The sequence below is a fragment of the Bactrocera oleae genome, chromosome 4, assembly GCF_042242935.1.
Source record: "Bactrocera oleae isolate idBacOlea1 chromosome 4, idBacOlea1, whole genome shotgun sequence".
Taxonomy (NCBI): domain Eukaryota; kingdom Metazoa; phylum Arthropoda; class Insecta; order Diptera; family Tephritidae; genus Bactrocera; species Bactrocera oleae.
Window position 1 is genome coordinate 62,547,568 of NC_091538.1, and position 288,358 is coordinate 62,835,925.

At 32.2% G+C, this 288,358-nt stretch overlaps 13 protein-coding genes and 1 long non-coding RNA gene across 32 annotated transcripts in view; 7 read left to right on the plus strand and 7 right to left on the minus strand.

The window, feature by feature from the left end:
- Positions 1-235: 235 nt before the first annotated feature.
- Positions 236-120,041, minus strand: exp (expansion). Of its 7 annotated transcripts, none has more exons than XM_070108001.1 (11): positions 119,862-120,041; positions 115,847-116,106; positions 72,071-72,191; positions 44,914-45,071; positions 15,726-15,798; positions 13,369-13,536; positions 11,234-11,432; positions 9,649-9,992; positions 6,801-6,885; positions 6,308-6,712; positions 240-2,207 (listed from the first exon to the last, which is right to left on the minus strand). In XM_070108001.1, exons 3-11 carry the CDS (start codon positions 72,185-72,187, stop codon positions 2,098-2,100), a joined length of 1,659 nt encoding a protein of 552 aa, XP_069964102.1. In that variant the 5' UTR covers positions 72,188-72,191; positions 115,847-116,106; positions 119,862-120,041; the 3' UTR covers positions 240-2,097. The 7 variants fall into 7 exon arrangements, with proteins under 7 accessions (XP_069964103.1, XP_069964097.1, XP_069964102.1 ...); XM_070108000.1 differs by having other exon boundaries at positions 119,829-120,041; XM_070107999.1 differs by having other exon boundaries at positions 115,847-116,121; positions 119,829-120,041.
- Positions 120,042-181,638: 61,597 nt separating this feature from the next.
- Prp19 (pre-mRNA processing factor 19) lies at positions 181,639-186,270 on the plus strand. The gene is made up of 4 exons (XM_014248179.3): positions 181,639-181,800; positions 181,948-182,966; positions 183,037-183,377; positions 185,819-186,270. The coding sequence occupies exons 1-4, from the start codon at positions 181,782-181,784 to the stop codon at positions 185,961-185,963; spliced, it is 1,524 nt and encodes a 507-aa protein (XP_014103654.1). The 5' UTR covers positions 181,639-181,781; the 3' UTR covers positions 185,964-186,270.
- On the minus strand, positions 183,404-185,547 carry LOC118682201 (uncharacterized). The gene is made up of 10 exons (XM_036369846.2): positions 185,493-185,547; positions 185,340-185,416; positions 185,096-185,205; positions 184,882-185,014; positions 184,629-184,820; positions 184,358-184,561; positions 184,203-184,301; positions 184,017-184,147; positions 183,717-183,960; positions 183,404-183,652 (listed from the first exon to the last, which is right to left on the minus strand). The coding sequence occupies exons 1-10, from the start codon at positions 185,530-185,532 to the stop codon at positions 183,431-183,433; spliced, it is 1,452 nt and encodes a 483-aa protein (XP_036225739.2). The 5' UTR covers positions 185,533-185,547; the 3' UTR covers positions 183,404-183,430.
- On the minus strand, positions 186,253-186,998 carry Lamtor2 (Late endosomal/lysosomal adaptor, MAPK and MTOR activator 2). Its single transcript, XM_014248180.3, has 3 exons — positions 186,822-186,998; positions 186,549-186,735; positions 186,253-186,490 (listed from the first exon to the last, which is right to left on the minus strand). Exons 1-3 carry the CDS (start codon positions 186,887-186,889, stop codon positions 186,368-186,370), a joined length of 378 nt encoding a protein of 125 aa, XP_014103655.1. The 5' UTR covers positions 186,890-186,998; the 3' UTR covers positions 186,253-186,367.
- Positions 186,999-189,542: 2,544 nt separating this feature from the next.
- On the minus strand, positions 189,543-192,201 carry slim (scruin like at the midline). Its single transcript, XM_036369842.2, has 3 exons — positions 190,764-192,201; positions 190,013-190,573; positions 189,543-189,951 (listed from the first exon to the last, which is right to left on the minus strand). Exons 1-3 carry the CDS (start codon positions 191,538-191,540, stop codon positions 189,601-189,603), a joined length of 1,689 nt encoding a protein of 562 aa, XP_036225735.1. The 5' UTR covers positions 191,541-192,201; the 3' UTR covers positions 189,543-189,600.
- Positions 192,202-192,694: 493 nt separating this feature from the next.
- Ttd14 (TRPL translocation defect 14) lies at positions 192,695-222,119 on the plus strand. 4 transcript variants are annotated; one of them, XM_036369843.2, is made up of 12 exons: positions 192,695-193,542; positions 196,566-196,633; positions 198,514-198,551; positions 199,050-199,087; positions 203,885-204,016; positions 216,713-216,841; positions 216,962-217,098; positions 218,050-218,070; positions 218,243-218,456; positions 218,543-218,873; positions 218,945-219,126; positions 220,846-222,119. In XM_036369843.2, the coding sequence occupies exons 1-12, from the start codon at positions 193,338-193,340 to the stop codon at positions 220,935-220,937; spliced, it is 1,587 nt and encodes a 528-aa protein (XP_036225736.1). In that variant the 5' UTR covers positions 192,695-193,337; the 3' UTR covers positions 220,938-222,119. The 4 variants fall into 4 exon arrangements, with proteins under 4 accessions (XP_036225736.1, XP_014103652.1, XP_036225737.1 ...); XM_014248177.3 differs by lacking the exon at positions 218,050-218,070; XM_036369844.2 differs by lacking the exon at positions 203,885-204,016 and having other exon boundaries at positions 192,696-193,542.
- Positions 222,120-224,018: 1,899 nt separating this feature from the next.
- Sin3A (SIN3 transcription regulator family member A) lies at positions 224,019-245,450 on the minus strand. Of its 5 annotated transcripts, none has more exons than XM_036369813.2 (14): positions 245,319-245,450; positions 244,734-244,916; positions 237,038-237,909; positions 235,719-236,932; positions 234,064-235,652; positions 233,594-233,906; positions 233,356-233,499; positions 233,051-233,285; positions 231,640-232,499; positions 230,887-231,216; positions 230,601-230,807; positions 230,198-230,506; positions 225,417-225,863; positions 224,019-225,315 (listed from the first exon to the last, which is right to left on the minus strand). In XM_036369813.2, the coding sequence occupies exons 3-14, from the start codon at positions 237,525-237,527 to the stop codon at positions 224,692-224,694; spliced, it is 6,762 nt and encodes a 2,253-aa protein (XP_036225706.2). In that variant the 5' UTR covers positions 237,528-237,909; positions 244,734-244,916; positions 245,319-245,450; the 3' UTR covers positions 224,019-224,691. The 5 variants fall into 5 exon arrangements, with proteins under 5 accessions (XP_036225706.2, XP_036225702.2, XP_036225713.2 ...); XM_036369809.2 differs by having other exon boundaries at positions 245,254-245,445; XM_036369820.2 differs by lacking the exon at positions 245,319-245,450 and having other exon boundaries at positions 233,594-233,894; positions 244,734-245,064.
- Positions 242,134-243,779, plus strand: LOC138857191 (uncharacterized). The gene is made up of 3 exons (XR_011396216.1): positions 242,134-242,279; positions 242,363-243,271; positions 243,332-243,779. It is a non-coding gene; the product is annotated as an uncharacterized lncRNA (long non-coding RNA).
- Positions 245,451-246,240: 790 nt separating the features above from the next.
- Positions 246,241-248,785, plus strand: sel (canopy family protein seele). The gene is made up of 4 exons (XM_036369864.2): positions 246,241-246,552; positions 246,615-246,782; positions 246,877-247,028; positions 247,085-248,785. The coding sequence occupies exons 1-4, from the start codon at positions 246,462-246,464 to the stop codon at positions 247,247-247,249; spliced, it is 576 nt and encodes a 191-aa protein (XP_036225757.1). The 5' UTR covers positions 246,241-246,461; the 3' UTR covers positions 247,250-248,785.
- On the minus strand, positions 248,145-248,730 carry LOC106627813 (cytochrome c oxidase subunit 7C, mitochondrial). Its single transcript, XM_036369866.2, has 3 exons — positions 248,616-248,730; positions 248,389-248,513; positions 248,145-248,284 (listed from the first exon to the last, which is right to left on the minus strand). The coding sequence occupies exons 1-2, from the start codon at positions 248,697-248,699 to the stop codon at positions 248,397-248,399; spliced, it is 201 nt and encodes a 66-aa protein (XP_036225759.1). The 5' UTR covers positions 248,700-248,730; the 3' UTR covers positions 248,145-248,284; positions 248,389-248,396.
- A 285-nt stretch (positions 248,786-249,070) lies between the features above and the next one.
- Positions 249,071-251,334, plus strand: Mccc2 (methylcrotonyl-CoA carboxylase subunit 2). Its single transcript, XM_014248154.3, has 4 exons — positions 249,071-249,335; positions 249,393-249,646; positions 249,714-250,600; positions 250,667-251,334. The coding sequence occupies exons 1-4, from the start codon at positions 249,204-249,206 to the stop codon at positions 251,140-251,142; spliced, it is 1,749 nt and encodes a 582-aa protein (XP_014103629.3). The 5' UTR covers positions 249,071-249,203; the 3' UTR covers positions 251,143-251,334.
- Positions 251,335-251,973: 639 nt separating this feature from the next.
- Eb1 (microtubule-associated protein RP/EB family member 1) lies at positions 251,974-265,778 on the plus strand. 6 transcript variants are annotated; one of them, XM_014248155.3, is made up of 8 exons: positions 251,974-252,153; positions 257,060-257,380; positions 257,451-257,596; positions 259,014-259,311; positions 262,602-262,741; positions 262,817-262,899; positions 264,591-264,681; positions 265,570-265,778. In XM_014248155.3, exons 2-8 carry the CDS (start codon positions 257,260-257,262, stop codon positions 265,618-265,620), a joined length of 930 nt encoding a protein of 309 aa, XP_014103630.1. In that variant the 5' UTR covers positions 251,974-252,153; positions 257,060-257,259; the 3' UTR covers positions 265,621-265,778. The 6 variants fall into 6 exon arrangements, with proteins under 6 accessions (XP_014103630.1, XP_014103635.1, XP_014103636.1 ...); XM_014248160.3 differs by having other exon boundaries at positions 264,591-264,663; XM_014248161.3 differs by lacking the exon at positions 259,014-259,311 and adding an exon at positions 261,729-261,987 and having other exon boundaries at positions 251,975-252,153.
- Positions 265,779-269,526: 3,748 nt separating this feature from the next.
- LOC106627840 (CDGSH iron-sulfur domain-containing protein 3, mitochondrial) lies at positions 269,527-270,699 on the minus strand. The gene is made up of 4 exons (XM_014248124.3): positions 270,538-270,699; positions 270,119-270,278; positions 269,877-269,970; positions 269,527-269,805 (listed from the first exon to the last, which is right to left on the minus strand). Exons 1-4 carry the CDS (start codon positions 270,580-270,582, stop codon positions 269,682-269,684), a joined length of 423 nt encoding a protein of 140 aa, XP_014103599.1. The 5' UTR covers positions 270,583-270,699; the 3' UTR covers positions 269,527-269,681.
- Positions 270,700-271,197: 498 nt separating this feature from the next.
- The window catches only part of Asph (Aspartyl beta-hydroxylase), a 20,612-nt gene continuing 3,451 nt past the window's right edge, over positions 271,198-288,358 (plus strand). Inside the window, exons 1-10 of the mRNA XM_070109049.1 lie at positions 271,198-271,601; positions 281,253-281,312; positions 281,706-281,888; positions 281,951-282,711; positions 282,767-282,959; positions 283,622-283,699; positions 284,120-284,167; positions 284,302-284,406; positions 285,201-286,037; positions 286,686-286,792. Coding sequence (XP_069965150.1) covers positions 271,550-271,601; positions 281,253-281,312; positions 281,706-281,888; positions 281,951-282,711; positions 282,767-282,959; positions 283,622-283,699; positions 284,120-284,167; positions 284,302-284,406; positions 285,201-286,037; positions 286,686-286,792 — 2,424 coding nt within the window. The 5' untranslated portion in view covers positions 271,198-271,549. The remainder of the gene's footprint in view (positions 271,602-281,252; positions 281,313-281,705; positions 281,889-281,950; positions 282,712-282,766; positions 282,960-283,621; positions 283,700-284,119; positions 284,168-284,301; positions 284,407-285,200; positions 286,038-286,685; positions 286,793-288,358) is intronic.

Consider the following 288,358-nt stretch of genomic DNA (forward strand, 5'->3'; position numbering starts at 1 on the left):
TGTTCGAAAGTATAATGCTCAAAAATAAAATAAAATTAAGAGGTTAAAAAAGTCGTAACAGATATAAAATATAAAATAAAAGTTAAATAAAATACTTTATTTCAAATATTCTAAAAACATTTAATTTTTAATTTAAATATTCAAAAATTTCAGATATTTTAGAATTTCTTCAGAAACTCAGAAAATTATAATAAAATTAAGAAATTAAAAAACGATATTGCAGCTAAAATTTAATTATTTCTCTTATAAAAAATTATAATTTGTATAAAGTATTCAATTCTCGCAATTTTAGAATTTCTCTAAAAAATCTAAAACAAATAACTGAAACTATTTTAAAAGAAATTAAATAAAAAAATGTTATATTCGGCATAAAATTCTCTAAAAGTAACTGAAAGAAATCCATACAAAAAAAATTTGCTTTATTAACGGCACTTAATTTTTTGTACAGCGTTATGCAACATTCCACTTTTCTACATTGTTTAAAAACTTTCTCAAAGTAAAATTGAATATAAATAAACAAACTATAGCGCATTAAGATGGATCAAATATGCATAGTTCTCGAACGGATTAAGTAAGCAACTTAATTCTAGCAATTTGTTAAATTAGCGTAAGTCGACTTGAGTTAATAAGTCCCTCTGCACCACTTATCCGATATACGACACTGTGTTTTTATCATAAAGAACACCTTAGAGTTGGCAGTTGTAATTTATGTCGAAACAAAAATTAGAGATTTGTAAAGATTTTTGAAAGGAACCATAATGCTAAATTAATTTATGTTTTTTTGACGCATTGCTATAGATACTTTGTTATTGAAATAGTAAACTAAGCTCTAACCGATTCTGATATACCGAATTTATTTATTTACGAGGGTGATTTTATGCGGCAGCGAATTTCTATATTATATAAAATCACTTAATCGCACATGTGTTATATACATATGTAATGTTTCCCTGCTACCAAAATTTAGAAATAAAATAAATTCTTCAATCAATTATTTTACGTTCATCAAAAAAAAAAAATAAGAAATCATAAAAGTACTATTTAATGTAATTAAGTGCTTCAGTTTCACAGGGCGTATACGTAACATTTATGTTTAGAGGAAATTTTTTTGTCGGTATTGAGCGGTTTTGGCTGTATCTTTGCACTAAAATTCATCGACTTTCTATACATATCTATGGTATATCGGTTTCTGTGAACTTTTTACGCCAAAATTTTGACTCTAAATAGCGTATTTTTATTTTGATAGCTACATATGCACATATAAGTATATATTTCTGAGTGAATTTTTAAAACTGAAATTAAAGTAGAATTATAAGCAGAAAAGTAATGAACCGTTACTCTTAATTAACTGTACTTATATAACTGACTTAAGAAGATTTTGCTTTAAGTACATTTAAATAGATATTTTATAAGAAAATTAAATGCTTTTTACAAAATTAAGTAATTGAAGACATTTTTGAGTAAAAGGTTCGCAGTACAAAAGATTAGCTTGGTTAAATATTTGAAAATTTTCGAAAAAAATATTTCCATTTTCAGCTTGTTTTATATTTTTGCATATCTTGAAAATAATAATAATAAGATAATTATTTTTCTATAAAATAGAAGAAGAGCAAGCAAGCGCTTTAAGAACGTAAATATGTTTTAGAAATCTTGTTATTGCTATTTCTTTATATGCTTACCATATTTACGTCTGTATATGTATACGTGATCATAGTAAATACTAATTATTTTGCTGCTAAATTTTTACATTTTTAGCTCAATATTAACGTTATGCATGTTTTACAATAATCTACAATAACATTGTTTCGATATGTATGGGTTTTGTATATATACTCTTATACATTGCCACTCAGTTTCAAACATAAGCTTACAATTAGTTAATAAATGTTGCATACAAGTTATGCATATATTATTTCTTATATTCTCTGTGTTGCATAATAAACGTGAGCATAAACATATAAACACACATGGAATGCTATATATATGAAGTACTTATGTCAGTATGTAGAGCAAAGTCATATATATACATATGTATATGGCTATGTGTACGATATTTATTTTTTATTGTTGTGCTTCAGATTCCTCCCTATTTGCTTATCAATCCCATTCGCCAATGTACATAGTGCGCGGTGTGGGCACATAGCCACGTGTTGGCAACGGCAAGCGTCCATAGATGTGATTGTATGGTGATTCAACCAAGTCGGCATCTGCAAAGGAAAATTTTGTTAGTAAAACTCAACTGAATGTAGCTCTAAAAAATAATAAAAAATATATATTTGTATAAAAACAACAGCAGTAATTGGGAATGTGTAGGTGAAAGCATAAATGCTTTATTGTTTTACTTGTGTGGGGCTTTTTCTTTTATAAAGGAAGGGATAACTACAAGTGTCTAAGTCCCAGTCCCGGTCCAGGTTCGCCAAATTATTGTTTATGCATTTATAAAGTTATTCTTTAGTAAATATAAATAAAGTTTGTAAACATATTGTAATTTCTAAAAAAAATCACTTTAATCAAACTAAATATATCAATATATTTAAAAAAATTGTGCTCAGAGCATCATTTTTTTTTATAATTTTTCATTATATTTACAATATTTTATACATACACATATTTCTGAACTTTCTATTCTGTCCATTATTATTAAAGACGGTTTGATCTATCTTTATTGCCCTAATTGAGGCAATTAGCAAAATTTTCTGTTACGCAGAAGGTAGACAATTTGTGAATTGACTTTTAATTGAGTCAATTAGCACTTTTTCGTATATGCAAATCCTAAAATTTACTGTTAATTGCGTCACCTTTTAATTCTTCTCATAAGTTGAATTAGTATTTTCTTTCCATATGAAGAAGGACTATTTGTTTGACTTATTATTGAGGTTGGCAGTTTTATCTAAATATAGAAGGAGAATAGATTTTTAATTGAGTGAATGTTCTTCCAGACAATTTGTTTATTGACTCTTAATCTAGTTAATTAGTATTTTCATTATTGGAGTCAATTACAATAGTAAATTTTTTTCTATAAGTTGAAGGTGCAAAATTTGTTTATTGAATCTTGATTGAGTCAATTAATAGTTTCATCGTATAAACTGAAGGTTGACGGTTTGTTTATTGACTTTTAATAAAGTCAATAATTAAATTATGACTATAAGCTGAAGGTAGAAATTTTGTTCATTGAATCTTAATTGAAGGTGAAAGATTTTTATTAATTTACTCTTAATTGAGTCAATTTGTAATTTCTTATTATATGTATTTTCAAATAGTTATATTTTGGAGTCAAATTTTTATAAGCAAAACAATTTCTTTTTATCTCATAATGTTTTTCTGAACTGCTGCCAACTGTAAATGAATCTGCAACTATAAATATATAAAAAAGATTCAAACACTACCAAAACCAAAAAACAATACCAAAACCTAAATAAATAGTACGAGAACAGTAGACGGATGGAGTCAAACCTATTTTATAATTGGTATTTTCTTGCTTAAACTCAATTTTCGTTCATTTCGTTCAGTTTTCAGCGATACTGGGTGGTTCGGTTGTTGTTACTGTTGTGGTTGTTCGATTGAGGGCAGTCAGGTCTCGGTGCAATGGACTTGTCAAGACGTTCAACTAGCAGCAGTTTTTGCGGTCCCGCACAAGCACTTTATATAATATAAGTTAATATTATTTTTGTAGCATTTAATGCTGCTCAGTAGTCGAGTATTTGAATTCGTTTTAGACTCAAACTGCGCGGTTTGCGCGGCTTTAGATAGCCATAAATGGATTCCATATCGCTGGCGTCCACGCGACTATCCGATCGACTGAGACGGTTTTGCTGTCCGTGTTTTTGGGATTGTTGTTGTTGTAGCGTTTCAAAATTAGGCCTTTTAAACATTTGCTGTTCCCTGCCTGTATTGACATTAGTTGTTGTTACATTAGTGTTCTTAACGCCATTGTTGTTGTTGCATTTGCTATTGTTAAACATGAAATTCCTATTCTCCTTGCTGTTATTGTTGTTGTTATCTAGTTTATTAATTTGAGCCAGCGCCACATCGTTTGGTACTTTCGCCACTTGCTCATAGTTATTCAAGTATTGTTGTTGCTTTTGTTTTTGTTTGAGTTCAGCCTGGAGCTTCAGCTTCTGCTGTTGCTGCTGACGCTTTTGATTGTGCGCTTTCATTTCGAACGCTGCTGTGGTATCGGCAACAATGCTGCCGCCCAGCTGTTTAATGGCTGAGGACATTGTTGGCGTTGTTGCATTTGATTTTGCTGCTGTTGTTGGCATTTTTGTATTTTCTGACGCTAATTCATTGTCTACAACAAGTTGATCACTACTGCCATTGCTGTTTTTCCTACCGCGCCAGCATGGCGGCGGCAACATTGGCTTCTCTGGCGACGCCGCGTCATCTACTCTGTGCTTATGTGGCATTTGCATACCCAGTTTGTCGCGCTGAGAGTGTAGCAACTTCGGTTGTTGCAATTCGTCTATGTCTTTTCCATGACCTCTCCTGTTCTCATGCTCAATGCGTCCGCGTCTCATATTATGCGCGTTTAGTTGCGCATGAGCTTCCCTGCTGCGTAGGCGATCGTAGAGCATGGTGGTAGATGGCGCTTTCACGATGCGCTTGCGCCCACCGTACATATAAAGTGAACCCTCCTCATTCGGTTGCTCGAAGAAACTTTCGATTGAGAGAGATTTGTGCCGCAACAACGCGGGAGAATGCACAAAACCCGATCTGTTATCGGCGCTGACGCGTTCTCCATCAACCTGCATTTCATCGACGTCTGTTCGCTCAAAGGGTGATTGTGGCGGTGATGGTGAACCCAATTGCCGTTGTCTGTTTGTGTAGCGGTCAAACTGTGTAGTATCCCAGTCTGTCTCGTCGGCGGTGTACAAGCAGTCACCGTAGCGTCGCGTTTGCATAGCGTATTCGTTATATGTTTTCTTTTTGCCAGCAATATGGTCATGCGATTCTTTTCTGTCTTGCGCTTTCTGTTTGCGTTCATTATAATATGGCGCGGCGTCTTTGCGTCGGTAGTCGCAATTATTTACATAATGCGGCGAATCTACGTTCTCGTGTGTGTTAAAATTTTCTGCGTTGCGCGCGCCTCCAATGCCATAACAGCTTTCCACTACATCCGCTTCCCCGAAACCCTCGTCGTAGGTGCAGGTATCACTGGGCGCTAAATAACGATTGCGCCGAGGATTTAAAAATGACACATCGCTTTCGCTACACCATTTCACCAAATTTACACCGCTTTGTCCAAGCGCTTTGTTACGCGCTACAGCAAGAGCTTCGCGTTTTTCATCATTAGCGCCATCAAGGTCAGCGCTGTTGTTCAGACGCGACGCACGCATTTGTGCTGCAAGCAACGGTGGTAGTGGTGGTGGTGGCGGCGGCCGCGGTATTTCCGCCAAACTGCCGCTTAACCGCTGGTGCAAACGCAATTGCTGCTGACTGAGGCTGCGCGGTGGCCGCGCCGGCTGCTCTACGCCGAACAATGGCGCGAGTGTATAGCAGCTCACGCAATTGCAATTGCTGCCAACTGAATTACTTGCATCTCGTCGCGTACGACTCGTACGGAAACGGTGCGGCGAAAGCGTTTGCTGCAATTCGCGTGTAAGGCGCCGAAAGCGCGAGCGACTTGAGCGCGCGTTGGAAGTCAGTGCAGTTGGCTGCGCATCTGCATAGAGTTGGTCGGGGTCGGGGTAGTCTGTATCAGTGTGCAGTGGCGCATAACAGTCTCGCATATTCGGCGGTAATTGGCGACGCGCACAATTGCGGTTGTGATGACGATGGTTGTGGTGATGTTTGTTGTTGCGCTCTAGCGACTCTTCCTGCTCGTGATGGTGGTGGTGATGGCGCTGTCGCGTTTGTTCTAAATTCTGAAAGTGATGTTGGCGCTGTCTCTCCTGCTGTTGTTGCTGTACGCTAAAGTATATGTTATTGTTATGGTTTTTGTTTTTGTTATTGTTGCTGTTGCTGTTGTTAAGTACGTGTTCGTGTTCATGTCCGTCCACGCCATGTGCTGTGTCCGCTGGCAGGCGCATGGCCGCCGCGGCAGACAACATCTGTGGCAGTGCATTGTGCAGTTGTTGTTGTTGTAGTTGTTGTGCTTGTGCCTGTACTTGTGATTGTGATAGTGCTTGTGCTTGTAAGGTTATTTGTTGTGCCTGTGCTTGATTCATTTGATTCTTGTTTTTGTTTTTGTTCTTGTTCTTTTTATTGTTCTTGTTGTTGTTGTTCTGATGGTCCATGAGAAAATTCGCAGTCACGGCATTGAACTGCTGCTGCTGCTGACAACCAATACTACTACTATCATAAATACCTATGCCGCTTTCGAAGCTGCGCGCCTGCCACACTGGATGCTGCGGCACGTGATGCTGTTGATGGTGCGCAGCCGCTGCTGGGTGATGATGATGCACGGCGTGTGCCGCAGCGGCGGCCATCAACTGTTGCTGCTGAATGTGGTGTGGATGCATGTGCGGTGGCGGCTGTGGTGCTGCCACATGCATCGCATGCAAATTGGGCGCGGTCATCGACATGTGGATCATGGAGTTCTTCTTCTGGCTGAGTGTGTTCATGCTGCTGCCGTTGCTGTTGCCATTCGTGTTGCCAGTGTTGCCATTAACCAGAGTGCCGTTGGTGGCATGCTCCTTGTGTTCCTTGCTAGATTTTGAGGTCTTCACGAAGTTTGGTACTCGTGCGCGTAAACCGCAATAGTAAGGATCATCTGGAATGAAATTCGAGAGCGAGTTGCAATTGCAGACTTGAGTATTGTTCAGGGATATCATATTTACAGTCTTTTGCGTACAACATACCATATTTCTTGTTGTCTTTGCCTTTGTCAGATTTGCCACGTGACAATTTGATTCTAGTATCCACCTCGATGTCATCGTAATCAGGCTAAAAAAGTAAGAATTATAAAAATTAAAATATGGAATATGGAATTTAGATATTAATTACATCAACGGAAATATAATTATATGATAGTAGTAAATATTGGGGAGCTAAACAATCAATTTCGATTAAATCAGTGCGGTTTTAAGTTTACACCAACAAGCGTAGTGGATTTTTAGTTACTTAAATAAATATAAGCTCCTATAACTAATTATAGCGAAACTTGTGTAGCATAAACAATTTTTTTGCAGAATCGCCACATTAATATTTTTATACCCTGAATAGGGTATATTAAGTTTGCCACGATGGAGACCCTAAAAAATATATATCTGGAAGCCGAAGAAATGCTGAGTAAGAGTCGATAAAAAATGGAACTGTTCTGGAAAGTTATGGAATTATATATGGAATATATATGTACGACTGTTTTTTGGATAGAGAAATTTGCACTTCAAGTTTATTTTTATCTCAAACGTGCGCTAGGTGGCGCTGTAAGCCAATTTTTTTTGCTAGCTTTCATGATTTCTCAGCAAAAAAGTAGGATAATCGCCTCATGGCAGCTTATTTCACAATTAGAGTGTATCAACAGGTGAAGCACAAATGCGTTAACAATTTATTAGTTTCATAACATAATTACTTTATCAGCATAACATGCTATTAACAACAAAAATAGCAACAATGCTGCAGCATTTACATAAACTCTTCTATATATTTATATACCGATTTGCACATATATGCTCTAAATATTTGCATTACCTTGCGATATCAATATTGTATGTGTGTAAGTACTTGTCAGTGTGCGCCTGCGCAATAAATGCAACATTCTTCGCATATTAATTACACGCGATATCGAGCGATAAATGCAGTTATTTTGACACACTATCAACCAATAACACTTACATATGTATGTGTGTGTATGAATTGTAATTACATATGCACATAAATTTAATTATATGTGTGTGTGCGAGAGTATGTACTCAAAGAACGGGTTTTGTATTTCGAAATTATTCCACTGATTATTGTATGTAACTGGCGTTGTAATGAAAATGGTGGCAATTGTTTTTGTTGCTCTTATTGTGTTTTTAAGGTTTATAGCTTAGCGCTGCCCTTCTTCGGCTGAAACGCTTTAGTGATTTGTTGAAATGCAAAAAATGTGTATTTGTAGTAATAATATCTAAAATCAGATGCCTTCAAGCTCTACATTGGATCGCATTGTTGCATGTTAGAAGGTACAGTCAAAGTCTGAAAAGGTGTTATATATCAAAGAGAATTTTTTTTGTAGATATCTGATAATATTTTTATTGGGAATTTTTGCCAGTGCTGTAAATGTAAAATTAAAAAGCTTCAGACACTTCATTAACCTCATCAACTTTGTTCATACCGCAGGAGCTCTATCCTAGTCAGCAGAAATCTAATTCGCTTCATTAGTTGTATTCGATTCACCAGACCTTATAGAGTGTCGAATCGAACAAACAACTGGTATAAATACAAAATATAGTAGTTACACCACTGTCTTGAGCTATTTAATTGGATCACTTATTTGTTGCTTTCACTTTTGTGTTTTTGAACAAGAGCGCAGCTGTCGAACATATTGAACAGAGAAGTAGCGAGTCTATAGTTATAATTTTTAAAGGAAATTACTTGCAGATAATGTTACAGATTGCCTATAACATATATTTTTGAACTTATTTAGTCGACTTTGTATAAGAGAGCAAACAGCAATTAATTGAGAGTTAAAGTGAGCGATCTCTCTGGAGAAACGAAAATAGTCTGAATTAGAAATCTGTCTCCTAAATAATAGCTAACTAAAGCCCGTCGGCGGCTGTTGAAACTGCCATCTATCTATGTTTCCAGTTATACTGAAGAAATTAGGATATCGATTCAATCCTGTTGATGCTGCATATAACCATTATATGATAACTGTGTGCACGATAAAGCTCTACCTTCACAATTTCTCCGACAGTAGAATACACGTAGTTGGAACGGACTTGCCTTTTCTATTGGTCAAGGAGTATTATTTTCTCAACGTTTCTCAAAATTTTTTTAAAGAAATTATTTGGTACTACAATAATCAAATTTTCTATCCTCAAATATCTGGCTTCGTAATATTGATTAATCACGATTTTCTAGAAGAAAAAATTTGATACCACTCTTTAGTGGATTTTGTTAAAATTACAAAAATATTTATATATAATTAGTAAACAGGTTGGGTCCTTGAAATTTGTTATAAAAGCCTTCCCATTGGAAATTGTGCTGTTATAGAAAGGTATTCTTAGATATATTTATCAGATTCTGAAGCTTACTAAGTTCTTCTTATTAAAAGGTACCTACGTATGTAAAATAGTCTTGAAACTCGCTACCCAAAATTGAGAATGTGGTATGACTATAGGAAAATAAACCAGGGTCTATTTTATATACCTTATCCCTACTAGGATTGATTTTTATAGCCCATTTTTTAATTTCACTTTTAACTAGAAATAAAAATCAATAAAATTAATTTTCAGCTAAAAAGGTAGGCAATGACTATTAATTTTATAAAAAGGGTCTTTAAACTTCTGCCTTTTAGATTTGGTTGTTATCTTTTAGGCATTGGAAACTAAGTACTTGTATGAAAAAATGCAATTGTAATTATGAATCTATAATTTATTGGTTTTTGTATTAAAACAAACATTTTCTTGTTTTTGTTTTTGTTGAATTTTTAAAAAACAAAATGTTTAGCCCATTTCCAATTAAAAAATAATTATTATAACATTCATTTTCTGAGACACTCACCTTCGGTATGATATCGTGTGCGTAAATATTATCGCGTGGCGGCAATTTCGGCGGCTTTTCACTGCGTTTATGAGCCAATTGTTGTGTCTGCAATAGCAGCTGTTCACGTGTGGCGGCCACATGTCCGGCGACAGCGGTGCCACCGTTCATACCAGCGCCGTTCATAGTATGCATACCCATACCAGCGGCGGTCTGCTGTTGCTGTTGTGAATGATGGCTGCTGCCAGCACCAAAACCAGAGCTGCCCGAACTGCCGCCGCTGCCATTGCCGGCCACGCTGTACGGATCCTCGTCGGGTATGGGGATTCTAGGGCGATTCTTAATGTCCACAATGGGGCGTTGCACTGTCGGAGGAGAGAAAGAGAGAGAGAGTTAAAATTAGCATAAGCTGTCGTATGAAAAATAAAAATTAAGAAATGTGTAATGTTAGAATGCATAAATCAATTATTGCTGTCAATTGTTTGCATAGGCATAATTTAACTATTTTTTTTGTTTGTTTTTGCATGGAGAAAAATATGCAAATTTTGGCTTTGTGACTAGCAGTGTATTGTCTATGCTAAAATGCGTTGACATGCGTTCTATGCGTAGATATTGCAGCGATACACACACACAAACATCTATATATAGATGCATATATATATATATATATATATGTATATAGAAGTATATATATTTTTGATTTATGCGCCAAACGCTTTGAGACAATAGCACCGCGGTGCGTACGGCTGCTGTGCATGCGCACTTTTATTGCCGCCCTTTATCGCGGCACGAACCGAACACAGAGCAAAACGCTGACACTTTGACATTTAAAAAGCGAAATGAAAATGTTGCCGGTTGGCATTTGAAATTTACCGCAAAATTTACCTATGCATTCCTGCATATGCTCATATATATTCACAGATGTGTGTGTGTGTGTATGTGTGCGCAAAAGCGAAAGGCCACCAACAACAGTGGCTGCAGCTGCAACAACAACAAGCGCCACTAAGCTCATGTGAGCGCTGGTTGGTGTCAACCTTGAACTGCTTGTCGAGCGAATGGGGAGTGCGGCGCCAGCGAAGTTCAAAATAGAAGAATGAAAACTAAAAAAATCACATACAAAGTTGCATAAAGTTGTTTGTTTGTATGTATTTACATTCATATGTGTTTGTATGTATCTCTCAGTTATTACTGCATCTGTGCAGTTTCGTTGTGGCAGCGCAAAAATGAGATCTTCGTGCGGATGCCTGAGATCCATGCCTGCACTTTCAACCTCAGCTTAATGCAATTACAACAACCACGTAGAACAAGTATTAAAATAAAGTCGCTCTAATGCTAAAGCGCAAGCGCCCAACCTAATAAATTACTAATGCAGCAGCAACAAATGAATTCGCTTGGCTTAATCCACTGCGCCAATGGTTGGCCATCATAGCCAAGCTGGCAAAATGCATGTGTGTATGTTGATATATGCACGTTAAAGTGTGAATGTGTAGCCGATTATTAGTTATATTAGCATATATTAATAAAAGAATTCCCATTTATTTTTAGTATTATTATTTGTAATTTAATTTTTTTGTCTTTGCTCTCCTCCTCGTCTCTGAGCACTTACCTGGTGGCAATTTGCTCTTTAGCATATCCATTGCGACCACGTTGACAATGAGCACCCAAACGGGACAATCCAATATATCGTTTTCCGATTTGACAAAAGCCACAACGGACAGGCATTGTGTCTCGAGGCGTCGTCGATCGGGATAAGCACGACGAAGTTCACGATTTACATTCGATTGGAATTTTTTCATATCGAATAACTGCAAGAGTGGAAAATTGTAGAATGAATTATTACAAATTTGTATATAAATAAAACAAAAGGCAAATAAAATAATCAAAGAATAAAAATAAATAAATGAAAAATAAAAACTAATTATAATTAAACTTAATAGTTAATAAAATCCTAAACCAAAACTGCAAGTGCAACTCTCACAAGTACGTTTTTCCAAAATTTCCCTAAAAACAATTAAAATATATATAAAATAAATAAAAAACAATTAAATTTGTTTAATAAATTACTCGTTAAAAATGTTACCAGAATTGATACCCAATCAAATATTATGTTTTTATTGTAATAAACAAATAGCGTAAAAATTGTAATTTTCAATTGGTTTTCATTAAAATTATGCATTTTCATAATTTCTATGTAATTTTTATACTTTTTGTTAAAAATATTTCTTTAAAATTTCCTTATATTTTTAGTACAACTACCTTTTCCTTTTAAAAATTCTGAGTAAAAAACTTTCTTCTTATTTTTTGTTGCATAAATTATTTTATATAAATATTTTTTCGTATAGTCTTAAATTTGTGGTATAAATACAAAACGCATCTAATTAATGACAACTAGAGTTTTTTGTAACAATTTATTTGATAAAAGTTCTTCTTTTGTAAAAATATGTGTTTCATTAAAATTTTTATTCTTATAATTTTTTTTCAAAAGTTTGGTTCATTAAAATAAAATTTTTAAAGTGATGTTTATTAATAGGAACTAATTTGTGTATATATATTTTATAATTATTTCGTAGAAAAATTTTAGAAAAATTACCTTCTCACTTTGCTACAACTACTTATTTTATTAATAGAAAATAACTTATTTCTTATGATAGTTTTATTAAAAGTAGTTTTTATTTTTTCAATAAATCTTAATATTGTGATAAAAATTCTTCCAATAAAAACTAAATTTTTTTCCTAAAACAACTATTTGGTAAAAATTTGTCTTTAATAAAAAATTTTAATAAATATATTATTTTTTTTTATAAATGTGTTTCTTTCATAAAAAATGTTCATTAAAATTTTATTTTTTGATAAAAATTTTTCTTTTGTAAAATATGTTCAATAAATTTTATTTTTTTAATAAAACTGTTGTTTCTTTAAACATTTTTCGATATTTTAAAAAATCTTCTTTCGTAAAAAATGTTCATTAAATTTGGTTTTGTAAAAATGTAGGTTATCAAAAAATTTGTTAGAAATCGTTCAGACTCAATTTTGTAAACGTATATTCTTTAATTGTAAAAAATAAATTCTTACAAGAGGATATTCAAAGAAAATCGGTTTTAATTAAGTAAAGTGTTGCCACCTGTCAAAATAAATTCCAGAGAGCTTATATTTGAAACTGTTTTTAGGGAGGTTTTCAACATGAGATTTCAAATAAATTATATAAAACAAATGATTTCTTAAAATATGTGCACTATATTAAACATGACTAATAAAAAAGGAGCTATGTTTCACTTAGGCACTCTGGGAATACATTTAGGTACTTTATAATAAGAAACGTAACAAGTTGTTTAGTGTTCCATTATATTTTCTATTAAAAAAAATCACTAAAATTAAAAACAAAATTTTTTAAAACATTTTTTTTAATTTTACCTCCAAATTTGTGGCATAAAAATTTTGATTTGAATTTATTTGAAAATTTTTTGAATTTTTCTATGAAAATTTTTTTATATATATTTAAATCTTATATAAATTTGCACTTGGACTACTTTTGTCTAGTCGGCAAAGCGCCTTGTGACCAAAACAAATTTGCTAGGCATTTAATTTCTGTTCCCATCAGCTCGGTGGGATATCTGAAAGTCTGAGCTCCCCTTATTAAAAGAAAATAAATTTTTATTTACTTTAATATATATTATCAGCTTTACTTGAGTCAGTTGTTTTATTGCAGCAATAATTATCTTAGCATAACACGAAAATACTCACTTTGACTATTTTTTCACTTTCCAATGCTTGGTTTGGCAATTTGAGTATGTCGGCACCAATGGATGTCTCTTCGTTGGGAGCGCTCGCTGTGCTCTTGACGTAAACATTACTTTTGGCATAGCGGCGAACGAGAATATTGCCAGCGTCGTCCATTTTGATTTTGACGCCCTGTGAATTTCAAGAAGGAAAATTTGTAAAAAGAATGAAACCAAAATGTATTTATGTACATTAATTTTTTTTTCCAATTTTCGAAAATTGAGAATGAAAATTGAAATTTACTTATAAGAAAAGAATCGAAAATGTTTCTGATCAATCAAATTTAGATTAGTCAAACAACTTAAAACTATTTTGTTTCTATAAACCTAAGGACCAATGTATAGTTTTTGATCTCTCCAACTTAAATTAACGAGCAAATACTTATCGCAACACCCTCTCCAATTCTTGAGCCCTAAATTGTAAGAAGTCACAATTAATAAATCGTAAATGAGCGCGAACGCACGCAAAGCCTAAACAGAATTGGCGCAACCGCAGGCCATGTCCACAACAATAGTGCGTTAATTCTAATATCCTATTGCTGGCCATTCATTTTTTCAGCGCTCTCCCAAATACATACCAAGATTATGTAAACAAATAGCGTTTTGTAACGAAATTACCGAAAATCATTTAGCCCATGGCCAGTCTACAAAAATATCTCTGTTCTTTGCTATTTTTTATCGACAGACATTGTTCGCGTTTATTATCTGGTTAAGTATGGCCTGCGCATTATGTGGACACAAATGGTTGAATAAATATCAAAGTCAGCGCAGAGATTTGCCTTAATGGACATAACTTGTTCGCTAGTGTGCATATTTGCGACCAAATGTAATCGATTAATCTCACTCGAGATGTTTTTTGTTTTGATTTTGTAAATTTATTTATATTTATTTTCTATTTATTCTCTTACATGTACAAGCATAAGTACGACTTTCGTGAGTCACGCGCACTTTTTTCAAGCAAATTCAAAAAAAATATTTTTATTTTCTCAATTTATTTTCTAACTACCCATTGATTAATGTTCTTTTGTGGTAGCACAATTGTGCTCATTAATTTCTGCCAACTACTTTGACCTAAAGACATTTTTTATGCTACAATTGCTGATTGGATGTCATTTTTGTTTTTATTACGTTAGAGTGAAATCATAATGCGCGAATTAAGGGGCGTGTTGTGATATGAGTCTTTTGAGCACTTCGATACATTAACTACTATACATCCAGCAGATGGTTTCCTGAGTTTATTAGAGGCATATTAGTAAAATTGTTCGACTAAAATGTTATTATGTTGCCACCTGTTTGTAAACTTTGAATAAAAAACTAAAATATATGAATTGAACTAAATAGGTTTAAGAAATCTGGCAGTTGAAAGTAATTTTGCAGTGTTGCCAAATTTTTTACAATTTCAATTCAGTGAAATTGTTGAGATAAACGAATCACTAAAATTTAGTAATCAAAGAAAAGAGGTTTAAGTATTCTTGCTAATGGAAATATATATGTGAGAAAGGTTGCCACTTGTTTGTAAACTTTGAATAGAAAAATATATAAAATAAACAAACACTAAAATATAATTATTATACTTAAGAGGTTTAAGAAAGCTTGCAGTTGAAAATATTTTTGAGCAGTGTTGCCAGCTTTTACAAATTTTAATTCAATGAAATAGTTAAGAAAAGCGAGTTATTGCAAAATGGCTTACTGACTTACTGATCGGAAAATATACGCGAGAAAGGTTGTCATCTCTTTCATTTTAGTAAAACTTATATGAAGTTACTACAACAAAAGTATCAAACCAAAGAGTTTTAAGAATATTTTTAGCTAAGGAAATATTTGTTTAAACATTTTTATTACAAAAAGTTAATCCACTTTATAATTCCTTAAGCAAGATTGCCATTTTTTCAAATTTTTTTAAGAAATTAATTACAAAAATTTAATTTTAAAATATGGTCAACAATCAAATTCTTATTGTAGTAAAGGGTTCCCACCCGTTTGAGTTTTTTTAAACAAATTTATTACCTAAATTCGATGTCGGTTATTTTTATATTATTATAAGTAGTATATTTTTCATTAACATTTTAAATTCTTCGGTTTTTTTGTTTGCAATGTTTTTGGTTGCAAATGTGTAAATTGGTTAGATAAATTAACTAAAAATCTACTCTCCTTAAAATCATAGCTATATGATCAAAAATTTCTTTAATAAAATTTTGATCATACATTCAATATAATGAAATCGGAGTCATTGTTTCGAAAATGTAATTCGAGGTATGGAATTTTGAAGCAAAGGAAAAATAAAAAATAATAATTATTATAATCATTCAAAGTGTTACTCACCTGCCCGATGTGCCGTTTATATTCGTCGGTCTTCTGATCGCGCATTGGATTATCAAAACCACATAAGCCGATGCTGCAAATATAAGAAAAGAATATGTACAAATTAGTAATGATCAACAAATAATGATTACGTGCAAGTATATATGTATGTATAAAAACATTTTAATTTAATTTTATATGTACTGAGCCTTGCGCTGTACAAGTATATTTACAATACAAAAATTTTATTATCATATTTTTTTTCATCATTTTAATTTTCAAAAAATTATTTTCTTAAAAATAAAAGATATTTATAGTTTATTTATTATAATTTTTTAGCCACACAACTTGTGAAAACAAAAAAAAAGTGTTGGTTAAAGTTAGCTCACAAAAAAAATTAATAAAATAAAAGTTTAAAAATTATTACTCTTAAAGTAAAATATTTGTTGCAGCAATAGCTTTTAATTAAATTAATTTCTCAAAGCTTATTACCATGCAATTCACACGATTTACATTTTTTTTTAATATTATTTTATTCTAATTAATTCTTTTTGTTGATAATTGTAATTTTTAAAAACAATTTTCGTAAAATTTTATATAATTAAAATTTATTATAAATTTTTCAAGTCACACTACTTTCAAAAAATAATATTTCTTTTAAATAAAAAAAATTTCCAACACTCTTGCATATAAATATGCAAAAAATTACTCATACGCCCTGTCGCCCAATTTATATTTGACACCGAAACTTATGACTTATGCGCCCGCAACGTTGGCTGTCAAATATGTCTGCGCGCAATTATCAAGTATTTATAGCTTATAAGCATATGTACATTCACCATGACTCATGGTATACGCAGAAGGAAAACCTTTTTGAGACACCCCCAAAAACCTGCCAACATTTCTACATCTTGAATTGGCTGCCAAAAGGAGCAGTGTACTAAATTTTTGCCAACCTGCTAACGCTAGAGCAATACTGTAAAGTGTTATAGTTTTAATATACACCTCCACAAGTATAATAACAACAACAAACAAGATAATTAATATAAAACATATATGCAATAAATTAGAGAAACACGCCCACTGTGCCACAAGTGAAGGCGAACGTGCTGCGTTTTTGACTTTTTATTGTTGGTTTTTGGTATATTTTGGGCTGATTTGCACGTGCAAACCTTTGACCATGCAGGAAATGGTAAGATAATAAAACACACGCCACATATTGGTGCAATTATTCATATGTGCATTTGCTGTAAATTCCAAAAAAAAATTTGAAAATTTTAGTGTCACGTCAGTTAGCCGTTTTAACGCCGACGCCACATTAATCATTAGAGCCGCGTTTGCGCACCCCCAGCTATCGGCAGCGGTGACGGTGGCGGTGGCACTCAATCAACGCTTATATGCAAATTTCGTGCAGCTTATCAGCGTCAAAAAGCTTGATTTTTATTTTTTTTGTTACTTTTTAATTATTTTTCATTTGTACAGCAACCATTTTGTCGCGTTTAGTGTTGTCGAAACAAAACACAAAAAAAAAGAAAACCGAATAACTAAGCATAGCAATCCAATTTGTTGCTTTGAACAAACGCCGCAATGTGTTGCAACACATGCAACGGCAACGCGCGACATGCCATGTGGTAAATGCACAAGTGTTGTCGCTCTATCAAAATATATATACAAATAACATAATATATATGTATGTATGTGTGCATGCACATGTTGTTTTACTTCGTGGCAGCTGCATTGCGGTGCTCGCCTCGTTCGCCGCTGTCAATTTTGAAAGTCTCCTTAATGGACTATTTTATTATTTGATTGTAAACAGCAATTTTGTATGCCATTTTTTGTTTTAATATAATTTATGTTTATTAATATTGCATGTGTGGTACAAAGTGCCCCGCTTACAGACCGTAATGCAATATGAGTCATTGAGAATTTTTAGCACGAAAAAAAAAATGGAGTTCGTTTTTTTGAGATTTTTGTTGTTATTTTATATCATACAATAAATCTTTTTAAATCGTAATTATCTTTAATTACTGAAAAATTTTTGTAGATATATAAATAAATATTAAAAATAGTTTCACTTATGAAAAAAAAAATATTTAATCAAAACCAGGAAAATCGTTAGCTTCCACGAAGTTGAGAGAGTATAAAAGAACAAAAGCTTCTAAGAAAGCTTTCAAGACACATTAAGCAAAGTAACTGTTAGTATGACTTTGAAGTAGAGGAAAATTCGTATAGCCGCTCACTTCACTCAGCTACAATAGTTTATTATTAAATTAACATTTTTTTAAATTTGCTTGAAGGATTACTCGGAGATAAATGATCGGCTCATTATCACCAAAATTTTGGGTAAAATTCAACCTTTTAAACGCTATGCAATTTAATTATTTTCGACACTAGGTCATTGTATGTTCCAGAAGAGAATTTCTTTTATCATGCAAAACTTATTTCTTTCTTCAAGTATTTGACAGAGATTTTTTAAAATATTTATAAAATTAATTTATTTTAACTCCTAAAAAATCGCCTGTTTTAGGCTATCACCTAGTGTATTTAAATACTGAAGTTCCTAACGATGAAGACGCAAATTAGACTTTCTCAGTGAAATTAATAAAAATATACTCCACGATTTTTTAATAAAATCTCAACAAATATATATAAAAGATAACAGATATTTTTAAGCTAGCACCTCCTTGCGAATATACTTGCAGTTTTCATGATAATTAAAAAAAATCAAACCAAAAAGTTGTCCTATTCCTTTAAAATTCACTGACTTCAGCGTACAAATTTTAATTTGTTATATAATGTTGATCATTTATTTATTTTATTTCCGACATATTTTTGTAAATGTAGCTTTTTAGGAAGCTTTTTTGAGCTTTCGTACCAATATATCATATAGTATTAAAGTAAAGAGCACAATCCTTACTTCAATAATATTTTATTAAAATATTACTTTTAGACAAAAAAATGTAAAAATATGTTCTTCTAGTTTTTTTTTTAGATCATATTACTCGTAACTCTACTACTTTCAAACTAAAATGTTGGCAACAGATTTCGAAGAAATTATTGTAATTGAATATTTTTAGCGGTAATGATTTTGATTTATATAAACTATATATAATTAGATACATGTATATCGGACATTTTTATTGGAACCCCATTTTGCCTTAAGGCTGAATTCTACGCAACCATTTATGTAATTAAAATATTAGTAGCGCATACTTTAAGGCGCATATAAATTATTATCGAATATGTTTTTTCCTATAAATTCTTAAATTATGCTTTTTTCAAATTTTTTTGTAATCTGTGATGGATTGTTATTGTATATTTTTAAGTGTGCCACTTTTTTGTGCCTTTTAAAAATCAGCTTTTAAGTTACAAAACAGCACATACTTAAACATTTCTCAAAAATATAGCTATGATCTGAGTTTTGTAATTTTTTGATGTTTGACGATATTAAAAAAATACTTCAAACAAAAAATAAAACGGTATACAAAAACAAAAACACAAATTTCAATTGTAACTTCTTGATCTCGTCTGCTTCATCGCATGCATACAAAGGGATAAATATGAGTATACTTCTTTATACTCCTCGTATACACATATGCCACATTTTATTATACAACTTTATTCGAATGATTACCAACATATTTTAAGATTTCGTAATCTCTTCGTAAAATGAGACCTGCTACCCAACAGTGCAAATATTTTATGCGAAGATATGCTTGTTAATTAACGCCTTAATCGTTGTACCGGTACAAGTTAATTAAAATTCCAAATAAAGATTTTTAATCTTGAACGCCCATAAACGAAAATGACACAAAATTTTTAAAAAATATTAACAAAAAAAAACAAAATATTTCATGCTTTGCACGCAAGTATTCAGAACTTTTATAACGCCATTTTATTAGCGTATTAATTAAAAGACACACCGTTAAAGGTAACTGCAACAATTTGTAAGCAAATAAAATGTGTTCTTTAAGTTTTTGTTAACCATTAATTCTTAAGTATCTGCTCTTCACAGCATTGCTGGATTGAGTTTAATGCTCAAACTGACCATACTTGAGGCGAATGATTTCGTATAACTGATAATTCTGCGTTTAACGATTAAAGCATTTGGAAGATAATGAGATAATGACGTGAACGTAGTGGAGGAAGAAACTGCTGAAGATGTTTTAAAAGACTTCAAAAAAAAAAAATTAAAAATTTTAATTATGAGATTTTGTTTTTCAAGCAGTGATAATTTTGCCTTTTGATATACAATAGTATACCACCCACAAATCGAATATCTGGTTTGCTAAATGTTCAGCGAAGATCAAAACAGATATTAGCTGCTATTTAAACTGATCAATCCAAATCAAGTTCTTGTATCGAATACTTTTGGTTTTTATTTGGCAAGATATCTTAACAAATTATTATCCAAGACAACGCTACAATCTCTGAACATATTATTAAGATCGGATTACTGTAAAATTCAGCTGCTAGTCAAACTGGCCGATCAAAGTCAAGGTAAAGATCTTGTTATCCCCTTTTATATAATGCTATAAAAAATGCGCATGTCAAGGGTATTATAGCTACGGTGGGATGCCGATGTTAAATTTTTTGAACTACTTGAAAAATGTATTTTATTTCTATATGAAAGCGATAGGTACCAAATGAAAGACATTTAAAAAATATAATAAAAAGGAGTAGCCTTAGAAAATATCAATCCTAATTTTTATTGTAGCGGGATTGGCTTTAAAAAATTCATGATTTCAGTAACGGGTAGAACTAGTCGATTTCGCAACCCATTACTTCGTATTAGCTTAGTTAATCTTCCTACAAACAATTTTCACAAAGTATAAAAGATAACTCAAAGTTCGGCTCTAATCTTCCAGTACAGACTTACCATATACATATATAGAAGCAAAAGCTGTTAATTTTCTTGTAATCTATTTGAAGGTTTGTATCTTTGCTATGCTTCACTTACCGCTCCGAACAGAACCTTGAACGTAAACTGCAGAAACCAAAAGAATCAAAAAGCATTTTAACAAATCTAAAAGCATTTACCATTAAACAACAAAAAGAGGTACACTTAAAAACTACCTACAACAAAAATGTAAAATCGAAAATATAAGTACAACTACATAATAGTTGAATTAGCAACATCTTTGACACAGTTTCGAGCGCACCTCTTCTTCTCTTAACGTTTTCTGTTGCTGTTGCTGTTGTTGTGCTGTTGATGTTGCCACTTGCCACTCGACACTTGCCACCCGGATCAACAATGGTAATTGCCAGCCAAATAGCAGGGCAGCTACAACAACATCGCCACAGTCGCAGATGCAGCAACAACAATGACAGCACGACTAGAACAAGAGCCATGTAATCATAGCAACAACAACGATAAGAATAATAACAGTTCATTATAGCGATGACGCGCACTGTGGCCGCGCTAGAATTGTATTTAGCCAATAAATCAAGCGGCTTTCAGACGTCAGCCGCACACAAAAAGGAAAATAAATGCAAATACAGCCAACAATAACAATTGTTATAAACAGTTAAAAGCGCTGCTCAAGAATTGAAGAAGACAAAAACTGTAAAACTGAAAGACGAAGCAGAAATCGGCAGCAAGAGCATTAGAAAGATGCAAACAGCAATGCCAAAGTGGTTAACTATAATCGCAGCAACAACAACAATAAATACATACAAACATGCAGTAGCTGCTTTTATGAATCCGAAGTGGCATTGCTAGTGGCAATAAGAAGAACGCCGGTGGCAGCAAAGGCACATTCAAATTAAGAAAATAAACAGAAACAAGCAACAAAGTCGTAAACGTTTAATTAACAAAATTAGCATAACGCGCAGAAGGACAATTCCATTAAAGAAGTAAAAAAAATTTAAACAGAAAGCCAATTTGTATGAATTCTCTGCGATTGAAGTGATGGAATATAAAACATATATAAACAGTGTACTCTAAGGTAAAGTGAATTCTAAAGATCGATATAAGGTAATAAAACTTACTTTAATAATAGCTATAATACCCTACACAGTTGCATTTCATATAGGATTAAAGGGTATAAAAAGATCTTTATCTTGATTTTCCTCGAACTATTTGTATGACAGCTATATGATATAGTGATCCGAACTAAACAATTTATTCAAAAATTATAGCTTTACCTTGGGCAATAATCCCTATCAAAGTTCGTGAAAATACAATATCTCATCAAAAAAATATTTTCCATACAAGGACTTGAATTTGATCGTTTAATTTGTATGACAGTTATATATTATATATATGCTATATAGATTTGAATAATATGTTGGGTGATTATGGCGCTTCTAGGAGCATACTCTATGCCAAATTTCGTGAATGTATACTTTTAAACAAAAAATTTTCCATATAAGGACGTTATTTTTATCGATTAATTTGGATTGCCGCAATATCCTATAGTGGCCCATTTTGGCGGTTCCAAAAATTAGAAGCTTATAGATGAGAAAAGGCTTCAGAAATATATTTTTATACAAGCAGTTGTTGTTGTTTTTGCACAATCACATACCCATATACATCATATATAATAGAAGTCTAGATATCTTTTACCAAAAAAGATGAGTTTCTCTACTATAAATTCTAACCCCATTGACATCGAAACACCTTCAATTCTTTAGCCACTAAGACATTGAGAGAGAGACATAGAGAAAGAAAGAGAGAGTGTATGAGAGATCTTTGTGCAGCGTGCTTGTGAGAGAATTTCGTAAAATATTGATTAATTTAACTCAATGTCAGGTCGCAGCCTACGTGAATCATATTTTTTGAAAATTACAAAGAGCTTTCACGAGATCTAAACCCTTGATCTTCTTGTTAAAGAAAGAGCAAAGTAAAAAAAACCTTACACATCGTTTCGTATTTAATTCCCTGTTGTTCGGGATCTTCTCACCGTTCAACCATTGTAGCCAAGTGTATTTTGTACAATAATTTCATGTTTACTCGTAGTAATCAGAGCTAGAAAAATTAACTAACTCGATTATAAGGATATGTTTGAGGCACTTTTCTTGAAGCAAACTGCGGATTTAAAAAAAAATACACATTTTGGCTAAAATAACATGTTTGTAAGCCCTTTCGGCCTTCAAAGCAACTCTTCCTTTCAAAATTACAATAAATTGACAACAACAACAGCGAAAATTGAATTGACGCACTTGAGTTGAAGTAACAAAATTGTCGAGGTAATTGCACGAAACCTGCCAAATGCAATGCAAATCTAATGGCAAAGAAGAAGAAGAAGCCCAAGAAGAGGCAGAACAAGCAAACGAAGAGTACACTGAAGAACTAAGAAAAAAGTCAAAACAAAATGTAAATGAGAACATTAGCGAAGCGTAAACATGACCCAAAACTAAAACACCACAAGCAACTGGCGATGGTGTTGATGTTGGTGCTGGTGTTGCGGCGCTGTCGGCTAGCGGTGGATTGCTGGTGGTTAGTGACTTTAGGCCACAGGCATCAAGCGTTTTTGCTGTTGACTGATGCTTGACGTCTTGCACCAGCCGCTTACAAAAACAAAATGCAATAACAGCTTATAGTTACAACAACAGTCGAAGCACACACTAGCTTAATAGCTGGCTGTAAATTTATGTTTACATGTGTGTTAGTATTGTATATATGTTTATGTTAGTATGTATGTGAACTACAGTCAAGCCGAGTGACTGGCTTCGCTCTAGCAAGCGACCAGTCAGCAGCAAAGCGATATTACTAAGTGAACTATCTTTGCCGTTCGGACCGGACCGGACAGACCGGTGAATTGCAGTTGTGCTGTAAAGCATCATGGATTCGTTGCAAGGTCGTCCGGTGTCGAATGGGCGCGAGTGAGCACGCGTGCAAGTTACATGTGCACTTATGTATATAGTAGGTAGTACCAACAACCTACATGTGAGCTCCGCTATAATCATACAAAAAAATGAGTGTATGTGTGAGCTTTTGCTGGTGGGTACATTTACACAGCTTGGGTTGGCAAGCATGCGCAGTTAGTGGAACGGGCAATGGCTGGCGCTGTGAAGCACCGATAAAGCTGTTGCTTGACCAGCTTGCAACCCGAGCGCTGCCGTGGTAATAAAATGCCAATCGCTGGAGTGTGTAGCGGGAGATATCTATGCAACTACATATATATAGAAAGACATATAAACATATATATATAATTTACTTAATATGGTAGTATTCACATATTTACATCGCTTATAGTTTTACTGTGCCTGATTTTTTTTTTTAATAATACTAAAAAAATAAATAAAATAGCGAAAACTTGTTTTGGCGCGCCTAAATGAGTTATTTGCAGTATTTTTGCTTTAAATTGCAATTCTTGAAAATTTTAATTTTTTTTGCGTTTTTGTATTAAATGACAATATTATTTTTATAAAGAATATTTTTTTTCTCTAAATGAAAAATAATAACTTTTGCAACCTCTTCGCAAAAAGTCTATATTTTTTTCGATTTTCAAACAATGTTAAATATTTTTGGTTGTTTTTCATGTACTTATGAATTAGTTGCCACATATTTTTAAAATTTTTTTAATGATATGTAATTGTAAAAGGAAATGCCATGTTTGACCACAAGAAAAGATCAAGTAACTTTATCGCCAACTAATTGGATGATCATACATGTGTGTGTGTACATATGCTTAACAATAAAGCTAATACATATTATATAATTACCAAAGTTTTTTAACACACATACATATGTACGTTACGGATTATTAATTATGCCTTTAAATTTCCCGAAATATCTGACAGAACCTAAAAAGACCTTGGAGTCAGAAGAAATTTTAATTAATTAGGAGTGGTATTGCCCTAGTCAAATAAGATTTCTTACATATTGACCGATAGATGCGGTATAAAGTCCACCGGATGTTCGAAAATATATGGTATATATATATATGGGGCCTACAGGAACCATTGATCCGATTTTACCCATTTTTGGCATAAGCGCGTGCTGTTATCACAATAATATTCTTCCCGAATTTCTATACTAGACCTCAGAGATTGACCGATACGTGCAGACAAAAAATTAGTCATATACACTGGGGTCCACATATTTGGTGTCTGGGTCCTTGAATTGTTAAAGTTCGATTTCGACAATTTTTGGAGGTAAAATGAATCATCTTGAGGACTATCACTCTGAGGATGTCCTGGTTTGAATCATGCAGGTTTTGAGATTCTCAAATGTGAAAGTCTTGATAGTATCATTCTCACCGATTTAGCTAGATTTATTATATTTTTAAAGTATCTCAGTATGATATCAAATAATAATGAAAAACTGTATGCAAAAAAAGCCTTGAAGGGTGCGCTATTTATTTTTAAAATATCATGACTATCGAGTCTTATGTTCGTCTTTAGTGCAAAAGTCTTTGCATAAATATAACTGGTCTAGAATACGTTCATCAAAAATTTAATATATTAAATCCCGAATATAAATTTTCGGAATCAAATCATTATAGAAAAAGGAACAAAATTAAAAAAATAGTTATAGGTCTCTCTAGAGGGAGTTTTCTCCACGTCTTTTATGAACTGACTCAATACAAATTGGTTAATATTTTGGGTATAAAGCGTATCACTGCTAGATTCGTGTCAAAAAACTGAATTTTTCGCAAAAATTACAACGAGTAGAGGTCACAAAAGAGATGCTTGACAACGTATAGAGCAAAGATATTCTTGAGAACTCTACATTCATTAAACGCATCATTGCTGATGACGATTTTCAACTAAATTGTTGGACAGTTTCGACGTCATATTCATAAATCCATAGCTTGAAGCGCTGAGTCGGAACCGAAAAAAATTCGCTGAAGGCACTAACGACCATTCCAGCCGAGGCGAATAAGTATAAGAAAAATTTAATTAAACGTTTGACAGTTCGACAAAGTTTATATATTATTATATAACAAAAAGATATAATCATACTAAACTGCTTAAACTCTAATAAGCGCGCTTCTTAAATATTTTTTGCCGTTGGCAAATTAGAAATACGAGTATATTCAATTATTATATATTTCGAAACTCTATATTTTTACACATACATTTTGTTTTTAAATCATATAAGTACATTTAAAAAAATATTATTTATTGTCTTCAGTCGCCGTTCTCACTTCCTATTTTCCCATGAACGAGCACATCAGCATTATTGCATAGCTGATCGATTGCCTCATTTCAAGGCGACTACGCAGCTGGTTTCGAATATTTGCGGCTTTGATGTGCCGCGGCGGCGCGGTGGGAAGACAGTCAGTCAGCTGTTGTGGCAAGTTGTCGAATTTGATTTATTTCATTGCGAATGAACGAATGTAGAACATGCAATGCCTTAATGCCGTAATGCCGCGAGTGATGGCACACCGGAAGTGCGACGCGCTGAAGCAGCAAAGAGCTGAAGTGATGTGCGCGAATGAGCGAACGTGCAAGCGAGCGACGTGTGCGAAAGATAGTTTATATGAAAAGCTCTGGGCAAAATGGGAGTGTGGTGTTGATGATGATGATCATCATGTGATGACTTTGTAATGATACATTAATTGTTAAAAAAAAAAATAATAGACTGTAAAAATGAACTTGAAGTGTTAAAGGCGTGTAAAGGGATGGGTGAATATTGCGGTACTTAATTGCTTTATTTGGCATTCGATTTAACGGTGAGAGGAATGGAATAAAAGTAATTGCCCAGTTAAGTGGCTTGAAAGGTTTTACATACACATATTTTTATAAATCTTTACAATGCAAAATGTGCCTCTATGATCGAAGGCATTATCTAATTATTTACTTGGCATGTAATTATAGTCCATGAATACTCAAATGATATTTATCGCATGAGAAATAGGTTTAAAATTCTGCTGTTGTGTAATTGTTATTTCCGATGACCGCATAATCGATGTAAGGCCTTCAATCGCATATGCCATACAATTTTAAGTTTTCGTAAAAATATTTCGGGTTATGCCTTTTTGTAATTTGCATGCCATTGAGTTTCAGATTATTTTTTTTAAAGTTTTGCAAATGTAATGACTTTTTTTTAAGATCATCCCTATTTGGGATGGTTAAACATTAACAAGAATATAGGAATAAGAAGTCACGAAAAGCTCTAATATTCAGATTTCTGATTTTAAGGTTTTAATATATTAAATTTTTTTTAACAATATTATTATGCTAAACATTTTACTATATATTAATTTTAACAATTCTTTTTTAATTTGACAAGTTTCACGTAATTTTTTTAATTTCGGCACACAACAGTTTTGGAATCCCGAAAATTTCGGGACGGAAATTATTATGCAGCAATATTAGTTACATTTGCACCAATTTTACTTTAAGACTTGCCATTTTTTTTAGTAACTAAATTTTTTTTTATTCCCGCAAGTTTTATTTTGAAAATGAATTACATTAATATATACATACATATGTATGTATGGTTTATTTTATGCTATTTGTAGTAAATGTGTTGTATGATTCTGCGATTTAATTAAAAATTATAGTTTTTGTGTTTCTTGCAATTTTGCCGTAATCCTGAATTTGAAAACTATATTTTTGGGATACCAGTTATTTTCAAATACTTTCAATTTGCATTTACTAAAAATTATTTTATTATGAATTGCTTGAATTTGTTTTAATAATTAAAAAAATTTTATTACGGGATTTACTATAATTTTTTATTTTTTTTTTTGTAATTTCTGAAATATGTGCTTTATTTTTGATATTCCAAAAATCATCAGGACAACAATTATTCAAAATGTCGTGAATAACAGGGATTTTTCTAAATAAGATGTTTAATAGTAATGTATCTTAAAGATACAATTTTGGAATTATTAAAATTTTTTAATAAATACTAAATTTTTTCATATTCAGGATTTTGATATTACATTTTCGGGATCCCGAAACTCTTCAGTATTATTATTATTTTTAAATTATTTCAAAACTTGCTATATTTTTTGCAGTTCTAAATTTTTTCAACATTCGAGACTTTTAAATAACATTCTCGGGATCCTGAAAATTATATATTTTTTCTATTGAAATAGCAAATAGTCTACACAGAAATTCGGGCAATAATATCATTATGGTTACCACGTTGAATAAAAAATAGCTTACCGTTGCGTGCTGCTCGGCAATAAATTCTGTAAACCTAACCCTAAAAGTGGCTAACCTATCCTTAAAATTTGCATAAATGCATTATATAAGGTATATAGTACAAGATTATTTTGATATTATCTATATATTTGCATTTATAAAAATAAAACTTCACCTAACAAGCTTGCGGCACAAAAGGCGCCTGCTTTGAATGCCCGCTCACTCCGCTTCCCCCAATTGCATTTTATCGTATTATGCATTTTGTGACAATTTTAGTTACATTACAGTTATCTGCGGCAGCCGGATAAGGTATTGTCGCCGCCACAGTTAAAATGCACATATTTGAAACTACAATTTGACCGCGAGCGACAGCAGTTAGCGGCTGTCTTAACTGAACTGTGTTGCAGGCAAAGCTACGAAAACTAAACTAAAGTAAATGCATTGATATTTATGTTTTCTTATAGCTATAGTATAATAGTTTACATATATATATCTGTAGATGTGTGCCTGTGTAAATATATAATTAATTGCCATTTGAGGAGCGCGCTTTGATTTATGCCTTAGCAGTTAGCAGCCGCGCAACGCCTACGGCAGAGCTAGTGAGATCCGGACTAGCTGCTTGGAAGTGGTATGGTTGAGGGACTATTTTTGTGTGCCAATATTTACAGGAAACTTTGCAAATTGCGTAAATATTGATTTTTTGCAAAGTAAATAAGGTAGCACTGCTGCAGCTGTCACCCCCTCTATTTTTGGCGTGTGCAAGCGTATATTGATTTTTGCTCGTTGTGTTGTACTCGTATGTGTTTGCCTCATGTTGCTTTTAATTTTGTTTTTTTTTTTTAATTTTTTTTTGTTGTTGCGAAAAATATCAGTTTGCTGCACCAAACAATAATTTAGACAGGCGCCAGTGGCATTTAAAGCGGTTTGATTGATTGGCAGAATTTTAATATTGCAATAACAAAAAAAATGAAAATTTTACAAACAAAATACTTATAAGCAAATATATTTGAAAGTATACAGGGACATGTAGTAAACAACATTTACATGCGCACGAATCTGAATTTTTCACAATTTTGCAAACATAACAGAAGACTTAAGCAACGAACTCGGTGCCATAGCTATTAATTGTTTGGCAGACTCTGTGTGCCATGTGCAATTGCAAAACACACTAAGACAAATCGCCCGGCTGAAAAAGCAGCAGTTAACAAGCAGAACAACAACAACAAATAAAACCAAAAATAATATTATAGAAAATATTGAAATAAAAAAAAAAATACAAAAATAAACAATAATAGAAACTATAAAAATATAATATTTCCAGGCAATCTATCAATTATCAGCGTCGATTTGTTGCCGCTGCTTGCTGCTACAGCTAAAGAGTAGCGTGTGGCAGCGGTCAGCACAGGGCAATGGTGAATGAAAATTGGACAAGACATGACATGTGTGTGCTGTTTGTAGACGACAGTGTTAAATTTTATTTGTTGTTATTGCCATTAGCGTTATTTATTGTTGTTTTTGTTTATAGTTTTTGCAATTACATATTGTTTTGCGTTTTATCTCTAAGCTACTATCGTGTGTGTCTACGACTTTTGTTGTTATTGTTGTCTTGTTGTTGTTTATTTGACACTCTTGTTTGCTGTTGTTATTGCAGTTGACAACTGTCGTTGTTGTGTGGTCTGCGCATGAATTAAAAGCAACACCTTTGCCTCTTTTCGTTCCCGTTGCTGTTCGTTTCGTTTCATTTGATTTGTGTGCCCGAAGGCGTTTAATGTGCTCGCTTACACAAAATGGCAGCAGCGTGCACGAAACATGCAAATTTGCGGTTTTATAATAAAGTTTATTAAGCACGCGATGGCAGGATGTGTTACAGTAATGGCGAATACAAAGTGGGTGTGGGCAATCGCTGTTAATATTGTGCAATATTTCATTCGAATTTAAAAACGAGTGTTGTTGGAATATTTTACTGCAATACCAGTATGTTGTTTTAGAAAATAATAATGAAAAGATGTTTTTAATTGAAAACCTAGCAGTTCACAGTCTTTATATCAGTATATGAAAAAATATTTTATTCTTAAAAATTAATAATATTCTTAATGAAAAAAAATCACTATGCTTAAGATAAAATATTTATAAAATTATTAACAATTTTTATTTAGTCAACGGAAAATATATTTTTAAATTAAATTAAAATTTTTTTTGTAAAACTCCACTTTAACACAATGATGCAATGTTTTTAAGATATACAAACTTGCTTTTACCAAAATTCGTGCAATAAAAAAATTCAAAACACATGTAAGTGAATAAAAATAAGATACAATTTTTAATTACTACTTTTAAACTGATGGAATCGAAAATTTTCCAAAATTTGTTTAAATTTTCGGCAATAAAAGAAAAAACAAATTATGAACAACATTTTTTTTTAAATATTTTAGGATGAATTCTACCATTTAAAATTTGAAAAAACGTATAATAAAATTCTAAATTCATATATTCCAATTATATAATATTATTTTAGTAGAAAAATTTTTACTTTTTTTTATCAAATTTTTTATTGTATTTTTAATATTTATTTTTTATATAATAAATTATAATATATAACGTACGGTTTACCAAAAGATGGCAAACTCGATTATTATTCCATTTTTCCAATATTCAGAACATATGCTGGAAAGCTAGGATATGCACCAAACCCCTAAAATATGTCGAACTTTGAGACTTAAAACGTATTTTTGCGGGGAGTTCTTCTTCATAACTTTGATATGAAAAAAAACCTCAGCCGAAAGACATGGAATTTGGGGGAAATTTATGGTGAAATGCTCTAGCAGAGCGAACGTGGTGGTTTTGGCTTGGAAGACGTAGAACATCCTAGGCGGCCAGAGAAGTTTGCAAAAGGTATAGAAATGTTGCCAAACACAAGCAGAATCTTTGGGAGTCCCTCACGTAGCCATTTAAAAACGTTTAAGAGCAGACGGATAGATTCAAAAGCAAAAAAATTGGGTGGCATATAAATTGAAGCCAGGGGACGTTAAAACACGATTTTGCATCACATAACTGGTGATAAAAAATAGATTCTTACGACAACACTTTACGCAACAAATCATATGTGAAACCTAACCAACCACCAAAATCAGCGGCAAAGCCAAATATCAGTGACGTGTAGGCAATGTTCTGTAAGTATATTATAGTAGATCCACATAGGGATCAATTTAAAGACCACTCTAAAAATTTTACGTAAATATTCATTATTATTATGTTTCATCAATTCATATCCGCTAAATCACTTGTTACTTGTTTGGCGATTATCTGTATAAAAGTGACTAATCGCTTAGCAACCAATGATTTTTTTTGTAAATTTACTTCTTCAGACATGAAAATATTTTGAGCATTGCTTAATTTGCATGACAAAAGCTCTTCGACACGCTTTTTGTTAGTTTGTATTATTTTATGTCTACGCAAATTGTTCTTTCTTATGTAATTTGTTGTGTTTCTTATTTTTTATTCACTTATTTTTATTTAACTACAAGGGCTACTAATTAAATTACACGGCTTATGTGCGCACTAACTATGTGTGGTTAATCGGTGGATGAGCTGAGCTACGCAATCAGAATGACATCAGACTAAACGACTACGACGACATAACAAGATGACCACTGATTAGTGTTGCGAGGCAAATATTTAAGGGCTTGGCTGCTGGGAAATTTTTTTTAAATCATTGAGTCACGAGGTGTGAAAGCTAAGGTGAAGTCAATGTGAACATTACAAAACAACAATAAAATTGAAAAATAGCTATTCAAAATTTGTTACTATTTAAGACAAGTATTGTTAACATCGAGAAGCAAATCCCGAAAAATTTCGGGTTTCCGAAAGTGACATTTTGTAATTCCGAAATTTCGGCGTACACACAGTAATTTTTTTTTTGAAATAAACTTATTTGTAAAATTAAATTTTTTGCAGATGCCATGAAAATTTTCGGAATCCCGAAATTGACATTTTGTGATTCCGACATACACAAACAGTTACTTATTGCGATTAAACTTATTACTAAAATTAAATATCTTGCTGATGTCAAGAAAACTTTCGGGATCCCGCAATCTTTGTATACACAAATAATTGTTTCTTTCAATTAAATTCATTAGTAAAATTAATATCTCGCAAGTCCCACAACAATAAACTGCAAATAAATGGGAAGCCACAAAAGCTCGTAAGCTGAATTTGTCTTCACTTTCGAATCCATTCTATTATTACTATCCTCTTCAATGACTCTGCGCACGGAAGTCGTTGTCATAAGCGCAATTAATAATAATTTTGCACACCACATCATCAGACGCGTGTTGCATTTGACCTGCTTGTTGTGTCGGGTTAACATGTCTGCGCTTGGCTCCCATAAAACAAAAGAAAGAAATTGGAAGAAACCACAAGCAATAACAACAATGATATTTGCTTAAGTCACACAATTTCCAAATTTATCTAACGTACGCCAATCAATACTTTTTATTTACCCAAATCAAACATAATCTAAGTCGTGATGGCACTTACTCAGCGCTGCTGTTGTGGTCTTTCGCTCAGTCTTATATGCATGTCTTGAATTGGCAGGAAATTACGAAATTTTATTGCCCCTTCGAGTATATTTATTGCAGCATTTAAGACGAGCGAAGAGGAGCTGAGATTTAAAATAAAAAGTGCAAAAAAAAGCAAAATGTTTTTGACTGACGTTCACATATAACGAAAAGGCGCGAGATTTTATGACTTTTTATTGCTGGCGTAAATTTAAATAATTTTTTGATTTTCATAAGCGATTTTTTTTTATTTGAAAATATTTTTATTTTAGTGTTTTCAATAATACTTTTATAATCGCTATTATTATTTCGTATCAAGAGTTGGCTGCACCTCGGACCTTTTGTAGGAAAGTAGCGCTTGCTGTTTATAGAAATTAATTAAATGCAAGCAAGTTAAATTACTGTTATTAAATGCATCATTTTCGAATTAAAAACCAAATGGTTTTCAATATTTCCCATATTGTTATTTAAATCATACAACATGCACCGTTATCTATTGATAATTTTCAACATTAAAATATACATGGACCGCTTTCAAACGCATCAAACTTCATGTAAATGTAAAATGTTATGTTAAATTTGAAAAAAAAAAATTTCGCTGAGACATACGAATTGATAAAAAAAAGTGCCAGAATGTCCAGTAGCTAGTAACGGTGCTGAATTGGTGTAAAAGGCCTTGAAATTATTGGTGTCGATATAAATTTCCCTATGTTCACTATGAATGTTGGCTCAGGGAGTAGTAATACTAGTAAAAACAATTTTTGGAGAATTTTAACTGGAGATTTGGGTGAAAGACAGGTGAGCGCGCGTTTTGCTTCATTTCATTTTTGCTGAAATAAGACCATGAAGACCAAAAAAGTGAACGTGTCTTTGACGAAAATTTGTATTTCTCTCTTCAATCACCCTTCGTGTACACCTGCTCTAACATCATGTATATTATATATACTATATTTTCCATTGACAGAACTGAATACCAGCATGAAAGAACGATTTTATGATAATATCCAGCCATTCAAGCAGCCGCAACCGAGATGCTGAAGATTCCTATAAATTATTGCATAAAAAGTATAAGCATGCGCTGGTTGCTTGTTCCAAACATTATATTAAGTCTAATACAACCTTTTTTGTATAAATAATAACTTTCAACGTTAATATACTCGTAATGTGCATTTTATTCTATATCCAAACATTTCTATATTAAAAAAAAAAGTATATTATTTTTCATTTCTTCTCAATATCTCTGTGGAAAACTGCGTACAATATTTCATAATTTTCTTTAAATTAAAGCCATAAAATACCGTCTAGCGAGTTTGTCGCTTAAGCCTTTCGAATTACTTGGCTTTCATTATGTGTTTGGTCAAGCTTGTATTATTAGTATAAACATAGAACAAAGCATATCTTCGCACTAATTGCATATTTATATTTGCAAAATTGCCGCTTTTCACTGAACCTAGAAAACTTTTCAGCCAATTATGCATACGAATTGTATATAAATGGCTAGTTAGTCTACACCATAAGCTACTGCGCACTTTAATAGGGCAAAATGTGCCAGAATTGTCATTCGCTTATGCATATTTAAATAAGCTAATAAAATGGAACTTTTCTAAAATTCTAAGAAGTGCCACGTTTCCCACTTATCAGATTTTATGTGTTGCCCTTTTGCGTATTTGCATATGCAGCGTCTCTGCAGTGGGCGGTGAGCTATGAGCTGGTGCATTTGAACAAGGCAATTGTTATTTGCCTACGCTATTTGCTATTGGATTTGCCGATTAGCATTTGTGGGCATGAACACGCAATTACGAACATAAAAAAAAGGACCATTTTTAGGTTAGGTTGTCTGCCGCTTATGTCTCTTTAGTTTTTAAATTATTTGCGGCTATGATAAGTGAAGATGATTAGCAACTGAAAGTGAATTTTTTTTATGACAAAACCTTTGTTTATATTTTAGTAGTAGTTTGATACAATTCATTACATACTTCTTATTTTAAAATGTAATGTTATAATATAAATGATTAAGAATTATAAAAAAATGTTTGTTAACTTATTTCTAATTTTTCTTTATTTGGACAGTAGTCTTAAACAATACAAGTAGAGTAGTATATTCTTTATTTAAAAATTTATAAATTATCAATGTGACGAGCTGAGCCGATTTAGCTTGGCTTTTGTTTTTGAGATACCGCTATTTTTTCACATGTTCTTTTCACCCGAAGAAGCTGCTCAGTGTTGTCGGAACTACCGATATCAGACTGCTATAGTATATGGCTGTCATACAAACTGAACGATCCAAATCAAGTTTTTGTATGGAACACTTTTTTATTTGACAAGATATCTTCACAAAGTTTGGCATGAATTGTTATTCAAAACTGTGGTACAATGTCCGAAGAAATTGGTTAGATCGGACCACTATAACATATAGCTGCCACACAAGCCGATCGATTATGGAAATCCTTGTATGGAAAACTGTTGTATTTGATGAGCTATTTTCACGATATTTGGCTTGAATTATTGCCTAAAGCAGTGATGCAATCTAATTTTTTTACCAAACATGTTGAAATCCATGAACTTTCCTGTTGAAATACTTTAACAAATTCTATGGTCTTAGATATTCAAAAGTATTTCAAAATTTACTTAAATATGTTTTGAAATAAATATATATTAACATCCAGAGTGCTGCATCTTTTAATGATGCCGTCTGCATTCGCATTCGAAAATCAGACAATTCGACTCTTCTGCAGTTACTTTTATGCAATTTGCTGTTGTGCATTGTTGTGGCGCGAGCGCACCTTAAGGCCAAGCCTTGGCGCATAAATAATTTTCAATTAAGAACAACATGCCTGTGCACATTTGAGCAGCTCATTTGCTGTTTTCTGCTACCTTTTTTGTTTTTCTTTGCCACTACTGTCGGTAATCGCAAAAATGCAATCGGAACAGTCGGGCGCTTGGCGCAGTGCTGCATTTTTTGCACCGTTTTACATAGCGGCGCACGGTAGCGCACAGAAGAACCGCAGCGGCGACCACAAATGCCAAGTTGGTCATGTAATGCTGACACAAACGTCTTGCAACAACATATTGGTTGTATGTACGTGTGTGTGTGTGTTGGCATGGGCGCATGCCACATTGGAGCGCATCAACGAGTGTCGAAATGTCAATGCAGTCAAGCTGACAATGTGCCATTATGATTTCAAGCAAATGATGCTTGTACTAAACGCAGGCATGTGTATATGTATATGTGCGTGTGTGTGTGTGTGTGACATGTGTACAACTGATAAGTACATAAATATTTGTAGTTAAAGCTAACGAGCTTGCTTGGCTGCTTGGGAGCTGTCTGCGGCCTGCCTTGACTGACTGCCTTACCTACCTATTTTCTATAAGAAATCTCTTCTTTTTTTTTTGTATTCTTTGCGGTTCACTTAGCTGATTTTGGGTTTCAATTGTGTCACCAGGATGCAAAGTACACGGACAAGTGTGTGTTTGCGCTTGCTAGCTGCCACTTGCTTGCTGCCTGTGTTGAAACTTAGCCACCGAATGCACGAATTATTTTGCATATTCCGCAGCAGACGCGTGGTGGCCCATCTTCACTTCACTACCTCCCTGCGCTTCTTCTTTGCCTAGTTTTCCTCTTCATTTGTGCTGCTTTTGTGTTTGCACTAACAAGCGGTAGAACTAGAAATAATAATCGAAAGTCACGCGGACGTTGACGAGGTCAGGCTGCCAGAGCAGCACTTTTTGCTTAGTTGTTGTTGTTGTATTTGCTTTGAGTATGTTGCCAATGTCTTTGCATCGCATTTTGTGGAAAATGATGATTTGTGTACTTTTTCATTGTTTTTGTCATTTGCGATATGTTGTTGTTGTTGTTTTTATTTCATTAAATTCATTTTTCTATTGTTTTATGCAACGTTTGTTAGGCAGACCGCTCGCCAGTGCTGGCTGTCACTGCTACTTGTGGCACGTTTGCTCTGTGGCAGACGGAAGTCTTTGAAGTTTCTAAAGTCTTAAATTTTTGTGTCAGCAGAGGTTAGTTGTTTGTTTAATTTCAAATTCGTGTAACAGGTGATTTTTGCGGGTCTACCGGTTTTCAAAGATTTAGTGTGGGAAAATTAAACATATATGTATATTTATTATTAATATAAATTATATTTGTTGTTAATATAATATTTATTATATTATTAAATCATATAGCTTTTGCTTCAGAAAAGTGTTTTACAGAAAGGAATGATAAAGTCTTGGTCTTTAGCTACAAGGTAGTTATACACTATCGGTTAAATTAGGAATGCTGAATTTTTATTGATTAGTGAGGGTATAAAAAAAACTTTTAAAATTATCGTTTTTTCTCTTTTTGCTCTCTCAATTGAGTTCTTAGTTATGGGCCATAGTTGCCAACTATTAAATTTCAAGAAGCAAGCACTCAGAAAAAAAGTTGAAAAAAAAAATTACTTTCTTAGCAGTTTGCACCATCTTATCAAATTTGATCCCGACTGACAAAGAAATCACATTTGCTCATATTTCAGTACAAATCTTTATAAATAAACTCCTGAGCCAGTGCTTAATTCAATTTTGCATACATCTATTATAAACCTCGGTTGGTATAACCTTCAGAAAGTTCAGTGAATTTTAATTTTTTTAGGTTTCGGCTCATTTTTGGGACACCATTCGCTATATTGTTGGACAGTTTCGTCTTCATATTCATAAGCCCACGACTCGTCACCATTAATGATACGTTTGGTGAATGTAGGTTGTAGCATCTCTATTTCAATCTCTACTTGACGCCGTTTTCCCAAAAGGTTCAGGACTTTTGATACGAGTTTAGCCTTGACACGCTTCAAACCCAAAATGTTAACCGAAATGTGTTGGGTCGATTCATGAAAGATGTTAAGATCCTCTGCTATCTCTCTGATGCCAACATGCGTCCAATTTCTGTATTTGAGTATGGTAATGATAAGAGCCGAATGGCAAAAATTGCTGTATTTTAAAATGATTTAGACCAACTGAGACTTGATACATATAAACTTTAATCTAGAATGCTGAAGGTTATTGAGTGTGATGTCGCAGATTTAAATTTGTGGCACATTATTTTTTTTGACAAGCTCGCATATCCTTTTACTACTTTTTAATTGGGTTCATACGTAATGTAAATATTTTCATTTTGTCTAATATTTTAAAATTATAAGAGAGTCTTCATAGCTCTTTATAAAATACAGTAATATCTAAGAGTTCAAAAAATTAGCACTTAAAAGGGCACTAGGCACTTAACCACTTTTTGTGGCGTTTGAGTGTTAAAAAAGCACTAAACCTAGTGCTTGAAGCACTAAGGGGGTTTATATTATGGTTGGTAAGGGTTCCTGCCTCTCTCTCCCTCTCTTACCTATGAAGGCTTTTCCAGATTTTTTTGTTTTCGTAAAAAAGACATATAAGAATTATTCATCCATGAATGTTCACTCTATATTCTCGATTCCTTTGTGAACCGGAAAAGTAAGTCTATCACTAAGACAACAAGCTATAATACTCGTTAGATAAATGTTTTATTAATACTTGCATTAGCTACTAAGTGATTAATGCTTAACTCGAAAACTAACTAAAAATAGTTGCTATAAAACATGAATATATATTTAGTATACACAATTACTAATTGACTGAGTGGAAGGGCATACATTTCATGTATTTCTTAATAAAACTATAGTAATCATCGTATTTGTGTAATTCGCAAGAAGCAAAACTACATGCTTAGATTCCCAAAGTCGATAAATAATAATTTAGTCTCTGACCGCACCTATTAAGTGGTGGAGAAGTGCGTAATGGCTTCATTAAAAGCTTGTTAAAAATTTGCGTTAAATTCAACATAATAATTACTAATAGTATCTCTTCAAACTGATAAGGTTTTCAAAATAAAACCAACACTGCTAAAAATCTCAAATAATTACTATAAATGATTACAAAAACACAAAGCCCTATAACCAATTATATAATTAAATGTGAATTACACTATTTAACTCTAGTTTGAAGTAGTCACAGCAGCCACTTCAATAAGTTGGACCCATCAAATTGTGATCACCGCCGACTAGAGGTTCAAAAAAAATATATATCTCAAGTAATTATGGGCGCGTATGTACCGCTTTAAATGTCAGTAATTACAATATTCGTAACTGTGTGGCTGTTTGTTGTGGCATTTCAAGGAAAGCTAATCTCATCTCTCACTTTATTTAATGTAATTTGTTAATCTCATGAAGGTTTTTCGAGACTTGTTGTATGTTGTTATCGCACAGCAATTTGTAAACAATATAAATGTAATACTGTTAAGAAGGGAAATAAAAAGGAAACAAAAGTGGAGAATAATGTCAGAGATTTTGATTACAAGCTATTATTGAAGGTATTCTGAGTATAAACTATTGCGATAATTTTTGTACATATGTGTGTATATGATTATATTGGTGACCTTAGTAAACATTTTTCGCCGAGTTTAAACACATGAGATTTGTTCACCAGCTCTTTGGTCTCTTTAAAAATAACGAGGCATATGAACAGTATTGGAATGACGGCTGACGCCACTCAGTGAAAGAACCTGTTTCCTAACCAACTGGAGAGAAATTTCTAAAACTATTCCTTCACTTTCCCAATATACCTATAATTCAAATATGAATCAAATAAAAACGTATTAGTAATAAATTGACTATGGCGCCACCTGTTGGGATTTTGTTACAACTCTTTTGCACTGTGAGAGGCACTGGAGCTGCTGTACTTGAGGTTAATTACATTAGTGAAGTTGTAGAGTCTTACTATTCTTTTGATATAATCATTAAAACTTTATTTATAATAAGTGTAATTGTTAAAAAACTTTTCAACAATTCGAAAGCACTAAATTCAACAAATTTCCTAATAATTCTCAAAAATCAACTGTTTTCGGTTTTCAAACTTGAAGTAGTCAAATCCCTTAAAGCTTAATTGTTTTGTAATGTTGTAAATTTTATTTTTTTAATATTTTCCAAATTTTGGTTAAAATGTTAATACTTGTTTATTTTTAATAAAATATTACGCCTATTAATTGTTGTAAACAATTTTTAAAACATCAAAAAATTGCATGTCTTTAAATAATCATCAATATATATCTTCCACGCTACTGTCAACACCAATATTATAAAAAAAGGGTTAAATATTAAAAAAAAAAATAAAAAAATCTAGCAGTAGCCACAGAATACCAAACCAATTATAAAAACAAAAAACCTAAAAAAGCAGAGACCAACAATGACCACAGCCATCCTTGACCTAGTCAATAAAAGTAACTAAAAAGAAATAAATTGAATGAAAAAGACATGAAGATAAACAGAATTAAACATCAAATTTCAAATTAAAGACACAAAAAAAAAGAGGTCTCCCTTATTTGTCATAATTAATAGCTACTTGTATTTTTTCGGAATCATCATGATTTGATTTTACGGCTATGGTTAAGGCGTCAACTGCGCCGTCATCAAACATGCAATTTTAAAAGTTAGGTATTTGTTTTTGTACTCGTTCTCGCTGATATCTAATTGCACATATGTGAATATGTATATGTGTGTAGCTGCGTATGTGTTTGTGTTAGCTAAATAATATCAGCTTTTAAATAGCCATCATTAGCCATAAACTCTAACCGACAACTCATCACATACACACACATATTATAATATATACTCTTACATACATATATATAAATTATATACAACTACAGCGATTACAACATGCCTTATCACCGATCGCAAAGCGCCGGTCGAGCGGACTCCGGCAACACTACTGGGCGGCCCAATGAAGCTGCATTGCCACTAATTCATCACTTTTTATTCGATTGAAGTGACCGTCCATCAGATGGGCGCGTGTATAGAAATAAACCGCAGCTGAGCAACAACAAAAAAGCTGCAACAACAGGTAGTCATTGAGCACGAGCAGCTCAGTGACAAATTGTAGCCTCGGTTAAGGGTTTTATTTTACATTTGTAATTTTTGTTTGATTTTTATTATTTTTTTTTTTTGCTTTTTTTTTTGTTGTTGTTCAGCATGCATTGTAAGTGTTTTAAATATATTATTAATATTTCTGCTCACTTTGCATAGCCAACTGGTCATTGCAGTTGGTGCAAAGTCCATTAAGATATACGAAATTCTGCTATATTACCTACCTATTCGAGGCCCCTTGACAATAAAAGTAGAATAGTGTATAAGTGTTTTGTTATGTAAAAGAAGCATTAAGTTCCATTAAAATTTATTTGACAAACGCCTTAGAGGCCTTGTATATAAATTACTTTATTTTATGGAGATTAAACAAGTCATAGAAATTTTTAATAGAATTATAAAAATATTTTACTAACAGCGACACATATTTTTAAAATCGTCTTAAAATTTTGTTCTCATTTTGTAATATAATAATATTTTTCCAGTATTTATTACCAAAATAATTTTTTAACGCCCTAAAGGTATATGAAATAGACTATTAATGGGAGATGAGATCGGACTATGGATGAGATATTTGATATTATAGATGAGAGAATATCAATTTTAAGTATTTAGAACTCTAAGGGCTGGTAGTTATATTTAAACTTTATTAAAAACGTTACGGGACTAAATTGTGGACTTTTTGAGATTACCAAAAACCTAATTGAAGTTAGCCAAAAAATACATTCTTGTGATTATGCTTTTATAATATAAAACATGCTTAAATTAACAGTTCTTGGCTAAATATTAAAAAAAAAATGTATTTATCAAAGCTTTGGCGCATAAATTTAAAATACAATTTTGAATAAGAATATGACTTTTTCAACGTTGTAAATTTCTTTGCTTCGGATATAAAGAATTTGTTGCAAAATATTTAGAAATCCAATGCTAAATACATGAGAAAAGTGGAAAGATTTAGGCACGGTTTAAAGAGAATATAAGCTCTACATATAATCTATATAAGTTGAATATTTTTTTTAGAGTAAAACTGAAAGTTAAGGAGGCGTTTGCAAAAAAATTTAACTTGGCAAAAATCTAACAGCCTAGTTTATCCGAGTATGTGTACATTTAAGTATATTTGGTTTACCTTTTTCATTTAAATTGTTTTTTTTTATTAACTCTTCATTTCTGTTATTTTGCACTTTTTGTGTTGTTTGCTTTTCTTCGCGTGGAAATTTTTATTAATTATATGAATTAAATTCCATTTTCGAAAACATCTTCTTGATAATTAAATACTTCAATGAAGTAGATCTTGTACCTATTTGGAGGAGCATCAAAAATCCAGTAAAAATATAAAAAAAAAACATGAAATTATAGCGTAACTACATTTGATTACTCAAAACATGTAATGATGCAAATAATCAAGTAATCTAAGTAGAGTATTAAAATAAATTCATTGCTTAATGGCAAGTATGAAATGTAAATTAAATATTTCCGCTGTATAAACACGAAGAGAAGCAATTCATATGCCTACCGGAATCACACAAAGTATACAAAAATCTAAGGTATATAATATATGTACCTATATAAATAAGATTAGGGAAATATACACCCAAAAATATGTTTTTAACATATACAACGCTGACTTGACACCTTAAATGTTAATGTAAAAATTATGTTGTCTGAGCTTCAACATAACCAAATTTTTTTTTTTTTTTTAGAAAAATGCCACACCTTATCTGGTACAATCTCTACTAAATAAGTCGAATGAGTTTTGAAATTTTTAATTTAACGAATTTATCACACTCTTGATCATTTAAGAGTACATTTTTCTTTTGACAAATAGGTATGTGTTAGAAAGACTAAGCATGTATCATAAATATTTTTAGACTAAAAGTACGTATATAAATATTTCTGTTTTTATGGAATTGTGCCAAATATATGCACATGTGTATAATTGCCCACATGTTTATATATATGTGTATATTTTTAAAAATGAATACATATGTACACACACAAGCATAAGTGCCTGTGTATTTACGTGTTCAAGTTATTTGCATTGACGTCAACTTATGTCAAGTCTGCCATGACTCGTTTAGTTGGTATTATGAAATTGAAACCTAAAACCAGTTCAGTTACTAATGTTATTTCAGTTTCTGTTTTTTGTTTCAAATTAAAGTACATATTTGTTTAATGTTAGTAAAACATAAAAACGAAACAAATACAAATATGAAATAGAAATTAGTTGTTGTTGGCACAAAAGCAATGGAAATGAGTTATGTAAGCAGTATATAAATAAACATGTGTATATACATATATATGCAAGTGAATTAAAGACATTACAAAACCAACAACAACAACAAACAAACTAGCTTGTTACATATAAATTAGTTGTAGTTTTTTTAATATAAACATTATGTATGATAGTTACATATATACTATTATACTATCTATGGTATATGCATACAGTTATATATGAGGTATCAAGTTACAGTATTTTATACATATATAGTACAAAAATAAACACAAAACGTGTATTATACACTTTCGTTAGGCACACATATCACTTCACACATATTTATATAATACACATCATATTACCTTATAATGAGCTCGAATGCTCAGCACTCATAGATTGGCTTTCAAACTTCTTGTACTGAAGTAAGGAATTGTTTTCTACGAACTTGTACTTGTAAATTTGTACCAATATTACTGACCACTAGTAATACATTTTAACTTAATTTTATATACTTGTGTTGCACTATATTTTCTAAATTACCCAGCAAGAATTTTTCATATTTAGAAATCATAGCCAATTCACAAAAAGCTTTTAGCTGTGTGTTTTCGCTTATTTTTATGATTTGTGTGTTGTTTTTATACCCTGAACGGGGTATATTAAGTTTGCTAATCGGGCGTAATCGGACCGCTGCCACGCCCACAAAACGCCATTAATCAAAAACAAATAAATTGCCATAACTAAGCTCCGCAATATGATACAAGACTGTTATTTGGTACACAGGATCACAATAGGGAGGGGCATCTGCAGTTAATTTTTTTTTAAGTGGGCGTGGTCCCGCCCCTAATAGGTTTAATGTGCATATCTCTTAAACCGCTAATGCTATAATAACAAAATTCACTGGAAGCAAATGTTTTTAGAACCTCTACCTACAGTGTTAAAATAGTTGAAATCGGGTGGCAACTCCGCCCACTCTAAATTTTATCTCTGAGATGATATGAGATGACTTTATAGGAACCGCGTTCAAAAGTAGACAGTGGGCGTGGCACCGCCCACTTTTAGGTGAAACCCCTTATCTTGAGATCTGCTTAACCGATTTCAACCAAATTTGGTACATAACATTCTTCTTATATCTCTATGTTATAGTGCGAAAATGGGCGAAATCGGATTACAACCACGCCTATTTCCCATATAACACCATTTTAAATTCTATTTGATTTTTCAATCCACAAAGTTATCAGTCAATCCACAAAGAAATGTGAAACGAGTATACCATTTGATTTTGCGAGAGTATAAAATGTTCGGTTACATCCGAACTTAGCCCTTCCTTACTTGTTATACTCCATTATGGTATCAAAAATGCACCTGTTAAGGGTATATAGTTTTGGTGCAGCCGAAGTTAACGTTTTTTTGTTTTGTTTGGTTTTTTTTTTCTTTTCCGCGATCTTGTATTCTGTTTAAGTTAGTGAAATCCGGTCACATTAGCATAACATTCAAGTTTGCTTATGAGTTATTATTGTAATTATCTAAATATATATTGTGACGCTCATTTGTTAAAATTGAAAAATTTCTGGTAGATTAAAAGCTTTTGTGATATTTTTGGTAATAAAAGTTTCGCTTGAAAAAATTAAAAATTTCTAGTAAAATATTGATGTTGTTGAGCACTTTTGGTTATCCTTAAAAATCACTTTCGAAAGAACATGCAATACTTATCATTTCGCTAAGCGGGCAAAGCTTTAAGTGTTCAAAGTAACAATACATTTTTTTTTAAGATTTACATATTTATTAATGATTTTGATAAAGATAAAGTCAGGCTTAAAGATAGTGAAACCGGTAGAGATTGATTTCGACAGCGATAATGATAATGAGAAAGTTAGACGTAGTAAAAGAAGATAGGGATGGAGTTAGTAAGATAGTGAGGGTCTATCCGTATATGAAAATAGATAAAGTTAAAAATAAAAAAAAGTACAAATTAATAATTATAATGACAGGAAAAGGTACAGCTGAAGATAATGTTTCAAATATAGTTAAAGATAGTGATCGGGATCGGGATTGGAATTGAGAAAAATAAGAAATAATGTTAATGAGAACGATACAGTTGGAGATATCGGTAATGATGGAGATCGATAAAAATAAAAATGTAGTTAAAAATAGTGGGATAAAGATAAAGATAATAAGTAGTAGCAGTAGCACTAGTTATTATTATTCTGAGTATACTGTATTTATATGATATATTTCTCAATACCATAAAGCGCATTTTTGTTCCTTTTCTATTTCATTAAATAACAAAATATTTTATATATTAAATATTCATTCTTTTGAACATATTTGCACTTTGGAATATTTTATATCTTTCTAATAATGCGACGCCCATATAAATCAGATTTTCAGTACTGTTTTCAATTATATATACTTGTGTAAATTAAAAAACTTGAATAAATATAGCAACCAAATATTATTCTTCACTTATCACTTACCGCATGCCATCGAAACCATCATCGGAACCATTTATGGTGAGCACTGGCGCACGTGCATATGCTTTCGCTACGCGTCGATTGCGTTCGAAAACAATCACTTTGGCCCAAATCTCATCATCGATTTGTGTCCATTTGTCCAAAACTTCTTGTATGTGCTCCTAGAATAGAGTAGATGTGAGGTGAAATTAACAAGAGATTAAATTTGCAGCTATACAAGTATTAATATATTAAAGTTATAAGACGCTTAACAAAAGACTTAAGCAACGAACTCGCTGCTGATTAATGAAGCTTTTTACAAAACAAAGAAAACTATTTAATATTTTACCACCACAACCACTTGCTGTTTTATCTATTGCTTTCAATCTTATTACAAAATTCGCACTTTCATTTTCCAGTGCTCGCTTTTGTCAACAAAAAATGCAGACAAATTGAAAAAAATGTTAAATTGCAACAGCCGAGTGCAGCTGGTTTGCATAAATGCACGTATACACATGCATAGCAACATACACATACATGAGGTACACACACACATGAAGCACACGCATGCAATGAAATATACATGCATAAGCAAAGCCGCTCCTAATGCTGGCAGATTGTGCTTGCATTGCTTTACCATCACTATTGCTGTTTTTGTTGTTGCTATTGTTGCAGTGAACGACCTTGCATGCAATTTAACTTTTACTCTTAGCGCAACAACAACTACAGCAACATTTTTCTAATCTAAAATATATCACAGCACCGTAGCAACATGCTCAATCACAGCAGTAAAGTGCCGCAGCCGCCTGCTGTCGTCGACCATCGTGGCGTTGCAGTGCTTTTCGATACCGAATGCACTCGTTTGCCATTTTAGATATTATATTTTTCATATTTTTTACTTGAATGTTTTTGTGTATTTTCGCTGGTTTTCTCGCTGTTATTGCCAGCTAATAAATGTCTTGGCGCACATTTGCATGGCTGAGCTCGAAAGCGCCTACAGCTGTTCGCAATGTTATTGTTGTTATGGTTATTGCAGTTGTGGTTTCTGAGCACTTTGTACACGTTTCTGTGTCAGAAAATATTTTTCCCCTTTTTTGTTGGAAAATCAAACGGTTTTGGCTTCAATAAGGCATGTTATCAATATACAAGTATTTATAACAGTATATTTATATATTCCAATATTTTGTTTTTGTACTTTCGTTTACTTCATGCTCGGCTGCACTGATTTCATTGCATTTTTCTCTACTTGCCATTATTTGCTGAGCTTAAGGGTCCTTCGAGAAATTTTGAATTGGCTTATGGCACACCGATTGTGTGGCAATTTATCTACTTGCGTTTTAAAGGCGTTTTCACCTTTTGCGGCAAAAAATATTATGTTTCCAACCGAATTCGATTTTTTCTTTTGTTGTTACTGTGATTTTTCTTTATTTGTGCTGTGTAAATATTGTACTTAAGCAACGAACTCGAATGCACTTCTTAGCTAAACATACGCTAGGTGGCGCTGTGGTGCAATTATTGCAAATTTTTCGTGATTTTTCATCTGAAAATAATATTTTTACTTAAAAGAGTTTTCTTATATTTTTTTGGTTTTAAAAAAAAAATTTGGGATTTTAATAGAAGACACCATTTTTCAGCTTTAGTATCGGAGAAATATGGCTCATAGTGTAATACATCAACAGAAACGATCACAATAAGAGACAATAGTTCAGTGCTTTTTGATCAACCATAAACATGTAAAATGAGTCATGCGTCCGTCTTTTATAAACTCTTAAGTGTTAGGAAAGATTTGTATTCATTTGTGTTTCAAACTCCATTCAAATTTCGACCTTCTTGAAAAGCTTAGTGAACTAGTGCAATCAATTTCATTGCAAAAAATGCGGCAAAAAAGTACTGCTCCCACAGATGATTTACCAAAATAAAGAAGAAAAATTTTGAAACACAAAATTTAACCTTATTTCAGATATCTAATAAAAAAAAGTTCAGTAACTTGTGCTGGCGAGGACTGGTTTCACAGCTTCACACACACTTTAGTAACCTCTGCTTGGTTTTTGTTCTGCATTTTTGCAAGATGCTGAAGAGCGCATATCTAAGCAAGCGATTTCTTGGGTGCAGCAAGTGCTCTTTTTGACAAGCGCACCCAGAAAGCGAACTCTATCGGCGCATTTGGTGGCCTAACAGAAAAAAATGTGTGAAATTATAATATAAATCTTGAATCTATATATATGAAAATGTTACTTTAACCGAAGAATTGCAAAATGCTTATTATGTGTTCTACATTTCCAGAGATAAATGTATTAATATGAAATATTCTTTTTTGTTTCTTTTTTAATAAATTTTTCTTTAATAACCATTGTTAGTAGTGTTAATGTCAACAGTTTTACCGGTCAACCAAAAAAAAATTTGTTTTACGTTTCTTTTTTCTAGCTCAAATTCTGATTCTAGACATTGAAATACACTGGAATTTTTATTTTTAGTTCTTAACGTTTAAATTTGCCTGATATGAGTGGGCCTGATTTGCACATACTAACATAACAGAAATATGAAAAAAATGTATTGTAAAAGCAATTTTTAATAAAAAAATTTCCTTATTTTAGGTGTAGGTGAAACTGATATTTAACATGTAGAAGTCAGACCCAAAAATCGTGTCGCCCCGTGAAATTGTTATCATTTTAAGAAATTCATTAAAAAAGGAGAAAAAAATAGCTCTCTATCAAATTAAACAAAAAAAAGTTTATGGGTCGATCTTTAGTATATTTAAGCCTACTCAAATAACCCTTTCATTTTATGCCTTAATTTTATACTAAATTTATTAGTTAAATTGTTTTTTGGCTTAAAAACAAAAAAATATATATATATTTAAAAGCAACATTTTAATACTCATATTGTTATATTGCACTGTATTAATCACTTTATTTTGTTGAAAGACAGGTGGCAACCCTTCTCACAAATATTATTTATATATAATAGTCCTTTAATTTGCTATCCATATTCTAATAGTTTAATTACTTATCACTTTATTGAAGCACATTATAAACAGGTGGCAACTCTCGTCAAAAAATTTTAAACTCTAAACTTAGTGATAAATGTACAGTCCTCTCAATTTGATCGGTTATTTATACAATAAAAATTTTGATTAAAATTTTTCTAACAGGTGGTAACTATCCTCCAATATTTTTTTAATTTTAAGCGTTCTCAATCTATAACTGTTCAATCCTCTTCAGTTTCAAATGTAATTTATGCAACCCTAATTATAATTAAAAATTTTCAAAGCTTCTCACTTTTGTATTAGCATTTTATAAAAAGACAAAAATGTAAAAAAATAATTTTTAAGAAATTGTTTTTTTATCAAAGCTCAATTTTTTATATTGTTGTTTGATATTTTCTCAACATTACAAAATTCAGTTTCAGCTTTCAAAGGGTGTCAAAATTTAATTTTCTAGCGATAAATAAGTCGAGTTAGAATTTGTTTAATGAGGCACTATATTTCATCTAAGCACGATGAGAAAACAATATATATACATTGGAAATCTAAGCATGTCCCATTTATATATATATATTATATCCAATCAACGAATAAAGTCCTAATACATGAATTCACCTTATATGGTTTTGTCAAATTTGAACCCAACGTTAGAATTTTACATTAGTTGCTCACCATAAATTGACTCTGATGCTTTCAGTCTACCATGGTCTCTGCTTGAAAGCCATAAATAAATTCTTAGTGGCCTCGCAACCTTTAGTAGTTATATACAAACTAAGTATAATACACAGTGTACTATATATGGTATATTACTAACTACAATATGCATATACTAATATGTGTGTATAGAAATAGATAAAAATGCAAATAAATCTAGTGACTAAACTGGTTAACCTTTTCTTGTATCAAATTGTATAAATATTCATTATTTATATGCAAATGTATATGTACAAGTAGTTATGTCTGTTTGAGTATTTATGCACATGTTTGCATACATTAAACATTCTTGTCAGCTTGGTAATGTGATTTTCACATATTTATACCCTGAACATTAAGTTTGCCACGAAGTTTATAAAACCCCAAAAGATACATTGCAGTCCCTAGAAAATACACATATGTATGTATATATAAATAATCAGCGTTACGAGCTGAGTCTATTTAGCCATGTTCGTCTGTATGTTTGGATATCTGTAATTAAGCAAACTAGTACTTCCGTTTTTGAGATATTGATTTGAAATTTTACACAAGTGCTTTTCACCGCAAGAAGCTGCTCATTTGTTGGAATCGCTTATATTGGACAACTATAAGATATAGCTGCCATACAAACTGACCGCTCCAAATCAAAATTAAGATCTTTTCATACTATTTTATGCTATAAAACATGCACGTGTGTAGGGTATTAAAGCTTCGGTGCTACCGAAGTTGACCTTTTTTTCAATGTTTTTTAATTCTTACTATTTTTAGTTGTTTTATTTTTTATATAATTATTTTTTTAGTATTTTTAAATATTATTTTACTATTTGCTTACAAGACAAAAGACATAAAGATAACAAGACATGGCTTTAATTTCATTTTCATTTGAATAAGACCAAGAAGAAGTAATAACAACTCAACGCAAATGAACAAGTGTTGTTGCGCGTGTTGTTTGTTAGTGTTTGTGTGTGCGTGCATACGAGACACCAATACAAGAGCAACATCAATAGCATTAAAATAATAATCTTGCTATCTGCCGCTATTATTGTTGCTATTATTTTCGTTGTTGTTGTTATGTTTGTATAATTTTTTTTTGCTGCACGCTCAGCTATTTGCTAGCGAAACTTGAAATCGAAAACAAAACCACTTTTGATTTTTATGAACTGAAGATGAGCCATCCAGCCACAGCAGTGCGCTGCCGAGACGCGCTGCCAAGCTGAGCTTATTGCCGTTGCGCTACAGGCTGCAGCCGCCTTCCAAGCGCCTTCTATGGAAATATGCCGTTTTTCTTGTTATGACCGCTTTTGATTATTTCACAGTTGTTGCTGTTATTGTAGTTGTTTGTAATATTTACTTGTTTCTGCATGTGGCGACGCTCTAGACCACTGTTGTTCTTATTATTTTGTTGTTCGCTGTGTAGTAGAAGCAACGGCAGGTTTCTGCTCGTTTTCATTTTCATTTGGCATCTCTGCTGCTGCTGTTTTTGTTGTTGTCGTTGATCTTTTCGGCTTGTCGCTTTACAACAGTAAAACTTGTACTATAAAACTGCCAGCGTGTGTGTGTGCGTGTGTTCATGCTGGCGCTCCTACTGAACACTTTGGTGTTGTTGTTGTGGCAGCACTTTAGCTGTTGTTGCTGTCGCTTCTGCTGTTTCGGCTCTGCCTTCACCGGCTGTGCTTTAGGCTCGTTTAGTGCTCGCATTAAAAATTTTCGATTTCGTTTTTTCATTTTTTTCTGCTTGAACGCTTGAACCTGTTGACCTTCTTTTCCAGCGTAAAGTTTTTTTCCATATGTTTTTTCCTTTAGTATTTTTTCAGTTTGTAATTTTTAGCGTTTACTTGCCCTCTCGAACGCCTTAACCGCACTTCCGTTACCCTCAACAACGGTGTCTACTCGTTGACGTGTGTGTATGAGTCCGTTTCTTTTTTAGTAACTACGTGTTTATTAAGTATTTATAATTGCTGTTGTTGTTGTTGTTGTGGCGCTTTTTATGCGCTCTTTGTCTGGCGGCGCATTTGCTTTTAATGCAAAAATTAAGTTGGTGTCTGTCGAGCGGCTCCATCAATGACATTTGCCATAATGTTGCATTGATGTTGTTATTAACACCGTTTTGGTTTTTTCTTTCATTTTTTCGTTTTCAAATAAAGTTTTTCTTTGTCGATTCTAATTTTTTAGCTGAAGCTAATTTTATGCTATTTTGACTGTGGCTCATCACTCAAGGTGCTTTGTCAGCAATTGTTGCTTGCAGTTTCGAATGTTTTTTCTGTTATTGTTGTAGTAATTCGCATTTTAATTTCAATTCTTCTGAACTTTTATGTGTCTAAGACTTTTATATGCCAAATGGTTGTATTCAAGAATTTACATATGGAATTGGAATGAAGAATACCAAAGCAGTTATTACTATATACAATGAGTACAAAGAAATCGATTTAAACGAAAACAAGAAACAAATTGAAGAGTTACAATTATATAATATTAAAACCAAAAGCGTTCGTGAAAACCTCAGGATGAAGTATTGTCCCCTTTCACCCTCTTTCTCTTTCTATCTCAAACTCTAACTCGATCTTTTTCTTCTTTTAAAAATAGAAAGTACGAAAATACTAGTTTCTCAAAGATCTAATCGATGCGATACTATTTAGATAAGCTCATATAACCCAAATAACTTATCCATTCATACTCAAGATAATATAGGGATACAGGATATATGCCAAATTATCGATAAATTTAATGTTAAAAATCTCATTGTGTCTTATTCTTACCTTCCACTTAATTTTTATTAAAGTCTGATAAATTCTCTTTTTATACTCTCGCAACCTGTTGCTACAGAGTATAATAGTTTTGTTCACCTAACGGTTGTTTGTATCACCTAAAACTAATCGAGTTAGATATAGGGTTATATATATATAAATGATCAGGATGAAGAGACGAGTTGAAATCCGGGTGACTGTCTGTCCGTCCGTCCGTCTGTCCGTCTGTTAAAAACTACTAAAAGCGCGATAAATCAAGCACTAAACACGCCAGAGTCATTAAATTTTATCTCTGGGATGGTGTGAGATGACTTTATAGGAACCGCGTTCAAAATTAGACAGTGGGCGTGGCACAGCCCACTTTTAGGTGAAAACCCATATCTTGAGATCTGATCAACCAAATTCGGTGCATAACGTTCTTTTCATGTTTCTATGTCACAGTGCAAAAATGGGCGAAATCGGATAACAACCACGCCTACTTTCCATATAACACCATTTTCAATTCCATCTGATTCTTTCACTTTCCACTATGCATATCAAGAAACAATGATTATATCGAAGTAAAACTTTGCGTGAATAATACGTTTAAAGTATGCCACCTTATGACCAAACAATGTCTAAATCGAACCAAAACTGTTTAAGCCCCTAAGTACTAAATATGTGGACCCCAGTGCCTATAGTTGACCTTCTACCGAAAATATCAGCCAATCCACAAAGAAATCTCAAACGAGTATACTATTTGACTTTGCGAGAGTATAAAATGTTCGGTTACATCCGAACTTAGCCCTTCCTTACTTGTTCTAATTGTATATTAAGTTTTCCAATAAAGTTCTGAAAGCTTTCTTAGAAAATTGAAAAGCTTTCTAAGTGCCTATAAAACTTGATTTCCTATTTTATAGTGCTTAGTGTATAACGTATTTTCACTCTTTATTAATATCATGCTAAGTTTATTAATTCCTGCAAGCTTTATGAAAAGTTTTTGAAGCTTCATTGGAAAACCGAAAAGCTCTCTAGTTTGCCAAAAAACGTGATTTATTTTTTTAATACTTATATACACATGATATGTTAAATATCAAATTTATGGATGCGTCCCTGCAAGCTTTGTAAAAAATGTTTCAAAGCTTCATTAGAAAACTTAAGACCTATCATGTGTATGTTTAGTTAATTAATATGTTTAAAAAATTGCTTCTCATATTACTAAACTAATTCAGCAAATCTATTTTAGTTTAGTTTTAAAAAATCTTTTTAAAACTTCTGCTAAAAAAAGTTACTCTTTAATATACTCTTTTATAGTTCTTTAGTTATAACTTACACACATTTCTTATTAACAACGTGACAAAATTTTGGATGCATCATGCAAGTTTTAAAAAAGCTTTAAAGGCGTAAGGCTTAATTATCCTTTCTTAGTTATTACCAGTAAAAAAATTTAAAATTTATAGATGTATCATGCTAGCTTTATAAGAGCGTTAAAAGTTATTTGGCCAAGAAGCTTTTCTACGCATCTTTCCCTACTTATTATGCTTAAAGCTTGAAATGGGCATAAGTATATACATATATTAAGAAGAAATATCCTTCTTAATAATTTAGTGATTTAAGAGGTTTTTAAAAGCTTTGGTAAAATAGAATGCTTTGGTAATAATAAAATAATTGCTATCTCTATTTGCTATGCTTGAAATCCGATTTATGACTTATATGCTTATACTCATATAACTATTATTTACGTACTTGGCCCTACAACTTTTCGGAAAGCTTTAACAGCTTCGTTAGAAAGCTGAAAAGTTTGTAACCCAATAATAAAATTTCTTATATGTTATACAAATTTAATTTTCTTAGTATTCCTAATTGTAATTTTTAAATAATCTAAAGACACTTATGCTCTTGTAACTTTGTGTGCTTTGTCCAGCAAGCGAACGCAACTGCTGGTGGGTATGTAAATATATTTGGTTTTGTATGCATATTCACTCTCACACAGCTACTAACCCGACTCTGGCTTAACTGCATGCTAAATTTAGTATAAGTAGATGCATAACGGTAAAATCTGGGTAATTATATTTAACCAAATGTTTGTCTGTATTAGGTATGTGGCGTACAAATAAGTGCCAGTTACCAACACAACAAGTTTTACAAACAAGTTCCTTCTACGGACCAAGTTACGGGGAGCGAAGTGGTGGCAACTGGCTGTCTAGCTTGACGACGAAATAAAAGGAGCATTTAGTAAAGCAGAGACCGAAGCTTGGTGGCTAAAAATGCAGCAAGAATGTCACTCATTAGAAGCGTGAAACGGTGAAAACGTGTTTAAATTTATATTTTTTTTTGGGTATTTCTAAAACCGAAAAAACGAACTAAGAAATGAGCTTAGGGGTTTAGAGTGTAAAAAATGCACACAGATTACAAAAAAAGTAAAAGTATTAATTTGGGGTTATAAAAGGGGAGAGTTTTGTTGAGATTCTTATAAATGGCAGTTAAGCTTATTAAATTTTATTGGTTTTTGTCTCGATGTACACTTCTATATATACATATATATGTATATATATAAATATATATATATTACATCAGTATGCACTTAGTAACTGCATATATACATATACCAAATATTATATACATATAATATATGGTTCAACGACTTCTATGTTCATCCAATTTTTTTTTACGCTGATAACATCGAATGAATAAAAAAATTGTTTTTCGAAAACAACCTCTGTGTGTGGAGGTAATAGGCAATCATATGAGAAACCATAGAGAATATCTAAGTGTCAGTGCCTCCCAAAACTTAAATATTTTCTTCTAAAAAGAAGATTAAATAAATTTAACTACAAAAGGCGCAGAACGGGAACTAAAACGAGGTACAAGTATATTGAGCTTATAAAAAATGTATCAAACATTGTTATGACAAAAGCAGCCATCATGAAAAAGTCTCCCAGGTACATTTGCATTAAAATACTTAAAAAAAGTTATATTTTTAACGAAGTAATTAAATCGATATCACGAAAAGCTTTTGAGTGACAACCTTCTAAAATGGAGCCGTTCTGTTCAATCAGCAATATCAGTTTATATAATATTTAAATGTGTTTTTCTCGAAACTACATTTTTCAAATTTGTTGCAGTGATTACTCGGAAACAGTGATCGTTATCAAACTTTCTGCGTGTTTTTTATATAGTTCTCCATACAATGACCTACCAGTTTTTTGATCTGATCAAAAATCGCATTTTGGCAGGCCAGAAACTATCAAAATTTTGTGTAAAATTCAATTTTTTTTAACGCCAACATTTTGTGAATTATTATTATTTTTTCTACCATTGGTCATTGTACAAACAATATCTCCTTTTATATCTTTTTTTTTAAGTTTTGTTAAGGGCCGAAATCACTGCAGCAGTGAATAACCTTCTTCTTTAGCGCTGTCGAAGATCAGGTGTAGGCCGAAAAGTATTAAATTTTTTTCTTTAAAAATTGTACTGTGTGTTCTTAAAATATGTTTGAATAAACCCCTTTATCCCCCTTTAAAAGTCGAAAAGTCTAATTTTTCATGCAGATGTGTCCCTTAAAATTTTTACTGAACTCGAGTTTGTATCATGCATAATCTGATAGATTTGCTTTTTAAAATTAATCATATTTCATTAAAAAAGATTTTTGATGATTTAACTTTACAAGAAATGGAGTAATGTGGGTTCATGGCAGTCTAAAGATAAATTTTAGTGTGAATGCAATCCGAAAGTGAAAATCTTATGTATGAATGCATTGCCTCGGCAAGCATAAGTAAACTTTTGGGTATATTTCTCTCTTGAAATAACATTCTCAAGAAGTCCTTCAGCTCTTCAGAGGCGGATGGACCGCTGTTGAATTTCCGATTTGTGTAATAACCTCAAAAAGTACAGCACGATTAAGATAATAACTTCAGCCGAATAACAATTAAGAGTCGATCATTAGCAAGCATATACCTATGTAACAAATACGAATCAAATAACAGTAATTGTATTGGCTGGAAGAAAAATGCTCATATTGAGCGCAATAAAATGAAATATTTGTGAGATTTTCTCCCATAATCTCACGTTTGCTGTATAATATAGAATTATAGCAATTTTCAAGCATCATCATTAGAGTACAATGTGTAACACATACAACATTTTTTTCAAATAACTCAAATAAAAAAAAAACAATGTTGTTTTGTTGCATAGTGTATAAATATTCTATATGTGTATTAACAGTATACACAATAAAAACAATTTTTTAGACATAAAATATGATGATTAATTGAACATTCATCACTCGCATCCAAATAATTTATGATCAATTAGCCAAAAATATTTAATGTGCAATTAATATATTCGTGCTAACGGTGAAGCAATCGAAATTCTTTTTTTTTTTCTGTTCAGATTGAACCGGCATTCTTTAAAACCTGATGCGGCACCTGTTAGCCACTACAATGCATACAAACAATCTGATTGCAAAAGCTTGAAAGCTATTCAATAATATATATATTAGTGATGTTAGTGTGTATGTGTATTCAGTTAGGTATGTATGCTGGTGTGACTGTGTATTTGTGCAGCAGCACCGAAATCTTAAAATTAAGCAGCCGAATTTTAATGGAATGCTGTAACTGAGCTGCCGCAGGCATTAACGTCAAATTAAATGCGATTAATTACAAATATTTATTAAACTGTTAAATTTTTGATTTTTATATTTTTGATTTTTTTTTTTTTTTGTTTTTGCAATTTTAATAATGAAGCTGGAGACGATGCCACTTAAAGCAGCGCACAGGCCGCCAGTATATACTCATATGTGAATATATGTTGTGTGTGTGACTGCAGTACTGTACCATTATACATGCACGTTTGCATAAATTAACTGAATTTAGCTTTTATGATTGCCACACGAGTCTTCAATCACATTGCAACTGTCGACAATCAGCATCCGATGCCTGGCACTTTGTACCGTACCGTTAGTTGCATGCATATGTGTGGCACGCGCATTGTACGTGTGTATATGAAAGTAAATAGCACTGCACTCAACTGCCAGATTTTCTCACAATTAACACATCAATTTTTTATAGCCGTTTTTATTGCTGCAACAAAGCTTACAATTGCCGCTCGTGTCGGCTGCGCATGCGCGAATGTTGAAATGTGAAGTGCAACAACCGCTCAGCAATTCGCTGTGGCATGTGCAACTAACTCAAATGCGTTGTATTTTATGTGTGTTTGTGTGCACGCACTTTCAAGTGAGATGGGGCAGAGGTTGTTGTGACGATTATAATTTCAAATCTCAACGCAGTTAATTTACAGTTCAATGATACTCAATAATTCGCGGCAGTATGTTATAGATATTATACTGCATACTTATATACAATATCATACAAAGATATTTGTATAGGTATGCATGTGCCTTTTCAGACATTTATCAAATTTGTATAAATAATTTCAAAACAATTAAAAAGTTCATGTAATGCTAAAACCAAAAGTTTTATGTTGACCCACAGCTAGGTTTTTTTTTATCTATTGAAGCCTTCAAAAATAAAAGATTTTTCCTTCGAATCTAGAAATAAAAGTACAAGAGATGAAAAAGCAGTGTTGAATATTGTGAGAGGAGAGAGAGAGCGCAAATATTTACTTTTTACTCGCTTTCATTTTGATTAATTTATTTTTTTTTAGCAAAAAATATTTTCTAAAGGATTAGAGAGTTACAGATGTAAACCGATAATGGTAACTATACGAATTTTTTTGGATTCGGAAAGGAAACATAACAAAAGGGGCCACTAATGGTATCGTAAACCAACAATCATCAAAGTTTAAGTTTCTTAGTTTAACACGATAGTTGCTATAAAATTTACAAGACTGTCTTGGTCTTTTCAGTAGACTCAGAGAAAGACAGAAAGAGTGTGATACAGAAAGTAACTGAGTTATAGATAGAGACAGATATATAGATGGAGCAAATGACAAAGATATAGACAGAGAAAGAGAAAACGGTAGATAGATAAAGAGAGTTAGATAGGGGGGAGAAAGAAAGTGTGAGAAAGTGTCCGATATATAAGTAGATTGAGATCGATAAAGTTCAACGCACTTAAAAGGCCGCTTACCGACGTGGTTTAAAAAAATCGCTTTTGTTTTTGAGGTATAACTAAAAACATGGATAAAAGTATTTGATCGAAAAGAATGCTGGTTTACAAGAATCCGGTCATGCTAAATATTTAGGATGCGTTTTCCCAAAAGAATCCAGAATTTTTGGATTTTTTATTCGATTATTACAGCTGCACTTTTACTAAATCAATGTCATTTTATATACATTAAGAAGTTTTTTTTCGTTTCAAGGTTCTTAAGCGGAAATCAGAGCAGAGCTTTGAAAAAAAGTATTGCTATTTTTTCTATACGTAAATTTTAGAGATATTTTCTGATAGAAAAAAATGTTGTACAAATATCATCTGTAGTTTTTTTCGTGTCAAAAATAGCGCGAAGGTTGACAATCCCCTAATAGAGCTTTTTGAAAATAAAAATTTTAATTTCTTAAATTTTAAACTGCTTGAGTTCGTGTGACATAGTAGTGAAAATTTTCTAAAGGAGATTGTGATGGAAGAAATATGAAGAGAAAAATAAAAACTTGAGTAATTTTTCTAATTGACGAAATAAAATTGTTAGGTTTAGTGCCAAAGAGCAATGCTAAATTTATGATAAGTGTTTCTAAGTTGGCTTTCATTCATGTACTATGACCTCCATTACATATAGTTTAATATTATTATTCGTACTATTTTTAATATCATTATTATTATTTTTTTAATTATATTTTTTTGTGGTCACGAATTTACGTGATGAATTTGCTATGTAATCCTGCCTTTCCTTCTAAGTAATAACTTGGTTAAAGTAACACGGTAAAGTAACGGTGTTATACGAAATTAGCGCAAAAGGGAACAAAAAAAATTGCCAGATGTGCTAGGCACGCATTGGTGCTGCCACGAATTTTTTCGGATTTTCAAATTTCGACTTTCGTGCCACAGAAATCGGTACTTTTTGATTATGGCAAATGATTTGACATTTTCTGCGATTTTAAGGGAGTGGCGTTAGCACAAAGAAGTCGCATGTAGCACATTTTCAGTTTATATATTTGTTGTTTTAATTTTTGTTTTTGTACGAAAATGCAGTAAGAGTCAAATAAAGACGGTCTTGTTGAATACAAAATTAACTGCAGTTGAAATCTATTAGCTTATAGTAAAGGAATCGCAAACCGAAAATAAACTTTCCGTAGTTTTATGTTTAGATTTTTTTTTTTTGGTTTTTTTTTTGTACTTTTCCTAACACGATTTCCTATATTTTTAACAATCTTGTGGTGCCAGCAACGCGTTTTCATTTGTTTTCAGAATCGCTTACTCGCACGTTTGCACAAAACCACAACTAATATGGCAATTAGCGGCATAACGGCAATTATGTTACACACTAGTATATTATTTATATATAAAATATATATATACAATCTGTTGTGGCAAGTGTTGCAACTTTCGCTGACTGGTGCTTGCAACACTTTTGCTCTCACAACAGCGGCAGTTATTGCCGTGTGTGTATGTGTGAATGACTGACTGCAGGAGCTTTTAGTTTGACGGCTACAAATCGGAAAATAGCATTAACAACAACAACAGCTGTAACTATTAAAACCATTTACGCCACATTAGTTTCTAATTCCACACGCTAAATCAGCTGCTGCCGTCACTAAACTACGCGTCCACTTGTTTTTCATCGTTTTTCAACGCTGCCGCTATTGCTGCTGTTGCAGTTGTTGTTAGTCTTGCGGCTTCCGTGTTTTTCATAGCGTTTGCGTTTCTATATCTAAGTGGCTTGCAGACAGTGTAGCAAATTGCATTTAATCTTGTCAAACAGCACGCTGAATGGTTGATGTAGAATTACATAAATACATTTATACATATAAACCCAAAGTACACACAATCGTATCTTGGTTTAATAAGTTGTTTCTGAATTACTGACAATTTTAATTTTGCTCAGCAATTTTATCTTTAACTGGTTCCAATAATGAAGAACCTAATTTTTTTTTAAAGAAATTTGTTTTTGTGTTAATATAATAAGCTTTAAAATATTATTGTCAGCTAGTTTTTTTATATATATTATTTAATAAATATTTAGAGTTAACAAGCCTCAAAACCAATGAAAATAATTTTTTTGTGCTTATTTAAATAATGATTGAAAACCAAAACTTCTTTTTTTTGCAAAAAGCAGATACTAGTACTAATTATTTTCTTATCAGTAATTATTTTAGTTTTATTGCAAAAATTTGTATAAATATATTCGTTTTAAGCAATTATTTGATAAATTTTATTTATTTTACTAAACTTTATTTTAAGATTTTTTTTTTTTTGTGTTTTCTAAAATAATAAAATATTAACCATTACATCGTATATAAATTTTATTGCAATTGATAAAATGTTGCATTTATTAAATTTTATTAATAAAATATATAAAATCATAAGTAAATTATAAAAAATTGCGAAAAAAAATTTAAAAACTTATGAACAAACCATGTTTCAGAAAAATAAAATATATTATATATTATATATATATATTACTAAAACAAATTATCTTTAAAAATATATTTCTTATTAAATTTTAATTTTGAAATTTTATATTCCACTATGGAATATGTATATACATTTTAAGCTAAGAAATAAATCGTAACTAGTACATTTTGTAAATTTTTATACATCGATAAATTAACGGGAAATAATTTTAATTAGCCGATTAACGTAAAATTGTAACTCATACATTTGTAGTGTAAATTTAAAAATTTATTTGATAAAAATAAATCCATAAAATCTTTGCAATAAATCTTAACAAAATCAGTAATAGCAAAATAAATATACAAATCTTCAATATTTACCCTAAATATTTTCCATATTTAATTAAGAGGTTTTTATTGTATATTGTTATATTCTTTTTTATATATTTGAATTTTTTTATTTAAAATAATAAAATAGGAAATTTAAAAATAATCAAATCAAGCTAAAGTTATTTTCCAATATGTTCTTCAAATTTTTTTGACAAATAAATTTTATAATTTTGAGTTAAACTTAAATGTACTATCTACCATTAAGGTCCAAAACGAAATATCTACCGATTCCTATTTTCACAAGAAAATTTATTTAGCGATTAAGCTCACTTTTGGTGAAATGAGTACGTTAATAAACAAAATTGCCGCATTTGGAGTGATGAAAATCTACAAGTCATTGTAGAGACGCCTTTACATGTTCAAAAAGTCACGGTTTGGTTTGATCTATGAGCAGATGGAATCATTGGACCATATTTCTTCAAAAATGAAGCCGGCCATAATGTTACAACCAATGGGAAATGTATAAATCTATAACTATTGCTAACATACGGCTGCAAAAGCTGGTCGAAAATTGGGCCTCTAAACTAGAATTTATTAGCGAGAGCCATACCCGAAGTCATCTTTAAAACATAATAGCAAATCCTTATCTATATAATACAGCTAAATTCTTGGATATAAAATTAAATTATATGCATTTTATTTCTTCTAAAAAATATATTAATTAAATATAAATTAATTTTTCTAGCAATGGTTCTTTCTTTCAACTGGGTCTAATCTAACCACGTACAACATACAGAACTTCAAGATTTATGAAATACTATACAACTACTTGTTTTTAGTTCTATATATTTTCTGTGACCCAAAATATTTATATTTATTCCCATAAAATCAACAAATCGTATGCCATTAGCTCCAATCTTACTACTACTTTATAAAATCACATCCACAAAACGTGCTAAATGTATTTGTAGTTGCATGAAGTCACCTATAACTTCAGCTTCCCATCAGCACATATCAACAATTCGCTTTTCAGCGCGTCGGCTCTAATTTGATATACTAAACGTTGCAAAGATATTATGTCACCCGATTTGCATTTGTGACACACGAAGCACAAGCACGAGCGCCCGATTTGTTTTTCTCCAGCACTTTTATTTTTCCATCATTTTCATTTCTATTGTGTTCGTGGTAGTCTCGCTTACAAATTTTCCACTCTTTCTCAGCGCTGTCCTGCCCCACCGACACAGTATGTGCATACGAGTATATGCAGACGTAGGTTTATAAACCGGCCTGGCTTTGTTTGATTTTTGCTGCTTCTTTCTTTCTTTGTTGGTGACTTCGTTGAATTCCTTTATTATTGTCGCGATTTTCCACAGCCATTGCGGCACCAAATGTAGGTATAACTTTATGTTGCATATATAGTATATACCTACATATTATATTTATATACAACAGTTGAAGCTTTTTTAACCGTTATTTCTAGTATTTTATTTAAATACAAGTATATGGCTGTGTGTGTATATTATCCAGCTGTCTTCTTAGTTTTTTATCCGCTTTTTGCCGTTGCAATAGTTTCAGTTACTTTTGTTTTTTCATTTTGTTGTTGTTACTTTATCTTTTCCCTTTGTTTTGCTAACCCTTTTTGTTCCCATCGTAAACTGTTGCGCCTGAGAACTGTGCCTTAGTTTGTCTGGAAAATCTGCAGCCCTCCAGCTGTTGTCTGCCGCGAATATTTCACTTACAAATACCTCTATTGTTGTTCTTGTTGTTGTTTGGTTTAATGCTCGCTGTTTGATGGAAAGCGCTGCCATTTAGCGTCAGCCGAGCGACTGTTGATTGAGTAATTTCTCGGTGCTTCGGCCGTTGACGTTGTTTTCAAGCTTCAATTTGTTATTGTTGTTGATTTTTTTTCTTTTGTTTTGCTCTTGTTTTCTATCATTATTGTTCCTAACACTAAGCATTGGTTTCGGTTTCATTTTTCCCGTCGCGATTTTTAGGCTTCACTTTTGTGTATTTTCCTAAACTTTTTCCCACTTAAATCACCGAAATGTTTTTTTTTTGTTGGTTTTCTATTATTTCTTTAAAACTTTTGGTGTATTATGTTAGCGTAGAAACTAGAAAAATTTGTTTTGTATAAAATATCTTGAATTAGTTGTGTGTGAAAACATAAATTTATCAAGCTTTTATGGCAACGTACGCCACAAACACACACACATATATATATAGGCGAATGAACTCAAACGTTAGAAATTAGGTTAACAGCTCATATTGCAACATTCACATAAAAATAAGCACAACAACAGCTGTTGAAAGAACAGTTGAGGTAATATGGACTATAAATACATATATGTATGTATATACGTAAGCTCATGTAACATACGATAGTATGTGTGTGTGTGCGTTTAATATTTATGAGCGCACACCCACCCGCTGCTACCATTTTCGGCATAGCTGCCATATGCAAGCGCGCACACGCTGCCCGCTCTAATTCTGCGCTAGTCAAAGCTCACACCTTCAACAACAGAAGACTTAAGCGCGAAACTTTTTTCATATTTTTCGTTTTTCTTAATTTTTGTCTTCTTATTTTTTTCTTTTTCCCATAATTTTTTGTTTTTTTTTGCCATTCTCGCTCCCATTCGTGCATGTTTTTATTCTTTGCTTTGTTGTTGTAAATGTCACTTGCACTGCAACATTTAAAATTTATGACTTATGTCATAAAGTTTTGCAAATTTATGAGACAATTGTCGCTCGCTGCCGCCACCGTTGTTACTCACAGCTGTACTATTACACTGATATGTGCTGCTGTATTGTAACTATTAAGTTGATTGAATATTTCATAGTTTGTTGTTGCTATCGCCATCGAAATGAAAGTTGTTTTTGTCAGTGCAGTGAAGCAAATTTAAAGCAGAACTGTTGGCGATTATATATTGCAATTGGTTTCAACGAAACAGTGGTGGCTAATTTCAGTAAATTTTCTATGATTTTTTGTGTTATTTTCTATGAGAGCCGGAAACTCTAAAAAGTTTGCCTTCTTTTCCTTTTGGCGATTTTTGCAGCCTTAAATTCCTGTATAATAAATCCCTATTTGTTTAAACCAAAATTTATCAAAATATTATACAATTTAATTTATTAAATACTCATTTAGCTTCGAGATGAATCCCTTCCAATTTTTCCCACTTTTTTTGTCTGTGAGCTATGTTTTTGAAATAAAAAAACTAAAAAATATATCTAACCAAAAAATATGAAAGAATCGATATTATCGATATATCAATGCAAAACTGTGTTATCGATAAATATCGATAATAAACTATCGAAATTTCTCTCTCTATTCCCTTAACCTCTACGAGTTTTATCTAAGTCAATAAAATTTCAGAATTGTATAAAAAAATCCTGGGTACTGATATTGGTAAACAACTACCAATATTTTTCAAACTCTATAACTTCTTTCGTGGAGAAATTCTTCCTCTCACGACCACATACTTTTCAGTAACCCCTTACTTTCGAGACATACGTTTTCTATAATATTTAAAATTCATTTCATTTCTTCATTTTTCAAAACCAGTAAAGAAAAGTTTTTTGTATAGCATTAAAGAAAGCGGTTATACTACTTAAATGAGGTATCAGCATACTCTCTTGTGTAATTGAACTCGATAATTCTGTTATTATTTTCGCATTAAAGCAGTGAGCAAAGAGATGGCGAATCAAATGACAGAAATTTTATTTGCCACCACTGTATTGACTTGACTGCACATATCTATATATAAATAATATCTTAAACCAATAACCTCAATAGAGTATTAACTCAGATACTTATTCACTTTTTTCAGAAATGAAACATGACTGACAGGTTTAATTAGTTGGCGACAGCCTGTCAAATTTTGAAAATAAATTATATTGGAAATAACAAATCCGCAATGTGCACAGAGACGAAATTTTTAGATTGATGAATTTTATTAATTTAATGCGGCTGACTACTAAGCTACTAACTAAATACCAGCATGTCTTGTGATAATAGTGCAAAACCAAACGTACACTTAAGAGAGAAGTAGTCGTCAAAACACATTTTATTTTTAGTCAAATTTCCCTCACACTCTCAGAGCATATTTATACCATATTTCAGAACTACTCAGAAATCTCAACAGAAATTGGCTCACGGGTTCCTGTCCCTTCAAACATAAAATATCGAATTTATGCCATCCAGAAAGTGGGCCGTAAAGTTTTTAGGCAATAGATAGTCAAGATGTTTGATTTCTTTCTGTTTAGTTCTCTCTCAAATATGGATTTTGAGATTGTCATCCAAGCTATCTTAGAGAGTTTGAGATTTGATCATCTTTCCGCATACTTCTGCCTATAGGATTTCTATACCAAATTGTTCTATGAGAATTTTTTACTATTTAAAAGATACTGATTCTGTTAAAAATAATGGTGGGGATTCAAAATAGAGGTTTACAAAAATTGCCTGCAGTAATGTACTGTCCTTTATATTTGTATTAACATTTTGTTGTTTTTGTCAGAGCGGCTTAAAGCGGTTATATCCAATTTTGAATTTAAAAACATCGATTGTTTTTGCATATATATCTAATGTATATATATTTTATAATATTGTATTTTACGAAAATTAGAATTTGATCCGGCATATAGTTTTATATATTGTATTTACTTGAGTGTATTTATAAGAACTTTTTAACTTAGCGTAATCGGCTTTCAAAACTTTAAACGCGTTTTCCTCGAAAGTCTATTTCCATAGTCGGGGAGAAAGAATTCTCCGAACGACTAAATCGATCAACTTGAAATTTTCACAGGACCTTAACAGATTTATTTTACAGGTAATAATCGAAGGAATAAGATTTTATATTAATAATTTCGATATCTTAAGTAAATTTTTTCATCAAGAACGACTTTTTTTGGGCAGCTACCATTTTGTCGAAAATGAAAATTTTGACTAGTCCTTCAATCTGTGCTCTATTTATAATAATAATATTTTTTTTTGTGTATTTGAGAAAATTTCAAATAAAAAAATCGTCTTCACCGCCAAACACCTTTTTTCGAAGGTTCTTCTGGCGATCGGCTTCGCGATCAAGGGCATAAAAATTATTTACAAAATGAATCGTTAATTATTAACCTACACGAAATTGTACAAATGCACATTTTTTTTTTATTTATTAAATAAAATACATAAAACAAAATTTCCAAAAAATGCAGTTTTTTTGACTTACCAGTGAATATAGTGACCGAAACTACGGTAATTAACCAAATATAAAAATGTGTGATCACATCACATGGACCCCCAATTTATTAGTGCTTATTATTGGCTTTTTCACTTTTAAGTGCTCTTCATTAAGTTTTTCTACAACCTTTTTTTGTTTACCTCTCATCAATGAATGAAAGTGAAAATATAAGTGAATCTAATCAATGCACACAACACAACAATAAAAAATACACACTCACATGCAAACACAAATAAAACACATAAACAAACATAAATGCGAACAAAAGCCGCATAGCATCAGCACTTTTCACACAATTAATATAATCAGCAGCTGTTCACACACATACATACATATGTCAAACATTTATTTTTTTATTTCCACTTCAACGCAGCTTCATCACTTGCATTTTCGTTAGGAGCATCATGAGCATTTCATCATCGGCGAATCATTCATTCACTCAAATTGAAATCGAATTCAGATTCAAAAGCGCTTCGGCAGCGCCTGCTCAGCGCAATGTGGGTAATCTAGCTTTTAACTTCCGCTCTTGCCACCCCGTATGACACGTTGATTTTGATTTATGTAAAATTGCAGTCATCGCCGTTGTAGCGCACAGCTTTTGTGAGTATATGCGTTTTTAATTTTCCTTCATTTCATTTTCTAATAATAAATAAATGAGCATTTTTCGCCAGCATGCCAACATGCCACAAATGCAACAATAACAACACAATCGGTGTATAATGAAAATTGTAAAGTTGCTTTGATGATGCGCCGTTATTTAAGCTGCAGCGCGCTGAGTGGCAATTAATTGCAGTTGTTGCGCCTCTAAAATTGTGATTTACTTGTGTGTATGCGTGTGTGTGTATGTGTGGGTGGAAAGAGGCAAAGTTCAGTTAATAATAATTTGCATAATATATGCCTGCATATATGTATGTATGTATGTATGTGTGTATTTCCATATGACTGTGTTTGTTTGACATTTTGAACTTTTAACGCTATCATTTGCTTTGAGTCCAAAGACACCAAATCGACGCCTCAAATTGCATAACAACATTTGTTGTTGTTGTTGGGTCAAAATATCAACAAGTAACGGTTTATTTATATGGTGGCGAGATAAAAACTGCCTTTAAATGTTGTAATGGACGTATATAATTTCCATTGTTAGCATATGTCTTTTGCTTTATTGAGTTTATCTCTTGCTTACGAAGAGCATCGTTGCATCGAAATTACTTACGCTTACATAAGTGATGAAAAATAGGCACTATGTATTGATTGTAATTTTTACCAATTACGAACGTTAAAAAGTCCTATCGATTGTAAGCTAGTAACAAAAATATACTCGCTAAATTATGAAAATAAATGCACAGCAACAATGCGGATTCGATTATTATGATATATTGTGTGAGATTGAATGAAAAATAATAGCACATCTTAGGTGCAACAATCTACAACAATTGTTTTAAACGTTATATTTTGAGAAAAAAAAATATTATATATTCGCAAAGTACGGTGACGCCAAAAAAAATACCTTCACAGCTGCAATTATTCCGGCCATCTCCGCGAATGAAACTTATTAAAAACTTCTTTCTAGAAGATATTGTCCGTACAATGACCTACGGTCGTAAAAAACTAAAAACTGACAAAATGACGGCATTTTTTAAAAAAAGTTGAAATTTACCCTGCTGCCAAAATTCGATACAGAACATGCTGAAAAAATTTGATAGTGACCGGAACATTTGTCTCCGAGTAATCACCCACGTAAATTTGACAAATGTGGTTGCGAGAAAAACTTGTTTGGAGGTAAACTGTTTGAACTAAGCGGCTACAATTCAGAAGGATGTAACTCAAGAACTAGTTGAGATTTCAAATTAAAAAAAAATTACTTCTAAAAAAATTAATAGCAAAAATATGTGATGTAGAAGAAGAAGAAATTGTCAAACTCTTAACTGAGGCTAACTGAAATCGCCAAGATATATTTATAATGAGCTTTCGCCGGTTCATAGCAACAATGATGAATTATCACCTGCTTCAAGTGCGTTGAGGTGATAGGCAAATTTGAACTTAAATAAAAGCAGCGAACAGTGGTTGCCCTACTAAGTTTTACTTTGTGCTTATTAATATTTGTAAAATAGTTTCCAGTATCGCTATTCTAGATTTCTCTTCTTATCCTAACTTTACTGCTAGGAATATTGATGAAAATAGATAAGCTTTTCCGGGCTTCTTTACTGTTGAATAATCTGTCAGAGTTGAAACCAAGGGCATGTAGGACAATGGATAAAATTATATATATATAATATACATATATATATATATATATCCATTAAAACTGTGCGCGTAAATCGAATTGATCAAAAGACAGAAATTCGCTGAGGGCACTGAAGGCCATCGTAACCGAGGCTTATAACAAGTGCATGCAAAATCGAATTAAGCCTTGACATGCTTGTATTGGCTCAGGAGCCAATTTTGAAAGGAATAATAAAGCTTTGTGTTAAAATACATGAATACATTTTTTCCTCCGGGTCAAATTTAAACAAATTGTATGCCTATATTTTTTTGTTTATATCGAAAGCTATATTTTTTGGTTTTAACAATACACAGAGAATTTAATATATATTCAAAGTAAATAATAACAATTGAAAATTCTATGATTTGCATTAAACTGAAGCAAAAATGTAATTTACTTCAGGAGAACAACTTTGGCAAGCTGCTTTGAGAACCAGTTTTAAATTGAGAACACGAGTATACCAAAATGGACTTATGTGATATTAAAAACGTGAAATTTATCAGAATAGGAACCTTGTAAAAGCAGTCGGAAGTATTCTCCACCATAGCTCCTCTAACGATCTCTTCATAATCACGCAAAACTACAAACCTATATTTCCAATTTCGGCAAGGCTTGCAGATTAAACTATAATATCATCTTTAAATACAATACACTAAGCTACCAAAAGATGAGTTAACTTCACTCTCACCAAACCGCTGAGTCATACGTTGGTTAAAAATTACTAACCAACCCAAATGAAATTTCACTCCGCTGATTAGTAAGCGGTGCGCATTTTTATTTTTATGCGAATATATATTTATTTTGTTTCTATGTTATTAAATCTGCGCTTCGCATCGCTGATCCAAACCATTTAAGTGAGATTAATTGTATCGGCTTAACGTTTTACTACACGCAATTAAAGAGAATAGCAATGAACAGAGAATAAAGTTGGCAGCAGAAAATAATAAGAAAGCAAAGTTGTGAAAAGTAAAAAAAAAATAGAAAAAAAAAATAAAAAAATCAAAAAAAAAAAATTAAACAAACAAAATAAAACTTAAAAACTAAAAATAATCACAAAACAATGGAAAACATTAAAAGTCATCATCATATCGCATTGGCTGGTTAGCAATTGTAGCCACAGTTGGCATAAAGCGTGAATCGCAAAAAGAAAGTTGTCACAAAAGCCATAAATACAATGCTACAACAACAACTATAGTAAACTTGATTTTTTGTGATATAAATTTTATTGAAAAAAAGTAATAAAAAGAGAAAGAAACAATTTAAACTAATAGCTAGTTAGGCGGTGACGCTAAGAAACTAGCCAAACGTCAGTAACTCCGCATAGTAGCTGCAGCCTTTGTGGCAAATCTATAATTGAGAGGACGCAGAATGACTGAAATGAGTGCAGTGAATGCATGATTAGCTATTGAGTAAGTGGTTGAGTAAAAGCTGAGTGAAGAGTTTCTAATTGAGTGACTGAGCACTTTGGACAGCCGGAGAAAATAACACGTAAATCGGCGAAATGAGTGAATGTCCACCCAAAGCGCCGGCAACGTTTGATGACCAAAGTGAAATTACGTAAGAAATGCTTGTTAGCGCGGCGCATTGCGTTCACCGTCTTTCAGCAGCGTCACACGACGCGTAAAGAGTCACACGATAAATATACAGACGATTAACTTCCACAGCAGTAATTTAGCATTTCGCTCGAGGCAAGGCACGTACGCTAATGAAATACTTGCATACCACTACAGTAAACATAATAATATGTATGTGTGTGTGCTTGCACAAGAGCAGCAGCAGCAACAACAAGCTTTCGACTATGATGATGGTTGATGATGATTATGGTGATAATATATATTTAAGACAATATTTATTGGCAGGTGAAATGACGACATGCGTTGTGTACATAAATTCGCACACAAAGAGACACACACGCTTACATATATATATTGACACACACATAATATGCTCTTAGCGAGCACTTATACGCCAGTCATACCAACTCTGCGCTTTTCAAGATGCCAATGCTTCACTGTTTTTTTTTACTTTTGCCCATTTTTTCTATCGCTATTTCTTTGTGCGTTTTCCGCCTTACCTGCGCGTGTGTAAAATCTTCGCCAGCCAGTTGGCTTGCTTGCTCGCTGGCTCGTACGCTAATAAACGCCAAATTAAAGCGTGATTATGTTGGTTTGACAACGCGAAATGCACACGAAATAGTCATAACGATAAAAATAAGCGCATACACATACACAAACGCGCAAATTTTCGATTGAAATACTTGAAGCTGTTGAAAATAGTTTGCAAATACCTTTTAAATATACTATAAACAAATAAATTGCATTTTTTAAGCGATTGTTTAAAAATTTATGCGCATCACATTTTATTTGTTGCGGAAGTGAAGTTTTGTTCAGCTCTTAATAGGCTCTGAAATTTTTATTGTTGTTAAAATGAAGTTGATGATTTTTAGAAATTTAAAAAATGAAATACTTTTAATTGCAAATGCTTATTTTTAGATATTTTAAAATTAGTTAAAAATTATACATCTAAAAAAATAAATGTATTGTTATGAGTTTCCTTAATGAAAAAAAATTTAAAATATTGTTATACTCTGATCGAAGTTGGTACAGAGTAATCTTCTTTCAAACAAGCTGTTCAATAAAATTTTATATTGTTGCTTAAATTGAGTGATCACCTAGCTTTAGCAACTCTACTAGAGAGAAAACTGCGATTTTCTTTCACTCTCCAGTAATCGTACTACTAATTTATTTCACTAATATTTATTTTATTACCATGTCTTGCGCATTTGGTATAGTAGAAGCTAAAGAACGTCAATGAAAAGTATTCATTGGCTTTTTTTCGTTACGACAAATAAACGGAAATGATTTTTTTTTTTTTTTTTGTAGATCAACATACTCTCCGAATGGTCAGTATCTCGTAAATATAGTTGTGAGTCTATAAATAATATATTTTACAATCGCTAGTTGATCAAGTATGATCTAATTTCAACTACCAAATTCATCTGATTGCCTTTGCTGGCCATTTACATGTTTACTTATACTTTAAAATAAAACTGTTTAAAATATTTTTAAAAAATTTCAACGCTTTTAGATCAACAAATATGTTCTTTGAATAAAAATTATAAATAACACAATTCGTTGTGCTTTCACGTTCATATTATCTGTTTTATAAATAACTATTTTGTGTTAGTCTTGAGACTAAGTGCTGTTACTAATCATTATATGCGATACACTTTGGGTGCCCTATTTATTAGCTTTGAGCTTAAGCAAGCTTCAAACAATACTTCTCCTCACATATGCTCGCAACCTAATTCGCCACGCATACACATATTTTCCACACTTAAACTTACCCGATATCGCTTCAACTGTATAATTTTAGCATAAGCTAATCGTTGTAAGTATTTTTTGATTATATCCCCTATTAAATTTGATATGCATAGTTAACCCAAATTGTTAAATTAAAATATTTATGACACACGTTAAATACAATATGACAACATAAACTTACTTTCCGCCAAACAAATTGAGAAAGGAACAAGAAGAAGTAAATAAATATGAGTACGGACAAAAGAATGCTCGTACGAGTACAAACAGGTGTATTTTTGTTTTAACTACTACTACATGAAGAATGGGTGAGTAAAAGAATAAGTAGATAAAATCCAAAATATTATAAAATCAAGTTGGAAAAATATTATTGCAACATAAATGGTATATGTATATATCTGTGCATATAAATAGGCATTTGTCAATACTTCTGAAACATTTCTTGTTTTTGTATATTTTGTGCACATTATTTTTGGATGGAACGTGACGTTTTGTTAATGGGGTCAAGACTATGAACGCCCGCGTCAATAGGGCCACAGTAATTGGTAAACAGGCACCGAAATATTGCGTATGTTTGCCAACGTGCTAACAACCACACATATTTTAATGCGGTATATAGGCAAATCTACATGAGCCAAAAACTAAAAATGAAACTTCGCTGCTTCTTATTTAACTTAAGCATTTCTGCCTTTACTAATACATTAGTATGTATTTGATATATATAAAAACTAATCATATATGTAGTCCTTGAATATTCTTATAGGCACACATGGCGTATGAGCAATTGAAGTGTACATAATCTCTACTCCGAAATTACAAGAAATATGATATTAGAAAAAAATTTTCAAATTTAATTATGTTTAATTTAATTATATAAATTATACAGATTTTACACAAAACGTTTCCTATAGAAGCTGTTATCTGATACAATATGTTATAGTATCACAGCGAAGGAATTTCTTCAATGTTCTTGATTACTTGCACTATGTATTATTTCGCTATTTAAAAAGTAAATTTCTAACTGTCTCTATTTTGACAAAAAAATCACTTTAGTTAATAAAGATAGTTTTTAGAAGTTAAAAAACTTTTTCAATTCAAAAAATTAGAAAACTATAAATATATTTAAGCGTTCACTTACCTTATATAGTTTCTCTTTTTGATACCACACATCCTCCTCCTCTTCCTGTGGACTAAAAGTCTGATCCAAATTCAGATCATCTCTAGAACGTGAAAGAATCTTGCGGCGTGACACCATGATGCTGCAAATGAGAGAAAGCGAACAAAAAATTCAAATTAAAAAATATTTTTAAAAAAATGTGGAACACACAACAACAAATTAAAAAATATCGTTGTTAATAACAATAACCTCGATTTCCGAGAAAGCGTCAATGTGTATAATTTAAGTTAAATTACAGCTGTGCCAAATTGCTTAAATTGCAATGTACACTAATAAAAACAACAATTTATGAATGGCAATGATGCGCGAAATTGGCGCAACAAACGCAATGACTCGACAGTTTTCTTGCAGCGTCACATTTAGAATGAGAATAAGATTTTTTGGGTGGATAAATAAATTAAGTAACACACAAAGAACGACAAGAGCTTGAGAAACCAAGTGCAAAACGAACACAAAAAAATAATTGCAAATTAAGAATTATAAATATTGCATTTGACGTTCCTTGGAGTGTAGCCTCGTAGTTGTTTTTGCTTTTTGTCTGCAATTCAAACAGTCAACCGTAAAGTAAAGGATTTGCGCAGAAACTAAAATTAATGAAGCTCTGCTAACTTTTGTTTGTTCGCCATATTTCGTACGCTTGCACTTGTTGTTGTATTATTTGATTTTGTTCTTTGTGCTCCCGCACATTTGCTTGAGTTGTGTCCAAAAAATAATAACAATAAGCAATATTTATTCATTGAAGTGTGTGAGGTGTTGAGTGTTTGTCCCCTTGAGCTGTGAGGAACTGTTGGCGGTACACATACACACGCGCTTAGCGCTAAAGGTGAAAGACCTTTTTTAGCCGTTGCTTGGGACACCAGGAAGTGCACCGCAAGGCGACACTGTCCAGCTGGATGTTTTGTTGTTTTTGTGGCATTCATCAAAGCAAACGCCGCCAACATTTGGTGATTGACTGTCGACATGCCTTGACTATGGGCATTTCAATGACAACTCGGTTTTCTGTGAAAGAATATGAGTGTTTCTTGGCGCTTTGTTGGTTGGAATGCCGATTGTATATGTGCGTATAAAAAACATTATGAAAGCAACTATTGAGTTGTTGTTGTTATGTATTAATATTTGGTAGATATGTTTTAGCAAAGATAAACACTTTTTTATGATGTGCTTTCTTTGAAAATGCTAAAACTTCTTAATGTAAATTCTGCCGTTGGCACATAGCAATTTTTATTTGACGATATTTTCTAATCGACCTTCAGGGCATATTATTAACATTAAAAATTAATTCCATAAAATGTTCGTCGTCGAAATAAATCCCTTTGTTGTTATATCATGAATACTTAAGCGGTAGTAGGTATATCTTAAAATATTAGCATATTATGTCCTTAAAAATTTTATTAATGATATATTTACAAACTGCTCCAAATATTCCAGGAAGTCTGTTGAAACCAAAATTGTATTGCTCAATTTTCCAATTTGAAATTGAAAAGTTATACACAGCCATATTGTAATCACTGTCAGATAACTATTTTTAACGATCACATTATTTTAAGTTAACTTTATGTTAGTCATTTTCTTGAGTTTAAAATTCAGAACAGTAGCAGTTAGTTATTGCAGTAACTTTACAGACAAATGCTTGACTTAAAAAAAAAGAAGATATTTGGGTATATATGTAATAGACATCACTTCATACCTCACTGAGGGTTAATCGATTTGGATTTTTTCAAGAGTTTTACATTTTTTAAATCTTCCTATTTAATTGTATGTCTCAAAGATTGTTACTGAATAGCTAAACAAAACTATAAGTCTTAGAAAGAAAAAGAATCTCTGCAGTTTAAGATATGCTAGTCAATGATTTAAACACATGAAGGGTCTAGTCTGGTAATTGTTTGAGCGATGCGTTTCAAACTTACCAGTACCCTGAATTTATATTGTATTTCTTAAGCATACGTGCACTCAAACAATAAATACTTCTATGTAATAATATAATCTATGACGAATACGAACTTCTCTTAAGGATTCATAGATTTTTGAGACTATATCTGACGTTGTAACTACTCCTGTTCAACTGAAGTAGTTTTTTTACTTTTTATAAAATTTTTAAAACTATTGCGGATTTATGACTTTTTCTCAGTAAAATGGAGATCTAACGAGCTTTCTTATTTACAATTTTTATTTGAAAGTTGTCATTATTCATTGGGTACTCAATACATATTGTATATTTGTTAGCAGGCTGCTTACTAATAGTCAGCATTGTGGTATTTATAGTTTCAAGCAGACGGTTTTCGTAGTTAATAGAAAAGAGTGCCGTTTTCTCAAAAATGCTAAGAGCAAAATCTCCGGTTGCTTTGAAAATATATAAAAGAAATTTTAAGAAAAAGTAGCATAAGTAACTACTGAGCTTATTTATAAATGCTCAAGAGGTACATATATTTTGAAAACTAGTTTTAAAGTACAATTGAAAACAACGAAAAGGTTAAAGAAGTTCGAAATAATATATTTTTTGTCCAGGGTTCAAACTTGATTGACAATTTTGTTAGTGGCGAATCAAAAAAAAACTTGGTATAACATTAAAAAACTTGCATAAATAAAATAGAGATAGAATAAATATAAAAAATTCTCTCCCCTAATATCTTATAATTAATTGATCTTCATAACATTGTTGTAGATTTCTCAAGTAAATGGTTAGATAATAAAGTCGGGCTATATTCTGCTATTACAACCTTTGCCAACAGCACTTAGATTGTTATCATTTGTACGAATTTTCAAAACTAAGGGATTTTGTTTTTGCTTTTTTCATCAACTAAATTTTATTGTAGATAAACGAAATTCCGTCTTTACTTTTGCAAATAAATTATAGGGTTTCCAAAAAAAATATATATGTTATTTTGAAAATAATTCTTAAATTATGTTTCACAAAGTAATTGCGTAAAAGACTTATAATATTTGTATACTATACAAGTATAGGTATTCCAAGCAATGTAAATAAGAGAGGTTATATTCTGATTATATTTGTATTTTAGTGTGGTTTTTATATTATATATTATAACTTTTGTGAATATGGAATAAAGTAAATTTTTTTTCGAGTTGAAAACTTAAAGTTTTTCCTAAAAAACGGAGTTTTTTTAATCTCAAATAATATTTTCGGAAGAAAAACATAGCTGCAAATTCGCAAGAGTATGTGTCACTCTCAGCGCTGATTTTCATTATTCTCAAAATATTAAATATGCCAACGCTATTGACGTAAAATACTAGAATGACGCGTCCTCAATATACTGAATACAGAAATAAATGTGATACAAATTCTTTTTAAATAAAATCCCGTCTTCCAGGTCATGCACCGAATCACTTAACAATAAAAAGCGCAATTTCCAAAGATAAAAAATCACTTAAGAAATACCAAAATGAAACGTGAAACACCTGTGAATGCGGAGAAAGTTGGACGAATGTCAAAAGCACAACAACAATTCAAAGCGAAATATGTCGTTAAAAACACAAGCGTAATTGCTTACAATGTGCGCTGTATGTATGTGTATGAGTACTCATGTGTATAAATGGATACGTGTATCTGAACCACCCACCTGCGCGAGCCAAGTGCTGTGCGGATGTAGAACACGCATAAAGAATGTTTGTAGAACACATAAAACGGACGGACAGACAACTTAAAAGTGTAAAGAAGAAGCAATAAATACTTTGTACGCATATAATTTTTATATTACCGAGCACATGGCAGGTACTTTGTAATGAGCCACAACACGCCCATTCTGTGTTGCGTTGCTGATAAGGCGAAGACGCGTCGAAGGCAATGTAAAGAGCGGAACGGAGTCAAACGGCAAAAAGCAATAAATCACGAGATACACAAAAACTGCCGGCTGTTGATTGAGTGTTGTGACGAATTGTATACAAATTGCCGAAATATGTACGTGTGTAGAGCGCGTACTGTTAAACAATTAGTAGGCGAATCAAAAGCCTCAAGCGACGAACTCGCGCACGTAGAATTCTTAAATGCGTGACGGGTAGGAAATGTTTAAGAATTTTCAAAACATTTGAGACAAGCGTAAATAAAAAATAACAGGAAAAATCACACACACGGCAAGTGGAAAGTAAAACAATAAAAACAACAGAAAACTAATATTTTTATGTAAACGAGCAAAAAATCACTGGCTGGCCCTTGTTATTTTTAATGTCTCTTAAGCCACACACAGCCACGTATATGCGTAAGGGAAAGCACAAAACCAACAAAAAACGCACAGCATTGTCACATTTAATTTAAAATTTATGCACTTGTAATATTTTCTTCAAACGTAATATATGCAAATTAAGAATTCCAAACGGCAACGAGAATGACCACGACGACGTCGGCGACAAAATGCACTTTTTACGGTGAAAAGTTTAACTTTTCAATTTATTATTTTTTCCACAAATGTTTGTGTGTATGTGTAACTTTATTAAAATGAATTTCCGATGCGAGTCTGCAATTAACGCGTATCGTTTAGCGCATTGCTGCTTCACCAACTGACAGCGAATGAGTTGTGTGTGGCTTTTGTGCCATAAAGACGGTGAAAAATTGAGCGACGTTTTGGCGACTGGCCCATAATTGCGCGCCCAAAAAGCAGAAGGCGGCCAAGTTAAGCCAAGGCGTAGTGGCGGTGACAGCAGCAGCTGGAAAGCGGCTCGGCGCGCTGCCTGTGTGAGTGAGTGAATGAAGACCAACCTTTGATTAATTTGTTAAACGCAACGCCACGCAAAAATATGCGCCAAACACAAACACACACGCATTCACTATAAATACATACATACATACACATTTGCCTACTGCATTGCCCACCCGCGCGTTTTTCATTATAACGACGCCTGCGCGCTACAGCGAGCGGACGACAGGCGCAGCCGCAGCGCCGGCATAGGGAAAAAGTCTGACGGGCATAAGCGCTTCATAAGAATTATTTCCAATTATACGTGTGTGTCATATATGTGTGGTGAAGCGTCGATCAGGTGAGTAACGTTACTTGGCGTCGTTAGACCCGCAACACCTGTGCGCTTCGCATTCTTGAGCAGTGCTCAAATAAATTCAATATTTTTACATACATACATTTTGCATATATTTATATGTAGATAATTTACAAACCACTGCGCGCTACGTACTTCCTCACTTCTCCCTTTTACTATTACAAACTTTGATTTTTGTTATTGTTGTTGTCATGTTGTACAGTTTTTGTCGTCGCTGAGTTCGTCGTTTTTGTCAAGCAACAACAGCAAAGCAAATACATGCATTGCATAATAATCAGCCGTCATTGACTTTATATAAACACGCCTTCAAACTGAGTTTGTCACATATGAACTTGGTTGAGGCATTCAAAAATATATAAATTTGAATAAATTTCATATTTGAAATAAAGTATCTTAGAATTCATTTAAAACAAGAAGAAAACTTCAGCTGTGCGGCGCATCTCGTTCAGCTAAAAAGATCTTTATCATGATTTTGAGCGGTCTTTTTATATGGCAGCTATATGCTATAGTGGTCCGATAGGAAAAGTCCCAGATTGTTGTCTTGCCTTAAACAATAATTTATGGCATCTTGAAGATATATTGCCAAATAAAAAAGTTTTTCATACAAGGACTTGATTATGATCGATCAGTTTGTATGGCAGAATATGCTAAAATTGTCCGATCTTGAAAATTTATTCGGATATTATAGCGCTGTCATGTACAATATACTATGTCAAATTTCGTGAAAATATCTGGTGAAATAAAAAAGTTTTTCATACAAGAGCATGACTATGATCGGTCAGTTTATATGCCATAGAGATACGATCTGAAAAATGTTACAATGGGATTGTAGCATTATCGTAGACAATATTCTATGTCAGATTTCGTATTATTATATTTTCTTGTCAAACAAAAAAGGTTTCCATCCAAAAATTTTATTTTGATCGATCCGTTTGTATGCCAGTTCCGACAAATGTGCAGCTTCTTGGGGAGTCTCAAAATCTGAGGGACTAATTGGCGTATACACTGATGGACAGACAATCATGAGGGTATAAATATTCGAGTATACTTGTAGAGTAAGGTCAAGTAAAACAAAATTGAACAGAGAAGAGCAGTCAACAGCTACAATAGGATACTATTAAGCTCTAGCTCTCTAGAGTAGAGTGCCTATGTTAAGATAAAGTAGAGACGAATCGAGTAGATTTAGTAGAGTAGGACAGCGTAAGGTAGAGCAAAGTAGGATAGAGTATAAAAAGGTTGAGTATTTTTATCAGAATAGAATAAAATAGGTTAGAGTAGACCGTTTACATTGCTGAGCTTAATAGTGGCTATTCCACGCATCAAATATCAGACATACAACTTCAATTAAAAACTAATTTCACATACAATTTTTTTCAAACAATTAAAACCACTATTTTTTCCTTTATATATTCTCCTTGCTTTATATAATATAGGTATTATTTCCACTTGTAATAGTGTTGTACTCAGTTATATCCAGAATACTTATGAATCGGTGTGTCTGCCTCAAAATAAAGTCTTCTTCAATGCAAATTTGCTCACATGCCAAACACTTTAGACCCACTTGTGTTGTTTTTATTAATTTTTTAGCTATATTTTCAGCTTCCTGTAGTCCAAACGCAACCCAAAGACATTTTTCCATTTTTCTTATAGAATTGACTGGCAAATTTAAGCATTCACTCAAGTTGTTATTGAAAAAGTCAAGTGCGCCGACGCGCATTTTTTCTTTCCTGCTTACACGGGTGGGCATCTATATTATAAATTATACTCTTCTTTGCCACTCAAATTTGATTTTGATTTTATTTATGCGCCTGTGGTAGTCGACTACTGTTTGTTTGCATTATCAGTTGTTTGTGCTTTGTGGAAAGTTTTTTTTTTATGTTTGATAAACTGAAACAAAAATTTAATTCTGAAATCATTTGTAATAGTTTAAATTTTAAAAATTTCTTAAATGCTTAGAAAAATCTCAACTTAAAAAAGTCATCAGATAAGCATCTGAGTCATCTTTTTACCATTAAGAAGATCTCACCTGCTGTGAAGCTTATTATGACTAACTGTGAGTATATTCATACATATGTACATTCGTATACACAAGTATGTATTACGTATATTTCCCCATATGAGATAAGCCTAAGAACCGTTACTTACATTAACGGGAAACGTTTAATCAAAATATGCTTGAGAATATTTACATTTCAATTAAGCGCTGGGAAGCACTTTTTGCAACTCAAATATGCAATATTTGCAAAAACAAAACAAATAAGATATAAATATTAAATTCAAAAGTCAAAACAAAACTCCGAAAGAGTTCCTTGAATTAATTTAAACTGGCAGACAGCAGACCAATGCTGAAATTCTTGAAGAACCTACATACATACTCGTATCTACACGTGAAAAAGTACATATACCTATACATACAACCATATTCGTGGCAGCGTTGAGTGATTTGTCTTATTTATATAGCCCACTTTAAGACAAAAGAACACTCATTCAAAAAATGCAACGCACAACAACAACAACATAAGTATATGTATGACTTTAAGTGCCAAAAACAATAAATGGATGCAAAAAACTCTTAAAAAATGAAGTTATCAAAAGTGCTCATTTATGCATTTCTGCACCTAAAAGTATATATACGCAGAGATACACCTAAATAGTTGCATATTCTGGGCACTACAATCTACTGGCGACAGACAAAGAGCACTCGAGCTTGGCATGCATTAAAGCAGTTGCCATTTTAATTATGCATTTGCGGCGAAAAATTATTCTTTTACTTAAATTTTATTATTTTTCTTTATACTCACCCACCACAATGCAGTTTTTGTCATCTCAAAGAAGTGGCAATTTTTATGATTAAATGTGTGCTGTTGCTTCAGTATGTGTCTGCAGTCAACACTTAGCTGTGTCCAGCAGTTTGCATTAATCCATAAAAAATCGCTTGAGGTTTTGTTTAATTTTTGTCAAATACTCATAAAATAATTTTTGTTGTTTGTTGAAAAATTTCAGACTGTGGCATTTAAACCGATAATGCTATTATATACAACAAAACAACTCTGACCACTCATTCTATAGAGATTTCGCACAAATCATGAGCTCCGCATGCGCAGACCTCTTCTTTGTTGATAATTAATGAAATGCCATTTGTGCGGTACAAATTTGTCAAATTTTATTGCAATACACTTTAAGTAGAAGGAAGTTATTGGAACAATAACAAGCAGATGTTGTTAAGTCCTTTCTTCAGAAAAGTTGCCTCGTAAATTTTGCACTCAAAGACAAATGGCTGAGAATTTATGGTATTATTATGCCTCTAGTGGATTTTTGGAGTAAATATTTAAATTTTGAGGAAAGATTTAAGTGTTTGAAGATGGAAGCGATTCGTCTTTCATTATTTATGTGTGAGCTTACGAGAGTAAGCTGAGCAGCGGCATGTTATTAATTTTGGCATTAAATCATTCAGCAAGTATTTTTATTAACTGCAAGTAACTGCAAGGTTATTAAGGAATTGGTAGAGTCAAATATGCATTAATACATGGTCCAAGTGTGAAAATATATAATTTGACACGAAATACCCAGAAGTAAATATTGGAGAATATACAATGTATTTATATCCAGCGTGACGAGCGGACCGACTGTCTATCCAATTGTTCGTCTGTATATATGCAATAAAGGCCTACAGTTTTTGAGTTTTTGATCTGAAATTTTGCGCACGTCCTTTTGTCTCAAAGTAGCTGCTCCTGTGTCGGAAACACCGATATCGGACCACTATAAAATATGGCTGGCACACAAACTGACTAATGAAAATAAAATCCTTGTGTGCAAAACTTTTTTATTTGCTGAGATATACTTTCGAAAATTAACATGAATTATTGTTTAAGACAGTGATATAATCTGCGAACTAATTGTTTAGATCGAATCACTATAGCATATAGCTGCCATACAAATTGATCGATCATAATCAAGTTTTTGTATGGAAACTTTTAAATTTGTCCAAATATAGTCACGAAATTCGGCACACGTTATTTTCCAAGGCAACGCTGCGATCTCTAAAAATATTATTCAGATCAGACCACTATAGCATATAACTGCCATACAAACTGACCGATATAGATCAATATAAAAATCTGTTTAAACTTGTTTATGCTATAAGAAATGCGCCTGTGAAGGATATTATAGCTTCAGTGCGGCCGAAAATAACGATTTTTCTTTTTTTTACTAATTCATTTGCTCTCTTTACCTATGAAAGCCATACAAAAATGTGTATTTAGCAAAGCTCAACATCTTCAACAAATTTCCCCAAACACTTCATTCTCCCCACCTACACTATAAAGCTACAAGCAATAATAAAAACGACTAAAGTACTGCTGACATAATTAAATCAAAACATGCCTTAACATTGTCACTAATTCTAGTGTAAAGCAATGCCAACAAACAAAAGACTTAAGGCACGAACTTGACGACACAGTATCATGAGCGAGTATATGTAACACTTGCATTTAAATGCACAGCACATATTAAAATAAATTCCAAAAAACAAAAACAACAACTTAAATCAAGAATAAGCACCGTATATATACATATAGGTATATGATTATCTCTATAAATTTTTTAGTGCGAAGGCGAATCCGAACAGAAGGCTAAAACCGCTATCGCAGCCAATCAGCAGCATGGCAACTAGTCAAGCAGAGCAGAGCTGAACGCTCGTATAAGCAAACTAGAATGCAATGCAACGCCTACGCGAGCTAAACGCTCACAAATGCATTTACATTGCAAAACTGTTACCCACTTCAAGTTGATAGGCGACAAAAGCAAAAACAAAAACAAAGAAGCGCAATGAAACAGAATTTAATGCATACAATGTCAACAAATTTCAAGGCATTCGAGCATACAAATGAGCTAAAATGTTGCCAGCTACGGGTGAGTGAGTTACAAATGTATATTATTATATATGTATATATACTACTTTTCTTAAGATTCGCATGCATGTGCATGCCTTATTCATGATCTAGAACAGCAGTGCTCAACAGCACATTTACATATCTGCATGTAGCGGTTGCGATCAACCGTTGCAATGCCTGAAATCTGAATGTATAAAAAAAATACAATGATAATATGTAAGAAGTTGTTGTTAAATTGTGGAGGATACTGAAGGAAGTACTTAAGTGTCAAGTGATTATAGAGTACTCAGAACTTTTAGTTAGGTACCCCTTGGCATAAGGAAATAAATTGAATATTTGCAAGAAAATTATATGATGAAAATATTGAGCAACAGTAGTTTCACATACATACATACTTATAATTTGAATATATTAATTAATGATACTTCATGCTACTGACTTACTTTAATTAAAATTTGCAAAGGCGAAATCAAGAGTATACATTAAATCTACAGTGGACTAAGCTATTGCAGCGAAAATGTTGAAAAAAATGTACTATAAACCTCCCGAAATGTTAGGAATAAAAAAAATCGCTAAGATCATACTTTTATTTGTTTACTTATAATATTAAAATAAAATAAATGCCCATTATTTCAACTGAAAGACGGCATATATGTATATGCTGTTAGACATATTCCATAATTTTCTACATAAAGAGAAAATCTACAGAAATATCTGCTATTAGTCTAAAATATGCAAAAAATTTATCATGTAAATAGTAATTAATATTCTAAAGAATGACCAAAGTATGAAAAGAGGTGCTGAAATTTTATTATGCAGCTTTTCAACTTGATTATAACTACAGAAGGTTATATAAAGCTTAATACCACACCTACAAAAATGCAATTGAGATCTCTTCATAGGCACTTTAACTTAGTGAATTGTATATTTAATATCGAAAAATACTAGCTTTTCGGGTGTTAGTCGCAATTGACTATAACAAATGTTTAGGTCAACAGTTTTGTATGTGTGAGATCTCATAATTCTCAACAGTACAAAATGGAGGCGTAAGTAAATAGTCACGTCATCATCATCATCACTGTCTTTATCTCCCACTGAAACATAGTCTCACGGCATAATCATAAAATATTTTTGAATTTTGTAAGTAACCCGAAATTTGTAATTCTCTGTTAAAAACTAGGCAATATTTTATATCGCGAACTTTTTTTGTGCCATAGAAGCCATGCTGAATTGATTTTAAGCATTCAGGATGAAATTTTGCATCGTTTTATTAATCTATATCTGAAATATAAAAACGAAGATTATAGATGACTCAAAGCTCGTAACGAAAAAAATCCGCAAACCTTTCCATACACATAAGTCCATTAAAGAAATATCAGTAGCGTCCTAATTTTCGGACACCAATTCAGAATCAGTATCACTATATTTGAGTGGTTTTAACCACTTGTGAATACCAAACAATCATTTTTTCTTTTTTGCATGCGAGTAAATATCGAATTTACATATACTTGTGAATATTCTCGGAAAATTTTTATTTGATTTGGCAAATAGTTTCGGAGATATAAGCGTATTTCTAAGAATTTTTTAACTTGGTGTAATTGGCCCTCAAAACAATAAACGCACTTTTTTCGAAACGTTGCTTCCTGAATCGGTGAGGAAAATTTCCCAGAAATGGTTGCAGCGATCTTCTTGGTGTATTTACCATATAATAATTGAAGCGACTATTTTATGAAGCCGTCATTTTGTCAGATATCTAAATTTTGACTAGTTTATTATCTGTACTCATCTACAGTAATAATATTTTTTTTTTTTGGTTTTTGGATTAAATAAAACATTTTAAATCTTTTTCATAAAAATCGGGAGTACATTGAAAAATAAAGGAGAAGTTAATTTCGGCAGTACCCAAATAATTTTCTGTTAGAAAAAAATTGAGGTGAGTTCTGAAGCGAAAAGGTAACTTTAGTGTCCGTAGTACATATAAGGAGTTTCTATTTTCCTAATTAAATTACCACCTTTGCTGAGGCTTATGCAAATTTCACCAATACCAACACATTTCCAAATCTCTCTTTTTTACATAAAATCTTTTTACTAGTCTCGGAAAGGTTAATGGAAATTTTATTAGTTAGTCTCACATTTTTAATCCGAAATTCTGATTGCGGTTTTTACTTTACAAATTAAAACGATTATACATACACATACATATATCTAAGAACTCGAAAAACATCAACAATATCGAAATCAATATTCTCACCGTTTTCCACAGAATAATCAAACCCAATCAAAAGGCGTCTCATTATTCAAAACAAAAAACAGAAAGAACTTGAGGTTTTGCTTCTTGTGAGAAATTCACACTTCAATAAAAGAATATTTCATAACACTTAAATTAATATTATTTACGCCATTACCATCGCTTATTGTTTTGCTAACTGCAATGGACACCGAAAAGTGCGAACCACAACAATAGCAAGAACAATCCAAATATAAAGTGCAAAAGAAGGCGAAGAAGCGCTCACCATTCGTGTCAATAATTTGACACTTGCGGTCACTACACCTAACGGTAACGATATCGCTTACCTAAAACCAAAAGACAAGCAACAATAAATACGTAATGCAAATAGCAGATAACAAATAAACAAATATTAAATAATGAATGACAAAAGGCTCGTCACACGCACTTCACATTCGCTTACGAGTATCTGTCGGCATTCTCGCAAATACGCAGCGAACTGAGCTTACGCACACGAGTGTTTATTTACATTTACATATTTGCAGGTAGTTGTTGTTTTTGTGTGAAAAATTAAAGACTTTAGCATTATTTCTTTTGTTTAAATATAAATATTGTTTATTGTGAATATTTGCATTTGACGCTTTGCGAAGTTGCTTGTGAAATTCGCACTTCACGCACCTATATATACACACATGTACACAAAAATACTGTGTGTTTAGCAGTGGGAATTGGCAGTTGGTCGGACCTGTGCGAATGTACGCTCGAGTGTTGACAGTTTAAGGCCGCTGACGCTGACAGTGACGTGAAGCGGTGAAGTTGACACTGATGTGTGATGTGTGATATGCATTGCTAACGGTTTCTGGGATAGAGATCTGCTGTGTGTGGGCGTTGCAGATGCTTGTTTGTTAGTGTGGATATTCTCAACGCTGTTTAGTGGTGGCATGAAAGTAGATATGAGTGTTTGTGTTTACTCTTGCAACAACAACAGAATTTAGAAGTATGATTGAGAAATATGAGGACTTGAAAGGTTTATGTGAAATTTTACTTGTTTATATTAAATAACTTCAGAGAAATGCTATTTTTTAGGTTTTGCTGGAATAACAATATTGTAGAAATATATTTTGAATACATTACATTATGTAAAAAATTATATATTAAATAATTTCTAAAGATTAAAGTTAAAACTTAACACCCTGCTGTTGAAAAATTTAATATCAAAGGTTGCCAGGTGAAATATTAGTATTTTAAGAAATTTTTAATAAAATAATTTTTAAGATTGCCTCCTAAAAACTGTTGAGTTATCCAAATTACTCAATTTTCATGCTTTCAAAGCTTGTTTCTATTCAAAATAATTGAACAGTATTTTGTAGGGTTGCCATAAAAGATTTAAAGAAAAAAAAATATATGCTAAATAGACATTTTAATTCTTCGTAACAAAAAATTTAAATAATACAAACAATTTTAATTTTTTTTTTAAGAAATTTGCCATTGAAACAATAACTAGTTGCTGATTATGTTATATAACTATATTCGTGCGGTTAACAAAGAGATGACATAACTTGTTTATTATTTCTATATGCGGAACATGCGCTAGAAAGCTACTTTCCTTTTGCGTCATTTCCCTTATATGTATGTCATTCATTTGATGCTTATGCTTCAATAGCTTTTTTTCACACTCATACGAATATATCGGGCTGAAAAAAAGTGATTTTGCGCGGAGTTCTTCTTCATTACTTTAATATTGAGAAAACCTCGCCGATTGTCATTTTAATGAAAGTTTATGGTGAATACCTAGCAAAAATGGCTTACATATGTAGAGCGAGGTGCTGATGTTGGCTTGGAAGGCGAAGAACGTCCTGGGCAGCCAAAAAAGTTTAAAAATAAAGAACTGGAAAAGTATGCAATGAAAATTTTGTCCAAGCACAAAAAGAGCTCGCAAAATCTTCGGATGGCCCTAAAAGCAGCCATTTCAAAACGTTTAAAAACAGCCGGATACATTGAAAAGCATGAAAATTATGTGTTATTTGAATTGAAGCCAAGTGACGTTGAAAGACGATTCTAAACGTCAAAAATGCTGCTTGAACGTTACAAAAAAAGCCATCGTTGCATCGGATTGTGACTGGGAACTTTTGCCTCACCCGTCATTAAGCCCAGACTTTGCCCCTTGTGACTACCATTTGTTCCAGTGTCCATGCAGAATGTCCTCACTTGAATACGGTTCACATAAAAACAGTGTAACAAAAATTGGCAATAATCATTTTTGACCGCCAAGCTGCAGTTCTCTGGGAATGTAATCCTCATATTGCCAAAAAGATGGGAAAATGTAATAGATGTTAAATTTTTGAATAATACGATTGTGCATGTTTTTCTTAAGTAAACGTTCAATTTAAAAAAAATTTACGACTATTATTGTAGACTCAATAAGTATCCTTCCTGTTTTTTTTATAATAATAAATAAATTATGCTTCTTGGTAAGTTTTCTACCACGGAAACATAATCTTATTAAATGAATTGGCAAATATATTTATTAAATTGATATCTTTGATTCATCACTTTCCGCTTGCTGAGTCTGAGCTCTGCCCAATTGTCACATAACCGACATGTACAACAAAGTTGCGAATAGCAGTTTCTTTTTGCTAATTTTGGTAATTAAAAGGCTAAGTATCGAATTCAAATATTTATTTTCAAATAAATGAACAAACCAACTTTTAAAATACTGCTGGCTATAAGCTTAACCAAATAAATTACAAATTTATAATTCAAAATTACGATATTTGGTATAAAAATTTATTCATTAAATTAGTACATTAAAAAATTTAACTCCAATATCATACAATTTCACGTCGCTTTTAATTGTTTGAGAGATTTTCTTTAGTTTTTGATTTATATGCATTTAATTACATTCACACGAACACAAAATAATCCTTGTAAATTAATTAATCGGAGAAAAATAGCTAGCAGATTGAATAAATATTGGTTTTTCGTTTTTCCACCTTTACTTTCTCTCATTGTTTGGGTGCAGTAATTGTAAATTTTTTGATTGATTCCATAATGTAGCCTGGGAAACAATTTAAGTGAAAAATGGCAAAGTAGAAGTAATTTTCAGTGACGTAGATAGCTGTATAACAGCTTGTGACATTTGCTTTGTGCAGTGCTGTAAAATTGCAAACATTACATAACTGATTTATAGTTACATAAGGAATGTGTGCATACAGTTTAGTAATACAAAAATATAAACTAATTATAATATACGAAAATATACAAAATAAAAATATTTTCATGACTTTGAAAAGCTTTAAGTTAGATATCCTAAATGCAAGCAGCTTTAAGTATGACCAGAACTAACTCACCGAATATAATATTAAACAATTATTCAATGATTTTTAGCCAAAAAGCCACAAGGATCTCACCTGCAACAAAAAAAAAAAATTTAATTTAGTATATTATATACAGGAAAAAATATATATACGATACATACATCTAGTCTTAAATAAAATTAATTTAAAAAAATTTTATTTTTAAATGTCATTTTTACATTAATAAAAAAGTATATTTTTTTTTCATTTGATCGTATTATCGTATAAATTACATTAAGCTTTCTAGTTTTTTGGTCACAATTTTGACTAAATACTACGACATCTATTGACATTTTAAGCAAAAATTACAGAAAAAGTCCCAGAACTATTTCAAATTTCCTATAAATTATATACAAAAATTTACTATCAAAATTCCTAATTCCCTTTAAAATACTATGGCATTCCCATTAAAATTCATCAAAAACTTTCTATAAAAATTTTAAATGTCCTATAAAATATTGTGGAAACTATTACCGATTGCTTAGAAAATTGCTATAAAAATTCTAAAACTACTGCAGTTGCTATTGACATTCCCATAAAAATATTTCTAAAACTTCCTATAAAATTTTTAAAAGTTCCATAAAATACTACAGTATATATTGACGTTTCTTATAAAAATTTCTTTAAAAATTAATAAAGTAATTTATAATTTCCAATGAAATACATCTGTTGTTATCGACATTCTCATAAAAATATCTCTAAAACTGTAATAGTCTCATAAAATACTACGGTAAATATTGACATCTCCTATAAATATCCCTATAATAAGTCCAAAAATAACCCTTATTTTCTATAAAATACTACCGTTGCTATTGACATTCCTATAAAAACTTTTGATCTATTATAAACACCAGCTAAAAGAATTCCTATAAAATTTTAAAATTCCTATAGAACACTCTAAACGTGAGATTATTAAAAAAAACGATTATTTAAAAGTTATACATATATATATGTTTATATATTTTAAACATTTACACAATGTAGCATAACTGTTTTAGTTTAGGGGTTTTCGGGAAAAATATTTTCTATTGAGATTTGCTTATATAGCTTAAAAAGTTCTTAAAATTATTTATAGCAATTAAAGCTCTAAAAGTATTTTAGGAAAATATTTTTATATATTATAAATTTTTCTTCAGCTTCACAACTCCGAAATTTTTTTTAAAATTTCGATTTCAGCTTCAACTCATTTAACACCAAAAACACATTTTCCTTACAACCACACCACTGTGCTCATATCTCTAAGAGCCTTCACCCACAACTCGCTTACTAACACTCAGACACACGCACACACTCATACACAGTTGCAGACGCGCATCAGCCTGCCTCTTTATGCCAATTACAGCAGCTAATCGCAATGTTGACATTTTGTCAACAAACACTAAATAACAAACAACAACAATAACAACTATTGTAAAAACCCACAACACTCTCGACAAATAAACCAACAAACGATAACAGTGTAATCGTAATAACGCTGCGACGATTACAAGGCAACAAAGCACGATTTGCAAGCAGCCGGCAAATGTGGGCGCCACACTGCTGTTGCTATTGTTTTTGCTAAATATTGCCAAAATCAACTGCCTCGCGTGTATTTGTCAATCCAACGGCTGTCAGCTTGCGTGAATCGCGCATTTGTCGCGTAACAATATTATAGCGCTTCTCGCTTAAATTTCAAATTTTATCGATTTTTATCTGCCGCAAGCCCATACTTCTAAAACTCAAGCATTTTTCTACTTTTTATGTATGTTGCATTGCTCGGCTTTGACTGGAGTAGCGACAAGGTACTGGCGGCTCAACTGAAATAGAAAGTGATTGTTGTTTTGCAATATGTGTTGTTAGCCGCGTGCAATGAGAGTAAAGATGCGCTTATCGGACGCACCGATCGCAGTCATCTGTCGCTGTCAATCGGCATTCGATTGCCACAAAAATCGTGACGTATGACTTTTTTGTACCGTTGTATATTTTGCTGTTACTGGTTTTCTTTATTGAATGTTTGTTTTTGGCAAAAGGTGCGACAACTCTAAATGTCAGCAAATTTTAGTGAGGTAATACTAAAAAATGCTAGTAATATATGTCTGTAAAAATATGTAAAATATGGAATGTAAGTCTTAGACAACACACTTGCATAGAACTTATGTAAGACGTGTTTGAAAGTGAACGGTTATTCAAGAAATGGCATCTTTTAAACGCTCTGAATCTATTTTATTCTCTAAATCCCAAACACCTTCACCGTGTGTAATTAATATTTATATCAAATCAATACCTTTTAGCTTAGGTTATTCAAAATTATTATCAGTTTGGTAATGCTCTACGTGAAGAGTTTTAATTAGAAATTGGTTTCAGTTAAATTGCGAAAATTATCTTAGACGAGCCTCGTTAGTTTCGAATAAAATATACATACATAGGTTACATCAGGTCAGTATAAGTAAAGCTACGTTTCCGTGTTGACCTTCTATATTGCTTAGGTATGACTACCTTAAAATAAGTTAAAATAATTTTTGTGTTATTAGAAAATTTAATGTATAGAAAACTGAATTATTGTAATTAGAAAAAAAATTTGTTTTTGATTGTAAGGTTCGGTATCAATAGTTTTGGTACTATAAGAATAGATTAGAATAATATATGAATAGGTATATATCTTTAAAAAAAATTTGTTACAATGAGCTGAGACTAATCGAAAGAATTTTCTGGCTATGAACACTTTTGCTATATGTAGGAAAGACATGGTAAAGTATACTTAGTTTAGATGATGGAAAAACCACATCAAAGTCAGTCAAAAATCAAAGTGATGCTCATCATTTTCTTTGAATACCATGGTGAGGTTCGTTTCGTTTCACAAAGTTAAGCGGTCAATAAGGAATAGTACTTGGCTATTTTGAGGCGCCTATATGAAGAAATTCGTCGTAAATGTTCGGATTTGTCATGAATTGTTCATCATTTTTCACCATGATAACGCGGCGTTACATTCTAGCATGTTTGTGAGTACACTTTTTAGCCAAACACGAAACGAAAGTTACCGCTCAGTTACCGTAATCGCCAGATTGGGCTTTCTGTGAATTTTTGCTGAAGGCTATCTCAACCGTTGTGTTCTGACAGTCTGGGTCAATTTTCATCAGTTCATATTTAGTTGCAAGGGTTTTCTGTAAGTCTTTTTGAAGTTTAGGCAAAATATAGAAAGTCTGTGTCATGATAACAAAACCGATGAATTGATAGTTGTCAATGAGACTTTCTCGGAACCGCCATATAAATAATTCGCCATTACTTCTGATATTCTGCTAGAAATTAAAACATTTTATGAATGAATGCGAGTATTAGCCGTAAGCAATTAATAAATTATTTGTATGGTAGGCATGCGTACGAAAATGTATGCTTTATTTAATTGTGCAGTCGCCAGAGTGAAGAACACTACGTACTAATAGTCAGCGTCGTTTAAGACCGTAGAAAAACTTGAAGTGGGCCAACGTTCGATTGTCCATAGCAGCCATTCTTGGCTTGGATTTTATATCCATTACTTTTTATCACTTATATAAGCAACATATGTTTAGTTAGCTATTTATGCGCGTTGAATATATAATTGATTGCTCATTCTTGCAGGCGAGTCGCTTTCTACATATCAAAAATTACTGTCCGACTGTCAAAGTCTGTGCATGAAAGAGCTGCAAATGAAGTGAAAACTTTTTATTGGTTTTTTATACTTTTCTTTTACCGACGACATATTTGAGCAGTCAATTGCTGACAATATGCATTTTTTTTATGGATTGCTTTCAGTGCATAGTAAGTGTGTGTGTGTGTTTGCATTGAAGTTATTATCATAAGCATAATTTGTTTTTGCTACTTCAACAAGTTGTTTCAAAATTTGTGTATATGTATTGCAATAGCTTTGCCATTCATTAGATGCGCTGTTGTTGCAGCTGTGATTGTTATTGTTGTTGCTTTACTAAGCTGTAAACACTCGAGTGAAGCGGGTCAATCACCTGTGCGCAGGTGTCTTTAAGCTTTAGGCCGTCTTGCCGCTCATATATTATATATATATATTTTTTTTTTGTATTGTTGAGGATATGAGACATCACGTCAATCTTTACATACAGCATATATGTATGTGACAATGTATTTGTGTATATGTTTTTAGTAGTTGTCTATAGTAACTACCGCGCGGCGTGTAGTATGCGTCATTGCACGCTTAAATTGTTGCTTTTATTACAATTGTTTTATGGCTGCTACTTACTTACTTTCCTCTATGCCACTTTTTATGACTTGCACGTGCTTTTCTTCGCACGAGCGATAGGCATCTGCGACGCGCATCTCCTGTGCATTTGCCTATATATATATGTACATATGTATGTGTTTATGTCTTCTCATTTGTATTTTTAAGTGCTGAGAAGTGTTGTGGTTAACTAGTATGAAAAAAGGCTCTTTATGTTCCCGCTGCAATGTGCTTGGTATATGGTTATTGTCATATTATTTCAAGTCTTTGCATATTTACTCGTCTGTCATATCTTATCACTGCGGTCGAAGTTTTTAATGCCGTTAATCATAGAGTTTGTAAGAGCAGGTACATATTTGCATGAAGATAAGATAAATATAAGACATATAGCAATTTATTCGAGTATAGCTGTGTATTATTTTTTAAAATATTTAAGTATACTGTAGCATGTCGCAGTATAACATGCGAAATTAGCATTAATTTCCATAACTCGATTGAATGCCATTTTATCAAGTAAGTAATGTTAAGTATTTGGTTGCGAAAACTAAATATGGTAACTAATTTTGTTAGACTAAGAGCAACAAACAGTTAGATTAAGAGTAAAAACAAAAGAAGTCCCATATTAACCTAAACTATGGCAAATTTATATATTAAGATATTTTTTAGAAATAAAAAAATCAAAAGTCACATATTTGAAGCAAAGTTCAAGTATTTAAAATAATACAATTTTTTTTATTTACATATACAGTACATTTTTTTGTACACCCACTTCCCATGTAACACAATATTAAATTACATCAAATTCTTTCACTTTCCAGTAATCTAATAACAATGAAGATACTAGAATGAAACTTTGCCGAAATAGTGGTACCAAAATGTGACACCTCTCATCTAAAAGTTATCAAAATTGCACTAAAGTTTTTCAAGGCCCCTACATATTGAATGTGAAGACTTCAGTGCCATAGTTGAATATATACAGTCAATGTGTAAGATATTCGTATTAAAATTTTGAGGGAATCTTTTCCTGTTGTAAATAGGTATTGACACTAAAAATATATATCATCGGTTCTCTCTGCATATACTGGTTCACATTTGTGATATTTTAATAAAATTAGGTACATATATTTTATTAGTAACAATGTGGCTTAGCGACAAAAATTAGTTAAAATGGTTCAGATCTTGGCCTAACCCACATTCTACCTTTCTGGTTTAACCAAGAAGTCAGTAGTGCATCTTACGACCCACCGTAATTAATTATTTTAAAGTGTAAATAATAACTTGGTCAGATTCTAAGTAGTAAAATAGAAAGTCATCAATTGTTAACATGACTTATATTATACAGAATATTTTCTATAAGGAATTTCCTGTGCGAAAATCATAAGCCAGTAAAAATTAATTTATAAAAGTTATCTTTTAAAGGCAATATCTTCCCAAAGCTTTATTTAAGGGTCGCTACTCCTAAGAATAGTCTCTTAGTGCCCAATTTATCAACTTATTGGTTATGTTCTTTTTTAGGCAAACAATTTTCCAATTTTACCTAGATATGAGCATTGAAACTTAGTATAATATAAGAACTAAGATTTCTTACTTAAAATACCCTTTTATGGCATTATGTATAGGATATACATATTTCATTGCAACTTATCTTACTTATTCATCTTTATAAAAATTATTCTCACTTAAGCCAGAGATAATCTATAACCGCCATATTGCACATAGGCTACTGAAAGCCCTTCTATTTTATGAGCATATAGCACTTATGGAGTTAAGAAAAACACTTTTTAACAAAATAAAATTTAAATTTGTATTTCCAAAGAGTGCAATGCATATTTTCAAACAACAAAGCTTAGCTAGCGCATAAAAAAGATAAAGCCGCGCATGCGCCTACAATTATCATAGCAAATTATGTCGCATGTCGCACATGGCATGTGGGCGTTACACATTTCAAATATGTTGTTCAACATTTTAAATATTAGCCACAGACAACTGTCACTTATGCGCTTGCAGTTATTACCCGCCACAGATGATAAGCCAAACAATACGCTCACAAATCTCACAGAAATTTATCTTTATAGCCGTTGCTATTACTGCTACTACTGTTGCTGTTGCCAATATTGTTGACATATGTGTGTCAATTTTTATGACAGACAAATTAAACTCAATGCCTTTGAGGTGCAGCAGCCATAGAAATGCAGGCGCGCACCGAATTAATTCGGGCAAAAAGCAACGCCCACATATGAGCGCTAAAAATGCACATAACTGTTGTTCGAAAACTATTTTCATGTAATCACATGTCTAAGTAGATATGTACAGTCTACACAAAATATCTGAAAAACACTTATAGCAAATTCTCTATGACATAAACTTATCTCTCGAAGCTTTTGTTAGTACGTTTTGCTGGCTTTTGACTTGCGATGAATGCTACCTTTATGGATTTGGAAATTTACTGTTGCATTTCGACATGCAAATGCCTCTTTTTCGATTTGTATTATTCCTTATTTGAACGCTTGTCCCAGCGTTTTACACGCTTTGTCACCAGCGCACAATAAGCCTCGTCTTTTTGTCGTGATACACGCATGCGCGCCGTCAATTGCCATGTGGGTGGAAAAACTGCTTATATAAGTGAGTACTTAGGGAAATTAATATGCGCAGCAGGAATAGTTTGGATTGTCAACGAAATTGTAGGAAATTACAACGCAAATGCCATATGAAGTCAAATCATGCAACACATGCCACAAAGTACAAGCTGTCTAACGATTAGGCATTTTAAGCGTTTTGCTGCCTACTCAATCACTTAAGACAAGTTTGCGTTGAGAGGGGCGCCAATGAATAGAAGTATGCGTATAATACCACAAAAGCAGTTGAAATGTGTGGAACTTCATTTGTGATGATGTAATTGCACATAAATTTGGGTTTTTGTTTGTGGTTTGCCTCTATGTAAATCTCTAGTAATGGTATAACTTTTCATGCGGGTTACTATATAATAAGTGACATTCTTTAAAATATTCAGAATATATATTATATTTATTATTATGTGTAAGAGAGTAAAGCAATGTGCACACAAATGTGAAAGCAGTGTATTGGAACCATTCCAATTGGTAACACGTGACAGATTGCTTCAAGGCAAAGGTATGAAATCTACCCTTTTAAAAAAATAGTCGTTGAAAGCTTTTAATTTTTGCAAGGGTATCCCTTGTCAAAACGTTTTCAACCTACCAAAAAAGTCTAAATTAAGGATCATGGTTTGCTTTAGATTTTACTTTAAAAAAAAATTTTATGTCGGATCTCTGTACTACCATCTGACTGAATTGGCAGCTATTATCTGAGATATGTCTAATGAATTTAGTGTGGCCATATATGAAGGATAATCTTCTTTTGATAAGAAGTCATAGGGAAACTCAATGGAAATATATTCGTGCAATGCCTTATAACGAATCATTTCATCGAGAATTACTTTCCATCAGAAAAGGAGTCTGCAAATGTAAGCAGATAGTCCGGAATTTCACAGCTTCCACCTGACATTTCAATGTGAAGTTTTCGACAAATAATAAAGAGTAAAGTTCACAATGATCGTTTTTGTAAGTGGGCTTACTCATCTCTATTTTATTTACAGCCACACCTTAAATGCTCTATGATGGTCTTTATCAAATTAAGTACTTATTTCTCCAAAACAATGAAGAATATTTTCTACAAGCCAACACTTTTGTTATAAAGTTATACATATATACTTATAACAATAACAAATTAATTTATATTATTTAGTTATATTCTATGATTTATTTTTTAAATAATTAAAATTTTTATAAAAAACTCTAATTTTTTTAATTTTTCTTTTCTAAAAAATTTAAACAGCACGCGCATGCGTAGATATATCTTCCAACTAGAAAGCCAAAAGTATCAAAGAAAGTATTATAAGTGCTGCCATGCCTGCGTCTTCTCCACTTAATGACCGAAAACTTAACGCGTGCGCAGTTGTGTCGACAATTGCATGTTTTAAATAATTATTTGTGGCATGCCATATATCATTTTAGTCAAGCAGACACGAATTTCGCGTTTATTTTTTATTTTTTATTTTTTTTTTTCTTATTTACAAAGACATATTTCTACTACCTTTAAAGTAATATAATTTACATTTGATTTATACACATTTTCTCAGCGAAATAGTTTTCTGTTAACTACCACAAGTTTCGTTTACATTTTTTGCACCTTTTTACCATATTTTATCTAGAAAGTAGGCTTGGTGTGAATAACGCTGCAATTCGCATAAAAATCTACACATATTGTGGATTGTGGGCGTTAATTTGCCTACGCATGCGCACAAACAAGGAATTAATAGATATAAATATAGATATAGATATAGATATAGATATAGATATAGATATAGATATAGATATAGATATAGATATAGATATAGATATAGATATAGATATAGATATAGATATAGATATAGATATATATATAGATATAGATATAGATATAGATACAGATATAGATATAGATATAGATATAGATATAGATATAGATATAGATATAGATATAGATATAGATATAGATATAGATATAGATATAGATATAGATATAGATATAGATATAGATATAGATATAGATATAGATATAGATATAGATATAGATATAGATATAGATACAGATATAGATATAGATAAAAATATAGATATATAGATAAAAATATAAATATAGATATAGATATAGATATAGATATAGATATAGATATAGATATAGATATAGATATAGATATAGATATATATATAGATATAGATATAGATACAGATATAGATATAGATATAGATATAGATATAGATACAGATACAGATATAGATATAGATATAGATATAGATATAGATATAGATATAGATATAGATATAGATATAGATATAGATATAGATATAGATATAGATATAGATATAGATATAGATATAGATATAGATATATATATAGATATAGATATAGATATAGATATAGATATAGATATAGATATAGATATAGATATAGATATAGATATAGATATAGATATAGATATAGATATAGATATAGATTTTAAAACTTCTAACAAAACAATAAAAAACGTTAAATTCGGTTGCAGCTATCTCTGTCAAAGAGTCAGTTTGTATGGCAGCTATATATTATAGTGGTCCGATATCGGCCATTCTGACAAATGAGCAGCTTCTTGGTGATCGATATCTCAAAAACTGCCTATATCGCGTATATACAGACAGACAGACGGACGTGGCTAAATCAACTTAGCTCATCATGTTGATCATTTTTGTATATATTTTATAGGGCCTCGGACGTTTCTTTTTTGGTGTTACAAACTTCGTGGCAAACTTAATTTATGCTGTTCAGGATATAAAAATACAATTATCTTACATGGTACTCACATTTACTTCTGTTGGATGCTGTTCCAAGTGTGGTAGGAGGTATTGCTACTAGATATATGATATATGAGACCTGTCTGGATTACAAAAGCGCTAAAACAATAGCATCAACAACAAATTGTTATAAAAACAAACATGTTAACACATGATGCTGCAATTAAAAAACAGAAGCGAACAAATACTGTCAGTGGTCATCGACCACTGCCACTGCTGCACCGCGGAGCGCCAAAGTGCTTACACTGCCGCTTTCATATGCTCTCTGTTTTCTGTGGTATAGCTTTTACAGAGCCGGCGTTTCATTTTTAATTTTTTCACAATAATTTTTAGACGTTTGCTACGGTTATTGACTGGCGGTGTGATAATTTATTGCTGCAACCAATTATTGCGATACTTAGTACCACATTGCATAATTATATGGAGTACATATGTGCATAGAAAGCTGGGAAATTAATGGTTAGCCGTAAAGAATGTAAGAAAACTTGCAATGAAGGTGTTTGAAAAAGTTGTAAGAGTAAATAATGTAGTTTCCTTATTTAGCTTTTGAATCATATATCTCAGTCAGTTCAAATAAAATGCGCCAAAAAGTGGACATTCATTTGTCAAAAAGTCTTATTTCCCACTAGTAAAAGTCTATGTAAAAACGCTGATGCGATAATCTATTGCACTTATTTTCAAATAATTTCAAATATATCGCCATATATGTGCATAAATATGCTAGTCAATAGTCAATCAGACTAGACATGCTTGACGTCTAACGCTAGCGCTAGCTGGTCGCCATACAAACCATCGCCCAACTGGTCAGTCTGCTTGTTAATAATGCAATTCACAGTTTTACTAGCTCGGCAGCTGCGCTTTACTCGCAATATAATCGGCGCTATTTCTGGTTTTAATATAAATTGCAAATTTTTTTTTAATATTTCAATACGTTTTTTTAAATCTGCTTTACTTTTTTTATTATTATTTTATATATTAATGTCATTATTATTTTTAATCAGTTATTTTTAACTTTTTTACGGTATATTTAGTTCACAGTGTGTACCATATTTGTTGCAACATTTATATATTGCCACTATTCAGTTCATTAATGTATACTTTTTGCTTATATCTTAAAGACAAATATCGTTACGTGTAAAATGTGCAACATCGAAATCGAAAAGGCGCGCACAATTGCTTATACAGCCATTGGAGCTTTTCTGTTGTTTATGTGTGTGTTTATATTTATGCTTGTGTTGGTATGAGCGCTCATGTGTTCATATATGGCAACAACATGTGGCAGTTATGCGGAAACTAGGCGTGCGCGAATTCATACAAGTATATATACATATAAAACTTGTATATTATGTGGTCTAGCGATAGTCAAGTGCAATCTGTTAAGTGGTATTAAAAGCAGTTTTAATTAATCAAACGGAAAGTCGCATATGGCGTGTTTGATTTGGGACTGCATGCTTCTAAAATGTACGAAATGATATTTAAGTAAATTTAAAGTGTAGCTAAAGAACAGGCGACTCAGCTCGTCACGCCGATCTTGTTCAGGGTATATAATAATAATTAGATTTTTTGTTCGGCAAGACAAGAATAGGTCAAATAGAATTGCAATGGGAAAAGTGTGTTTTTTAGACTTCAGATTTAAATTTTTTTTTTGATGTTGCCACAAAGTTTTATTTATTTTCATTTAAAAACCAAGCATAATGATAATTCAAGAATCCGCCTAACTTTGGAATCAAATAAATAATCATTGAGTGGTGAAATGAAACGACTTCTTCAGTGTGTCTTTGCTTCGATGATATTAGGCAGAAAGTCTGATTATTTTGCATAATTTTGTCATAAGAAAACCAGATATATCCTGCAAGAGCTGGAATTTACATTTATGAATAAATATTTTAATATCTATCAGTTTACAACATATTAAAAGTTTCAAAAAAATTGACAAAGTTTAATTCAATCAGTATTTTAAAAAGTCATCACCAAAAATGATATCGATATACATACATTTATTTGAATTATTTCGGAAACTTAAAAAAAAAATTTTTTGTTCTAAATTTACAACGATGTCCCTGAAGTTGGGGGTCATAAAATATTTAACGGCTGAACCAAGTCGATGTTGAGATTTTTACATGACCTTCTCAGATATATTTGCAGGTAACAATCGAAGGAAAGCTCTGAAGTGTAAGCTTTTTCAATAAAAACCATAATGACGAAACCGCCATTTTGTCAAAACTAAAATCATGACTAGCCCTGTGATCATTACATGTAATCAACTACAGTGATAATATCTTTTTTTGGTTTTTAGATTTAAGATACTTTTAAACAGAAATATCTGGCTTACTATCAGACACCATTTTACGGAGGTCGTCCTGGAGATCGCCTAAGGAATATAGGAAATCCAAAATTTTTGAAAACTGTTCGACGCTTATTTAAGTATATTAAGTTCTGTAAACATCTGTATATTTTAATTAATATTTTTATTAATTACAATGCCTCGGAAAAAAAATCTCAACATAACGCTTTGTTTCTGATTTGCAAGTGAACATATATTTTGTTATTGACCTAACAAAAACAACAATATATCAGCAAAAGAACCTCTCTGCATAAATAAACTACCGTGAACATAAAAGCATAAAAGGTTTAACTTGTATGACTTTCTATTGAATTAAAAATATTTTTCCCCAAAACAAAATCGAAATTTAAAAACTATATTTCGAAAATTCCTTTGCTAAAATTTTTCATTTCGATTTCCGAAAAAAGTTTTAAATTCGACTTCAAAATATAAGCGTTATTTGGATCTTCATTGAGAAACTTTTGCAATATTTACCTTTTGTAAATATTTACAATATAAAATAAAATATGTAAAGAGATTCATGTTCATGTAACCAGTATCATACATAAGAATGTCTACTAATAAAAGTATGAGGTTAGTATATGAAACATATGCAGCAGTAATACTGATATTTTGTTGCAATATTACAAAGCAATTAGAGAAAAGATTAAAAAGTTCACAAATTTGGTGTGACACCATTAATATTGCATGATGACCACAAAATATACGGGAAATATTTATGTATATACAAGTATAAATACAAAAGACTTAAGCGCAAAACTCGGTCGATAGAAATCGAAAGACTCAAGAGCCAAAAGCCTTTTGCCGCGATTAACTGCAGCTCGACTGAAAAAAATGTCTAAGCATAGGGCTGAAATTTCCTGATTAAGTATAGCGGTATAGTAAGCAACACGCATATAAATAGCTGGCCAATAACAGTTGATAAATGCCTACGAAACACAACTCAGCTATTTTCGATGGCCTTTAACATGGAAATATTTTACTAATACGAAGTTATGAAAAAATAAAAAAAATATATGTATATTTGGTGATATACTAGTATTATGTAAAAAGATTTATGTTGTATTTATTGAAAGACATTTTGACAGCAAAATTAATAAGCTTCCCGTTTGTTATTAATTTTGTTTGCTACAATAAATTGAAATTATGCAACGCACAATGGACGGTAGGCAGGCAAAATTTATATTGCGTTAGTTGATTTTTTTTTTTTGTAATTCTTACTTTTTTTCTTGCTTGTGTAAATTTTTTTTTTAATTTTTTTAATTTTTTTGTTTATGTTATATTTTTACTTGGGCAAAATAAATACGAAATCTAACGACTATACAGTAAATCTTGCAATGCATTAACATATGTAATAACACTTATATATATGTACAACGGGAGATCTCTGTGTTATGCTTGAGTATTACATTTTTATACGTAAAACACTTTCACATATCTTTATGCAAATTTAAACATGAAACTATCGGCTAAACGCTGCTCAACAAAGGTTTAGTAAGATGGCAAACAACAAGAGAAAGGGTGTGTGTGTGTTTGTGTAAACACTGGAAGCTGTCATATGGAGGCATAAATTTGTGCAAGCCAACGGCAGCACAGCTGAATGTTAACTAGACGCAAACGGCAATGACCGTCGCGGAGCAATAAACCATTTTTACTTCTTTCTCCTGGTAAACAACAAAGTGTTTTCCCAAAATTTTCAAACACCATAATTTTGCAAGCCCGAGGGTGTGTGTATATGTGGCTTGTAAAGCAAACAGTTTTTCGTTTGCAATCGCAGATAAGAAGAAGACTAAAAATACCAAAAAAAAGCGTCTCACACTGTGGCCGGCGCTCATCCATGAAATTTCCTTCAAAGTCAAAATGGAGAAATGCTTAGATTTATTGCAGGCACAGATATATCTACATTCATATATAAATATATATATAGTCATATTTACAATTGTACATATATATTATTTCAAGACAAGGTGCGCAGTTTTTTCTGCATTTTTCCTCAAATCTTCCATTTTTTCACTTTTGCTAATTTCGAAAACGAAAGCACTTGGGAAATTATGGCATAGACAAGTGTAAAGTGTTAATTATTGTGTGTGGCAAAAATGCAGCAAAGCATAACTTTGTAAACGAAACGGAATTTTCGTAAATTATGCCCACGGAAATATTTAATACGATCAATCATGGGCTCATGCAAACAAACAAACAAAAAACGGAAAGTGTTTGCAGCTTAATTTTAAGTGTAAATTTTATTTTGTTGCAATTCTTAGTAGATAAATTAATTAATTTTTTATTATTCTTTTATATTAAAAAAATGTTTATTACATTTTTTAACTATTGCATGTATACTATATAACATAAAAAATATTTTTTTATATTTTATTTCGCACAACATCTGCGGTTCCTGCCATATTCGCTGCTTGTTGCACTTATTTCGGCTTGCCGTAACTAAAGTCAGCATAAAGGCGCCGCAACAGGTAACTGACACCGATTTTGCGCAATAGACTGTAACCTAACTTTTCTTCTCCAATTTCTTGCAGCGCTAATATATTAGTTGCAAAGGTTCAAAGCCATAACACACATTGTATTTAATTACATATATTCTACAGTTTTAGTGGAAAAAAAGATTAATTAAATACTAATAAACGTATGAAATGTCAATGGTCACAAAAATGTTTACCTAAATAAAAAATGTCATAAAAAATTAATAAAAAAAAGATAGAAAAAAGCGATACTGTTGTCTTCTGACACATTTCTAATTTACATTATTGAAACTCACAGTTGCAGCGGTAAATGGATTAAAATGTATAGACTAAAAAATATACGTAAAAAATAAAAAGTGATGCTAATCAAATTTGAAAATTTAAAAATATAAAAAAAGTTTTACATTTTTATATTTATAACACCTAATTTTCTTCCAAAACTTTTTAATTTTTCGAAGAGTGGCAACCTCTCTTAAAGTTCTTAGTAAGTGAATCATACAAATACTAATATGAATAAAAAAAGCTTTACAAAAATTTAAGAAATACTATGTTTCCGAAAAGTGGCAACCCTTTTTGCAAACTATTTTTTTATAAACGTTTAGATAATTTGATAAACGATATGCGTACACTCTCAAAAATCCAAAAAATTTTAGTCTTCGTTATATATACAACACATTTTTAATTATGTGGCAACACTGTCTTTTTTATAAGTGAAAAATCTGAAGGATATTAAATTATATATATTTGATCAAAATCTTACATATGCATCACCCTAAAAGATTCATTCAAGGAATGTTATAGTTAAAAAAAGACTTAAGCGACAAACTTGCTTTCTTATTTAGAAGTTAATGGTATTTAAAGGCCAATTGTTAACAGCAGCATACATGTCTATATTCAAAGTCTTTCAGGGCAGTATATAAACTTGTTTATCAGTTCGAGCAATTTAATGGCAAAAAGCTCATAAGCATTCCGCCTGCCACACATTCTATTTGCACAATTTGTGTTGTGTTCATTCATATCGAATAGCACAAAACAATAACACGCACTCACAAATATATGTACACATATACATTACAGAACTCAAATTGTCCCCTTTAGTTCCGAGAAATGCTCAAAGGTTTGGTGGTCCCCGTCCATCAAATGACAAGCGCTCTAAGACAACACTGTTGTGGCGCGACTACAAGTAAAATGTAGTGCCACTCTACATTGATTGTGATCAAAGAATATTTGATAAACAAGCAAAATGGAGTTTTGCGGGCAGAATATATTTCTTACGTGATTCTTTGCATATATACTATTTTTTCTTATCTAATTTTTTTTTTTTTTTTTGTAATTTTACATATTTTTGTTTTTAAGTTAGATTTTTAATACTTTTTGCGGGTTTCTTATATATTTTTTGAAATTTTTTGTTACTTTTAACATTTAATTTAAAATTTTTGGTTTATTTCTTTCTTGTTGTTTGTTTTTGTATGTTCGAAGAAAATCAGCTTAACTGTCATTAGGCTGTACAATGACTGGTATGATTAGTAATAATTTGCTACAATTTGTAGAAATGTCTATACTTACTATAAATTAGAAGACACTAAGAAGTGAAAGACCTTCAAAGCAGTGTTGATGAAGTTGAGGAGGTTGGAAAGCAAAAGTGTAATGACTTTTCAAATTAATAGTTTAACAATAATGTTTTTGTTGTGTTTAGAAATTATATGACTTGGAGTTCAATAGACTAATAGGCGATCAAGGCAAAGGGAAGTGATGTAATGTGTGTTTGAAGTTGGTATGGAGTTTCCAAAAGCTCTGACCTTATGGAAAAACAAGCAAAAGTAAAGAGAGTGGGAGAGTTGTATGGCGTAAGAAGCTTTTAGAAGAAACTAAAATTAGTTTAAAAATTATACATAGACAAGCAATGAAAAAAGTTTCTGAAAGTCTATTATAATTTTTAATCATAATTTGAAAACGAAATCTAATTTTCTAGAATCAACTTTTTATCTATGTATTTGAAAATATAAAAGAGACGTTAAGATAAAACTTAATACACTAAAGAAAGCAAATTTTTAGGCTAGTTTATCTTCTCCGCTCCTTTCTTTTATTTCTATCTCAGCTAATGCAAAATAAAACAGACCCACTTAGCATTGTCTACCCAAATAAAAAATATCTGATTCCAAACAAATATTTTCACCGTTGAATCTTATTTGCGCAGAAATTAATTGTTGTCGAATAAAGTCATTAATAAGAAAAGATTATGCAATAAAAGCTTGAAGCATATTATTTCGCACTCATCCAAGCTCCAAAGCAGATACCAAAATCAGTGTTGCATAATTATAGTTAGTGTTTTGTTTTTGATTTTTGTTGTTCAGCGACGAAACTTTCTAATTCCTTAAAAAAGACAATAAAAATTTCCATAGCAATTAAAAACACAACAAACAAAAACGATTTAGATAAATTCCAAAACAGCTGGGAAATATTTGCGCACAACAACAAATGCAAACACAATCAAAACAGTTGATGACCTTTGCCGTTGGTGCGTAAGTGTGCTTGTTGTTGCTGTTGTCGGCAATATATTTTAACAACTTTTGCATTTTACTTTAATAGCGTTTGCCGAAACAAAATGCGAATATTTGCAATTTTTTAAAGTTGTAATTATTATTTCTTTGGTTTTTGTTTTTTCTGTTAATTATCGTTTTTAATTTTTTGGTTTTTTTTAAGTTTGCTATTTTTTTGGTACTATAATGAGTAACGGCAGTATTCAGTTGTATCATGTACAATATTACTTACAGTTGTTTTGCGAATTTTGATTATTTTATTAGTCCCGAAAATTCGGTATCAGAAATTCGTAATCCCGAAATTTAATTTATGTACAATTTTTATTATGAGTTCCGAAAATTCGGTATCGAAAAATTGCAGCCCCGAAATTTTTAGAACAGCAAAAGTCTCTTTCAATAATTGTTTTGTTTTTTTTTTTTGACAAAGAAGAAAGAAATTTGTCACTTACTAATTCGACTGTCCCGAAAATTTAGTTTCTGAAAATTATAATCCCGAAAAAATCAGTATTTGCATCAGTTTAATATAACTTTTTATCAGAAAGAAATAGAATACAATGATTATCTGTAAAGAAATGTTTTGTTGGTTCCACAAGTTTGTGTTCTCAAAATTGTAATCCCGAAAACTTGTTACTAGCAAAATTTGAGTTTGAAGCCTTTTTTTGGCAAAAATATCTTATATTTATTAATTTAAAAAAATTAAGTGTAATTTGGTTAAATGAAGTATTAACTTTAGATATTTGCAGGAAAAATGAAGTTCGCAGTACCGAAAGATATTGTCAGCTGCTCTAGCTACAAAAGACACGAAAATAGACTTCTGTTGCGCCTGCCATTAATGATGCGAACAGTGCAGGAACTATAACAGCAACAACAACAATAATGACTTGCTCATTCACACACACAAAACAAACTTGAACCGAACTTGATTACAACTCAACCAACATTTTCATAGGCTATATATTACGCCAGTGCCCCAGCTACCTGCCCCACACCACACACACACACATAAATTTTTGCAAAAATTTACCATTTTTAGGTTTTTTTACGCTTTTAAATGCCCACTTTGCTTTTTATGCCGCGGACTGCATTCGGTTTATGTGCCATTTGCTATTAAAAAAACAACAAGAAAAAATTAAAGCCGACAAAACACAAAACAAAGCGAATTTTTTCGGACATTTCGCATTAATGACAACGGAAATTCCCAACATAAATTGCAAAGATGTTGCCTAACATGGCGGCAGTTAGAAATGCAAATGATTTCAAAACGCAAAAGGCGCGCTGAAAATAAAATAAATGGAGACAGCAAATATATTTATAAAAAAAAAAAAAAAATTAAATCAAATTAAAAGTCCAATTTAAAATTGACACCAAAATGTCACCCGCTTAACTGGCAAACGCGTATAAATATACAAAAATCATGACAAAAACAAAGCTCAAGCCATTTGTACGTGAATAAGTGTGTATTTTCTAACCACAACTTCTGTAAAAATTTGTGTAAAACGAGGCATCGAGCAAAAATAAAAATGCTTTGGCTGTCATGCAGCAATAAATTCCAAGTCTTGCATTTAATTGACCCAATTCCGGGCGCGCACACGCACTCCACACCTTCATTTCAGTATAAAATCATATGCATAGACAACTAACTATACATATGCGTACTTGTATGTGAAGCATATGTATGTGTTTGTGTGTTAAAATATTCTATTGGCTTTGTTGTAATACAAGCGTATAAGAATTCAATACTCACCAACGCTTAACTGATTTTCAATCGCAGCAATTCACGCTAAAAATACTGTGCAGACAAAGAAAATACAGCCGTAAAATGTATAAGTATATACATACATAAACAGACATGTGTGTATGTTTATACTTGTACAGCAGAACGCTAGCACATTAGCTAATCAATAATGCTAAGCACACACTCACTCAACACACCACGACCACTCGACGGGTTATGGCGCGGCCAGTCAGTCTATCGGTCAGTCAGTCAATTCAGCTGACGCGTTAAACACTCAACTAGATAGCTAGCTAGCATAGCTGGCTGGCTGGCTGGCTAGCCAACAAATCGCCAACAGATTATTAGCACAACCCAAGTCAAGTTAAATCAATTTGTTTCGAGTTAAAATGAACGCTTCCCTGCCAACGGCGACAAATACCAAAACGGCACGAAGCAGCGGTGAAATAGAATAATGAATACCGGTGGCAGCGCAAATTATATACATTTATTTTTATATATTGTATATTTTATATACTAAATATGTATGTACACATATCTATCTAGTATATATGTTAAAAGCAGACAACAAAGCAGCAATCTGCGTTGGTTAGCCAATAATTGCCAGTGACATAAAATTTCCGCAAGCAAATTGGCCAGAATTTCGGTGGCAACAACAAAAAATGAAAATAATTTATATTCGAAACACGCATACATCTAGATTGAAGCTATAGATTTACATCATCACATTTGTAGTCAAGCTGCGTGCGCTTGGCTGTTATTTGATGTGATAAAAATGTCGTACGAAAGAAAAAATTTTAATTATGGCATGTTATAACAACTTAACTAGATTATAGGTAGCTCTTTAAGGACATTTATTATAGTCACTTTAATACCTTAAATTTGGTTAAGGTAACTAATATATTTTTTCAAAAAGATTAAAGTCCGGTGGACTGTGTCGCATTTTTTAGTAGTATCTCTCCCAGAAAAATTAACTTAACACCACTGATTATAGCAGAATATATTTGTATTGAGCACATGTGAGATATACCATTAACCCTAAGCAAGAAACTGATTATTTTGCTAGCCGATATTAGTGATTCAAGAATTTTCTACTCAACAGTACGATGAAGACCTACACTGATTACAAGTAGTAGTGAAGAGTTAACAGATTATTATAAAAAGTAAAACTGTTGGCCGAGAGTCTAAATGCAAATTCTCAAAGTTATTAGAAGGAAGGCGAGGTGGAAATACTTATACACCTATCCAATCACTGTCACTTCATATTGCAGGTGACCAAGGCAATTCTTACTTAGAATCAAATATTTTATGACAGAAAGGAATTTTCTTCAACTTTCTTTCTCATATTTAAATAAATATATCTTGTGTTATCCCTAATTTGAAATTTCAACACTATGGTAGCACTTCTCATCACATCTCTAAAAGCATAACTTAATGTTAATAGATGAGTTATCAAGCCATATGTTAATCAATGTAGAGATATGTTTGGAGTATACTTAACGATGTACATATATGGAGTATATGACTTATGTAAGCAATATTAAAGCGGTTAGCTCTTTGTAAACCAGTAAAGACAATCGTCTATTTTAAAAAGAAAAAAACGGAATTAAAGATATAGCCAGAGAGAGAAATAAAATGAAAGGGAAGAAAATAGATAATAAAACTCAAAATATTAGGGCAATACGTTCTTCTTTCAGTGTTTTATAACTGAAATATCCTTAATTATACCCTGAACAAGGTTAATCAGTCACGAAGTTTATAACACCCAGAACCAAGTATACATATGTATATATTGGCCAGCGTGTCAAGCTGAGTCGAGCCATGTCAAGCTGACTGTATTTACGCGAACTGGTCGCTCAGTCTTTAAGATATATTTCTGAAATTTTGCACACATCCTTTTCTTCCCAAGGAGCTGCTCATTTGTCAGTACCACCTATATGGAGCGACAATAGGATATAGCTGTCATACAAACTGATCGTTGAAAATCTAGTTCTTGTATAGAAAAATATTTTATTGGACAAGATATCTTCACGAAATTTTGAATAGATTATTTTTCTCAGCAACAATCTTTGAACAAATTGTTCAGATCGCGCTACTACAAGTATAACTTATAGCTGCCATACAAACTGACCGATCAAAATCAAGATAAAGATATCCATAAAATATTTTTTTCTTATTAATTAACCTTAATTCGACTTGAATATTGTTTAGATCAAACAACGTGACAAGAAAGCAGCAGCAAAACGTTTTCTGTTGGATGCAAACCGTTGACCAAAAGATTTATCTTTAATACTTAATAATCTTACACAAAAAATATCGGGTGTGAAAACCGCATGAAATGAGATATATTTCTCCTTTCTCTTGGAAGTATTGATGTTTTAATTGATATTACAATGAACTGGGAAATTTTTTTAAAAGTTTCGCTAAGCTAAGCTACTAAATTTTATCCATGTTTTTACTGATAAATTAGAAAAAGGTTGAATCTACTTATAATCAGTACTTCCAACCAACGTAAAGCTTTTATTAGTACTTTTTGAGTATTCGTCATAACCCATCATATAGAGAAGAAGGAATATAATGTATTCAAGTTAAGATAACTTTAATGAAAAAACTTAAAAGAATAAAAAAGTTTTAAGGGTTGTGCTAAATTGGAATATTTATATAATAGTTATGAAACACTAAACCACTTTCCTAATGCCCATTAAAGAAGTCAGCAATTCGAATTTAGTGTTATACACATGACATGCTATTGATTCCATTGAAAAACTGTAATATCAAGTTAAAATAGCTCCAAGTCGCACTAAGAAAAATGTATAGCAAGCATGTTTCTCTTCCCCTACACACATTTACGTATCAGTAGGTGAGTGTTTTACTATCAGCTGAATCTCCGTAACGTCTCTCATTACTTGCGGTTTATGCACCTAGCCGGAGGCAAGTGCGAAAAACCGCTGTGAGCATAATAATAACTGCGTGTATTTGCATATAGTTTACTATTTTCCAGCTAATTTTACAACTTTGGCTGCTGTAAGTGCAAATTTATTGCAAACGGTGGCAACGCACTGTCCGCTTGTGTGTGCGTGTTTGTTTTTCACGCGTTGCAGCTGCCACAAGCGTTGGTGGAAACATGTATGTGTGTGTTTGTGTGCCTTAAGCGTTTTCGCACATTTCCTCTTCGCATATCTTTCTTCTGCAGATTTTTTACTTTGTTATCTTCAGATTTTGCATATGCCTTTGCTTCGGCAAATTATTGCATAACTTTTAACGCACTCGCTTGCTGCCCAGTCGGCACGCCGGCAGTTAAAGTGCGAGATGTTTTTTTATACTTTGCAATTTTGTGCAAAAAAAATTTTCCAGCGTTTTGTGTGTCTTCTTTCTACATTCAATTCGCATGTTTTTTATGTTGTTGTTAACTGTGTTAGTGAGCAATTCGCAAGTAATTAAGTAATGCGCACACACTTGTTGAGTGTATTTGGAGTGTGGAGAGTTTTGTTTGTGCAAAAATTTCAAGTAGAATTCGGTAAATAAATTATGAAATTGCATTTTCTAATAAATTAAGAAAATTATCACCAACTGCTGAGTTGTGCAAAAATGATTTATATACAAATATGTTTATTGATTTGACAAGCATTTGATAATATTTACTCACAACTAATAAAAAACCCACATCTGATGTGTTCGTCTGCGTCTATTTCTGTCTTCTAATGAGGTTTGTGGGCGCATTGCTACAACAACAACAACCGCATAGGGTTGGGCAGACAAACTTAATGATATTTTACATAACAGAAATGCAGTCAAGTCAGTTGGTTGACATTGAAAATTATTGAGGTTTTTGAGTCATCACACAGATGTGCGGTGATTGGCGTCGGAAATCTTCAAAATAATTTATTTTTTATTTTTTATTTTAAATAACAATTATTAAAGGCTGTTAAATCTTCTTCGCTTTTTAGTGAATCACTTTAGTCAGAGTAGAGGATTACTTGGAATCGTAACAAAGAGTATACATAGGATCATAAATATCGCATGCGACGCCTATTTTACGAAGTGGGATATACTTGTAGTCCTAGAATTTCTCTACATTTTATGTGAAGATTCGACATTTATAAAGTTAGATGTGCGCTCAAGCATAGAACAAGGAACTTCAGTGGTTAGACTTAACTACAATAAACATTATATAATACTGGTACCTTAACGTTTCCAAACATTTGAGTCTACGTAAGCGAAATGGTTCTAAATTTTTGTCTGGTCCATGACTATCAAATTTACAATACTCCTCAAAATAATTTGAATAAAATCCTCGCTACCCAAATTAATGCAAAACAAAGTTTACGATAACCATGTGGTTTTTTCCGAAGTTTCTAGTAATATTCGAGACTACCATTTTCTGCTCATTTTGACTTTGATAACAGTTTGCCATAACTTCCATATTGCAGCAAAAATCGTCCAAAATTGCAATTGAACTTGAATTTTAAGATAATTCCTTGGTTAAATTACTTAATACAGCCTAATCTAAGCCAAGTTTTTTAAATTAATTTTTCTGTGGTTTATAATGGATTGTGGCTCTTGCATTGAAAAACATAACCTAACTTTTTTCAAACATATCCAGTATAACTGTTTGCGATATAACCTCACTTTTTGGTTAATGTATAATAGGAACTTTTTCTTAAGGCTATAGTGGATCCAGAATTTATCCGCTTCTTCTCACAGATTTTGGGTATAGGGAAAATATTATCCAATATATTTACTTTCGGCTGAATATTTTTTCTAATTTTGGGGTTTAATGCCTTAAATGAGGAATTTCTTTTTAATCCATCTTCATCCATTAGCAGTGTTGTGCAATGTGGTAAATATTAACCACAATAATATTAATTTTGTATCATAAATTCTTTCCACTACAACTGAAATCGAAGTGTTGCATTAAATATAATTTTAAAGTCTTCAAAACCCTCTTAATTTTTACTCCCTTAGAAATATTTGGTCCACGTATTAAAAAAAAGTATACAACTTTGGCAATTATGAGCTTAAAACTCAAAAACATACATATGTATTACACAACAGCTTGTTTCCATTTTTTTTTTTTTGCCTCACACGCTTGCAAAAGCATTTCAAGTGACAATTGCCCGCCAATTATCACTGTCTGCACAAGCTAGTTTACAGAGCATAACTATATATGCTCACGTCTCATAAATTATTTTCGACTTTTGTTCTTTTCATATTCCACATTAAGTTCTTCACGCTTAACATGCCTCGTTTATGCTCAAATTTGCAAGTTAATTGCTGCCCACGCACAACAAAGTGTTGGCAGCAGCACAGGATGATGAGCAGCAGATGAGTGCTTGTGGCAGCTAAAGTGGCAATAAAATGTAATCAACTGCAAAAAGCGTGCAACGAGAACCTCACCATAATGGCATAAAAAACTGTAGTTTTGCTAAACCTTTACATACTTGTATATTAAAAACAGCGCGGCAGTAAGCTTTCGTGCGACGCTTCTGCTTTGAGGTGTAGCAGCCACGCAGAGTGACAACTCGGCATACCCAGTTATTAGCGGATTTCATTTTCGTTACTGTTTCGTGGTTGCAGTTATGTGTACACATACATAAATATATAAATATATATTATATGCATAAATGTATTTACCGAAAGGCGCAGTGCTTACGAAGTGTACAGTTAGTGCTGTTGCTAAGCGAACCAGCATACTCGTAGTATCGATATCTTAATAATTATTTGGTAGTACTGGTTTTTTTTATGTCACATCAAAAGCCTGTTTCATATTAAGTATTCACGAATGGCTCATAATTGTTTGAGAAATTAATTTTATATGTTCCTTTAAGATCTGTCAAAAATATCAGCAAATAATAAACTTGGATTTCAAATATAGCCTAAGCACAGTATTTAGACTAACTTTCAAAATCCGTAGGCAACATTTTTGACATAATGATACATCTTAATGGAAATCGGAGTGGAGTTTGCTATCAAGAAGAAATTGTAGTAATTAAGCTAGTGAAACGTAGAATAACGTCATTCTTTTTCAACGTTATTATATAATTTTATTTATTTTGTGCATGTTCCTTTTCCTAACTTAATTTTTTATAAATTCATTTTTCGCTTTTAAAATATTTTATTTCATTTTATTTTCCTACTACTTTTTTTTATTATTATTTTTATTTTATTTAATATAATTCGATTAGATTTTATTTTATTTTATAATTGGTTTTAATTAAATTGGTTTATTTTGATTTCATTTTATTGTTATTTTTATATTTTTATTTATTTTTTATTTTATTTTATTTAGTTTATTGTTATTTTTTTTTATTCTATTTTTTATTCAATTTTTGAGTTTTTATTTTATTTTATTTGATATTATTTAATTTAATTTTTTTTTTTTTTTTTTTTTTTTACTATTTAATATAAATTTATTTATTTTAATTTCTTTACTTATTCATTTTATATATTCATTTATAGTTTTTCATTGACATCTTTGGCATATCATTTTCGATCTTCATATTTCTTTGCTTTACACATTAATTAACCTTTATATTCATCAACACAATTTATTACAACATTAATTGTTATTCTATTTATTTTTCTTTAATTATATTTCCGCCTAACACTACCAGACACGCCTCTACCCAGCCACATAACACACCGTTCTCTATTCCCAAATTTAATTTAATTTAATTTAATTAAAACACTTGGTTAGACAATAAAGTTCAAATTAATTCAACTTAATATGAAATCATTTCCTAAAAAACAACAATAACAACAATTTTTCTAAAAATACACACTACACCGCTTATGACATATACTTATACATATATGATTATTGGCTCACAGCGATGCAATCAGATTTTGTATGAGAATTGTATTCAAATCCGGCAGTTATTATTTAATTCCTAATGAAATATGCCAACAAAAACAATAAAAACACCACACCACAGCAGTAATAGTGGCAGCAGCAATGAATGCCACACAACAGGCCAATGACATGGCGTATGAAATAATATATATGTAAATGTGTATGAATGGCTTTTGGAAAACCAAAGACTTGAGCGCCAAACTTCATGCATATGCAAACAATGTGCGACCGAATATCTGACAATCACTGCGCCAATGTATGCTAATATGGGGTTTTAAGGCAGGCAACACGCGCACCACCAAGTCGCGCAATAATGAGAGCAGCAGAGGAAATACGAGGCAACTACATAGTTGTTGTCGTTGTACTTGAGGCAAATGCAAACAAACAAATAATGAAGGGGCGTTTGAATATGCTATTGCTGTTAGAAATACAAAGATTTCGAAGAAAAATAGACACAGCAAACGATGGTGCATGCCCCCCTATATGGATATGGATGTGTTGTATGTGGCTGCAGCATCTGAAATATGCCTACAACAGCTCAGCGCAGAGTTATGTACATATTTGAAATAAAGATGGGCGAGTCGAAAATACACGGGCGGACAGACAAACAGCTACACAGCTATGAATTGTATTGTTCACTTGTAACAGCAGCACCAGTAATTGGTGACAACGACCTTGAGTCGCAGCCTCAACCACTTGTTGCTCACATGACGGCTGAGAGTTGAAACCGCAGCTCATTGTATTGTTTCTACCCATATGAATTTCAGCTATTTTATTTTTGTTTTACTGAACGTAACTATAAAGTTTTTCCTCGCAATATGCGGAAAATGATAGCGTCAGAGAGATACGCATAATACAAACGACAAACAATCAAAACCGTATCACGTCATACGCAAACCGGAAACGAAATACAACAGCAGCCCGTATAACTCAGATTTTTCTCAAGCACTTTGTTAACTAATTTGATACATGTGTTTCAAAATTACAAGTATAGCGATATTTTGGCAATAATTGTTATGCCTACAGCTAGAGGATAGACGGCAAATTATTCATAGAATTCGTGCATGAAAAAACGATGAATAATTGCGTATACGCCTTGATGACCCGTCGGTTTTTTTTATGAGAATGAAAAAAAAAATTATATAAAATAATTGTTGTTAAACCACTATTGTATTGTAAAAGCTGGTTTTTGGTTTTTGGTAAAAATAACAATTATGAAAGCATATTATACTTAAATTAAAATCCGCAGAAGGGAGAAACTATTTTACTAATCATTTAGAATTTTTGAAATAAATAGTTTTTTATATTAGAAATTTCAGCAATTATGAATGTGTTTAATCAATGAAAACTTAAACTTTGGCTACCTCGAAGCTATAATATGCCACACATGTGCATTTCTTCTAGCATAGAAGGGTAAAAACAGATCTCAGTTTATATGGCATTATATGCTACAGTGGTTCGATTTGAACAATACGTTCGCAGATTATAAGGTGGCTTTGGCCAATAAGCTGTGCAGGTTTTGGAAAAGATAACTTGTCAAATAAAAAAGTTTTCCATATAATAAATTGATTTTGATCGGTCAATTTACATGGCAGCTATATGCTATAGTCGTCCGATATCGGCGGTTCTGACAAATGAGCAGTTTCTTGCGGAGAAAAAAACGTTACAAAAATTTCAGATTGATAACTCAACACCGGAGTAATTAGTTTAGTTTCTGTATATACAGATAGACTGTCATGGCGAAATCAACTCAGCTCGTCTTATGTATATATATTTTATAGGGTCTTCGACGTTTCCTTTTGAGTGTGAATAAATTTGATGAACAGTTTTATGGTTGACGTGTGTTCCAAAATTCGATTAAAAGTCGAATCAGTCGCTTTTTCAAGCAGTAAATTGTATACCAATTAAAAAAATGTCTAAGGAATAAAGCTGAATTTATTATAAAATAAGAGAAAAAGTTCTGTAAGACAACTGCCTAAATTCTCTACTCGCAAACGACTTGTTGTATTAGAAGCGCGCAGAACTTTTTTTTTTTAAATATATTTCGGGTTTACTAAATCGGAATTAAAATTAAAACCTGAACACCAGATTTATATGCTATAATTGCTGACGCAATGCTAAATATATTATTTTCCAATAGTTTATTCCATATAGTTCGTATTCTAGTAGCCTAAACCTATTCCCTATGGACTGTATGGTTTGGGTATGCCAAAAAATTAAGTTTTCTGCAAACATTCAAAATCTCTTTAGGCTTTAAATATATATAAAAGTAAAAAATTCAATTAAAATGGTAAAAAACTTTTTCAAGATTCAGAAGACGCTGAAAATAGAATCTTTCGCGTAAATCTGTGACATAATTTTTGAAAAATTTAGCTACAGTCCGCAGAAATTTCAAAATAATTAAGACTCTTATATGGAGAAATTGTTTAAAAACTATATATAGTTCAGAGTGAAAGCTCGATTTTCATAAAAAATAAAAATGTAAAGAAATTAAGTAATTTTTCATTAAAAATTCAAAATATAAACAGAAACGGTCTTGAGTATTTATTCTGCTGCTTCTATATTTTCGTGCACTACTGTTTGCTTACGTCAAAGTTGAAAACGAAACTTGAATTGAAATCGAAATTATTACACTTGCAAACACAAATGCACAGTTATATATTTGTAAATATATATATAGGTATATACATTGTTTATTTGCAATTATTTTTAGCATGCGAAACTTACCTTTTGTGTATATTCTTCTGTTCACTTACGACTTGGAATTGCTGCTTCCGTTATTTTTGTTTTTGTTGCTGTTGATTTTGTGATTTTTATTACGTTTTTTTATTGTGGTATATATTTTTAATGTTTAATTTTCTTATCTTTTAATATTGTTACGCGAAATTATCGAAATTAACGAGTTTAGCAAATACTGTTCTTGGCACTTATAAACAAACACACGGACACTGTAGTGGCAGGTTACTCATACGCCAGGTGGGCGAATTCTAAAAACAGAATAACTGTGAAAAATAAATTACATTTGCTGAGAATAAGTGTATTTAAGTTGTGTTTTAATTATTTTTAAACAAAAATTGGTTTAAAAAGTTTTATACTAAATAAATTAATTAGAATTAACTTATATTAAAAAAATATTTGAAAATATTCTGTTATATAAGTCTTTGTTACTTAAAAATAAAAAAAAAATTATAAAAGTTAAAAATCATTAAAAAATATCGAAAAACGATTTTAAAGCTGCTCCATAAAAACCAAATAACGGATAATGGCTTTAAAGCTACTCTGGCCTTTCGAAGATCATGTTGAGCTCTTTTTCAAAACCCAGGACCAATAAAGTTTTAAATATTTTATTAAAATATTTCAAAAATAATAAAATTATTTATTTGCCTTTTTAGCAAACGCTTCGTTTCTTTTGCCCTTAACCGTTATAGTTTCCAGTAATATTTGCAACTACGCTTATTTTTTCTACAAAATCACCAGCTGTTTCACTGAATTTCAACAATATTTTTCATGAATAAAAGCAAAAAATGTGCTTATGGCTGCAGAAATTCGCTTGTCTATTGCGAATTTAATAAAAATGTTATTTTGTACTAATACTAATGTTGTTGCTGCTGCTTGTGTTCACAATTAATTTCACTTTTTTCCTTGAAAGCAAAACTACACACAATTTGCGCGTGCTGTTTATTGTTGTAGTCATTTGTTGCTGTTTTCAGTTGCTGTTGTTATTACTTGAGTTTATTATTATTATTTCGACTTGTTGTTCTGTGTTACTTGCTCGCGTTTGCCTGTTTTGTTGTAATTATATGTTGGTTGTTAAACATTATCTTTTTTCCAATTGCTGCATTTTTGCTCGTTTTCTTGCGGTTGCTGAAGTTTTTCTGGTTTATAGTTTTAGTTTCTTTTGTTTTTTGTATTTCTTTTGTTTTGTGTAATATTAACTGGTTTCTTGACTGCAAATTTTTACATACAGTTCACTTTGCGCGATTTTGCCGAGGTGTTGCACAAACACACTTTGTCTTAACCCAAAAATTACCAAACGGAAAAAATATTTTATATAACCTCAAACTTTAGTTGTTGTAATTTATAGACATAAAGTGTATTATTATTTTTTTCTTTTTGTAAAATATTAATTTCAATTTCAAATTTTATTTTATGCAAAAGAGGTGTTGCGATGTTGCGTATCAGTATATGAGCTGATTAAGAAAATTTTAAGTTGAATTTACTAATTTTTATGCTCTATTTGATCTCTTTCAATCCTTTTTGGTTTTCGAAAAGAACTTGTTCAGCCATATTGATACATAAAGCAAGTAAGCTTTGAAAATATTGGAAAAATTAATATTATTGAATCCTAAATGTAGTTAAATGTGTTCATATGATTTAGTTAGAAGACAAAGGGACAATATCAAATCTGAAAGACATACTTATGACAGGACAATGATTATGTTGGAAGATATCCTCAATTATAAATATGTTTTGAGATGGTTTATCAACATTATTGAAGTTACATGGAATAAAAAAAAATAATTTTATTTTATTTATAAATGTGATAACGTTGTTTTATAATTATTATTACGTAGTTTTTAAATTTTTTTTATATATTTTTTAAATATATTTTGCACGCTCATATTATTTTTTTTTATAAATATATTAATCCAATGTTATTATTTTATTTATTAAATTAATTTTTTTTTGTATATCATTATTTTTTTACTATTACTATTATTAATTACATTATATAATATATACTTGTATTTTTTTTTTTTTTTTTAAGATCACATAGGCCAGTGCTGAAGCTTTTAAAACAGCTAAAAAGTGAAAAAATCATAATTGGTTAAATCCATTGAAAAAAAGAAGATCAGACATCAAAACTGCGATGAAAAATAATTTACAGACGATCTGTGGTCGCGTAGAGAAAAAAGAAGAAGCCGGTGTTGAATTTTAAGGTGTTAAAAATTGTTTATTTCGACTTCCGGCAAAGCTACGAGCTCTATGGAAGGCAGTTTAATAGCAAAGTTGTAAAGATAATAAAAAAAAATTACAACTTTTGTGTTATTTTTTCAAATAACCTCAAAATGTATGTAAAAAATTTATATAGCGAAGTTTTTGGTTTTTTATTTTAATAGTTTTTTGCTTTCACGAAATTTAATTTCAGCTTATTTTGACTTCATACTGAAAAATCATTTTAATTTTCAATCGAAAATTCTCACATCAAGCTATCAGCTTTTTTAAAAAAGTTGGCAGGCCTTGTTGAAATCTCTACTTTCTGATGGTATACTTCAAAGGCTTTACATTATGCGAAAATAGAACTTATATAATTTATTAATATAACTATAATAATTTATTAATATATATTATATAATGCTTTGTTGGCTTTTTATAAATTTATTTTAGTGTTTTTCGTTTACGTAATAATATATTAATGTATGTATATTAAATACATATAGGTATTTCCTATTTAAATATTTTTGATATTATTAAATTATTATAATAATATATTAATTCTTTATCTTTTACATAATTTTTTTAATTCTTCGTATTTTCCTTTTTTATTTATAATTTATATTAAACTTTATTTTATTAATTTGTATTTTTTTTTCTCTGCACTAATAAGTCAATTCTTTTCAGTTTGCATATTTTTCGTAACTTCTTCATATTTATCATAATTATCTGTTTTCAAATGAGTTATATAAAATGACTTATATGCCGTATGTTACATAAAACTCTACCGATTTCATAAATTTTTAATTTTTTATGGTATTTTATTTATTATTTTATCACTTTTTTGTTTGCTTTTTATTTTTATGCACCACTTTTTTATTACATTTGTCTCTTTGCTATTTTTTGAAGCATCATCATAAACATTGATGTTCGTTTAATTAGTTGCTATTTTCTTTACAAAAAAATATTTCCACACTTCAATTAATCTTTTCTCTTGTTAGCAGTTTATTGCACGCTATTCATTTCTAAATCATTTCACTTTTCTTTTATCATCGTTATTATTGTTTTTTGTTATTTGCTTATTTGCTTGTTTTTGTTGTTGCCATTTTCTTGCTTTTATTGTTGTTTTTTTTATTGTATTTATTTTCTTATTTGCTGTGTTTATTTTGTTGGTTTTTTTTAATTTGTTGCATTTATTGTTGTTATTTTCTCATTTGTTGTTTCTATTGCTGTTATTTTTACATTTAGTTGTTGCTGGCATCAATGACACTGAGCACATGCAACTTTCACAGCAATACCAACAACCGGAATGGTCACTCTGAAGTCAATTGGGCATTACCGAATTATTTAAAGCTACAAAAACATAAATTTAGCAACCGCAGGAAAAGGCAAAATTTTTACAAGAAAAAGCACAGCATAAGTAAACGGAAAGCGCTTGTAGAAATCAATCAAATTTTTTTAGTGTTGAAGTTGAAACAAGGGAACACAGTTTACATGATTTTATTTCTTTTTTGTTTATAAATAAATGAATAAAATATTTAAATTAAATAATATGTATTTGTTGTTTTTTCTGTAATTTTTTTAATTTGCTTTTCCATCTTTTGAAAATTTTTCACGATTCCCATTCACAATCCAAAAGACACGACAAAGGTGTTTTTTTATATTTTCTAATACACTTGTTTTCTAATACCAACACACACCCAAAAAAAGCACTACAATGATTAGTTTTACTTTAAATACACACTTTGATGTTGTTGCTGTTGTGGTTGTTTACTTATTGCAATGATTGCATATTGCACACACGCACATGCACCGCTTCAACGCCCCAACGATGAGAAGCCGCAGCTGAAGAAGCCACTAAGTGTAGGTGAATAACTAATAATACAAATAATAATAGTTAGAAATTCGACGTTAACGGTAACGGCAGCCGAAAACCTCACTCAGCAAACGCACTCGACGACTTTCGCGACTCAACTGTTGGCCAGGCGCTGCAGCAAGTAGCCACTCACCAGCTAGCAGCCACCAACCACCAGCCAACAAACAATCACTTGAACCGTCGACGAACAAAAAGAAACATAAACAAAAACAAAAACAGCAGCAACAATAAGGCACAAATAATGAGCAAAGGCAGCAAGCGGCTATGGTAGTATAACAACGTACAACAACAACAGCGTTGACTAGCAAGCAATAGCACAAGCGTTCAGCTACTAGCATTGCTGTTACCGTTGGCGAACGATTGCGTATGTATATGTGGGTGTATATATGTAGGTATATGTAGGTATGTATGTGTGTGTGACTGTTTCTTTAGCTTACATACTAGGCCACGTTCGTTGCTTAAGTAGTTCGTTTGCTTGGCCGTCGGCCACGGAGAGCTTTTGGCTTTTAGCTGCGCCTGTCCCCTCCTTGCCTTCGTAGCATTTCTGCGCATTGTTGTTGCTCCTTTTTAATTTCTTTCTTATGCTTTTGGTCCGCTAACAGCTGTGCTGCACTAAGTCTTACTGTATTTCTCTCTTCGTCTTCGCCGTCACACTATAGCCGCTATGGATTACACACGCTGCTACGCTTCGCTTCGTTTGTAGATTGTAGCCGAGCGGGTAATCGTATAGCGTAACTTACTCACATTTAAACCGAACCTCACGCAACTTCCCTCATTCACACACTTCTTGTGCGCTTTGATTTTGTTTACATTGATTCTCTTTCAGCAGTGGCGCCGAGCTTTTGCCACAGTTTATGCAAAGAAGGTGCAAAAGAAGGCGAATATCGTGTTAAAGTGAAGCGAAGGTGGTTAAAGAAGTAGCTGCACTTGTATGCATGTTCCGAAGCTTTTGCTGCTAAGGCTTTACTCTTAGCAAGTGAGAGTTTATTCAAGTGGTTGAGATATTGAATTTATTTAGGCAGCTTAAGAGCATAAAATTGTATTCAGGTCTCTCTTAGCTGACTCTGAAATCTAATTTTGTTTAAAATTAGTTGAAAAATTAATTTTTCAAATAAATGTGTTCATTGTGTTTAGTATTTAATTTTCTTTAGAATTAATTTTAATTTCCTAAATAAAAATGCCTTTTTTCTACACTTCAATTAAGAATTTTACAGGTATTCCTGTCTTTAGGGGCTACAAAACACATAAAAACAGGTGGGAAGGGATAGGATTTAGGTATTATATCGAGAGTTCTTGAATTAATTGGTCCCAAATCCAACCTGGTTTGCTCCTAAGAGATACTTCTCCGTACGAAACGCAAAAATAAAAATTTGGACTCTCACCTCGGAATGTAAAGTATACAGCATTCAAGACGAACCTAGTGTGAAGTTTAAAACAAAATTAATTCGTTTTCATATTTTGATAGCTCATAGCTTTAGAAGTAATATATTAAAATATTAAATCGATATCTTAAGAAGTTGTTGAGTTACGGCTTTCCGAAGTGTAGCCGCTCAGTTCAATCAGCTCCATCAGTTTATCTTTAAACGCGTTTTTCTCAAATCCATATTCGGTTGAGTGATTACTCAGGGCAAAAGTTCTGATCACTGTCCATTTTTTTTCTCCATGTTCTCCATACAGTAACCTGCAAGTTTTTTGATCAAATCAAAAATTGAATTTTGGCAGGACAACAAGTACAGGTTAGATTTAACTTTCGAGACCGATTCCGACTACGAAGATCACGTAAAACCCTCTTCGATAGTTGAAACACACCCAACGATACAATTCTTAAACAATATGAAAAGGAGGTCTAGAAAACAGTTTAAATTTTAAGGTATAATTTAGCGTGAGTCTTTAGGTCTTTTGAACCTCTTGCGATAAAATAAATAAAATAATTTTTTTTTAAATATAATATTTTTTTGAGTATAATAGTAACTAATTCGCAAACTAAATCAGAAACTCTAAACAATAACCTAACCCCAGAATATGCCAACATCTGTTCACCTATTAATATTACCGCACTAAATATTATACAACCCATAATAGCACACACACACTTATATACATACATGTAGAGCATAGAGCGCGGTATTGCAAAAATGTTTGCATATGCCACTTAGTTAATTTCGCTAAAAAAGCTGTTCATTATGTCTATCATTAACACTAAGTGCCGATAATTATGTTGTTTATTATTATTGCTGTTGTTATTTTGGTTTTTGTTCGTTTTTTTTTCTGTGCTTGGTTAATTTTATTATGCTTGGTGTTTAAAATTTTTGTTATCTTTAATTTAATATGTATTTCCTTTTAATTTTTTTTAAACGAATTTTCAAGCTTCGCTCTAGCTTTTATATAAATTAAGTTTGGGAAAAAATATTTATTATTTAACACACGAGTGCGCTTAAATGCAATTAACACTTCTTGTTGGGCGAAGTCTGGCATTTAATCATAAAAATTAAAAACATTAGAAATTAAAAGTATTTTTTATAGCTATTATGTTTCTTGGACATAAAATATTAGATATTATCTCAGTGCAGCTATTAGTACATCGATTTTAAATGTACTTACTTTGATTCTTGGCATGGGAATCATTTCATTTCTGGGCTTATATCCACTTGCATGCCAGAAAACACGCGTTCTCTTTGTTAAGTTTTTTAAAGAGGCATTTTATTTAAAAATAAATATATAAAAAATTTACAGTTACAGACTTTAATGTACTTTAATAATCCGCGATTAATTTTGAAAATTTTTGGATTCCCTTGATCCTGTAACCGATCTTCAGGAGGATCTCCGAAAAAAGTTGTCTGGCGGTGATAAACAGGTAATGATTAAGAGAGTAGTCAAAATTGTGATTTTTGAAAATATGCCGGCTTTCCAAAAATACCACCTTTTTTTGTGAAAAAAAATTACACTTCAGAGTGACTTAAAAAATCGAAATTTTTATGAAAAATTACTCCTCCAATTCTTACCTGACATCTAAGAAGATTATGCGAAAATTGTAAGGCAGCGTTTCAATAAAAATGCGTTTAAACTTTTGGGAACCGATTGCACTACGTTAAAGAATTAGTACAAATTCGTTCATATCTCCGAAACTATTTGCCGACTCAACTTAACATTTTTGTAGAATATTCTCAAATCTATATACATTCGATAAATGTGTATAAAAAAAGTTATTTTTTTATTCACAAATGGATATGATCTCTTAAATAAAATTATTTAAGTATTCAACTAAATAACATTTCAACTTATATCTTTTAACAAATCTCGAATAACATAAAACGTTCTCGAAAATGCTGAAATAAATCAAAAAAAGAGAAGAAAACAAAAAAGATAACAAAAAATACACATAATATTTAATAAGCTCAAAACAAGCTAAAAACCCAACCATAACTCCTCGACAAAGATTGGCAATCAGAAAAAAAGCTCAGTATTGAACAAACAAAATTTAATAGGGGAGTATAATTTAATTAAAAATAATATGATCGATAAGCAAACAAACCACACAAGTTCGTTAAGGCGTTATGTGCAACAAAGTAGTTAAAATTTTTATTTAATTAATTAAGAATAAATAAAAGTAATGTGGAAACCAGAAGCATATCTACAAGCAATTAAATATTTATACACAATATATATAAATATGTGTAAATCATGTATTTATATATATAAATCAATTGTGGACTGTATAAAAGGGAAAGGTTTATTTAATAATTTTACCACCAATTCTATAAGAAAAACTGTCAAAATTCAGCGGAACATTGTTTTAAAGCAACATTAAAGTTTAAGTGTCTAGACAGCCATTTAGTCAAATCACTTGGTTCCAGATCCTGTCAATAAGGGGCTGTATAGGAATCTCCCAACCACTGGGAGCTTAGCTTCTGGTAAGTCACAATCAGTATGTCTGGAGTAGCGTTGTTCTGATACAACACAAATCCTCTCTAATTGCCAAAAGTTGTCTGCTTCTTGGTGCATTTTACGTGATTGGCTTTTACAGTATTGCACATATATAACGGGAGTTTCAGATTACTAAAACCGTCTATGGCTAAAATAATGTATTTCTTTTTATTTAGTAGTCGGTGTTCGATTCTGTTCAAATGTTGTTGAGTTCCCATTAAGTAAGTACTCTGAACGCATTTTAATTATTTATTGCAAACCTTCGAAATTAAAAACAAGGAAAAGTTGAAACAGCTACCACACGAAATAAAAATATTTGGTATTGTACGAACTCTGATCTGGTTGAAATGATGTAATTTACCTCTAAATCTATATACTTCTAGACATTTTTCCGCGATTTCGACCTTTAAAAGTTCCTATAACGTCATTGTCGCTTTTTGCCATTTCCAAGACAGTTATGAAAGTGCAATCTAAAATACAATCGACATAACTTTGTCAGGTGGCGGTTACGTATTTCTAAGCTTTGAATAGATTCAAAAATATGCCTCCCATTCAGATGAAACATATATATTTAAAAGGTTCATAATATATTACATATGGACTAAAGTTGTAGCGGCGACTTCCCATAAAGATACTAAGCTCCTATCTAGTTATAATATTAAAGCGTTACTGTTGTTCATCGAGAGAAAAATTCACTTCTCTAAGCTTGTTTATTTCGGCTCATTTTTACGCAAACCGTTTTTAGAGTACGCGACAGAGCTAGATGATAACCTAAACTATTATTGTTAGACTCTAATGGGACAAATACTCGATAGATAAGGGTCCAATCAGTTAAAATTAAGTAAATTCAAATTTTTATACTCTCGCAACCTGTTGCTACAGAGTATAATAGTTTTGTTCACCTAACGGTTGTTTGTATCACCTAAAACTAATCGAGTTAGATATAGGATTATGTATATATAAATGATCAGGATGAAGAGACGAGTTGAAATCCGGGTGACTGTCTGTCCGTCCGTCCGTCCGTGCAAGCTGTTACTTGAGTAAAAATTGAGATATCTTTATGAAACTTGGTAGGCATGTTTCTTGGTACCGTGAGATAGTTGGTATTGCAGATGAGCGTAATCGGACCACTGCCACGCCCACAAAACGCTATTAATCAAAAACAAATAAATTGCCATAACTAAGCTCCGCAATAAGATACAAGACTGTTATTTGGTACACAGGATTACATTAGGGAGCGGCATCTGCATTTAAATTTTTTTTTTTAAAGGGGCGTGGTCCCGCCTCTAATTGGTTTAATGTACATAACTCCTAAACCGCTAATGCTATAATAACAAAATTCACTGGAAGCAAATGTTTTTACCACTTCTACTGACAGCGTGAAAATAGTTAAAATCGGGTGGCAACTCTGCCCACTCTCCATATAACGGCACTGTTAAAAACTACTAAAAGCGCGATAAATCAAGCACTAAACACGCCAGAGACATTAAATTTTATCTCTGGGATGGTATGAGATGACTTTATAGGAACCGTGTTCAAAATTAGACAGTGGGCGTGGCACAGCCCACTTTTAGTTGAAAACCCATATCTTGAGATCTGCTTAACCAATTTCATCAAAATTTGGTACATAATGTTATTTTCATATTTCTATGTTATAGTGCGAAAATGGGCGAAATTGGATCACAACCGCGCCTATTTTCCATATAACACCATTTTCAATTCCATCTGATTCTTTCACTTTCCACTATGCATATCAAGAAACAATGATTATATCGGGGTAAAACTTTGCGTGAATAATACGTTTAAAGTATGCCACCTTGTGACCAAAAATTGTCTAAATCGAACCAAAGCTGTTCAAGCCCCTAAGTACTAAATATGTGGACCCCAGTGCCTATAGTTGACCTTCTACCGAAAATATATGCCAATTCACAAAGAAATCTCAAACGAGTATACCATTTGACTTTGCGAGAGTATAAAATGTTCGGTTACATCCGAACTTAGCCCTTCCTTACTTGTTTCTTCATAGCTTTTACCAATTTAAAAGCTTTCAAGAAATATCAGCATTCGCCGCCAATAAATCGACTATTTTTTGCCAATTTGTTGGTCCATTCTCACTGCTGCTTTCGTTGTTTACTTTCCTGCCCTCTTTTTCTAAAGTCGCTTGTTGCTATTTTTATTATTAATTATGCGCGCCAACGTATTTTGACAGCTTTCTAACTCGTTACTGTCATCAGAGGTTACGTGTTTTGCCGCCTCTGCCGGCCATACCAGATTGCGGACCAAAGACTTTGACCTTCAAAAAATGCGCTTAGAACACAAAATGTTTAAATTACCGTTATTTGAGATGAATTAACAAGTTGAAAGATAAATAAAAAGTTTTAGCTAACGTATGAATAGAAAATATTGTGTTGTCAACAGCAGGAAGCTAATGGTTTTTGGGATTTTTAATCATTTCAAGCAAGTCTGCATAAGTTTGTTTGCTTTGTTATTGTTTTTGTTGCGCATAATTTTGTTATAAACCAGAAATGATGGAAATATTAAGTCGGCCAACACGTTTCATACAAACACGCTAGACAATTTATTGACAAGCAACACTTGTGCTACATATGTGTATTTGAGTGTATGTGTGTGTGCATATGTAAATATAAATTGGTCTTTGTAGACCAGCGTTAACACGCATGCGTCAATGTCAGTTACTGTTATTAAGCTGAAAGAATTGTGATTTCTTAGTTTTTTTAATATCTTATTTTTTGATAATTCAATTGTGTATCTGTTTCATGCGTGATGCGATTTGATTTAATGATCAATCTGCTGCTGTTTTGATTGAGTTGCAATGAAGATGTCATTGAATTTTGGAGACTAATTCAAAAAAGGCAAACAAAAACTCAAGAAAAGCAGCATTGAATGAGATTATACGCGTATAAATATTTGATAAGCATTGATATGCCTGATTATGCACGCACATAAAAATTCGAACATTTATTTAAGAAAAATATGTACAATACTTGTAGTATCACTCAAAGTATTGTCCATCTGAAGCTGTGATATTTTTCCATCTTTCTGGCAATTTGTGGATTCCATCCCAAAAGAATTTGCCGGCTTTGCGGCCAAGAAAAAATTAAGCGAATTTTTCATACCCGAACCGCATTCCAGTGAGACCGTTCTGCATCGACCGGTCAAAATGGTAGTCAAATAGGGCAAGATCTGGGCTATAAAGCAGGTGAGGATTAATTTACCTGCTGCAGAAGTTTCACATATGATTTTTTAGCAATTAAGGTTGGATCCATTTTCATCACGAATCACAATTGGATGGAAAAATTACTTTTTCGTAGCGTTAAATCAACGGCAATTGGCTTCAATTCGTATGACACTTAATTTCCTTAATTTTAAATGTATACGACTGCTTTTAGCCGTTTTGAATTGGTTGTTGTTGTGACTTACTGCTGTTTACGCTTCAAATAAATCACATGTGATGAAAAGGACGCGCACAAACAGTAGCTTTCCAACGCATGTTCGGAATATTTTAAAAATGGAATAATAATCAAGTTATGCCGCACAAATATAGTTTTATAACCGATATATTATATATAAATATTTATACATTAACAACCAACAACTTATGAACATCGCCTCCAAAAGAAAGACATCTTCTCAAATTTTGCTGCAAAGAACGCATGTTTGTTTTTAGCAGAAATAATTAATTATGCTTTATTTTAAATTTTATTATGTTTCTACGCCAATTCCATGTAAACAAAATGCAAATCAGTAGAAATTTTCTTTGCTAAGAACACAACGAAACTATTTGAATTATCACTAGTCAATTAGCAAGCACGTTTATTTGGCTGCTCATCAAGCCCTACCCCCTTTTATAAAGCGTCGCACGTTCTCTCGTCAACCTTTCGAAATAACTGTAGTTTGCTTTTTTTTGCTCATAATTTCTTAATTTCTCTGTGTGCTTAATTATTATTTTTATAATAAAATTTCATAACAGCGTAGATGAAATTTATCAACATTTTAAATTAATGCGCTAACTTTTATTAGGTTGAAAAGAGTTCAATGCTTCGGCTATCGGCTATTTTCATTTAGTTTTTGTTTTGATTGGCGCCTTTTAATGAATTTCACGTTTGTTTACGGTAAATTTTGGGCCTACGCTTTTTTGGTTACAATATTTTACTTTTATGCTTATTAATAATAAAGTGCTCTTGGGCTGGCGAAGTTCAATGAACGGTGTTTAATTACGAAGAAAATGTACTGAAAAAGACATTTAAAAAAAATATAAAAATTATTTCTAAATAAATACTATATTTTTATCAAGCAATGGTGAAAATTTAATAAAACAAGAAAAAACGTAACCTTCGGCTTCGTCGAAGCTATAATACCGTAAGTAACTCGCCAAAGATTTGCTCTCAAAGGAAAACGTTTTGCTAGTTCTTTCTAGCCACGTTGTTTGATATAAACCACTTTCAAGTCGAATTAAGGTCACTTAATAAGAAACAAATAGCCTTTATAAAGTTCTATATCTTGGTTTTTATCGGTCACTTTGAATTGCAGCTATATGCTATAGAGGTCCGATATTGACAGTTCGATCAAATGAGCAGCTTTTTGGTGAGAAAATATCGTGTGCAAAATTTCAGATCGATCTCTCAAGAACTGACAGGCGGACGGATAGATCAACGGACATGTCTACATCGACTCAGCTCGTCATGCTGATTATTTATGTACCATATATATTTTATAGAGTCACTGGCGTTTCCTTCTGGGTGTTACAAATTTCGTGGCAAACCTGCCCTGTTCAGGTAATTATACACCATATATATCGAACAAAATAGAATATAAAACTCAATGCTTAAATCTGGAAGCCACCATTATAATTGTTTTCCATTATAATATTCTCGAAACTTTTTTTTTTCTAAAATATTTAAAATCAGTTTGATAAGTTCAGAAAAATCGTATACTTCAAATCTCGAGCAATGCTTCTCAACAATAGCAAATATCCGAGCTCCAGCTATTTTTCTTGTAAAAACTTTTCTGAGTATACCCGCAATCGTCATTTGTTTGACCGCAAACTTAAAAAGTAACTTTGATCGATTGTTTTGAATTGAATCTTAGAGAGAATGTTCTGAATTGCCATTGGCCACCACTCTCATTCCAATTTAGCCTAGAATTATATACCATCTGATCAAAAATGACTCGGACTGGTGCATTTAAAATGGCGCACGCAAACTGAATTGATGTATTTTTTCATATTTGTACAACTTTTTTTTATGATATAGCAGAATTTTTACTTATTATTATATAACGCAATATCTCATATGACTTTCTTAGTGATATACTGACAGCCTTTGTACCTAACAAGAAACTTTTCTTTCCTAATCATACCACTGTGCCGCCCCAAAAAAATCGAGTAGGCGTTTCTACAAGTATTGTACTAAAAATTACATCAAATAAATCACCATTTATTAACTACATACGTCTGTTAGGTCTCTTTGAAGACACTGACAAATCTTTATGACAAGTGCGGCGCTAGGCATTAGTAATGTGTGGGAATATTTCGGAGAGTGTTCAGGCAACAATTAATTACTCAGTACATTTGAACAAGGAATGGTAATGGATAGTTTCGTATTAAATATAATTTATGAAATATGAATATATAGTTGCCAAATCAAATATTTTGTTTTATTATTATTATAACATTAAAAACTGGTGCTTTACCGGTTCTCCAGGCTTAGAGGTACGCATACTCAATAAAGTACATATATTGTACATCACAATGAGAGACGGCAATTCCAAGTACTATTTGCTTATAAAATTTGTATTAAAAGAGAGAAACACGAAAGCCTTGTCTTTTCCAATAACCCAGAAGTATGTTTTTTCATTCTTCATGGTGCAGTTGGCAAAATCTTAAAAGCACATATTTTCTACAATTGGCAACTCTATTCTAAATTATATGTAAATTGAACACGTAACGAATATTTTGCCATTTTTCGATATACGGCAACTTTAATTCTTAATAACTTTTTTTAAATACTGTTCAAATATTTTTCGAAATGTATTTCTCAAAGCCATTTATATAGCACAAATTTGTAAATTTTTTCAAAAATAATTTTTCAAAGGGGAACTCCATTCCAGAATATGACCAGCTTAGAGATTCCAATTAATTTCAGCGAATTTAGAGAATAGAGACGTAGTCAATGTTAATTGACAGAATGCAGCAAGAGTATTCTTGAAATTTTCTATTAGTAATATGTCTGTTTGAAATTAATTGAAGTAACATCAACCAGAAAATTATTCTTTTCACTGAATAAAATGTGTCTTAAAATTAAAACTAATTTCAAAGAATTGGCAGTAGAGTTAACAGATGTTTCTTAATGCGCGTATGTAAATTATTATATGATGTTTGTCTGTATATGTGTATATACTCGTATTTATGAATAACGCACAGCTGAACTGCTCAGAATTAGAAACTGTGAGACATTTCAGCCATTTGGCCAGTCATAAAAATGCGACATTATTGACAGTAAGTGCTAAAAGCCATAAAAAATATAATAACTGTTAATTAGAACAACTTTTAGCTGCTATAATCTTCGAAATTAATTTGCATTTAGCACAGACTTCATAAACACAATTTTTTTTATTTTGCTTATAAACCCATTTAAACATTAATAAAAGCATAATTATAGATATAAAAGTAAATATATGTATACATTAGGGTGGAGCGAAAAAAAATGTTTTGCTTAGCCTAAGGGTAAAATTTGTAGATTATATAAAAAAAAATTTGGATAAAAATTTGGAAAAAAATTTTTTTTTTTAACATCTAGAGGTGTCACTTTTAAAGTAAATTTCGAGTTAAAATTTTTTTTGGGTTCAACTTTTTACATTTATATAAAAATTACCGAATTTGATGATTTTTGATTCAAAATTTTTTTTAACGTTTAAGGAAAGCATGTTGTCGTTTAAGACTTTTTTTTAAACTCCAATAATGACCACAAAATTTTTTTTAAGTTGATAACTTTTAATTGTCCAGAAATAGGACTCTCCACAGTTTCTAGAACACTTATCAAAACTTTTTACGAAATAAAAATGTTAACTCGAAACTTTACTTTAAAAGTTAGTGGGCCGTCTCTAGATGTTAAAAAAAATTATTTATTTATAATCTACAAATTTGACCCTTAGGCTAAACAAAAAAAAATATTTCGCTCCACCCTAGTATATATATAAACATATATATAAATATGCATATCTTTGTGTAAAGAATAATACTAGTTTTTTTAGTAATAATGAATTTGAAGACGTTTTTATAAATTTACGTGTATCTTGTAAAAACACAACAAGTAAAACAAACGAGATATGAGATTCAGCTCTCTTTAAATCTGCATTAAGGCTTTCAATAAATATAGTAAATAGAGAAATTTTTGGTTTAACTTGATTTTGCTAAAAAAAAATTGTCTAAGTTTATGCGAATATATATTCCACACAAAATCATGCCCTTCGTCATGTGCTCATCCTCCCGTTTCCTTCAAGGCTACACTTTTCTTTGACTTCTTGGAGCTGTTAAGGACTTTAATATCAATTGCATTGCAGACATTTTATATAGAATTTTATAATTTTTATGGAAGTTTTTGCTTTGCAATATTTTCAGAATTTGACTATTTTTTAACAGGGTTTTGTGTTTATATCTGTTCAAGTATTCTAGTAACAAAACTGTATTTTTATATAAATCCAAGATTTTTTAAAATTTTGAAATTATTTAATTCATTAAGAACATAATGCCATTTAGGATATGCTCAAATGTAACTCCTTTTCTAGCAGATTTGTTACAAAGTTTAAATCTAAATCCTTTACAAATTAATGTGTGAATGTGTTTTAGTTTAAAATATTTTTTTTTTGGTCTTGAAATATTTTCTAAATCGCAGTAATTAAAATTTATTTAATAAAGAGTTTGGTAAAAACTATTTGACGAAATTTTACGTTTTTTCAAATAGTTTATATACCAAACGTATGTCCTATATATAGTTATTTACTTTAAAAATCTTACTTTATTATCCTTAAGAAGTAGAATATTGAATCAGAGTTGCCACATTTTCTCTTTGTTTTTCAAAAAATTGTTTCGATAGTTTGTAAATTAAATACTATAAATAGTTATGTATCTAATCACAAAAAACTTTTTAAACTCACTCCAGAATGTCTTTTTTAACCCTACTGGATAAAATTTTTTAGTAAACTTTTATAATTTTATTTTTTATTTTCCATATTCACTATCTTATAATGAACTAAATGCATTTTAATTTTTATTATATATTTTTATTTTATTAAATCGTGTTCATTTTTGTAAAAAAACTCGCCATAGATTTTAATTATGCCTCACACTCATGTCTATGCATTTACTATTTTGTTTATTTGTAGGTATAATTGTTTAGTTTACACGCGTTAATGGCATTTGCACGGTGACGTTTCTATTTGCGCTGCGCGTGCATAAATAAACGGCTTGAGCAACGAACGTGCAGGGCGTGTGAACGGCAGACACCAGTGGCAGCCACGCTGACACAGCACACGGGCATACAAACATACAGACATGTGCCATGTTGACGCAATATGTATGAGCAGTACTGATAATGTTGTCGTTGTTGTTTTTTTTCATGTACATTTGCATTTGCTTCCTTTCAAACAAATGTTCAGGTTTGCATTACTTTTGTTACTTGCTTTTAATTTTTATTTTTTACTATTACATTTGTTTATACCCTGAACAGGATAAATTACATTTGCCATGAAGTACCTCTCAAAAGAAAGACTCCATAAAATATATATATATATATAAATATATATATCTAGGATATGCTAATATATCTAAATGATCAGCGCGACGAGCTGAGTCGATTTAGTCTAGTCCGTCTATATATATGCGAATGAGTCCCTGAGTTTTTGAGATAACAATCTGAAATTTCGCACCTGTTCTTTTCTCCTCAAAAAGCTGTTCATTTAACGGAACCGCCAATATCGACCCCTATAGCATATAGCTGCCATATAAGCTGGTCGATCAAATTCAAGTTCTTGTCTGGAAAACTTTTTTATTTGACGTAATATCTTCACGAAATTTGTCAAAAATTACTACATAAGACTACGCTACAATCTCTCAGCATATTGTACAGCTAAAAGTACTATATATGCCAGCTATATGCATACAAATTGATCCATCAAGATCAAGATAAAGATCTTTTTATACCCTTTTATTATCATATTGTGAAGGGTATTCTATTTTCAGTTTACATGTACCTTTGTTTTTGTTTTTAATAATTTTTTTTTTTGTTTTCGTTTCCGAAGTGCGCAATGTCTGACGAATTCTTGCTGATTTGCTAAATTTGAAATGTTAATTTTCTGCTCTTTTGATTTTCATTACGAAGTGCACATATTCTCAAGCCATTGTGGCGGTGCAAATGAATATTTTCGCTTCAAATTTTTATTTTTCAAATATGTTGTTATTATTTTTGTTATTTGACTATGCCGTTTGTGTGTTGCGGAAATCTCAATTTCGTTTGCATTTCCATTTTGATTTCCATCATTACGCAGTCGCGCGTATTTATTCTCAGTCGTCAGCCGTCAGCTGAGTTACCAACTAAATAACAACTAACTAACAGGCCCACCCGAGGTCCAAATGTATGTGTAAACGTGTGCGTGTTTGTATGATTTTCATTTTCGTTTGCCATGCGATCGTTTTCATTTTCATTGCAAAATTCATTTCCACATCGTCGGCATTGTGAGGCGGCTGCTGTGAATTTGCCACAGTTTATTTTGTTTTTGCAATTTTTTCGCGATTTTGATATTATTATTTCTTTTGTTTTTGTTACTACTTCTTGCATTAGTTGGCATTACATTTTTTTTCTAATCATCGTATATGGCAAGCAGCTGCTCCACTGACAAAAACCTCATGTTGGCTTATGGTTATAATTGTTGTTGTTATTGTTGGTGATGGTGGCGTTTGTACCCGCAACAGTTTGCCACATGTTGCGAGTTTAACAGCGTAGCAGTCAGGCAATGTGACGGCATGACAGACGGTTGCCACAGCGGCACACCAACCACCTTTCTACCCACCATTGCCAAGTTGAATGGTGGCAGGGCGGCTGTCAAAGCCAGCTGCGTCTGTTTGACTGACTGACTAACCGTATGGATGCGTAAAAGACTACTGTCTGCCGCTGCTACTGCCACTCGATAATATGTTCATCAGTTCACATTTATTTGGTCGCTTTGCTTGTGCGACTTCAATTACTTGCATTCTATTTTTAAACACGTCCGAGCAGTAAATAGAAAAATCTTTATACTTTTATTTATTGTTTTTATCGCCATACAAGAACTTTATTTTGACCGTTCCGTTTATGTGACAGCTATATCATATAGTAGTCTGTTTTGAACAATTTGTTCGGATATTACACCGTTATATGGGACAATACTCCATACCAAATTTCGTGAAAATGTCTTGTCATATAAAAAAGTTTTTCATACAAGACCTTAATTTTGATTATTCAGTATGTATGCAGCTATATCCTATAGTAGTCCGATAGCGGTGGTTCCGACAAATTAACAACTTGCAAAGAAAACAATGTTTGGAAATTTTCAGAGCGCTATCTGAAGGACTAGTTCAAATCAACTCAACTCATCACGCTGATCATTTATATATTTATATTTTTTTTTATAGGGTCTCCGACGTTTCCTTCTGGGTGTTACAAACTTCGTGGCAAACTTAATATACCTTGTTCAAGGTATAAAAATAATTATAAAATCAAAAATTTGTATACAAATACAGCTTACAAAGCTAAATACAGAGAAAATGAAATCGGTTTTTTTTTCTTATTACTAACAGAAATTGTCATATGTTGACAGTTCTGGACTAGACTAAATGAAAAGAAGACTTAAGAAACGAATACAACAGACGAAATACAAAAACCATAAACACTCGACAAACCTGAATACGAATTTTTAGCGCACATAAAAGGTTGAAGTCATGACATAGGAAGAAGCTGGTAGTGTAAAAGGTGAGGAGACTTGTACAATGCTTCACCTAAGGTTTGTATTTCCGAATAACTCCAAGAATGCATTGGTAGATTTCTGCCTTATTTCCACCCTCTTGTTCTCTGTGAAAAAGAAGAAACTTTTAAACATAACAGACAGTTTAGAGAAGACCTCAAGAATACACCGTTACTCCTAAGTGGAATACTAAAGCATTTTTATAGCCTTTCATAGAATAAATAAAACAAAATCGAAATGCCCTATATTAAGAAAATTTACTCTGAAATATAAATGAAATGTCTGTGAATGCTTGATCGGTGGTTGTGGATTTCATACACAATCTCACCAACTAAAAACAAACCTATTATAAGTCAATTGCAATTCATTGCGAGCTCATCACAATAGAAAAGCCCATAAGGTGTCCAGTGCGCAGGTGTGGAGGTACTTGAAATTCCACGCATGCTATGTAATTCTGCGCTTATAGCATTCGCTCGTTCCACCGCTCAGCAATGGTGCATTGATTCATTGCTACATATGCACGCGCACACATATACACAGACTCGTGTACATCGTATATGTACCAGTCGAGCCGTGGTTATGTGGCTACGAACATCAAAAATTTTCCACATAAATATGCAATCGAAGCGGTGGTTAAAAATGCGTTAAGTTGCGGTCTTCTGGCATGCTAAAACTTACTTAAATGTGCAAAAATGTTGTTGCGGCGCGCTGAGCCCATGCGAGTCGAATGGCGCATGCGCAAAGCGATATTTTAGTTCATTTGGTAATCAATGAGCGAGCAATGCATGTAATGTGCACACATGTATTTGTGTGTGTCTGTATGAGCTAATGTATTAGTTAATTTTTGGAAATTGCATGCAAGTGATTATATAACAAAGAGAAAAGTGTTGGATGCTCACGATTGGCAAATTATAGTGATTTGCGATTATTTCTTGGTAGTAAAATAAATTAATAATTTTTAACAAATTTCACAATGCGCATGCTGTAATGTTTTTTGAACTGAAAATTTTGTTTAACTCAACTTTTATTTTTTGCATATTTTTTATTTTATTTTGTAATTTTTATCCAAATATTGTATATCTTTAAAATATATTAAAACTCACTTTATCACTACATTTGCATGCATAAATAATTTTTCAAACCAAAGTGGTAAAGATATACAACAGCAACAACACCCACACAATTAGCAGAACTCCACTTAAGCCGCCTGAAGCCATTGTCCACACGACAAAGCTGTTGTCACCAAATATTAATGACTATGGCACCGCCAACATCGAATTAAATCATTTATCAGCGCTAAAATTCATTCGTAAAAATACATATCTCACTAGCTTGTTTCAATAAAATAAAAACAAAATGCAAAAAAATACACATTTCCCCAAACTAACATATATAACCGTGTTAAAGACAAGACTATGCACAATCTGTGAATAATGAAACAACAATGGACAAATGTCGTCATTTAGCCGCTCCACATCGGTGCAAAAAAACTCACACAAACACTCACACATAAATAAATAAATACAGTTCTAGTGAAACATATCAGACAATTATGCTGTAAAAATGTGTTCCAATGGATTTTTCGCCTATTCAAAAGCATTTTGTACATTTAATTCACACTTCTAATTTAACAGATTTGTAGTTTTTATTGTATTTCAGTTGACCTTCTGCATATTAAATAAGTTGGTTAAAATGTTTATGTGTGTTGGCGAGCTCAGCAAAGTAGACCAAAACGGGTAAGTCATTAAGTGGAAATGAAAATTATATGCTTTGCTGAGGTATTTGTCGCTCTAATACGCTTATTTTTGCTGGAATTGACCCAAAACTAATTTCGGTTTATAATTGCTTATTAAGACTCATTTATGATGAATTGGTAGAGGTTAAATTTCAGAAATATTTTATAACCGGAAGACAGGAAAATATGCATTTATAAATACAAAGCGTATAATTTGCCAGAAGACTTAAAAAACAAACCTAAAATGGCATTTAAAATACCCCTAACAAAAAGAGTTGTGTGTATGCAATGAACCTGAACCCAAATATGTATCATATATGAAGGAAAACTGTTTGTAACAAACTTCAAACTGAGTTGAAAATAGTGGTTATATAGGACATGAGAAAAAAGTAAGCAAACAAATAGAATCCAAATTTATAAAGTACATGGAGAAAATACCGAAAGTACCGAACCATACAGAATATAACCAACCTCTATTAGAATTTATAGAATCCATGAAGAAAAAACTTAGGCAACGAACTTGAACACAAATCGCCATAATGCAGTACATTGAGAAGATACTAACTTGAAAATATTGTAGATGCACAGAACAGAGGACTTAAGATGCGAACCTGAATACGAATTATAGAATAGATGCACTAAAGATTTAAGCAATGAACCTGGTTCAAAAAAACTTTAATAAATAAAAATAATTTAATAATCTGGTGCTGAGAAAAATTTTTCTGCTTAAAATTATCTCAATTCCAAAAGCTACAATCATGTATCAATCACATCTCCCCAATGATAGTCGCCTTATCATTCACGCGGTTAGGCAAAATATTTTGGAGGCTGCAACTTGTCAAAGTTGCCAATAAGGAAGATGAGATGAAAACATCTAGACACTTTCTTCTCCATTGTCCAACTTTCGCCAGACAAAAGTGGACACATGTCGGTTGCCTTACTTTCCACAAACCCGGCTGATACTGATAATTCACTAAAATATGTAAAGAATATGTAAACAGATGCAAGAAACTAACCTGAATATAAATGTGAAGAGTATATGAACTAAAGACTTAAGCAACGAACCTGATTCCAACATACGTTAAGCAACAAATAAAAATGTAAAATATCAAAACATTTATAAAACGGATTAAATAAATATTTGCAAAGTAAAATTATTTTCGTATTGAAACTATAATTAATATATTTACTGTAAATACAGTAATTATATTTTGTTGTTCAGATATTCTTATGAGAAATATTTCACTATGAGTAACTGACTAATTTAAAGTGACTTAAAGCAGGTAGATAAAAACATCTAAAAAATTTTTTTAATAAAAGAAATTGTCTTCAGGTTGTACTCGCCATTTATAGCGAATGCCTTACCTTAAAGATATCGCTTTCTAGTCACCAGTAGATACCATGCTAGACTAATATTAACTTATATACAAATATTAGTTGCTAACGTTATAAAAGTTAGTCTCATCAATAATTTTGATAGCTCTTTTCCAAGCCTCTGAAATCCAATTTACGAGTTACATATCTTATTTGTGCTGGCCTTGGCGTTGGAAGACCATGTCTAGTTTTAGTATACGTTCTATTTTTATGATTAATAATTTCAGCCTTGATATCATAATAATAGATAAGTTTTAATCAAGCTATATATTTTTGGTTTTATAAGAAGTTTTCTAAAAATTCGACCAAATTTCTCCTCCTTATATTAACATAAATGAAGGGACGCACAAAACTTTAGCTGCCTACCAACGATTTATTGATGAGATGAAAAGTTTTTCTGTGAAAGATAAATATTTAAAAAGTGCCCCATTGTCTGTCACGGTTTCACTGATTGTTAATATTGCTTTACATAAAGAAAATAGTCTCCAAATATTTTTGGTGAATTCTGTCGATTTCACAGTTCTTGGATAAAAATTCGAGTCCGTTCCAGTTACGAATAATTTTCAACATTTTCTTTTAGGGATACATAAAATATTTAATCAAATTAATATAATATATTTTTTTGGCTTACTTTTTATCTTAAGCGTTAAAATTAAATTTAATGTAACGCTGGAAAAACAAAGTTGGCTATAAAAAATTTCTTTACATTGCATGTTTGATTGCAATGATATTTCACAAAATATTACCATATTTCAAGCTTGCTTGTATCCACAAAAAGTGAATTCTCCTAAATTTGTGCTACTTATAATTGTTCTGAACAGTAAACTTGCTTGTATGCAAAAAAAAGGAATTTCTTTAAAATTATGATATGAAAATATATTGCAAAAATTAAATCTGAAATCTGCCCAAAAAATGTTAAATCGTGCTAAATGGAATGAATAGTGAAAAAATTTAAAAGTTTTTTTATTTTCAAACCGTGTAAAAACAAAATTAGGTGTATATCAATTTTTTTATGTAATTGTGAAATTTGTATTTATTTTCTAAATATTTGTATTTTGTGGCACATTATTGTCTTTATAAATGAAATATATAGGGCAATGTAGTGTGTTGAAAACATTTTCAACATATCAAATCACTGCGGGTAACTAAATTTAACACTATTTATGAACATTTAGTGCCAATACATGTAATAGACGTGCTTACAAATATACACACATTTATATACAGCTGACATCTTGCTGTAGGTCAAAATGCAGCATTTTTGATTTTTCTTTTTTTTTAATTTTGAACGAAGATAAAAATCAACAAACTCAAAAAATGGTAATATCTTTCAAACATCGAGCGAAAATGGCTTATGTTCACATGCCGAACAAACCTGCTGCGTTTCTATTGCGTGCACGCGCTATTCTTGTTTTTGTTTTTGACAAACATCATCAATTATGTGATTGTTGTTGTTTTCACATTTTATTGATGTTAATATATTTACGAGTGCATATTAGCTTATGATTATTGAATGTTTAGGCTGCGCGTTCGAATGAGGAGTGCCCTCAGCTGCGCTTCGCGTGATTGTGTTTGTATGTGTTTGTGTGCAAACATTCATATGCAACAAACCTGTCTATTACTGTGTTTTTGTTTTTCGTTAAGACAGTTTTTGTGTCAGCAAAATTGTCTTCTCTTTAAGGTCAATGATGCGCATAACTTTTGCTTTTTGCCGAAATCAATTGAAAGACTTTTGTTTTTATTTTCTTTGAAATTTAACTCAACTTGTTGAAATCATGCTTGCTCTATGGGTGAGTGAACGCCTCAAGCATGTTTGTCACTTATCATGAACTTGCTAATTACAGAGGAGCTAACATACAGCTAATTAAGTTTGATTTTGTGAGTGGAAGGCTGGGAGGCTGGAATTAGGTGGCAACTGAAGTGTATGTCTATCGGCACAAATGCATACATATTTATATTATAATATATATGGTATATAAATAATCATGTTTGGAAATTAAGGAAAAACAAAATTATTAATATGTTTTCTTTCGGTGTGAAGCAAATCTAACTTAATTGGGATTGGGTTTAAGGCTAAGCAATACCAACAATTTTACTCGCTATAAAGACGAGTTGCTTAAAATGTGCTGAAGTCTTAATTAAACTCTCACATAAATCAAAAGACAATACAAAGACTTCTTTTGAAATCCACTCTTCTTTATGTGATGAAATAAGTCGATTAATTTTAATAAATTTTAATTCTTATAATTTAGTTTTGACAGTCAGGAAGTCAAGTGCACGTGTTGCTTTGTCCACATATTTTATATTAAAAATTAGTGATCAGGATAGATCATAATAAATCAACAATTGACGTGAAAAAAAGTCTGCATTATCGAAATTTTATTCTCCCGGTATTAAAAGTTTTTAAAAGCAACCTAAGATGCTGGCTATATATGAAGAAACGGGAGATTTGGCATTCCAACTTAGACTATTGGATAAATAATGAGGGTATTCGTCTTATAATACTTAAATTCATGCAATACCACTACGACTAGTATTACAAAATTTGTTTTTAATAATGTTGGTCGACCTCTCGAAAAGACCCCTTCAAAAGCTTTTTTTTTGTTATAACAAGGGTTTTCTAAAATCCATCAGCAGTCAGGTGGGTTGCAACAATATCAACAATTATTCCGTGAATGATCGAAAACGTAAAGACACAGAGATATTATTATAATAAAATATAGTAATTTTTATACCTTCTTCATATAACTATTTCAATTAGCCATCCATTTAACCCCCAATCTCTGTGAGGATTAATGATACCGATTACTCAAATCAATCCTCATCGAATAGTCTTGTAAGATGGTCTCGATTTCCATCAATACTAGCAGAATAGTTGTTCACATTGGCTTCAATTACAGATAACTCTTTAATACAGAAAGTGGTTGCATCTGCCAACGATTACATCAAAAAAAAAAAAAACATAGAAAATATCTTAAACCAAATAACATTTAATAGCAGATGTTCTCAACATCTCTTATGGATCGATCGACTCAACACATTTTGGTTAATGTGTTTGCTGTGAAGCCTGTCAATGCTACACACATACCAAAAAACTTGGATTTGCGCCGAGTAGAAGTTGCAAAATAAATGCTTGACAATGTATCTGAAACCCTACATATAATAAAAGCAACATTACCGTTGACGAGATGTGGGTTTAAGAAGCTGACGTCGAAACTTTCCAACAATCTAGCAAATGGATTCTAAAAATGAGCAAAAACTGAAAAAAACTAAATTCGTTGAAGGCAGTGAAAGTCATCCCTGATGAGCGTATAACAAGTGTATAGAGAAATAGGATTAAGCGATAGCATGCTTGTTGCAAGAAGCTTTTTCAAAGACAATAATAAAGAATTGTATTAAATTTGTATTATTTTTTTTTTGTCAGACCGGGTCAAATTTGATCGCATGGTATATAGTATGTATAGAAATTCTGGTGGGTACATACCTTTATCTAAGCTATAGGCTATGTAAACCTTTTCTCATGGAACAAAGTACTCTAATAATTACTTATTGAAATCTCCTACTATTCACGAAACACATTCTGAATCATATATTGGTATACCAGCTAATATAGTAAGTTTATTTCGAAATCTTGACTGTCCGTAACCAATTTGTGCTACACTTGCAACACCCAACATCAACAATCAAAAGCAACACCCGCAAGCGAATCGTATAAAACTCGAGCATTCACGGCATTTCGAAAGCCTCCAAGTAAACAATCACTTAAAATAATACACTAGCCAGTTGCACAACCAGTGAATAATCAACAATCGCGGTTCAGTGGTCAGAGGGTGGCGGTTCAGGGCAGCAATGGCGGTGGCGTTCGTCCAACATTATTACCGCTACACTAATTCGGTTAATAAATTCATAAATCTGCGGCAGATTAAAGCCATTCGATACAACGCGCGCAGATAAGCCCCATGAATGAAAAGGAAGTGAGCGCGCACAAAGCTCGTATCACATACATAAACAAACATACCATGCGTATTAGACAATTTGATTAAGTCATATCGAATGTATATGTGTGTGTGTTTATTTTTATAAACAAAAAACGCGCTCAATAAACCCACAATTAATGCAAAGTAATCATTTTCGAACGCTACTAACTTCAAAACTTCATATGTGTATATGTGTGTATGTGTACACACCGAGCAATGGTATATGTGGATTGGCTTCGATTTTTCTTCAACGTCATTGCGCGCCCAGTGATTTAGTTTGTGTAGGTTTTCCTTGCCCGACCTTATGAACTTTCGTTTTGGCCCTTTTGTAAGCTGAACATTCTTTTTTATTATTATTTAATACTGTCTGCTGCTATTTTCGTTGTTTTATTGGGTAAGCCTCTGCGCGTGCTCGTGCGCATGCTCAACGTGAAGCGTTTCCATTACTTAAATTTAACAAATGTTTGGCCTTTGACCAAAATTGCTGGCGCATGCAATTATCTACTGAAGCTAATTTTTTGATACTGTTTATGTTATGTGGAAATATATAAGTATATATATATATATCTAGTAAATATTGTATTGGAACTGCTGCCACATTAAGTGCGTGGCCACCACCGGGATTGTGGGCTCAAATGTCCGGCTTAGGCAAGATGCAAGTTTAGGCAAGGATTTCTTACAATAGCGGTTAACTTTCGGTAGACTTATACGCATTTCTCTTATATATCTAAGAGAAACTCCACGGCGGCTCCTTCTAAAGCTTCTATTCCATCCAAATATGCAAGTTTTTATATACTCTTAAGAACCATTATTGATATCGTTAGCATTCTCGGCGGATTATGAATCGAATCAGATCAAAAATTATTAAAAATACCCTACTAGTTCATCTAGAGAGAGGGAATCTATCGCGTAGCCTATAAATATCTGTGCACTGTTTATTGGTAAATAAAGAGTATCACAATTGCCATATAACACCAAACAAAAAAAAGCATGACACAAAAAATTTATCTGGCGATTTTTAATATTAGCTCAATAACTATATGCGTGCGGTTTGCTAAAAGATGGCATAGCTTGATTATTATTCTATTGTTCCTATATTCGTAAAATCATGTGTTCTTCTTCATTATTTTAATATGGAGAAAACCTTAGCCGAAAGTCATCGTATTTTGGTGGAAATTTATGATGAACAGCTTCTAGCTAATCGAACGTACCTAAAGTGGCTTACAGGATTTAAAAGTGATGATTTTGTCTTGAAAGACAAAGAACTTCCAGGGCAGCCAAAAAAAGTTTGAAGATGAGGAACTGGAAGCATTGCTCACTGACGATTGTTGTCAAATACAAAAAGACTTTGCAGAATCTTTGGGAACCACTCAAACAGCCAATCCGTTTAAAAGCAGCCGGATACATTTAAAAGCAATGAAAATTGTGTGCCAAATGAATTGAAGCCAAGTGACGCAGAAAGGCGTGTTTTCTTGTCAGAAGTGCTGCTTTAAAAAGAAATTGTTTTTGCATCGGATTGTGACTGGTGATGATAACGGATCCATTAAGGCAACCCTAAACACAAAGAATGTGAAACATGGGCAACTAGTCAAATCAACGGCAAATTCGAATATCCATGACGTCAAGCTCTGTGCTGCTTTATATTTTGTAAACTAAGAAGGGCGTGCTGTATTATAAGCTTCTCAAATCGCGCGAACAGACTATGTGATGGGCGGTGATGGGCGGTGATCAAGCCAGCTATTCGGTATACGAAATTAAAGCTTTACCGAAGTTGGTCTTCCACTGATTCGATGAAGTAGTGCTGAGGTTGTGATATACAGATACCGACCTGACTGTGGGTTACACACTTAAGCTTAATAGAGATGTTATGATCCAACGATGTTACTACTAAGATAGAACAATAACTCAACTAGTTTGCATACTTTCTCTTTCTGGCAGTACTTAATGACATAATATGACTCGCTTACAGAGCGAAACTGGGAATCAAATGCACTGAGATTACAAAAATAGACACACATAAACAAAATATTTTTAATATTTATCAAGCTTTAGACACATTAATAACATACCACTGGAATCACATGTTTATAATCAAGAAGTAAGTTTTTTCATATCTTTCTTATTTTTCTATAACACTAACTACATAACTCTACTCTACTTGAACATATCATGACGCAATTTGTCACATAAATTCCTTACATATTTTAGCTTGAAGCGCATTAGTTCTACATTGATCGCTTTACACAAATCATTTTCAGGCTTAACGGTCAGCTATTTGCTGCTGTTTTGCATTGCCATTGGTCCACTCGATAGGGCAGCTGTCAGCTTGGCGGCAGTTGTCAACAAGTACTACTATGGTATGTGTGTATATGTCAAACGGAATTGTAACAAAGTCAAGTGGGTGACATATGACAAAGAAAAATCTTAGTTGGTTTGTTACTGGATGACAAAGAATGAAGTACAAGCACAATTAAGAGCTTGAAGCATAAGCTTATTTATAATTTATATCAAGCAGCAACTATAGAGGCTTATTCTATTATTTGCTGTTAAATTATATATTGTACAATTAAAAAATGCATCAAAGTGATAAAAAAACATTCGTAAATTTCTTATCTGTCACAGCAAAGAATAAGCAACTTTTTCTCGAATTCTGAATACATGATCCCGAAATTCCGGAATACAAAAAGTGATTTCGGGGTTGAGTGTTTAAATGTAGATTATCAATGACTTTTCTAATTAAAGCTGCTACAATATTTTATTCCATTTTTACTTTTCAGCAGAAATCTAACAAACTTTCCAATCGTATAATAAATTCAGTTGTAATTAAGCCATAAATCAAAATTTGAAAATTCACCACAGCAGCCTTGTCCCGAATTGTCATTTTGGGATTCAAAAATTATTTTGGTATTCTAAATGTTACGCTTATATCGGCATTACGTGTTTAAATCCAAACTATCAAATTTCAAATCCCGAAATTTCGAGATTAAAAAAAAAGAAGTTATTTCAGGATTGAGTGTCTAAATGCAAACTGTCAATGATTATTCTAATTAAAATTACTACAGGAAATTTTTTTTTTTTCAATTTTGCTTTTCGAACATATTTACCGCATACCTTTTAGCTTATAATACTCGTATGCTACTTAATATGTACTATATTTAAAGGTAGTACGACTGCATAGTAAATAGCTTAATTTAAAACCTGCTACTTGCATACCTTGGCTTCTTTTCATATTACCAGCGCTTCTACTCACGAATCAAGCTTTTTCCATCGTCAGTTTTTAATGTGCTCATGCTGCTCAGTGATGTCGTATGCAATTTATGCCAATATTACATGCAATAAATTATCGTAATAAATTAATAAGCATTGAGGGTAGCTATTTTAATTGCTATGTTGCATTTTCGAAAGTGGAGCAACCATAACTGAACAACTGGTTTTGCATAATTTTGCTATAATGGAAATTATACGGTTTTGCTTTGTAGTAATTGTTGTTGTTGCTAGTTGCAATTGTTTTCGAAGCATAACTGGCAAGAATAAGTTCAATTTGATCGGTTTGCGGGCGCAGCGCAAGGGTGTGTGATGTTTATCCACCCACAAAAGCGTCAATCACTTGCACTTGTAAGTGTGTGAACAATTGCTAGAAGGAATACGATTTATGTTTGTTGTTGGTGCAGCTTTTTGTGGCGCAATAGAATTTCAAGGTTGTGCTTGCAAATTTAATATTGCACAAACATATATTCCATTATGGCATAAAACTGCCGCAACTTAAAACTAGTGTAACCTTCACTCGTGTTGTTGTAAAATTTACCTACAAAAACTATCAAAATAATTTCCAAATAAAATCAAAGGAAACGGTCGCTCAGGTTTATGTCTTAAGTCTTTCGTATCAATGCAGTTAATCAATAAAAAAGTTTGAGCGCTTTTAAATAACCGTTAGCCAGCGAGTAATCATAAAAAAGTAATAGGAAACTGTGTAAAATAACATAAACGCAATTAAATCGTTGAGCAAATAATTTTTATTAGCCGAACATGCAAAGGCGCCGCCTTCACAGCCACCACCAGTACACCGCCATCACCGCCACCAATCATTTAGGCACGTTGTGCTGCATATATGCCTCGGCACAACTCAGTAACAACTTAACAGTTCGGCGTGGCGCATTTAGCGCATATTCCGAACGACCTTTGCAGGTGTGGTCGTCGCATTAACAACAACAACAGCATGCTGTTATGTCATTAATCAGCACAACTAATTCAAAACAAAATCTTGTAGGACATGAAAGTGGTGCAGTTGGCAAAGTGAGAGCTGCGAGATAGATTTTTAACACGTGTAATGTTACGCAATATGTTACTAACGAGTGATGGTGTTCATGTAATATAAAGTCAGCAAAACGTTTTACTCTCAACCAATTATTTAATAATAGATCACATTAAAAAAACTCAATAATGAAATTGCAAATATACTGGAACATCGCATAAAGCTTTGTAATTATTTTATTTTAAACGAGTGTCAAACGAATGCTCAACTCAAATGCACTTAATTTAGCGAGTTTGGCTAAGAAAAAAGTATTTTGAATGTAAATAAAATCTAAATATGAAAAAATAAACACTATAGAATTATCAAAGAAAATAAGTAAGGAAAGGCCAAGTTTGGATGTAACCGAACATATACTCTCAAAATTTTCAAAGATCAAAGCCGGGTGCATATTTTCAGGTGGTAAGAAAATTTTATATTAAAAGATATTGCAAATCAAATCAATATTGATTATTCGACGAAATCGGGAATGACATACAATCATATTTGGTATCTAATAACTGAAGTCCGATATACAATATTTATGTTAATATTATATTAAGGGTTGGGATTTACACCGATTTCACCATATTCAGCCAGTGGTTAAGAACACATTTAACATTGTGCCACGCACATTATCTAATTTTGACACCAACCCCTAAATAGGCCATATAGCCCGTACAAATAGGATGTGATATTTAATGCTTCTGGCGTGTTTATTTAGTGAATTATCACCCTCCCTATTCACACTGTCGGAGGAGATGCCGCAGGGTGCTTACTAAATAACTTGAGCTTTTCCCTTCAATTTAGACATTTTTTTGTCAAATCTCATTTATGTTACAATACTTTGATTTTATCATGTCTAATAATTTTTTATATACTTCTGTTGCATAAAACGAAATTTCATAATTGACCTTAGATTCCGAATTAATAAAAAAAAAAATTTTTTAATATAAAAATTCAAACTACATATGTTTCTTAAAAATACCTTGACAACCTCAAGCTCTTATGCAAAGATAAAAATACAGTGCTAAATTCAGTTCAGTGCAGAGTTAAAATACCGAACGCTCTGCCAATAAATAAAAATTACTCTCTTCAAGGTTATACACAGCATTAAATGGAAACATGAGTGATATAATTCAGTGAAAACAAACTGCTAATGGTTACTATCTGATGTACTAAAAATATAGTACAGTTTTTGAAGTATTAATGAAAAACACAAACCCAATAAGATTAGCGGATAACTTTTGCAATTTTAAACCGAAAACTAATCACGTTTTTGGCCTCGAACTAAACCAAACGATTGTAGTACTACGAAAAATGATTTTTAACACCTTTAAATTTTTTTGTTTATCTTACATATCACTCACAAGCGTATGTTTTTTGCTTCTTAAATATTTCTTAAGATTTACTTACCTTCCTCCGTGTTATATATTTACTCTTGTAATAACATATTTTTCTAATTTTCACACCCAAACCGACAAATCCCATACCACAACAACAACAACTACATTAAAAACGCAACCGTAGGCGTTGAAAAGCTACGCACCATATGACTCAATAAAAGTGTTGCAGGCCAAATGGTTAAGCGTGAACTCTGCTCAGGTTACCACAGCTTATAAGCCAGCACGCATGAAATAAATAGTCGTACAAAGGTAAAAAAGAAATTTAAAGATACAACGGATGAATTGTGACGCGGGCTCAGCAGGTGGCAACTGGAGAACTGACCCATTGATTGCCACTTCAGCGGCGCACAAAATCAAAGATCAGCTGAACCTTTGTGCGCGGGTAATTGAACCGCGAGAGTGAGTAGTAACTGTAATTGAGTACACGCCGGAAAGCTAGCTATTATAACAGATTATTTGGTTTACCTATTGATAGCTGTGCTTCAGAGACACTGTAATAGATAGGGGTATGACTATTTGATAGATATTGCTTAAATAGTTTTAATTTTTTTAATGAACTTTTATAATCTCTAAATAGTTTATTTTTGTCGAGAAATAACAACTATTAACGAACTATTGAAAGATTAGAAATTTACATTTTTATATGGAGAATTTATCGATTATACTTATTTAAGTTTATTTTTGTAGGTATTTGTATTATAAAAATGTTAGTTGGAGTAAAATGTGTTAAAGCATCAAGGAAACCTTTTTGGATGGTAGACAATACCTAAAGAGACATTTCAACAGAAATAAAAGAAATTGTAAAAAAAAATCCCAGAAATTACAATGGCTTCTTTATTTAAAAAGAACGTTGCAAAATATTTGCTTAGTTTGTAAGAAACAATTATCGATAAAAAAAATTTCGATAAATATTGATAAATGACAATATCCGTAATATTAAGCAAATAATAATTGTGGGTGAATATGGTGTAAAGTGTGTTATATAAAAATTTATAGACTGTTAAAAATTATATTTCTTTACCATCACACAAAAAGTTGTACACTGAAAAAAATATGCATAATTTTGTCAGTAAGTCAGTAAAGATTATCTTCTGAAAAGTATCGATTAAAACTAGAGCGATAATCGAAAAAAATGTTACCGTTAATTACCGTAAATACTAGATAAAAACATCGATGGGACTTATTGATAAACTTTGAAAAATCGATAGTTTTAAGAGCTTAATTTTGTGTAATCTTTGTTTACGATGTATTAAAAAAAAGCTTTGAAAAAGCTTAACAACTAACTGCTGATAATTATCGATAAACATATTTATATTATATAACGATAAACATTAAAAAGTAATCGCTTCATATATCTAGCTAAGTTTTCTATAAAATTTTGTATGGGTTGTTAAATTTAAATAATAATATATTATCATATAATTTTAAATTAAAATATCGATAAGATTAACTGATAAGCTTTGAAGAAATTTTTGAAGTTAAATATTGTTAAAACTTTGTTTATGATGAAATAAAATATACAACTTTTTAAACAATTAATTACTAAAAATTATCAGTTATTCTATATCGATAAACTTTAAAAAAATAATCGGTTCACATTTTCAGCTTACGTTTGTATAGTATTTCGACACGAAATTCCGCTACATTAAACACACATACATACATACACACTTTTTCGGATCTGTTCAATCAAAATTTCTCTTCTTATATTTATTACATTTGCATTACATTACACTCGTTTTCGGTATTTTTCTTAGTCAATCATTGTAAATGCTCTGATTAGCAATTGATTGTGAGCGCATGCGCAACGGAATTTCAAGTAATTTCAATACAACACGAAATATGGCAAAGTTTGCAAACCGCAAACTTATCTAATGATTTGGAAAAGGTAGCACTACCACCAAAGAAAAACAGCAAAAAAATCCTTAAAAACTCACTACGGTTTGGTCAACGCTTTTTATGGTGTGGAATGATTATATTGGAAATTCGCTCAAGGTTAAGCGTAAAATTCATAAAATCCGAAATGCATTAGATCGCAGCGGCGCTGACGCTGGTGCTACCATAACCGCTCATATTCTTCGCGCGCGGAAGGCGCTGCCATACTGACTATACGTATGTATATACACCAGTCATTGTTACAACAACACTTATAGTTGCCCAACAGCAATGGGTTTGGCTGCGCATGCGCAAATGATATTTTCCGTCAAGGAACGAATGTGTAGTCTATGGAACAAATCAATGAGTGAATTACTCACATAGCGCGATCAAAACAAAACAACGCTGACAATTACATTAGTACGTACCATTGCTTTTAGCAAACACAGTGCTCTTATTTTTATCACCCGATCACTATTTGTTATTGCTTTTGTTGCTGTGATTATTGGCCAGATTTTTTGGCGATAATATGCTGTGACGTTGGCTAATGCGAAAAGGCCACTGGTGGCGCAAAGCAACCGTTGTTGTTGCCGCTTAAGTAGTGACTATGCCGATGACGTTGATCACCCTGTCGAAGGTGGTGTCAACTCTACGCTTATTTATTTGTGTTACTTGTGCAGTTAAGTATTGTAGAAGGGTGTGTGTGTGTGCGTATTTCTGTCGCTTTTGCAAGTGTCAATACGCTAAGTGCGCTGGTGCTGTGTTCGCTGATTGACACGCGGCAAGAGTTGGGAATTTATTGCTTTTGCAACTGATTGCAGGTCAAAATGTACAGTTTTGATTGTTACTTCGAATTAAAAAGTGAAGGGAAATATTGTCGGTACAAAGTCAGACCTCATGCCAAGCAAATTGACGAATTCTTAAATGTGGGTGAATAATTTTTAAGTGACGGTTGTAATGAAATATTAAAGCTTAAATAAGATATTAAATTTAAGCAATGCAAAAAAATTTAAAAATCATTTTTTTTTTTTGAAAATCTTAAAATCTTTAAATTTTTTGCTTAAATCTTCTATACTCTTTATGAATTTATTTTCATATCAAATAATTAGTATTATAAGGATTAAAAATTATAGTAAATACATTTCCTTGACTTTAAATTGAAATTTTGCACACGGCCTTTTCTTCCCAAGAAGCTGCTCATCATGAACAATAAAATTTAAGTTCCGGTATGAAAACTTTTTCATTGAACAAGATATCTTCACAAATTCTGACATTAATTGCTACAATATTTAAATAAATTTCCCTGTCATACAAACTCAGCGATTCAATGCTAAAAAATTATCTAAGAGTTACATTTTCATTAAATTTAATTATAAAATAGGTGTAAACCCGGTTTTTAAATAATAAAAAATATTTTTGTGCAACTTTTTACAATAATAGCAATATTTAAACAGATCGCAATCTCTTTTAAAAATAAGAAAAAAAAACACTTCAAAAAAATATTTTATTTGATTTTCATTTTCAAGATTTAAATATAGAATCGTATTGTATTTTTGGTCAGCTAAAGTAATATATTTTTGTTTTTTAAATGGCTTCAACACTTTGTCTATTTTCAATGTTGTTCTTAAAAGTTAGGTGACAACACTCTTCAGTGAAAGTAGGAAAGATATTTCCTTTTTATATACTTTTATATGCAAATACGTGGCAATATTATTTAAAGGTATGAAATATATCATAAGACTTACCTAAATCATTTCTTGCGCCCAAATGAATAGTAATATCTTATAGCTCTAAGCTATCAAATATTTCCTTGTAATTTTATAAATACAGAAATTCAGGTTGCCACCAGTGTAAAACAAATATGAAAATTTATTTTCGGCACCTCATTTACCAAATGCAGTGTCAAAATTATTTTTTCAATACACCCTTTGTTGTTTTTACAAACAAATAACTAGATGTGTGGCAACTCCACTGCGAAACAATTCGTATCTATTCATAGTTTATATGAAAATAATTTGATTTTCTTTAACGTTTTTTAAATTTAATAATTGGCAACCCTACTTCATAGTTTTATTTATACCCTCTTTAAAAACTCTTTCAATTTATTTGAGAACTTAAGTTTTTAGTCCATTATGAATCTTTCTTATCTATAAGCTTTATTAAAAAAATAACTTAACTGAACTTTAAACTATGATATTTAAATAAAAACTATTATTGAAAAAATTTTAATAAAAGTTGCTCTAGTGAAACTCGGATTTTATTTGATTTCTTTGAGATTGCGGCACATACATATGTATATAGCTAAAAGTTGTCTTAAAGTATTTTATATCATGCAATTAAAATATCAATTGTGACAATTAAAAGACTTAAGCGACGAACTCGGTCACTATCAATTAACGCGTCTGCCTACACACGCAGCCACTTTCACAGCATTGCCTCCAATATAAAATATTTACAACTAACAAATATACGCACATACAAATATATACACATGCAAATAAACACTCATACATATATACATATATGAGCAGCAATTACAGAATCATATGTTGAGGCCCAAATGTTCGTTAATGTATTATGCACAACAAAACAATTTGCATTAGTTGATCGCAAACGAACCGCAAAATGGGTTATTCAACACAAGTGAAAGGTCTACAATTATTGCATAATAATAACAATAAAAAGTCACTAGCAAAAATCGCCAACAGCTGCGGTGGTGGTAGCAGCCTGCAGCCTTCTTACACATTAAGTTATACATCACAATTATTTGACGGAAAATGTGTGGAAGCATACAAACAGACAAATACAAAAACAAAATGTATAGCAAAAACCGCAAAAAATCGCAACTGAATTAGAGTGCGGCACTTTCTGCCATCGAAATATGGGTAAGCTGTGCTACCATGTTAGCCACCGGCCACATTTAATTGCTTAACGCCCTTTGTGGCAACTTGTGCACATATGTGCTGTTATATACATATATATGTACATATATGTATGGCTTAGATAGTCAGTATAAATTTGAAAATTTACTGCCGAAATTTGACGTTGTCCGTTCGAAACGGTACATTGTGGGTGGGCAACTGTTCGCTCAGCGTGTGGCAAAGCAAATAAATTCGCGCATACACATTTATAACGATTTATTGTTATAACTGTGTGTTTGCGCGCTTTCAGTGCAGCTCCTGTAATATCCGCCTTTGAATTATATATGTATTATTATGATAAGTATACGCTTACATAAACTGTTATAAAATAGTTGAAACTTTGATTGCAAAAATTTTTTGGGCTGTATTTCAAATACGAATAAATACTAAATCGATATCATTCTTAACACAGCAAGAAATCTTTTGACCTATAATTATGTCATTTAGCAAACGTGCCACAGTCGTTAATTTAAATTGTTGATCTTTGCTCCAATTTCGATTTCATATCTGATATTTGGTATGTTTTTATGTGCATAGCTACATAACCATATACATAGATACATATATATTACAAATATATCGATGGCCTAATTGTATTATGCAGTATATATTATCTTATTCTACTCCTGAGCATGCCAAACAACGAAGCACGAAACTATTAAATTATCTATTAATATAGGTATGTAGACATGTATGTATAAGTATAGGTAACTATATATGTATACGTACATATATCTGATTTTTCAATCGAAAAATATTTAGATTTGAAATTGCATGTTAGTTAAAATTAGTTTGGAAGGGTTAATTCTAAAGGTGATCTAAAAATAAAAACAAATTATTTTTACAAAAGTTTTACTCTCTGCTACTAATGTACAACTTAAAATTTTTTTTTTTTGTATAATATATGTCAACCGGCTCTATACTAACGAATTCGATCAACACATACTAAATATCCAAACAAAGACTGTCACCTCAGCGGCATTCCTTAATATATTGTGAATAAATTCTTATACTTCAATACAACAACAACCAACTAAAATTTAAAATTATGTACTACAGCATACCCATTTTTTGTTTTAATAAAAACACACAGAAAAATGTTAACTTCAGTTGCACCAAAAATATCATACCCTGCACAATGGCAGCTATACAAGTATGCTATAGTGATCCGATCTGAAAAATTTGTGAGAAGATTGTTGCGTTTCTTGGCCCATACTTAATTATGTGAATATATCTAGTAAAATATATTAGCTTTTTTTGTTCATTCAGTTAGTATGACAACTATGTGTTATAGTAGTCCGATATGAACAATTTGTAAATGGGTAAAAAGGTACACACAAAAAGGTTTTTGACTTGGCTAAATGTAAAGAAAAGGCTCATTGACTCCGGCAAAGGAAACTAAGAGGTCATTGACCTTATATTGGAAACAAGGGGGTCATTGACACCATAAAATGTAAGCAAAAGGGTCATTGACCCCACATGTAAACAAATAATTGGCTAAATGTAAAAAAAGGTTGTGGAATTGGCTAAATGTAAACAAAAGGCGCATTGAGATCATAAAATGTTAAAATAAAAGGTTGTTGACTTGACTAAATGTAAACAAAAGGGTCATTGACTTCGGCAAAAGTAAACAAAGACGTCATTGACCTTATACCGGAAAAAAAGGGTCATTGACCATAAAATGTAAACAAAAGGGTCATCGACCCCACATGTAAACAAAGACTTGGTTAAATGTAAGCAAAGATTGTTGACTTGACTAAAGGTAAACGAAAGAGACATTGACCCCATAAAATGCAAACAAAAGTAAAGTCTAAACAAAGTGGTGCATGTTCTTTTTTTTCAAGAAACTTCTCATAACTCGAAATCGCCAATATCGGACCACTATAAGACATAGCTGCAATACAAAGGGATCGAACTTAGCCCTTCCTTACCTGTTTTTGTATATTTTTACTTTAATTACCGCACAATTAAGCGGCCCATCAACCGCATTTGGCAATTTCAAAATAAACTATTAAAGAAAAAAAATTTGCTTAGGGCTGCCACTTATGAAAAAAGGTAAATGTGTATTAAAACCTTTTTTTACGTGATAATATTTTTAATAGTTCAAAATATATTTTTATTCTTTATTTCGCCTACCAATTCGGCCGCACGACTGTCCATTTTGGAAAACAACACATTACATTACATCTATACAATCATAAATATAATAAGCGCCCGCTACCAAATAAACCCGCCTTCGGAGCAAACGTCAAGAATTACTCCCCAGCTTTGTGTTATTGCATTGCATTGTACATGCAATTACAATTGTTGCAATTAATTGGCTGCCAATTTTCATTTTACCAAAAGACTTTCTGTTTGAAAACTGCAATTGTTTTTTTATTAAAGAAATCCTTTTGCAACCTGGCTTTTATAACCACCTTTATTGCCATAAATTTTTATATATATGTATGTGTGTTTGTGTGTATACTGCTTCATTAGACGTCACCCAAAACATGATATAATTCTTTTAATTGTTACTGCTACTTTTGTGTATTATACATATGTTTGCAGATATATATGTATTCATAAGTGTATGCATATGTGCGAGTTGCATGTTAGCAAATCGCTATTGCCAACAAACTAATTTGAATTTTATTGAACTCTTGTGGAAAAGTAAGCATTTAAGCGGACTCAAAATGTTACTTAATTGTTGGTGAATAGCAGTAGAGCTTTGACTGGACTATTGTTAAATGCAGAGATTTTTATTTTGGTAAAGTAGTGCAATGCGATTTGTAATAAGTATAAGTGACCACTTTTTTTTGTTTTTACACTTGTTACACCTGTTACACTTTAAAAGTCATAAAGCTGAAGTTTCCAAATATTTTGCTACAACAGGTGTCTCTAAGGTAAAAATATTTTTGAAATAAAAAGTTATATATTTTCGTGATATTTACGTCGATACTAACCTACAAGCAAACATATTTTCTATAAAACTCTAAAACGCTAACTTCAAGATATCTACTGAAAAAGGCATGAGAACTCCTATAAAATACTAAATTTTATATAAATACTTTTTTTCTTTTCGAAAACACTGCTTCAAATTATGATTTGTCATCTAATTAAAAACTGTTGTTATCAAAATCCTGTAGACTATAGAAATTAATTTTTAAATACCTTTTTTTTTTAATTTTGTCAATTTGCAATCAACGATCGATCACTTTACTGGTCGTTCGTAATTACTTTTGTGAGCCAAAAAATTTGCAATACGAGTGTATAATTAGGTTAGATTGTCACAACAACTACAAATGTGTAATAAAGGCGAAAATGTAACGGCAACGAAAATTTGGGCAATAAATGGATTGCGATAAAATCGAATGCAGCAAGAGTTGCCTAAGCTCATATTGCTTTAGATTATACAACCAATCAATGTACATGCATTTGTGCATACATATATTTTAATACTTGGCAATACTGACACCAAAATCCTTTACGAGTATTAATTGTAACTAAAATGATACACGAAAAACTGGGAAACACAAGCCCAATACATCAATGAAAGAGCATACATCAGATTCACTATTCATAGAACTTCACAGAGCCTGAATGGCTGCCTTGTTCAGATTTTGAAGCTATGCTACGTTTTCTTTGTTTGTTTGAGCATACGATTAGATCTCCGAAATCCCATATATACAATACTAAGTGAGGTTAGGTTAATTTCAATAGCTGATCCTCAAGATAAGGATCGCACTTTGAGTGCTATATGAATTCCTGTGCGAAGCCATAAAAATATTACTCCTTTAACCGATCTTTTAAGTAGACAAAGCACCTTAAAGCCAATACATATCTGCTTAGGCGTTTAATTTCTATTCAAATGAGCTCAGTTCGATATTGGCAGCTCTCAAGTGTTCAAACCTTGTGCTGAGATGTTTCTACTCCGTTTTATTCCTTACTGAAAGCAAAGAACTGACTGGATCTCTTGCGATTGATCTTGGGCCAAAAAAATATTTGGACCGGGAAATCCAGCCATCCAGTAGTAAAACGCACGAGGAGAAAGGAACACCTGCCAACTTTGCAGTTATCAACTTAAAATGGCCAATGACTTTGGGCTTTGATCATCTGCAATCTGTCGGAAAAGAGTTTGAAGATATAGAGTCATTTATAGTAAAATGCAGGTTTTTATACTATACTACAGAATGATACTTGTTGAAAAGATTTATACTGGAAACTATAAAAAAACAAGAACGCCATGAATTCAAATTACCAGCCAGTTGATTCAAATTACTCGTATATGTACTTCTTGTCATTATAGTTACAAATACATAATAATAGAAAACTTCCAAGATATGTGCAACCATTCTCTCTCGTCATGAAATAACAACTACGCTGTTGCAACAGCTGCTTCCTTTCCAATAACTTGCCACTAGCACTGACTCACGTTATACCACGGTATGTACATATATACTATGCACTACACTACACACACCATTTTGTCGCTTCCTTTATGCTTCATTCTGACTTTTATTCACGGGAGCTTAGCGCTTGCCGCCACAACGCTGCTGTAGCTTTGTCATTGCTCTTAGCGCAACAATTTTTTTCCTGTCACTGTTGCGTGGCACTTGGCTGACGCACACACAAGCACATGTGGTGCCAGTATTGCGTCAGTTTCCTCCTGCCAGCGACACTCGACGACCGACGACTGCTTGCCTTCGTGGCGCTTTATTTACTCCGTGTGATATCGCAGAGTTTATTATGTTTCGCTTGCAACAGCTTCCTGCCTCATTGCTGCTGCGCAGACTAATGTTGCTATCTTGTTGTTATCTGCTGCTCCCGTTGGCAGCAATGAACAGGCGCTCGTAAATCAAATCGCTTTAGGGCGTTCACTATTTAACGGCATTAGTGATGTGCAATCACTTGGTATGTCCGTCCGTCTGTCTATGCATCTCCTGAGTCGGGTATTTTCCAAGCGATGGCTGCTCATCGACTGGTCTGCTCACTGCAAAGGAAGAGTAAAAGAAAAATCAATGACAAAAGTTGACCTACTTTAATGAGTTTGCGTGCAAAAAACTTACTTTTAAGTCAGCAATAAAAGTGGTGAATGCACTTAAGAAGGGTCATCACATGTTGTTTGGCTCTACCAAAGCACCATATGCCATCTGCAATTTGCCAGTTATATAATATGCAAGCGAAGAGATTGAAAGCGAAAAGACGAAATACTGGTAGGGAGCCAGTGGCAGCAACTTGGTCGCGTTTTTAGGTCAGAGAACAGGATTTTGTATGTCTTCACTGGTGTCTTTCGACTACAGTTTCACTTTCGTTTGGGTTTTTCGTTCAATGAAAGTGAAACCGAAATGAGCGCGCGGTAGGAAATTATATACTTGAAAATGTGCAAAAAAGGGAAAAAGAGTTTATTGGAAAAATGAAATTTTATAGGTAAATTTAATGAATAAAGTAAAGAATTAAACACGAAATCGCTACATTACTCCATTTAAACACATATCCCAAATAATCCTAACTTAAATGAACTTTAAATAAAGTGAACACTAAAAGTCTAAATTTTTGGACACAAGACTGAATAATACCGGACTAAAAAGAAAGAGATTAGTGACAAAAAAAATTATAATTGTATATAATTAATAAATTAATTTTGTAATCGAAATCAGATAATGAGATGATAATAACTTTCATAGAAACTTATTCTGCTTTAAAAGCTCCAAAAAAGCTCACTATAAAAAAAATCATCAAACGACAAATTTGTGTCCAAATAAACAATTTTAAAATGGTATACCAGAAAATGAGCATCACAAAAATCACAAAACTCATAGAAACCTGTTCTTCTTTAAAAGCTCTAAAAAAGCACGCTCATACAAATTTTAAAGCTGTAAAAGTTCTACAAAAGCTCATCGTAAAACAAAGCTCATCAAACAACATAATTGTATAAATGTATATAATTTCACAATGGAATACAGAAAATAAACATTATCTAAGAAACTTATTGTAACTTCCATGAAACCTTAAAGCTGTAAAAGCTCATCTCAAAGAAAAGGTTAATCATTAATGAAATTTTAAATTAAAAGACTGTCTAAAATCTGCAACAAACAATAAATTTACGTTTAAAGTCGCAAATAACGTACTTTAGTTCAGAAAAGAGAAGAAGAGTGGACACTTTTTAATATTTGCATGGCTGGAAGGCACAGAATGGCTAAGAGAACTGAGAATATATTTATTTATTTTTAAACAATTTTGAATTTAATTACTTTTGTCCTTCTATTTTCATTTAGTATGCCACATGTAGCTGACCGTCATATCATATTTTTCATATCAGTAATAGACTCACAGGTAGGCACTTTTTTAAACACTAACACATTTTCCAGTCAAAAATATATTTGCTTCCCATAATTAAAAATACATGGTGTAATCGTTTTAATGCTTAGTGTGATCTTTAATACAACCGTTAAAGATTATTTAAAAAAAAAATCAATCGGTTTAGAATTAAGTTAGAAAAAATAATTTATATACAGAAAATTTAATTTTTATGATAAGTTTTTACAAAAATTAGTTATTGCATTTTGATTTTATAATATGAAACAAAAAAATGTTCGGATCACTATCGAATATTTCACACTCGCAAAATCGCATACCATAGCTTTTCGCTTACGTACACATGTTGGCATGACTCAATTACTTTTTTGGCTTACCGTTCAGCTGACAAGGAATGATTTTCAATTTCGAAAATTCAATTAAACCGAATTTCAGCTTATTGTTGCAATGAAATATGAATGCGCCAAACAGAAAGTAATAAGTTTATACAATTCGGCGCAGCTGGTTCACCCCGACTCGCACATCTGCATGTCTACACATATGCATATGCTATTTATTAATTTATTTTTTATTTGATTAATAAAAAAATGTACATGAAATATTTCTTGTGTATAAATAGGTATACATATGATGGCAAACAATCGCATTTCTAGTATGTAAGGCAGTCTGCACTACAATTACCAAAATATATTTATTTTCATATGCGCGGTGTTATATTGTTATATACAGTCTGTATATAAACTTACTTGTACATAGCTCAGCTCATACAAAATTTTAGTTGAACTTATGCAGTAAATGTATAACTGTGTCACAGTATTAAGCAACCCTGTTGGAATCTTCTTGAATTGGATTATATAAGCCAACAACATAAACAACTTTTTTAAAACCTAATCTAGGTATCAATACAAGTATATATATATGTATAATAACTATCAACAAGTTTTAGGTATAAGCCATTATAATTTTTCCCGCTCCATCCAATTAAACATGCTAATTTGCTGCATTTTAATAATCATAGTGCATGCTTTAATGAGGTGGAACTTTATTTATTTCAACTAGTCTTAAATAGTATGCATTTGGCTAAAATTTAAACGATTTATAACTTGTTAAATTAGTGATTATCATTTGATTATCATATTAGTTATGACACATGAATTTTGTTCTTTTTAGTTTGAGTTGTTCATATATCTAATGGAAGTTGGTGGAACTTGTGTGGTGCTTGTGCGGTAATCAAAAATGGCATACTCAGCTGTTGCGTGTATGCGGAAGTACAATCCGTTTTACTCAATTCTAGTGGCTAACTCATATAGTTAACTGTGAAAGGAGGAGATATATTAAAATTCTAAAAAACTAAGAGGTAAATCTAGTAGAAAAATTAAAAAAAAAAATAGATTTTTTTCATATTTCGAAAGGATATACCTCGAAAAATAATACACATAAGTATTATATCGATATCTCAAATGAGTTTTGTTGTTACATAAATATCAGTTCAATCAGCTCGATCAGTTTATCTTTAAACACGTTTTTCTCAAAACCACTTTTTTCACAAATGAGGACTTTTAGCGCCTTCGGAGATTGCGGGTAACTCAAAATTTTTTAATTTTTTCTTCAAAAATTTTACTGTCTATTCTTAAAATATGCAAAAATATACCGTTAAAACTTTAAAACGACTTACGTAGTATTTGTTTTTTTTGAATTCTCAAAAATCGGCTGTCACACTAGGTGTGGCCCTTAAGTTATTCCTGGGATAAGATGATGCCCCAATTGCTTGCTGCTAAATATTTATTCTATCCTAGAAAAAAATAATAATTATCTGAAAATCAAAAATCGAGAAGAGAGTTAAAAAGACATAGATTAGACATTTCGACAGAATTCCTAGTTATTTAGATCAATGCCTCAAAAAGCCAACTTATAATGCGCTCATACCTAGATGAGACTAGTAGACGGGACGAAGTAAGCGTTTTCGCGTATAGTTCGAAGTGCGGAAAATCTATAAATACTTCCGTAAACTTGGGTGCGATCGATTCGATTTTCAGGCATTCTGTACGAGAACTTATTATTAACGAACTGAGATGGGGGAGTTTCGTAGTCTTCTTGCAGTTCACCCATGGAAAGTTGGCCGTCACCTGTGCTCAACAAATGCTTCCATTAATCTACTTCTAGCCTGTTGCCGTGAGTGCTTTTTGTGAACTCAGCATCGTTCAAAATAGGAGTTCTCACTGGTTACACTCTGATTGACCCTCATCTCGAAAGCTAAAAATCTTGCCAAATATAAATTAACGAATTTGTTTGAATTGCGGCGAGATAGAATAACCTAAACACTTTCTTCTTAAATAATTCCTGCATTTGCAAGATTGAGCTTGAAGCACATTTACTTTCAAATCTTTAGACATCTAAGAAAATGGTCCGATATTGAAATCTATCATCATAGTAGATTTGTGATGTCAACTTTCATAATTTTTAGTACAATTAGTTTAATTTTCTACAGGGTAAAATTGAAATTTTTACCATTCTTCTCACGCATTTAGTCATACACTGTTCACTGTTTGAGTGCGTTATGGTTTAATTATTTTAATTACCGAAACTGTGCAATTTATTATTATTTTACTTAAAATAGTTTTATTGTTTTTGGACTACACATTTACCTACATACGTATGTATATGTATAACCACTATGCTTTTCATTTGTATTTAGGTATATTGTATCTACCATTTACAGATTACAATTAAAATAGCCGCGGGCACGATTTGAGCGAAAATATTATTCATAAATCAATCCAAACACCACGCCGAAAGTCTTTTATAATGGTTTTCGTAAACACAATTGTATCAGCGCCGATTTCATTCACATATTTTCATTGAAAAATCAGAAAGAAAAAAATTAAGAAAAACGTTAATAAAGTTTTTAATTATAGCACAAAGGGATATACATATGTACAATTACCAAGTTTTTGCAAAAACACTTAATACCTAAAAATATTATAAAAATAACATTGAGCTTGTCGGGGATTGGCGAAATGACTTCAATTGGCAGCATGAAAGATTAGCTACTTATTATAATTAGAGATTATATTTTTGCGTTTTCTGATTTTTTTTATTCAATTCAACTTATTACTCAAAAATTATTATCATTGTTGGATTTGTTGTTACCTTTTTGTAATTTTGAGCATTAAATCGCAATTTAATTGAGTGTGCAAATTCTGCACTGAAAGATGCTCAGCGGGAACACTATTACAGAAAATGTGAGTGATCGACATAAAAATTACAAAACTAGATTTTTATAATATAAAAATTGTTTATTTTTACTCACGGTTGTTTGTTCGGAAGTTAATATATTTTATGAATGTATTTCTAAGTCCTTAGAAACTATGATTAAGCCAGTAGGAGGTAAGCTAGAATATTATTGATAGGTTATTTGTTCCTGTATGGGCTGGAGAGGCGTCCGAGCAAAAATCTAACTTAACAAAAATATCTCTATCCAAATACTTTTGTTGTTGTTGTATATACTTGACTATAATTTTTATATCATATTAAGTTTGATAAGAAGCTTGTAACACGCAGAAGAACTCGTCTCAGGCCATATAAGAAATAAGTAATCGAGCGAAATCGATTAGCCATGTCTTGTCAGTTTGTCTATCTGTATATATCCAATTCAATGTCTCAGTTTTTGCAATATCGATCTGAAATTTTGCACATGTTCTTTTTTCCCCAAAAGCTGCTTATTCTTCGGAACCGCCGATATCAGATCACTATTTTAAATAAAAATTTTATCTATTATTTTTTTTTTAATAAAATTTTTATATATTTTTTGTTATTTTGCATTTTTTTTCCTGTTAAAAGCACATATTTAAATTTACAAAATATTTAAAAAAAAAGCAACAAATTTTAGACTTGTAGATGAAATACATATATTCAAATTGTAAACACTTTTCTAAAAACATAACAAATTTAAAAAAATATTTTTTTTTTATTTTAAATTTATTTCCAAAAAATTCTAGTATAAAAAACTTAAAAATAGATATTTCCATAGATATCCTTTTTTGCAAGTTTTTTGTTTAATTTTAAAAAATTTAATTGATTTTATTATTTTTTTCTTATTCATATGTAGCCGAGTTCTATTCAAACAGCTTACGAACACTTTTTCATGTACATACATATGTATGTATACATTTCAGGGCATTTTTTTGCGCTAAACATCATTAACAGTTTTTTTCGGTTCATTAACTTAATTTATTTCGATCTACTTAAGTTGCAAATCGCTTTTTGCGCCGCGCCAGCTGCCACTCACACGCACACGTACATCCGATCAGAACAAAAGACTTTGGCGACAAACTAGATTTGCCTAATTTCGAATCTGCACCGCAATCAATTAACCAGCGCCATTGTCAACATTACGTTCTCGAACAGTTGTCGCATAAAGCTAATCTCTGGTGGTGACTTTATACACGAAACGGAACTGAAGTGCGAGTTCAATGAATTCTGAGCGCAGTTAGCAAATAAAATTCAACACAAACACACACACACATTTGTATACGTACAGGCGAGGGGAAAATGTGAGCAATAAAATGCGGTTTGATCGCATAGCGTTAATGCGAAGCATAGAATTAGCTCAGTATATTTGTATAGTTGATTGTTATCTAACACTAGCGTATAAAATAGCACGTGTGCTGCCTCATTAAAGCAAGCTAATCACCGATAGTGTACATTTGTTTAGAAAAATATTTGCGTGTGTGTGTTTGTATACATTTAGCGTTGAAAATAATTAATAAATCAAATAAAGTGATCGAATGTATTGAACAAACAAATAAATTCAAAGTAAACGGCGCATGCTAAATGTATGTGCATGGATGTGTGTGTATATATACAAGTAAATATTGTCAACTATCGCTTAATCTGTCGCACAACGGCATCAATCAAATAGCGGTACAGGCTTCTGTGTTCAAATGGCATTGACGCTATGTACAAGTGTGTATGTATGATACCTACATACATACATATGTACATGCTTGCATACATGCTACTTTTGAATTTGTTCGAGCTTATGGCTAATTTTTATTTTTATTTTTTCCAAATATATAGGTATGTACCTATATTTCAATTATTTTGCCTGTATTCGCCTGAGGTGTGAACTTGATACCCGTATGTCACAGATTTTTGATTAGCAAACTTGAGTTGAAACATTTACAGTTATTAGTAAATGATTTAAATAGGAAAATACTTAAAGATGGTAAAAAAAGTACTTATAGATTTATTTTATACAAGCAAAATACTTTCTTTTTTTCTTCTAAACCATATTAGAAATTATTAAATATATTCGAAAAATTGTATATATTTAAAAAATTACAAATTAACAATATAAATAAATATACTCAAAATAAAGAAAAACAAAAACTAAATTTTAATTTAGAAAATTTTATTTAAAAGAAAAATAAATTCTAGATATTCCAAAAATGTAAAAAGAATAAACTAAATCATAAATTTCAAAAAAGACACAAAAAAATAAAAAACTTTAACAAAAAATTAAAACAAAATTAAAAAAGGACTTATAAAAATTAAATAAATTGAACAAAAACTTTTTCAATTTTTCTTTACAAAAAGTTTAACATAACCACTAGCATTAAAAAAGAATTTTTGTTTGCGTTAAATGGATTAAAAGATTAAAAAAATAATTTATAAAAATATTTAAAAAATCAAAAATAATATTAAATTTTGAAAAAATATATAATATATACAAATATAGAAAATAACACAAAATGTAAACAAAAATTTCGAAAATAATTTTCAAAATAAACTGATATTGAGTATAATAACTGAAAAAGGTTTAAATATGAAATAATTTAAAAATTGTAGAAAAAGCTCAGTACTTATAAATTTATAAAAACTAAAAACTAAATTTCATAAAAGCAAAAGTATTTAACGATTATAAAGAAATTAAACTAAAAAAACTCAAAAGAAATTTAAATGAGAGTAAAAACAACAAAAACTATTTGTTTTTCTTTAATAAAATTAATAAAAATAATAAAATATTAGAAAATAAAATTTCAAAATTTCAAAAAAATCCTAATGCTTTAAACTAAATTTTAAAATTGATAAAACCAATTCAAAATCAAAAAAAAATGTTAAACCAAAAATGTTTAAACAAATTTTAGAAATAAAAAATTTGTATTTCAACAAACTTAAATTTTGTTTCACAAAAAAATTTTGGATAACCACTAAATCAATAAAAAATATATTTTTTTGCCCAAATTCAATTAAAATAATTATTGCATTTCTATGTGGATTTATGCGCCGAAGTTCAAATGCGTTCAAAGTCACAGCACCAAAAACTGAATAAAAAGTCTTACAAAAATTTTCAAAGCGTCAATATGACATTTTAATACATGCAAATGTGTTTGCTAAAAATAATAAAGCAACAAGCAAAAAATGAGCAATGGATACGCAGAAATTTGCCTTCATATATAATTAGATAAAAGGCAATAATTCAAGGTTAACGCTTTGCGACATAATACCTGCCACTTCTATGGTAGCACCAAAAAAGAAAAAAGCGCAAAAAATGTCGGCAAAAGTTACCACAAAAATATTTCGGCAGCCAGCACACGCACCTGTAAAAAGTTTTATACATGTAAACATATGTGTATTTTTCAGCTCACCAAAGTCAAAAATTGTAAAACAAAAATAAAAAGTGTTGACATAAGCAGCACATTGCTATTCAGCTTGCCGAAAATTGCCACATGCACATGCACATATACATGTAAACAAACATATTTATTGGTGTTTGCAAAATATGCTATTACTTACCGACTTTGCTTATATTCACATGCTTCAAACGCTTTTATTTACCCATGTAGCCATGTCTGAGCGTCATATTAAACAATGCATGAACGGCACTTGTCGTATCAACATATGCATGTGTGTGTGTTTTTTTTTGTTGTCAAAAAGGAAATTATTTTGCCAATAAACTGAAAATACGCTTACGGCGTCTCTTGAGCGGTTCAACTACAAGCGAGGGAATTCAGTCACAGTGGCCGTGATTAGATTTTTTGATACTTAAACGCACTGACTCGATTATACACACACACACACATACGTACAGTAACTTTGTTTTGCTTTTGCGCGATAAATGAAACACTTAACCGTTAAATGATAGCGTTTTAATGCGAGCGATAACATTTGCCGTGCTCGGTTTAACTAAAAGCGTCGCTTGCCGAGCGCCAAACAGAAGACTTAAGCAACGAACGTTGGAAGGTTATGCCGCAATTATAAATGTTGCCTTCTTTTTTCCACTTTTCGTTGGTTACTTCTTTGTAGGATTTCTGCCAGCCTTGCGCAGCGGTAAAGTATAAATATTTTGATTGTGTTGAATGGGCTCGTGTTGGCCAAACATTTTGATTAATGCATAACAATCAACGTTTCCATTAAGTAATTTCCTCAATTTTTTCGAAAGTGCTATTGTTACAATATATTGATGTTTGTATAGATTTTCATTGATATTTGGTTAGTCACGGCAACGATAATAGCAATTACACATACGCAGCGTGTGAACGATAAATTATGAAAGGAATTTTTTTATTTTAATAAGACCAAAATGTTGTTGTATTTATGTGCTATATCTAATAAAATATTATGTTTTTGTTTTTGTTCTTTTGTTTAAGATCAATTCTCCAAAAAGTAGAAAAATTTATATGCTGAGAATATTCATAAGAGACTCCGCTCCAATCAGGTTATATTAGGCTCCTAGACACTAAAAATTTGGACATAAAATTAATTCCATTTCCATTTGAAAGACCATGAACCTTTTTAAATCACCGAAATAGCAATTGAAAGTCGAAAAAACGAATCAATAACGGTAATATAGAACCTAGCATTATGGGAACCGTTACTAATCGGCATCTGTCCTTTCACCAAATGAAGACACTTGAAGCCTCCTTAACGCCGCTATCAAATAGAGTTTATTTGAACATTAAGGATATAACAACAGCTTTTGCAATTCCCTCTACATGTGTATAACTTACAGTGTGTGCAAAAAAAACGAGTGCTCAGTATAAGAAACGTTTTGAAGCAGCCTTTCTAATGAAGCATCCAAAAGATCCCAAATGGACTTTTAAAAAACTGCAAAGTATTCAAGTACGAATTGTACATTTGGGAACAAGTGATCTAACCATTATGAAGAAACTGGATACGTAGATGACAAGCCAGAAAGAGAGAGCAATCACCTGACATCTAAAAGCTATTATTATTCTTTTTATGAAGAAATCACTGCTCATTCTAAAGGAAGCTAAACAAATTTTGTTAAAAAAGAGATTGTATATATATATAAATACATTACGGGTCAAACTGCAGAGATCTTGCATCAAATGCAGCAGTACTGTAATCAAACCCCTACTTTAAAAAAAGCACATTGAATAAAAATTGTATTGAGCACAGGACAACCGGGTTTGGAGCAATGTAATATTTACAGATGAGTCAACTATTATATTCTTTAACCCCAAGAAAGGAACAAACATTTATTCAAAGGGGTGTTAAGCACCTCTAAAACGTGATTGTTTATGGATTTGTGGTTTTGAAGTGCTTCACAGAAAACCTAAACGCCATTAGAATTATGAAATTGTATAAAAAGGGTTTACTGAAGTCAGCTGAAAGCTTAATGGCAAAAATATTCACTGCAAGAAGACAATAATGCGAAGAATACAAGCAAACTCTATACTCAATGGAGATAAGAATACCATACAGTTACTTTAGATTGATAGTCAGGAAGCCCCAACAATTGTGTTCCATCAGGATAGCACCAGACTACACATATCGATAGTGACTCGCTATGAGCTTCGAAAGCTTGGTTTCGGAACCTGCCACCAAGTGATGCTATCTGTTCCTGTGTATAGCAAATGATGTTTTTGGTGAAACGTATCCGATTTTTATTCGGACAAGAACTGTTAACTCAACAGCATTCCTTACAATGATTTGGAAAGGAGATTTACAACTTTTTCGAACACACATATGCTCTTTATAAAGCTTATTATACAATATTATTCCATATTTATATACTGATTGGGGGCATGACGAGCTGAGTCGATTTAGCGATGTCCGTATGCCTATCTGTCCGTCTGTATATACACGTACTAATCACTAAGTTTTTGAGATATTGAGGTAAAATTTTGCACACGTTCATTTCTGCGCAAGAAACTGCTTATTTGTCGGAACCGCCGTCATCGAACCAACATAGCTGCCATACAAACTTATCGATCAAAATCAATTCGTTAAATAGAAAACTCTTTTATTTGATAAGATAATTTCACAAAATACGGCATAAACTTTTATACAAGGCAACGTTACAATCTCCGGAAATATTGATCGGATCGGAACATTATAGCATATAGCTGCAATACAAACTGATCGATCAAAATCTAGATAAAGATCTTTTTATACCCTTATATGTTATAAAAAATACACCTGTGAAAGTTATTATAATTTTTTTGTTTTTTTTTTTTTTGTTTTACCGATTTATACATAAGAAAAAAATAAACACCTCCAATTCAGCAAAAATAAAATTACTTTAATCTGTAACGCATGAAATCCAAATTAAAATAAACCTTCCACTCCCCAAAAAGTGACATTGCGCACATAAATCTTGACTGTGCCTAATTAACTTAAAAAAGTAAATAATAAAAACAAAACACGAAATGATAATAAACATAAACAAAATCAAAACATTTTGCATAAAATCAACGAACAAATCTAATCGATAGCAATCAGCGACCGCTCGTGCGCACTCGGCCAACTCACTCGGCTCATTAGCGTAAATATCGGTTAAAATATTGGTGTAGCGTTTTGCGCAAGGCGTTGCTGCGCCTAAAAATTATCCACTTTCAAATGAAAATACATCAAAGTGTTGTAACCGCAAAAATTTTACCTTTTTTGGGGGTTTTCGCGGTTTGCAAGGGCGGCTAATGTAAGTACTTCACGTAACTTAGATGAATAAATGATAATTTGATAATAAAAAAAAAACAAGAATAATTGCAGAAATCCGGAGCAATTAAATACAATTTCTCTGATTCATGCAAACTTGACACGCCCTTTTGACCTCCACCGCGCTGAATTCAACAACAAAGGAAATTTACAAATAAAATTAATTGGCAATAAACAACGGTTAGTACGTGTGTGTGTGTAAATATAAACATAAATTATATGGAGCTTGTTTGCGAATTTCGAATATTGCGATTGATTTACTTTTGCTTTCCAATACACAGACAAACACATGCGCATGCGCTTGCAAATGCAGAAGGATAGCGTTGTAATTGCTGTTGTTGTTATTTTTGGCGCATTTACGCAACAAAGCGCGCACAAAAATTAACCGGTTAAAGCCAACTCGCTCCACCATTCGATTACAGCGCTTATGCGAGCATATAGACCATGTAAGTATATATATATACATGTGTGTGTGTGTGTGTGTTTATATTGTATATAACTTTGTTTTTTGTTTGTTCCCCATGTTGCATACATTGCACTGTCAGTAAGGCAAAGTGAAAAGCAAAAACTTCGCCAAATACTTAAGAAACTCAACGAAATCGCTTCAAAATCGCCAGCCACTTTAGCTCCATGCTGCTTGAAAATCGGGCCATCGGGCGTTCGGCTGTTTGGGCGGCTTGTTTGTCTACTTTTGCATTTGAACGGCATTCAACATGTGTGTATAACGGCCGCCTTAATCAAGCGTAGTAAATTGGAGCAGCCCGAGTGTTTGTGTGTGTGTATGTGTGTGAGCATATGTGTAATAATGGCTAATAATGCCACAACACGAAGCATAAAGACAATAGACAAAGGAAAAAAATATTGGGTTAAGTAGCTACTAGCTGCCAAATGGTTTCGATAAAAAATGTTAGCAAAAATTCCAGGTTGCAATTTAAAGTAATATTTAGCAGTAAAAAGAAGTAAGGTGGGGCTACTTTCGAGCGATACTTTATTTTATGTCCTTATCTTCAATCTTATTATTGGAAAGCAATTGGTTCTAGAAAATTAAATTATGAATATCATACCCATTCTGCCAGCAATATTACATAAATACTCCAATGGATTGACGAAAAATTTTTCTCAACGAATATTTGGCAATATAGCAAGATATATATAGCAAGATTTATATTTTTGACTGTAACCAGTAAATAGTTATAGTCTATGAATCCGTCATATTCCGAAAAATCTTCCACGTTAAATATCATATGACATCGTAGTTTGATCCCTTAAGAATTTGAACATTCACAGTGAAAGTGAGATATATATGTACTTGTATATGTATGTATATATAAATATATATGTATATATTTTTCTCCACAAGATCCTCCTTACCCTGAATTGTGGTTTTAAGTTCGCGCATACGTATTTATTTCGCAAGTCCACTTTTTTTCTTCATATTTCGATCAAAATGTTTAGTTGGTCGTCCATACACTTATAACACCTGTTTCAAAGGAAAATTACTCAGATACTTCAAGGAATGTTCATGTTAACATAAACCAATGCTTGGGAAATTTCAGAGCGCTGCTTGGCTGCTTAAGATTATAATAGTTTTGCCGTCAGTGTTCAGTGCTTACAGACCCTTTACCGGTGCTTTACAGACCCTTTCCTATTATTTCCACTTAAAAAATATTACTATCATTCCACTTTTGATCAAAAATACTCTAAATAAATCGTTATCGCATCTGATCAAATATAACCCGGACTGACAAAAAAATACGTTTTCACGTCCTTTAATACAAATATTATCGCATTTATGCTTCTGAGCATGCCAACGTTTAATCCAATTTTCCATAGGCTTGCTATAAGCGTCGACTAGGTGGCCTTCAGTGGCTTCAGCGAGTTTTGGTTTTTTCGGTTTCGCCTCAGTTTTAGAGTGCTAGATTGTATTCATAAACCCACATCTCGTCACCGGTAATGATACGTTTGATGTAGGGATGAATGTAGCGTACTCAGCTACGTTGTTATGAGGCAAGGTTTTGAAGAATTCACGACCTTCACTTAATGCTTTTTGCCTCTCAAATACTTGTGTTCGTGATAAAGTAGTCTCCCCTAAATACTTGAGCAATATTTTCAACGTTGCCATAACAGTTGAGCTATTCTATTTGAATTATATTCAAACTCAAAACCTCAAGTAAACTCGTTTTTCAATTTTTTTCCATTGTAAAAATCGTCAGAAAAACTTTTCCCGTCGTAAACAAACAGCTGCCAAATATATGGAAATCAAACATTGAAATTTACTGTATGATTAAATCTCTCATTTTTAACTTTGGTTGATCTAAACGGGTCTACAAAATACAGCAGTATGTATGTCCTTTTTTCTTAACTTAATGCAAATTCGAACAGAAGAGATAATTCAATCTCGGCCAGCAGTTATCATATCCAAACTCTGTGGAGCTACAGCTCGTATAAAGGTTTTGAATGTACAATAGAACCCATTAAACGTCGTAGAAAAACTGGACTAAGTACCTTTTACAATTTGACAAACAAATTTCATTGCTTATTTTTATTGGCTGGGTTAAACAGTAATCAAAAAGTGCCTCAGACACCAGCAACACCGATTGGCAAATATACTCATATATGGTATTTCTATAATTTTATTTACTTGAATACTTATTTTATTGTTCACTCTTGGTTTTCGGTATAAATTCACAGCCTTCCATTCTACTCGCCCTCAAATAATTATTGACTATTGTGACTAGAAAATGCTGCACGCCAGCCGACCAACACTACCTATTGATTGCTAAATGAAAAAACAAACCAACAAGTAACTATGCATGATTTTAAAGTAATATAGACATATACATACATATGGTACATATTGTTTATTGAAAAGGCATGCTTAGTTGTTTTTGTACACTTGTGTATTAAAGCATGCGATTTTATGCAACAAAATTTGCAGGAAATCAAATTAATAGAAGCAAGACCAGCCAGCATAAGTGCACACGTACATACATACATACATTTATGTATAAAAATTACACACACACTCAAACATATTGTTGACTTTTTATTTAATATTCGCCCCACTCTTTTGCATTCACATAATTCCACTCACACTGGACTTCGGATGTATGCTGGCGATAAGACCGTCAGTAGACTAACAGTAATTTAGAGCAATAACAATTTATGACAAACAGGAAAATATTTACATATAAATATCGAATAAATATAAACATGCAACCGTATAACGGTGTGAATGTGACATTTATTGGGTATGAATGAGCGATATGTTTGGTGCGAATAAGTTACTACTACTTTTCTAACAAAAATTTATAAAAAGACAATACTTTCAGAACAAAAAAAAAAATAAAACCAACAACTAAAATATTAGATATGCATTTCATTTATTGTTTTTACCACAGTTTTCTGGTATAAATTCTATTTGTAAAAAAACTTTGATTTGAAAATATGATTAACGAATTTTCAGTTTTTTTTACTGAAGAAATAAAACTTAATTTCTTAATTACCAATTATATAAGACTACTGAGAATATTGTTCACAATACTACCACCACACTACCAACACATGTGCTTGATAAAATCAGCTGTTTTGCTGACGTCATAGTAGCAATTGAAATGTAATCTGTGTGCTTAAGGTAGAGAAACAGACTATCAACTCTACTTAACTACACTCTCCATAACTTATTGGTGTATGTTTATGCTGTTATGACCATATTAACAACAACAACGAATATTTCGTATAAAGACACTACAGCATCACCTAGTTGAGTACATTAGCATTAAGACTTCGAATTGAAGCCACTGGAAATGAACTATATCATATGATCAAATTTGACCCGAACTGACAAAAAAAAATAGTTTTCACGTATTTTAATACAATCTTTATTATCACCTTTAAGATATACTCCTGAGCCAATATAAACATGCCAACACTTAATCCAATTTTGGTACACTTTTCTGGGATGGCTTGCAGAGCCATCAATGAATTTTGACTTTTTCGGTTTCTGCTCATTTTTGGAATGCATTCTCAAGATTGTTGAACAGTTTCGACGTCATATTCAAAACCACGTTACCAGTAATCATGCGTTTGATGAATGTAGAGTCCTACGACCTCTATTCGACGTCACTTTAGCAAACGATTTAAGTTTTTTTTGATACGAGTCTAGCATAAACACGCTTCATACCCAAATCATTTACCAAAATGTAATGAGTCAATCCATAAGGGATATTGAGATTTTCTACTATCTCTCTGATGCCAACACAACAATTTTCAACCACTTTTGCTTTCACTTTTGCGATGATATCCTCATTAACAGAGATAGATGGATGACTCGCATGAGACAAGTTTTTGATGACTTCACTATATTCACTGACTGCTTTGTGCCACTCCAATACTTGTGTTCGTAATAAAGTAGACTCCCCAAAACACTTCTGCAACAACGATTCTGTAGCCGTGATACCATTGGAAACAAAAAATTTCAAGCAAACTCATTGGACAAATCCGGGTCAAATCTTTGATTAGGTGTCATCTTCTAAATGTAGCCACAAATATAGCAAAAGCGCTGGTCCACCTCACTTTGGAACGTTTTCGTTTAGCAAATCTTTCCTTTCCACCAATGATTCCTACTTATGCCATTTTTTTATATTTATTTTTTTCTTCACTTTCAATATCATTCTGCATCAGCAAAGAGATAATTCTAACCAATTTTGTTGTGTACAATTTTTCTCTGAAATTTTGCATTCTAAATCGAATGCAAAGTCATAAAACTGCTTCCGAGTAATTAATCTCGGATTTACTGCCCACTTCATTCGCTCGCTTTAAAAGTTTTGTCAATACACGAAAACAAGTTACCAAAAATCGGTAAGCAACGCTCAAATATTTGAACACTCAAGCTTATGGTCATATAACATTGATGCTTGAAATGTTCGCATATTTTTTATTTTATTATGAGTTTATTTTTTAGTTAGAACGTAACTGTCTTTTCATTTTTGGGCGTGCAGCTTAGTCTCCACTTTTGGCGGTATTAATTGCGTATAACTGTACCGATCAGCGCGAGAATCGGAATTTTCAAATTAATTCATTACCAAAGTTGAGCAATTGTATTAGAAGCATATTACAACACTAGTGGCTAAATAAAATGAATAAGTGATTTTATCATTTTTTTTTTTAACAAAAATATTAAATTGAAATTAAAGAAGGGTTAATATCAAACTAAGGAAAGTAGCGCCGTGATTTCATCCATTTAAGGAAAGACTATTATTAGAAAGAGATTACTTCTGATTCTTACATACTGATCGATGAATGCGCTATAAAATGAACCGGAATCTCAAAAAAATTTATGTTACGTATTTGGGGGCTAAGGGAAGTGTTGACCTGATTTTACCCATTTTTGGCACAAGTTATAAATCGAATTCGACAATTTTTGGACGTAAGATGAAATACCTTGAGCGCGCTATTTGTGCAAAATTTTATTCTGATAACTTTATTGATGTTTGATTTGAAAACTGTAAAGTGAAAAATTCAAGCGGAATTTAAACTATCTCTATATGGGAAGTAGGCGTGGTTGTCATTCGATGCCACGCCCATTGTCCAATTTTTCTAGATCCAAAAAAGCTCTTCTCTACCATCCTGGTTGTAAAATTTAATGCTTGGGGCTCATTTATTCAGTGAGTTATAGAACTTTTAGTAGTTTTCAACATAACCGTTATATGGGGAGTAGGCGTGGTTAATATACGATTTTAGAAATTTTAGTAGACTTGAAAGGGTCGAGTCTGATTTCGACAATTTTTAGATGTGAGTTGACATGCATATATTAGAAGCCCTAACATATTTGAGCTAAATTTTACTCCGATGTTCATGTCCTCTTCATTGTTACTTGAGTTATCTGATATAAAGAGAAATAATCCGGCATATGGAAAGTAGACGGGGTTGTAGTTCTATTTATATATGCATATATATTTTCACAATGTTTTATCTACTGCAACAATAAATAAATAAAAAATAAATATGTGTTATATGCATTTATTTTATTTTGTTTACGGATGAATAATTTATTTTATTAAAATAAAGAAAAATGTTCCTTAAATGTGCATAAACCAGAAATATTCTTGCTAATGTCGGAGTCAGATCTATCTCTTGTTTTTTTTCCCAGTATTTTTGTTTCCTTTGTGCTTTTGCTGCTGTAATTTATTTCTTTCTCTTTTGTCAATTAAATATTAAAATTTATTTAGCTGTTGACCATAATTTGGCATTATTTAATTTATGTATTTTCTATATTTTTATAATACTAAATATAAATTAAAGCAAAAGATGGTGCTGATTAATCCAGATAAGCCATACAGAGCGATGCAAATGAAAAATAATAATAAAGCTAATAAATGTTTCTAGAAATTTTTTTTTAAATTAAATTTTTTTCCCATTTATTCTCTCTTCAATTTTACTCTCAATTTTTGCCTTGTTATTTTCTCAAAATATTTTCCATTTCATACTTCTGCCAGCATGCGTCCAGTGGGTGTTTTTTGTGTCAGTAAGTTTCAGTAAGCCAGCACGTATTGATTTCGTAACCCAATAAAGTCTGATAGAGCGCATTGATTTTCAAAAATTCACACATAAATACTTTTTCATGCACAAAGATTTGTTCTAATTTTTTTGCTAATTATACTTAATGATTTCAATTCACTTTAATGAATTGCTTGAAATATGTTCAAATTATGCGTTTTTTCTGGTGAACTATGAAGAAAGTTAGGGGTTACACGCGCAAAAGTAGATGCCTCCAGCTAGTCGCGGGCCGGCATGTGTGCTTTGTGGCGCATCAATTGTATTTTTTTTTTATTTATTTGTTTTTCTCTTTCCAATTGCCTGTGTTACCAATTGCAGTTCTCACATTTGTTGATTTGCGCATCATAAATCATTCTTTTGCTGCCATAATACCATATTCCAAAAACAGTACTGCTTTCGTGTTTTTTTTTTCTTCAGCTTAAGCGCTTGTTCACCGCTGCTGTCCGTCCGCTTACTTGCGGGGACCTTGAAAGCTTCGAAAGATTTCGTTTTTTCTCATCTTTCGCTTTTAGTTATTTTGTTGATCTTTCGCTAAAAGATCAAAAGCAGCAAAAATGCTTTATGCAGAATTAATCAAAGTTCTAGTTTTGCGTTGCATAAAGCAACATTTTGAATAAATTGACACTCATTGGCTGTTGCTACTGCTTGATTCATGAATAGATACTCTATTGTATGGCTGCCGATGCAGGTTCGTCACTTGAGTCTTTTGTTTGCGCTCACCTTTGACTTGCAGCCGTCGCAAAGAGTGTCAGGCATGCCGTGAACCCATCGTAAGATTAGTTGCCTTTCGATTTCTATAAGCCGATATGGTATATATGTATGGCCGTGATTTAAGTGTACATTTAATTTAAATTTAATTTCGCGATTTCAATTATAGTTCTTTAGCTTTGTAGCAAATAAATTAAAACACTTATCTTGAATAATAATACAGTGTGGCAAGAAATCAATGTACGTAAGCTTTGTTATTAAATATGATGAGTATTATAAAAGTATAGCAAGGTTTGACTAGCTTCGAAGAGTAGTCATGTTCTCAAGGTATATCTAACTTATGCTGGCATAAACGGTTGCCCAGGCAAAAATGAAAGTCGGAAGGTTTGGTTATGTGTTTGGTGGGATTGGCAGTGCATAATGTACTATGAGCTGCTAACCTATGGCCGAACTCTTAATGCGTACCTGCACTTTCAACAACTGGACCGTCTGAAGAAACCAATCGCCTAAAAGGGGCATGCTTTGGCCAATAGTAGAGGAATTTTGTTCCATCAGGTAAACGCCAGGACACACACATCTATAGTGACTCACTAGAAGCTCCTGGAGTTTGGTTGGGAAGTTCTTATGCTTCACGCATATAGTTCATATACCACCTGTTCCTGTCTATAGCGAATGATTTATGTGTTGAATAATTTGTCTCAAGAGATGTTTGTGTAAATCTACTGTCCCATTTTTTTACAAATACGGGTTTCAATGAAAGTAACATTGTGAAAATCTTTTATTATCATATCGATTATAAGTAAGGAAGACGTAACCTAAGGGCGTGACTATCACGGCTGTCAAAATTTAAACTTCATCGACAAAAGAGTAATACGGGTCGGATATTCGACTCTTATTTTTGGAAGTAACATAAAAGATTTCTTGGATGTTGTCTTCTCCTTCAATGGATAGCGTAAAAAATTGGTTTAAGAAGTTTCAACATATTCGTAGGACGGTTTTTGATGTGCCCCTGATGGGGTGCTCTGAAAACGGCTACCATGGAGAATAACGTTGGAAAAGTTTACGATACGCATTGATACGTGATGAGATAGCTGACTCAATAGGCAACTCAAAAGACTGCGTGGGTTATATTCTGCATGAAATAGTGGATATGAGAAAGTTAGCGACGGAATAAGTGACGTGTTTTCTAGAATTCACAAAGTGTAATCTGCATCAACCACCTGAAGAAGAGTAAAATAATCACAGGGAACATGAAAAAGTTACTCGCCGGGCAGAAATTTGAGACTTTGCAGACCGCCAGAAAACGTATTCTCAGATGATTTGAATCAGTTGAAGTTTATGCCTCTTAAAAGGACTAGCACTCGAAATGAATATATAATAATTTGGGTAGTGATATCAAAAGCTGGGCCAATGCGACAGTTCGACTCTCAGATTCCTTCGAAGCTGTGAAAACACCTAAATTGAGCCAAAGTAAAATTGCTTATTAATGATCACCCTGTAAAGCGATATTAAAAACTGCGTACTACAATCAAATCGAATTATATATATGTTGTTGTTGTTTTATATATGCATAATCCATTTTTGCAAATGCGTATTCGCGTTGCACTGCATGAAGGTCAATATTATTGGTATTTAATTTGCCGCTGCATCAAGCTGCTCGGATGCTCCGCTGTCTTCGAAAACCTTTCAATTATTCGTACCACTGCTGCCAATCTACTTGCAAGACTGCTGCAACTAAATATTAATATATCAGCTATCAGCTACACTTACATAAGTATACTCACTCACACACACAAGTGCATTTTTGGCCATGCACGTCAGTGCGCACAGGTCGTCAATATGCAACCTGTGGCAGGTGATAAATCAAGTGCCTGACAGTTGCCGCTGCATTCCGTCGAAGCTACCTTCAGAGAGCGAGCTTTGTAAGTGTAACCACTTCTTATACAAGCCGACAGACGCGTTATGGGACTGTTGTAAGCATATACACATACTCGTACATACTTGGATGTGCTGAATCGCCGCAGTGACCGTTTACATGAGCACGAAGTACCGTATTTTAACACGTTTTTAGAGGATCATGCATCATGTCTATAACAGGAAATACCCAAGGTCATCTACGATGCGAGGAGGCTTCTTCACTGGCTTTGCATTACATATTATATATAAAAAGGAGAATCTTGTTTATGGCCGCTGGCAATTTGTCGAATTTCTGGTTTTCTTTTTTGGAGAATTAATTTTTTACTCGGCATTTCAGTTTCATATCAAACTAGTTTTCGATAAAGCGGCTAAACGATATAAGAGAGCTATTTTTTATTTTTACTTCTGCTTATATTTTATCTTCTTCTTCTTTTTTAATTATACTTAGTATACTCAGCCAAGCCCACATGTATGCAAACATCTTCTCCTTCCTTTGCTATAAATATCCTTCCACTTGTGGTGTGAGTTTTGTTTCTAAATAAACGGTGTCAGAAGCTTGCCAACAGATTTTTGACAACGTTTGATTTTACTATTCAAAATAGCCATTAAAGGTGGCCCATCGATTGTAGTAGTTTTTTGTAATGAATGATTTCTTTTTTCAAAATATTGTAGTTCTCAGTCTTAAAGTTAATAATGGCTATGGAACCAAATTATACCCCGGGCTGACAAAACACCAAAATTTTCACGTATTGTGATAGACATTTTTAATATTGCCTTCACAGCCAATACAAGTATGTCAACGTTTAATCAAATTTACCATACAACCAGTGTAAGCCTCCGCTGTGCCTTCCAATGCCTTCAGCGAATTTCTTTTTTTGTTTTTTTTTGGTTTCTCATTTTTGAAGCGTCTTTGGCTAGATAACAGTCTATCAATGATACATTTGACGCCAAATTCATAAACCCACGTCTCATCAGCAATAATAATGCGTTAATGAATGTTGGGTCACCAGCTACCTTGTCAAGCATCTTCTTTGCAACCTCTACTCGACGTCGCTTTTGCAAACGATTTAAGTTTTTTTGATACGAGTCTAGCATTGACGTGCTTCATTCCCAAAGGATTAACCAAAATATTATATATTGAGTCGGTCTATAAGAGATGTTGAGATAATCTGCTATATCTCTGATGCCAACACCACCATTTTCAAGCACAGTTTCTTTAATGTTTTCGATGTTATCGTCATTAACAGAGGTTGATGGACGACTCGCATGAGGCAAGTTTTCGATGACTTAACGACCTTTACTAATTCCTAATTCCGTTGCTGTGATTCCATTGGAACACAAAATTTTGAGTAAACTTGTTGTTCAAATTTGTTTCCATGGTAAAAAGCGCCAGACAAAATTTTCGTGTCGGAAACAAACAGCTGCCAAACACACACTTGGCATATGGAGATCAAACTCATTCACAAACATTAAAAAATAGAATATATTGTAACTAAGATAAAGGTTTTTATCGATTCGGTTTGTGCAGCTTATGGTATATGGACCAGTCCGAGTCAAATTTGATCAGATGGCATAGACGTCAGTGGTTTATCGCTTCCATTTCACTCAGATAGCTGCCGATTGAGCTTTTTTCATTATCGAACATGTGAGTTTAAAAACATTCAAAATAATTTTGTAAATCTTTAAGACATTTTCGTTCGTAATATTTTATTTCTAAGTCTTCCATTCTCGAGTTCATGTTGTGCTTCGGACTGTACGGAATTTAGCAACACACCGCATGATGATCAGTTCGAATCATCTTTTCGAAACAGTAACATTTGTTTTATCAAACCTTTGATAAATTTTTTAAAAGTGTCGCAGAGCGAACTGTAGGCGATCCCGAACAGCGCCTACAAGGCATGTTTCGATGAAATTGAAATTGAGGTGGCTTATGTGTATCGCTTCAGTAGGATCATATTTAGAAGGTGACAAAATAAATATTGATGAAGATTAAAAATTGTTCGTTTTATTAACAATTTCCGGAAACTTTCTGGTCTTAATGTAATTACGTGCCATTTAAAAGTTATGTGCATATGTTTAACCACAAAAAAAGTTGAAACAATGCAAACTCTTCTTTGTAAAATGTGCTGTTAAAACCAACAACCAACGTTTTCCCCTATCGTGGTTTCTTGCTTCTAATACCATAATCTTAGAGAGTGGTATATCGAACAAACAACTGTCATAAATCAAATAGAATTTTCGACTAGAGAGCAGAGCTCAAACATAGTAGTAAGTCGATTCGAAGATAGCTAATACTACTTTTTTTACTAGCTAATTTACTTAGCCGTATATTAAATTAAACCTTTTATTAAATTCAAATTAAAACAGTTAGTCGAGTTTCAAAAACAAATGAAACTTGTTTAAAAGTAATATTATATGAATAAGTTGTGAATACTATAATTCACTAATTAATCTTCATTTTGTACACAAAATTTAAATAAGTCTTTGAAGTCACATGACAAAATATTTATACAATACTTAAGCAGATTTAAAACCAACTTTTCGTTGCTTCCATCACATGGCAATGCATACTAATCATATCTTTATTTTACTTTTATCATTTTTTGTTTTCATTTTTACTTTTAATGAATTATGCACATTGCTAACCAGTTCCTCCTCTAAGATTTGGTATTCTTTGCATTTAAATTTCGATTTCATTTCAATAGTGTTGCTTTTGTTTGTTAAAGCTGCCTTAAGTTATAAAGTAAACAATCATTTTTTATCAAAGCTTCCAACAAAAGCACAATTCGTCTTAGTGGTGTTTATTTATGCCGACATTAAGAGGTCATTCCTGTAAATAGCTGAAAACATAAAAAATGTAACCAACCAAGCTAGAATGTAATCAACTTAAGACAGGCACTGAACGCCATTTCCATGAAGTCATTAATGCTTGAAGCAATCACCCACGCAAAACCGTGGACCAAATCAGCTGATACGAACTATCTTATGAGAGCGCAATGGAAATGAACATTTACCACCGTTGGATTGCCAGTCTCGATATTTTATAGTGTTTAAAATATAAACTGGAATATATTTGAAATATTTTTAAAATAACTCAAAATCACAGTCGAATACACTTATTTATAAATAGCTAGACTATTTTTAATAGATGTATTTTAGTTTTGAGCTTTTACATTATCAAAAATTATAACTTAAAAACCAAATGTGTGAAAAATCGTGTATACAAATAGAACAATAGCAACATTGAATGAAATGAAAACAAAAGAGAACAACTGATTTCTGCGTTCCAACTACGGGCAAAACTTTTAACAAATTTGGTTTGATACGGGCGGTAAGTACGGAAGGAAGAAATGTCGGTGACTGTTTGAAGCATAACATCTTCTTCGAATCCCTCTCGCTTAACGGGTTCAATTTAGTTAAACCGTTACCGACCGCAGGAGCGATGTTGCAGAGAGTTCGATGCAACAGTTTGTTCGAGCTCCAACATTGATTTATGTACATATATGTATATGTATCACGTACTATTGACAACCCTTTCTTGTATTTCACATTAAGTTTTTTATTGCAAAAGATTTTTGAAATGATTGAAACAATTTATTAAATTATTATTTCGTATATTCATCATAACTATTAATGATTTATCAAATATATGAATAAAAACAGTACCTCTCTTGATAACCAAGGGTTAAGTATATTTAGAGCAAAAATTTTAACAGCTGGTAACATCTATACAATATTTGGCGTCTGGCAACACTATAAATTGGCTATTCCGCTCAGACGCAGTGTATTGTTTTTCGGGTGCAAAAAAGTAGTTTAACTATTAGAAAAATATAATAATTTGGACACAAATCTCTTTAACAAAACCTAAACTTCAACCAAAATACAATAAACAATGTCTTTGGTCTGCGCAAGTATGTAGAAAAATTAAATCAAGCATCAATGCATTTTTAGGTTATGTTTGAAGGCGCTAATGCTGCCGCTGTCAGTAATCTCAAATAGCATTTTTGTTTTAAACATATTTGATATTTTAATATTTAACTAATTCTTTAATTTCTTAGTTACAAATGAAGTGCCAGACACACCTGTCATCTCGCCACACTCGGGCGCAATATTTGAAAAGCGAATCATAGAAAAGTACATACTCGAGAATGGTTGCGACCCAATCACCGGCAAAGAAATGAAAGTTGAGGAGTTGATTGATATAAAAACACCACCAATAGTGAAACCGAAACCGCCGAGTGCTACTAGTATACCAGCCACATTGAAGACTATGCAAGATGAATGGGACGCACTTATGTTGCATTCGTTCACACAACGACAACAATTACAGACGGCGCGACAGGAACTCTCGCATGCGTTGTATCAGCACGATGCTGCATGTCGTGTTATTTCTCGTTTAAATAAGGAGGTGGCAGCTGCACGGGAAGCTTTAGCCACACTCAAACCACAAGCTGGTATTGGCACCTCAACTGCGCCAACCTCGATACCACAACCAGCTATTGCTGCCGAAGCGGCAGGTAATGCAACGCAACCTATTGAGCAGGCTGGCATGAGTGCCGAAGTTATACAAAAGTTGCAAGACAAAGCTACTGTTTTGACACAGGAACGCAAGAAGCGTGGACGCACTGTGCCGGAAGAGCTGATTACCCAAGAACAAATTAAAACATTTATGACTGTTGCTTCACATCCTGGTCTACATTCGGCTTCGATACCTGGCATTTTAGCTTTGGACATTAATAGTGCGGATCATAGTAAAATTTTGACGGGTGGTAATGATAAAAATGCAACGGTATTCAATAAGGATACCGAACAGGTCGTAGCTATACTTAAGGGGCATACAAAAAAGATTACCAAAGTCATCTATCATCCGGATGAGGATACTGTTATTACGGGTTCACCCGATATGTCTATACGCATTTGGCATGTGCCCACTTCACAGACACAGTTGCTGCTACGTTGCCATGATGGACCTGTTACCGGTTTGTCATTGCATCCAACAGGCGATTATATACTGTCAACATCTTCGGACAAGCATTGGGCATTTTCGGATATTCGTACAGGGCGTTTGCTAACAAAGGTTAGAATTTAATACGCATAATTGCAACACTTCACATATGAAAATACGTTCGTACTTCTCCCTTCTACAGGTAATTGATACTGCTGAGGTGGGTTTGACAACCGCGCAATTCCATCCTGACGGTTTGATTTTCGGCACTGGTACTGATGATTCACAGGTGAAGATTTGGGATTTAAAAGAACAAAGTAATGTAGCTAATTTCCCTGGACACACTGGACCGATATCAGCGATTAGTTTTTCGGAAAACGGTTATTATTTGGCTACTGCAGCAGATGATGCCTGCGTCAAATTATGGGATTTGCGTAAATTGAAAAATTTCAAGACAATACAATTGGAGGATGGTTATGAAGTTAAGGATCTTTGCTTTGACCAGAGTGGTACATATTTGGCTATAGCGGGCACGGATGTCAGGTAAGCAGAAATAGTAACAACATATCTTTTAAAATTGTAAATTTTTGAGTTTATTATTTCAATTCGTGTACTATTTTTCGGCGCACACAAATAGCTGTGTCCCTTTGACGTTGCAATTCATGCTTTTTAAAATGTGTCAGCCAATTCTGCAAACGTGTTTGCTCAACCAAAGCTCGGCGTGACTTTTCTTTCGCCAATTTAAAGCGCCATCGCACACGTTTCTCAACTTCCTTGCAAAGTTCTGGTGGCATGTCATCCAATTCGTTAAGTAGCCACTACAAGTAATGTGTAAAAATATGTGGTTAAAAAATCGATTGTTAAGCAACAAATACTTCCCACCAAGAGATGTGCTTGGATTAGCGCAATTTTAGCTAGCGTAGTATCTGGTTCATCGCGGCACGAGCTTAAAGCCGACTCTTGTCGCGATTGAAAAGATTTTATACTTTGGTTCTCATCTCCCACTGCGTTTTCGATGTCACTCAACTGGGCTGGTGCCTTTTCTGGTTGCGTAGTTTTCATTGCAGATCTTTGTAAGGTCTTCAAAATTATTGGTACTATGGCGTTGAGTTTTAATGACAATTTGCTGAGAAATTTTATATTAATTTAAATGTTTCATGTACAAGTAATTAATCAACTTACTCTCGACTTTGTTTATGCTCGTATTTCACCAAAGTCTTCTCTGCCTGCAATTTTAATGCTGCAACACGTTCCTTCATGAAGTTGGGATCTTTAAGCATTGGTGGGATTTTGCAACGTGCCTGTGTCTTTTGCTGCAAAGGTTGGCGTTGTAAAATATATAGTCGGCTTTATTTTAATTACACTTACGAATTTTTCATATACCAATGCAACAATGTGGTTTAACAGCGCCAAGTTTGTGTAACGTTTATAATAATTTGTAAGTTTGCTTCTAGTCAGATCAAACCCCTAGAAACAAATACTGTATTAGTTATAAATTATTAATCATATTTCCCAGTGCTGACCTTCAACCAAACATCCGCATTCAAGTGATTCCTTTTAGCCAAATATGGACGCACAACCACATCCATATATTTTCTAACAACTTCTATTTGCTTCATGCCGCTTTCGCTTTCGTTTTGTGGTTTGAGTTCAGCAATCTCCTTAGGTAAAATTAGTCTGTCACCTTCAGCGCCAACCGCTTCATCGTCAATTTCATCAAAATAACCCTATAAAATTAAAAAAAAAATTAAACTTTTATAGTTATACACAATTTGCTGTTAGTAAATAGATTACAATTAATTTAAGTAGATATAAAAATCGTTGATAAACTTCATGCGCTTCGACTAAAGCGCGCCTGTGTTCTTCTATCGCCGCTTTTAGCTCATCTGCTAATGTGCACTTTTGTAAATCGTGCCATTTCTCAAGTGAAGCTGTCATATCCTTAAAAGCGTTCGCTTCAACTGTTTCCAATGCATTTTCTGTGGACTAAATTTACTTCGTTTATTCATATATCTGTGTAATATATTATATTTGTTTGTTATCATACTTCATAAAAATTCAGCAGCCCCTGATATTCGTCATCCTGTTGTTTTTTCTCGCGTTCTTTATCCAAATACATTTGTTGTGTTGAGTAGATCATAAATTTTTTACGTGTTATCTCACGTAACAATAATATATCGCTGTATAGATTTAAAAATATGTATCGTATATAAATTTTGTTTCAATTTCATTTAAATTTTAATATATAGATTATACGGTACGTTTTCATTCGAAATTTCCTAGCCAAGCGTTGCGTACGTGCATCCTTCACGTAGCTTGGATCGATAGTAGTTACGAGACAGGGTGCACGGGGATTCACCACACCGCCACGCTAGAAGCGGAAAATCCAAACAATTTAAATTTTTAATACCAACTCACGAATAATAATTTTTGAAAAGTAAAAATTTAAAAATGATTATGTTTGCCTAATAATAATGTTAAAATTTTCATATTTTCCCAACTTACCGCATCAAAATCATTGATAGTTAAGTTTATGTTTGGAAAAGTGTCTGGATCGCGTAAATCTTTCGCATCGTAAAAATCTAATAAGCAAAATTTCAAAAATTTCCTTAAAGCTTATAACAAAATGCTCTAATATATTTTGTTGTAATAATTCACCTTCATATTTTCGGTAGATTTTCTTTTTAAATTTTTTCATCTTTGCAAAGCTCTTGAATTCACCAAAATTTCTATCTACAAAACAATTATTTAATACGTTGTCAAGTTAGTTGCCAGTTAATATTTGCTACTCACGCTTAAAAAAAATTAATATAAATAAAATAATCGTTTCTATGGTATTTTAAAAAATCAACACCTGACTAAAATCGTACATAGAGTAGCTAAATAAACGTAGCATATTCATAGTTAGAGGTTATGTCCTAATTAATATTTTGATACCAATTACCAACTTCCTTGTTTATAATAATTTTCTCTTTACTTTACAGGATTCACCTTTGCAAGCAATGGCAGGATTTAAAAGTCTTTAATGATCATACAGCATTGGCCACAGGTGTGCGTTTCGGCAAACATGCACAATATCTAGCTTCAACAAGCATGGATCGTACATTAAAACTTTATGCCATTGAATAAAATAAAATTAATGTATAATATGTGGCGTCGAAAGAGAAAGATACAATTTCAATTATTTACCATACAAAGTTTTAAATTCAATAGTATCAATAAAAACCAACCACTCAGTTAAATGAATTCGTAGAAAGCTGTATGCATAATGGCTAACATACTATAAATAAGTGTAATTTAAACTGTATTTATCGTTTGTAATCTTAAACGGCTTACAAAAATGTATGTAATTAATTTGAAATACGCCAATTCCACTTCATCTAATTATATCTACGTACATACAAATAATACATAATCATTTCTAGATTTTTCATTACTAATTTACTTTTATTTAAAGGCTTAATATATTTTTAGTCCACTATTTTGGCTTGATCAAGTCACACATATATTGTAGATACACGATGATGGCTGTTTTATGTAGCTGCAATCTGTTTTAATGGCCCTTCTAGATAATTTGCCAATGCCATCGCCTTCTGTTTAAGTAAACCCAAACCGACCATTTCCTTTGCATACAAACAAAGCAATATGCTGGCCACCTGAAATTTTATCATTATTACTATTAATGAGCTGATTAAATACAATACGATAACCCACTTGTGTTATAGCCACATGCCCACATTCACAGTCTAATAACACAAACGTTAGTCGATCTTCACGGAATGCATTGCGCCCATGTTTTTCGTACGCCGCCCAGATACTACTTGCGATTGCCGCAGTTACACGAGCATCCTTATCTCCATAACCGGCGTAGGCAAGCAAAGCGCCTTCCTGACTAAGTAATCTAAAATTGTACATATTTATGTTGGAATTTGTAATAGTCCTGTGTCAAACCCAAAAAGTATGGCGATTAGGGGCATATCAACGTACAGTGTATTCTCCACACCACCAGTGTTTGCCTGTGCTAGCACTTGTGTTAGGGCTTTTGGTTTTAACATGCTTTTCAATATTTGCACTTATAAGTATAAAAATGTTAATAAAAACTTGTGAAAATATCTGCAATAAATAATATGAAACATAAATCACAACTAAAAACAAAACGGCCGATAACAGCAATACCATCCACATTGGAACAGTGTTGCATTTCCAATTGAAATTTTGTAAATATTTTATTTTATTTTCAAATAAATTATTATTACATGATTTGGTTTTAAATTGAATAACTAAAATACCGTGCAAATGAATAAAAAGCAAAATATGCATTACACCAATTCTGATCAACTTAAAATTATAAAAACTAGATGCAGTTTACAATTAGAAATGCTCATAAACATTCATACTTATATACTTGTTTAAATACATACTTACATATGATATATACAATACCATACCTTTTGTTTGGTGATGACGTCATTCCCCATATGGGCTTGTTTATTAAATGCATAATGCGTATTCTTAAAATAGATCATTTGAAATACAAGCAAACATATTTTGATACGTCGCATATTAAGTCGCAGTGCACAAACGACTCTTTTGGTTGCAAAATCAGTTTTTTGTTGGCGAGGGGACGACGAGGCACGACGAAGGGACTTTGAAAATATTAAAAGCGGGTATTCTAAATATTCTTCTACCACTTGGTTGTTGTTGTTGTAGCGGCAGAATTCTGCCGAGTTGACAGTCCTTGGCCGGAATAAACCCGGGTCCGTTCCGGTTACGTAGACCCGACTGTCGTCTACCACTTTCATAGTATGTCCTTACAAGCAAAATGTGAGACCACCATACCAGCATACAAATGAACTATGGCAACACGCTCTAAGAGTCGCGTAACCGAACCGTACAGACATTTTCGAAAATTGTATGAAAACGAATGACAAAAATATTCGACTCGTGTTGCTGGACTCTTTACGCTCGTGTGAACGCACAGAGTGACACCAAACGAGAATTTTCCGATATTCGGCGACAAAGGAGTCCCCATGTGACCGCCATCTAAATCAACAACACAAGCAACATAAGCAATCCAACAATGTGCCACCACCAAAAATCAGCTGCTTCGAATATGCTTACTGCTTATCACGTTATTGTTTACGACTGCATATGAAGCGCATAACCTTCCGTTCTGGCTTTTGAAAAGCAAACAAATACGCAGTTCTTGCTACAGACATAAATTACGCATTTGTTTTTTTTTTTGCTTTGAACACCAGCTTGTTTGTGTTCTAAAAGCGATCATTGCAGCTCATCAACTGCATTTACATCCAGTGAAGAGGTTAATGAACTCAGAGAAAGGTCAATTTCAACTTGGACTACTCAAATGATAGTACAAATGCAACAGGCACTAGATTTTGTAATATGATTTTGTTACATGAATAACAAATGTAATGCAAATACATACAAACGATCTCCCACGATGACAATTGGCTTACATAGAAGGTACATAAATGCAAGCCGTATATTTCTATATCACTTTCATATAGACCCATCTCCTACTATAAATAAACTCAGTATATTTAGCAGCCAAAAACGTAAAACAATAAACATTGTTCTGAAAGTGTTTTTTTATTGCAATCGCATATTTACAATTAAAAATTAACTTTAGCTAAATATGTTTCATACATACTAAGACTAAATTTCTAGCATAGCCATGGCAATAAACACGTATGTACATACACACATATGTACGTAGCACATAATTTATGTATGCATATGCGGGTCATTACTTTTTTCGTACATATATATTTAAGTATGTACAATTGTAACTGCTCGGTGTACATTATTTTTCAATTCTTAATCATTGATATCATTATTCATAATTATTTGCAATGCATTGTTGGCTCGAATTATTTGGCTGAAGTACTCGTAAAAATCACATAAATATTAGAGTAATTTTGAGTTCAAAAGCCAATCTTGCGAAACAATAGTTAGTAATCTGCAGCTCAAAAAAGTAAATTTTTTGCAATTAAACTTCTGTTATTATAATTATAAATTACATTACTTATTATTTGGAAAATCTAATTGCATACATACGCACATACACATACATAAGTACGTATATGTTCATTATTAGCACAAAGCTATTAGACTCTAGACTCGATCACTTATGAAACTGGATGTTACTAACTTATTTTAATTCACACTTATGTAGGTATATAAATACATATGTATGCTGGTTTATGTATGTAAATGGAGCTGTGGCCCAAGCTAAACGTGAGTATTGATGTTAAAGTTCTGAAGTTCTCTGTTATCCGATTTATGTATGACTAGCTTTGAAAGCGTGTTTCTTACTTTTCGAAAAAAGAAAAATTTAACATATATACTGAAGTTGTTGTATTTTTAGCCAAATTCAAAATAGATCGCATTGGAGCACCGGAAATTTATTAAATTTTATAAGAAATTGTTGTTTGCATTAAAAACCAAACTTGAAAAATGGTGCACAGTAAGTGAAATTCATTGTTATTTTCGATGTATTTTCTTAAACGAACATATTTCAAATAATTTTTGTTATCACGCGGTACATAAGTATAAGATTTTCCATTTATAAATGTAATTATTTTATTTATATATTATTTTCTTTGTTTGCTTCACCACTACCGTTAATTGTTTATTCAATACTAATGCGTTAATGGCCAAATGTTCCTATGGAGTAAAAAATAATAGTTATTATCACTGTTAATTAAACGTCGCGTTTTATTAGTTCCATTCAATTTTTAAATAATCATTTGGTTTTAGTAGAATACCACAAACGATGAGCAAAGCATATTGGTATACCCATTTTAAGTAGCTGTGTGTGACCATACGATTTAAGATTGGGCTTATAATGCAACACAGCCTCCCAGCAGATTTCGCTTAACTTTGGTATGGTCATCCACATTTTGTAGAGATCATTGCAACGACGTATGCGTTTAATATCATATTCAATACCGCCGAATATATACATACAACCGTTCTGACTATGTGCTGCTGCATGGAAGTACAATGGTTTTGGTAGCGACGCTGTTTGTATTAATGTCCATTGTTTAGTTGTAAAATTTAATTTCCATATATCAGCAAAATATACTTGATCAGACTGCAATAATTTAAAATAATCATACATATGTATAAACTAATTTTTTACTATAGCTTCTTACCTGTAAGCCACCTGTTATGAATGCTTCGACATCACCATTAGATTTTGTATGTTGCACGCAGGAAAAGCACTTTCTTGGTTTTGGGTACACAGAACTTGGTCGCGAGCTTTGTTGATTTGGTTGTGATGATCTATCGGGTAGAGTGTCAAAATATTCCCAACGATTCGTTTTCAAATTAAATGCCGGAATACGTTCCAAATCGTAGACCAAATTTGAGGTGCCACCGCCGAGCACATAGATATACTGACCATCGTAGACCACTTCATGTCTGTAGCGACCCTCCGGATCTTCGCGAATATATGGTCGACATATATAAACGCATTCCCACACGCGTGTGCGCAAATTTAGACGATGCACATCACAAGAGTAATCATAGCCAGTTGTTCCACCGATTGTATATAAATAATGTTCATGTAAGACAATACCCGGACCATACTGTGGAGTGGGCGCATCACCAGTAGCCTCAATACGCATAACACTGGGTTTATCAACTTGTGTTTGATAAATATAGCAGTCATTTGAGCAAGATTCACCGAAGGGATATCCAGTCCCACCGTAAGACTAAAGGAAAATAAAATTTTTGTTATATAAATATTTGTAAATATATAAAATAATATGAATGTTTTACATGTATGCAAACAATTTTATGTGCGTAAGTGTGTATATATTTCAAACACGTTCATATGTACATATAAAGGCGATATCAGATAGAGATAAATTGAGCTTTTAACCTTGTCTAAATTTTACTTACAATTAATAAATTATTACTAATGATAAGCGCATTTGATGCCAACTCTCCTGGCATATTTCGATTCGTTGATGGATTGTGTAATAGCACCCAACGTTTAGTTGCTAAGTTAAAACGCCATAGCTCTTGAAAAAGCATACCACTGCCATGTATAGCTGCATTACTATTGCTTGGATTGTAACCACCTAATGTATAAAGATGCGATTCGGAAGCGACTACGCGATGACCACTTCGCGCGAAGGGATAGTCTCTTGGCGCACAATTCTTTTTATAATTACATTTCATTAAACGTTGAGGTTTAAAAGTATATATTGGTTTATTAGGCATGCGAATTCTTTGATTAGAAAATGTACTGCTGCCAATTTCACTTTCGCTTTCCGAATTGGTTGAAGAATCACCACCATAACCAGGTATATAATTATCAGAAGCGTCGTCACTATCCATTTCAACAAAATAATCGGAATCAGTCTCGCTAGACATGTCCGAAGCATCATCATTCTCTTCATCAACATCTTCGTCGTCTTCGTCATCAACATCATATCCCAAACCCATCACGGGTGCCTCATCATCTTCATCCATAGGCTCTCCTGGTACGTGTTCCATATGATCACGTTGTTCTCCACCTTCGCCATCCATTGCAACGAAAAAGAGTGTTGAAAAATGTATGCTTCGCAAAATAGAAGTAAAATTCCTTTCAAGGACAGCTATCAAATTCCAGGCGTGTAGCAAATTATTCAATATATTTAACAAAGCTAGCGCAGCAAATCTTCTTATTTTCATTACAGTTCCGAAGTTTGATTTTTTTAAATTTTTTTATTACTTTAATTTCACATATACACGTTTTCCATCACAATTACAATATTATAGTTTAGAAGTGCACTTGAACAATTGATGGCGAAACCACATTGAATTTTCAACAATTGGATTTTGGTTTGTTGCCGCGCACAGCTGGTGGTGAAGGTCGAAACAATGTTGCTATCAAAACACAATTTCTATCGGAGGATACTATATTTAATTTGTCAAATTTACAGTGTTTAATCCACTAAAATTTCCAATTGTCTGTATTGACTTTGATAGGCACTTGATTTTTCTTAATTATATGTTAATTTTTACACGTTTGATTATACGTTCAATATTTTTTGGGATTTATGCAAGAGTGCAACAACATTGCTACCTCCCCAATCAGCTGACAATTAGCGTTCACTATTTCTCATACAATCATTCGCAACAGCTGTCAAATGAAATTCAAACGAAACTTTGTATACACTCCGTATCATTTTGATTACGTAGTTTGAAATCTACACTGTTTTTATTACTCATGCACTGTATTTTTGCTTGCTCTAGATAATATTTTATAACATACATAGAGTTTCATCTTTTTATTTTCGCAAATGTGTTTACACGTCATACACTTTCCAATTCCTCACACCAAATGATAATTTCGAACAATTGCAAATAACTTTCCTAATGATAATCGTAAATAATTTAGTAATGAAACAAAGGGTGACACATAAATTAGTTGTGCACTCTTTATCGCATATTTATTCATGCTCCTATTATATTCAAACGTTAGTAATTTTACATATAAGTAAGTAATTAAAAACAAAAATTTATAAGATAGCATATAATCGCAAAAAATATTGTAAAACTACTTTTTTTACTTAAAAATTTTATATTGATCCGACAACACAGTGTTCTGTTTCGCATAATTTTGCCACATTCTTGATATTCTATTGTTAATAATTTGATAAATATAATTTAAAAGAAGTAAAATTTGTGTTACATTAATAGAATTATAATATAAAGTTAAATTCATAATTTATTTCCTTGACGTTGATTTTTTGGCACAATTATTTTTCCGTAGTCTTGACAATTACGCAGTTGTTATCATCTGGCACCTTTGCATCGAATTACATAAAAAGGGGAGCTCTCCAACCATGTTCTCTCAGTCATTTTAGTGATTTGGCTCCAAGCAAATTTACATTTCGTGTTTAACCGTGAATAAATCTTTCGGTCTTTCCCATGTGTCTGCGAATGTGAAATTAAACAATTTTTTTATTACGCAAATACCGTGCAAACTTTCCGAAGATGTTCAAACACAAACAGGATAAACGTAAACTCTGATATTCGGCCCATATCTGGTCGTTGCTTCATTGTTGATTGAAGGCGAACGTAACCCGCGTGCTAAACTGATATTTCAGTTTTTCACTTTGGCGGAAGCGGAATAATCCCCACTGCACACAGTTCAATGTTAGAATTCATCAAGTTCAACTCAGAATTGGAAAAAACAACACCTTGCCAAAGTAAACGGTTTCGATTATAAATATAAAAAATCTTTTGACAGCAAAAAAATCCAGTTTAAGAAAATTGACAAACCATAATATACGCCAAAGGAAAAATCGTATCAAGAACACCAACATAGCTCGGAATTCATAAGCGTCAATCAACAAATCTATATCTGCGCTCGCATATACGCGCATTACATATAACTGACGGGGTGAATTAATCAGCTGTGAAAAACAAGTAAAAGTGCAACAAGATTTATTGAGTGAGTCAATCTTCTGTAAGTTGGTCAAAATGGAGTGCAAGGACGAAACAACAGAAAATGTCAATGGCAAACTAACGAAGGAACAGTCCAAACAAGAGGACATTGAAAAGAAAATGGATGAACAAAAACAACCCGAAAAGACATCGCCAAAGTTAAATCCACGAGCTGGGTTGAAGCTGGCCAAAACAAATGGTGCCTCTAAAAAGCGTGTTTATAAAGTAGTGCTAACAGGCGGTAAGTACGTTCAATATACCTAATTAAATTTTATTGAAATAATTCGGTATTCGCAGTATGAATATTGGAGTCAGTGTATAAAGAAATTTGTTACATACCAAACTTTAGTAGAATTGTCGATATAATTTATCATTTGTTATGTTTCTCTTGATTATCCTCGCTTTTGTGGCTAGAATGTGCGGTATAACTTTATGTCAACCGGCGTTGCTGCATTTTTTAATACAAACAATATATTTATGTACACGTGTTCATAATCCAATACATATACTACGTACATACCTGCTATTTGTTTAATTCAATTAAACCAGTTTTATGAAATTTCGGGGAGGTATCAGTTTTCAGTTACATATTCGCATATAATAGGTAACACACTTAACATATAATTTTTTTTTTTAATTTCATGGCTGAGATAATATACTTGAAATTTTGTAGAAATCTCAGAGTTTGTACATATGTACATGCTCTAGTTGTATGCACGAAAGAACAACGGACTATATACAACTGTTGCCAAAAGTCAATTCGGTGATATGTATAAGTGCTCCCGCTAACACATTCATTGTTCAACAAGCTGCTCGCTTCTGCGTCAAATCTATTTAAAAATCGTCTTCTACGATCAGCTATAGACTTATATATTAACATACATGTGTACGTATAGACAGTGATATAAAAGAATCTAAGAAATTAGTTAAAATACCGGCAAATGCTCCAATATGCTTGTGCATAACATATGCAGAATTAAAAATGCAAACGTTTCAAATCTTTATTTAGGTTTTTTGTATTGAGTGCAGATAATTTGTAAAAATAATAAATAAACTATGTAAATAAATACATATTATATATACCAACATCTATGCATTTTCAAATTGATAACCGTCATGAAGGTGTATTTTGTAGCTCATACAACTAATTAATTTAATTATTGGAAAACATTTTGTAACATTAACGCCGGTTTAAAAACGACACGCCCAGCTCTTATTTTGTTATTGTTGCAGTGGTTCAGCTCTTATCACTGAAAGCTTCTATCTCCATACGAAAACCATAGTGTAGTAGCCGGCTAACTTTGCCCTATATGAATGATGGAAATCTCGCTAAGCTAAATTTAAAAAAAGTAATAATCAAAGTAAAAAAATACAAAAAGTGAAATTAACAAATGCATTGATTAAAATTAAGTTCAGTGACGCTTTAACAATTACAATTTGTTTCGAACAAACGACTTGTTTTATTACACGAAAAAATATTAACTAAACTGCCACTATTTTGACAGGTGGTCGGTCAAGCCACCTGCGTTTTATGAAGATTGGTTTTAGGATTCTCTTGGTTAAAGCTTTCACTAATTTTTCAATATAACTGACGTTTTATATTGCGTTTTTTTAATATCTTTCATTTATTTTTTTATTTCAATTTATGAATAATTTTGAATTACATTGAGTTTACTTACACATTTTATGAACGACATTAGTTAATGTAAAATTCGTAGATTTATTTTGTATATTATCTTATCAAACCACGAATGCAATCTATGGTTTGTACCAATACGTTCACGTTTTTTTATGTTATTACCAAACAATCACATGTAAACACTTTTGTCCAAATAATAAAACAAATAAATGTTTATTTAACGCCAATGATATAGGTAATTTTCTGGGTTTGCATTGCGTTCATAACTTACATACAAGTATTACTTCGTTTATTTTGCCCTGTGTGCTTTTTGTCTTTATTCTAAAATAAAATATATTTAATTTAGTTGTAACTAGCTCACTATTACACATTCATATGCATTGAAGTCTTGAAAGCAATTATCATTGAATAAAAAATGCATGTGTTTACACTTAACCACTTTATATAATATTTATATGTCATTATCTGATTTACGGCACTTGGCCAGTTGTTGTAAGTGATTATGTCGAAAGCCATTAACTGCTTAACAATTGTTATTGACCGTCAGTTATGCTTCTTTGCAAATATGCCCATTGACCGTTATGTAGTTCATTCAATTGAAAAACAATTGCATAGTTTGTTTGCTACATATTCTATCTACTAGACACTATCATATAGATAAACATGCGTTCTTGCAATCACATTTACAAATGCATATTTATTGTGCATATGAGAGCAATTTCCATTTCAATCATATTCAATTTAAAGCCAATCGCTTAGTCACAATCACGACAGTTCCCAAGCGTATAGGTGGAAAAGTTTACTCCATAAATGTATAAACATACGTACATACATTAAAATGTATGTATGTGCATATGCACATTCGACTTCCTACTGCGATGTTTTGCGAATTTTCAATCAATTTCTATTTTTATTGATTAATATTTTATTTATTTGTTTTTTGCATTATAAATAAAGCAACCCTTAGCGTCATTTTACTTAGTTTTTATTTTTCATATTTATAGAGTAATACTGAGAATTTACATGTACAAGTGCATACGTTTTTTATGCTCCAGTGGGCCTGTCCGTATCGATAACTGTCGAAGTCATAGTCATATAATGGGCGTGTAAGCAAGTAGGAGGTGTCTGTTCTTTCTGATCTGTTGTTGTTTTGGTTATTTTCTCAAGGTCAGCATGGTGATGTGTGTTCTGTTATGTATCTGTATGTATGGCAAGTATACATAGCATCTGAATTTTTGTACTTCTACGTAGATAGGTGAGAGTATTGTGGTGCTGATGTTGCATGGACCTTCATTTGCTCGAAAATTCTCTCATTGCACATTTGAACTTGAATATTAAAGTTAGGGTAGTATTTTTAACGGTTAGCGTATAAGCCAAACATTTACATTTTGTTTACCACTTATTCACCTGCCATACATCAGTCGGTCATTTGTGTGAGCATCACTGAGTAGTAGGGGGTGTTGCGATGTATAATTGCGTTTAAACGGCAGGAGATTTATATTTTTAAATCCGCATTGCATACAACCATACATTTATAATATATAGATATTGTTTATATATTTCTCTAAATCACATGCTATAAATATTTAAGATGCAGTTATATATTTCTTTTTCTTTCTTTGCAGGTCCATGTGGTGGGAAAACAACTGGCCAGTCACGTCTGTGCACGTTCTTTGAAAATTTAGGCTGGAAGGTATGTTGAATATTAGATGCATTTAAATGAATTATTACAAGGTGTATTCGTTTCTTTTTTGTTTCTCACAAAGTCCCCACTACTTACCAATTGAAATTGATTCTACTTTCTGTAAATATTCTAATGTCTAATGTATACTAAACAATATAGTCCTTACTTACTAAAGTTATTATTGGAGGAAGTTTCATACGAATTAAAGCAAATAGCAGTATTTTATTTAATTTCGTTTGTGGAAATATGATATTTCATTTGTTAGTTTGCGCATATTCATAGCTGCATAAAGTCGTATTTATGTGCATATATTAATAGTATAAATACTAGCATTCTTCATCACGAAGATTACGTACATACATACATCGTTCTGATTAGTTCACATTTGCTTTTTACTTCATTGAGACTTTCAGTCGAATCTCAACAAGTACATTTCCTACTTGAGAAAAGTGCTCTTAAATACAAAAGCACTATTCACAGCTTAAAAATGTCAGCGTTTTTTGTAAATATCTATGAATATGCGCCAATAAAACAATAGACAAAAATATACAATGTAATATTTTCCATATCTTTCGCATAAAATGACGTTTTGCAATGATGTAACTATGACATATATTTCAATTGGAATATAAAATAAACTAAATATTTTAAATAAAGAAATTAAATTTTAAAATTAAAAACGTTTTGGTAATTAATTTTGGAAGTAAATTATGAGTCGCTTAAAATTATATTTATACTTGAGGTTTAAATTTCAAAAATATGTCCTACAACTTTTTGTGCAAGTGAATTAAAGCATAATAAACATTTTATTTATTTTTTAATAATAAAAGCAACTAAGAATTCAATTCTTTGGTTGACAATCAGAGTTGCAAATAATACAATAAAAAAATTATTGAATTAACATTTGTATTAAATTTTGTTATTTTGTAACTCCGAAAATCTTAATTAAAAATTTTTTTAATTCTTTAATCCCTAAAACGGGATTGAAAAAACATTTTTTGATCCCAAATACGTGATTGAAAATAAAAATTGTAATCTCAAAAACCGGATTTAAATCTGAAATAAACTAAACTGCCGAATACCGAATTAAAAAATAAACAAAATGTTGAACCCTAAGTTTGTAATTAAAAAAAAAAATGTTTAGAACTAAAATTCTTCAAAGACTTCACACTTTACATCATTTTAATAGTTGATATGTAATATAATAATACGTAATATAATATTTATTAAAATGTGTATATTTCCATCATTGTAAAATATCATAGTTTCGACGACTAACGGGTTATAGAAATTCATGTTATTATTTTATTGCAACTAGCTAAATCTAGTAGTGGTTTTTAGACGCAGGGGGCTATTAGGGATATTGGTGAATTTTAAAATCTTGCACAGTTAAACAAACAACTAACTAACAAAATACAAGTACCTTACTACTTTAGGTAAACAGTTTTAATCAGGAAATATTATAATATGTTAATTGTAAAAATGTGAATATAAATATTTTAATACATAACCGTGAACCAAAGTGAGAAAAACTTGTTGATTTAAAAACGTCAAATATCGTTAAGATAGATTAGAATAAGAAACAGCTCTTGTGATCATTTAGATTTTCATTCAGCCATAATTGTATGTGGGTATATACAGCATAACCAGCTTAAAACATCCATTTCTGAAAATAAAATTCAGAATTCAATTCAGAAAAATAAAATAATAACCAAATACAGTTCAAATTACTCTTCAATTCAGCACGTTTTATACGCAAAACCCGTTAGTAGAATTTTTTTAAAATTATTAGTGAATAATTTTTTAGGAAATTAAAAAGAAAAACAATACAATCTACTAGTTGTTACACGACCATGACAAACGAAATGAGCTTTTAATAATTTTTTCAGGTATTCCGTGTGCCTGAAACGGCTACCGTGCTCCTCAGGTAAATGCCTAAAAATTCAAATTAATTGAATGCAAAATAAAGAAAATAATTTAAAACAAAAAATTTCATTTCATAAAAATATATTGAAGATTTGTTGGCATTAAAATAAATCTTTAAATAGTTAAACTGTAAACAACCTTTTAGCAATACTAACATTGAAAACAACAACAAATTAATGTTTACAAAATATATTCTTTACTTTTACTTAAGTCAAATACTGCCAGCAAATATACAAATTATACATTTTGTGCTTTATATATATAATCTGTTCAAGCTGTGAGACATAAAGTACAGTAGTATTGACACATACAATAATCTAGTATACCAATAACTTTTTTAAACATTTTTTGCACTAATTAAATTTAAAAAAAGTAAATTTTTCAAATTTGCGCATTTCCGCAATTGAGAATAGTTCACAATTTTTTTTTCGAGTTCTATTAATGTAAATGTTGACTGATTTAATTCTTAATCTCTTCTTCTTTTGTGAAAAAAATATAGTGGTGGCGTTAAATTCTCGGATCTCACAGATAAAGAAGGTAATTATTTGCATTGATTATAAGTATATTTATTTATTTAAAAATATCACTAGATGTGCTACTATATAAAAAGATAGAAAAATTCTAATGCAGACAAGAGAAAAATATTTGCAAGCAATAAAAATGCAAAAAACATGAATATTCCCAAAAAATTAGAAAAATTAATTAAAAAGTGAAGCGTGCGGTTTTATTGAATAATTAAATCGAAAGTAATTTTAAAATGCTCAAAATGCAACCATATGTACACACATATATTATATATTTGCCTTAATTTTTTATTAATAATTATATGTTGCTGATGACACTCCCCCACTCATTTTATTGTTGAAAAATTTTAAAAGTGAAAAACACTTGGTAGATTTAGTTTACTTGATTAATAATGTAATTTATATGAAATTCACAAAATGCCACAAATTAAGTTAAATTTATAAATAGAAGAAAAGTAACTACACTTTTTTTTGTCTACTGTGATCCAAGGCAACGGTACAATCTCCGAATAAATCTTTCAGTTCTGCCCACTATAGCATTTAGCAGCCATATAAACTGAACGATGAAAATGAAGTTTGTGTATGAAATTTTTTTTATTTATTTGATAACATATAATCCCGAAGTTTAACAGGGATTATGGGCTAAGATAACGCTATACAATTTCCGAGCAAATTGTTCAGTTCCAATAACTATATCATATACCTAGCTGCCGTACCAGCCGATCAAAATCAAGCTCATATACATAATTTTTTTTAAGTGTAATATTAAGTTTTGTTCAGAATCTGTCTTCTTAATAAAATAAAAATAACTAAAAACAATGATGTTGAAGTACAATGAAAAATATTTTACAAAAATGAAGGTGAAATCAATTGAATCGAAAGGGGAGATCTAACGGATGATATCTTTTTAGTCTCCTACATTGTTCACTATTATCCAGCAGCTGGATCGCAAGTACTTTTTCATGATTTTCCAAACGAGAGAGGTAACGAGTACTTTTTAATTCGTCTATAGTTTCTTTTACACTGAGCATTTTTATGTCTCAATGGAGAAATGGAAAAATTTTTATTCGTGAAGGGTATTATTCGGTACAGCCGAAGTTACCGTTTTTTTGTTTTTTTCATTAAACTGAGTTGCTTAAACGCGTTATAAAGTCATTGTAATAACGCATGCAATCGCTTAAAAGATGGTTGTCTTTCTACCAGCAAAGAAATAACCCTGATTCACTCAATGTGAAGGCATCTGCAGAGTATAGTATTTCGTTTGCCTTCTCAAAGGTCATGTTCGCGGTTTTCCGTCACTCGAAAGTATTTGCCAAATATTTTTTACTAGCGGTTTTCATTCTACTTGAATCATGCTCAATGTGCAAATAGTTGTACTATGTCGTACCAACGAATTAAAAACAACTGCACAAATACATATACATACATACATAAATATATATATATAGTTGTAAGTACATATTTCATTGTAGAAATGCATTCTTGCGTAGGTGCATCCACTACTGCACTTGGCTAGGTACGCTTTCTTGCACTTAGCTGTGTCAATTCGGGTGGCACAAAGTCCCATCGTCGTCAGTTGGACATTTGTCAGTTGTCCAACAAATGGCTCATTGACATACATACATGCGCATATATAAGCAAATGTTTTGTACTACATATGTATATGTACTTTAGTTTGCAGTTTATTTTGATTCGCGTTTAAAGAAAATAATAGTGTTTGTTATTGCAGCTGATTATTGTAATCGTGCCAAAGCGCCTGCTATGCTTTTCTCGAAAATTCACGTTGCCAGGCGTCACATTTCTTTCATGCTCACGTTCACGTTATTCGGTTTTAGTCTCGCATAACAGCAGACCTCCCCCTATTTCTGGTCATCTTAGCGCCTAATAATGACCGCATTGGTCAATTTATCACCAACCCCCAAAGCTGCAAAAACAAAATACAAATAAAAGTATCTTTGTGTCTTTGCACTCTACCTCCTTTATTCTGAGCTCTTTTTTACTTATTACACTTCGTTTTTTTTTGTTTTTTTTTTTTACTTTGTACTCATCACTTTCAAATGTTTATTATACAATAAATAATGCCATTGCATGTTCATGTCTAATTAGATTTAATTGTTCTTGTGCGTTTTTTTATTTTTTGTGTTTTTTTGTTTGTTTATACAACAATAATAATAACAATCAGAAAGGCATAGGCACGCAAAAGACAATTTCCATACAAATATGTCAACTCGTGCCGTAAGCTAATTTGGGGTATTGTCATACAAGTTGTTTACCCTAATTTGGAGCACTTCATTTTTACAACCTCAAAGTAAAAAGATTTCCATAACTCCTATGCAATAATTTCGCGTATCATCCTGTATTTAGTTGATTGTTTAATAGCTTGAGAATTATATGTTAATTTGTTTGAGTTAAAATAAAATTGCATCGAAACGCACACACATGCATGTGCAAATATTGTACCAAACAAACTGTCGCGTGACTTTTTTTAATTCAAAAAAATATAGGTGCACATACTTACATTTCGTAAAGTTCTTTCCAACAATTACAAAATTTCCAAAAATATTCCTTAATGTTAAGGTCGAGGTTATTCTGAAGAAACTTGTGCAATTCCGACAAAAAGGGAGATGCCCATAATTAACTGATAACATATGTACAAAATTGCTGTGTAATCAATATTCAGTATGTATTTACATTTATATGTACCTATATGTACTCATTTCAATTATTAAATATAAGACCAAAGTCCAAAAGTTAGCTTTGCGATGTGTAAACGAATTTTTTGTAAGAAATAATTTTTTCATGATTTATGTTATGGTTTATTCATCTTTTTTATTTTTATTTTTTATTTTTATACCCTAAAAACGGTATATATATCAATTTTGCCACGAAGTTGGTAGCACCCAGAAGTAAATGTAGGAGGCCCAATAAAATATATATATAAGAGACCAGATCGATTTAGTTTTTGCAATATCAAAATTTTGCAAAAGTTCTTTTCTTCTCAAGTAGCTGATCACTTGTCGGAATCGCCATTGTCGAACCACTTTAGCATGTAACTGACATACAAACTAATTGATCGAAATTAAGTAGCTGTATTGAAACTTTTTTATTACACGAGATATCTTTACAAAATTTGGTAAAGATTATTGTCCAAGGCAACGCTGCAATCTCTGAACACATTGTACAGATCGGACCACTATAGCATAAATGTAGCTGTCTTTTTAAAACTGAGCGATCAAAAGCAAGTTCTTGTATGAAAAACTTTTTCATTTGACAAGATATCCCTACGAAATTTGGCTAACTAGACTTGGCAAGGCAATGCTGCAATCTCTGCACATAAAGTTCGATCGGAGCACTATCGCATCTAGCTGCCATACGAACTGACCAATCAAAGTCAAAATGAAGTTTTTTTTTTTTATACCCTTTTATGCCATAAAAAATGTACCTGTAAAGGTTATTATAGCTTCGGTATAGCCGACAATTACGTTTTTTCTTGTTTTCTTGATTGTTGTTTATTATCGATTATTTATTAAATTTTTTGTGTATTAATTTTTTTTTTTAATTTCATAATTATTACTTTTGTTTTTAATTTTTTTATGAATTTTCTTTTTATGTAAATTTAGTATTTGTTATACTTTTTTATTAAATTTTTTTAATTAGTAAACCATAAGTTCTAACAAACAAACCTGTTTAAGCTATACGCTCCGTTGAAAAATTTTTGCTCATACTTCGCTTATAAAAATTACCACATTTTTCGTTTTTGAAGTGCTCAACAATTAGAAAGCCATACACAACAGTTAACTTGAAATATCTGTAAGCCGAAACCGCATGACTCTATCCAACTATGTAAACTCTCCCTTTGTCTTTGAAACTTACATATTGACTATTTTAATCCATTGTAATCGATCGCATTCGTCTTATTCGACTAGAATTATCTACTCACCGTTTCCGCACACGTCTAAACCACTTGGGCTTTAAAAGAAATTAGCACACAAATGCCTATACATACCTACACATTTAAACCGTTTTGTCTCAAGTGTAATTGGCAGACGGACATATTTTCATAATGATAAAATTGATTGATACAATCGTCAATAATAAACGTTGAGCGAATGTTTGCTGATTATTAATTGTGCACGCAAAGGGGATTGAACGCAGAGTGCGGCCAATAATACTCCCTCCCGCGCTCTTTAATTACTGGGCATTAAAAATTTATATTCCAGCGTTGTGGTAGTGCTTTTGATTTATTTGTTTAGGTTTTTGGTTTTTATTGAACCAAAAAAGTTGTAAATTAATTAACGAAATGTCACATGCGCGCTTCACTTTTTAAAAATAAACTATGTACATATATAAGATAGATATACATATTTTTTTAATATGTTTTTTTCTGGAAAACTTTAAATGTTTATAGCTGTAAAATGCATTAAAATAGTAGAAAAAATTGCATCTTAAAACATTTTTACTTAAAGTTTAGTCTCGCCTTAAATGTGCCAAAAGATTACATTTTTTCTCGTTTTTATTTAGTTAAGTATTCTCTACTTTATATACCTATGTACAATACATACATATATGCTAAGAAATGTAAATACATGTATATGTACCTCTAAGTACATACATACATATCTTTACTTAGGTTGAGTTTTTTATTTTACGATTACAAACTGCATACATATATATTACTTATATATTATATATACATATACGAGTATATAAACATATTAGATATACTTATAAATATGTACATGCGAAATGTATTATTGTATGTATGTAAAATATATACTGTATTATGTATGTATGTATGTACATTTGATAGCGCCACCAACGCCAAGCACATTCAAATACAAAAATCTACCATTCGCTGCACCGGAACACAGTCTCATTGACTTGACCGCATCCTGTCCACGCTGCTTGGCCGATGCTGCCTCCAAACCCAATGGCAGCGAAGGTGAGTTCACACCACGCGTTTTTCATATGACTGTGGTGTTGTGTGTGTGGTTGTGTGTGTGTGTGCCTGTGTCTGTGTGTCGTCAATGTGCGCGTGTGCTCGTTTTTATATTTTGGTATGAAAAAAAAACAAAAGAAAAAGAACAAAATTTAAATATTAATTGAAAATGTGTTAAACATTCTTTGTTACAAATATGTATGTAAGTATGTGTGTATTTATGTACACGACAAGAATATTGTTGACTTCGTCAATTTAAAATAATTTACATTTGCCAAAAAGTAATGTTATTTAAAGTTAACAATATTTGCCCCCTAATGTACACATAAATTCAAAAATAAATTTTTTTAATTTTTAATGCTAAATACCGGATTGAAAAAAAATATGTATTGATCTCAAATACGGAATTGAAAAGTAAAAAAAATTGTAATCCCAAAGTCAGAATCAAAAATTGAATATTAAATTTTTAATCCAGTTTTTGGGTTTAAAAATTGAAAATATTAATTTTTTTAATTTAATACTGAAAACTGAAAATCTAATTCGGATACTTATACATGCATATGTGTGTCAATGTTTCAAAAATTACATGTAATTTGTTTAGTTATACAGTAAATTAATTTGGTGACTGAATAGGTATTTCGCAATTGAAAAACTGAAACGAGTACACCACACTTGCACTTGCTCAGCAGCGTAAAGCAACAGTTGTTTTAACATAAAAATCTCAGCACCTGCTACTTACGTATCTTTTCAGTGAATTCGCTTGGCAAAAATTACTTTTTTTTTTGCCTTTTTTTTGCTACTTACAATTTTCGTTTTCACATGGCCAATTGTTTTTTTAATATCTACTTAAATTTGAATCCTTCTTCTGTTTAGGTTTGCTGATTTTGTTTAATATATAATGCATGTTTGTGTTGTTTTTTATTGAATTTCCTTCTTTAATTTTCTTATTTGCAACTTTTTTTTTTGTTTTTTGTTTCGTTTATTTTCCTTCTTTTTTGTTTATACTATGTATATTTAAATTTTGTTTTGTCTTTTATTTTATTTTATTTTGCGATTATAGTAAATTTTGTGTTGTTGTTTTGTACTAAAAAATTTCATCTATGTATATATCTTTTAAACATGCATATACACCAAAACACTTACACATACAACAATACCTACGCATAACCTAAATATGTCGACGCTAAAGCGATTTAGTTAAAATATGTATTGTATATCCATATGCACATTCTTATGTACGAGTATGTCTGTAGATCCTAACTCGTGGTTTTCTGACGTTGTCATTGTGGGAGTACTGTGTAGTTTATTTTTACGCTAGAAAAGCTTATTTGCTGTACTTTTGGACTAGTGCTATGCAGCTATCTCTCTGCTTACTTATATTGTACTTATTATTATTTTGCAAATGTTACTACGTGCTAGTTGACGCAGCTCACTTTCTGCCAGGCCCCTTTGCTACAATGTTTAATATCTGGTTTGTTTTGACAAGTTGTTTTAGATTTTAAGCATTTTTTGAATGTATGCGTTTCTTTTTAATAATATATTGTATAATATCTTGGCATAGGTGTGTGTTGTCCTTTCCTGTCTTTGTCGTAGTTTTTTAAAAACACGTGCAAAAAGGCACACACACACACACACACATTCACACCGCTTTCGTCTTTGTTCGTAAAGTCTCTAAATAATATATATGTATGTATGGTAAATAATAGCATTCTAGAAAGAATATACTTCTAGTGTTTCACAAATATAATTTGATTTCAGCTTTCAAATGATAAGATGTTCATTAAGAGCTGGATTAAACTGGTATATGTTTTAAAAAACGTTATCAGTGGGTCATTTATCATAATTACCTACTGATTTCTTCAAAAATTTTTTTATATGAAGCTAATATTGAAATGTGGATGTTTAATTTACATGGCATAAGTTCCTTTCAATACAAAAATTAGTAATTCAATAGTGGCTATCAAGGCTGCAGAGTGTAAATTTTTATACTCTCGCAACCTGTTGCTACAGAGTATAATAGTTTTGTTCACCTAACGATTGTTTGTATCACCTAAAACTAATCGAGTTAGATATAGGGTTATATATATATATATATATATATTATAAGGATGAAGAGATGAGTTGAAAACCGAGTGACTGACTTCCGTCCGTCCGTCTGTGCAAGCTGTAACTTGAGTAAAAATTGCGATATCTTCATGAAACTTAGTACACATGTTTCTTGGTACCGTAAGACGGTTGGTATTGCAGATGGGCGTAATCGGACCTCTGCCACGCCCACAAAACGCCATTAATCAACACAAATAAATTGCCATAGCTAAGATCCACAATAAGATACAAGACTGTTATTTGGTACACAGGATCACATTAGGGAGGGGCATCTACAGTTTAAAATTTTTTTAAAAAGTGGGCATAGTCCCGCCCCCTAATAGGTTTTAAACCGCTTAAGCTACAATAACAAAATTCACTGAGAACAAATGTTTTAGCACCTTATCGACAGTGTGAAAATGGGTGAAATCGGGAGACACCCCCCCACTCCCCATATAACGGTACTGTTAAAAACTACTAAAAGCGCGATAAACCAAGCACTAAATACATCAGAGACATTAAATTTTTCTCTCTAGGATGGTATGAGATAACTTTATAAGAATCGCGTTCAAAATTAAATAGTGGGCTGACGCCGCCCACTTTTAAGTGCAAACCCATATCTTTGGATCTGCTGAACCGATTTCTACCAAATTCAGTACATACCATTCTTCTCATATCTCTATGTTATAGTGCGAAAATGGGCGAAACCGGATTACAACCACGCCTATTTCCCATAGAACACCATTTTCAATTCCATCTGATTCTTTCACTTCCCACTATGCATATCAAGCAACAATGATTATATCGGGGTAACACTTTGCGTGAATAATACGTTTAAAGTATGCCGCCATGTACAATGCATTGTCACGATTTTCGAACATACCATTTGATCAAGTTTGAACTAGGCTGACAAAAAACCTACATTTTCATATATTTTAATGCAATTATTTATTATCGCCTTCGAAACGGTCTCCCACAACTGTGCCTTTGTCCAATGTTCCATACACTTGTTATAGGCCTCGGCTAGGATGGCTTTCAGGTTCAGACTATGGTTTTTTTGGTTTCTGGTCATTCGCTAGATTGCTAGAAAATTCGAAGTCATACTCGTATTCGTAAACTCACATCTCGTCACCAATAATAATGCGTTGTTAAGCATCTCTTTAGCGACCACTACTTTATTCAAAATGTGTTAAGGCGATCCATAAGACATGTTGAGGTCCTCTGCTATCTCTCTAATGCCAACAAAACCATTTTCAAGCGCTCTTTCTTTAACTTTTTCGATGTTATCGTCATTTACAGAGATGACATAAAAATGATTATACCAATCTAGGAAAAAAGTATCGAGTCCGGGTCAATTTTGATCAGATGTTAATTTCCTTTTATTTGAGATAGGTTGAATACGCTCTCTATAAAGTATACTTTCCTAAACACTTTTAGAAATTTTTCACCAGTAATTTAAGCAAACAATTCTATAATAAAAATCAACAGATAAAGTTTTGGCGTCTTAAACAAATTGGCTTTCAAAACATTTTAATCGTCATACCATAATCTCAAACTTTGCATAAATGCCCAAAAAGCTTTAAAATTATTATGAATAATGAATCCAACAATTTCTAAAAAAATAAAAATTGGAAAATCACGACTTTTGCTTTTAATTATATACCCTGAATAGAGTATATTTAGTTTTCCACGAAGTTTGGAACACATAGAAGAAACTGTCAGAGGCCCTATTAGGTATACATACATATATATGTAAATGATCAACGTGTCGAGTTGAAGTTACAAAATAATAAAAATAAATAAAGTGTGAGTGAAGTCATCATGACAGTATCAGCTGTTTGGCTGACGTGAAGTCAGCGCATGTCTATAAAAATTGCTTTTCTGCGGAGAACGATTCTCTCACTGGCTAGAAACTTTTTTGAAAATATACATATGTAAATAAGTTTAATCTTCTCCCTATCCTTGTAACCTATCATATAGACAGCAATGAGAGAAAAAATTAAAACAAAAAACTATCTTATCAGAAAGTGGGTAGGTAGAGTGGCTGTCTTTCGACACCCGAATCATCAGAAAGTAAAACGGCCAAAATTTTCGTGATCTTGGACACATATGGTTAATACGAGTATGCTCTAGCTCAAATGTTGCTGTTTAATAAACAACATTTAATTCCTTAAAACCGAAAGTATAACAGAGATTATTCACATATTTGTAGGCAAAGGTTGTGTACATATGTATGTATAAATATACTATATTTAGAGACATTTCATACCTCTGCATGTCGTGAAGCCCAATTACCTTCGAATATTGAAAAATTTTACCTAATATTATTTGAAATTCTTTCTATATTTTAATTTGGTATAATTTATAAATTTCTATATGTACATATATACTCGTGTGTTTACATATGTATGTATATGTAGTTGCTGCTTTCACCCCCGCAAATATTTCTGTACCATAAGTGTGTAGTAGAAATTCGCGTCATCTGCTGACCTCAGAACTGGGCTAAATGATTGCAAAAAAAAAAAAAAACTTTCTCACACATTTCAGTCAAAAGAAATTAAAAATGATTAAATGTATACAGAAAATATTCAATATTAATTCACTTGATACTAGTGTGAACCAAATTCAATTTGCCAACCAGGAGATAGAAACAAGTGACCAAAGATAGGCGCTGTTGTGCGGAGAGCGATAAAATACGTCTCGAGGTTGTTGGTTTTTAAAATATATTGCTTATAGTATACACATATGAATATAGTCATATAATATGTGCAGTTAAATAAATGTCTCACTGTTTACCGCGCGAATAGTTTACGTAGAAGAATATCCTATATATGTATGGTATACATATAAGCTGCATGTGCCATGGAAAAGGGTATGTTTTATATTTTGAACACTCGTAGTAACAACAACAGCTGCGCTATTTCTGAAACGACAATGCCAAAAACGCAATTGTTTGCGGCATTGCCGGGAATTACTCGATGGCTTTCACGTGCCTAAAAGAGGTCAGAAATGTTATTGACTCCACTGAGGTGACCACTAGTAAATATTATGTGTATAAAAATGTACTTTTTGCATATATGTATGTATGTATATGTAGCTGTAATATATTTATACCACAAAAGAGTAAATCATGTTTTAGAAGTAAGTGCCTATAAAACTAATGAAAAGGAAGAAAGTAATGTAGAATTGTCTGGAACTCGTGTATTTGCTATGGTGAAATTCGAGAAAAATCTTCCTTTGTAGATTATAGATAAAATTTAATGACAATAGGTGAAATGTCAAAAAAATTTAATAAACACTTCTGCCAGAACTCTTTATATGTACGTACATATGTATTTGTGTGTGTTTATGGCAAAAGCACGCGTTATCGCGTTCATAACATTACCGTCATATCTGTTTATGTTTATATTTGTTATTGTGTTTATTTATTATTTCTTCTCAAAACAGACATGTCCATATATGTATATACATACATACATGTACCATAAATGAAGCATCACGTGCTGACCGCATCATTCAGTCAAAATAAGTTCTGTGACACACCGCTGGCACTAACATATTTGTACATACTCGTATGTATGCACACATTTACATGTCATGTGCAAGAGAATCACAATAATAAAGCCTTTGCACATGAGCAATTTTTCACAATTAATTGTATGCACACGAGTATAAGTAATATAATAATAATATAAATTCACTTATAGACACACACACACACACAAGTACATGCGTATATATGTATGTTAACTAAATTTTTGCTAACAATTCGCTAACAAGCAGGCAAAATAGTACCTATTACTTATTCATTAACATACATATGTATGACATCTTATCGCTTATAAATTTCCAATACCGGAAAGTGAACTACTTAGCCATTTTTCTATCTATGTACATATGCCAATCATACATATGTACATAAATATGTATTGAGGTAAATTAATATTAAAGTAGTTACAGTTTGAAATTCTAAAAATAATTTATTATTGTCCATATTTTAGTCATAACTATTAGAAGTGTATTTACACTATCCATATACATACATACATATGTATACCAACTTATGGTTGTACATTTATACATATGTGTAGGTAATAGTAAAAAACGTTAATGGTTACTCGATATTGATTGAACAGGTTTTGTGTGATTTGTATACCCTTTATATTTTTAAGGCTTCCAAAAAGTTTTCCCCTCAAGTCCCTTATCTGCAGCGGTCATTAAATTAAGACTGTCTTATGATAATGTGCTAAGCACATTTTTTGTAATTTTCCACGTTTTAGCGCTAATTTTTGTAGTCCCCTGTTCCCGTTAGATTTTTGAAAACCGTGTTTTCCTGCTTTTTTACATTTTTAAACGTTCGGTAGCTTTTTTCGCATAATTTTTTTTTGGCTTATCTATTTCTCACAATTTATTTGTATTTGGCTGTGTTGGTGCGCACTAAATGACTATCAAACTGGAAAATATTTTTTTTCGGTAAAGAGCGAAAAATTGCGTTTTAACAGAGAATGAATATCTTACATAAAGCGAAAAACTATGTCAATAACAATTTTACTTATTGAAGTTAAAATGCTTTCCAATTAAAAAAGAAAACTAGAATAATTTAAAGCTAAATAATTTATGTTCAAGTTACAGACTAAAAGGAATTTTTTGACAAAGAGCTGTTAGTATGACGTCAGTGTGACAGCTGATATTGTCAAAATCACATAAAATCAATTAACGTTACAATAATGTGCGCAATTGCCGAAAATTAAGAAACTACATACTTGCTCTCAACGAGACAAATCTCTCCAAAAGTACATACATTTGTATCTCTAACTTTATATTTTCTATTATTAGCTTCTTAGGTTGCCAAAACTGAGAATAAAATTTCCAATTCAATTAGGTAGCCAATACATAATTATGTTTATGTAAGTATGTATGTAGGTCAGTACTAATGATATCACTATCTTTAATCTATGCTATTAAAAACGTTAAGGACATGCGTCGTTCATTCACAAAAAAATAATTTCAGATAACAATTTTTTATATTGATACCTAAATTGATAAAATAGATTGTAGTTAAGATTAACTAACGCATAATTTGATGCGAATTTCAATAGTTTCAAAAAAGATCTCGCGCCTTTTTCATTAGTTTGCCATAATCAATTGATAAAATTTGACTTTTTGACAGTACACTCTCTGAATACCAAACTTTCCGTTTATTCTGACTTGACTGAAATAAACAAAGCATATACAGAGACTTCACTTTGTTCGTTCTCTTTGTATGGCACGCTATAGTGGTGCAATTTGAACAATTTGTTCGAAAATTTTTTCGTTACTTTGGGCAATAATCCATGCCAAATTTCTTGAAGATATGTTTTGAAATAAAAAAGTTTTCCAAACAGTGACTTTGGTTCGATGGACCCAGTTCCGTCAAATGAGCAACTTCTTGGGGAAGAAAGAGCATGTACAAAATTTCAGATCGATATCTCAAATACCAAGGAACTATGACTTAATCGACTCAGCTCGTCACGCTGATCACTTATACACATACATACATACATATGTATGTATGTACTTTAGACGGTCTTCGACGTTTTCTTCTATGTTTCACAAACTTCGTGGCAATCTTGATACAGGGTATAGAAAGTTTCGAAATTTCTCGAAATCAAGTAGAGCTGTTTTTTCTTGAAACCACAAAATTTTTATATGCGAACATTGATTTCCCAAAATATATTTCAATGTATTGTACATATGTATGTATGTATGTAGTTTCGGATGGTCGCAACTTGTGAAGAGAACCCATGTAACCTCGATTTGATTTCAATTTTTTATTTTAGTTATTAAAACCAATATATACATACATACATAAAACGCGAAACGGCTTTAAATGTATTTGATTTATACATATGTACATACATAAATAAGAAAGAAAGCTAAACAAAATGGAAATACTAAAAATTGGATTCCAATTCTTATAATATTGAATTGTTTATTTCAATATGTCTGGAATAATCGCCGAACGGTAATTGAATAGAAACACAAATGCGCCGCAAATATAAACGAATTTGTAGTTGCGCAATTGTTTACATCAGCGATGACCAAACCTCAAGCTTTTTTCTTGCTTTTTTTTAATTTTTGCAAATTTTGTTATTTTGCACTAATTAAATTATTGCAGTGGAAAACAAATCGCACATGCATTTAGCTGTGGGTGGCTTGTTGGTCGGGTTCACATATCTAAGTCCATATGTAACACATATGTACATATATGTGGGTAGTGTGCGCAGTGTAAGGGAAGGCGGCTAAAGCTTCACAACAGCTGACTGTTTTTGCGGCAAATTAGTTTTGAGAATGTTCTACAACAAATGGCGGCATTTGTGAAATGTCAATACTACAAAAAACGATAATGAAAGCCTATCTTGTTGCTAATATAAAATCGAATTGTCATGACATTCAAAAAACCACATAACTGTGCTTTTGTAACACATTCCTATTTGTGTACATACACATGTCTTTATTGTCTGCTTTCAGCGTTGAAAACAAAAATATTTCTATGTTTATTTATTTGCTATTGCATTGATCACTTGTCGCGTAAACAAAGTGAAGAACCCGAGAAGTGTCGCGCTATCGTTTGCCGAATGGCTTTTGGCACAAACAGTCACCGACGCAAAACCGCTGATACGACGACCTATTTTATGAGATCGCAATGTAACTGAACCAGGGATAATGGGATGCCCAACTCGTCTCTCACTGGAAATGAGAGCGCAATTGATAAACGTCAAAACCTACTGAACTCAAGCAACTGTCAAAGTGCAGTAGGTCTGACGTTTAGCAATTGGAAAAAGAGGGACGGCCGGATTAAAATCCTACAGAAAAATATGTAAACAGAGAGATTTGTGCTGCTGTTGAAGATCACTAACAAAAATTGGAAAACAATGAAAATGAAAAAAAACGCGAAATTGAAATGTAAGTGATGATATCTTTTGTGATGTCATGCTAGTGGTATTGATTTTCAATTGAAAATTTTTAAAAACATTTATTAATTGAGAGCTAATACATTTATTCTTTTGATTACGTATTGAAAGTTCAAAAATCAATTGTTTAATAAATCAGAAAATCACAAAAAAAGAGTATAAAAAGTTTCTGCATATGTTTAACGGATACATGTATAATAATATTTAATCTTAATAAATGATGGGTATTTTAATTTAAATTCCCAAAAATTATTATTTTGTACCATCTGGCTACAATGGAAAATGTTATAAAAAACGCTAATTTTGAGGCGCTCTCACACTGGAAAGAGTTGGGCATCCCATTATCCCTGAAATGAACAGTCACCACCGCTTCAACAGACCGTAGGGTAGGATATCCGCGAAAATTGGATTTTTTCCGTAGAAACGAGTGAGCTGAGAATGAGAGAGCAATCTCTTGCAACGCAGGGTTGCCAATCTCAATATTTTGTAGTAATAAAAAAATGAACTTGAACATATTTGAAATATTCTTAAAATAACTCAAAATCGCAGTCGAATACACTTATTTATAAATAGGTAAAATATTTTTTAGTTAGATTTCAGCTTTGAGCTTTTACATTATGAAAAATTATAACTAAAAAACTAAATGTGTAAAAAATCGTGTATACAAATACAACAATGGCAACATTGGTGAAATGAAAACAAAATAGAACAACTGATTTCTGCGTTGCAACTACGGGCATAACTTTTGACTAATTTGGTTTGATACGGGCGGTAAGTACGGAAGGGAATAATGTCGGTGACTGTTTGTGCTATTTTACGGGTTTGGTTCTTATAAAAACCACAGCAACAATCAAAACTTATTTACTGTTTGTAGTAATGAATATCACTGGTCGACAAATGAGTAATGCATTCCAATCAAGCACAGATCTTATAAATTGACCTGAAATCATGAAATTAAATACCCAATAAATATGTTATATTATATATACATACATATGTACATATGTTTTCAACTTATCTCTACTATTGCTACTACAACCGTGTTGACTTCCGCATTACCAATTTTCGCTAGCGCCACCAAAAGCCAAACAAATTATCAATCGGCTGTAATCATAAGACCTTTAGAGGTCAACTGATAGATACTTACGATCGCAAAAGAATTTGTCGCATAATGTTATTAGCTTAACCTATATTTTTTTTATTTTTACAGATTGTTAATAATCGAACCGAATCTAAGTATGTCTATGATACATACAACAATGTATTGTATATAAGTACTAATGTATGTATGTAGGTTCGTTTCGTGTTTACCTCTCTTCTCCCATCTTTAGGTGCTATTTAAACTTTGCTTGCCGAGCGACGGCGATATTAAGCAAATTTTGATCAATAATTTTCGATTTTGAGTCCTGCCCACGCCAGCTATTGATATCATCTACATATTTTAATGCAAATTTTAATTATTGCCTTCAAAACGGTCTCCTGAGCCAACACAACCATGCTAACACTATTTGGTACAAGTCTAGCATTGGCGCGCTTCATTCCCAAAACATTATTAAAAATGTATTGAGTCGATCCATAAGAGATGTTGAGATCCCTTGCTATATCTCTGAAGCCAACACGACGATTTTCAAGCGCTCTTTCTTTAACAAGTTTTCTATGACTTCATGACTTTTTTCACTACTTGTGTTCGTGAACAAGTAGGCTCACCAAAACACAACCGGGCCGTAATTCCATTGGAAACACGAAATTTCAAGCAAACTCGTTGATCTATTTTTTCAATGGTAAAATCGACAGACAAATATTTCGCGTCGTAAACAAACAGCTGCTAAACACACACTAATTGACATAGGGAAGTCAAACCACACACAAACATGGAAAAAGATTGTACAAATCTAGAATTAATTTTATCTATTAAATTTTGGCGTTCCGTATCAAATTTAATCTGATGGTAAAAAATTGTATATTTCGTTTTTGTCTGGTATTCGCAATATTTTTATGAATTATTCGTGACATTAGTCTCACATGCGCGAAATAAAAAATAATCAAATTCGACAATTAACATTTAATTGCTGTTCACTTGAGCTTGTCATTTCATATTAAATTCCAATTGCATTATCGTCGAATTACTTACGAACTTACTGCAGCCCCCCTACGACCGAAAGTATTTGTTGTGGATACGTAATTCCAAATAAATGGCATAATTTGATCATAAAAATAAATAATGTGAAATAGAATTACACAACATATATATTTGTAGCTTTGTTGATATTCAAAGTAATATATTAATTTCAATGTTTATTGTTATTATAAATAATAAAACTCCCATGAATGACACGCGCTACCTTCTTGACTACATTTATGTATGTATGTATAAAGGTCCTACGGGTTCAGAGGTGCATAAATGAGAGATTCATAATATATCATTTATTATATTAATTCATTGGGCCCTTATTATTAATAGTAAATATAATTTATTATTATTAAAATATTCGCCATATTATATAAATATATTTGAATGTAGTTTTAAATATTTTTAAGCAATGAGAAAATTTAGTCGGTTCCATTCAATCAAAAGATTCGATTGATTCGCAAAAATGTTTTTTCGTCTTTGAACTAGAGTTTCGTTCTGATAGTTTAACGGTTGGAAATAAAAATAAGAAAAAACGTTAGCTTCGGTTGCACCGATATGTTTCAGTGGTCCGATCTAAACAATATGTTCGGAGATTGTAGTGTTCTCTTAGACAATATTCCATGTCGAATGTTGTGAAGATTTCTTGTAGAATAAAAAAGTTTTCCATGCAAGGACTTGATTTTGATCGTTCAGTTTGAGTGACTGAGTTTGCGTATACACAGACAAACAGACGGACATGGCTAAATCGACTTAGCTCGTAACGCTGATGATATAAATAATTTGTAGGGTCTCTGACGTTCTGGGTGACTTTTTGGCAAATTTAATAAAAATGTCTTTGTTGGATAATAATAAAATATACTATGTACATAGTGAACATCTTTATAAAATAAAATGTATGTAGTAATTAATATCTAACAGATATTCGTGGACTGATTTTTATGTAAATATATATATTGTTTAGGATTTATTATTAAATCATGTACTAAAAAATCAAAATATGCAGTTTCTGCTCAATATCAGATTTTTAGCTTTCAAAATATAAACAATAATACCGTTAGAAATAAGCATATACGTATTTATATATATTATAATAATAAAAATCGCATGTTAAGTACTATCTGGATGTATGTTAATATAAGAAAATATAATTTGGGTATAAGACCGGTGTAGGATAAATATTCTGTATAATCACAAATATAATTGCAGCACTATTACATAAATACATTTCAGCATTATAACTTAAATACTCCATCAGAATGTAATTAAAATGCGTAACAACCACATCATGGTCGCCGAATATGCAGCAATCATCACACAGCTGTTTGCGCAATCGAGCAATCAATCATTATTCATTGTTTAGCACAATTTTTATGTTTTTTGTACGTTTTTGCTTGCAAGTTTTTTCTTCTAAAATGCAAATTTATATTTTCAAAAAAAATATTGGTTAACTATTTTATTAAGCTGTAAAGATTTTACACATTAAAAACTTAAATACATAATCAATTATTTAATTTCACTGTTACATTGCAGCTTTCAAGTTTCAAGAGAATCTTATACGTACAATGATACAAATCGAGAACACCTACTTTGAGTTGGGACAATCGAGTCTGCGTGATTGTTTGATTATCTGTGATCGTGGCGTCATGGATGCCAGTGCTTGTAAGTATTATCAGCTGTTAACAAATTTAGTTTATTTAACAAGTGCTCGACATTACGTATACTCACGTATATATATATATATATGCATATATTACATACGTTTGCATTCGTTTAACGCAGATATCTCGAAAGAAAAATGGGAGAAAATGATGTCAGCGAATAACTGGAATCCTATAGAATTGCGTGATAATCGTTATCATCAGATTTTGCATTTGGTTTCCGCAGCAAATGGCGCTGAAGACTTCTACACAACTGAGGTAATGTAAATATCCTTTTTTTACATGGAATAGATATTAATAGGTAATAGAGTGTGTAATTAAGTAAAATTTGCCGTGTCATGTAGTTTTCATAATATCGTGTAGTTATATAATACAATGTCATGTGGTTTTGACATAAATTATTTAAGAAAACCCTCTATATAACATATTGTGAAATCATGATGAGGCAAGAAAATTAAAATTATTGTATATTACATCTAAATAAATTTTGGTTCATTACACTGCGCGCTCAAACCGAATTGATAAAGATTTTTTTCCTAAATTGATCAAATTTGTCTCAGACAGGTCCATTTTAGTGCAGCCATTTTTATGTTCGTTTGAAGTGTTCTCCATATGATATTTAGTGTGTTTGGCAGCTGTGTTGTTTACGACGCGAACAATTTGTTCGGCAATTTGGAAAAAAATTTAACAATAAGTTTATTTGATATTTTTTGTTTCGAGCTGAGGATTCTACATTCCACGTTAAAATCGGTAAAAAATCAAGGTGATGCCTATCGTTTTCTTTGATTACCGCGGTGTAGTTCACTCGGAATTCGTACCACTGATCATTCTAGCCGAAGCTTTTAACAAGTGTATGAAAATTTTGATTAAACTTATTGCCATGTTTGTATAGGCTGTAAAGAAGACATAAAGAAAATCTGCAGTAAATTTATTCTAGTAATTTTAAAATAAATCTTCTTTCTTTTTTCAAATCTTTCCTGTCAAAGAAATACTCTTTTTATGATTTACAACTATTCATCAAACTCGTTTTTTAAATTGGCTAATGTTTGCTAGTTATTACACACATAAATATATAATATACATACTTTATATATATGTAAAACTTTGCCTAAGAACTCATAGCTAATTCTAATTTATACAAAATTCTAAAAAAAAATAACTTCGCCACTTACTAAAAATATTTTTTATTACACAATTTTTATTTAAAAGATTTTAAAGAAGCCTTCTCAGGTAAAGTTTTTCAACATTTTCAAGCTTTAAAACGGTTGAAAAGCTATTGTAACATAAAAAATGCTAGGAGACGTATTGAAAATATGTAACTGCAATATTACAGTTAGAAATTCGCACAAATTAATAAATATAAATTAATTTAGGTAAAATAAAAATATGTTTTATATTTTAGGATCATGCCTGCCGCTCTGAAGGTGTTGATATGGCACGTGATTTAGATTACAAATCTGCAGCCGCCTGGGTCGGTCATCCATATTTCGATGTCATTGATAATTCAACAAATTTTGAAACCAAAATGAATCGCCTAATCGAGGCAGTGTGTCAAAAAGTCGGCATCGATATTGGTGATCGTCTGCTTGCCACCTCAAGAAAACTCAAATTTCTCGGTATGTTATGCAGTTTTAATTATATACTTTATATTTCATTTTATTAAATTTTATATACAACTATTTTGTTTGCCTTCAACTCACAGTCGCCACACTACCACCCGACTCCGAATTTCCACCGTTTCAAGACTTCGATGTTGTACATCACTACTTGCAATCCTCAGGACCAAAAGTACAAGCGCGTTTGCGCAAACGTGGCCAAAAGAATCACTGGAGCTACATACACACAATACGCCGTCCCAATGTGCACGGACAGTCGCGCATCGAGGTGAAAACACAGCTAACGCATCGCGACTACATGAACCTGTTGGCGCAACGCGACGATGCACATTTCACCATCTACAAGCGACGTCGTTGTTTCCTCATCAACAACCAATATTTCCAATTGGACATCTACAGAGAACCCAGCCATCCACGGTATGCAATATAAAATTGATTTCATCCATTTAAGTGTATTATTAAACATATTTTTTAATTTTTATTATCAGTTGCAAGGGTCTGATCCTTTTGGAGACCTACTCATCACACTCGGGCGATGCGCTGAAAAATTATATGCCCAAATTTTTGAATATCGTCAAAGAGGTCACTGGTGATCCAGCATATTCGATGTTCAATTTGTCATTGCGCGAAGACTGGAGCACGACAAAGAAATTTTGGCACCCAATGCCCGGTAAGGATGGCAGCAAATCTAATGAAACCAAAACTGAAGACATTGTCGTCCATAGTGATTAATACACTAGAAGATGACGATGCCTGCTTACTTGCTTGTTTACCCGCCTAAACTACTTAAATATTAGTATAGTATAAATAAATTAGCAGTAATCATAATACGTTTCATATTTCACACCGCTGTAGTATACCTCTCGCTAATTGCTTGCCAATTATATTTTTAGGTATATAAAGGCATATGTGCGTATGTGTGCATAGAAATATGCTTATATAAATTTCATTTAGAATGTTGTATAAATATTGGAGTAAAAAAAAATTCTACTAACAACAACAATTAGTAATGAGGTTTCGTAAACCCTAACCTAAAACTAAAAAGATCTATACCAGAGTTTTAAAAATTTTATTTATATACTGCTAGTCAATAACAATAACACAATATAGAATAACACTATTTATTTGTATTAGTTGCCATATTTAGTGTGTATTTATTACTTATTGTTCAATACAATTATTAGCAAATTTAAAAATAAAATTCAGTAGTATATTTAAAAAGTTTAGCAAAATACTTTGCTATTAAAATGGTGACAGAATGTACTTACTTACATATTTATGTTGCAGCAATATATTTTCGAAATTGTTATTCAAACATATAACGAGGTTTTTAGTCAAAACTATCTAATATAAGTACCAAAGCCAAAGTTGATGGATTTTCTGTAAAATCCGAAATAATTTTTTTTTTAAAATAAATTTCCAATGTTTTGCTATTCAAGGGGTTGCAAATAATGCATTGAAAATAATTGGACAAACATTTTAATTAATTTTTTTATTTTGTAATCTCGAAAATCCGGCAAAATAGAGCAAACTTACAGTTTCAAACGATTTATATTATATAAATTTTTATTTCTGATTTTGGTATTAAAAAGTAAATTTAAATTTTTACTTTTAAATTTCAATCTAATCGGAATTCCCAATGTTTTTGGAAATTTTTGCAATTTTTATTCTATTTCTGGGATTTAAAGTTGAAAATTTAATTACAATTTTTAATTCAAGATACATGCGAAAACTTGGAATTAAAATTGAAAATCAAATTTTTTATACAATTTTTTTTAATAAAAAAAGGCAACCCTAGTTAGCTACAACTTTATAAGTAACTAACTACATACTTTATAATTTTTTTATATTAAAATGCTAACTTTATAAAATTTCTTAATTACGCAAATTTCATAATTCGACGTATATTAGTTTATGTTTGTAAAGTTCGAAAACTATGAAGAATTTTTTTGTCTAGTAACATTTTTGTGTGTTTTTAAAGTTAGCATCTACTTGAAAGTTAGAAAAAGAAAATTTGCAAATTTAGAACAAAATTTTGATTAATAATTATAATTTGTAATATTTTTGTTTGTTTTATACCTAATTTTTATCAATACCGTTAGTTAGTATTTGCCCCTTAACTTCTCGCTCTCTCTGTCGTATATTCTTAACAATTTATATTTCAAACGAATTTCAACCAAACCGCTTCTTATAAATTTGCTTACTACATTAATGCAATTTTTTCTTTAATTTCGCAGTTTTTGCATGTAATTTTATGCTTCATAATTTTGATCAAAACTCTATACTCAATACATACCTATATGCACATACTTTTGTATGCCAGCAAGAACACGCACAATTGCACATAATTTACATGTCTCTATTTTTCTGTTTATTTATTTAATTATAGAAGAAGCCACAACAGCTAATGGCAGTAAAATAAAGCAATCGAACGGAGTATCGAATATGCAATTGGTACTTAATGGTCATGCCAAGGGTTAATTAATTAAATAGACAATATACTTTAAGAGTCATTATGAACGCCTTCAAATGATTTTTTAAGCAAAACAGATACATATATACTTACTTAAATTTATACAAACAAAATTTTAATATCATCACCCAGCTCACTCATATAGATTATGTAGTAGATGTGTTTTAAAGATATTCTCATAATGTTTTTCCCTACTTTTTTGGAAATTTTTAATAACAACGCTTTAATGATATATTATATAACTGTTTTACGCAGAACTTAATTGTTAAAGTAATTACGTGTAATGCGAAACTTTTTTTTTTTACTTAAAAGCGCTTTACTTAAAGTATATACATATATACGCTATACACTCATTTATAATTATGTAATACACACGAGTATATTGAAGGCTATGCAAAGTGATTAATACTTGATCATTTTATAATAGTTATGGAGAATACGCAGCTAGTTGCTTGCAGTTGTCCTACTATTTTTGATGATTTATTGTGACTTTGAAACCATGCACGGACTGTGAATGAAATAAAAATAAAAAAAAGCAAGTTAACCTATGCAAACTATATTTAAAATATTTAAAAAATAATTATACATATGACATTTCGTTTTATTTGTCGACCATACTAATATTAATTTATATTCTCATGTAATTGTTGCACATTTACTCTTTTACCATAAACAAAAAACCAAAAGCAAAAATGTAGAACTGCAAAGCAATAAAAAGCTTAAATTGTTAAAACAGCAAGTGAAATATCGGCAAAATATTTATTATGTATGCTTTAGCTTAAACAAATTTGTAAGAAAAATTATAAAATTGTGAACAACATGAATGCATGTAAAATTTGTTAGCTTGCCAATTTGTGATTTTCAACCCAATGAAACACAAGTGTGGTTAGACATAAAGTCTTTGTAATTTTGATTTTTAGTAAAGTTTTCAATTTGATAATTTATAGATTGAGCGCTGACCATCATAAAAAAAACAACCTTTTAAACTAATTTTTAAAATAAGCAAAAACAAAATTATTAAATTTAAAATGTGCTCTTGTATTTGTAAATTATAAAAAAAAATTGTTATTAGTAAGTAAACAAAAAATATTAGGAAAAGAGAAAAAACAAATATTAAGAGAATCTATTTAAAATTCATCAAGACCAACAAAAAAAGTAAATAAAGTCACTAGAACACCAAACAAAAAGAATTTTTTCTGTGTTTTTAATTGCAAAAGAAGTATACGAGTATAGGCCAGTGCCTGTGAAAATGGTAAAAAGTGAAAAAAAATCGTAGTAGGTTCAAACCCATTGGAAAAGGGAAGATAAAATAACAAAAAATGAAAGGAAGTATAATTTACGGGTGATTTGTAGTCGTAAATAGTATTGAGAGGAGTGGTTTAAGGATCGATTTCCGGCACAATACGAGTCATATGGATAAAAGTTATAGGTAATAAAAAGAAATTTTGTATTTTCACCTGATTCACATAACCACAAAATTTATGTGAAAAAATAAATATACCCAGTCTTCGCTTTTTTATTTCTATCTTAACTATTTTGGTTTTTTTTTCATTTTAGGCAAAAACTCTTATAAGTGAGATATAATATATGGTAGGAGGTTAAATCAGCACACTTACAGTTGGGGTTGTTTGTATACACACTTCCAAAAAAAAGCAAGCATAATGAATTTTGTCAAACATCCCACGATAATCGGTTCAACATAACCGGAATGCTCCCAATTTGTTTCCGGTTAATGGTGATCAACTCAGCATCACTTATCAAAATTATTTGAATATTGGTTTCTACACTATAACAACAATACTTGTAACTAAATTTAATCAACTAAAGAAGCCTCCAATTAAGCTACATACCTCGTTCATTTGTATAAAAGCACCACCAGTGTCATTCTATTACCCGGCGCGATTCTGAGTGCCTGGGTTTTGCCAAACTAACTTTTCTTTATTTTTTACCTAAAGTTACCGATCGACATTTTTGATGATTTTATTGCAGCGCAGTACTCTTGACAAAATCGTTAACTGGAGGGAATAAAGTAGTCTTAGCTGTCAACTAACATTTATCGACAGAAGTGATTTTGAATGTCAAGGTTAATCGATAACGTAAAAAGAGTCCGTATAAGTTTTGCGAGACTACCAATTAGATGGTAGTCTTCTAAGACGGCTTTATTGGTATTTCAAAATCTGGTTAACTAAGTAGTCTGTACTTTATACCGATTATACGAGTGTGGAATAACGGTCAGCGAAAATTAACCGACTAATGCGTTAAAGTAAAATATATAACTGAAATGTTTATGAGACTCATTATAACCTAAACAGTTTGCCATGAAATTTATAAAACCCATAAGAAACGTCGGCGATCCTATAAAGTAGATACATACATGATCGGCGTGACAGGCTGACGCGATTTAGACATGACCACCTATTTGTGTGTATATACGTTTTTATATATATACGTATATACTCAGTTTTCGAGTTGTAGATAGAAAATGTTTTTATTTAAAAAGATATCCTCACGAAATTTGGCATCAAATATTGCTCAAGGCAACGCTACAATCGCCGCATAAATTGTTTAGTTACTTCAACATATTTCCATTTTGCATTCCACTTAGCGCAATTTGATTTCTACTTAAATAAAGAAACGTACAAAATATTTTTTATTTTTTTTTCAAATGTATCATTTATTATATGTATTTTTCAATAAATCCGTTTATCATTACAAAATAATTGTATTCACACGATAACTCTTAATTGAAAGTTAATATAACTAGGAAAAAATGCTTATTTGTTAGAATTTCACATTTTATATTATATACTCCATTATTATTACGATATTTTATTTCCTTTCTAACCTGTGTTATTCTGCTCTACACAATTCTTGCTATTTACAAGCAACAAAAAAAAACATACTTACAGACTTAAAGATTAATCTACGCATATCTCTGATATTAACCGCATCTAAAGCAAATGAAATTAACTCCGTTTCACGCACTAAAATAAATAGCTTAATGCACTGATTTGTAGACTACGATTATTACCTTACATACTCATCGTACAACTATATACTATATTTACATATTCTCAAGCTTAAGCAAATTTTGTTTTTGTTTTTATACAGTATTTAGTGATACATCTAGACTGCTATAAATTAAATTAAATTTATAGTTGCATAACAAACTAGTACGTGTACACGTTTACTGAGCTGCTCTTCCATTGTTTTTTTTGTTTTTGTTTTTTTTTTGTCTACATCTAATGCAGTGTTAGGCCTGCAAACGGAAGTTGTTATTAAGAAGCACAACTTAAAACAATTCAGATGTTATGTATGTATGTTTATATTTATATATTATGCTCAGTTGAACCGAGTAGAGTAAGTTTGAAAATGAGTTACAGCTATTCACGAACCTAACAACTACTTTCTTCTTTTCAAAATAAATTAGTAAACACAAATAAAAAAAAAATAAACGTAATTTTATAGTTAAATATGGAAAATATGTATTTCTTAATGCCTAAAATTTGTGTTAAATTGCAAATATTCAAAACTTATAACAAATGATCTTAAGAACAAAGGAAAAAAATATTATACACATAACTGGGCATCAAATCAAATAGCCTTGCATTATGAAAGCTATTTAGCTGCTATCATTACATAATTGTTTTTTTTTTCTTTTATTGTTGTGTTGTTGTTGTCAGTATTACTTGCTGTAAATCAAACCTGTGCGCGTTCGCTTAAACGTCGACGTTTACCGCTCACCGCATTTTTCGGTCAAATTCAGCTTTCCAATTGTCGATTGTTGTTATTGCTGGTGCTATTATTACTACTACCTGTTGCCAATTTATACGCTTCTGTTGTGGATGTTAATGTTGACGGTGTCGTCACCGTCACTACACTTGCAGTCGCCGGCACACCAACACCACCAACATTGCTTGGACCGACATTTGCTAGTGCTGCAGCATTCGAGGATGTCTGCGACTGTGCCGTGCTATTGCAATGCGTCGTATTCGTTGCTGTTGTTGTGGCATGAGTATCCGCTACCGGCGCATTACCACCACCACTACTACTACTACTACCACCTGGCACACGACTACCGCTAGCGACGCCACTACTGTTGCCACTAGCAACATCTGCACAACTGTTCGGGTTCCCGCTGTATGTCACTTTATAACGATTGTAAATACGGTATGGCGTACGTTTCACATCATTTTGCGGTATCACCTTGGTTTTCAGCGCCCAGTTGACACTACTACCACCACTGCTGCTGCTGTTAGGCACCGTCTTGCCGAGCAGCCAGTCCGTGCATTGCTGTTGCGCCAGTTCGCTAACGTGCTCCGCCAGCCACTTTTGTGTAAAACGTTGAAATTGTTTGTGTTTCCGTTGCGTTACGTTAGTGTGTGACTATAATATAGAAGTGAAAAATAAATACGTAAATAAATTGCACACAAAAGCATGGTATTTGAAATGTGCTCGTGTAGGTTTTACTTTTAAGCAGCACTCACCAATTTCGCACGCCGCACCGAGTCCCATTTGAACAACTGTAGATTCTTGTTGATTGCAATTACTTGGCGGCCGAATGCGTTGAATTTAATTTCGTCGCGATCGTTGACGAAGTACTTCTCCGCACCGCTGCCCACCACAATGCTGCCCACGCGTTCTGGCGGTCGCTTATTCCAACTCCAATGGGCTTCGCTGCCAGCTGTCGCCGGGTTATTGCTGCTGCTGCTGCTATTCATATTGCTGTCTGTAGTGGCACTGGCGCTGCCAGCGTCTGCTGCTACATTCGCTACTGCTGCAGCGGATGCTTTATTTAATGCATTTGTAGCGCCGGTGTTCGTTGTGGCGTTCGCCGATTTTAATTGCTGCAAACGTGTCTGCTGATCTGCGCGCAGGCAAGCCAGCCGCTTGTTGCGTTTGAGGAAGCGAGCTTTACATGTCACATGTGCACCCTGTGAATAAAAAGATGGAGTTAAAGAAAATTAATTTATTTATCATGTTTCTTGTAATTGGTGTAGTTGTAAAATTTAGCTTTCATAATATAATATGCGTGCAAATAACTCAAATTGAAACGATAATGCTTAAAATATATCAAAGGCAAATTGAAAATAAACGAACGCGACAACAAGAAGTAATATATATAAATGTAGAAATGTATTATTTCGCAAAGTTATAAGAAATATGAATGAACGAAATAATGTTCGCGTCGTACAGTGCCCAAAAATGGAAATATGTAATAAGTACCAGGTCAAACGAGCTTCTTTGTAGCGATATTTTTTCAACTATAACACTCGCATACGAAGGGTTCAAGAAATTACAGCTATTCACGTATAAATTATTATATATTGCAAAAAATATAACTGACCCACAAACAAATATATGTACATAAAGATATAATAAAATTGCCTGCCGAAATAGCTAAAACTAAAGAATCATTAAACACAGCAATAAATTCAGCTAAAAAGAGCGATCGTACAAAATTTGTAAAAAAAAAAAAAAAAAAAAAATATTGAGCATTTCGTAATCCAACTACAAACCACACTCTCCAATTAGCGCCCATATAGACGGTGCATTTTAAAGTAAGCTTTAAAACAAAATATGGAAACATGGAAATTTAATGGAAAAAACCCAAAAAACAGGGATGCATTTTGAGAAATCCACACAAGTGCAAACAACTTTATAACAAAAAATAAAGAAAATAAAAATAAAAAACGGAAAATTGCAACAACAAATCATCAACAAAAGGAACACACATACACACACTGTATAAAAGAGAAACGGGCATAAAAAACATTACAAAAAAAAAAAAAAAATGTTTTATTCGCAGCAGCTCCCTTCACTTTAAATTAGCACAACATAGAATAAAGTATTTGTCAGCTGATTTGACATAGCTGCCACACATTTCGAACTTACCTTATAGTTTGTGGGAGTTTTACAGCCATTGGGTATAAGAGTTAGCAGAGCAATTGTATAATTTGATTTTCTCAGCCAAAAACAAAATTTTTAAGTTGAAATTTTATGCGCTACAAATAACCGCCCAGCAAAACTGTAGTAGGGAACAAGTGAATATATATATATATATGTGTGTAAGCGCGCCCTTGAATTGTAGTACAGACCAATTTTTCGATTGATTGAAATTTATAGTACCATCACTTTGCGCCACAAATTTTAGGTTCATTGGACATTTTTGGTGTTTGACATTAAATAAACTACTGGCATACACCAGTTTACCATAATAAGGACTCACTCACATTAAGTTAAACTCGAGTTTGTGGCGCAACGTAAATGTACTAGTAGAGCATTTTTCTTATAAAAAAAACAATCGCATATATTTAATATTTATTTGCCAAAAGTTATTGGTGTTTGGCCTTAGCCACTCATTAACTTTAAAATTACCTACATTTCAAAGCTATTCAACTAGTTACCGATTGCTTTTGCGTAGTAAATTTATAATTTATACATTTACAGTTATATTTAGTGTGACTTTACAATTAACTTAACTTAGCATTTATTTATTTATTGATGTATTGATTTATTTCGTAGTTAGATTGTATGCAAAACCGAAATTAAAATTTGTATTTAAAAAGAATAACAAGTGACTATTAAAGAAACGCTTGTGGTTCCGTTATTTCTTTATTAGTAAGTGATCTAAGATTAAATTTTATATACAATAGTATGAATCTATTTACAATAATTTTTTCGCCATGTCAACAAGATGAGCACGCACAATTAAATATATAATGCAGAGGGAATAATTAAATCTTACTGAAATGAAAGCTTGTACAAAAAAACAAAATCACAACCAAGTGTAAGTTGCTCAACAAACACGCATTAAAAAAAAAAAATAAAATAAGGGAAAAACTTTTGGTTGCTTCGCGGTTTCGAAAATTGCAAAAAGATTAATTGCATTCACACAAAACATAAAACCAGCAATGTGGGCATTTTTTATAGCATAAAAGTGTATGAAGAGGTCTTGATTTTGATTCATCGATCGAACTCTTTATATGACAGCTATATGCTAAAGTGGTCCCATCTCAACAATTTGTTAGAAGATTGTACCGTTGCCTTGGACAATAATCCATGCCAAATTTCGTGAAGATATTTCGTCAAATAAAAAAGTTTTCCACACCAGGACATGATTTTGATCGTTCAGTTTGTAAGGCAGCTATATGCTTTAATGGTCCGATATAAGCAGCTTCTTGTGGAAAGAAGAACGTGTGCAAAATTTGAGATCGATATCTCAAACACTGAAGTTGGCGTATATACAAAAAGACGGACTGACAGACATGGCTAAATTGACTCAGCTTGTCACACTAATCATTTACATATATATACATTTTATAGGGCTACCTATAAAAATAAATATATTGGATTTAAAAGTTTAGTATAAAAACTAAGTTTAGAAAAGTATGTGTCTACATAGAAGTCAATAAAAGTAGTTTCACGACTGCCAGAGCAAGATAACTTAACTTGATGGGGAGTGTATAAATTAAATTTGAAGATGGTTCAAAAGCTAGGGTGTGTGCGATATAAATAAAAAAAATTAAAGTCGAGAAAATAAAAACATTTCTTGTTTTCGTTATAGGCAGCGTTTGTGTTGCCTTTTTTTTTTTTTGGTAAATTTACTGCAAAATTTACAAATGTGCATTTATGTTCCATATGTTTTGTGAAAAATGTGTAGGATTATAAATTAATGCTCATATCTAGGTATGCATCACTTCGTTGCCATTTTTTTATTGCAGTGAATTTTCTTTCTTTGGTTTTTTTTTTGTTTATGCTTTCTCTGCGATAGTTAAGAAAATGTTAAAATCGTTTAATTTACATTATTTATTAGTATTTGCTCATTTTTTTTTTTTTTTTGATTTTTTAAGCCTTGTTGGGGGGTTTGACCTGGTACGAAAAATTGAAAAAAATGAGAAGAAATGCAAAAAAGCATTAATTAGTGATTTGAGGTGACTTATTCATTCGTTTTCATAAGTGAAGAGTGGTGAGTGAAAATTGTACTTTTAAGGACGAACCATTGCTGAACTAAATTATACCACAAAAGAAACTAAAGCAGCAAAAAGAACAAACACACAACAGAAGGTTTTACATCAAAACATTCAAACAACGCAGCAAAGAAATTAAATCAAATCAATAATATATAGCATTTATTTACATTTATACAACTGAACTAATACTTAAATAAAATTGTTGCATCGGTGTCAATATTCGATCGTAACGTGATTTCGGTGAGGTGAGGTAAAGTCAAGCTTTTTGTTAAAATCGGACTTGGGAATCGGAAAAGGCCGATATCATGCTAATAATATCCCTTTATTGTGCTAATGAGTTAATATCTTGTTATATGTATTAGTTCGTTTTACAAGTACATGTGCCGCTTAAGATTTAAACTTTATTCGTAAATAATTGAGAAAATATATGTCTTTTCATAATTTTCTTTGTGCTTGTTATTTAAAACAATTAGTTTGTGTACTTTAGAGAGTTTATAACGGAAGGACAATAGGATTGTAAATCAAAACAAACATAATTGCCAATATGAATCTGAAACACGATAATATAAAAATAATGCGAATAATTTTTTATATAACCATTATGGCACCAAAAAGCGGACGTTACTATGACAGTTGGGTCCGCGGAATCGAAAAGATCTGTATTTTTGTACGACACGGACAGCTCGCTCTCTAACATAGTTTTTATTATAGAACATTTGAGAATACAAACAAATTGTTACGGTACAATAAGTGACAATTAGAATTATTGATATATTCTAGTTATAAGCGCGTTTCTAGCGATGTTATGCTGTATAACGAAATTTTTAAATATCATAACACATATGTACATTCTTGTAAAACGCACAGAGTTTTGTAAATCAGTAATTTAAAATTTTTAATACCGATTTTATCTCTTTCTCTCTCTCTCTCTCTCTTACGTTCATTCACTGCTCTCCTACTCGCCTCTTTTCAATTATTTCTTACACACAACAAAAATTGCAAGTTTACAGATATGCATGTCCGATAGAAAAAATACATAAATTTATATTAAGAATTTGCTTTTTTCAAATAATTTCTACTAGCTTTTATAGGCGCTGTGTAAATTTTAATGATATTCGCATGCTTTACCCTTAGCAACAATTGTTCGCCTACAATAATGCAACCAAATATTTATCAAGAAAAATAAGTCAGTTGAAGAAATTAAACTAAAAAAACATTATAATAAAATTTAAATAATAAACGAAATTGCTATCTAAAAATATAAGAGCTTAAAACACGAATAGTTAACTACTCACCAGTGCGTCATCATCCATCCGCTCAAGCTTAATTTCGCCGCCGTTTGCACCTGCTAGACTGCCTGACATAGTCGGCATGCCCAGCGCATTAGAATTACTTGTGTTGCTAACGGCACTAGTATTACTCGCTGTACCGCCCATACTTGTGTTGGACAAATTTACAGCATTTTGACTGCTAATGCTGTTCGCGACGGGGTTAGCTAGACGATCTACATATTTACTCCAAGATTTCACTTTATTTAAAGGTTTTTCCGCCTCTTCAACTTCAGTGTCGAGCAGTTCGATCGTTACACGGCAGTCAATTTTATACTAAAGCAAAAATATATTTAAAAAAACAGGCTTTAATATGTATCAATTACGCACAAAAAATAAAATTGAGCAATTAATAATAAGAAAAACTTACAATATATACTTTGAAGCAGTTCTCCTCATGTAAACTAGCTTCAGCTTTGCGCTGGTATGCCAATTCGTTGGCGTAATTCTTCTGCGCATCGCGGCAATAACTGCCTGCACCACCACGTCGTTGCTCATGATGGAACAATTCAACACACTCAAGTGCACCGCGTTCAGTAACACAGTTTTGCAGCTGGCGGACAGCATTCGAAACAACCTTAAAAAAACCAGAAATTAAAAGAAATTAGCAATCCATTAAATATTTCATAGAGAACGTAAAACTAGATATTACAAACCTTGTCGAGCGTAAAGGAGATGTAGGCATGTATGCCAAACATTTCACGCATAGAATCCTCGAATGAATTCGAATCCATATTACCATCAAGCACATTCTTGAGCATTTCCAGAAAAACTGGATAATACTCATCCACATGCGGTTCAGGTTTCGGTTTCAGTCTTAATGCTGTCGCTGTGCTTTCACGACGATTTGAACGATGACGTTCTTCTTCGATGGCCAACATTTGCGCTCGTTCATACATTGTGCACAACCGCTCACATAAAATGGCATGTAGTCGCAAAAATAAATACCAATTGTTGTTGGCAAAGAAAAGTGTGTACGCCTCCTCCTATTATAATATATTATTTTTAATTGAATTATTAGATTATTATCAAAATCCAAATATTAAAAAAAAAACAATAATTTAAATTGAGGTTGAGAACAAATTTCTAAAGAATAACCAGAGAATGTATAGCATCAAAATGATTTTTACCGCCAAACATTTGTTATAGTCAAGAATAAATATTATTATGAAATAGAACTGCACGAAAAAAGTACGTATTGAATTCGTACTTCATTATTCATGTGTATTTGCAAAATTACACAAAAGTACTTCTTTTTTTTTTAGGTTGGCAATACCAACAAACAACGAGTCGAAAAAATCGCCAACTTGTTACTAGTTGCCAGTATTAATTTTTCATACTTACTTTATTTCATTGATATTTTGTTTAAATTTTTATGTTGCTCAAAATTGAAGGTATTAGACACTTACCAAATGTTTACTGACAGCATGAGGTGGCAGCTGTATGTCAACATCCATATCTGGTGATTCCTCCTTAATTTCCACCTTGATTGCATCAACAGAATTACAATCGCTGGCATTAGTTGAGGCTGCCGTCGCTGCATTTGTGCCAGCACTATTGTCGGCAGCATTGCTATTATTTTTCTCATTTGCATCTTTTATTCCGCCAGCTTTTAACACAGTTGGTGTTATTGTGCTAGATGATGACGCCATGCCGGCAATATCCTTGTGTCCAGATGTATTTTCGCCCGTAGCAGCGCCAGTCACATTACTATTTCCTTGTGTCTTATTTTCTGACAACACCGTTACTGTTGTGGATATTGTAGAAGATACTACATTGGTGTTGGGTTTAGTTAGTGCTTCAGCTGCCGAACGACCAGCGTTATTCGCATCGTCGACAGCGGTAATATTATTGACTTGGCCCTTAGCCAGCGACGACGAGTTGGAATCTTTATTGGAGGTGGCTTTTTCGCCCACACTTAATGAACTGGACGCAGATGTATTACCAGTGTTGCGATCCGCAACGGCAATTTGCCCAGCGCTGTTATTACTATTTACAGCTGATGCACTTGATTCACCATTTTTGTGATTTTCCAACAAAATGCTATTTTCTGTCGATGAATTTAAAGAATTTTTATCATGTGAACCAGTGCTATCGGACTTGGAATTTACTGTTGCACCACAATTTGTATCGGTGTTCGATGTACTACCACTTGATGTTCTACTACCTTTGCCACCGCTGCTGGCATGTAACTCACGTTCGCTCCGGTTGCCTGTTGTCGTGCAATCGACATCCATCTTTTCGTTGTCATCTATTAAAAATGGGAATACTTTACAGATAAAAATATGAAGTATGGCAAAGCGTGAAACGAAATTGTTCGAGTCGAGGAACAGTTTAGAGTAAGAGGTTTATTAATAGATGCAGATAGCGAACAAATAATTAATTTTGTGTTATGTATAAAAAAAAGCGATAGGAAGAATAGTTGGTAGTAAGTAAATAAATTCAAAGATTCAATAACAAAGAAAGTGCAAAAATATAATTATATATTTAATGTAATTATTAGTGTATGAGAATGTAGGGGTGTAGATGATAATGAATTGATTGTTAAGAAAAAAAAGAAAAGAAGAAAAAAACATTGACTAAATTATTTATGGCGGGCACAGAAACAACAAATTCAAACTAATTAATAAAAATTTTAATTAAATACTAAGTGTAACATATGCAAATAACTATATTGTTAATTAAAAAGTTCAATGGTCATGTATATAGAAATTTAATGCAGAAATAAAATCAATTTGTAATTAAATAATTTCTAACATATAAATGGATTTATGTAAAATACATAGATACTAATTAGCATTTGCTAAGCAACTGACTCACCGTCCTCACGTTCATCGTCACTTAACGGTTGACGGGACGAGAAAAACAGATCGGGCACGAATTGCCGCAATATATGTTTGATTTTAGTCTTTTCCTGCTTTTGTATACCAGTCTGACGCTTTACATGGTGAATTAATAAATTCGCCGCATCATCAAGTATTGTCTTATCTTTATATGGCAGCACGAGATGTGGTCCAGTAATAGGTTCACCATTTTCATCATCTTGATCGTGGCGCTAAGCGAAACCAGAGACAACAATTATTATTTTACTTGAACAATTATTAACATTAATTGTCGCTACATACCTCATCGTATAATGTTTCAATTTCATTGAAGAGATTTTTGGAACGTAACGCTTTCATGTCGTTCGGTTTAAAATTGATTGCCTGATGGTCGAGTGATTTTAAGTAATACTTCTCGTTTTGTTCACGCCACAGCTTATTGAAGCCCTAATAAAACGTAAATGATTAAAATATATTAATAATTTGAAATTTTTAAATGGAAATGTGTTCAATACAAGATTTAATAAGTAGGCAAGCTTACTTTTTGTGCGTCGCGCCACTCCTCCTCTTTCACTTTCAAACGTTTGAGCACTATTGGCACTGCAACCGAGGGATTCTTCTTTAGACCTTGTATTATTTCGCCTGCCTTATCACCATATATGCGGTGTATAGCCCTTTGGTGTATCGTCTGTGAGGTGCCACCCAAGTAGTCGTCCAAATAAAATCGGCTCAAATCTTCCGGTGACATGCGTGACATTTTCTTCTGCACACCCTCGAGTACACGTATTGTTGCACTATTAGTCTCAATTACCACATCCAATTCGAAACGTTCATCCTCCGTCCTGTGAATATTCCTTTGATTAGAATTTTTGTGGTTTAGATATTTATTTAGTGTTTTTTTGTATACAAAAAGTGAAATTTGCCAAAATATATAATTTATGTGTTAATGTGTTTTGTACGAGGATGTAATGCAAAAATGATAAAATGCTTCAAAAAAAAATTTAACCGCACCTGTAAATGGTTTCCTCGAATTGTGTTTTGCGTGAAGTTACAAACGTCGAATCCTCACTGGCCCATGTTGGAAATGACACCCATTTATCATTTAGCACTTCGCGACATAACGCTGTACGGCCAGAACATTTTTTCGGGACGATAGACTGTGGCAAGGCGCAATAGGATGCACCAAGTCGTTTGCACGAGGTTAAATCGATATCCTGTGCCAATTCGCCGCCTTGATGATTGCCTTGACGATCGTTTATTGCACCTGCATTACTTAGGCTGCCGCTTTGTCGATGCGCCGATTGCATAGGTATTTCTTCCAAACCGAATATGCCGGTGCCAGTACCGCCGCTACCGCCCGAAGGCATTTGCGACACAGGTTGTCCCAAAAATTTAGTAAATCCGCTTAGTAAATCTGGGAATTTACTTAAGAATGGCGTTACTAAATTCAACAATTCAGTCTTTGACACAATCTCCTGGTTGAATAGTGTTAGACAACGCAAAAAGTTGTCGTATACATCAGGATTTCGTAATGCTTTGCGCACTTTATCGAAGAATGCCGCGTCGGATATGGTGCACTTTCGCGATGCCTCTGAAAATGTGACGTCCTTACAAATCGGCTTGTGTTTTTTAGGCGGCGGTGGTCCACCACCTACGCCGCCACCGCCACTACCACTACCGCCATCATCAATTGCTGGACGACGCGTTGCCGATAAATGACCGAGTACATGGTGCGAATAATTCATATTAATCGACGTTCGATCAATTCCGCTACTACTACTCATTGCTGCATTGCCACTACTACTTATCGCACCAAATCCGGAATTGTAGCTTGGCGACTTCTTGGAAGAGTGGCTGGTAACTCCGGTAACATTAGACCCTGCTCCGTGTGAATATTTTATACCAGTTATAGCGTGATGATTGCTACGATGCGTGTCTTTCTCATAGTTGCGCATATTTGAGCCGACATTTAAATCGTGGTGAACACCATCATGTATCACCTTCAAATGAACTCCGCTACTGGAATGAAGCGTTACGTGGTGTGCATAATCTACGTCTCCACCACGGCCCCCTACTGCGTTCGCACTGATCACATGATTTTGAGGCTGCGGTTGGGTGTTGTTGTACGATTTGATGCTTACACTTGTATTCACAGCAGATAAGTTTCCTAATACCGTTGCATGTGTACCACCACCAATTTGTGATAATGTCGCGCCACTATTGAGATGTAGCGGGGAACTAGATGCTGCTGGCATGGCCATATGATGGCCACTACCGCCTCCAACGCTTATTGCGCCACTAACGCTGTTAGCCATTGGGCCCACAGCTATGTTAGTGCTGCAACGTTTGTGATCGTTATGCGATTTGGACATATATTGTGCGCCTTGATGATTCGTGGCGTCCGGAAGAAATTGACCAAATTCGCGCAAAAGGTCTTCATCCTGACCGAATAACTTTGCAACCTGTGTATACACCTCTTGTTCGGTCAATGTTTTCCCTTGATTGGGACTACCTTCTTTAATCACTTTCTGCTCTTTCTGATAAGTGTGAAGAATTTCGAGGAATTTTTTATATTTTTCCGGCTTGTTCTGGAAACGATTCTGAAAAGTTAAGAAAAAAACATTGAATTTTTTCGGCTTAAATTCATATTGTCGTTAATAACTTACTTTTATTTTATTGACATACGATATCGCATGATTGAACTCGACCGGCTGATTTTGTTGGCCTACAGTTTCACCCATGAGTAATGACTGATGGGCCTGTTGAATGTGATGGAGATTATGGTGGGCATTGCCTCCACTATTACCGATATTGCCACTACTGACAGTGTTGTTTATTTGTGGGTTCAATTCGCCAAGCGCATTAAGTGTGGGCGGGCCGCCGCCCATGCTACTAGTGACTATGGCCGGCGCTATAGGAGGACGCTCGCGATCTCGTGAAAAATTTTGTGGTAAATGCGCCGCTGAAACTGGTGCCACTGTCACACTCTGAATTTGGGCAACGGACGATGGCGCAGGCGATACAGCAACTTGAGCATGTTGTTGTGCCATTCCCGGTCCACTTGGCGAAGATTGTGAAGCCGGTGACTGTAGTGCATGTATTGTTGTTTGGGACAACGATGCGCCACCGTGTGTCATCAGATTGACAGCCACACTTGCGTTACTGCTGCTGCTACCATGTATTTGTTGAAGTTCTATAGTACTCGAAGTATTACTTGAATTACTTTGATTTGATTTATGTAGTAGTGGTGTTTGGATATTGCCAACATTTCCGGGTAAATTAGACATACTACTGTGCAAGCTGTTAGGCGACGCTGATGGCATTGACACAACGGGTACTGAAACGCCTAATTCATCTGAATGTATTTCGATTTTGTAACCGGCTGGCAGGAACATATTAAAGCCGTAAATCAGTTCTGTGTGCCCTTTAAAAAGAGTTGACACCCGTTGAATTACACCAGGCGTATCAATGCAGTGCGATTTGAATTCTTTCATTATATCCAGAAAGTTGTTATAAATCTGTGGCTGATCAGCATATTGGAACTTAACTTGATCCAAATAACTAAGTGCGTCCTCCACTTTAAGCCGTGGAGGACCACCTTGTGGCTGACCAGCTTGTGGAGGGCCTTGTTGTTGGCCCGATGTTGTTGGTAACGGTGGTACCACTGCCAGAGGTTGTGCTGCATTCAGTGCAGTTCCACTGCCGACAACAATGTTTTGAGAAGAGCTGATTGTACGTGTCCGCATAGAATTTGGCTGCGATGCAGAGTTTTGTACATTACTGCCAGCACCACCACCGGTTACATGAATTTGCACGGGTCCATCTGTACTTGTTTTAATATTACCACCAACACTGGAAGATACTGATGAAACATTGTAGGCTAAATAAATGAAATAAATAAAACATTTTTTCATAATTTTTTCTTTTTCTTATACCTAACCAAAGGTTTTACTAAGTTATATTTAAATAATTTTAATTTACTTACAAGTTGAAGAATACTGCACAGCTTGAGTGTGGACTGTTCCTGCATTGACAGTCCCCGCGGCACCGCCGCCTGAAGTAACAACTGTTCCTCCAGGTAACTGCGCAGTATTGCCACTGGATCCTCCACTATTATCGTGACTCGAGGAATTGCCGCTACCAGTACTACTATCCACCATTCCACCAGAACCCTTCATGTTTGTCGCTGCTGGTGTAGTTGATGGCAAATAAGCAATTGTCTGCGCTCCACCATGTTGCGGTATTAAAATGCGATGATGTGGGATTGAACCAGTTGCATTACTTCCTGACAAACCGACACTTAAACTGGTATTACCATGGCTACCGGGAACAACAGTGCCAATATTAACTGTGTTACCGGGATTAGAGGTCCCCACTATGGTCGCGCCAGTGCCTCCACCGCCACTGCCACCCACACCACCAGGGCCAGGTCGCGTGCCGTATTGGACTTCATCCACACGCGTACGTTTCATCATTTTGGTTGCAATTGCTGCAATTATTTTTTATTGTAGTCTATACGCACTTAATGTATTTCAATTTCAATTGTTTTCAACTTTAGAGATATCACTTTAAAGATGATGATTTTTATCGAAAGCTGCCGACGTTTTTTTTTTAATTATTAATTTCACTTAGTAATTTTTTCAATAATACTTGGCTTTCTCATCAACTCCAATGGAAATAAATACGGTTTATTATTATTTACACGATATTTGTATTTATATATTTGCTGCGGCTTTGTTTCTATTGGCATACGATGACTGTGTTGCCTTTTCATTGCGCTGTGAGTCGCCGTCAACTCACAGAAGGCAATTTTGAAAGCTCTGTGTGACAAAACAAACAGCTTTCTAAATCCTAAATCTGTAAAAGAAGAAACATTATTTTTCATTAGTTTTACCAAAAATATATAATTAAAATAAGTTAAAAATTGTATATAGTACATGGCAATGTAGAAGAGTTTTAATATACTTGAAATGAAGAAAATTTGTAATTTTCATAGAAGGGGCTTTACCCTATAAAAAAAATTATTTTTTTTAACTTTAAATTACATTTACTCATATTTATTGGGTATGTAGAATATTAAAAAGCTTGTTGCGTGTTGTTGTTGTTTTACCGACAGAAAATATTCCCCGAATACTTTTGAAAAATGTTGCCGAGTTTACATTACTTGGCCGTACAAAAATCCTAGTCCGCCAGTAAATTTGGATGTAATAGTTTCTAGGAAAACATTCATATACAATTTTTTAACATTTCAAAAGTTGCAATTTATTTTCACGTTTTTAGTTATGAAAAATATTCCACAAACTCTAATAAAATCTTTTTAGTTTGGATAATATTTTTCATATTTATAGGTAGTATACATTGCAGTTCTATATAAAAGAAAAGCTCTCCAAGTTGGCACAAAATAGTTCAAAATGCACACCACACTACATACATACATACATATGTATAATACAATATGTACTCGTAAAGAGCGCCACTATGGAGGGAGTAGAACAAAAAGGTAGGCAAAATAGCAAACCATTGGAACTCAACGAGAAAATACCAAGCCCCATTCCCCACACATACAAACTTCACCTTGTTCACCAATAATATCGTTCGCCCAAATCCATCGTCATCAGTCTGACCTGCTTGTATGCGTGCACTTGCTTGCGATTAATATAGGTATGTAACAAAAAATAATCCAATATACCTACATATATGAACATATGTATGTATATAAATATACGAACTTGTGTGACGTGCAATATATGAGATAGTAAACGTATTTATGCGTATTTAGTAAATATTTATGCACTTTTACAATATATAGTTTGAAAAATCCAGAATTAAAATGTATATAAATGATTGTAGAGTTCAGTCAGCCACAATATTGACAGGTGAATCCAATTTCCATATAACATGGTGCATAACCAATACTCTTTTGGCTGATAATTTTAAAATTATATACAAACAAAAAAGCATGTCAAATTTTATTCCTCGCATCTCTTTAGAAAAATCTAAGGCAACCAGACACAAATTTTCCATTATATTTATATGTATATACATATTACACTTACAGAACAAAGTTTTTCTCTATAGATTCTTGTATCAAAATTGTATCCTCCCAGTTGCATATTATAAAAAACAATTAGGTATTAAACATTCGTAATATTTACCAATTTTTTTTTTAATTCTACCACAGATCACGATTTCACTATAAGCATATTTGTTTTTTTGATTTTTTGATCAGCTTGGTTAATTATTAAAATTAAAATATTTGCGACCCGGTAATATTTTTACTATATAGAGGCATGTGAATTTTTATTTACATTGATGCATGTATCAATTTTTTGCATCGCTGGCGAAACTTTTCTTTTATGCAATTGGTGAGAAAGATGGGCCCAAATATCATAAACAGTAAACACATTATATTTTATTCATATATTTGCAACTCAGGAAAAACTATCAAAAGTGCATTACAAATTTAAAATAAAAATATCACACTTTTAATCGATTAAACATTGTCTGAGTATTCGAACATATTATTATTGTAAACTGTACTAGCAGAGATAAGGAAAATACAAACACTTCGTCGCTTTTGCTGATTATGCGCTCGTATATAACAAGAGAAAGCGACGAACCGAGCCATACAAACGCAACAAACGCGTGTGTTAAAGTGAAACAACTTCAGTGAGTGATACTAGTTTTGACATCATCATACGAATGAGTGTAAAAGAGAAATAAAATGACACAATCCTTGAAAATGAGTTTGCTTGTGTGCTAGTAGTTTGAGTACCTTGTTTTTGTTATTGTTTTGAATGGGTCAGCAGCAGTGACGACGACGACAACGACAATGGTGGCTGTCTGACTGGCTGACTACCCACGGTAGTCAAAGTGGAATATTTGAATGCGATTTCAAGACTTGCTTGGAGAAGAGAGGAAATTGGTGGCGAATGGGGTGGTGAAGCTGCATACAAATATGAGGTATGCGCCCGCGAATACAACGCGTCATTGTACTATACTGGGTGAAAAATACTATATACACTGCACATCCAAACAAGAGCTCCTCATAGCAGTACCTAAACGAACTGAAAATGGCCACTAGTATCTCTTGAGGCGGGATACGGTGGGCATGCATAGGGTTTCCCTCCATTTTTGAGGGTATCTTATCTTCATATATGTATGTAAGTAGGTATAATATAATTTGCATTCATAGCTACAAATAATAACAAAGTTACTTGGTATACCTATAATAAGTTGTAAAAAAGCTATGCTGGGTGAATATATAATACTGGATATGCACCTTAATATGTAATTTTATTTTGAAACTTTAAGGTGTTGGGAGGTTTATGGCAATAAAGATTCTTTGTCGTTTTCGTATTTTTATTAAATATTTACATCGATTCAATCTGTCGTCTCTATTAATAAATTTGCAAATAACCATAAATAAACAACACTCGAAAACGGAATTACAATAAAAGCAAAGGAGTAAAATAAAAGTAAAATTTCAAGTCGTTCTCGGCATTCGTTGTCTATATTTTATTTCAATTTTTAATTTTTTTTTTTTAATTTAGACTAAAAGGCGTACGACTACTGATCACCCGAATATGACCGAATACAACAAACGATTTGCTATTGTTGCCACTTAGTTTTTCGTTTAACCCAACATTATTTTAAATCTACAAATATTGTTCAAACCATTTGCAATATCACATCTCATTTTAATGTGCATATTAACTTTCCATGTAAAATAAATTATAATTAATTTATATTTATTTATAATAACACGAAACTTAACTTTCAAAATTCTTCCTAGTTCTGTGATATGGCAACGGCCCGTCCTGTTTATATACTTTTGAGTGTATATGTATATACACGAAAAAAATTCAGCCCCAACACAGCAACGCCGTTGACTTTATCGTCGTTGCCAGTCATACGTTTTTGTCAGAAAGGCAAATTTTCGTATATATATATATATCTATATATATATATATAACCACTCACTGTATACATATTTATGTATGAATTTGAACTCTATACACATATGTCGTAAAATGTGTATGTGTATGCTAAATGTTCACGAGCGCGCGTGTATACATATATGCACGACGACAGCGGAGGTGAAATAGAGGAACAAAACGACGTATATAAACCAATTGAATTGACCTAACCTAAAAATTTATGCATTTTTTCTTTTAATTTTGCAGCTAATAAACTTTGGAAAATATTACTTCTCTTAGTTTATTTCAACACAATTTATATTTTTTACTTCTTAATATGCATTAAAGTACCAAAAACTAAAACAAAATGTCGTTTATATGAAAAATTGCACTTACATCAGCACCGTCACCAAACCCAAAGCAACCAATTTTATGTTGGCCTTTGTTTTATATCTCCGTTCAATTATTGAATACAGATTTTTTCTTACAAAATTCAATTTCTTCACAGTTTTACATTTCACTTGTTTTCTTTGTAATGTAAATTACTCGCGCCCAGTTTTACCCAGCAATTTTATTTAATGTTTCACTTGGCAAATAAATTACTTTCTACACTGTTTCGTTAGTTCGCACATATTATTAATGTTTTCACCACTATTATTCACTAATTTTTAATTTTAGATATTTTTCACAATTGAATTCCCTTTTAATTAATTTCTTTCTCAATGAATTTCTACAGATATTCACAAAAATTTGATGAGTAAATGTTTTGTTACATCTTACCGCCGCCGCAAACATTTTCGATTAAATACCACGACAAATACAAAGTGTTCGAAAGACTGCCTGCGAAGAAAGACGAGGATCGTCGTTTTCTGCCGAACGGGCTGTCAGTGTTACCACACGAAAATATTAATAACGTAAATTAATATATATATAAATTGTTAGCATTGCGCAGTAAGATTATTACTGTTGCAATAAATACATATTTTTTTAAATAAAATTAAAACTATTTAAACCGCTCACATTACAGCCGGGTTTACGTAACCGGAGTTTTAACCGGTCAAGAACTGTCAACTCGGCAGAGTTCAGAGAATTTAAAAAGTTAGGGGAAACATATTACGTCAAATTTATTATTTAATACATAGTTATACCAAAAAATACATTAAAAAAATTCTGATTGTGTGCAAATATATTTTAAACAAATTAAAATCTGGTAACACTGGTTATGTTCCCTGAACATAGCATATTTGTGCACAAATTTTGTAACATTCAATTGTGTTAACCAGGTGCTGGAGGAAATACATCGTTCAGGTAAAAAAGTGCAAACTTCACATATTTTAATATTATTAATAACCAAAAATTGTACTGAAATTGACAAATTTCGGTATATGTAGTCACGTGTGGAAGAGACATGCGAGGAAATTGAGCATAACTCATGGCCTCTGTGCGCTGTATAAAATCAACAGACTCCACCATTTACAAAACCGTATAATATCATAGACGAATATTCGGCATCGGAAGTCATGAGCCATCACCAAACCAAACCAATAACCACCATAGGCATTAAGTTCTCTTCCCTTTTATTTTACTCATACATCATATAAATGATTTGGTGGAGTCACACACCTAGCAAAGTTTTGAATGCACAAAATGTGACTAGTATGATTACAATTAGATTTGGTGTTGCTGGTGTTGAATAGGATGACCACAAATCGACGCGTGAAATTAATCGCAATAAGAATTGCCTCCTCAAAGGTTTTCATTGCCCTGGCGGATGTGCCGACTTTTTAACGCTCGCTCTGACAGTCTTCAACAATTTTCTACAAGTTGCCGCTGTACTAATAAACCGCCCGCCAGCGATCTCTCCTCAGTCATAAACTCAACAATTTTACTAAATTCTCATATTCACGTGAATATATTGGTGTGAGTTTCACCGAGAGTATCTGTGTGTATTTCTGGATTTTGTTTGCTAGTCGCTCAATTTATGCTGTTCGTGCTCATCTGTTAGGTGAGCGCACTAACATATCACTTACGTAAGGTGAAAGATACCGATACAATGTGCAGTACGTTTGAAAGAGTTAACACGATTTTACAAACGAAAACAAGTAAATGTGAAATATAAATACCACTAAAAATGTATCTTTTAGATAAAAAAAAAATTGCGGTCGTTGCAAATTTAGTGCTTCAATCAACGGAAAAAGAGCACTGGAGAAGTAACACAGTTGTGAAGACAGCTGAAATCATATGAATCGTGTATTAGAAACTTTTGAAAGTTAGAACAATTTATTTTGTACGCACTCAAGGTTTGTATTACGTTAATATTTGTGATATATTTTTACAACTAATACAAAATACATTTTCAGCTTGCAATTGTATCATAATATTTCAAAAAAACGTAAAATACATCTGGGAGAATATATTAAAATTTCTGTTCATATCGTTGGAAAATATATATACACAGCATGTTTCATTGATTCGTAGTTTTAAAACGGGTTAATATTTGTATTTAGTGAGACTATCTACTGCAAGCTGCAGCCATACAGATTCTACAAGAAGATTGTAGTTATTCGAAGACTATGTTATTTGATTACTACAGTAGTTCTGCATAGAATTACACAACCCAAAATTACACTGAATTGGTTCATAACATCAAGTGAAACTAATTAAGTATTGAATCTGAAATTAACTGCAAATTAATGGCATATTTAAAGCTCTTCTACTTCTCGGTAGACCCTATAGTGATCATTGAGAATTTATATATAATATAATAGAGTTATAAATAAAACTTTTTATGATAATAAACATTTGAAATTGTAGAATATTAATATCTATATCAAAAACTAGGATAGACATATAAACGTTTAGTAACGACAAATTCAAACCATACATGGCTATATATATTAGTTTTCTTTATAAAACCCGTTGTATGAAATTTTAGGTAGGGGTTACCAGATAATTGTATACCATGTTAAAAGTTGCCGAGTATCTAGCTAAATGTGAAATGCCTAAACTGTAAATTAAGGAGAAAATGGTGTAATTGAAATCATGTTCTCGAAAGCTGTAGCTATAGAATCAAATATAATCAAATCTTTTTCTAAAAATAAGCTTTTTTGTAGGCACCATATGGTCAAAAAAAAATCACTGTAACTATAATATTATTTAAAACCCTTATAATATATTCGTTTAATTCGTATATAACTTATTGTACTTTTTATCGTATGTTTAAAAAAACGTCTTTATTAAGGTAAAATGAAAAAATACCGGTGATAAGACTGAATAATGTAATCCCACATGTGTGCCCTGACTTCATAGCCAACAACAAATGTGCAAAAACAAAGCAACAAGCAAGAAGGCCATGATGAATTTTTGGTTAGAATTTATTTAGTTGTATTTGTAAAAGCAAAACAAAAATATTAACTTAACCTTAAAACCTGTCAAACTAGTTAATTGGTAGGATATTCTACCTACGAGTTGAATATTGAAGCGCCAATGCCTGAACCGATTTCAACTATGAACTAAATATGCATCAGTTCACGTAAGTATATGTACATACATTTTATTCTAAATAATTACTTATTTATATTAAAAAATCCTTTGAAATGTATGTATGTGCATACAAATTGTTCAAATGGTATCTAAATTTTTTTTTTTTTAATTTTGTGTAAAGTCCGAAATGTAATGTCAAACTTGCATTTCGCTTGCACCACCATAAGAGTATCAACTTTTGATATTAAATTTTACAAATATTTAATAAATACCACTTACCCACTAATTAAATTCGCCGTATTTGTAGACTAAACTTTATATTAGTTAGATTTTAAACACTTTTTCGTTGCACCTACGTGCCTTTCGTAATTAAAATTTTCTTTTGTAGGATCGATAATGTTTTCCTGTGCCGCGTATTCAATTTGTTTTTTGCAAGCCATCTCATCACTGTTTTCTTGCAGACTTAAATATACGCACAAAGATACAAGACGTTTTAAATTCGTTATATATTAATTTCCCTTAAATAATTTCTTTAGTTATAATGAAGTCGCCTTTCTTCATCACTTTTGCTTATTCACTTTTACAATTAGTAGTTGAGTAAAAAAAAAAACTAAAAAAAAAAAAAATACATATATATAAATTACTTTCTAGCGCTCCTTCAATTTGGATTTCTTCTTCTACAAACTTTGCTTAAATTTCTATGAGTTTTTATCTTCGATATTTAGGATTTATAAATTTCATCTCCTATAAAAATTGTAAAAACCGTCTAGGGAACCCTCAAACTGTTTCTACTACTTACGTATAGCTCTACTTTTACATATAAGCAAATTTTTTAATGTTTGGCTAATAATTTTTTTTCTGCACCTCTTATAGCTTTTTCATTATTTAAATGAAATAACTTTGGAATTTTTTTCACTATTTCACAAACGGGCACAAATAAATTTTTAGCACGGACCGTTCGTGTACGTACGGTTTGCAGCTGAAGAACTTTACAATATGGCGCGCACAGTGTTGTGCGAATGCATGGCCGCCGAGCAATTCGCTGAAAAGTAGCGTGTTAGCCAGGGTTGCAATTATAGAATATTCCTCAATCGATGTATTTACCTCGAAATATAAAATTTCAAACAATTACCATATATATTTTAGAATTTAAATTCAAATTTTTATTACATAAAATTCCTCCAAATATTAACATTCTATACGAATTTTGTATAGAACATAAATTAGCACAACATATACATAAGTTATTTTTGTAATCTGTTTGGCTAGTTAATGTGTAATACATATCGATTTCCAATTGTTTTAAAAAAATTTTTATAATCACTTACCCGTTTAATATATCACCTCTGTTAGAAATATTGCTATAGTTCATCCAAATATATATTCCCACGATTTGTCTTAAATTTGCATTTGATTTTAAATTGCTTCACAATTTTCGCCTTGTTCTTTTCAAACACAACACCAATAAACCGAAAACACATATTATGAATTTCCATTTGACACTAACTGCAAGACAACTGGTGATTTTTATAATTAATCAAATTTGGAATAAACCTTTTTGAATGACTTCGTGATTTGACAATTCATTGAAACTTTAATACTTTAATGTCCCAGCCCTCTTTATTAATAAATATATCCACCGGAAACAAGGTAGTATTTCAAGTACTTTGAAAATATTGAGAGTTTTAAATCAGAAAAGAATCTTCCAGAGCTTATAACGTGAAGAATTGGCTTACGACTTTGATGCTTTTCAACTTTTTCAATGTCGTCTTATCAGTATTTCACTGAACGCACCGAGTAGACATGCTATGAGAAAGCGATAACTGGCCAATAAAACGGGGAGACGTGGAATATTTTAAACCTGTTGTTGATATGCGGCTATTTGAGATAATTTAATAATACTTTACGCTGATTTTCTTGGTATTGGCGTATTATTTGTGTGAATCCTCGGAAAGGACGGGGAAGATTTCACTTTGATAATAGCGAGTGTGCTTAAATTTTAACAAAATGATTGGTAGGGCGCTAATAAAAGTGCTATGTTTGTTGGTACTATGGTCAGTGGCAGAAGGATTCACTTCGCAGGAGGTGAAATGTCATGGTATTTTTATTACTGTCTAAGAATTAAATTTCAAATTAATGGCTATAATTTTTATTTAAAAGTTTGCAAGGCGACGGTACAAGAATTGGAGAATGCAATTTCTAAGGAAGATCCAAATAAAACAGTTGACGTCAGTGGATTTCGACTTGATGCCAAGGGAAATTCTATAAGTAAATCCGTTAAACTTGTTAAATCAGAGATGTATCTAACCGAGTTAATGGAAAAGATTTGTAAGTGATGTTGCGTTTGATTTAGATATTAATAAACTCGTTTAAAGAAATGAAAAGTTAACAAGACATCAAATATGCTGCTTGCTTTTTGCAGGTGATAAAATGGAGGATTATGTTAAAGCTACATATAAAAGCAATGGCAAGTTCACACTTCTTAAGATGATTGTCGATGGAAAGATGAATCCGGAATCATCGCTTGTGGACTTTGTCCAAGACGGTGATTTAAATAAAAGTCTTGGCCACTATGTAAGTTTTGTTGTTCAATTAATAGTAGAATATTTAATGTTTCCATTTTTATTTAGTGTTTAGAGATACTCGACGATCACGAAGAAATCATCATAAAAGCCTTACAAGCTCCAAAACTTAGCGACGATCTGGACTCTCAAATTTGCGGAGCTCAGGCGAAATACTGCCCTTTCAGTCCCATTCAAGAGGAGTACGACTTTGATGAAAGGGATGAATTATGATAACGATGAATTAAGTTGAATTTAAATACTAGTTAAATTTTTGTTTTTTAATACAGCATTATATTTATTTTGTACAAACACGTTGTGTTCTTCAATCAAAAACTATAATTGACATTGTTTTGTTAATTTAATTTTACCATTATTTGCCTTTTACCATTGACCACATGACTACGAGCCAAGGAGCGCCCAAGCCGACTCCAAAGAATAGTGTCATAATCATGGTTATTTTGAATTTTCCAGCATTCAAGTTTATTGGAAGATTCTTTGAAAAAATATAAAGAAATATTTTTTTACTTTTCAGTCAAAGTTATTATTGTACATACATACTTCACCCGGACAACCGGGTCTGCCATGTCCGCCTTGTCGTACCATTGTGGTTGAAAATTGACGTATTCTATGGGCAAGCATACCTAATCGACCAGTCATTTTAGTGTATTTGTATATTTCCAATCAAAAGTTCAGCCAATTCACTCTGAAATGTTTGTAATATTTATATATGTAGGATTCAGTTCTTGAAAGTATTTTTTTGTGGATGACGGTTTTTTAACAGATATGTCAAAGTATACTTTTTTTAACTTAAAAAGTTTTCTTTCGAAGCTAGGTGACACTAGGTGTATTTAAAAATCTACAGTATTTACATTTTAATAATTCCCCACAGTTTTGGGAATCCTACAAATGCTTGATATGGAATAAAATAGACGATTCGGACAATATTTAAAAGTTATATGATTTTTTTTATATATAAAAAAGATGTATCGCCCTAAGGAATCATTTACATTCCTATCAAGTATTGTTTTATTTTCTGCCAAAATTATTCTTATCCACCATGTCCGCTCATTATATTTTCACAAATTCAAAATTCGCTTGCCAAATATTAATTAAAAAATTCAAGACCTTTTAGTATGACATACTTTTTATTGGTGAAAATAGTTTCACTTTTATCTTAATCATACATAACACACTTTTAAATAGTTGGTCATAGCCTTCAAAAGTTTTCCAGCCAAAATTCCATCATTTATGCTTACAAAGTTAAGCCTAAAAGGAAAAAATAAAAACACTATTAAAATCAGCACTATGTTTAAAAAAAAATATGGCAAATGTAATTATATCGTAAAAGAGCTCAGTATGCACTCACTAACCTTAAATTTTACTTCTTCAGCAGTTGATGTCTGACGACCAAGAACGGAGCAGCCAATCCAGAACCGAAGAAAAGTATAAAGTAAGCGGTCAACTTGTAGCGGTTATTCAGACCGAAAGGCAAGTTCTTTGAAGCAAAATTTCAATAATACAAATTTTTAAATAATGTTAACTTATGTAACAATGTGGCTATTGAAAGGGTTGTTATATCCCCAAAGAATTAACATACCTCGCCGGGAATACCGCCATGGCTGTGGTGCCTGACCAAACTCTGGGTGATATTACGAGCCAAAAGACTTGTGCGACCCAACATTTTGATTTTAATTTGTAATAAAATTGATTTTGTTCAAATGATGGAAATGACTACTGATTCCAACTTGACGTTAAGAACTTCGCAAATACAGAAAAAAACCTGACAAAAAGAAACGTCAGAATTCTCCAGAGGTGCAATTAATGAGCAAGGCGAATTCAATAAATTTATTTTTTCTATTTTACAAAACACATATTTTTATTAATTATTAATTACTATGTTTTACCAGATATTTTATTCATATGTAATAAAACCTTTATAGATATAAGTATAATTTAAGTTTACAAAAACATGTTAAATGTATATGGAATGGAAAACTCTATGCGTACAATTATTATGTATCGATCTACGATCGAAAAATTAACAGCTGTTTTGTTATCAATCCTATAGCGTGTGATGTAATTTATCCACACAATTCCATATTGTTGGTCATTAGATTGTGATAGTCTAATGATTTATCAGTTTTGTATTGTTATCTTAATTTATTTTTGTAATTAGCGTACAATCATGTTTAAGTTATTGAAATTGTTTAGAAACCCCATAACACAACAAATACCTCGTAACACAGCCCGACTTTTGCATGTTGGTGATGCTGATGTTTTGTCAAGCTCAATTGATAAGAATTCTGTTGAGTTTAAGGTTATTATTAAACAAGTAGAATATTTGTATTATGTGCTCTACAATAAACAATTACAGGAAAATGTTGTGGAAATGACAAATTTGGTAAACCAGCTAGATGACATCACTCGGCAAATTCTGACTGGTGGTGGAACTACAGCAATCGAGCGCCACACTTCACGAGGCAAACTTTTGCCCAGAGAACGCATCAATTTATTACTAGACAAAGGATCATCATTTCTTGAATTAAGCACTTTGGCGGGATACGAATTGTATGGAAAAGATATAGTCAATTCAGGCGGTATTGTTACTGGCGTAGGTAGAATCTGTGGGTATGTATTAGTAATAGATGCATACAAATTCAATGAATACTTAAAAAATATATGTACATTATTACAGAACTGAGTGCGTTATTGTTGCTAATGATGCTACGGTTAAAGGAGGTTCTTACTATCCAATTACTGTGAAGAAACATTTACGTGCTCAGGAGATTGCACAAGAAAATCGTTTGCCGTGTGTCTACTTAGTAGATTCTGGTGGGGCCAACTTACCACGTCAGGCAGAAGTTTTTCCAGACAAGCTACATTTTGGACGCATTTTTTATAACCAAGCTAACATGTCAGCTTTAGGTATACCTCAGATTGCAGTGGTGATGGGAAGTTGTACGGCTGGAGGCGCCTACGTTCCGGCCATGGCCGATGAAAGCATTATTGTTAAAAAACAAGGTACCATATTTTTAGCTGGTCCTCCTTTAGTAAAAGCTGCTACAGGTGAAGAAGTATCTGCTGAAGACTTGGGTGGCGCTGATTTACACTGTAAAACTTCTGGTGTAACCGATCACTATGCGGTGGATGATGAACATGCAATTTATTTAGCTAGGCAGGTTGTGCGTAATTTAAACTTGCCCTTAACAAATAGCTACAATGAAAAATTGTTATATTCAAGTCAAATGGCAAATCGAACCGTCAATGCCAAAGACACTGATATGATCGAAGAGCCAAAATATGACCAATATGAATTATATGGAATTGTGGGCACTACATTGACTAAGAGTTTTGACGTGCGTGAGGTCATAGCACGAATAGTGGACGGAAGTCGTTTTACAGAATTCAAAAAACTATATGGCGAGACATTGGTATGCGGTTTTGCGAAACTATACGGTCATACAGTAGGAATAATCGGAAACAATGGTGTACTATTTTCGGAGAGTGCTTTAAAAGGCGCTCATTTTATTCAGTTATGCGCACAGCGGAATATACCATTAGTATTTTTACAGAATATTACTGGTAAGATAAATTGCAAATAATGATAACTTGTATGTCAATGTATTTTTATCGAAACTTTTCGAAAAGGTTTTATGGTTGGTCGCGATGCTGAGGCCAATGGAATTGCAAAGAATGGTGCGAAAATGGTGACTGCTGTAGCTTGTGCAAATGTGCCTAAATTTACAGTTATCATCGGAGGATCTTATGGTGCTGGAAATTACGGAATGTGTGGTCGCGCGTATTCACCACGTTTTCTCTACATGTGGCCGAATTCCCGAATTTCCGTGATGGGCGGCACTCAGGCAGCCAATGTTCTGGCGCAAATAACGGCAGATCAACGTAAACGTGCTGGCAAAGACTTTACCGAGGAAGAGGCCAATAAGTTGAAGGCACCTATTATCGAAACATTTGAAAAGGAGGGCTCACCTTATTATAGTACTGCCCGTTTATGGGATGACGGTATCATTGATCCAGCGAATACACGTCAAGTGTTAGGCTTAAGTTTAAAAGCGGCTTTGAATAACGCTAGTCAATCTACACGGTTTGGTGTATTCCGCATGTAAAATATTGAAGTGGATATGTGGACGCATGTTGCATTTATTTTTGATATAATTGTATTTCATTGTGAATATTTTTTGTGGAAACTGTTGCATTTATTAGAGTTAAGACACATTTTTTAAACAATTATTGTGAGTTTACAAGTAACATAATGCAAAATGGTTATATACTTAGGATTAAATATTTTTGCAAGATATTTTTTTGGAATTTTATATTTTTTGTATTTTAGGAATACTAAGATGATTTCTTACAGGACACTGCAGACTGCGTAAACATCTCCACAGGATACGAATCATCGTAAATATACCATGATACGAATGAGTTCTGAATGAACGTGTCGCTAAAGCCCGAGACGTCGGTGCACATGCGGTTACCAGAAGAAGGCTCGCGTATTTAGGATGTATGCAGCCGAAGCAAAATCATTTGAAAACCATTGAGGGGTAGCTTCAATCATTCTAGATTTTATTACAGCTTTGGAGCTAGATGAAACAACATGAAAAGAGTCAGGGCACAATAGACCAAAAGTCGTAGTGTGCATCCTCCCACATCTATCTATTATTTATGTTTAAAGTCAAAAACTTATGTAATTTTCTCTTTAGACAGAAGCATTGTAGGTTTGTGCAATGGACAGAAGAGAGGAAAAACAAATAAATTGATCAAACATTAAATTTTGAAATAATGATATTAATTTTGACAGTAAGGTGGCAACATAGTGTTTGTAGCGGCACAAACTTTTTCGTTTGTCTGGTATATTTTCTAATCGTTACAATTAAATATTCACCACACCTATTCGTTGTTTTTGCCCAATTCGAAAATATCTGCTCGTTATTTGAGATTGAACGATTTTAAATAGTTTGTTCGCATTTTCTGTGTTGATAGCACACGTTATTTGACTCGCGTTTTGGTGTTTTAGCGTTTTAAGAGTATAAACCGCTCACATACTTATATATTAAATCAATTGATATTTCCTGCGTAAGAGAAGCCGCTGCAGAATTAAAAATCGGCAAGTGTAAAAGGTAGAACGCCAAACTTGAACTATTGAAAATTTTTCAAACGTTGCGTTATAAATCAAATTTATGTCGAAAATAGAAATAGTCATTGAAATTATTGTGGAAGATTGTGTTGAAAAAGAATAAGAGAGAAAAGGAATTTCAGGTTGTGTGTAAAAGTTAAGAATTCTGAAGGGAAAAAGCAAGAATTAAGCAGGAGTGGTGGGGCAGTTTGTTGCGTGAAGTTGGAAAACGCAAGGAAGATAGAGAAAACGAAAAACTGCTAAAATTCCGCTTGTAGAAGAAGGTGAGTGTATGTGTTTGCAAATGTTGCGCTCGTCAAAGCGATGGATGCGTTTTGGATGAACGAATGTATTTCGGTGGATGAGCGAATGCGAAAATATAATGTGTTTTGTTGGCTGAAGGAGTGTCAAACGCGTGTGTAAAAGGGAGCGCAAATGTATGGCAATTTTTCGAAGTGCAAATTTTTAAATGAAAGGAATCGGTAAAAAGTAACAAAAGAAAATAAAAGATAAAGATGATGATGATTAATGCGTTGCATGAAGAAAAAGTAATTGACTACCAACGATAATGATGATGACGATTGCAGTAAAGATACAATATAACTTTCAAGAATACTGAATTTGAAACAAATGAAAATAATTTAATGTAGAATAGTGTATTTGTCGATGGATTGAGTTGTGCTTTTAACATACAATTTTTATATATAAAAGTGTTACAATAGTACCAAGTACGAGATAGGGGACGTAAATTCTAGCATTCTTTGAAAATTTCTCTTATGCAGACAATCAGACCACAAACGTCACAAAGTTATTTTATAAACGCATACATGATTGTGTTGGATTTTCCATGGAATATTGGTATTTTTTATTTTCAGTCATAATTCTTATTTTAAATGAGTTAAATCCATGAAATAAGTTTAATATTAAAATTGGCCATGCACTTCAAATCAGAAGTTGATAGTACTTGCGTGACTGCTATCAACACCTGCTTGTGCAAGTAACCACTCCCATGGCAAAAGAGTTGCTGAGTATGCCAAATAGGTAATGCAATGAGTAATTTTAAATTATTGGGAATGTTAATCAAATAATTATTGAGTCAGCAAAATTACTATTCAGTTATTTTATACTCTTAAGCGTTTGGAATATGTATAAATTTGCATTATTTTCAATATTTGTGTATTACGTCATCAGTTAATGGACTAAATTCCATTCGCACATTTTATGAATATCTAGTTTGTAACTATGTAGATATGTACATCAAAGTTGTTCGGCATGCTGATAGCCGGTCTTGAGTATAAATGCAGCCGCCTACTTAAGTTTTTAATGTAGCCTCAGATTTCTGCCATCCATGTAGGTTCAAAGAAAGCTTTAATAGTTAATTTTTCGCATTATTGAAATGTGATTTTTCGCATTATGTGCGCAAAGGGTTAGATACATATCTTAAGGCTAGTGGTCAATGCCAATGGTGACTTGGTCGCAAGCCTCTCTCTGTATGACTATGGGTAACGGTTAGCCGGCCGCAAAAGTTTTAATATATTCATAATGTCGGCTATACATAGTTCGTATAATGATTAACAAAATTAGTCCTTTAAGAGTTCGGTGTTAAAACAACAGTTTAAAATTGTATCGCCATCTACCTTATACTATTCGTAGTTATGTGTGTACCTTTGAAATTTTAAGAGTAATATTTGACATATTTTTATGTTTAACAGTTACCCACGCATTTGCAAAACCAGTTACACATTTAAAACATTTGCATTCTGTTGGTTTGTGTGAGGACGTAGTATTTGATGCTGCCATATGGAAGCTCGTTTAAAATTTTTTATATGGTACGTACGTTAAATCCACAGGCATTTTACACTTCTGTATAGAATTTATAAACTAATAAAAATAGTTTTTTTGTGCTCTTAAGCAATATTTTAATTACCATTTTCCGGGAGTTATTGACCGTCGATATAAGCAAAAGTGATAATATTTCACTTATTTGTCTGTCAAGCCAATAGCCACCATGTCCACTTACCTTCAGTTTGACGGCAAATTAATCTACACAATTCCTCTGCTACCATAATGTAAGCAAATCCATATGTGTATTTGTGTGTACATGACAGAAGGAAGGTGATGGGCAATAGACTCTTGACCACCGGTAATGCCAACAGATGACCTAGTAATCGAGTTGAGTTCGTTACACTCGTATTTAAAGTGAGTAAGTTAATACTATTTAAACAAAAGCAGCAGAATAGAATGGTAATTTTGATATGATTTGTTAGCAGATAAACGCTATAAAATAATAAGTAAGGAACACGAACCCGGACTGTTAGTATCACCCGCTTTTCAATGCAGAAGCAAAAACATTTTACGACTTTCAGAAAGTGAAGGAAAAATCCTTATCCATTTTATAAATATGTCACAATGATAGAGCTTATTTGGTGACCGAAGAAAAAAAATTTCGTGCCATTGAATTTTTTCAGAAATTGTTTTGAGCAGTACAGTTAACGATCAAAGTATTGATTAATTATTTGACATTGGCATACAATTTGCTTTTATATGCTTTCTCCGCTAACCTGTTTTACAATATTGCAGCATTGGTGAAGCTTATTCTATGCGTACTTTTCCAGAAGTTTTCGCTGACCAACATATGGTTTGCTTAACAATGCGCCTGTCGAATTCTTTTACATGCAAACAACGAATATAGAAATAGTTGGTTTATTTTTATACCCTGAACAGGGTATATTAAGTTTGCCTCGAAGTTTGTAACAGTCAGATGGAAACGTCTGAGACTATAAACTTTATATATAAAAAATCAGCATGATGAGCTGAGTTGATTTAACCATGTTTTTCCATCTGTTTCTCTGCATATTTGCGAACTTGTCCCTCAGTTTTTGAGATATCAGTCTGGGATTTTGCACATTTACTTTTCTCCCCAAGAAGCTGCTCATTTGTCAGAACCGTGATATCCAGTAACCCTTATGCCAAAAAAAAAATGCACCTGTGAAGCGTATTTTAGCTTTGGTGCAGTCGAAGGTAACATATTTTCTTGTATTTATATTATATTCAACAAACGCACTTAAGCAGTTATTTCGCTTTGTTGTGTTTTCATAAATATTCTATTGATTTTATTAATATATGTATGTATGGTATATTGTCTTCATGTAGCTCCCACAATGTACACTCGTATTTCTACTTCGATTTGCTAGCATTTCTAGTAGCTACGCAAAAATATGAATATTAATAAAAATAATATACAAAATTAATAAAAAAAAAGGTTGCCTTTACTTCAAATTTACTCTAAACCCTATACTTCAATGGTAATGACACCTGCTTATCATAAACCGCTATCATTTAAAGAATGCAATTTTAAAGCTTCTGAATTCATGTCAATTGTGTCTTTATTAACCAATGTTTGTCAAGCGTAGAGTTATGTTTACAGTTTTTTTCAGACTTCTAATTATGCACCAAATAATGTAATTACTTTATTTTTATGTATGTTTTTTTTTTTCATTTTGTTAACTTTAAATACGTACCACCGTCCACTTCCTATTTACCCATTCAGGTTCTTCCTCATTCCAAAATGTCAGCATGCAGTCGCTTTGTTTTGCGTAGGTTTGCCGGTCGCTCGGCCTAGCCTCGAGTTGGCTGACGGACGGTAAAGTTCATTGTTCGCTTGATATTGTTCGTGAAAGTGCTGACGCATACTTCGGCTGTTGGTGATGTGCTCATTTTGTTTTTGTATCTATTTATGTTGTTAGATTTTTTTTGAGAAAAAACGCCGAACGTTGCACGTTGGCCATTGCTGCATTCGACTGTAGTAGACAACTTTGGGAGAATTTGGTTTGCAAGCGACATTTGTTGTTGTGCTGTGTTACGTATGCTGTATGCAGCAGCTCGCCCAATCGTTCATCGTACAGCAACTGTTGCTGCTACACAGACATACTCCCTTGGTACATTCATGTACAGCAGTTGTACGAACCTCTGCATTTCTAAATCTAAAAATTAAATATTTTACCATTTGTCTACTTTTTTTGCGTCTTCGGTGCGTTTAAAATAGACGAGTGCAACTAAGTCCGCGTAGCATGTCGATGCAGCAAAGATTTTATTGTCGTTCAAGAACAGAAGTTTGTGAGTCAGAAAGCAATATTTAACAATTTCGTGACTGTTTCACCCTCATATAGTGTCGAATTCTTTTCTATTGATTTTTCATGCTATAACATCGCAATAAATATAAGTAATAATAAATAATTAAAAGTGATTGTATTTGCATGTTAAAAAATTTAAAGATTTCTATAAAAAGTATGAATATATATAAGTAAATTTAATATGCGTGTATATCTTGAGTAAGTCTGCATTCAAATTCAGTTAAATTGATTTTTTAACAATAAGTTTCAGTTTCGATGAACATCTGTTGCTTGTTTCTACTCTGCGCCAAAATAACATGAGTTCATAGTACGCACGCGCAAGTTATGCTTCACTTATTATCTTAACAATTAAGTTTAATGTAGGAGCAATTAGTAGCGTTAGCAATACAAAAATATTTATATAAATATATATGTACATACATATGTATGTGTATGGTGGCGCCATCACCGTCTCCACCCTTAATCCAAAAACAAATTGTTAAATGAAATATAAAATCATATGAATTACAAATCGTTTACAAATATCGCTGTTGCAGATCTTTTACATGGCGATAATATAAATTAGTTCAACTATTTTCGCTCTGCTTCGCTTCATCCAAAAAAGTCAACTGCAACTTAAACCAAAATCTTGCCTTCGGTTGCGGTTTTGGGCCTGGCTTCATTTTCTACAATCTTCCACAATATATGTAGTTATATGTGTATATATATCACATCTAAATACATTCATACTTGTTACAATACTTAAGTTTTATTTTTGTTTCATACGATTTACTGCAGTGTTTGGTAGGGAGTGAGAGCAAGACGTCACCGGAAAGAAGATTAAGTGAAAGAACACCATATCAGCCAGTTGGTCTATACAACAGTCAGTCATAAGGACAGAGAAGAGCGGACAAGACAATTAGTAGCAGCCGGCTATTGTGTGTGCAGTAAAGCAGAAATAAATAAATAAGGAAAGTAATAATTGTACCAATACAAAAATGGCAGTCAACGTGTACTCCACAAATGTGACTACCGAAAATTTATCCAGACATGATATGCTCGCTTGGGTAAATGATTGCCTGCAAGCGCAATTTGGTAAAATTGAAGAGCTATGCACTGGTAAGTTAGTTGTTGTTGTTGTTTAGTATAAAATAATAAATCGTAACTATTTGATTTGCTTCTAATTTAGGCGCTGCTTATTGCCAGTTCATGGATATGTTGTTCCCCGGCTCGGTGCCAATGAAAAGAGTCAAGTTTCGTACAAATTTGGAACACGAATATATTCAGAATTTCAAAATCTTGCAAGCATCTTTTAAAAAGATGGCAGTTGATAAGGTACTAATGCTTCCAATTATTATTTTTATTGGTATGGCATTTATTTATATACGTCTGTCAATATATTATTAGTATTATTTAATGTAATATTGATATTTTAATCTCTTATTATTATTATTTATTTTTATGAGAATTTATTCTTTGTGCGTTTAACAATGTAGCAGTAACAGTGTGTTGAAAACATTTTTTTTAATTTATATTTTACATGCGAATATGATAAGTGAATGAGTATTGGAACAGAAAGTATGTTATAGGAATGATTTTATTTATACAGTAAAAATGCTTAAATTATATGAAGCAGAATTATGCAGAATTCCATTTAGAGTAGATAAAACTCCAAATGAATAATGAATTCAACAATAAACAGAAACAGAATAAAAATAAGAAAATTGCAGGACAACTTAAGATAAGCCCAAATTAAATATATTATATTGTATTTTTATTCATTATACGATGGATAGGGAATATAAAGTTTGCCACGAAGTTTATAAAACACCCACAAGGAGACGTCGAAGACCCTATAAAATATAAACATATGTATATGTATATAAATGATCAGCTGAGTCGATTTAGCCATGTTCGTCCGCTTGCTTGTCCGTGTGTATATATGCGAACTATACGAAGGAACTAGCCTCAGTTTTTGAGATATCGATAACTCGCTTGTCCTTTTCTACTAAAGAAACTGCTCCTATCGGACCACTATAGCATACGAGTATAGCTGCCTTTTCTGCTGATTCCGAATGGTGAACGATCTAAATCAAGTCCTTGAATGAAAAACTTTTTTATTTGATAAGATACTTCACGAAATTTGACATTAATTATTGTTCAAGTCAACAGTACAATCTCCGATCATATTGTCCAATCAAAATCAAGTTCTAAGGAAAACTTAAGCCTGTGAAGGGTATTATAGCTTCTGTGCAGCCGAAGTTAATGTTTTTTTCTGTTCTCTTTTGCTTTTAATTTTGTAACTAAGAAAACTTCATTTATTATCCAACACTCCACATATGAAATATGCAATGGGCGTTCCTCGCACATTTATAATCTTGTTAAACGTGAACAAGCTCAACTGTTTTATAAATAGAAATATGCATCAGGGTGGCTCACATTATAGTGTATTCGCGTTATATATTCGTTACAAATACATTGCATCGTTAATTTGACAACTGATTTTTCGGAAATCGGTCCTAACCCACTTTAGGTTAGATGTGTGCAACCCAAAAACGAAAATTTGTCGTAAGTGGACATAAATAAATTGATCATCGAATTTAATGGGGAAATGACACATTAAATATCAATTATTTATTCTTGAACCAGTTTAATACTGAATACATTTCTTGAACGATATTTTCATGCATAATATTCTAAAAAATTTCACATACAAATAATTAAATTGTGTCAATACTTCAATAATTTGTAGATAATACCAGTCGATAAGTTGATAAAAGGTCGTTTCCAAGATAATTTTGAATTTTTGCAATGGTTTAAAAAATTCTTCGATGCAAATTATGATGGGCGCGAATATGAACCGCTTATAGCTCGTAGCGGCGTCAAGCTGGGCAATGGCATTGGTGGTGGCGGCGGCGGCGGCGGCGGCAGTAGTGGTCGAGGCAGTAGCAACGATTTACTTGAGAAACGACACATACAGATGCCAAATCGAACGCACGCGCTACCGGCTGTAACACAACGTACGGCAGTTAGGCCGGACCGCGGTGGAGGTGGGCAAGCAAAAATGGAAATATTATATTAGATAGAAATAAAGTGAGAGAAGAAGAGGCGAGTCTCAGGAAAAGTGTTTTGAACACCACTACTCGCCTCCAAATTCTTTACACTTCAAAGAGAATTGCAACAAAAAATAATTTTCTAGAATGATTAAACGTGAAGCACGAATATTTTTTGTGGATTGAAAATATAAAATGTTGCTAAAACGAATTGAAGATTTTAAATTTAAAATTTCGAATTTTCGTAAGATAATGTTACAATCAAATTCAGCGCGTTCATCTATTTAAACTAAATCGACAACACTTTCTCATATAACAAAGTCATCTTATAGCAAAAAAAAGCGCACAGCATTGCACTGTATACTCATGCACGTACATACATACGTTTGCACATTAGTGGATGGCAGAGGTCGCCTTGAACTTTGCGAAAAATACGCGTGTGTTGAAATTGCATTGCTATGAGACAAAGCTTAACGCGACCTAGTGTAACTCAAGTCGACCTCTCGCATTTATTCAGCTAACACCCAGGGGGCTTGTTTTATATATATGTATTACGTATTTAATTGTCACATTCTTTTTTCGCTTGTTTTTGATTTACATATGTCACTATATATTTTATTATAAGAAAAAAGCGCCGTGACATAGGTTTTGTTTATTTTTACTTATGTTCAAGTGAATTTTGTTGCTATTGTAACTATCACCACATACATACATACCCATAATACACATGTAAAAACACTGTGTGCACTACTCACCTTAAATATACATGTAGTGTCTATGCGCTCATCCTCACACCGGGAGGTTTACCTGGTGGCCCCCAACTACATACTTCAAATTTCGGCACTAGTTTAACTGGCGCATTTGTATATTCAAGCACATAAATAATAACATACATGTCTACTTAGTGTATTTTTACGTCTAGTATGGTGTGTTCGTATGTCTACTGTTGAGAATTTAAACTTGTATTTGTGAATTTTTCCCCAAAAGTGGGTTATTTCAGTTATTTTTTTAAAATTTTTTTTTTTACGTTTCACTTTTTTTGAAATTTTTATAGTTCTACATACCTTTAATTTTACTTTTTACTTTCAATTTTATCTTAATTATACACAAAATATATGCACGTGGAGTTATGAGCGTAAAAAGTAGCAGCTGCTCATACCATAATGGGCAGAAATGTGTTTGAATGAAAGAAAATGAGCTATTATATGTGGAATAAAAACAATAATAGTAATCGAGTTGAGTTTAATTAGCCGCAATACTTTAACCGGAAACTTAATGTAATTTTTATTAAATTTTTTTTATCACTGAGGTATTAAATCTAAAAATTAATGCACTTTTTAGCATTGTTTTATTTGTTTGGCGGTTTTTTTTTGCGTTACGTTCCAGTCTAACTGTCATATAACTTGCCGTTGGATGCGTTTGAAACGCCTACCTTTTTCCGATTTGCTTACAATAGTAGGTGGCGTGAAATTTCGTAAAAATAATTTGTAAATATTTACTTTGCAGTATTGCGGCACGGTCTCTGTTTTCTCTATTTACTTATTTAATACTATAGGCCAACATAGAATAATACTATATTATCCATTTCAAATGATAAAAAATAAACTTAATTCCAACAGCATATTACTCTTTATACAGGGTATATTAAGTTTGCCACGAAGTTTGTAGCAAAAGATCCTAGAGGGGATTTAGCCATGTCCGTCTGTTTGTTTGTATACACGCTAATTTGGCACACAATTTTTGAGATATGAAAAAGCTGCTCATTTGTCGGAATCGTCCATATGGCATCACAATAGTATATGCCTGCCAAGTTCTTGTACAAGTTATCTTCACGAAATATAGCATGAATTATTGCCCAAGACAACAGTACAATCTTCAAACCAAACCAATGGTACAGATCGAAGCACCATAGCTTATAGCTGCCATACAAACTAAACGATCAAAATTAGGGTCTTGTATGGAAATTTTTTTGTTTTTTGTGAAGGTTATTACAGCTTCGGTGCAAAATGAAGTTAACGTTCTTGTTTTGGCGTCAGCAAAGAATTTTTTAAACTCAAAAATTTTTATTGCCAGCAAAAGTCAAACATGTAGTTAATATTGCTGCGCCATGAACTGTAATGACAGCTGTCAGTAGCAGTTGCTGCTCCAATTACGCGACCTAACTCCTTGTGCTTATTTACTTTATTGTATAAATAAAATTTGATTACCACTATTGCAATAAATAATAAACTTATAAATATTTACGATATATAATTTAATTTTGTTTTGGTTTTTTTTTACTATTTCTTAAATATTTTCTTTCACATTTTCTTTTTAAATTTTCATATTTTTATTTTATGGCTTTGTTTTGTCTTTTCTTTTGCTCTTCTATTTGGTTATTTGTGTTTTTTTTTTGTATATTCCATTTTTTTTAGATAATACCAATTGATAAACTGATCAAGGGCCGTTTTCAAGATAATTTCGAATTTTTACAATGGTTTAAAAAATTCTTCGATGCCAATTATGATGGCCGAGATTACGATGCCAGCGCTGCTAGAGATGGTGCTCCAATGGGTTTTGGTTCGGGTGTGGTGAAGGCTTTGCCTGGCACCGGTGGCGGTTCGTTATCCTCACGTAAGCCAGTGGCCATAGCACCGCCGGCGCGTTCATCAACAACATCGACGACACGGCCCAGTATGTGCTGTTGCATTTTTAAATTGTATACAAAATTATGTCTTTTAAAAACGCTTAGTTATATCCAAAGAAATTCGCTTCAATCTCTATGTAGTCTCATGTATTTTTATATTTGCACAAAGTTTGTATTTAATTTATTATCTTTGTATTATTATTGTATAAAAAATTCTCAATTGGATGTTTTTTTTTTTAAGTATTTATCTCAGTGTATAAAACTTTATATTTCTTAATTGTTTTGTTTGTCAAAACGCCTTTTTACTAATTTTTCTACTCTCACCACTAATTTTGTTATTTGGTTTTTAATTAGTTAATCAACCGTTCGTCAAAAAATCCATTATTCATTGCTTCGTAGATTTAGTTATGTTTCATTTAACAAAATTGAAAGCACAACTTTTCCAAAAAAAAAACATCACAAACAAAATTGTCCATCCATATTGTTAAAAATACAATTTTCGAATATTTCTCTAAAAATAGATGTGTACGTGCTTCACGTTTGTTGAATATACCCTTGTAAATTATGAATCTTAACTTAGTTTATCGTGTATATTGTGTATATGTGTGCTGATATTGCTATTATTTTATTTTACGCTATTTCGAACAACGCGCATGCGCAGTTTCCAAAGTACCACCGCGCGCCGCAGCACCAGTCGTAACTAAGTCAGCTGCCGTAAATAATACCACCGGTGCAGTTAAAAAGTCCGGCGACTCATCCAATACGGTGTCGAACCAACAGATCGAGGAGTTGTCCAATCAGGCAAGATTTTTTTTATCACACACATACGTTTTCTAGGAAATTTTAAAATAAAATTTTTTTTTAAATTTTTCTCAGGTCATGGATATGCGTTTGAACTTGGAGGGTTTGGAGAAAGAGCGGGATTTCTATTTCTCAAAATTGCGTGACATAGAAATACTGTAAGTGAACTGAAATTGTAATGTAGCAATGAGGTAATGAGATAAGCGTTTCGTATTTTTCACACTCAAAGTGCATTTAAAAAAACTATAATTTTACACAAGAAGAAAGGTTTAAGCACCATATTTAGGTAACTAAATATGAAAGCTTGTGTAAAAATTTTGAATGAAATGATTTGATTGAATGAAATTAAATTTTAAATATTTTATTCTGATTTTGATTTGATTTTCAATTTATTCATATAAATTGAATGTTGAAAATTGAATTTTTAATTCCAAACATCTTGGATTTAAAATACATAAATTATTTTTCAAATAAAAAGTTGAAATGAAAAGGCATACGAAAGGAAAGATTTACATATTTCTAACTAAAACACTATAATTAAAAGAAATAAAATTTAAATAAGACAAACAGAGCTAAACTATGTTGAAAATGGTAAAATGCGAAATACGCAAAAGAGAAAAATTGTCAATTCTAAGACAATCAGGGGTGTTGTGGAATCCAAGACAGATTTGCGTAGTTGTCAGAATTGCATACCAATTCTGATTTTGAATGGTGTCACAGAATCTGATTGGATTTGCGTGATGTGCCTAATGTGACAAAATTTGCAAATGAATAAATTAGGAAGCGTTTTATAAATTTGAATTGCTGAATGAAGTCTACTAAAGTTTACAATGAGTTGCGCTATTTTAGTTTTTCTTTTAGAAAAAAAGCAACGAAAAAAACGAAAGGAATATATTAAAAGATCACTGTAATCCACTTGATGCACCGGGGAGTCGCATGTGAAATTTAGCTTGCATTTACTTGTAAGTTTGTATACATTCTTACTTCACCGATTTATATCACATTATCGACTGAATAAAGACGCATTTGCGTGTTAAATTACGTTTATTACGTTTTGTAAATTCTCTTAAAATATCTTGATTTTTTCCATAAACTCGATAATTTGACAATTTTGTTTTATTCTTATGTTTTCCCCTATAGAAATAACGATAAATGAAATCGTAACAATAATATAAATTATTTTCTTAACTTACATTTCAAATCTGTGAGCGAAAATCCTCTTGCTTTGTTTCTGATAACAAAACTGATAAAATTGGTTTCCGTGAAACCCAAAACCGCCACAATTTCTGTTTCAAACGTCAAACCAATAATATCTGAATTCATGACACCTACTACATTTCTTTCTAAAATTTTTAATTGTAAGCTTAGCATTATTATTTTTTTTTTTGTTAGTTTTTAATTTGGTGATTAGGATTAAAAACCAAAATAATATTTTTTTTATTCACGAATGAGATTAAAATTTTATTTTTCAATCTGGTGTTTAGAATTAAAAATTTAGAAAGTATTTTTAAAGTATTTGAAATGTTAGTCCAATTATTTTCTAATGCAGTATTTGCAGAATCCTGCTTAAGATAAATGCCTTTTTAATTAAATTTTTGCTCCTCAACAAATTTTTTTAAATTGGTTTAATTTTATTATATTATATATATAATATAGTCAATCAAGACTATACACTCACACAAAACTATTTATGAATTTCATATTTAATTTATTTTTGTAAAAATGCAAAAAAATCTGACTAATGTACAATTATCAACAACTAACGCTTATCTTTTGTCTCAACATGCAAATATTTACAAATACATTTTTTATATTTTAAAATATTCTTTTCCATGCATTTCTTCAACAGCTGCCAAGAAGCAGCAGAAGGTGACCCGCATCCTTTAATACAAAAGATTTTGGATATTATGTATGCGACCGAGGTAAAGCGCAACACTTCTGTATGTGTAATTTCATTTGTATATTTCTTTTTTCACCCCGAAAAAAATTCCCACAGCAAAATTTTTATGTTTTGTACAAACTACAAATGCCAATTTTAAAAGTAAAAAAAAGTTAAATAATAACTAGTAACTAAGTCAAGTTTAATTAAAGTTTTAGCAAAAATAGCTAATTTTTTATATTTCCATTTAACTTCTATCCGGTTATTTTTTAAATAAGAGCTTTAATTGTGTTTCTCGAATTCACAATTTCTAATAATATATAATGCAAATGCCTATTTTAGCGTTAACGCATTTGAAAAGAAAAATTATCAGCGAAATTATTTGTTGTTATTGTATTTGTTTACACTATTATAGTTTTCGCGGTGAATTGGCATTTATTTATTGTTAAATATTTTCTAATACTAACAATTTTGGCAAGTCGTCTTAACCGCCAATGACTTTCACATTTACTTAATTTAAATTTATAACGCTCTTTTTTCCTTTTTTCTTTTTTTATTATCATCAATACACTCAAAACAACAACAATCACATCACTGTTCGCTGTTAATTGGCCATTAAAACGGTGCATTTGAATTGAAAATATCAAATATCATCATGCACACCTGACACCCGCATTATTCTACAACCTCCAATAATTGAAAAACAAAAACAAAAAATATCCGCCATATCACAACGTGCATATATATATTTGTGTGTGTTTGCACCGCTCCACGACGCTGCATCATCAATGTGTATAAATTTGTGTGTGTGTGCGTACATTGACATTCTCTTCTGTTTATTCAACCATACATCTATTGGTCACTGCATTATTTACTTGAACATCATATTTACATAATGCCCTGTAAATTCGAAAACACTACACAACCGAACACTACTACACCTTGACAGGATGGTTTTGCGCCTCCGGATGAAATTCCGCCCGAGGATGAGGAGTATTAAAAGCAACAACTCGCAAGGAGGATTGATTACAGAACTGCAAATAAACAGAAACTGAGAAAAAAATGTTTATATTACACAAAAAAAAAAAACAAGATTTAAAAAATACAAGAATTTAAGCATAATAAACTATGTTAAACATGATTGATAAATGTTGAAAATATTGCTGTACTCAATGACAATTTAGAATGGAATTACGGCTACTACTGCTATAACACACGAAACTGAAGAAGAAGCAAACAGATAAGGCGAAGTATCTTTTAATAAATAAATACATGAACAAACTGCTTAAATTACGATAATCTATAATATAAATACGAACAAAATCTAACGAAAATAAACGATATTAATATTTGAACATAAAACGTTCATAATAATAAAAAAAAGAACATTAAAATTATGTGAGTGTATGCTTGTAGGTAACAGTTTAGGTGACAACGTACGACAGACTGATTTTTTATAGTTTGGATGCAGCTGGAACTCGTATGAGACATAATATGGTTGATACAATTTATATTTCTTACTTTTTCTTAAAGGAGGAGTAGGGTTAATACGTGTAAAACAAGGCCCATCTTTATAATTTTGTTTTGATGAAACAGTTAAAATCTATCTTCTAATAACCAATGGTACTTTATATCATGACACTTACAGAATATTCTGTTGAATTTTGATGACCAAATATAAAAGAAATACGGCAGTGGCGGCAGCAATTACTCTGGAGCGTCTCGGAGAAAAGTTGAATTGCGGTGTCCCTCATAACTCGGTGCTGGATCTTCTGAAATCAAAATTATGTCGCGAGATAATCTTTTTGCCCAGGTAAAGCTGGGGAGTGGGTTTTACGAAATTTAAATTTTTCACTTTTTTTTGGAAAACTGCAGGAAAAAACGCGTGTTTTTGCGAAGAAATCGGTTAGTTTGTTATAGTAAAATGAAAAATATTAAAAAATTCCAGCTTTACCTCAGAAATGATGTAGGGAAATAGTGTTAGAAATTTTTTGAAAAGTTTTGAAGTTATGACACTCACCGACTTTGTGAGTTGTGGGAATGCCGCTTTAAATTTTGAAGTCGAATGTAAAACCTTAAGTAAAATACTCCGCCCATTTTGCTAGGGTCGACTTGAAATTTAACGACAAATAAAAAAAGGTTAAGTTAGTTTCAGTGTTCTTTATTGCAGCCGCACAGTGAAAGCGTGAGGAATTGAAGTTCACAACTGTTGTATTAATACTCATGTTTATATACTTTATAGTAGATGTAGATTTGATCCTATAGTATTTTCCACTGTAGCCAAACATTTTCTTGCGAGCAATTGGTGACTAAATTTAAAAGACATACTAATTTTTGCTTCAATATTTAATTATTTTATGTATTCGTATTAATTTTCATTGCTGATTATAGAATAAACTGTCTTTTACTTGTCGTAATTTACTTTTCGACCAAGCTTAATAATTTCAAATTGATTATACAAAAATTGTATTTGTTTTCTGTTGGTTTGTGCGCTTAAGTTAGTTCGTAGAACAAACGAAAACTAAAGAAACATAATTTCGCAACATAAATTTCGTACACACAATTGCATTTTTGCAAAGTTAGTTTTCAGAATTCTCTTTCTTTTTCGTCTATTCTTTTAAATCGTTAAAATCACTAGTGCATGTTTACTACACTATCATGTTTGCTATCTCGCATAAACATTACATACATAGTTATTTATAATTTGTGCCGTTATTTTATTTTTGAAATAAAAACCAACCGTATTCAAGTTGCTTATGCTTTTTATGATTTTAGTTAGTAAAAATAAATTGCGTTAATTCCAAAACTCATCAGAATTAGAGAATCTAAAATATCCATTTGCATTTATTTTATTTTTATTTTCGAGGCTAATTGCTTAATTTAGTTATTTCTTAGACTTCTATTGCAATACGAGAAATTGTACTTTGGGTAAAGCCAAAGTTTGTTCTTTGTAGAACTACTTTGATTTACAGAAATTTTATAATATGGACATAGTGAATGTATCATAGTTAGTTTAGTGATAAGCTTGGTCAAATCTTCAAATCCGCAATTGAAAGTTTTCTGATCTCATTATCTATAGCCGAAGAGATCGAGTAACGTATCACCCGCCTGATTCGGGTACCGACAAACAACTTTAACTTTAACCTCCCATTTGTAAGATAATATTAAAACTATTATGTATATAACCAATTTAAAACAAGAAAATAAACGTTAACTTCGGTTGCACCGAAGCTATAATTTATTCGTAAATAAATTCGGGCGGTTTGATTGGTAGCTATATGCTGTGTTGAATCGATCAATTTCTTTGAAGAACGTACCGTTGCCTTGGACATTAATTTATGCCAAATTTCGTGAATATATCTCGTCAAATAAAAAGTTTTCCATACAAGGACTGGATTTTGATCGATCAATTTGTATGACAGTTATATGCTATAGTGGTCCGATATATGTAGGCGGTTTCGACAAGTGAGCAGCTTCTTGGGGTGAAAAGAACGTGTGGAAAATAAAATCGATATCTCATAAACTGAGTGAATAGAACTAATGAACATGGCTAAATCGACTCGGCTCGTCATGCTGATCAATTATGTATACTTTTTGTTCCCTTCTGGGTGTTACAAACTTCTTGGCAAACTTAATACACCCTGTTGAGGGTATAATTAGTTTTTCGGTATTACTAAGCATTTTAGGGTAATTAGATTGTATTCTTAAATATGTATGTAATTAATTCGAATTTTCCTATTTTCAAAGCATTTTATGGCAATGGCATTAATTAGTTGCTGGGTGTTTGAAAGCACATTGCCGTTACGCCCATTTATAAAATGATTTATTAAAATGTATTTTTGTGTTTGTTCTTGTCTTTTTATTTGCTTCAGGTTTGAGCTTTTCAAAAAGCAAACGACGCTAAAAAATAACAATAGCCACTACAATATGCAAATGGACCACCACATTGTGTTAGAATTTTGTGCAAACAAATTTTCGTTTGTTGATAATCGGTTCAAAGAGAAATTCAACGATTATGCCGACTAAAATGAAATAAATAGTTAATAAATTGCTGGTAAAATGAATTAGTGTGAAGTTAGCTCTACATAATTTAGCAAATGTAACTTAGAGAACTATGAAGTGCTTGATATAAATATTTATTATGGGTTTACAATGCTGTGATGGGTAGAGTTGGCATTGATATCGTGTATTAAGCTGTTAAATTCATATACATATATATAGTTTTTGCTCATATAGTTTAATGGCCCAGTTGTAATTATATTAGCCTACGAAAGTTGTAAAAATGATTGATACAACTAAGTTCTTCGGATTTGAAATTGTTTAGGGAAATACATGTATCCTTCAATGACGTTAAAACGCCAACATAAGGTTGGGTTAACATATCACTATATCCAAATAAAACGTTGTTTCCACATCTGCTGACGACATTTACTAATGAAACGAACTCCAATCTATTTTATATAAATATTTACACACATTTACTTATTGTAAAACGCTTTATAACGCCGATATGTATGTGAATGTATACATGTAAACATTTTAAAGTATCTACATGAACTACATATCCAAAATAATCATCAGAATTGTTTGAATGTATGTTAAAATTTTTCGTATTCCTGTTATTAGCTGTGGTGAATATCACAAAATAAATTTTGTAAATATTACGTTAAACATTTGTTAAAATACACATACTTTAATTAAATAGACAGATTAAAGTTCGCATATCAGAGTTTTTCATCGACACAATATTATTCAGTATTTAAGCGTTGGTAAAATACAATCAAATAATATGTATAGTGCATACTTCGTAATATATGTAAAAATATTGGACTACAGCATATTCATAAAAATATATATGTATAACGGCATATACAACATATAAAAGAGAAATATATATATCAAACTGTTGCTTGTATTAAAAACGAATTTTAATAATATTTTTATTGACTTGGAACATTTGCTGTTATTTAAACAATAATTTTTTTGAAATGCATACACTTTAACAAAGGTAAATATTCCTTAAACAACTTGATTACACTGTTTGTGCTATTTTCCGCCAGTTTAACGTACAGCAGCTTGAATGTCAGGTTGCTTGTGTGTGCCATCGCAGAAGGGACGATGCTTCGTTTGTTTACAATTGCACAGCCAGTAATCGCCCGTTTTTTCAACTTGAAATCTTACGGGCCTGTGAAATATATTTATAATGTTGTTTTTAATTATCTACAGCTTGGGAAGTATGTACAAATGAGCACTAACCTTAATTTTATTTTTAAGAATTCATTTTTGTGCATACCGTCACAAATAGGTTGGCTCTTCGATTTTCCGCACAAACACCAGCTGTAAGTTTTATCTATCAAATTAGGAAATGTTAACATATTAATAAAGCACATTTGATTAAGGAGAGAATAGGGCATTTATTTATTTTTTGTCTAAGATGAATGCATTGTTTTACACGAATCAACTCTAATTCCCCTCAAGTTATTTATTTATTAACTTACTTGCTTCCAGGTGTAGTTTAAATGGTTTTTTGTCGAAAATTGCACCATTTTCGGGTTGTAGGTGAGAAGTTTGACTACCCTCGAGTAAGTTTTTCGGAATTGTTTTAACTTCCGTACTGCTAGCTGGAACTGACGACTTAGAGGAAGCGTACATCCGGTGCTGTAAAAAGAAATGTCATGCTTATAACGGAATTCAGAAAATAATTAAAAACAGCATAATTGAAATTGAACAATTGGTATATGAAATGCCAATTACTGCTCCGGATCTTCTTCTGGAATTGTTTAACTTTTTGTATAAGCAATAAAAGGTTAGTTAACCAAGGCTAAGTGAAAGGTAATAAATTAGTTATTTTTGCAACACATATTATGCTTTGCTATATCTACAGTTCCACATCATCATAAATTAGATATTAACTTACCATTAAAACCCTTTGAGCACGCACACTTTTTATAAAAATCGACATTTTGCTAATTTAAATAAAACTAAAAGAATATTCCTTTCACTAAATTAACTTGAAATTGTTTTATAACCTATTCCGTTTTAGCTTTTGACAATTTAGTGATTTTACAGCTGATCGTTTTAGTTGCCACTTAGTTTCAGAAAATACATTTTACTTTTCCTATTTTTCGGAGTTTTCGAACAAATGTGATTTGTTGGAAAACTATACATGTATGTAGATAAATATACTATTATCCATCATTATTGCTTAAAATATACATATGACAACATATATATTTTTATTAACGAATTTTGATATGCGGTGGTGTTGCATTGTGTATGATATTGGAATCCAGCCAAAGTTTTTAGGTAAAATGTTTATAAATATAATTGAAATTACGAATTTAAAAAATAAATAAAATTTTTATTGCGACCAAAGAAGTCTAAATATTGTGTACTATTATTTGGTAAATTTTAATTCCCTTTCCAAATATGGTAACTTTCTAAGCTACCAAAGTCAGTTGTTTCTGACATTTTCGCGTTAAAACAAAACACAAACAGTCTTTGGCGCCGGATGCGGCGAATTGGTAAAGAGAGCCATATTGTATGTGAGAGGTGGTGAGCTTTTATTTCTAAACAAAAATTGTGTGCCCATTAACGATCACCGTTTGCTCCAAAGCATAGGGAGCACTACCGGTCCAGTAGATCATTAGCCGTGTTGGTATTGTGTCGTTGGATCAAAAACGCGGCGGTTTCGGCTAATATATAAATATAACTTTATGCGACGATACAACAAAAACTCACCTGAAGCATATATAATACGCTAATATATAGTCACAATTTGTTAAACATATATTAATACTAGTTAATATAACTTAACTGCCTTATTTTATTTAAAAATATAATAAGAATAGTAATAATTTGTGCAAAAAAGTGAGTGAGAATTGATAGAACAAGTGCGGTTAATAGAAAGGAAAAGGGTGCGGTGAAAAATGTCCGGTGACGTGCAGCCGCGTAAACGAAAGGATAAGAAAAAGAAACGTGGTGAGTTCACGCAGCTGATCAGTAACGTACATTTAAAACTGGCTATAAAATTATCATAAATTAAACAAATATATATATGTATACATATGTACCTATATGGTACATTATTAAACTTTTTGAAAAAAGGGCTAGTTATATTAATGTACTATATGTAATTTCGTGGGTGACATACTTTTTGCTCTTCGTGTGCGCACACCGTAAATTTGCGTGCATATTATATAAAAATAAATATGTTTGTTTGTAGATAGGCATTTGTGCCTACCGTTAAGAAAAGAAGAAGTACATATGTATATAGGTATACGCATGTGTAACTTTTATCTATTGTATAAGAGTTTTATATACGCTTATAAATTTTAGAGAGTGTAAGCAAGTTAATGTCGCTTTACTTTATTTATAGGTACTTATGTATATGTCATATCCGTAATATTTATGATTTTCAATAAATTTTTAGTACACTAAATTGTCAATGTAAACGTCTGTATGTATTTGTATGCACGTGATTTGGTATTTATCTTATGATCTTAAATATTATTCATATGTATTTATGTATATGCATATGTATGTACACAACTCTGTTGCACATGTGAATATAAATAATTTAACAATTATATAAAAAAAAAAATTTTAAGACCTAGAAGGAAACGTCGGAGACCCTATAAAATTTACATACATACATACATAGTATGTAGATAAGTATATAAGTGTTCAGTGTGACGAGCTGAGTTGATTTCCACATGTCCGTCTATTGAACTACTACAGCATGTAAGTAAGTACATACAAACTGATCGATAAAAATTAAGTTCTTTTATAGAAATCTTTTTTATTTGACGAGATATCTTCACGAAATTAGGCATCTAATATTAACCAAGATAACGGTCAATCTCCAAACTCAGATCGAACGAACAAAATCAAGTTCTTGCATGAAAAGTATTCACTATTACTATATCTTGTATGGAAAACTTATTTATTTATGAATAGTATTATAGTATAGCTTCGGTGTAATGGAAGTTAACGTTTTTTCTTATTTTAAACCAATTTTATTTGTATATGTGCATATACCATATGTATATAGACATGTAGATACGTATAAGACTCGCTTAAGTTTACAATTCACTTAAAACCAAATTATGCACACAAAGACTTTACTGCAATTTGAGAGTGACTTACAGTGCTTAATATGCAATTTAATTGTAAGCTAATTTATCTATATGGTACACTACAAACATTCGCACAAACATGTGTCATTTTAACACATTTTCTTCATTTCATCGAGTTTAGAAAATTTCCTTCATCTTTGTAGAATTAGTGCTTCTTTTCTTTATATAAAGCAAACATTTCATTTTCATGAGGACGGCGAACTATAATGCACATGTATGTATGTACATACACATACATATAATCACATATATAAATATATGTATGTGTATTTCGTTTTTCAGAATCTTGCGCTAAAATTTATTTTAAGGAAACCAACAAATATTTAAGATGAAATGAAAGTCATATGTGTGGAAGAAAGCACATTCTCACGCCTAGATAACTTACATACATACATGCATACATATGTAGAACCGAATATATTTTTACGCTGTCCTACAAGTGACAAAATTTGTTGATCTTCGTAAAGGTATGCATGTTATATACATATGTAGGTCTCTACATACATACGTACACACGGCTATTACATACAAGTATAAATCAAATACGTATATGCATACAAGATCACACATACATACATATGTAGGTATAAGTATTTACATATGCATTTTTATATAATTAGGTGTGTGGATACACTATCTATATGGAAAATATTATATATAGAGTGCATATTTGTTTTTATATTTTTGTATTTTTCTACAAGCAACTTTCTATCTTATCGCGTGCGTAACCGCCCTCTACAAGCGTGTATTGATATTTCACATATGAGTTCATTGAATATATATTTACATGATTATATGCTTTAATTTGTGTCTTAAATAATGGTTATATACAAATAAAACATCATATTATATCTCTACTATATTATTTAATTTAAACAGTCATATATTTGCTTCTTTTTTCATATTCAATACGTAAAATAAATATTTATGTACATATGTATGTTTCTATGGTAGGTTTAGGAACTGTATATGAATTTGTTTTTCGACTTTCTCAAAGTGAAGAAAATTTCAAGTTGGTAAGCGGCGAACGCCAAAAAAAAAATTAAAGTATTGTATAAAATCCTGTTTTTTTTTTTTAATATATTGCTAGGCTTAGGAAAGCAATTTATTTTTAGTGAGATCATTTTTGAGCAAGAGATATTTGCAGAAAGTACGAATTCTGAATATGATTTAGTGCTGTAATTCCAATTTAACTCAATCGTCTTCTTTTTTATTTATTTATATTTTTTTGGTGCTGTTTAAAAAATAATTAAGTATGATCCAAATAGATAATAATTTATAAGGTATTAATTAGGCGATAACACATAACAATTGTTCCAAAAAGTCTATAATTACTACCACTTTACATAAAGATTTTATGAAACACTGAAAATACTGTTATATTTTCAAAAATATTAACCAGATATACATATTAGTCACGGGTTTTGTATGTGTTAACGGAGATGCGAATATGCAGATCCAATTGGAAATATAAATATGTGGAAATAGATGGTTCGATATACCATCTGATCAAATATAACTCAGACTGATCCTTTTGAATTCGTGTAAAGTTCGATATGTCAATTAGTGTATGTTTTGCAAATGTTTGTTTGTTTGGCGATTTTTACCATGGAAAAAAATTGAAAAAAAAGTTTGCTTGAGATTTTGTATGGTCCATGAAAACACGGCTACGGGATTGTCAAAATGTTGTAGAAGAGTTTAGACAAGTCTACTTCATCACGAGCACAAGTATTTGAGAGGCACAAAGCATTCGATAAAGATCGTGAAGTCATCGATAACTTGTCTCATGCGAGTCATCCATTCATTTCGGTTAATGACGATAACATCGAAAAAGTTAAAGAAACAGTGCATCAAAATCATTATCTGGGCATCAGAGAGATAACAGAAAATCTCAACATCTCTTATGAATCGACTATTTTGATTAATGTTTTGGGTATGGAGCGTGTCACCAAAAGACTTCGAACTTTTGAAAAAAACGACGGCGAATAGAGAACGCAAAAGAGATGCTTGATAACGTACCTGTGTACCCTACATTCATTAAACGCATCATTATTGGTAATGAGATGTGGGTTTATAAATATGACGTCGAAATTGTCCAACAATCTAGCGAATGGCGCTTCAAAAGTAGCTCGAACCTAAAAAAGTGTTGGTATGTTTTTACTGCCTCAGAAGCCTTTTTTCATGGCGATAGTATAGATTTGTATTAAAATACTCGTAATGAAAATGTAGTTTTTTGTCATTCCAGGTTAAATTTGATCAGATGATATGTCTATTTATTTATATATTCATAAGAAAAATAAACACATTTTAGATGAGTTTAAAATTTATTTCGAATTTATTGATTGCATTTCCAAATATTTTGGGATAACTCGCATTTTTGTATACATATTTTTTATACTTGCATATACATATGTACATTACACACATGCATTTATATATAATATCTATATGTATGTACTCCTATTTAATTATCTTCTGCGGCTGATACTTCAAACCATCAAAACACGTAGAAATTTTGTAAGCTTATATTCTACAAACATGCATACCATATGTACATATGTGTATACGTACATATACATATAATGTATATGCCTTTGTTTTAATTCGTTTGCGAATATGCACTTTTAATGTTTTGTGCACTCGTATATACATGCATACATATAAGTATATTAGAACATAGCGGTCCAAATAGCAGACCGTCAGAAAATAGATTTTGTAGCTCTGTTATTTTCCTAACTGTAAGAAGTTCTACTTATTCAAAATATGTACATATAGCACTATGTATTGTACGTATGTGCATATATATATTTATGCAAAAAGTTAAAAATAAGATTAATATTATTTAACTATCTTTTTATAACGACTAAAAATTGTAATAAAAATTACGGTAGTTGAAACACTCATATTTACCTTCAGCGTGACCTTCTCGCGTGCTTTTCCTTGTCGGTAAAAATTTATTTGTTGCTATTGTCATGCTGCGTTTGTCATGTGTGCTTTCAGCTTATTTATGTATATTGTATGTAGATTTCTTTCGCAATAATATTTCTTAATTCTATTTATAATTTCCTTTCGGATTTGTTTTTGTTTTTCTTGCGATCAGTCAAAAGAAAGAACTGAATCAAGAACAAAGAATACGAAATAACAGAATAAATATTTATGTGCGCCTTGGTCTGGGTAGACTCTTTTAAGAGTTGCCAAATAAATTTGAAATTCGAAAATATAAGGTCTAGTATAAATAAATCCGTTATTTTTCCAATAGATGGCTATAGCAATCTGTATCTCGCGTTGTATTATTCAGGCGTTAGAAAGCTAAGATTTTGAACAAAAAAACTTCTCAGACAAGATTGGTGATAAAGCGGGTTACTTACGACGTAACGTAAAGTCAAATCGGTGGTGTCGAATGTCGGTAAGCCGCTGTAAACGGTGGCAAATCAAGGATTGATAGTCAGGAAGGTTTTGCTAGATTTTATATCTGCTGATTTTATTATACCTGTACTGTTAACAATTGGACCGTTTGAAGGAAGCCTAAAAGCGGCCAGATTTGACAAATAGGAGAGGAAATAGAACTCATCGAATGTCAGAACGCCCGAGAGCTTGGTTCTATTGCATCCATCTTATAGTCCGGATCTAGCATCAAGGAACAGGTAGTAACCGTTTCTGTCTATGGCGAATGATTTTGCGTGAGAAAAATTCGGATTGAATTTTGTCTTCACTTTAGGGTGTGCCTACCGTTATTAAACATATAGTGCTTGTTACACCTCTCACGATCTTCTGGATTAACAATTTTGAGAATATTAATATACATACCTTGTTCAGGGTATAAAAAATTAAACTACTAACCACAGTATTATGATTATAGTATGACTTTCTATATTCTCTAACGTACTACTTATCTTCTTCCAATTATACATATACATATATCTTCGGCTCTCTCCTCGGTTAAATATAATTAGAGCTTATTTTTCTTTTTGTGGTGAGTGTCTTGATATTGTATTATCTAATAAATACAGGGCTTTTAGAACTACTGCTGGAGTATTTTCTTATCACATACACACTTATATATATTATATTTACATAAATTATCAGCATGATGAGCTGAGTCGATTTAGCCATGTCCGTCTTCGTCTCCAACTAGTCCCTAAGTTTTTGAGATATCGATCGGAAATTTTACACACATCCTTTTTTTCCCAAGAAACTTTATTTGTCGGAACCGTCGATATCGGACCAGTATAGTATATAGCTGCCACACAAACTGAACGATCGAAATCAAGTGCCTGTACGGAAAGCTTTTTCATTTCACAACATATCTTTCAGAAATTTGACATGGGATATTACCTAAGACAACCATAGCTGCCATACAAACTGAACGATCGGAATCAAGTGCTTGCTTGCGATATATCTACACGAAATTTGGCATGGATCGTTACCTAAGGATATAATGTAGTCTCCGAAGAAATGGTTCAGATCGGATAATTATAGCGTATAGCTGGTATACAAACTGAACGATCGGTTTCAAGTTCTTGTAAGGAATATTTTGTGTTTGTGAATGGTATTATAGCTTCGATGCAACCAAAGTTAACGTTTTTTCTTGTTTTTCTAAACAATAACTCAGATATATGTATATGTTAGATACAAAATATGTTTATATTTATATAATTACACGTCACGAATCAAAGTTCTTGTTCACTTTTTTATTTAATTGCGTTAGCAACTTGGCTACCCACTAACAAATGAGCTCTTGCAGTTATCGACCTATTCCCGTGCTTATAATTATACTTTACATATTTGTAGAAAGGTAAATTGTAGCGCGTAGCCGTGGATCACCGCTATTATTGTAGCCGGGTACGCCACCCGGTAGTACAAATTTGTATGGATATCCGCATGCAATAGACTTATTTCATATGTATGTATATATATGCTGAGCTAGATATGCATATGAATGTGCCATATGAAGCTATAGGTCATTCACAGTGATTTTGTGGGTGAAGCCATTTACATATTCGTAAATATTCATTCATATTGTACATAAGTATTGTGAAAGCTTTTTTTTGTATTTTCTACTATTCTTAGTCAACTGTCTTGAGTATATGTATGTATGTGTGTCTATATCTGTATAGGTATGCCTGTTTTGTGAGTTCATATACACATATTCTTGTCAGTCAATAATTTTTTTAAAAGACTTGATGGTTCTAATTCAGAATACGCGTGCAAATATCCAAACATACGTACATACTTACATAAACTCATAATGAGTCGACACAAATAACGGCGTAGATGATAAATTATGATCTCGTTTGCTATGTGAGAATAATGAGCATTGGAATAACTTGTAATATAATTATCTTTTTATGTTATTAAAAAATAAAAAACAATGAAATAAAATTATGGAAATAAGTTTAAGACATAACACTGTTATTTATGCTCTATATAAATTTATATACGATCACACCTATAGTAAAAGGTGTAGTAAAAAGACGACCATTATTTTTGTATTGAATTGAAGGTTTTATATGCAATTTTATGCTGTTTTTAAGGTAATTCAATAATGCGACTCTCATAAAAACCCCCGTTGCTTTTGGCAAAAAACTGGGTGTTGATTTTCACACATTTTTTTTAGGCTTCTTTTCTGACATGTCTCTATTGATGTGTGTGGTCTGACGCTGCCTGGATACCTGGGATACATTTTCACTCCTATTGGCCAAAGCTGGCCACTTCTGGGCGATTGCCTCTTTATAACGGTCCAAGTATTGACAGTACAGGTCCCAATTAAGAGCTTAGCCGTAGGGGCGCAGCTCATGTTAGAAAAAACACATAATAAAACTCTCCTGAACATCAATCCACCTTTTGCGGCGGCTCACCACGATTCGACTTCGACCACCTTTCATCCCCAGTAAGCATTTGTTTCAAAAATTTTTGATAGATAGAAATTCGGTTAATAAGGTTAACACATGTGACACCCATACATCGAGCTTATTTTTGTATCCAGCCTTTTTTAAATGGTTTCGAACGGTTTTTGTGCCATGCTTAGCTCCTTGGGCAATCGAAACCGTGCTTACATACTAATAGTCAGACTTGACGATTTCCATTAATCAAATGACAATTGACCTTTAAGAGCGTGGTTCTTCTCTTTAATATTAAAATTACCGGAACGGAATTGATGAAACCGAGATTGCCCGTGATTGGCTGTTACAGTATCAGGACCATAAATATTATTCTCATTTTCAGCCGCTTCTCTTGCGTTTTCGCTTTATCGAAGAAAAACAGTAAAAACCGGCATATTTTCTTTTTGCTAGTGGCCATGTATTGCTCTAACAATACTGAGTCGAGCAATCAAATAACTGTATGAGATTTTTTATTACGATATAAAGAATACTAAAGCCTCTTCTTCTCCTTTTCTAGACCTAATATATAATTACATTGATTTCTGCTTTTAATTTTTTTATAATAATTTACATTTTTACATTTTATTTTATAGCTTTTATGTTATAGTCTTATATATATATAAGTATAAGATCATTGATCTGCAAGTATGTGTATACAATTTAAATACACTCATATGTATGTATGTAAGTACATTCCTCATTTATCAGTTGGCATGTGTCCATTAAAATTGAGCGTACATTATGATTTGCACTTTTTGGCAATACTTTTAAATTCTTTTACTTTTATTTGATTTAATTTTTGTTTGTTTTTATTTTGCTAATTTTTGTTTTTTTATTTTAATTATTTTATTTTTAACTTACACTTACTCGCCGTTTTCTTTGTTAGCCTTACTATTTTCTTTGTTTATTTTGCTTTTATGCAGCCATTTAATTTATTTAGCGGCCACCTCTGCTTCGGTACGCATTTCACACGCTTCTTTAATTATAAATTTATATACATACATATGTATATAAGTATAAATATAATTTGTGAAACATACTATGTACAATACATATACATATGTAGATATATGTTAGTGCGTGTGGTATCACGACTATTTTGTTTACAATGCCGTTGTTTTTATTATCACCGAATTTATTTATTTCAGAAAAGAAAATCTGATCTACATATACATACATACATGTATATACATATGTAAATGTGTATGTGCGTTCTTATAAACAGTCAAAAAAGTGATAACAAAGAAAATTCACGTGTTTAGGTTTATAGGCATATCACCAAGATATAAAAAATAGACAAATTAAATATCATCCGTGCCTATTGCAAATTCGTAACATTGACAAGCCCACAAAAATCTATTATCAAATAAAAAATAAAAATATATAAATAAAATACCTCGATTATGAAGGCAAATCGGCGACGCACCTCAAATTTGTACACAATTAAAACAAGAAAAAACGTAACTTCGGTTGCGCCGAAGCTATAATACCCTTCACAAATAAAAAGGCCCCTTACAAGAACTTGATACCGAACGTTCAATTTGTATGGCAGCTATATGCTATAGTAGTCCGATATCCGTTCCTACAAATGGGCAGCTTCTTTGTTAGAAAAGGACAGGTGCAAAATTTCAGATCGATAGCATAAAAACTGAGGGACTAGTTTGTATATATACAGACAGACAGACAGACGGACGTGGATAAATCAACTCATGCTGATCATTTATGTATATATTTTATAGGGTCTCCGACGTTTTCTTCTGGGATTTACAAACTTCGTGGCAAACTTAATATACCCTGTTCAGGGTATAAAAAGTTTACACCCAAGAACTTAACTTATTAGTTGTATAGGTCCGTTTGTATGATAGCTGTTAGTTAGTGAACTGAACAATATGTGCGGAGATTGTTGCGTTGCTTTAGACAATAATCTTTGCCAAATTTCGTAAAGGTATCTCGCCAAATAAAAAATAATAATCCATAAAAGAATTTGAATTAAAAAATTATTTGGAGATTTTACCGTTGCCTTCGATAACAATCTATGCCAAATCTATATCTATCTATATGCTATAGTGGTTTCAACAAATGAGCAGTTTCTTGGGAAGAAAAGATCAAATCGAAGTATCTAAAACTGAAAGACTAGCTCGCGTATATATAGACGGACTAAATCTATTCAGCTCGTGACGCTGATCAATTATTTATATATAGATATGTTTTATTGGGTCTCCGACATTTTATGGAAAAGAGTGGATGGGGGCTTCCAACTTTCGAAATATTAAAAGATGATTTTATTTTTTTAGAAAGATTATGCAAAGTATTTCTATATATACTTTATAGAAATCTAGATCTTCTCTCCTTATGTTGCGTTGATACGTCCATATACACATGATTTTTTGTTTTCAGTACTTCATTTTTTCTTTACAATCTCTTATGCTACTCTTCCGTAAGAACGATTTTTTATTGCCGAAATACATATTCAAAAATTTAATATTTTAGTATATCTCTCAGTCGAATTTATAATTTTGTTTTAAGTATTAGATATTATTATTATTAATTATTAATAACACATTAATTTTGTTGATTTTAAAATATTTTAATTGCATATTTATATTATTTAGATGGGTTCGATCGTAAATCGGAGGGCGAATTATCTTTTTCGCGCCATTCAAGCTTTGAAGGTAGTTGCCGAACCCTTTTCATTTTTGTTGAACAGTGCTCCCTTTACACCAAAACATTTAACTCATAGAAACATTAAAAATGTAATAAGAAAATAAGTGGGTAATTAACCTTTGTTATGTAATGCAATACAGTGTTGCATTTTGCACTAGAAGTCGCTTGTTATTCATGAAACTTGAATTCAAAAATATACAAAAATGAATGCACTCACAATATTCGAACATCAAATCGATCAAAAATACCAAATGAAATGTTCGAATCTTTCCACCACACTGCACCACCCCTGTTGAAAGCCGTTTTTTTTTTAATTTCAATGTTTTTTTTTATCTTTATCAATTTCCTTGCACGAATCGCTTATACTCATGTTCGCTCATTATGCACATTATTTTGCACAGATGATGAGTCTTCGCATGGCGTCCACATCACCAAAATGGGCAGCGAAGATGTCCACTTCCATGTACAACACGAACACGGCACTGGCGGACATTGGTGCGCGAAGATCTTCTTCTTTTCACTTTTAGCCATACTATTTGGTCTCGTTGGCTTGATAATATTGGAGCATCGCGGCATTTCCGATTGTAAGTACTTAATGAACCTTTTTTTTTATAGAAAATATAATAAAAACTACATTACATTTCAGTGGACACACCGCTATCAGAGTCACGTTTCTCGAATTATTTCGATGGTTGGGTGGATGAAAGTCGGCAAGAGCATGACGATCACGATCCCGTGCAGGCGTCAATAGAAGAACATGACGAGCATGACGAACCATTTGAAGAGGAGGAAGATCACTCTGAATTGGATGAAGATGCCGACGAAAAGCATGATGAAGAGGATGATGATGATGATGAGCATGATGTGGAAGAAGAAGATGCCACCACGGAACAAACAAAAGAGGAAGAAGAGGATGAAGATAATGATGAAAAAGATGAAGATAACGATAATGATGATGAAGACGATGAAGAAGATACAACCGCAGAGGCTACAGTAGAACAAAGTAATGAAGAAGAAGATAATGAAGATGATAATGATGTTGACAATGATAATACAAATAACGAGGACGATGATGATGATGAAGATGAGAATGTAACACAAGAAGTAACAAAGGAAGAAGAAGAGAACGATGAAGCAGATGATAATGATGAGGAAAATAAAGATGAGAAAACCGCCGAATTTAGTCAAGAAGCCAATGACGATGATGATAATGATAATGATAATGAAGTCGACGAAAATAATAGCAATGCTGATGCGGCCGACAATGATGATGATGACGACGCTGATAATGATGATGATGATAATAGCGTCGAACCCATCTATGAACGCTCCACTCAACAAACCAGTCAACGTTCAACCGGCAATAGCGCAGCTGCCGTTGATGATGATGATGATGCTTTTGATGAGGTGCTTTTATTAAGCTTGCTATTTTTTTCTATATTGATTAATGATAATTTTGCAGGAAGATGATGATGATGATGATGTGACCAACGACTCAGTAGAGAATGTTGTCGATAATGATGCAGAGGAGCTTTTGTTGTTACAACAAAAAGCGCGACAACAAGCCGCGGAGGCAGCAAAGAATGCACCAAACTCTGCGGAGAAGGATGATAAAGACGACTCAGCTGAAGCGGTGCCATCTTGGGCCTCTTCTCGTAAGTAAAAAAATATTGAAGGGGTCAAATTAGAATGAGCGTGGGGGTGAAGTATGTAATTATGCTGCAGAGTTAGAAACAAAGTGTTTGTATATTTGCAAATCAGTGCATATTTGATTTCTGTATTAAACTAAAATCGTTCCTTTAATGAAGAAGTTCCAGGCTTAAGTGTGTTTTCGTGCAATCAGTTGAAAGAAATAAAGATAATTATTATAAAATTTAGAATATGCACCATTTATGTATATATTTGTTTATAAATTTCTATTCATACTGTGCACACATACATATATATGTATTGCTGTTTTTAAATAGATACAATGTATTTTAAAAGTTGTTGTTTTGTTTTTGAAAATGTACAAGAAAGTGCAAATACCTCTCATATACAAATCATCCACCACTGTTGTTGCACTCATAATTTGTTATCTATACTATAACAAACTTCTTATTTTCTTATATATAACTTATAATAATATTTTTTTTAAATAGTGCTCATAATCGAAATAAAGTGGTTTTAAGGTTAAATTTGATCAAAATTTTTAAATTCGAAACTTCTTTATTTCGCATATGACTAGTTCAAGTGTAATTAAAATATTTCAGAATATCGAAATAATTCGTCTAAATCATTTCCTATACTACATATATACATATATATAATTTTACAGTTGCGGTTAAAATTGGCGTCGGTGTGGCACTCGCGCTTGTTGCACGCCTTGTATTGATTAGGAATAATCCAAATACAAGTGAGTTGAACAATTTCAAAACAAAAGTGTTGAATTTTGAACTTAACAAAGTAAAATTAGTTAATTCAAGCTTATTAGTGCTGCTTTTACGTTTTACGTTAATCAAAATTTGGTGCCAATAAACCTCAAGCCAAAAAAAAACTTAAACTCTTTGTTCTTTTAATTATCTGTTGTGAATTTTAACTACAAAATATTTTTTTTCTGAAACTTGATGTCAGCATGGCTTAACTCATTTTTAACCCTAAAGAAAGTATTGATCGAAATTTTCTCCTAACAAACAACGTTATTTGCACTTTCTTTTAGGATTCTTAATTTATTGTTATACCATATTTGTACAAAATAATTTCAGCTGTATTCTCTTGAATTATAATTGATTGTCATTGTAAATGTGTTTTTCTTTTCTTTTATTTTATATTTTAGTCATTGAAATGTTTAAGATTTTATACGCATATTATATTTTGCGCCATTGTATGTATGCTGCAATATTGGCATTTTTATTGTGATTTTAATTATAAGTTTGTTGTGTAATATTTCTTAATTTTTTGACTAAATATTATATATTTTTACAAAAAAACAAATTGAAAATATTAACGCCGACATAGTTGAGGAACCTGCACCAGAGGTGATAATGAAACGTCGTCTAACAATTGCAACTGCGGAAGACACCTACGACAACGATGAGGAGGAGCCACCACTGCCAGATGATGGTTAAATTCATTATTAATAAATACTTGAATAAATATGCATAGCTTTGTTGAAATGAGTCGAGGTTAAGTCGGAGGCTAAGATAAATGTTTAAAGTAAAAAAATAGTAAAATATAGAGACAGATAAACTACTATTGAAATTTGAACTGCATAATAAGTTTTATCATATTGCGGCATTTTTTTTCGAGATACTGTTGACATTTAAAAACAAAAATTTGAGGTTAGAATAAATAGCATCATCATAAAATAATGATTTTGAAATTATTAAATGCTTGATTTTTTATTTTTCTATCAAAAATTTTAATTATGTCTCTTTTATTAAAATTTTAAGTTTTGCGGAATCAAAATATAATAATACTTTTTTTCAAGATATTGTCTTAATGTTTTTTTTTTGAGGTTACAATGAATATATTCTTCATAAAATATTGAATCTTTGGATGAATAAGTTATTATATAGAAACTTCCTTGAAAACGCTTGATTATTGTGCTGTAAAAATTTTAATTTTGTTTCTATTTGTAAGATCTTATGGTTTGCGGTATTCGAAAAAATTACTGCTCAATTATTAGAAGCTTCAAAATCATGGTAGGAGACATAAATGATGAATGCTAGCTACACAAAATGGTATCTAGTTCAAAAAAGATTTATTTATATATTAAAATTTCGAACTTCTCCTTTATATTTTTTGACTTCTTATAATTGCCTCAATCGCTTTATTTGAGACCTCAGCTCATTTCGTAAGCTTATCATATTTGTTTGATAATTTCGTTACAAATGGATTTTTATTGACACCAAAAGGCGAATACTCTGAAGAAGAAATCGAAATCGAAGAGGAATACGAATACGAAGAAGACGAAGAAATAGAATTACCGGAAGATCCCGACGACAATTTATCAGCCTTGGCAGGCGAATATATTCCCGAAACGTTTGAGCAATTAAATAGCCTTTATCGTTCTCGGCTAAGCGAGCCCGAATCGGCTCATACGAGCTCAATACCTGAGCATGTTGAAAAAGTGAGAGAACAACGATTTGTGGCGAAGAAATCACCAGCAGTATTCACCGCACCACCACCACCGGCAACTACTACTGATATATCATTCAAGAAGGTATCACCATTTACAACGACAGCGACAACAACAAGAACAGCACAAACATTTACGCCAAATTTAGGTCAAACACAATCACAAACAACAACAAGTACGAAAGACGAAACCATAAAACCACAGCAAAACTTCAATACCACTACAACAAAAACAACAACAGCTGCTGATCTATACTCACCAAAAAGCAACACCAAACAATACATACCGGATTCACCAAAAACGACAAAAGCCGAAGTTACACACGATTTGGATTATCAACCCGACGAAGAAGATATTGATTATGATGATGATGATGGTGTTGATAATGATGGTGTGGGTGACGCATACACGCGCGATATATTAGAAGATACGGACGAAGAGGGTGAGGAGGAGGAAGAGGATGAAGAAGATATCGATGATGATTTATTGGATGATGAGGATATTTCCGATGTCGACGACACTGAACTCATGAATAGATTGGAGGCCAAGTATGGACGTTTGCCGGCAAAAGAATACGAGAGTGATGAAGATCCCGACGATCCAACATGGACACGTAATTTCTAATACTAATTACTGCTTAATTGGCATTACTACCGTCGTGTTGCATATATGTATACTTGTATGTAAAAATTAAATGCATACTTAATACATACTCACATACATACCCAACCGTCCACTGATTGGCACTTATGTAATTGCATACGTTTTTTATATACTCATGATTTCTTAATTATCTATATAATGCATACTTCACCATTTAAAAATTCTCCAAATCGCAAATACTTACATATACATGTTTAAAAAAGCAACAACATCATTATCACCATCATCATCATCCCAGCTGACTACAATCGGTTGGCTACAAGCAATCAAAGCAATTACTTTTGGTACGAATTACATACTTACATAGTAACATACGGTTTTGCCAATGTTATAATGACTCAATAATTAGCGGATAGTAAGTGTTGAAAAATTAGTGATTAAGAAAATTATATTTTACACATGTTCAAAAATATGAGTATTTGGGTGGAGCGCAGTGACGTTTCTTTACTACCGAATTACATTTAATTTAAATTCTAAAGTCATACAAAATTTGGAACTTTTCTTTTACATACTCATATAAATACATTTTTGTACTTCACAAATATAACCTAACTTTTTGAAATATTAATTTTCTTTATTTTTCTTTTTTAATAACAAGAAATCAAACCAAAGGAAGAATTAGGTGGTGGACCCCAAGCTCAGAACGATGATTTCGACTCGTTTGAACATGAGTTGCGCCGAGCAAACGAAGACATAATGCGAGAGGTAAGTAAATTACTAATGTGTATACCATAAAGGCGTCATTGGATATATTATCTAGGATTCTATTGAGTTTATAATTAAATTCGTGTGATTTTTTCAAAATTTGAACGTTTATTTAAGAAAAACATGTACAATAGTGTTTTTCAAAGTATTGTACATCTGAAGCTATTGCATTTTCTCATATTTCCGAAATCTTGGTGGATTCCAACCCACAAGAACTGCGCGGGCTTGGCGGGCAAGAATGAATCTAGCCAATTTATTCTGTTCTAGATGTGAACCGTTTGTCAGTGAGAGCGTTCTGCATCGACCAAACCAAATGGTATTCGGAGGAGGCTAGGTTTGGGCTGTAAAGTATACCAGCCGCAATTTCCCGATTTAATCCCAGATACTTTTTAACCGATCTTGCAACATAAGATCGGGCATTGTCACGATGGAAAATTGTTGTATCGTATCGATCCAATTTGATGAATTGTTGTTGGTAGCGTTCCCCATTAATTGTTTCAGCCAGTTTCAGAAGCTCATACTGCAATACGCCGCTGATCCCATCAAATAAAGAGCATTCCCTTGTCGTTATTGGTATTCTGCTGTGCCGTTGATTGGGCTGGTTGGTCAGGTTTTACATATATATACTTTTTTGCGTTTAGGGTTGTCGTAGTGGATACATACATCATTAGTCACAATCCGATGCAAAAACGACTACCTTTTGTAGCGTTTAAGCATCATTTCTGACAAGCAAACTCATTTTTCAACGAGTCTTGGCTTCAATTCACATGATACCCAATTTCCTTGGTTTTGAATGTATCCGGCTGCTTATACACGTTTTTAAATGGTTGTGTGAGTGACTCTTAAAGATTCTTCTTGTATTTGGCATCAATATTTATCGAGTAATCCTTTTAGTTTCTCATCTTCAAACTTTTTTTCCGCCCCTAATGTATGTTCACTATAAGCTTTCACAACAATACGATGACTTTCGGTTTATTATAATAAGCCGATATCATATTAAAATAATGAAGTTAAAGATTTTTAGGCACAATGTTCGATACATTTAAATGAAAATAAAAAAATTATTGTTGTTAACGCTTCAAATGAATAGTATAGGTAGCTATGTAGAGTGGATCTCTGGCGATGCACCTAGGCCTTTACGACATCTCTTGGCAAACCGCACGAATATAGTTACAGACCGAATATTGTCAAGCTTTTTTTAACTTTAAATTTTAAAATTTAAAACTTTTTTTTTGGAAAATTATCTTTTATTTTCTACTAACGATTCTTAAAAGATTGTAGAAGCTTTTTAGAATTAAAAATTTTTATCAGTATAGTAATTGGTATAGAATAAATGAAAATAATTATTTTTCTTAAAACCTTTTTACATATTTTACTTTCTATTCTCACAGTTCTCATATCAATAAAAGTAAATACTTGTAATTGCATAAAATTACATACCAACAACATCCCCACCTTCCTGCGCATAGCTTTTAATGCGTACGCTTTAATTAAAAAATGCTAGTCTGTAGATTTTAAGAAAAAAATGTAACTTTTCTATTAATTGAATAAAAAATACGCAAAACA

Bases quoted from the DNA above. Each gene is read 5' to 3' on its own strand.
- exp (XM_070107996.1), bottom strand. From the start codon at position 75,866: ATGGGCGTGTTGTGGCTCATTACAAAGTACCTGCCATGTGCTCG. The intron at 6,886-9,648 runs GTGAGTGTCTCA...TTACTTTTTTAG, and splicing joins CACACGATATCATACCGAAG to CCTGATTACGATGACATCGA. The intron at 6,713-6,800 runs GTATGTTGTACG...ATTTCATTCCAG, and splicing joins CAAAGACAACAAGAAATATG to ATGATCCTTACTATTGCGGT.
- Prp19 (XM_014248179.3), top strand. The intron at 182,967-183,036 runs GTTAGAATTTAA...TCCCTTCTACAG, and splicing joins CAGGGCGTTTGCTAACAAAG to GTAATTGATACTGCTGAGGT. The intron at 183,378-185,818 runs GTAAGCAGAAAT...TTTACTTTACAG, and splicing joins ATAGCGGGCACGGATGTCAG to GATTCACCTTTGCAAGCAAT.
- LOC118682201 (XM_036369846.2), bottom strand. From the start codon at position 185,532: ATGAAAAAATTTAAAAAGAAAATCTACCGAAAATATGAAG. The intron at 184,302-184,357 runs GTCAGCACTGGG...ATTTGTTTCTAG, and splicing joins ATGCGGATGTTTGGTTGAAG to GGGTTTGATCTGACTAGAAG. The intron at 183,961-184,016 runs GTAAGTTGATTA...AAAATTTCTCAG, and splicing joins GAGCATAAACAAAGTCGAGA to CAAATTGTCATTAAAACTCA.
- Lamtor2 (XM_014248180.3), bottom strand. From the start codon at position 186,889: ATGTTAAAACCAAAAGCCCTAACACAAGTGCTAGCACAGGCAAACACT. The intron at 186,736-186,821 runs GTACGTTGATAT...GTACAATTTTAG, and splicing joins GGTGGTGTGGAGAATACACT to ATTACTTAGTCAGGAAGGCG. The intron at 186,491-186,548 runs GTGGGTTATCGT...ATAAAATTTCAG, and splicing joins GGCATGTGGCTATAACACAA to GTGGCCAGCATATTGCTTTG.
- slim (XM_036369842.2), bottom strand. From the start codon at position 191,540: ATGAAAATAAGAAGATTTGCTGCGCTAGCTTTGTTAAATATATTGAAT. The intron at 190,574-190,763 runs GTAAGTAAAATT...ATTTTCCTTTAG, and splicing joins TTAGTAATAATTTATTAATT to TCTTACGGTGGGACTGGATA. The intron at 189,952-190,012 runs GTAAGAAGCTAT...AAATTATTGCAG, and splicing joins TCATAACAGGTGGCTTACAG to TCTGATCAAGTATATTTTGC.
- Ttd14 (XM_036369843.2), top strand. From the start codon at position 193,338: ATGGAGTGCAAGGACGAAACAACAGAAAATGTCAATGGCAAACTAACG. The intron at 198,552-199,049 runs GTAAATGCCTAA...AAAAAAATATAG, and splicing joins ACGGCTACCGTGCTCCTCAG to TGGTGGCGTTAAATTCTCGG. The intron at 204,017-216,712 runs GTGAGTTCACAC...GTTACATTGCAG, and splicing joins CAAACCCAATGGCAGCGAAG to CTTTCAAGTTTCAAGAGAAT.
- Sin3A (XM_036369813.2), bottom strand. From the start codon at position 237,527: ATGATGAAACGTACGCGTGTGGATGAAGTCCAATACGGCACGCGACCT. The intron at 233,907-234,063 runs GTGCGGTTAAAT...TTCTAATCAAAG, and splicing joins TTCGAGGAAACCATTTACAG to GAATATTCACAGGACGGAGG. The intron at 231,217-231,639 runs GTAAGTGTCTAA...ATATTATAATAG, and splicing joins ATGCTGTCAGTAAACATTTG to GAGGAGGCGTACACACTTTT.
- sel (XM_036369864.2), top strand. From the start codon at position 246,462: ATGATTGGTAGGGCGCTAATAAAAGTGCTATGTTTGTTGGTACTATGG. The intron at 246,553-246,614 runs GTATTTTTATTA...TTTATTTAAAAG, and splicing joins GCAGGAGGTGAAATGTCATG to TTTGCAAGGCGACGGTACAA. The intron at 246,783-246,876 runs GTAAGTGATGTT...TGCTTTTTGCAG, and splicing joins CGAGTTAATGGAAAAGATTT to GTGATAAAATGGAGGATTAT.
- LOC106627813 (XM_036369866.2), bottom strand. From the start codon at position 248,699: ATGTTGGGTCGCACAAGTCTTTTGGCTCGTAATATCACCCAGAGTTTG. The intron at 248,514-248,615 runs GTATGTTAATTC...TTTGCTTCAAAG, and splicing joins ATGGCGGTATTCCCGGCGAG to AACTTGCCTTTCGGTCTGAA.
- Mccc2 (XM_014248154.3), top strand. From the start codon at position 249,204: ATGTTTAAGTTATTGAAATTGTTTAGAAACCCCATAACACAACAAATA. The intron at 249,647-249,713 runs GTATGTATTAGT...ACATTATTACAG, and splicing joins GGCGTAGGTAGAATCTGTGG to AACTGAGTGCGTTATTGTTG. The intron at 250,601-250,666 runs GTAAGATAAATT...CTTTTCGAAAAG, and splicing joins ATTTTTACAGAATATTACTG to GTTTTATGGTTGGTCGCGAT.
- Eb1 (XM_014248155.3), top strand. From the start codon at position 257,260: ATGGCAGTCAACGTGTACTCCACAAATGTGACTACCGAAAATTTATCC. The intron at 262,742-262,816 runs GCAAGATTTTTT...AATTTTTCTCAG, and splicing joins TCGAGGAGTTGTCCAATCAG to GTCATGGATATGCGTTTGAA. The intron at 262,900-264,590 runs GTAAGTGAACTG...TTTCTTCAACAG, and splicing joins TTGCGTGACATAGAAATACT to CTGCCAAGAAGCAGCAGAAG.
- LOC106627840 (XM_014248124.3), bottom strand. From the start codon at position 270,582: ATGTCGATTTTTATAAAAAGTGTGCGTGCTCAAAGGGTTTTAATG. The intron at 270,279-270,537 runs GTAAGTTAATAT...TTCTTTTTACAG, and splicing joins GTGCTCAAAGGGTTTTAATG to CACCGGATGTACGCTTCCTC. The intron at 269,806-269,876 runs GTTAGTGCTCAT...TATATTTCACAG, and splicing joins TTCTTAAAAATAAAATTAAG to GCCCGTAAGATTTCAAGTTG.